This window comes from Cyrtonyx montezumae, unplaced genomic scaffold, assembly GCF_038088225.1.
Source record: "Cyrtonyx montezumae isolate F1298 unplaced genomic scaffold, pur_monq_1.0 scaffold_3, whole genome shotgun sequence".
NCBI lineage: Eukaryota > Metazoa > Chordata > Aves > Galliformes > Odontophoridae > Cyrtonyx > Cyrtonyx montezumae.
In genome coordinates, this window is record NW_027072034.1 from 132,144,741 (window position 1) to 132,433,098 (window position 288,358).

The 288,358-nt window shown below is 40.2% G+C and overlaps 5 protein-coding genes across 13 annotated transcripts; 4 read left to right on the forward strand and 1 right to left on the reverse strand.

Moving 5' to 3' along the window:
* The first annotated feature begins 13,316 nt into the window (after window positions 1-13,316).
* Window positions 13,317-70,639, forward strand: PRICKLE1 (prickle planar cell polarity protein 1). 3 transcript variants are annotated; one of them, XM_065743435.1, is made up of 8 exons: window positions 13,317-13,402; window positions 60,701-60,880; window positions 62,716-62,829; window positions 63,643-63,780; window positions 64,232-64,435; window positions 64,988-65,174; window positions 65,320-66,183; window positions 68,259-70,639. In XM_065743435.1, the coding sequence occupies exons 2-8, from the start codon at window positions 60,761-60,763 to the stop codon at window positions 69,116-69,118; spliced, it is 2,487 nt and encodes an 828-aa protein (XP_065599507.1). In that variant the 5' UTR covers window positions 13,317-13,402; window positions 60,701-60,760; the 3' UTR covers window positions 69,119-70,639. The 3 variants fall into 3 exon arrangements, with proteins under 3 accessions (XP_065599507.1, XP_065599505.1, XP_065599506.1); XM_065743433.1 differs by lacking the exon at window positions 13,317-13,402 and adding an exon at window positions 55,738-55,989; XM_065743434.1 differs by lacking the exon at window positions 13,317-13,402 and adding an exon at window positions 55,738-55,919.
* Window positions 70,640-73,508: 2,869 nt separating this feature from the next.
* Window positions 73,509-141,230, reverse strand: PPHLN1 (periphilin 1). 5 transcript variants are annotated; one of them, XM_065743405.1, is made up of 9 exons: window positions 141,176-141,230; window positions 140,773-140,854; window positions 135,542-135,589; window positions 133,754-133,845; window positions 109,302-109,558; window positions 105,465-105,547; window positions 101,166-101,285; window positions 98,195-98,335; window positions 73,509-73,742 (listed from the first exon to the last, which is right to left on the reverse strand). In XM_065743405.1, the coding sequence occupies exons 2-9, from the start codon at window positions 140,809-140,811 to the stop codon at window positions 73,533-73,535; spliced, it is 990 nt and encodes a 329-aa protein (XP_065599477.1). In that variant the 5' UTR covers window positions 140,812-140,854; window positions 141,176-141,230; the 3' UTR covers window positions 73,509-73,532. The 5 variants fall into 5 exon arrangements, with proteins under 5 accessions (XP_065599477.1, XP_065599474.1, XP_065599473.1 ...); XM_065743402.1 differs by lacking the exons at window positions 140,773-140,854; window positions 141,176-141,230 and adding exons at window positions 126,490-126,551; window positions 127,513-127,692 and having other exon boundaries at window positions 109,344-109,558; window positions 135,542-135,591; XM_065743401.1 differs by lacking the exons at window positions 140,773-140,854; window positions 141,176-141,230 and adding exons at window positions 126,490-126,551; window positions 127,513-127,692 and having other exon boundaries at window positions 135,542-135,591.
* Window positions 141,231-141,266: 36 nt separating this feature from the next.
* On the forward strand, window positions 141,267-151,888 carry ZCRB1 (zinc finger CCHC-type and RNA binding motif containing 1). 3 transcript variants are annotated; one of them, XM_065743407.1, is made up of 8 exons: window positions 141,267-141,358; window positions 145,947-146,034; window positions 146,200-146,228; window positions 149,341-149,452; window positions 149,533-149,640; window positions 150,316-150,425; window positions 150,524-150,599; window positions 151,669-151,888. In XM_065743407.1, the coding sequence occupies exons 2-8, from the start codon at window positions 145,951-145,953 to the stop codon at window positions 151,798-151,800; spliced, it is 651 nt and encodes a 216-aa protein (XP_065599479.1). In that variant the 5' UTR covers window positions 141,267-141,358; window positions 145,947-145,950; the 3' UTR covers window positions 151,801-151,888. The 3 variants fall into 3 exon arrangements, with proteins under 3 accessions (XP_065599479.1, XP_065599480.1, XP_065599481.1); XM_065743408.1 differs by lacking the exon at window positions 141,267-141,358 and adding an exon at window positions 141,392-141,645; XM_065743409.1 differs by lacking the exon at window positions 141,267-141,358 and adding an exon at window positions 143,195-143,361.
* Window positions 151,889-181,329: 29,441 nt separating this feature from the next.
* On the forward strand, window positions 181,330-206,430 carry YAF2 (YY1 associated factor 2). Its single transcript, XM_065743410.1, has 4 exons — window positions 181,330-181,573; window positions 181,697-181,822; window positions 202,160-202,312; window positions 204,993-206,430. The coding sequence occupies exons 1-4, from the start codon at window positions 181,548-181,550 to the stop codon at window positions 205,228-205,230; spliced, it is 543 nt and encodes a 180-aa protein (XP_065599482.1). The 5' UTR covers window positions 181,330-181,547; the 3' UTR covers window positions 205,231-206,430.
* Window positions 206,431-217,340: 10,910 nt separating this feature from the next.
* On the forward strand, window positions 217,341-242,232 carry GXYLT1 (glucoside xylosyltransferase 1). The gene is made up of 8 exons (XM_065743411.1): window positions 217,341-217,522; window positions 224,565-224,657; window positions 230,634-230,808; window positions 231,699-231,824; window positions 232,626-232,877; window positions 238,253-238,376; window positions 238,700-238,872; window positions 240,330-242,232. Exons 1-8 carry the CDS (start codon window positions 217,341-217,343, stop codon window positions 240,489-240,491), a joined length of 1,287 nt encoding a protein of 428 aa, XP_065599483.1. The 3' UTR covers window positions 240,492-242,232.
* Window positions 242,233-288,358: the final 46,126 nt, after the last annotated feature.

Below are 288,358 nucleotides of genomic sequence, written 5' to 3' on the forward strand. Positions count from 1 at the left end.
CAAATGGCTAATGTTCAAATATGTCAAACAGCTCAGGATTAACTGTACTGGAAAGTATGAATTTAATTTCCTCTGTTTAAGAATTAGAGGAGAAGCTTGTTTTCAAACTTCACATTGAAGAATAGCAATTTCATTTTACTTTAGGGTTATTGTGTGCGGGGTGGGGGTTAGTTCTGCGTAAGGCATTAATTCATCAACATTTTTTAGCACATACACTTTTAATCAAATCCTAGTCCTAGTGAAGTAAAAGTGTGAAGATTGCACTATGCTTGTGTAGACAAGGCCTAGAAGTCTGAAAAATCATTTCTGTTTTATTTAATTTTTTCCATATACAAATGAAACCAAAAGCAAAACATTTATTTCTTTAGAAGCTATTCATGTGGTGCCTAATGGCTTGACACTGGACTGCAGCATTGTCTTGATGAACTTTCTTTCCAAGGTACTGCTTGGTTTACTGGAGAACAGGAAGAAAGCAACTGAGGGAGAAAGATTGACACAGGGCTGTGTGTGAGGCCAGGCTCCCCAGTGGCACAGAGTGGCAGCAGCCTTCCCTGGGACTTGGCCCCAGTGACATAGTGTGTCTTTTCATTAGAGGAAAACTGCTTTTAACAACATCATAGCAAGTCCTGAAGGACGCTCTGACCCTCAAAATGGGACCACAGACAGAGAGTTACTGTTTAACACTAAAATGTAATTAATTAGAGAAACATTACTTTTAAATAGCAAGAAGACATGTGAAACCACTGCAAAAAATAAAGTATTAAAGCTGCATCTCTGTCTTTCATGTTATTTTCTTGAAGAAAGAGTTTCACATCAGAGCAAAGGTGCAAAAAGAGCCAGTAATATAATCTAGTTTGCTTGCTCAGTACTGCTCTGCGCTCTCTGCACTGACATCACCAACCAATGTTTACTCCTGAATAATCACTTTCTTCTTCGCTGCCCAAGGATCCACTAAGTGCTGCGGGAAGAAAGCTCAAAGTTCCGTGTTTGTGACATCAGCCTGCTCCCACAGCAACGCGTGTCATCTTACATGCGACATCTTGGGCTAAATCCTGCTCTTAATTACATTTGATTCATGCTGTTGGCTTGCATACTTCCACAGAAATTTAAGAGATGAGAGATATCTATTGCACGACTATTCTGGATACGGCTTCGCTCCCATACGAATCACACTGCACTGCTTCAAACAAGTAGCTCCTGATTTACTTTAGTTTACCATATATCAGGTTCAAGCATGAAAATTATCAGGAAGTAATAGAGCTTTATTCAAAATACAAATATTTTTCCTCATTAATCAAAAAAGGTTGTGGAAAAAGTAAAGAAGTTACTTTATATTTGCTGATATGTGGGAACGTTTGCCCAAGCACTAAATCCTCCTTTAAAGAAAAATAACATGTGCTAAAGCTTTAAAAGGAGTCCAAACAGAGGATTAATTGAGGAGATTGATTTCAGGTTTCTCCACCCTAGTTTAATAGGCTTTTTCCCAACTGAGTTTTGGGGAGTTTGGTATTTTAAACCTCTTTTTCTTAACAGCAGTAAGGAAGAAATCTGGGAACTGATTTATTGTGAGGATTTTCCATTGTACTCAATGGACATTCTGTACTGCCTTTTTATGCACACTTTCTAGCTAGCATGAATCTGTTAGGTTTTATACTTTGCATCTACTGGTATCATATATCTTACTTAGACAGTAAATACGAAAGAGCTAGAGCCTGTACTTAAAAAAAAGGCCATTTCGTGCTGATATTTTACTGAAAAGTGCAGCTCTTGCTTTCAGGTTGCCCGGGACCATAAACTTGCTCATACACTGCTGTGTGCCAGCGGAGCAGCTCAGAGTCAGATCAAATCCAAGAACGTGGAATCTTCCATCATGTATGTAGCATTCAGCCACAGACTGAATCTTGGTTTGGTTTTAAGTCATGAAGGTGCAAGGCCCTCATCAGTCAAGTTCTTTTTGATCTGATCTTATTCCAGGACATTAACAATTCAGACCATCAGGATCCCAAATGGAGAGGAAACGTCTCCTTTCAGCAGAGGACGGTCTCGGTGTCCCACCAACAGACAGCTACATCCCATGCTGTGGGCACATGGCAGGTGAGGCTGAGCAGCTGGAGGCAGACAATTCTCCAGCCTCCTGTTAGTGGAAGCCCTGGCACGGAGCAGCCTGGTCCTGCTGCACCGCAGCTCTGTTCACAGCACTGATCCTGCTCGGTGCACTCCGGTGTAACTCGGAGCAGCCAGGCACTCCAGGCCAGCTCCTTGGCTGCGCTGCAGACCACACACCTAGCAGGCTTGGCCTTCAACTAGCAGCAGCTAGAGCGGCTCAAAAACCAGGAGGGAAACATGCTTTCTTTAGCAGCCAGAATTTTAATTGCGAAAATGTTCTACCAAGCTTATTTAAGCCACGGGAGATGAAACCAGCAGGCGAGGGAGCAGCTCCGCAAAAGAGTATCTCAGGCACACCCCTTTCTCCCTAGAAAGAGATATGCCCACACCACGGCCAGAATTTGCTGACGCTGTGATGCAAAGCACATGATCTGGCCCTTGCACTACATTTTCTGTCAAAGCTGTACCTAGAATTTATGAAAGTCTGGTGATTTTTTTTCCCTCTGTTCTGTTTTAGATCAGGCTGAGAATTCATCGGAGCATTCAGAGATTTTTAATATCTTAGGTTTTTGGCTAAGCAGATATAATGCTTTATTATTTTCCCATATCGCAGGCTTTCCAAAATGTACTGCATTTGTAAGCATAAATGTAGGGAGAGGGAGAGAAAACGGGTAATTATACATCCTATCTCTTCATATCAAAGCTGCATGCTGGAAAAGAGGGAGAAATTGAAGACAAAATGAGAATAAAATTTATTGCAGACACCATTGCTCATTTCAGTGGCTGAACGCCTTCCAAGTAAGCTTCCTTTCCCAAACTTTGTGAATTCAGGGACTGTGTAATGTACATCTTGTAGGCAAGGATTTATTTATTTTTTTCAGTGCAAGGAAAGATATTTCCAGTCTAACTCAAATAACAGGAAAAAATGGGCTCAGCCGCATCTCTGAGAACTACAGCTGCATTATGATTGTGCAGAGATCTTTAAATGTCTGACCTGCCTATAGAAGCCAGCTGGGGAAAAAATGAAAGGCAAAAAAAAAGTCCATTTCTACAGGAACCTGAAGTAAAGTAGACTTAGTGGATGTTTCCATTTACTCTCCAAAAGCTATAGCATGTGCTCTTTTCCCGAGGGCATATATTAGCAATTTCCAAGGAGAGTTTGCCTGTCACATTACACTCTGGAGCCCTGAGCCAATACTGGCCCACTGCTGTCAGCCTCGAGCACTCAGAAGTCAGGGCCCCACTCAGGACCCCACCTATGGTCAGCTCACAGCAGCACTTTGTCTCCTATAGTGCTGTGTCAGTTCAGTGACGTTCATCTCCACACTGACACCGAGCCCAGCGTGTCACAGAGCTCAATGTTACTAGGGCTGCCACTCTTCTATCTCTTCTTCTAGAAATTTCTTGGCACTCCCTCTCGTAAAACATCTCCTTTATTGCTGGTTCTCCTTACTTCTGGCCACCAAGCTGTACAGATAGCAGTTACATTCACGGTTTGATACTCAAGTGGTAAAATCAGCTAATGAGTCACAGGAGAGGCACCTGAGTTTGGCCTTTGTTACTGACACAGATGATCAGAGACCTTAAAAGTTGTGCTTGTGCTACTGAAGTTACCCCAACATCAGTGAGAAAATGAAGAAATCTAAATGAAAAGATGATGCATTCATTTTTCACCACAGCACAGAATAAGGACCAAATGCTGAGGATGAAAACTGCACAACGTGACATGAATGTTGTGAGTTAAGACAAACCTAATCACGCGTCACACAGAAGATCCATTTTACACTGAATGTGAGCTTTAGGTTTGAGCTTAACGTGGGACATCAATGCACCCAGCCCCTCTGCATCTCTTCAGTGCTAACCTGATGGCTTTCTGATATTGCAGCATTATGTAGGGAAAGAGGAACAACTGGTTACTTGTTTATGGGTATAAATTCTGCCAAGTCAATATTCTAAAGCACAGTGAATCCTTCCTCCTGACTGTGTTTTTAAATCTGCTTCCAACTTATAGGGTAAGGATGGAGAGGACATAAGTGGGATGGAGCATTACTGCATGGCAGATTATTCAGGAAAGAATCTTTAATGCTTATGAGACAGTGAAAAGATAATGTGCCTGAAACGGTCCACTGCAACATAAATCTTAGGTAACACAATAAACTCCTCTGCACTGACATATATTATATCAGGAAGAACAACATATTACTCTAGGGGATTTAAAGCTGAGTGGCATACATTGCAGTGTCTGAGCTATCAATGCTGAAACACCAAAAAAAATTGGATGAGTTTTCTAACTGAAAAAGTGGTCACTTCTGAAATAGAGATATTAGATTTTAAAGCCATTTTCACAGACAAGGAAGGAAGAACTGACCACAAACATTTTTTGTAATTCAGATGTAACTAATGATGACAACTGCATTTGTTACACACACGCACAGAAAAAAAAAGCATTTTCAAGAGTTGAAGACAACAATATTTGTATAAAATTTGTCTAAAAATTAAGTTGTAAACATCAAAAAAAGTGTATTAAGGAAAAAGATATCCAACTCAAAGAAGGTATGAAGAGGCTGAAGGAATCAGAGAAAACATGACAAGAATAAGTCAGTGGAAAATGACCTGAAATATATTTACTTAGATGAAGAGAAAATCAATAAACATCTGCATCAGTAGCAAAAGGACTAGCAGGTAAAATTTTTACCAAGTCCAGAGGATGAAAGATGAAACTAACTGAATTTACGTTAGTTTTTACGGTCTTTCAAGCAGCCAATTGAATGATTCACTCAGTCTATTCTCCAGCATGAGATGATTTCTAGGTTCAAGTGCTTTTATTCAGCAAGTAGGTTCTAGTTCAAGTATTAACTAAATTAAAGGAAGAATCACATTCTTTGTGATCTCAGAAATCAATCTGGCTAATTACAATGGTTTTGTCTTATTCTTCAGTATCTGGAAAATCATGGCAAGTATTCAGGCAGTGGATAACATAACAATCAGAGTAAGGAATCACAGAATGGCCTGGGTTGAATAGGATCTCAAAGATCATCTAGTTTCAAACCCCTTGCTGTGGGCAGGGTCACCAGCCACTAGAGCAGGCTGCCCAGAGCAACATTCAGTGAGGAAGTTCTAGATGAAGCCAGGCTGAAACACTCAGAGAAGTAAGCAAACCTAGCAGTCGGAGACAGCTGCTTCAGTTCTCAGGTAGAGAAAGGTTATCTGTGAAACAGAAGTAGCAGTTTGGAAGTTCCCTACTGGTGACTAGAGCAACAGAAGGAAAATACAGGGAATGTTGTGCGGAACTCAGTGGGCTCTGGCTACTGTTTTTATCTTGGAGGGTATTCTTTACATATTTTCTTTAATCATGGTCATAGCAACTGGATTAGCAGCCTTGCATCCTTCCTTATTGCTGTACTGGTCAAATAAATTGTGCTGGTGTTTTTTACACCTTTTCAGCTCTGGAAGTCCTACTAAAGGATCTCTCTGTAACTAGGAGCTTGCATGAGAGGCACAAAGACACACATGCATCTCAGGGACTCGTGAGCAGAGTCCCATAGAGCTGAGCTCTTCCCCATGATGATGTGCAACCAGGAACCAGAACAATCCAGTCTAGTACCTGCAACGATATCCCAGAATAGGATTGATTTTGTCAGTTGTTTCAAGTTTTATCGCAGCTGTTTCATCTCGTCCTCCCTGAATGTATTTACTGATATACTGCCTTCTCAGCCTCCACCCCACCTACTGCAATTCTGATGCACTGAGGAAGGGTCGCTTTGCACGCTGGCAGCAATCAACGCTGCTTGAGCCCAAGGTCAGCCTTTCCCATGTGAATGGAATTCAAGAGGTAGAAGAGAGACTCAGGAAAGCAAGGCCAGCAAATCCCTGACGGTGAGCAGAGCAGACCACAAGACCGCAAGCAAAATTCCGCTACCAGCTCTCATTGATTTCAGCATGAGCTGTGGGTGAGTTTCTGAGAGCAGAGTTTGTCACTCTAGTTGTTTTCCTGGATTCCTAGAGGGAAACTGGTTGTTCCAGGATTGTAAGGTCCAAACTAAAGCACCAGTTGCACCCACTGCTTTATATGCATTTTACATATACTCTTACATATTGCCTTGCACACCGCAAGTCAAATCCATATCAGGCCTCCAGACCTCCAAAACTAAATGCAAGGGTTTAGCTTTACATTTTGTGAACAGTCCTCTCAGATTTAAAGTAAATTAATAAATGAAGTAATTAACTAATTAACACAAAGGAGCACATTTCTCTTCCATTTCTGTGAACAGCAAATCAGAGCTCATAATTTTGCTACTGGATAAAAGAAGAGGGACTTTGTAAGACACCTCTGTGGGCAAGCAAGTTCCTCAGATCATCACAATGAGAGGAATTAAAAGGATCCCAATTAACATAAGCAAAAGAAAATACTGCTTTCTAAGTGTGAAAGGAATGTACTGAAAAATGTTACCAAGTTCTGCAGTTGTTGCACACAAGTTTAAGTGCATCGACTCAGGCACTTTCCTCTGATGAGACTGAATGCGTACAGAGTAAAATCAGGTTGCACTATAGGGAGCCTCAAAATAACCCGAGGAGCCCAGTCAGCTCCAGTCAGTCCTGGGAAAGTTTCTTTCCTAATTAATTTAAAATGACCAAGCGTGAATTTGCCAAATTCTGCTTCACTGACTCCAGTGTTTTGACTTTCTGGAGATCGGGTTTAACTGTATAAAATGTATGCAAGGAAACATAAGGCATATTTAGCTGACAAACCGGGAGACTTGACATATTTCCGTGTCAGCCTTGACAGATAGATAGGCAGTGCCTGAGAAAACGACACCTACAAAGGAACAAGGATGCCTTTTTACATCCAGGACCTCAGCCTACTTAATCGTTGACACTTCACAGAGGCAATTAATGTACAACGAGCCTTTCACGACCAAGGATGAAACAGTACAAAAATTTGGCAACGCTCCCCTCTCACTAGAGCTAGAGAGAGACTTGGTGATAAAGGGAACAAATTGCGTTGTGACACTCCAGGGAAGAGAACAAAACAGAAAAATAGATCAGTGCTTAATTATGAACTGTTTGCGCTGCATCTTCTGTGAAAATGCGTGATATCTGAATCTGGCAAATCCCGGGGGGAAAAAAGAGCAAGTGCTCAAACATTGCAAATATTTCTGATTTTCAGAAACGCTGCCCACTCATTATCCCATTTTCCTTCTGTTGGATTTCTGGCTCTCTACCATCTCCAGAAAACATCCTTTGATTTATTTACTCATGGCTTTTATGTTTCCGTGAACTCCTATGTTACCAAGTTTTACAACGCAAATGTTTTCTGAAAATGCACTTCCAACTCATTTCAAATTGCTAGGGGAAGCAGAATTTTAATTTGTCTGTATGTACAGCAGCAGCACAGTGCCTTTACTTGGGAAGACAACACAAACAGTGCCAGGCAGCATGGAAACACAAATAATTTGAATGAAGAATATTAAATACTGAAAACGAGATACGCATTTAAAACACAGAAAGTGATGCCTTGATTAATAAAAATCCGATCTTTTTTTGCTTTGTTTTGGTTCTGGTTTCTATTTTTTTAATACTCTACTTTTTTTTTTTTCAAAAATTACTTTCAAGAAATATTGAAAACCATTCACTGATTGATACTTAATATAAATAAAATGCATTTCATCTAGCAGAGAGGAGAGAGACAATAAATACCTCTAATGACATTACCATATCTGTTTAACATTAGAGGTCTAGCTAAAAAGCTATTTAAACCTGAATGAATTCTCTTCCCCTTTTTGATTAAACAAAACAACAGCTACTTAGTAAACATGGTGATGGAATACATTTTTCCATGTGTGTGTATACTATTTGCAAACCTTGCCTTTATCACTTCTGAACTGATTGCTCCAGTACATGTTGTTAAGGCAAAAGGACCTTAAGGACTATGAGATGAAGCATATCTAAATCACAGCCCTAATCATACCTGAATGCCTATTCTCAGTACATGAATTTCAAATCTATCTAAATATTTGCACTCTGCCTATTACCACACTCATCCTACCAGCATCAAAACAATGACATTATTCATAAGTAATAGCTGCACTCAGTCATATAGCACTTGTATAGAATAGAGATTGCCTATGGAGAAGTGTTCATCCCTGCTGTTTAAAAATTCCCTCATTTTACCAACCCTTTTGAAATACTTTGTGTGATTGAAAACATAAACACAATTTGTGACGTTTATGACCTTCTCGTTTACTGCTTCGGTGGAAGAGCATTTTATTCGTTTCATTTTTTAACATGACAGTCAAAAACAGCTGAACATGTCAAGACAGCGCTCACACATGTCAGAGGTCTTTGCTTTTGCCTGAGTCCAACTGACTGAGAAATTACTTCATAATCAGTGGTTTTAATGAAGAGTAACTACCTGTGCAACCTGGGCTAGGGAGCTGCTTTGGCAGGGGGGTTGCACTTGATGATCTCTAGAGGTCCCTTCCAACCCCTACAATTCTGTGAGTCTGTGATTCTTTATTTTTATTGATTCTTAGAGATGCTTTTTCTTCGTGTATTCATATAGACAAAGGGAGATTTTCCATTGATTTAAATGTCTAGCGGGTCAGTCCTGATTGATGGGAATAATAACTCAATTATTAAGTTTGAAACTCTATAAAATCCACAAAACCTTACAGTGGTAGAAATTTATACATGCTACTTTTGAATCTAGATTCTGGATTCTACACATACAAAATATATAGAATAAATACACAGGAAATAATACAAATGAAACAGAATAAATCTAGCGTGGGAAATAAATTATTCTTAGGAGTGTGTTTTACTTTTCAAAGCACCGGTGGGTTGGTCACATCGTAATGGAGGAGACTAAAAACTATAATTATATCAGCATCTTTGCTTTAGACAGAAATAATGCATGGGGAAAAACAGAAAACATTTCAGGAGGCAAACATCGTCTGTGTCCCCACATGTGAATAAGCTCCAGCAGATTACACTTCGGTACAATCACTACTCAGCACCTCAATCAGGCTACTCACATTTTAATTTCAATTTGATTTAATTGCCAGAATTGTAATTTCAAAAGAAATTATTGGTACAGAATCCAATAGCATTTTATCTTAATTGCAGCTTATTCTTCATGCCATCTATTCTTTGAGGATGATGAATAATTGATTTACATGATTTCCCACAATTATTTGATGAGTAATCAATGGCATTCAATCAATTTGTTTAGTGATCGTACTTGGCAATTTACATTCAAGTGGAAGATTAAGATCTCCTGCGCAGTTAAATAACGATCTCTGTTTAAATCACGTTAGGGCAGTAACACAGTGAAACAAAAGCTGATCGAGCTAGGGGTTGGCTTACGCGTGTGCAGTGACAGAGAAGGAGAAGGACAAATGTTGTCCTTAACTTCTAACACTTTAGCTTCTCAAAGTGCAAATTTTACGTGAATCAAATTTAATAACAGCATCAGTGGTATTTATTCAAAATAATAGCTATTGCCTTCTATCAAACCTTTTCCATATATTGCTTATAAATCTGAGTTGGTCTTATGAACAGCTAATCATCAAATATCTCAGTGCACGTGGGATCGGGCATATGCTTTTAAAGCTGTTCCATCTCTCCAAGCAGGAGCAGCAGAAGGTTGTTCCATCACCGTTATCTCCTGTGCAAATGGAAACATCTCCAGGCAATGAAATGGCCGTATTCCTGGGGAAAAGGCTGCAAAAAATCCATGCTAGCCTATCAGGAGTACCAGCAGGAGACTAATGTCTAGGAGGACTGGGAAACCTATTCAAAGGTCACTGGGTTTCTTAGTTTTCATCTGCAACTAGTGAAATGCAGAAACTTTTGCCATTATTTCTGGCATACAATCAGATTCATTGAGACCACTCCAAAGGCAGAGTACAGTCATCCACAGTTGGACTGGGTACAGAGATGTTCGGCTGCCTTCCAGGACCTGCTCCAACTCCACAGCAGCTAGCAGGGCTGACTCCAGCTCAGTGGGAAGAGAACAACAGCAGATCTCAGGAACAGACGGGGATTATTTACACGTATGGCACACGAAATATTGTTCATTTCCTCTCGGTCACGTTGCCCATTTTATCCTAGTCTGGAGGAGATAACTAGGCTAGAAGAACTGATGGAGAAGTCTGTGACTGAAGGCAGAGTGTGAGACCTTCTTGTAAGGATGACATTTTTGTCCAGGTAGAGAAGACAGAGAGATTTAACAGCTATGGAAGATGCCTGGAAATGAAACCCATAAGGGGCTTTTTTATCTGGACATGCACTTTTACACAGAGATTATGAAGAATCGTGTAGCTGAAAATGTTACAGAGCCAAGGGATAAGGCCAAAACAAATAAAAAAGGCAAAAAACAGCAGGAGAGCTCTTACACAGAAATGAAGGACTGTTGCAAAAATAAATCGCAAAAAGAGATGGTTTATCCTGAAACAAGACTTGAACAGGAAAACCTGAATGCTCAGCCCCCCTCCCAAAGCAGGCAGGCGACTTGGATCTGGCTCTGTAGCAGGATGAAATTCCCTCCCTCTTGCCCATATTCTATCCAGGTTTGCAGAAAAACAGAACCCAAACCTGGATGCTGCGATGGAGCCCTAGCACTCCTCATCCTATCCCTGACTCAAATAGCTGAGGGCAGGTTTCCAGCTGCACTGCAAAGGCCACTCAGCCTTCAGACAGGGTTTGATGGAGACCTTTGGAGGAAAGTGTTGTGCCTGACAGAGCTGAGGAAAGCAATCTTCAAAGCAATGAAACCGTGAAAACTCACTTTCAGCACTGCTTTGTAAGACTATTTCTTAAGAAAAAGTTTAAGATCCAATGTACAGTGTTGTCAAAACTGAGGAACAATTAAATCATTTTCTCTCCAAAAAATCCCAAAATGATCCAAGAAGCTGCCCAACATTTCACAGCACTAAGCAAAGACAAAGCAGAACAAAAACAGCCCAATCTGACCTGATTAAAAGAAAATCCAAATTTCACCCCTAATCTGATGCCGATTTTATTCTAAGGCTGCAATATAACTACCATTAAGGCAGACACCTGTGGGGTGACCTAATGCCAGGATTATGTCGCAATGCTTCGCTCACACTCTCCATCTCCAGGGGCAGGCACTGTCTATTGCCCCATACTTGAACTGCTTTGGTAACTAGATCATAGAATCACAGAACTGTAGGGGTTGGAAGGGACCTCCAGAGATCACGGAGTCCAACCCCCTGCCAAAGCAGCTCCCTAGCCCAGGTTGCACAGGTAGGCATCCAGGTGGGTCCTGAACGTCTCCAGAGAAGGAGACTCCACCACCTCTCTGTGCAGCTGTGCCACTGCTCCGGCACTGCACTGGGAAGGAGTTCCCATGCACAATTGTGTGGAACTTCCTGTGCTTCAGTCTGTGGCCATTTCTCCTTGTCCTATCACCACACACTGCTGAGAAGAGTTGTTTTACTATGCCAAGGTAACAGATCCGAGGCTCAAACCACTATTACATATATATAAACTTACATATTGCCAGGTTAGATGCCTTTTCTTGCATAAATATTTCTCTAATATTCAGTAACAGTTGAAGATAGATAAAAGGCTCTTTTAGCACCGGGCGTCTTTGCAGTCCAAGTTTTCCTTATTATCTCTTCCAACCTAGTTCAGGGTCCATGCAGACAAACTGTGCAGACTTCTGGACTGTTTAAAGTGTTGGGGTTTTTTTTTGTTTGTTTTTTAAATTATAGACTCACAGATTCATTAAGATCAGAAAAGACCACTGCCATCATGTAGCACAACTACTGACCCACCCTCACATGCCCACTAACCATATCCCTCAGTGCCACATCTCCATGGTTCTTGGACACCTCCTGGGACAGTGATGCCACCCCGTCCTTGGGCAGCCCATTCCAACACCTCACTGCTCTTTCTGAGAAGAAATCGTTCCTATAATCCAACGTGAAATGTTATTTCCCATTGTTTTACAGGGTTACAAGCGTGTTTTCTGTCCTGAACAAACACAGTGTCCTGTCATTCCCAGCAAGGACTGGCGTCGGTAGTTTGGACAAGCTTTATTTCTGTCCATGTTGTAGAAACTGGAGCAGGCTGTAACCCTCGGAAAGCAGTTGTGCTGGATTTGCATTGCAGACGTGGCTGTGCTGTGGGTAAATTACATTTCCGTCGCAAGCTTCCCAGGCTACCCAGATGGTTGAGTAGAAATGAAGAGTTTACAGCTTAATTAGAGGCATTTGTAAGTGAGGATCAGATAAACAGAAATACAACTTAAAAGAGGGTACTGGCCATAAATTCTTTAATTCCAGATCCAGATCTGCTAATATATGACTGTAAACACCTCCGACAAGGTTATTTACAAGCCAAGCAATCTGATTTCCTATACCTCTGGAGCTTGAGGTGGGAAAAGTAAATGAGGGAAATCATGTAGTGCTGCAAGCACAGACTAAATATGTTCAGATGGTGGCGATTAGTGCTACAAAAAGGCTCGGAGAGGTGGCATGGGAGAACACAGGGCAGGGGGCAAGGAGAACCAGCACAGTGGATGGCTGCAAGCACCCTTTGTCACTGCTGCCATCCTTTTCTTCTTTTTCCCTTTAAAAAGTATGCTTGCTTATTTTTTCTTTTTCCTCGTGTGTTTTCCTAAATTACGGACGGCATCAAACTGCTGGCAGGAGCGATGGAGACCGCCTGTGAGGAGGTGTGAGCTGTTTGTCCGCGCTTCCTCTGGAAATTCCACGCAGACTCAATGTGGAAGCGCTTATTTTCAGACTTCGCTCAGATTTCAGAGGAGACGCTTGGCGATGCGGACCCCGCCTCAGAACCATACAAAACTAAGTACACCTATACTGTCCAACAGCCCCACGGTCACTGACACGGCGCGGGGTCACGGCCCGCTCAGTTCAGCACCGAGGAAGGGCAGAACGCTTGCGAAGAGCGCGAACGGCGTTTACCGGAGCTAACTCGCCCCCGGCAGCGCCTCGCCCGCCCCACCCCACGGCTGAGCGAGGCCCCGCCCCCTCGCACTGGCCCCGCCCCTCTCCCCGCCCCGCCATGTAGGCGGCAGCCAATGGGCGCGGCGGGAGGCGGCGGCCGCCGTCCCGGGCGCGGAGCGGCGGAGCCCCATTAGGGCGGGGAGCGGGTGTGAGGCTCGGCCACTCGCGGCGGGCGCGGGGCGCGGCGAGGTTCCCGGCTCCCGTTCGTCCTCGGCGCGGCAGCGCCGGTGCCCGCCGCCCCGCTGTCAATGCGCGTGGCCCCGGCACCCAACCGGGGAGCGCGTCGCCGCGGCTCGGAGGTAAGCGTTGTCCGCGCGGGGCTTCGAGTCCGGAGCTGTCACCGAGCCCCTCGGTGCGAGGGAGCCCGTGCGCACGGTGCTGCCCGAGCCACCGTCAGCGCTCGTGCGGAGGGCTCAGGGGATGACGGCTGGGACAGAGATGCTCGTGTCCCGGACGCGCGGCCCCGCGGCGATGCCCTTCGCTGCTCTGCCGTGCGGAACCGGAGCGCGTCAGCCGTGCTGCCGGCTGGGCAAGGTGTGCGCCGGGACCCCGCAGGGTTAATGGCTGAGCTGCTGAGATTGGAGGCAGATGTGGGGGAGAGCAACAGGCGGGTCTGGCTTTTCCTCATATCCTGTCGTATGATAACTCTGAAGAAGGTAATTGTTATAAAAAAAGAAAATCTGTTTCAATTTAAGGTTTATTAAGCAAGGAGAGCGCTGTGTAAACAGCAGGATCCGTTTCTTGCTTAGGAAGCTGGGGGAAAAAAGCTCCAAAATGTTAGCTGGACTTAAAGGGCGCGAGTGCGATCTAAGGGTGGATTGCCATGCCTGGGTGCAAGCAGATTATGGCTCTCCTTTCCACTTCGTGATGGGGACATTTAACTCTGGCTGTTGGAAGATGGCTCCTGTGTTTCTTTTCCAGCAAAGCAGCTCTTTCCAACGCTTTCTAAGGCATTTAGGGTGCGTGAAAAGATAGCAAGTCTCCTCCGGAGGGGGAGAAGGAGCGGGAGGGCAGAGCCGGGCTCTACTTAAACGTGTAATAATTGGGGAACGTCTGTTTGTATCTGAGCAGAGATCTGAGGAGTGACTTGGCACTCTAATGACCCGGCTTTGCAGAACTTCAGGAGTTTCGTCTGTCTCCCCCTATGGTTGTAATAAGAGATTAAATGCGTTTGGCATGTTTAATTAATTAGCATATGAAAATCAGATGGCTTTGACTTTGTCATTGTTTTCCTGTGAAACTCTTCTACGCTAATGAACGTCTACAATTCACGAAGTAATTTAAATTGATTTGGTTCGTATTACGTCTGTGCTTCCCTTTTAATGCTCCAGCCTTTGTGTCCCGGCCTAGAAGTCCTCTCCCTTTGTACCGTGGGTCTTGCACGACGTGTTGTCACCGCTTGCTGTGTGCAGCTTCTCCCAGCGGAGACCGAAAGCTGAGCTGCAACGTAAAGGCACTGTTTACTTGGCTGCTGGGTCTTGTGCATTCCAGGGGTAATTGTATGTGCAGTGATGAAGTCCATTTAAAACAAACAAAACACGCTGGGTTTTGTTTATCCTTTCTACCACTGCTGTCCTCAAGTAGACATCCCTGCTGTGGCTGGCACGGCTGTAACCGTGCCTACACCAAGACATTGCTTCTTGTTTTTATCATGACAGAGTAATCTTGTTCTGTACCTCTAGGAAAATGGTTCTGTGATCTTCCTTTGCATTAAGAGTACTTGAGTGTGTGCTAGGGGTGTCATGGCCAACTGGCATGTGTCACTATCAAGTTGCTTGTATTGAGTATGAAGCCTCAGCTTGGCCAGTATTGTTTATGCTGTTTTAAATGGAAGTAAACTTGAGGTTAGCTGTGACCACTGGTATATACTCCTTGTGAGCCATGCATGCTTTGGTCCCACTCCTGGAAGTGCTTACACCAGTGCATAGCTTTTACTCATATATTGAACCATTTGGCTTAAGAGTTGTGAGATGGGAAGAAGCAGTGTGGGAGGGTGCAATACAGCAATCTCTGTCTGCCCCCTCCCACCTCATGGCTAAAAATGATGGGGAGAAACATGTTTAACAAGTTATAGCACACTGAAGTCGTGATGTTTCTGGCAGAAATACCAAGATAGACCATCACATCACTTCATAATTTGCTGAAATTACATGTTTCTTTTACAGAAGCAATTCCTTGGCTGGTGTCTGTAGGATACTTCCAGTTACTGAAAGGAGTTTTTCAAGTGCTGTGCTACAATTCTTTCTATCTTGCTTGCTTATGTTGTGCTATTGCTATCTTTTTTGTGGGTTGGATGGTAGTTTTTGGTGGGGGTTTTTTTTGTTTGTTTTTTTGTTTTTGTAGAAACTAAGCAAATGATTATCAACGCAAACTGTCAACTCTTCAGCATATTCTTCTGCAGGGGGATTTTTTCTCAAGTGTACAGAATGAGTGAAGTGCTCAGACATAAGCCAATACAAACACTTACTGTCTTTCTAAAATATCTGTGCATGTCAGCTTCTTGCTAGATTACCGTTTCTTGGAACTTTGCCTGGAAGGCAAACTTCTTAAAAGTTCTTAAATACAACCATAAGATCTTCAGGATGATTTGGAGCTCAGAGTTGTTCTAGCAAGGAGACCTCCGGTGGATGGTCTTTCCAGCAGGCCTTCCAGTTCTAGTGACTTATACATCCAGGAAAGCTATAACTGTGTTATTGCAGTTGTTCTGTGCTGATGTCATGTACTCCTGTCTAAAGCACTGATTGATAGCCCCAGATAGCTTTTGCTGTTCTTTTCTCCTTCATTGTCCTCACTGCTGTGCCCTCTCACCTTCCAGTTCAACAGTGTTGGTGAAAGAATTATGGAATCACAGAATTGTAGTGGTTGGAAGGGACCTCTAGAGATCATCAGGTCCAACCCCCTGCAAAGCATGCTCCTTAGACCAGGTTGCACAGGTAGGCAATGGGCTCATAGACTTCTACCTGCAACAATTTGGTGCAGTTGCCCTTCTCTTATCAGAGCACAGATCCCACAGCTCGCAACTAGTATTTAACTTTAGAAACAACTGTTGGTTTGTTTTATTATTTTTTAAATGCTTCCAGTTGCACACTTGGTTTCATGAAGCTGCCACATGCCAAGAAAACCACTTCCAACCACCTTCCCAATATCGAAATATGATTTATTTGCTTTTTATTTTAATAAGTTTTGTTTCCTGTGATATTTTTATCCTTTTTATTGCTTGTTGCCTTCTAATCTTGCACCAACTGGCCCCAATTTTAATATCATATGATCTCAGAACCAGGTTTCTCTGACGGCAGTGTGCCAAAACCATGTCTAATCTGTGTGTTAATGCAGCATATACAGCAGCTCTGGCTTCTCACAGGATTTGATCAGTGATTTGTATAATTGCAACCAGCATGATTAAAAATCTGCATGTCAATATCATGATGCTTATAATAAAACCTACAGATGTTTTTAAAACAGGGTGATGTCAGTCTCTAAATTTTTTTTTTAAAGAGATTCTACTGTCCAAGGATCTTCATTTCTGAACGTGTTTCAGTGGTCTCAATCTCATAGATGCAGTTATGAGCATAGTGATGTAGGCTCCAAGTCATGCTAAGAGCATGATCTTGCATACTCCTGGCCTGCAAGAGAGCTGAATCTTCTCCTTCTAGTCTCTACATAGACATTTTTCACTTTTGAAATGAGTTTTGGATACCTTTTAAAGGTATCCAGGCACACATTGAAATACTGCTCCTCTCATCGGTGGTTCTTCATGAGAGCAAACAGCCCTCCTCTGACAAAAGTGCTGTAACTGTTCAGCTTTGCCCACCTTCTTTGCCTGTGATCTCCCCAGTTAGTGAATTACCCACGTGATGGAGGTAGTGCTAGCTCAGTAAGAGCCTGCCTAGCTGCACTAGTTCTCCCACTCAGAGAGCCTAGCACATGACTCCTCACACGCTGCCTGCACCCATGGCCCATTGCTCTCACAACAAATGTACAGTAACCAGGGGACAAACTTAAAGCCTTCTTGCACTTTAAAGTGTGGATCAACTTGTCTAACCACAGCAGGAGCTGACTGGCATAAAAGTGTGTTTAAAAACTAGAGCATGATTAACAAAGGTGTCTTTTACAAGATCTTTTTGTAATCAGGTGTTATAGTTAACCACCCGGAAGTTCAAAAGTGGTGGTAGAGAAATTAAATGTTTGTGTGCATGCTTTATGATTAAAGTATTTTGGCTTGTGTGACATTTATGGAAAGGGGCTGAAATATTTTTGCAAGTTCTATATTTCTGTAGAAAAATAAAAGCTTCAGAAGCTGAGATGACAAGTCAAAACGTGAATATTTATACACTTGTTAATGAATTTTATGGAAGCATTGAAGAAATGTCTGAACATAACGTATTTGCATCTCTGTATACAAACTGCAAATTGAATTATGCTAGGTCTAGAACCTTGCTGGTAAATTGCAGACGTCTTTTGTACAAGCATGCATATAGCCTTGAGAGCTTTGAACTGTTTCCTCAAGCTTCAATCATCAGAAAGATCATATGGATAACTTCATTACGAGATTTTTTTTCCCTCTCTTGTTTGCAAAGCACAGTGGATCTGTTTGATAAATATTGAGTTCCAATTCATCCTAGGACTGAAATGAGTTAGTTCTGTACATATGGAATATGGGAGTAGATGCAGAGAGGATATGTTTATAGTTAGCAAAACTAATAGTTGGAAGTGAATGCAGAGGAACCTAAGCCTAAACAGCTTGGCAGGCCAATAGCCAATGAATGTCTTCGAGTGCTGCCAAGCATGTAGCAAGCATGCTGAGCTCTCATCTGCACAGAGGTACTAGGAACATGCCTAACTTCCAGCCTTCTGAGAATGTTACCTGCAGCACAGCTTTGCTCTTTGCAGTAATGCAGATTTCAGCCTGTATCTGCTGTGGGTACTGCTAGCACATGAAAGCAGTGGGATCTACCTGAAGAAAGCCAGCAGTCATGTTACGGCAGCTTTGCTTTTTCCACAGCCTTTGTCCTCTTTTGTGAGGCACTGACTGACTTGGTAAGGGTACAGGGTATGGAGATGAGTGTCAGGGTGAGGGTGGGAGAGCAGCTCTATGGTGAGTGGGAGCTCCAGTTACTGCATTTAAGTATGAGCTGCCAACAAGTTGTTGAAGTGCCGTCTCTGGCACTCCACCAGTTGGACACAATCCTGAGTGTACTCCCAGTGAAGGATGCACTGTTGAGTGGACTAGTGTGCTGGAGCTCCGTAGCTACTTGTGAATGCAGAACTCAGGAGGCAGTGAGCCTTACCCAACCCTTCATATCGTCAGGCTACTTGGACAGTCTTTGCGGGAGATTTCAGGTGGTGTGAACTGTAGTTTAGCAATCCAGGCTAACAGCCAATTTATTTATCAGCATACGATTTTTCCGATTTTCCTGTTATATAAAACAAGTTTTTATGTGTGTGTGTGTGGAAGAATAGTTCATAGCTTCTTAAAGTAGTGGCTGCTGTATTGAACTTGAGCAATGCAGGTATGTGAACTAATGACCATAGTGACAAGCAGGTGTCTGCTTCATTATTGCATATTTATTTCCAATCAGGTTTCTATGCAAAATCTCTGCTGACAATCAGAGCTCTATTGTCTAGTTCTGAATCTCCCACCCTTTAGGCTCTGATTTCAGTGGATTTGTTTTCTATGTCTCTATTTGTCTTCTATTGCACTGTAGCAGTTCATAATCATTTCTGACCTACTAGTTGCTAAGCACATCTTAATGTCTTAGAATTAGTGGCATAGAGAGGTACTGATATTATAGAGACTCTTGACTGTGGTATAATGGCACATAGTTACTCTTCTTAGCTGTATTTTAAGAACTGAGGCAATATCAGGCTGATGTTCATTTAAGGGTGAAGTTCTCCATTATTTGTTTTCTTTATATTAGTCAGTGGTCAACATTTTGAGTCAGATATTCAAGATATGCTTGTTCTTGAGTCTTTTTCTACCTTCCCACAAGTACTGGAAGTAGACTAACGCTCTTACGTAACAGCTTTCATGGAAACTAGCAGGTAGATCTTGAATTACACGACTTCTAGCTTCAGTAGGTAAAGTCATCCTCCTTTGTCCAGTTCTGTGCATTTACCTTCTTCCTGCTTTGTCGCATACTAAATCAGTCAGTACTTAATGCCATTGTGGGAAGAGAATCCAGACTTGCTTTTCAAAAGGAAACTTCAGACGTGCATATCTACTGGAGTGAAGAGGAAGACTTAAAACAAGTACATGAGCTGCAGCACCAGTTGTGCACACAAATGAGAGTGGGAAAGAGCAAGCAGGCAGTGACAGTAGTATTCCGAAAGCGTTGGATACTGAGCAAGGAATGACTTCAATTTTGCATTGGGATGGTAGGCATGCTGCAACAGTGAAGTCAGTCTGTAGTCCCTCTGTAAGTGTGTTCCTTGCCCGGGTGGTGGAAGAGGGGCTTTCTAATCACATGCTGCTGGTACCCAGAGAAATGATGATAAAGTGGTAGCTTCAGTTGTGCCCAGCAGGTCAACTTCAGCTTCAGTAAGCCCACAGCAGGTCCAGACCATTAAGTGTTCTGCCACCTCTAAATCAACCAGTACTTTGTCAGACTTGACTTCCTTGATAAGTGTTGCTCTCACTAAATTAATGTAGAGCTTGTTTTCTTAAAGGCCCTGAGGAGTTTGGGAAGATCTTTTATTTTAACTTGGATATGAGTCATTGTTAGGCACCATTTTCTAGTACTAGAATAATTCAATTTCTTGTCCCCAACTTCATAATTCTAGATATAGGAAAGTCAATTCTTTGCAAATAAAATGGCACTTTTACTCATTCTGTAGAATATCAGTAGGAAAATAGAAATTAAAGATGTCTGTCAGAAAATGTAAATGTAATACTTCATAATTGTATTTTAAAACCAGTATAACAACTGGACTTCTGACTTCTTAATACCGATCCCAAGTCTTTAAAAAAGAAAAACCTGGATAAGCTGCAAGCTCCCTGCCACCACCCCCAGCCTAGAGCCTCTGTGCTTGCATTCACTTGTGTACTCTGTTGGTTTCACAGTTCATATACTAGTGTTGGTTTTTTTTTAAATCTGCCCCTGCACTCTGCTGGGAAACATGTCTGCAGTTTCCTTTCAAACACACAAGGCTTGATTCTCCTCTCACAATGGCATAAATTGTGGAGAACTCCACTGAAATCAACGAATGTAAAGACATGTAAAATGGGGTGAGAGAAGAGCCCAGCCTCTGGTTTCTGTTTTTAAGCGAGCCTGGTTTAACCTAAAACTGTTCAGTGTGCCACTGTGACTTTATGTTGTAGATATCAGTTGTTGTACTTGTTTCTCTTCGTACATAATGTTTCCTTTCATATAAAATATATTATAGTTAGTACTCACAGTAATGACGCACACTTCTTTAGTACTACAGTACTACTACATCAACTTTTGTAGTTAATAACTAGTATACTGGTAAACTACTTACCTTCCTAGGATCAGACCCTACAAAAAGTCTGCAGCACAGCAGTGTTTCTGCGCAAATCCCAAAGGAAAGAAAGCTGTATTGACTACATCCACACAACTTTAACTTCCTTTGTGGTTTTCTACTGCTGTAGTTCTCATCTGTGAATCACGTTCCTTGTTATCCAGCTTCAAGATACTTATTCTTCATAAACAAAACTCTTTCAGCTGTTGTTTTTCCTGTGCTTGAGACGCATTTGGCTCTGTTCTTATGTTTTGTACATACTCAAGAATTTATTTTAACTTCAAATTTTCCCTGAACTGCTAAGTACTTGGCAATAAACCTGGAATATCCACACAGTTTCTGCCATTGCCTACGTTTTGGTGGTTGTCCATATTTGTTTATTTTTTGGCAATGGATTATGGTCCTTAATTACCATCAGTAGTCAAATAACTGAATGAGATTATACAGCAGTGCTGTAAAAACTGTTCACGCTGGCTATGATCTGTGCTTGTGTGGATGTCTTTGAAAACAGTCACTTCATTCATTAACGAGTGCAACAGGCTCCAACCCTACCACTATTTAGCTTTTGAAATTAATGCAGTGTTCTCTACCTAACTGAAAAGTTGCTTTGACTGCTTCTTTTTATAGTTTAAAAAATAACATGGAATAGTTGACTCCTCTAATGTTTTTTAACTTGGAGTTGATCTAATGGCTTATTTGAATCTGTTTGTTGATTGAATAGCAAACCACCAGTGTGTAAAAGGAAGTCTCTTTAAGCTTGAAGAATGCAGTAGGCTGAGTCTATCTCTTAGTCTTTATCTCTGCCGTGACTGTGATGTGAGTGTAAACCCCATTGTATTTAGCCTCTTCTGTTGCTCAGTCCTTAAGCTTTCCACTTCAGCTTTAATCTGTGCCCTTCATTCTCCCCAAGACAATAGCTTGTTTAACTGGTGTGTAATGGTGTTTGTACATCAGCATATCAGTGAAGTATCAGGTATAGAAAACGCTGCAGAAGCACGCTGTGCTGCACTGGGTGTTGCAGAACTATCGTTTGCATGGCCTCAGCCACAGTGTCATCTCTGCGACCAGTTTCCGCCTTCTTGAAAACAAAGGTTTTTCCCTCATCTCTGCTAAATTTTGTGTTACTCAGGCTGGGAGAATGAATTCTGGATACTTGCTCACTTAATTCATCATAGTGAATTTGTTGTAGCTTAACTGTGGCTCTTACAAGGTCTCATGCTGATGTAACGTGGTAATGGTGGCTAAAGTAAGGAGTATGGATCAATGCTGCTGTGAGTTACCATGACTGTGTGTAGCTGTGCTTGCCTACAGCTCATGTGAGGAATGGTGACAGGGCAGATGCATACATTTAACGTATGGTTGTCAACCAATAAGAGCTCATACCTCTCATGTTTGTTTTAATAGAGTAGTCCTTAGTGAGGAAGAAGGAACGGGGGCAGCCTTCTGAATGGAGAGGTGTGCTGGATGTTGTCCCAGCCGCAGGTTACATTCATTTCTAATCTGATGGCTTTAAGACGTTTTTCATGCTGTTTTTTTAAAGCATTTGTCTCCTCTGAGATTCATTGGTAACTGCAGTGCACAGCTGGAAGAAAAGATAGCTTTGGTAGTGCTGTCGAAGTATAAGCTCTGGTATGGAAAAGTTGTCTTTAAGTTCATGATGGGGAAGTGGGGGGTTCAAGGCTAGAGTATGAGAGAGTGGGAACATCAGTCCATCTGATGCAAATGGCTGTAGAGACAACTCGGAGGAAAACCTGAAATATTTGCCAGGAGATCATGAAGCTGGTAAGGTTCTTCAGAATGAAACATCTTCCATTGAAAATGTACAGCCCTGCATCCAGATTTGAGTAGTTGTCAACTACTGCAACCAATAAAAAGACAATATCACATAGCAAGGTTGGTGACTAAAGTCTCCGAAAAGACTTCAGTAATCTTCCGCTGGGTAGGGAAATAAGTTACAGAAGACTTGACTTTGGGAAATGAAGATGCGTTTGAAGAGATACAGAGCCTGAACTTATTTGAGCAGTTATTTCCACAAACGTAGAGCTGATGGTGCAATACTTCTCCAAGATAGGATTTGGAAGAAGCAGTTGGCTTAAAGCGCCTCTCTGGGCTCTGTTGAAGCCGAGCTCGGCGAGTGGCGGCCCTCACGGAGCAGCACGGAGCCGCTGGGTGGCACTCGTGAGCCGGGCTGCTGTGGGCCGGCGCTGCGCGGAGGGGACCGGCGGGAGATGCACCGCGTACGGGGAAGCGAGGGCGGCTGTACCGCGTTCCCCTGCCTGCTGTAGGTGCCCCCGTTCTTCGTGTGCTGTGATGAAACGAGCGCTCAGGCTAACGGGAGAGGGAAGGCAGGGACCAAAGCGGTGGTGGTCTGTGTGAGAGACCGCGCTCCTGCCGCAGCCTTTGCTTGCCAGGAGTTTCCATAGCCTGCACTCGGAGGATTGCCCCCAGTGTGGCGATGTGAGCGCTCTGGGCGGATGGAGGGGAGCGCAGCCTGATAACAGCCGCTCCACAAACACGGGAGACAATGGAGGAAAAGCACACGCTTTGAAGTCTGTCTCCAGGCCCCTGGTAAGCTGCCCCAACTAGTTTAACTAGGCCCAGGAGAGGAGGAGGGAGGAAGAAATGGGTTTGCTGAATAGCTCAAGGAGCACTTCCTTATCTCTCATTCCTAGAGAGCCTTTGCGATGAAGTGGGCCTGTCCTGCAGATACAGCACTGAGATAGGCCTACCTGAAATGGCAGGAGAGGTGTGTCTGATTGGGTTAAGCATTCATGGGTGCTGCGTACATACTGTTAAGGTTAGATAATGAGGAAGCAGCTGATTGAGGTCAGCTCATTGGCCACTCATTCAAAGGAAAGACAGGTAGGTGCTAAATTCAGGTCTGAATAACCCTGCATGGTATACGTGCTGTGGCTGTCGTAGGTTCACTCCGCTGCCCTAGAGAAGGATCTCCTTAGAAGGTAATGGAGATTTCAGGTGAGCTGTGCTGAGCAGTACAAGGCAGCCGGCTATTTCCAGTGGTGTGGGGTAACCCTTGGGCAGGAGTGGGATGCAGCTCAACTAGCAGAGGAGAAGCTGTACAGCACGCAGCCAGATCTGCACACGTGGAGGGATCAAAGCTGCTGAAAGCTGAACCTCGAGCTCTCTGTGTAGTGATCCTCAGTCAGAGTAGTCCAGCTGCATAAGGATTACATATGGGCAGAATATTCCCAAGTATTCGGGGAATCTTGCATAGAAGAGAAGTGGGAAGGAGTTGCTGGCAGAACTTGAACATTTGGCCAACCTCACCAAAATATTGTTTAAAAATAAAGTGGTGGTTTTCTTGGAATGTTAGGCATATGGTTTGAGTGTTTTTAGCTTAATCCTTGTGTTAGCCTCATCACATGTTAAGCATTACTGACTTTATAGCTTTTGTGACAGGAATGTAAGACAGAGGTGCTAGTAATGGATTGTCTGAGTGGTGAGCATCAAAGCCATTATCAGATAGATCAGAAAGCATTTTTTGTCTTCTGCAAATACTGGTTAGTGCTACACCAAATAAATACCTGCCCACCACGTGTGTATCCTTCTTCCCACAAGAGAAAGAAAATATTCTTTTGGTTGTTGTTTTTTGTTGTTATTGTTGTTGAATTCAATCTTGGGAAAGGAAACCCTCAGTAGTAAATAACTAGGTTAGGAGCTAGCAGGATGGATTTAAATGAAAGTGCCTCCTTCAGCGATTCCTCTTCCATCTTAATTGTACAATGGACTTTCTCAGCACTACTTCCTGGTATTCATCCAACCCTGAGTACCTGTAACAATTAACATTTTCCCACATGGCTCACAAACCCTTGGTCAGTGTTTAACAGTGTGTTTGTGTGTGGCAGTGGCTTAACCTCTCCTCGAGAAATCCTTCTGTCCTTATTCTGCCTCTTCTTTCTTGTCCTTTCCTCCCTGTTGTTTGTGGCTCCTATATTCACTTTAAATACAGCCTCTAAATACTAGCATCACATAGCAAGAGCAGTGCCTCCTCCATCTTGAAAAGAAGCTAGAGTTCATCAAAATACTAGTTTTTAATTGTGTATCTGTAGTTGTCATTATCTAATCTGCTGTTGACAATTTGTTATAAGCTGCTGATAGGAGCATGCTGCTCCACTCTTTTAGTGGAAAAAAGTGATTCCTGGGCCTCCTGTCGGGCTTCTCTTACTGCTGTTGACTTCACATTCTGGATTGGAGCAGAGTACTGCCATACTGGTTGCCTCTCAGCTGGGGCTTGGTTCTGTTGTGCTTAGTTCTGGCACAGAAGGCTGCCCACTTGTGCCATGAGCAGGGCTGAGAGATGCCATGAGATGGGGCATAGCTGCTGCCTCTCCCGCATTGTAAGGCTGTCTTAAAAGCTGAAGAGGTGGGTGGAAATACAGGGTGCAATATTTGCCTTGCTGGCTTCTAAGCACCCTGATGTTGCACTACTTTGCAGCCTCTTGGAGATAATGTGAATGTGGTTTAAAGCAGTTTCTCTAAAATACTTGTTGCCAAGGATCCTCTCTTCATAACAGTGTAGCAGTACTAGCATAGGAACACTAAGTTATTAACAAGATACAGGAATGTGAAAGCAAGAGCTATGAAATTTGTACTGCCCAGTGCACAGCTTCACCATTGAGTGGCAGAAAGTTAGATAAGCTTGCAGTGCTTACTGGTGTGGGATAGGTACAGGTGATCTCAGTCTGTAAGTACTTATTATCAAGTGGTAGCAGTAGCTAAAGAAACAAACAAACCACTGTCCATCTCTAAGGAGAAAGTGAAAATGATCACCTCCCAAGTTCTTCTTTGCTTCTGGAATATGGGAGCTGTCTCTCCTACGTGACAGTTTTCACTCCCAACTGCTTAGCCCTGGTGAATAGCTTTATTATGCAATCGTGAGGCATTAAAATTGCTGTAGAGGAGTGCTCAGTGTTGTGTTACTGCTCTTGGAAAGGAAAACAAGCCTGAAATGTTTGAATATGTAGTTGCATCTGCGATATCAGTCCTTTGAACTTCAGTGGTTAGAGCACTCCAGAATTCAGTAGCATGCTGTTTGTGATGATCTTCTTGATCTTGAGATATCTGCTTGGGCTGCTCAAGAAGGTGAGTCCAAGGATCAAAGTTGCACGTATTCTACACCAAAAGAGATGATAAATTACTGGCAATAATTTTACCCATGAGAATGAGTGACAGATAGATTGAAATCTTCAGAACAAGGGAGGAATGGGAATGGCCCTTACTTTTTAAGCAGTTTTTCTAAAAATAAAAAAATGTTAATGGATAACTGCAGTGTTTTAGCAAACACGCTTTGCATTTCAAAAGAAAGATATTTTCATGTGAAGCTTAGAATATGATAAATCTTACTGGAAGTACTAAGTGTGCTGTCTGCCTGACCTCTTCCTACCAATAAAAAAAAAAAAAAACCTGGCCTTACGTTGGATTGATGAGGTGTAGCTCTGGAACTGCTTCCTGTACATGATCTTTTAAAATTCTTTTCTTATCACATTCTAATCGTGTCTGGCAGCGTGACGCACGCCTTCAGGGGATGACAGACTGTGGTCTTGTGGGATTTTTGTTTTCAAGTCTTCTAGCATAAATTTTGGGAAGCTTATGTTGATCAGGTAACACTTCTGCTTGTGAGTGGATCGTGTGCCCACATGTATTATGTATGAGTAGCTCAGGAGCACAAAAATTGGACAATATGGGCAGCAGTTTTCAGCTGGTATTCCATGGTTCAGTATTTACACTGTAACTGGAGCAAGCTAAGGTTCAGCAGGATATTAGCTCAGGGGAAGCCTAGTGATGTAAATGTAATTATTCTCATCTCAGTGCTGTTTCAATCTTAAAGAATCAGAGCAGACAAGTGTAGTTCTGCTGTCCTTTGTATGAATTGAGATCCGTGTGCCTTGCCTGGCTCCAGGAGGGCCTTTGCAGGGCTCTGGCATTGCTGGGATCCCAGGGTCATTTACATGCCTGTGCAGCTCTCCCAGTGCCACCTAAGGTTGGCTTCTTGTTGCCTGCTATTCCTAGGGCAAGTTGACTGTGAGTGGATTATATTAAGATATGATCTAGGGCTCTTTAAAATAGCCTGTTGTTTCAGATCTCTTTACTGGAACAACTTGTTTATGGATGTCACTGTCCTTTTCTCTCCGCTCTTAAGGTACCAAGTGTCTTTCCTGGAAGCAGTGTTAAGAGCAAAACTAGTAGGGCTGATCAGTGGGAAACTCCTTTTTTATTCTGTAGAATGCTCTTCATAATATGTGCTGTTTTTTGTCTCTGTTAACTTCTTCTGATAACCTTTTCCTGATCCTGATACCCTTTTCCTAGAATCTTTGATGTCTGTAATAAATGTTTCAACTTCTCTGAAGGCTTCTTCCCCTTCACGGGAATGTCAAAGATGTTTTTGTCTTATTTGACTAAACAAAGCTGCCCAAGCAAGCTCAGGAGGGCTCACATTACACAGGTGACTATTGCTGAACACTTTTGCACAGCAGCAACACTGTTTCATAAACGTAGCCTAAAATATTAACTGCCCAGTCCAGCAATACTCTGTTCCCGTTCAAAGACTTGAGCTCAATGGTGAGTATAGAGATGTTCATTCTGAAGAAGCCACTGTGGGGATCACAGTAGCTCAACATTCAACAGCAAAAAATGCAGGATGTAAAGATTAACTAATAGAGAATCTGGAGATAAAGTAAGTGTCTTATCTACTTTTCAAACTGTTTTAGTTTTTGTGTTTGGACAAAAGCAGGCCTATAGTTACCCAATATGGGAAGGGTACTGATGGCAGTGTAGCTCTGAGCTGAGTGGGAGTTGTGCACCTCAAGGGTAGCTTAGCAAGAATTTTGTACTCATCAGGAAGCAAAGCTATTTTAAGTTTCTGAAGTGTGAGCAGTAATCCTACATCTGTATCTCATAGTGGATTTTAGTTTATTTTTAATATGGAAAACAAGCAGGTACAGTTGTTATTATGCTTGAAATGCTATGCATTCATTTTACAGCAGTTGTGTAGCACTTCAAGCATGATTTTCCAAGCCAAAGCAGTCGCCATGCTGATGGAGAAGTTTGATCACAACTGTAAAACATCAGTTTTCACACTCAAAGATCATTGTAAAACTGAATGTTGGACCTCCTATACTTGGTTTAGCACTCAAGCTTACTTGTGTCACATCAAACCCAATACAAGTGCTGTGTGAGAGCTGGCATAGTTAGTCACCAGGCTGCCCTCAGGAGAAGGCACGGGCACTTCTGCAGAATCATTTTGATTGGAAACAACCTCAGGAGGTCATTCAGCCTTACCTATCAAAGCGGGGCAGAGAGTGAATGTCTATCGTCCTGAACCAATGCAGCTTTGGGATTCCTGCAGCGAGTCCCTTAGATAAACTGCCGGTAAGCAGGCCAGTGTCTCTCTATAGATCATATCTTCATAAACTAGAATATTTGTAATAGATCACGTTCTAATTGAGAGAATTGGGGTAACAGAAGAATCTAATTTTTCCTTCCCTTATATATACAGTGAATCTTTAATAGTGCCATACTGCATCACAGTCAGTTAGAGTGCATTTATAAATACTGTTACATAGCTTCCATAGTTCTTGGATGCTTACTTGCTAATGTAGTTGGCTGAATGGTTGTCTGTAAATGACAGCTGAGTGAAAACATCTTCCAAGTGCTGTAAGGAGATGATAAGAGTCAACTGGGATATAGGTAGGATTTATTTCAAAAATAGCTTCTGAAATATTAATTTAGAAACCATATTCATGAAATGCAGGCAGTTGTTCTCCATTGAGTTTGGTGTCATGTTGCTGTAAGGACATGCTGTAAGGATGGACAGTTGAGTGCTGTTGTGCTCAAGAGGTGCAGCAGTCATGAAGGACAGCAGACCCTTCTCATCTACATGGCTGTGAAATGGATCAGGGCTTTGTTCTCAAAATGTATCAAGGAATGGGAAGGAACCACTTAGGAATGCAAATCTACAGTAATTCCAGAGGGAAATACAAGTTAAAAAATTAGAAGACTGTCATCTCCTAAATCTCTCTGTGGTTGGAAATGAGGCTCAGGAACTGGTCGCTTTTAAAGCAATACAAATCCAGTACTTAACAACTGAACTCGCACCTCCAGGTTCATTTTGTTTTATATGCAGAATGTCTGCACTGTGGTCCTTGTGAGTTGCTTGGAGCTGCACACTGATGTCTTTCAGAGAAAGCTGATTGTGGTTTCCTTCCAGGTGATTTAAGAGTAACGAGGAAGTTTGATAACTCACAGGCTTCAAAGAAAAAGCAAAGCTGTGAAATCATAGGTGCCCAGAGATACCCACAGAAATGTAGTGGAAGTTTGTTTCAGTGGGGGTTATCACAAGGAGCGTCCCTAAGTTTCCACATCTATTCAGGGGATCTGAAGACAGTTCTAGAACTGTTCAGAATGTCTGAGTGAAACTAATGGGCCTGTTGGTGAGGGCTGGTAGGGCTGGCCATACAGCAGAAGTGTTTGCTTCTTAGGACGCACAAATCCATGCTGCAGAGTAAATTTGTTATTTTTTCTATGCTGTAGTCCAGTATGCAAGTCTACTGCTCTTTGGTCAGATTACATTATCATAGGCAAGTAATTAAAATGTCTTTATTCTTTCTGTGACTTGTTAATCACTGCTTAATTCTTTTTGCATAGGTTGAGCATTCACATACTTAGGCTGGATGTAGAAAGTCTATGCAGTAAAACACGGGTATTCTTTACTAATCAAAACAGTAAATTCCTGCCTCCAGTGAACTTAGCTTTATCTCACCTCACTTTCCTATCCCAATATGCAAAAGAGGAGAAAGATCCAGAGTGTCAGTTTGAACGTGAAGAGAAAACTATTTGACACAGATAGGGCAATAACACTTTGAGAACAGGAGAGAGAAAAGTGCTTGTGTAGGCCCACCTTCAGTTGGCTCAGTGCACTATTTAGATAAGTGTAGCTGTGGTCTGTTTTGCAGTGGTGTTACTGCTTGTCTGACCTCTTGGTGAACTGGCTTAAATAATCAAATCAACAGGAAATTTTTTTCTTTTTTAAGAAGTTCTCTTTCTGCTTGTTTAAATTCTTGAATGGCTGTACCATGAGGTCAGCTGAGTGCTGGTGCTAGCATAAGGAGGCTGTGTAGTCAGCAAAGAGAGATATAATCCTGTACATAAACGAGTTTAGGCTTTTCTTATAATGCATCTTAAAAGTCCCTGTTTTTTCAGTCCTTGTTTGTCTTTCTCTGTCTCTTTCTGCAGGTATGCACTGTCTCGTGTGTTGAAATAGCTAGGGAAGCTGCTACCTGTGGGTGCCACTCTTAGTGGTCGTTGCTGGTGGTTAGAGCCCTTTGTCTTGTCCCCATCATTGCCAAAACTGACTGCCCCTCCCCAGCAGAGGACTACATACGTCTCGGCCACATCAGTGAACACTGCAGTCTGAATCGTAGGTAATTATGGGTCTAAGCCCAAGTTGCTGAAGTGGCTGAGATGCATGTGTACACTGTACAGATGAAATTTGGCAAAAGGATGTGTTGAACAGCTAAAGGCAGTACCTTTTCCAAATTACCTCAGCTAAACAATGTTAGAATACCTTTATCCCTTCTTGGACATCCAGGGAAACTTCACTGTGGCCTTCCAGTACTTAAAGAGAGATTGTGAACAGGAGGGAGACTGAAATATATATATATATACATATATATATATATATATATTTTTTTTTTTTATGGTCTGATAGTAATAGTACAAATAGGAACAGTTTTAAATTAAAAGATGGGAGATTTAGTTTAGATGTTGGTGAGAAATTGCTTATTCAGGGAGTGGTGAGACACTGGAGCAGACTGCCCAGAGAAGCTGTGGATGCCCCATCCCTGGAGGTGTTCAAGGCCAGGTTGGATGGGGCCTGGGGCAGCTTGATCTGGTGGGTGGCAATCCTGCCCATGGCAGGGTCTTAGAACTGAATGGTCTTCAAGGTCCCTTCTAACCCAAGCCATTCTAGGATTCTATGTTCTGTGTATATTTGTGGACATCTACACCCAGAGGCATGTTTTCTCTGTCTTGAAGGGAATGTAGAAGTGCTCAGTGGGCAACGCTCTGTGAAATATCAAGATGGTGAGATGTTGGATAGGTAAAGAAAGCATTCCCTGAGGCAGGGCAGGGGGAAATGTGGCCCCACATCTTTTAGGTTGAGGATGAGAGAAGTAACTAACAAATCTCCTAAATAGCAAACTTTTTTTTTCCTGGAGACAGAATCCAAGAATGTATTTTTCCTAGTGCCTTTCTTTAATGTATGGTAGTTTGTGAGGTATAATTAATTCCAGTTAAAAAAAAATCAACACAATTAGCGTACATGTAGTCAGTGGTGTGTTCAGTTGACTGTTTTCCATTTAATCTCCCAATTTTTTTTCTAAGGCACTGTAACTAGATTTTTGAAAGCACCAGGAAAAGACTGTAGCACTTGAGTTTGTTTTCCAAAGGAGAGATTTTAGATTTGCGTGTCTCAGTAGTGCCATGAATGATCTTGATTCACCCGAAGATCAAAAAGGACATCAGCAAGAGATTTAGGAATGCTTTGCAGTAATCATCAACCTCTAAAAACTGCTGTAACTTGTTAGATCTTGAATATTAAAGTTAGTCTGTCTTCAGTGTGATTGTGCTGTGTGCTTCTGTAAACATCTTCTGTGTGTTCTGTCATTAGTTTGATCATTTGATCTGTCTCATACTCAGAAACACAAAATCAAGTTTGGTGTATACAAAATGCTTCTTATATACATCCCATACACAGAAGTTCTAAAACAAGGAAGCTTAAAGCTAACTGCATTCTGCTGTGCCCAGTACTGTTCTTAGTGGGGATTTCAGAGGTCCCAGATACGGGCACTTGCAGAGAAACGCAGTGCCAAATTGCATGTTGCTTATTCTACTCAACATTACTGGGTTTCAGTGCTGATGAGGATGAGTTCCTCCAGGAAGAGAAGTGTTGTAGAGTATTAAAGTGAAGTAACTGTTGTTAAGAGGATGATGCTCTGACATGAATTTGTATACTTTTCTAGATACCTTCTTCCCAGTGCAGTGACGGAGCAGTGGCACAGCTGCACAGAGAGGTGGTGGAGTCTCCTTCTCTGGAGACGTTCCAGACCCGCCTGGACGCCTACCTGTGCAACCTGGGCTAGGGAGCTGCTCTGGCAGGGGGTTGGACTCAATGATCTCTGGAGGTCTCTTCCAACCCCTACAGTTCTGTGATTCTATAACATATTATGTTACCGGTTCAGGTTGGGGGTCTAATGGCCAACTTATCAAAACATTCCTACAGCAACTTGAACATTTTTAAATACTCTGAAGAGGCCTGCATTTTTAAATGCTGGCATATTCATTCAGGGGACAAACTTCTTGATGCAAGCACGTTACTGTCACAAAAACCAGGGATAGCAGACATTTTTTTTAGTTTTTGTAAGTAAACAAATTAAATTAGGTTGAGGTGAACTGTGGCCACAAAGTACTTGCCAAAAATTATTCTGTTATTATTTATACCCTGCTTCTAGGGAAGGAAGGTCCTTGTTGCAAGCTGTGTCACGAGCCAGCCCCACCATGCTTTAGCAAAGAAGCTAATTATATAGCAGATGTAGAAATTAGTTCATCCAGTTAAGATGGACTGGAGTGGAAACTTTGTATTGCCAGCCAGCATTGGGTACTGTTCTTATGTTGCTTTGTTTTAATTTAGATACATAGACTATAAATAAAAAATAAAATAAAAAAAACCATGAGATGTGTTTGTGCAATTAACAAATGCAGAACAGGCCACACATCTTCGTGTAGCCAGCTGAACTGTTTCTTGATCTCTTTTGCTCCTGCACTATGTGCTGATCATTTTTATATTAAAAAAAAAAAAAAAATTATACAAACAGAGAGCAGAGAAGGCCTGGAAGATAAAGCCAGACTGTCCAGCCGCAGTAAAAAGCAGCTTCAGACTCGAATTGCAGAGATTACTGCAGCTCAGAGGTTGGTAATGCATTCTTGTACTGTATTCTTGACTCTGAGTGGGTACTGTGTTGAAGTGTGGGTCCCAGCTGTCAAAATCTTCCCCAGATTTCTGTGTGCAGGAATGGCTGGAACCTGGAGAGGCTGGATTGTCTGGCTCTTTTCTTTTTTTCTTGTTTTTCAACCAACTTTGTTTCCAATCTGGTCTGAATGCAATCAGTTATCTGTAGATAGCAAGCAGTGACTGGCTATGAATAATGTCTGTGTTACTTGAAAGTGACATCTGTGACTTGCCAGACAGCCTACGTGAAATGCTTCCAGTCATGTAGATGTTGCTCACACTTTCCTGTAGGAGAGAACCATGGCCCTAGCACGGGACCTAAATGCTCTGCTTCACTTCATCCACCTCAGCCATGCATTACTCTAGCCCAGAATCCACAAACTGGGGTTTTTGTGCTCCATTCAGAGGGTGCCCAGGCTGCTGTGGGGCCACAAGCCCCTCCTGCTTCCAGCTGTTGCACCTCCTTCTGTTGTAGGAATGATGAGACACGGGAACACGAAAATACTTTAGAAATGTTTTGACACTTGGTAGAATATTTACTCTACGAGCTTGTGTATCAAGGTCAGCTCCTGAGGGTTTCATAAAGAAAGCTAAGACTTGGAACATGCAAATCTTTAGAGTGCTTAAATGGCCAGTAGGTCACTGGTGGTGTGGCTGGAAAGTGTGCTGTAAGACTTCTTAGCCTCATCCGCTAGTAAGGAGGGAACTGAAGGAGCATTGCTCATTTGTAGCAAGTGAAAACATCAGAGCTAGTTTCTAAAGCCTTGGGTCCTTCTGGAGCAAGGGGAGGGGGATATACAGAATAGTCTGGTTGGAGGGGCAGCAGTTGCTCAGTCTGGAGAAGATAATGATGATGGATTGCTCTCCCTGCCATGACTAGTTCTGTGCTCCACTGTATTTTACTTCAGCCTGGTGGTTCTGGCATGCTTCCCTGTGTGCCCTACTGTGTCTATGCTTGTTTGTAGTGTTATGTTTACAGGATCGATTTTTGCAACCATTCAGAAGAGAGGAAATAAAAATGAGTGGGGAAAAGTAACAAAGATTATTAATTGAATAAAAATCAGTTGTTTATTTGTGGCCTCTCCCTCTCACATCTGTTAACAGTCCTAAGCGTTGCCTTAACTAGGAATCAGTTCAGAGGAGAAAGTTTGCCTGCCATGCTCCCATCTTTCCCCTGGGCTGGTAGAAAAAAGAAAATGACTCAAGTATGGGTTGTAGAGATACTGTGTGGAGAAGTTATTGCAGAAGAGTTCTGATAGTGACTTTTGTCTAAGAAGCAGTAATTACAGCTCTGAAGCCTACTGAAGTGTGATATTTTTACGCAAATCCCCAATGCAAGATAATTGGAAAATTATTGTTAAACTCATCACGTTAACTTTAGTCTTAGAGACTGAAAAGAAAATCCCCAGAATGTGCTATTACTTGTTGTTCTGCCAATTGTTCTTGACAGCTCAAGGTAACTGAGTTTAGCCGTCCTTGTGTTACGCCTAAAGAAATCAGACAGGATTGGGGAAGTGAGATGCCTGATAGTGCTGGCTGTGTTTGCACGCAGTTTATCTCCTGGCCCATTCTGAGGTTTCTGTTAAGAACAAATGAATGAAAGTTGACTGCTGTGTCAAGCCAGCAGGCGAGGTTTAGGGTTTGGGGTGTTTTTATCACAGAATGGCTGTTAACTTCATGTCTACACTCTAAAAATAAAGTATTTGCATTCAGTAAGTTCTGTTTACTGTCTAGCCAGGAGATGGCTCTGTCTAACCGTTCCCAAGGGACATCAGCTTTCTGAAGCTAGAGATAATTGGTATTCTTTGGTAGAAGTGTGCTTTAAGTGCTGGTGTTTGCATGCATCTATTTCATGAATTTCAGCATACCTCTAGGGAAAAGTTTGAACAGGAAGGGATCTGAACAGTTAAAGTAAGAAAAGTGGATGCATTTGGACATGCTTTCCTGCAGCTGAAGCTGTTTGCAGAAGGCCAAGGTAAGCGTCTTACAGTACCTGGAACCTGGCTACAAAAGCTGGACGAGCCTCATGCAGTCTTCTTTCTGCCCAAAACAGCCTTTGGAGCTTTTTTTAAAGTAGCTAAAAATATCAGGCATAGTGTTTTAATTTCTTTGCAAATGTTACTGAACTCAGTGGCCACTTCTCTGATCTTGGAATAAAATGACAGTGGTACCTGTTGGGTGACTTTGTACCGTGGATATTTCAGTCCAAATCAACTCTTTGCCAGCATTCCTAACTTCTAAGCAGAACAAATGCTGAAAAATGTGAAGTAGCTGGAAGCGTTGCTGTAGTTTCCTCTTAGGATAGCTAATACTCTTTGGATTTTTCAATTGAGAAGAGAAAAGCAAAACGAAAACATTTTAAAGATCCAGTAAGTATGGCAATATGATTGGCAGCACCTATTCTCTTGGAGTAGGTCTCGGTTTAGGACTTAGGACTTTCAAGTGTTGCTTGGTTTCCTGTTTCTTTATTTCCTGCTTCCTGTGTAGACGAGGTTATTTGCATGTTTTTGATAATAAGATGCCTTTGTGATCTGGAGATAAGAATCTTCAATTATGCAACAGTTCTGGAAAACCCTGATTAGTAAATATGAATAAATATGGCATTATTATTGTCTCAGCTTCTGAGAAGCTGAGCTTCCAAAATGGTTGGTTCTGATTTGGTTGAGAAACATCAAAACTCAGTGCTTTTCCCCGGGGCTTCATGGAACCGAGTAACTTTTAGGCACACAAAAATGGATGCATTGTTAGGATGCTCTGTTTTTCTGAGACTCGGCACAAATATTTATATAGTAACACTTAAATGTTTGACTCCTTTTAGTATCATAATGGCAGATTGGTCTTCTGCCTGTGTTTTAAAATGAGACAAGCTATGAAGGTACAACACCAGTATTTACTTCCTTTCTGTGGTCCAAGCTCTATGAGGGAAGACCAGACTAAAAGCTTCTGAGAACTGGCTGGCTTGCTGTAAAACACCACTGGCTGTGTACTTGAGGCACTGCTGTAAACTCATTTAAATATGTCAGGGAAGTGCATTTCCATACAAACAGATACAGCAACAGTTACTTTTCTACTTCCCAAATGTTCGTGAAACCATAGTCTGATTGTAGGAAGCTAATTCTGAGATGCAGATCCCAACATAGGCTGTGGGTAGACTGGGAACAAGTTGCAAAGGTGAACTGAAGACACATTTTTAAAATTTTCTCAATCCCTATAAGGGTAAATCCCAGTCTTCCAGTCTCAAGAGCTGATTTCATCAGCTCGCATTTACAACAGTACAACATGTACTCTCAAAGAGAAATAATTGTACTTTATTTTTTTCCCCCACCCTCCTTAATCCTTGTAGTTCTGTGAACTGCAAAGTAGGATGGTTTAACATCCTTATTACCAAGCATCTTAGAGAAGGGAGGGATGGGCAGGTGGGGAAGGAACAGCTACAATCATGGAAAGATAAGTTATTCCCAACTTCTGGCGCATCTAAGCATTATGGAATCTAGAAAGCAGACCTAATAGGCTTTTGTGAATCTCTTTGATTTACTTCTAAGTCTTGTAACTCCATGAGAATTAATAAGTGCTGCTTTTAATGCAGCACTGCATTAGTAAGCTCTTCACTTGAGATGCACAACAGCTGGTTGTTGAACATGTAATTTTGCCAAATTTAGAACAAGAGATTTAAGAAAAAAGCTTTTTCTTGTAACTTGTGCATGTATATAATTAGTAGCTTAGTACCATCTTAAACTTTTCCATCTGCATGATTGTTCTTTTGCATTACATAAGTCTCCAAGAACAGGTTTAATTACCTAATTAAGCCTAGGGTTATTATTTCCTGTGGAACATTTTAATTACAAATAAAATCTGAGGTTGAAGTATCTTAACATTGAAGGAGAAGGTTTGTCCTAAGATTTTACAGCCATTTATGCTGCTGTAACTGAGTAAATGTTTCCATATGAAACCCTGAGGAGCAGGAATTCTTGTTTACATGCATCTACTCACTCAAAGTAGCCTGCAGAAGACATTTTTGAAGTTGTTCCCAAGCCATCTTTGCTTCGTACCTTGAAGAAGTAGGCCTAAAAATGGTTGTGTGTGAGTAGTACGTGTTCATTCAATAGCTGTTTCTAGCCTTAGGTGCTAACGGTATTGCATTAGTTACTGTGATCTTGATGGAAAATGGTGGCCAGGTTCTCCAAAGCACGCGTTGTCGACAGCTTATAGGACCAGGAATGGGGTTCTTTCAAAACTTACATTATTGAAATATCAAAATATACTAAAATATACTTTATGGTTAACTAAAAGGCAATTCTCCTTTTAGGTGATTAGGTTTTTCTTCGTAAGATGGAATTGCATACTGACACTTTCTCCAGGTTTCAGGTTTTCAGGGAAGAGGTTGAGCTTTCAAGTAAAAACCTGGAGGCTGCAGCACATTCTCAGTTGTTCAGCGTTTTGACTTTTCAAGAAAGCAGTGCCACTTAAAGTGGAAAGATGCTGTCTTCTTCTCACAACCTTCAAGAAAATCCAGTTCAAAATCCTATTTTTTTCCCCCCTGCTTGTTTAGTCAGTAACAACAACAAGAAAGCAGATAATGCTGTGTTTACAGCTGTGTCACGAGAATTAATGCTGGTGCAATTACCTGAGCTGTCTGTTGGACAAGGTCTGAAACTTCAGAGAGAAAATGATTGGAAGCAAAGAAAAGCTTACTCAGAGAACAACGCTATTAACAGGGACTCCACGGACTGCTTTTGTAAAGCAGGGGAAGCTGCGTTCTCATTTCTTGAGTGGAAGGCAGTGAAACAGATGGACCAAGTGGTTTGGCAAAAGCAGGAAGTTCAGTTGTTGGAGAGGATTAGAGTTTAGGAATTTCGGTTTAGTGGTTTGCACACACCCTTCTGAATATTTACTTATTAATTTTTTTTAATAAGGATGTGGTTTGAGATGTAGGATTTCTTGAGGGGTTTTTGGAGGGAGAGGGGCGGCAGTCGTGCTTGGCAGTTTAGTTCATATGTGCTTGATGGTATACACTAGAAATACAACAACAACAAAGCTCCAAAGATGAGCTCTAGAAATCTCCCTTCTGCTGGGGGGGAGGGGGGAAGTTCTGCAATTTGTTTGCCTTAGTGAGGAGAAACGTGGTCGCAAATACGTGCCTGCACTCAGGCTTTGCAATGACTGGAAGTGCTCTGATGGAAGCAAACCAAATCATTGTGACACTCACCAGGATGAGCACATGCTCAGTGAGTCTATCTTCAGTGTGCAGTAAGAGTTTAACCTCCTTGATCTGTGTTTCTGAAGCTTTATGAAGTAGCAGCTCTGTGGACGGTCCTCAGTGCAAGTGGAAGATGATTCTCTTCTCTTTTGACAGTCCATGTCTGGCTCAGAGCAAACCAAGAGCTGTGCCACCTGGCTGCAAAGCTGGTACTTAAGGGGAGTTGGCAATTTGAAATAAGCTATGACTTTACACAAACATTTAGGGTCTAGCCATAAAACTAATATATATGTATTTTTTAAAAAGGTACAACAATTTAAGGCTTGTTAAGCTTGGCAGAGATTTTAAGCTAACTTTCAGGTCAAAATCATCGTGCACCCACACAAACAATTATGAAGAAAATTATCTGAAATCTATTTGCATGAATTACTCTGGAAACAAATTTTACTCAATACGGAATGAATTATTCCACCATAAAATAGATGGAGGTACTTCTTAGAATAAACTACTTTGCATCTTTTAGCTGTCAGCTTGCTCTTTTAAACTATTATTACTTACTTGTCTCAGCCTGCCCACTGTTGTGTCCTTAAGTGCTCTGGAATTGTCTTGCCTGGATACAGTCTTGCCTATCTGTGTATGTACTGTGGAGTGTGCATGTACATATGTTTACATGTGTGTATGTTGTACATAGGTATAACGAGTGTGTCTTTGTTGTAGCTCAGTCTCTGCAACCTCTCCATTTCCCAGTGGAAACTCAGGGCTTTTTTCCTCCCTGTACTTCTGAGTTTTGGCCTAGCAGTAGTCACTGAGGCATTGAGAAGACTTTGTTTTACATCTTTTTAAAATTAAAGGGGGAATGCATCTGGTCAGCATTGCAGTGAAGCTGTGAAAAAACGAGATGACCTTGGGGCTGGAAATTGTAAGGCCCGTATTGCTGCTTTAAGTATAGGCCTGGGTGTGGGGCAGGCCCTCCTCTTGCCAGGCAGGCAGCCAGGATTAGCACTGCCATCACAGTGTGGTTGAGAGCTGAAGCCCCATTAGGCCTTGAGCAGGAGGAAGTCTGATGCACCGCCCTGCGGCTGTGCCAGGCATCCCTCGCTCCTGGGCGGAGCTGTGTGTAAAGCTGGTACATTCCTGGTGGAGCAGCCCATTTTCTCTAACCATAGCACACCACATTTCTCAGGCTTGCCTTCTCTGAAAGCTCTGCCAAGAGGCCTGCTGCAGGGGTATCTCTGCTGCAGGGGCAGCCTCTGGAGATGCAGGTGGTGTTACCAGCCCTGCCCCAGTAGCACTGAGCACCTGCAGTCCCATGGCATGGATAGAGCCTGCCAGGTCGGGACCTCCAGCCCATGTTCTCAGCACAGCAGGGTGTGCGCAGTAGCAGCAGGACATGGAGCTGCTGCCCTGCCCTCAGTGCTCAAGGGTAAAGCCCTCCAAGTGGGCAAAGCAAAGAAAATGGGACTGTACTGCTTCATGATGAATCCTTTAATACAAAGGGAGAGGGGACTGAAGAGGCAGCAATCGTGTGTGGCCAGACCTCACTTCCAATCACTCTTCACTCTGCCTAAGTAGTTCCAGTGATTTACATGGCTTAATGGAGGTTGTCTTAAGTTGCCTTTCCCTTCCTGTGTTTTGGCCTTGGGCTACAGGCCTCCCTGAGAACCTTTCCTCCTGATTTCTGAGCCCCAGCTCAATCTGCTGTTGTTGGTGTTGGCTTCTTCCCAACGCTGACAGTGCTGACTGTGCTTCTTATTTATCCCATTGGACACCATTAAAATAAAATTCAGAAATCATTTTTAGGCTGTTCAGCAGATTGGTGCTGTTTGTATTTAAAGCTGTCGTGGTCTCACCCATATGCCAAGGTTTCATTGGAAGCAATAATCTTTTGAGTTTACTCTGACTTTAGGAAGTACTGAAGTCCTATTTGAAACCGCTTTACTCTTCGAACTTTATATTTTTCTGCTTTTGTGTCTTTTTTTTCTTTCATAGAGCATCTGTTTCTGAATGCAGTATGTCTGTGTTAGCTCCTCTGCCCACCTGGATCCCCCCTCCTGCTGCTGGCGATCTCAGCTGCCCAGTGGGATGGGGAAGGAGGTTACTTGATAGATCTCTTCCATCTTTCAGCTGCCAGGAGAATGGTGATTGACCTCATCAGCTTTGACTTGGAGCATTTCTATACCCCAGATGCGTGTTCCCAGCATTCTCTAGTTGGCTGCCCTTCCTTGGAAACAGAAGCTGAGGGGGAATGTGATAGAGACACCCAAGTTCAGCAGCACAAGAGCTATGTAAATGTGACTGTGCTGATGCTGGCTCAAGCTGAATATCCAGCTGTACTGCATCATGTGGATTTATGAGCCTGAGTCTCCACTAGCTCATGAATCTCTCCTCTTGATCTGTTGCTTGATGTAGGCACGCACATCTCTGCAGATTCCTGTTCAGGGCTCCAGGCTCAGATGGCTGAAGTTTTCTGTATCTTAACATTTCCAGCACTGATTTCCAGCTCTGACTGGCACAGGGCCCAGCAGCCGTGTCACAGAGGGCTTGTTGCCCAGTGCCTTGTTCTCGTCACTGACTTGATTTTTGAGTCATTTCAAAGTTTTGAACCCTCTCAGTTTTTGGATGGACTGACCTGGTCTTCCTCTTTGAAGTGTTCTCCCAGGAAAAAAAAAAAGTAGTCTGTTGTGAATCTCACAACACAAAGGAGGATGTAAAACTTTGGTCATCTTAATGCCATGAAATAAACTCTCAAGCAAGGCTTTTCAACAGGGACATGTGAAAGAGATGAGCAACAGGAGAAAACATAAATGAGTGATGATGGAGTAACAAGATAATGACATTAATATTGAGATTGGCTCTTCTAGATGAGCAGTGTTTAAGAAAACCTAATCCATGAGTTCCTGATAAAGCCTTGCATACTGAGTCTTGCTTTGTTCTGTTTCCAGGACAGTCCTGGCTTGCTCGTATTACAACTATAAAGCTGGGCATGCAGTATTTTTAATAAATACTTATTCCTGTATCTTGATTCAGTAAAGAGATATTTCAGGATAATATGCACACTTCAGAATCTTATTTCAGGGTTCTGTTTCTTTTTCCTCAAGTAAGGTTACAAGATGAGAGAGTGTAGTGCAGTTAAAACCATGTTGTCAGGGAAAGCCATGTAGATAGGAGGTGATGAGATCTTGACTAAGCTTTTCAAGGCAGAGCTGTTTTGTCAGTCAGGTTCCTGTTTGTGTGCGTGTTGGGGGAGTGGCATTAAATTAACTGTTCTCCATGAGTTAAAAATGACACATGCATCTTATCCCAATGTCCTATAGCTTGTTGCTATAGAACTTGCCCAAACCAGTGGACAATAGCATGCTGACTAAACACCCTGTAAATGACTCGTTTTAGGCAGACTTGTGCAATGTGTGTAGCAATTCATGACTCTGGAGCGTGCATAGTACTTACTAAACCTGAAGTATTAATAGCAGTGCAACGCTAGCTTTTTTTTCTTCTTGTAAAGTCTATTCAAGATTATTAGATCTCTGAGGATCATGGGCCATATTTCTGTAACACTGGCTAAGAATTTGTCCTAGAAAAAGACATCTGTGTGTTGCATCTTAAGTGCTAACAGATGAGAATGAGTGGATGGACTGTGGCACCTACTGGAGGAGTGGGCCCATCCTGTGGCACAGTTTCAGTGCTTCCCATGGCTGAGTGCCACAGTGGCTGGCTGGGGAAGTAGAGTCGATATTTGACTGAAGCATGTGGCAGAAGTACAGGCTGTCTCCTGAGCAACACAGTATATTTCAGAAAAGTGGAGAAATGAAAAGAGGTGTGCTGACACATCCTTGCTCTGTACAAAGCTTCCTGGCTAATGCCTCGGTAACAAATTATTTCACCTGCTGAAATAAAATTGCTGTGCCAGTAGAACTATATTTCTGTCAGTTGTATTCATGTCCTCAAAATGATACAGCTTCTTAATCTAGACAAAGCCTGAGGTGGTGCTTGAAATCAGGTGTTATGAAAAAAAAAGACAGCAACCTAAATAAACAAAGGAAAAGGAGGCCACTGACCTTGTTTCCAGAACCAGCCTCATGCACTCCATTGTTTCTCCTTTTCAATGTACCAACCTATGTCCTACTGTATATTTATGAGTCATGTAACTTCTACAGGACACGTCGGGCAGGTGACCTGAAATGTAGAGGGGAGTCCCTGTCCTAACCCAAGTGTCCTAACCAAGTGTGTTGTCAATCAAGGATGCCCAGTAAGAAGAAGTTAGTCTTAACGTTTAAGTTTTCCTCTTCAAAATGTGTGCTAGTGGCTAAGCTGCCAGCAGGACCGTCAAGTTGCACTCACTTGCCTTTAAGATTTCTGAATATATTTAATAAGAAAAAACAAGCAGTGTTTTTATTACAGGTTACCAGCATAAATATTTAAAACATCCCCTATCTCATTCCTCTAATCCCAAAAAGATTGCTCCTCCTAGAGACTAGAAGGCAGGTACTCATGTTTGTAAATAAAAGATCGTCTCAGAGATCAGAGAACTGTGTGTTTTACTGCACCCTGTGACTAATTGAAAGATAATGCAGTAGAAAGGGAGGTGGGAGGAAGGGGACAAAAGAGAACAAGAAAGAATACATGTGCGCAAGTCAACCACAAGCCATATTTCTCTGCTGCCGGGGGCATGGAAGGGGAGGGTTTATAAATGTCAGTTAGCTGAGATGGAATAAAGCCCCGAGACAAAACTGTTCATAACCTGCACATGAAATCAACCTCAGCCTATCAGCAATGGAAGTTAAGGTCTTATTCTGCCCCTGTAAGTTTTATTGAAGCTGCAGTATGGCTTTGGTCATGGGCATGCAGTAGGAAATGGCAGTGTGTCTGGCTCAGCCAAAGGAGCTGCTGCAATGTGCAGTGCCTTGTGTGAGTGGATTTGCAGCTCTGCTGGGGTGAGCATAGTGTGTGGGGATCCCTTCTGGGCTCTGCTACTGTGTGCTAACTTGTGGGGCTGCAGGGATAGGAGAGCTTTCATTTGCATCCCATTCCCTTCTTAACAGTGTTTGCATAAACTGAGCAGCTTTCCAATCGAAAGCTTCCTTTTCCCTTGTGAGGATGATATTTATTGTGAGCAGAGTGAGTGACCAGGAGGAATTAAGCAAAATCAGAGCAGACCTCCACTGAAGACTGAAACTAACCCCTAGGTGAGCTTGAAGCTGTTTTCTAGAAATAAAATGTAATTTAATCATGCTTTATGTGTGTTTTCAACCAGCGCATTAGGTTGATGGCCTTGATTTGCTTTGGGTCATGTGTTCACTCCTATGTGTAAACTGTGGCCTGCTGATCAGACAGGAAATGTTTGGGGCTGGAAAGCTTCCTGTGGTGTCCTGATTCATGTGAAAATGAAGCTCCTTGCTGTTGCAATCTTTCCTGGCGTATCTTGTAGGGGTGTCTCCAGGGTTGGGAGCTAACAAGTCAAAGGAGCTACACTGCAGACAGCCTACAGAGACCGCTGGGCTCTGTCCAAAAGATGCTGCTCTGGCCAAGCAGATGGTTGGCCTGAAAAACAAGGCAGGAGCTTTGGGACATTTCTCCAAAAGAAAAGTGGGGAGAGAACTGAGTGAAAAGGAATTTTAAGAGATAGATGATGTGCAGATTTCTTGCTCTCAACTGAAAACATATGGTTTATGGCCACGAAAAGGTCACGGATCAAATACTGGAAGTAGCGTGAGGCTGTTGGTCATCTCAGGTCTAGGTAAAGGTGTGTGCATCCAGCCCCAGTGCAGGCTGGCAGATGTTGGATGAGCAGGTATGCTCCTTTAGGTCTATGGTCTGTGTCAGATGATCCTGTGGAAACTAGGGAGTGACCAGCTGCTCAATGCTGACCAGGCCTGGTCTTCTCAGGTTCACTGCACATAGCAAGAGAGCAACCAAACCCTGTGCATCCCTAATCAGTAGAGGGAGGGCTGGCTCTGCTCCTGTGCAGCCTGCGGGGTGGGTGCTGCTGGCAGACAGGCAGCTATCAGCAGATCTGCTCAGCTGAACACCCCATCCTGCCAGTTCTCTGTGGTGTTGCTGCTGTCCCCGTGTTTTCTCCTGCTGCAAGGAAGGCTGCAGGGTTGTGGGGTGCCAGCACGTTCCCTTGCGTTGGCGCCCTGCTACAGCAGGTTAGGTGAACCTCCTTATACAGTAGCTTTGTTTTGTGGCTGCACGCGGGCTTTAAGTTAAAAGCACTGCTGGTCCGAGCTATGTGTGTTATGCCGTTTGCAGCTGCTGTGCTGGGCTGTCTGAGGGGTGCCATACTGGGCACAGGCCAAGGCTGGGACACGCACCAGCGAGGCGAGGGGGAGATGCCACAGACCTGTCCTTCTTGGTGGTGTACCTCGCAGCGCCAGGTTCGGGGGCATGGCATTGATTACATACATACCTGTCAGGTATTCTGAGCAGTTCTGGGCGAGCTGGTGGAGAAGACCAGAGAGAGCCGATGGAACAAATGTGGTCAGGAACTCTGCAGTATTCAGCAGCTTCACCTGGGAAGACACCGAGAGCTGATTTAGGAGTAGAGGCACGGGATGGGTTTGCTGCCCTTCACAAGTCTTTATTCCCTACTTTTCGGTTCCCCATTGAAGAATCCGACCTCTGCATGAAAAAGTCCGTCGGACAGTGCTGGCATAGAGCACTGGGCAAAATCAAAGCGTTTACAACATCTATATCTTTGAAGTGCCTGCTTAATAGTGCCGTTGTCATGCCGGTTGGAGGCAACACTTCTCTTTGCAAGTGAAAGGCTCAGCGGAGCTGGCTGATAAGCACTGGTGCCCCGCTGTGAAATTGACCCTTTGAACTGGGAAGAATCACTCCAGATAAGCACATAATGGAATTTTTATCTGGTCTGGCTTTTTATTGCAGTGTGTTTAGAGTTGCCAGTCTTTCTATGCAGCAGAAGCATTTTCTCCTTAGCTCTTGTAGAGGTGTGGGTAGCACAATAGTCACATTTTAAAGATGCTGCTTGCAGTCTGGGAAGAAACAGCCACGTCATTCCTGGCTCTTACGGGAACAGAAAGGAAGCAATGACAATATAACCTAAATAACAAACGTATGTTGATTTAAGGGCCAAACTTGTGAAAGGCTGGGCTTCCGAAATCCCAAGGGAACAGAGGAGTAGCAAGGATATTGGTAGTATTGTTGAAGGGCAGATAAGTTCTGTTACTCTTATCTATCATGGATTCATTTGCCTATAAAAATATAATGTCCCAATATTTGCAAGCAGAACATGGCTAAGCACTGCGTTTCTTCTGTATCAGAGAGAATCTGCTTTTGTTTAAAGCAGGGATCGTGCTCTTTGAGGTTCTCCTTTCTAAGCCATAAAACAGAGCCGTTAGACTTGTAGTCTCAAATCCCAGTACCAAAAGAGCAAAGCAGAGGGCTTCAGACTTGACCTGGTGCTGAGGTTTGCAGTGTGCCTTGGTCCTGCCAGGCCAGGAAGCCGAGGCCTGGGTGCTGTGCCAAGGCTGCTGTTGTCCAAGGGGAGTGTTTGAATTGTCATGGTGTGTCTAAGACCAGGACTGCTGGATTCAGCACGTGTAAGCTGTTTGGCAATACAGCCCTCTCTGGCAGGCAGCACGCAGAATACAGATGGTTTCAGTTTTGAAGCTTGAAACAATAACAGAATATATGGTTCTATTAAGTACATTGATCCAAACAGATCCATCTTTCCGTAGAATAAAAGGGAATTCTGAGGGATGGTGTTGTGAAGCAGTGTGTGAAGGGAACGTTGCTCTGAGTAAAAATTCATCAAGTTCAGGCTGATGTTTCTCAGTGTCAGGTTTCCCCTTCGGCCTCCCTGAGATACTGGTGGTGAAAAACCTCTCAAGTTGTTTTATCCCACTTAATTGCCCTTTAAAATGTGCTTGCTAACAATATAGCACCACTGTGCTGTATTAATGAATATGTAATTTGAAGGAGGGGGCAGGGGCTGACATATGGTGAATACATGCTTTAGTTCTGGGAAGCACATGATTTTTAAGATAAACAAAGCTGTTTCCTTATCCTCAGCATGTACTTATTTTGTTTTACTGATAATGAGAAAAAATTAACACTGGTTAACATGATTGAAAACAATGGTATTCTGTGAGATTAACGTCTGTTTGAATGCCATCGAAAGTCTTTTTGCTTCTTTGTGTTTACTCAAACTGAAGTTCACTTGTGTGTAAGTCATGTTAAAAAAAAAATCATCCTTGCTCCGAAGAGCGGTTTTAAATCTCTCCAATTATGCTTTCTTTTCAATCTTGTAGGGGTGTTGGGGTTGGTTGTTTTGGGGTTGGCTTTTCTTGGAATTATTTTTTATTTTGCTTCTCAAATCTGCATGGCTTAGTAGTGTTTTCATTAAAAATTGGATTGGTTTCTGTCAGAGTTTCCAAGTAATACAAGGCTGCTTCAGTGTTGTATAACGTGGACGTTTTGCACTGATGTTTGCAATAATGACTTCCAGCGTGCAGGTTGGATTAAGTCATATTTCAAAATTTTATCAAGAAACTGTTGTGAGCCAAAAAAATGAGTGAGGCAGCAGTTATTCTGCCATTATACGTGTTAGAAGGCTTTGAAAAAGTTAGTACAAGACTTCACATAATCCTGAGACTCCATCTGCCCGGGCTGTGTTTCCTTTAGCAACATGGCTCTCTGAGAACAGTAGTTGGAATGGCCAAACCCATGTTGCATTGCCGTGCACTGTGCACCCCACTGCACCTTTAATACAGATGTTATTTCTCTTTGGTCTGTTGTCTTTTTTATTTCTGTTCAGTGTGTCTGAAATACTGTGTTGGCCAATGTGGGTAATACTCTTGCATCTGGAACCTGGGATGTTGTGTGCACTGGGGGAATACACAAAGATGTAAACATATGCTGCATGGTTCAAAGCCTCTTTGAGCCAGTGCTGGAGGACTGTGCAGGCTGGAGAAGGTCAAACACAGCTCTGTAGTTTTTTGCCTCATGTAATAGAACAGTCCATGGCTTTCCCTTATCCTACATGCCATGTCCAGGAGTGATTGTCAAAAACACGCTATAGAGTGAAACACGGTAGGTGACTGTTAGGCTTGTGTCTTGGCCCTGTTCAGGAGCAGTTTAGTGTCCTTTCTATGAAAGGAGAGCTGAGAAACTCCAAATGCCCCTTGGCTGTAGTGGTAGGCAGTACATGGTACTGCCCCCGAGGATGGAGCTACCACAGTGAATCTCGCTGAGAGCTCGTGGCAGATGTCTGCCAGGTCCTCCTGCTCCTGTGCCACACAGACTGCTCAAGCCTCTCTGCCCCCTCGTTGCTGTGCTATGATGTCCTCCTACAAAGCACAGAAAACACTGTGGGTTGTTTTATGCATATTCTGGCGTTTAAATCTGTATAATTCACTCTGTTTATAGCTGCTGTGTCTTTTATTAAATCTCTATTGATTTATTAATGCAAAAGTTTTCATTCTGGTTTGATGAGGTGGTAGTTGATACAATTGCTTCTGCTTACAGTAACTAAAAAAGTGTAGAGCTTGGCCTCAGGTAGTCACTGTTGTCCCAAAAGAACTAATGCTCGCTCTTCAAGGTGCTCAGTCTTCAACTGAGTGCTTAATTATCACCGTACTGTTCAGGGCGGAGGTTGGCCTTCTCATTGATGGGATTTGCTTTGGATTCTCATTGAATGTTGTATTCCATGGTGTGACACACAATATGCCCTGCAGTGTGTCGTGCACCATGATGCTAATCAATTCAGTACCAAAAGAACAGAGCAGCTGCTCTGCAGTCAGCATGTCTGAACAGTCCTGCACGCAGCAGGATATCACTTAATTCACGCTAATAGATGAAGAACTGGCCTCATAGCACTTATGCAAATGAGGCTAATGATTAGGGAAGAAATGCAAACTAGTTTTCATTTATTCATAGAGATAGGTATAATTATATACAATAACTGGATCCAAAAACTGAATCTTTGGCATTTAGTTGCTGATAATACAAAATATGAATGGCTTGTTGAGTTGTCTCCTATGAAGTTAATAACTTCACAAAGAAGTTACAGTATGTGTGTTCTTAAATTTGCATTGAGAGAGTTGCTTAATGAGGAAAAGCTACAGATAATTGCATCTTCTGAACCTACCTCAGTCATTTTCACTGTGTGGTAACGGATCTCTGTGGAAATCCAGTGCTGGGAGAATCAGTGTATTGATTCAGCTTCTTGCCCTTACTGTGTTAGCTCCACTGTCTTCTGTGGATCAAAGAGAAATCAAGAGGAGGCAAGCCTTCCATTGCAGTTGTGGCAGCTGAGTAATAAGATCATAGTTAGGTACAAAGGTCTTATTTCAGCATCTAGACTGTAGAGAGCTACCCACCTTCTTGTAATTCTCCCAGGCATTCTTCTTCTTCCTTGTCCATGAAATCTGTCGCTCCTCTTGGATGTGTGTCATCTCAGTGGTGCAGCTGGTGCCACTTGATCACCCATGCCTTGAAGAATTAGTCAGCTATGGCAGTGTACTGTAGTGGTATCAAGCAAGAGTTGATCAAGCTGCATTTTTAGCAAGTCATCATCTGCTGGGGTGCTTTGGACAGTGCCAAGAACACACTTCTGAACCTGTGCTGTACTACAAGCTAGTTTTGGCTATGCAGATGTTCTCTAGTCTTCCTGGTGTGATGTGTAATGAAGAAGCAAATCCTAATCTCATTTAGAAGAGGAAGGGGAGTAGCACTTGAGGCTCTGTGGTCTTAACACAGTGTCAGCCCAGGTTGGTGTGGGCTCTTGGTATTTTCTGTGTTTTGATGTAGTGAGAATATAATACAAAAAAATACATAAAATTCTGTGAGATCTGGTTTCACTTCCACTGAGCAGGGAACTCTCTGGACCTTTGCAATGGTAACTGGGTCTTGCCAAACTTTTCAGAATGTCTAGTCACCATGCTAGGAATCATTTGAGTATGGACTTGCTAATTTAATGGTACACAGTTTTGTTTAGAAAGCAGTTGTAGTACTCAAAACAAAGTCTGGATTCCTCATTTGGTAACTTAATTCTTATTAATGGAATTGTAGCTAATGTAACCAGATTGCCTTTTAAAAAAAAAAAAAAACTTTTTTTTTGTTCTTAATGTCTCGTTCTGTTTAATGAATTCTGTTGAGATCTTATTTCTGGGAATGGAGCTTCCGCCTTTCAGGAAGTGTATACAGGACATCTGTCAACCACCCAAACCTAAAAAGTGACCCTGAACCATGCCTCCACCTCTGTTCTTTGTTGCAGAAAGAGTTTCTTGCTTTAAAAATTATCTGGTGTAGATTTCAGAGTATCCTCCGAAGAGTAGAGTTCTCGTTAACAGTGTTGGAAGAAAGGTCCAGGGCAGCTGTCAATTTATTGTATTTACAAAAACAATGTAATTATCGCTGACTCATTACTTCTGTGTGTGAGGGAAGGAGGATTGTGAAGGAGTACTGCTGAAGAGAAAGTAGATGATGACTGAGGAGGGAGGGATGCGTGTGTGTAACACAAAAATCCAAAGATTACATCAAGTTGGAGAGTCGTGTATATAGCTGTTGTGAAATATTTATTCTCATCTTTCTTCTGCTTACTAATTGGCTGGGAGTTAAACTTGTCTCAGCAATAATTGCTGTAGACATGCAAGCAAGTCAGGAAAATGGGTGAGTTTAAAGGTACTGAATTGTCAAAAACTAACTCTGAACATAGACATATGACCAAGACTTTGTAAGGCCTCAGAACATGACAGTTGCTGATTCTCAGACCTGAAAAACATTGTCTTGACAAATCACCTATCAGGTGTATCTGGAGTCATGTATGGCAGATGTGACACTCAGAGGCTGTACTTAATAAAGCCTTGTTTGTCACAGTGTAGTTTTGTCTTGAATTTTGAAAGAAACACTTTCTTTCAAAACCTGTTTACTGAAGCCTTATGTGATGGGTAGGTCGCATATTTTTCTGCTATCTCACCCTGAAAATGATTGAATTTCTTCCTTAGAAACTGCCGAATTGAAGAAATTAATCTTGAACTATCTTTGAGAAAGTGTCTTGACACTTGAACAGATTTCCTCCACCTCTGACTCATAGCAATCCCTCACTCCATAGTGACTGAGCGTAAATATGCTTTTTAAATGGGGGTGAGGGGATCCTGCCTACTCCAGAAGCATGCATTGTCTGTGTCCATAGCTTGCATTGCCACTTGCTCACTTCTATTACATTCTGGTACTCTTTTTAAGCTAGGCATTTGTACTTCATGGCTGTGTGTCCAAAGGAATCCATCTTCCTAAGAAAGAAAAGCTGGGACGTGCTGACATGTCCAGGTGGGCGTAGCTTAAAGCTAGGTGGCTTCCAGCAAACTATCAAGTGTCAGGTAATGTCAGACAGTTGCTGTTTCAGCAGCTGACAGTACCAGAAGGACTTAAGGATAAATGGATGCTTGTACAAAGGTCACACACGTCAAGGGTACCTGCTGAGCGTTCTTAAAACAATCTCAACTTGTTCTGTATACCACCTACACATTACTGCCTCCTCTACTTCATTACTGTGAATAAAATGTTTGCTCTGTATCTTCTTAAGACCACAAATCTTTCTATGAATACAGTTAAGGACATGTATTGGGGGCTCCAGTCTTGTCTGTATTAATGTCATGTTGGTGATGAGGTGAAGCTTGATGTTTAGGGGACCTAAGGTAGTTTTCCCTGTTATAGTTACACAATGAAGTGTCTTGTAGTTTGTGTGGAAAATCTAATGCCTGCTAGCAAAAGAACATCATTAATGTGATTTCTATTTGAGCATTTGTTTAACTGAAACCTTCACTGTTATCCTGCTGAAAATCAGGTATAACTTAACAGCTTGCTTACTTGAATGGACATCTTGGACTTGAACTCCTGAGTGTAATCTACATGAGGAGAGGAAAAGAGTGTTTTTAAGTCTCCACCACCTCACTAGCTATGTGGAGAAGGGAATACATGGAGAAGAAATACGACTCTTTCTAATAATGCCTTTCAACTATGTCTCTGCTAGGTCTGCCTGAGCTTGTTGTCAGGTGGTTTTTTTGTGTGTGTGTGTGTGTAACTGATGTGGTGGCACTTGTTGGCTATTTTTTAGCTTTTTTTTCCTCCTCAGTTCATACCTGTGTATCCATAATCCCAGTGGAACTTGGCAGAGAGAAATGCTGGTGAAGCTATCTTCCCTGGCTTCTGTTTGATGTGGTGCTGATGTATCAGTGTGGTGGTTATAATAGCTAGCTACTGACCAGGAGCTGGACCATCCCTCTGCTTACCTCCTGTCCCTCCCTTATGCTGACAGTTGTGCTCAACTCGTCCTGCAATAAACCAGTTCTGGGAAAGAATTAATTGTACTTCAGAGAGGAAAAGAAAAAAAAAAAAGAAAAAGGACATACATAACCTCCTAAATCAGCAGTCCATAATTAAGTGAAAAGAGTTTCCCAGTAAACAGACTGAATCATAATCCTCCTAGCAAAAGAGAAAGCAGTCATAAACTCTGCATGTTTGCACTATATTCTACTTGGTTATGCAGTTAGATTAATGTTAGTAAGGTGAACTTTGGACTGAGGGCAAACCCCCTTTAATAGCAATTTTGCTTGACCAGGTCTGTAAAATGGGGGCTGTTTTGGTGCCTGTCTTAGGGTAGTTGGGTTACATGCCATAGTTACACTGGGAAACAAGACCCTGGGATTATTTTTTTCGCAAGGTGCCAGCTTATAGAGATCTATAACACATTCAAGAAAGACATGGGAGTGAGGGGTAAAGTCTTCACAGCTCTCATAGAATTAACTTTACATAGAGGATATCGTCTTATTTTAAGGCAGATGCAACTTAAAGCATGGAAACTCACTGTACAGCTATGGATTAGTGTCTGTAGAGCAGGTGCCACTTGGATCCTGCTTAGTCCATGGCGAGCCTTCTTAAGCACAAAGAAAAAGAGATCTTATAGAAATCAAGAAAGCTGCAATAACAGAAGCAACGGTGTGAACTGGCTGGATAGAAGAGCAATGCGTGTCTGCTGAGGTAGAAGCCTGCCCAGCCTTGAGACGGATGTTTTAGTTTGCTGAGCAAGAAGTGAGAGGATTATTCCTAGTCTTGCCTGACTGTAATGTGACTAATTATTTACCAGTTGTTTTTTCTGTGCAGAAGACTGAAACACATCTTTTTTTGGTGATGCCTTTTAGTTGTTGCATGGCCTTTGGTCTTGAAAGCCCGTACCTCTGGCAGTCTCTTTCTTTCTTGCAGCTGCTTTACTGAAAACCAGCACAGTACTAATGCGTTGTTATCCATCGGGCGTTTTTTATGTTCTCCTTACATCACTGACTTCCTTGAGGATGGCCTGTGACTTTCATTCAGTGAAATAAGCTAAATAGTTGACCCAGTCATTGTTTGTCCCATGCGTTCGTGTTGTACTGTTTTATACAGGTTTCAGAAAATGGCCAATAGCACAGTGCTGGCTTCCTAATGCAGAGCCTGATAGATTTTCCTCCCTCCCCAGTTTTACGCAGTGGGAGGTTACCACTGACCTTTGCAAACTTCATCTTCCGTTTACAATTTTCTCTGGATGTAGCACTGCAGCAGTGGCAGGAATCCTCCGTATCAAACTTGAGGTTTGGTTTCAAGGCAGGAGCAGGCCATGCATCACCGCAGCATTTACTCATCCACAAAATCATGCTCACTTAGAGCCCAAAGTTCATTTTAAAATATTAGCTTGTCTCCTTGCGCAGATGCCTCCTGTGATAAGCCACCTTCTAGCAGAAGAGCCCCACAGAGTTGATAGTGTTTCCTTTTTTAATCTAAATCAGTTTCCAAACCAATTTAGATGAACTGTGACGGCTTCTTTGGAGGCAAGGCCCGAGAATAGAACTTGACACAGATAAGATTGATATCATTCATCAACCACATAGGCTTTGGCATAATAGCTGGCTCGAAAGTACCTCAATAAGCAAACAGTGCATTAACACCAGCTGTGCAACTCCTTCCACATTGCACAACGGTGTTTGTGCCGGCGTGTTATTAAAAAGCCAGGCGGTGATTCCACCCTGCGTCAGCTCTGCTACAGGCAAAGCATTACGGGCACATGTTGTTGCAAGGCACTTGGTATGCCTCATACAGCCTGGGAAATGGGGTGGCAATTAGCTGGGGACACTGATGCAGCTGAGAGGCCTGCTGGTCCCTCAGGAGAGGGATGCTGGCTGCAGCGGTGTCGTGGGCAAGACGTGAAGAGCTGTCAGCTCGGGCAGTTCCTTGCTGTGATAAAATCAGGTTACTGTCTTCTGAAAGGCCTGTGGGGGTTAAAGGTTTCCAGGTTCCACAACAGACCTGTTGGTTCAGGAGCAAGTCGGAGCCTTATCCAACAAGGACAGACATTTTAATGAAACTTTGAATTTTTTGCTGCTGAAGCAAAGTGGAATCGGGGCTTTACAGGGCGTTTTGATCACAGACTGTAGGAGCACTAAGAAGAGGAAATAAAACATCTTGCTTTGTACCATCTGCAGGCCAGCAGCAGCTGGGTGGTGGTCCCCCACCACTGCCTCCCACTGGGTGCCCCAGCAGCCATCCTTTAGCGGGTGGAAGTGTATGTGAGCATTCTTCTGTCTGGTCAGGCAAGAGACACTTGGTTGGCTCACTGTTTGCTATCTGATGCTAGTGTTTCCATTGGATATTTTCACTTACTTTCTAGAGTTGCGTTGGGCATTGTGCCCACTTTGCCAGAAATAAAGCAGGCAGGGGGACGCAGGCTGAGATCGCAATGAATGCAGCAAAGAAGAGTGGAAAGTGAGTGCCCCAGCTCAGTAACAAACTTGTGCAGGGCAAAAAACCCTCTTCCTTATTTTTCTACTTGTTGCATTTCCCGTGCAGGCATTGATTTCATCCCCATATCTCTCCCTCTCTGTTGCACATCACCTCTTGACAGACGGCCTTCTACAGAGATGGCTTTCCCCGTATTTACTTGAAAATTAGCAAGGATTCAGACCTGAAGACATCAGAGGTGCTGCTGCTGTGCCCTTTCCAACAGGGTAGAACCAAGCAGTGACAGAGTCGAGTGGCCTTAGCACACCAGTCACCACACTGGCCTGCCATGTGTGAGGTATCCCCAAGCAGTGTGTGGCAAGGAGCTGCTGTGCTGCTGCTGTCTGCATGGACACAGTCCCTCAGCCACCTCCCTGTCCTGGTATGGCAGATATCCCCTCATCCACATGGGAGCCACCATGGATGGCACATGGTGCAGGGAGGAGGAAACCAGGCTGAGTGGGGAGAGCATGTGGAGGTTTCACCTATGGCTGTAGGTGCAGAGTGGCACAAAGGGGTGAACTTGCTCTGGTGATCCATTATGGTCCTCCATCCTTTGGATGTCACAGGGAAGTTTTTCACACAGGGAGTGGTGAGGTCTTTGAGGAGGTGGGCCTGGTCTTGCTTCCACTCACCTTCCTGCATGCTTTCACCTTTCAGAGCTGACCCGCTTCTTTTTCTTTTCTTAATAAATGAAGAGATGAGATGATGCTTAATTAAAACTCTTGGCGTGAAGGTGGTGATCATTAATGGGTGCTGATGTAGAGAGTGGACTCCTCTGTTTGTCCATAGAAGTAATCAGGTTTGAGCAGTGGGTGTTTTGCCACTGTCCTACCCAGGGAAACTGCATCTAAAGCACACGAGGTTAATTAAGTCCCTGCTCCTTGGTCTCTCTTCCGAGACTGCCAACAAAGGCAGCAATTACCGGGGTTATCTCAAGGGATGTTCTGTGAGGTGGATAATTGCGAACTGTTAAAGGCAGCTGATACTTTGAGCAAATTTCATGCAGGCCAGAGAACACACGCGGCCTGGTCAGCGGTAAAAGAAAGTTGTTACCCAGACTAAATCTGTGCTGAGACCTTGGGGCAAACGGCTCCGTATCCATTACAGCTCCCCTGAACCAGCCACTTGTTTGAAGAATTAGCTCTACCCAGCCGGAGCCAAGAATGTGGAACGTGCCTTAAAGGGCAACAAGGTTTGTGCTTGTCTTTTTTAGCTTCTTTTCTTTTCTTTTCTTTTCTTTTTTTTTTTTTTTGGAGGCAACTTCTATAGCACAGTTTATGCTCCAGATAAAAAGTGCATATGCCATTGTATTTGTTGTGTAAAAAATAAAAAGCCATAGCAACGCGGTCGCTCCTGTGGAAGGAGCCTGAATCAAAAGATAGCGGAGAAACCTGCAGAGGCCTGCAGAGGGGGGAGTTAGGGCAGTTGATTCCTTTGCCGGACATCGGTGGGTGTGATGGCGATCCAGTGCTCGAGCACTGAAACACAGCAATCTGAGAGGGTAAGAAGAGACTCGGAAGCAATCGACTGTTTGAAGGTGCTTCGCAGCGCGCTGTGGTGTGTTGAACAGGAGCTGCACTGGGTTTTTCTCCGCTGGCGCATCAGAATAAAACCCAGGCATTTCATTCGCGCGAACAGCAGTTTCACAAAGACCTCCCGGCCACGTTGCACGAGGTCCTGGCCTCGCGATGTCGAAGCGCGCTGCCCAGAACGCTGATGAGCGTCGAGTGCTGCGGGCGGATGCTCAGCCGGCCGCCAGGCGGTTGCGAGGCCGTGCGAGGCTGGGTGCAGGCGGTCCTCGGCGGCCCGGCGTCACCCCGGGATGCCTTCCTCCCAGGGGCCCGCTTGACGCGTCCCTGAAGGCGGGGGCACGCCGCTCGCTTTCCGTTCCTTTTGTTAACACAATAGTTTTCCCGTCGTTATCGGCCCGTGTGCTCGCGGAGGGCCGCGGGGTCAGCCCGCACAATGCGGGGCGGGGTGGGAAACCTATTTCCAGCGCTAACGCGGGCGAAGCGCCGTCGGTTAAACGCGGTTCCTCGCGTTCGCGGCGCTGAAATTCGCCTCCGCGTCCCCGGAAGGGGGAGGGGGGGGGGGATGCCGAGGGGAGAAATTCCTGCCCCGTCCCGAGAAGGGGGGGGGCGGAGATGGGCGGCGGCGGAGTGGACGCGCCCGCCCCGACCCGCAGCCCCGGGGGAAGGGCGGAGGGCAGGGGCCGGCCGGGCCCGGGGCGGGGGGCGGCCCAGGTAGCTCGCAGCGGGCGGGCCGAGGAGGGGAAGGAGGAGCCCCCCCCGCCCCTTTCCTCCGGCTTGTGCCCGGCGCCGGGGGAGCCCCGCCGCAGCCCGAGGTGAGCGGAGAGCGGGGATGCTCGGGAGGGAGCTGCGGGACGGGGCTCGGGTTCGGCCGGCGGAGAGCAGGTAACGCGGGCGGCGGTGCGGAGCCGCGGGAGCGGGGCCCGGTCCCCCCGCAGCACCACCGGCCGTCGGAGCCGGCTGTCAGAGGCCACGCGCGGAATTGCGTCCTCCCAGCTCCATCCAGCCCGCTGACTTACCGAACCCCTTCTGGACGTGTTTTCTCTGGAAACTTGTCTCAAACGAGGGCTGTGAGCCCTTAACAAAGAAGGGTGTTGTTCGGGAGCCAACAGGTGACGGAGTGAAACCTGAGCGTGTGTGTACATTGGAGTAAAGTCTGGCCGCTGTTTAAAATAGAATGATTAAAAAAAAAAAAAGAAAATCAATGGGAGACTGTAGAAAGGCGACAATTCTTTCTCGCTGCATCCGCGCACCCCGTTAAGGACGGGGGGCATTACCCGAGCGCGCTGCCCCCGACGCCCCGCGGGGCTCCGCTCCGCCGCCGCGCCGCGCCCGGGGGAAAGGGGCGAAGCTCCGCGTCCGCTCCCCGGGCTCCGTGCTGCCGTGCTAACGAGCGGCTCCGACGGCAGCACTGCGGCCGCGTGGAGACTGTGCGGCCGTCCGTGTAACGGCTCCGTGGGGACGGCGCTCCCGTGGGTCCCGTCCCCACCGCCGCCGCGTGCCGCTCCGAACGCGCTTTCAGGCGGCACGGCCGCGCCGAGCAGGTGAACGGGCTGCCCGCGCTAATCTTAACTCGTTGAGCCGTCGTTGTGAACGGGGGTGTGTGCGATACGCATCTCGCACCCCCTATTGCCTTGTTAACAAGCGTTGTAACAAAAAAGAAAAAGAAAAAAAAAAGGTCGTTAAACAATTTGCCCTGCAGGACGGAGTAAAGCAGCGGGGGGTGGGCGAGGAGATGTTTGTGTAACCGAGCTCGCAAATCGTGACCTCTCCTATCTGGTCAGGGGTGACAGCGGAGCGTAATCAGTGAGCTGGAAATCCTAGCGCGAGGATAACCTCCCACCGGCGTCTGAGTTTGATATCCCCGTGCTTCGTGCGCCAGTGGGTTTATAGCTGGGGCCGTAGTTTGCCTTCGCTTCTCCTTCTAAGAGCTCGGTCCTGTATGGCCGTTGTAGCACATCAGTGGAAAAAGAAATGTCATAATTGCTTTTCTTTTTAAATCGAATTTAGCTGTTTAACTCAGTTACGCTATTCACAGCCGAGCTGCCAGCAAACATCCCCTTGTAGGCCACGAAGCCTTTCTTGAGAGGCGCTATCGGAGCAAAGCTGAGACCTCAGAACGTTCCGCAGGATTTAGAAAAGCAAAACAAGACTTGCTGTGTTGTATGGATGTCGTGGCACGAGAAGAAAGAAGACCACCTTTCTACTCATCCCTCAGAAAGCGCTTATTTTTTCAGCTGTTGTTTACGTTCATCTGAGTCCTCCTTAGGACGCAGTCATTTCCAACAGCTTCACTTTGAAGGAGCGGTGCAGTTGAGGGGGTGGGGGAGGAAGAGCTGTGTAGCTTGAAAATGCAAACCAACTTACGCTGCAGCAGGAGAGGAAGGAGAACTTCTAAACAAGTAATTGCTAAAATAGCTGGGCAAATAGCTCGCTGTTAGGCTGGGTTGTTAGTAGAAATGTTGCTGTGAGCAACAGCACAGTGTTTGCAGCACGGCCATGCTGCTTTATGACGTACTGTCATTTGGTTTATAGCGGGCTCCGTATCAGCACTATGGTAATAACCTTTTTCTTCTAAAGTGAACGCTGTCCTTTGAGTCATCTCAGCTTGTTGAGATTTATGCACCCTGCTTTAAACATTGCCAGTCACCTTATCTCAGGAGGAGCACCCTGATGGTGATGTTGCTTCTTACAGCTTGAGGTCAGGTGTGTTTCTGCTTTGTTCCCTACCATTGGTACTGCCAGCCCGTTCTAGGAGAACGGGTCTGTGGGCCTAATCTGTTCTTACCATTCAAAACAGGTAAAGGTGATCCAGGCAGCATCAGTCTTGATGGAAAAGCAGCACATCCAGTCTCCAGTGAAAGTCTTGTCTTTGGAGTTAGGCAACTGTTCCACGTTTACATAGCTTTGGCATGCTTGAAATCCTAACAGTACCCAGCGCTGCTTTTTGCCACAAGGAAGTAGCACGTAGTTTTAGTGCTCAGAAATCCTCTGGAAAGCTAGCAGGTCTGCACAGGGTCACAGTTCTTTATTTTTCTTGTCAGCTGGAGAAAGCCAGGCAGAGCAGCTCACCTGTGATCCCACAGAGAGGCCTTAGAGCAGTCCGTGCTGAGCAGTGCCACGGTTATGTGGTGTGCTGGTGCCCCAGGGCTGCAAAACTCACGGGCTCCCTGGCTAAATGGCATATCAAGTTTGCTCCTTGCTGCTGTGGTTGAGGTCAGGCTGCCTAGTGAAACTTTGACAAAGCTGCTTCATCTTGTGGCTCCTTTCATCCGTGGGTTATTGGGCAGGAGTCAGCTTCTGGAAAGCGACAGCTTGATCAACACAGCTTCTCATGACACAACGCCATAGGAATGGGAAATAGCAGCTCAGGCCTCAGTGAGTGGCATTTGTTGTAAATCAGCCATCTAGCTACCTCTGATGGGAACTGTGAGGGACTGCATCTGCTGCTAGGGGTGTCAGGAGGACTTGGACTTTGCATTGATGCCAGTCATGGTGATGGCTGGATATTATAGTTCAGAATGATTTGAATTTAGATGATGCGAGACACAAGATGCCAACCCAGCCCTAGCATTGCTGTCCTTCTGCAGTAGGCAGCACTGTTGCTTTTTTTGCTGGCGGTGATTTCTTAGAGCCATGTGACAGCATTCTCCTGTTCCTCTGCCCCCAGCCTTATGGGATCTGTAACAACAAACGGACCTGATGGCTGACTTCATTTCCACCAGGACGTGGGCAGGGACACAGTTTTGTATCACTCGCTGTCCTGCTACCTGTTTCCAAAGGATGTTAACTCAGGGAATCTAGTACATACAAGGATGTGTGCTTTTGCATTTTGAGTGTACAGGATGGAGCTTTTAGAGGCTTGTTCTTTGATTCCAGTCATACGTTGTGTTTTCAGTAGACAGTCCATGACTTTTCTATCCTTGCTTTTCTAACAGTACAAAAGACAACAGAATTCAGTAAACGAGACTGATGTGCTAATACTGTGCAGTCACTGACAATGCACCTGTGTACCGGTGGCTATGAGCAGTTGGCACATCCTCACCTAGAGTCAGATTTCCACAGGGTGCTTCATATCTGACAAGCAGCCTGTTCTTAAAGGTTGGCAGGTCTGCTTGCCCCATAAGATATACAGTAAATCATTTCTTGCGGCCATGCAGTGTAATGGTGTGTTGTCATGCTAGCAGCACACCAAAAAACAGTGCCTCCATTTTCAAAACAGAAGTTTTGGAGCAAAAGAAGGTACGTTTTTCAAGTGCTGGCTTAGGGGGAAGCAGTTAAGTCATCTCTTTATTGGGTGTGGGAAGGCACAGACATACTGGAAGCAGGGATAGACAGAATTTATAACACCAAATATTGCCACTTCTCCAAGTTGCTGACTTTGCACGCATGTGGCCCTGTTTCTTTGAGTAGGTCTGGGTCTGCATGACGCACTGAAGAAGTAGTGTGGCATTCACCTTGTGCATAGAGGAGGAGAAGCCTCTTCTGCTTTCCTTCCACCTACAATTCAGCAGTAGTTTGTTTTCTGCAACATGGTGATGGGACTTGCAGGGCGGGACCTGCCAGGGTCTTTTAGGTTGCTCTACCTGTAGTCCCAAAGCATGTTTATGAGTGGAAGAGATGATGCTTTTTCTGCAGCTGGCCAGCAGCCTGCATCTAGTGATGCCACGGTTGTGTCTCTATTTAGGGTGGATAAAAAATGCTTGAAATAGGGAAGATGAAGCTCATGCATGGCATAGGTGGTGTAAAGGCAAGCTCGTTTTGAAGCTCAGGTGTTGAGGAAGTCTGCCCTGGCAGAGCACATCCTCTCTGGTTTTGGTAATCTGTATTCCACTGACATTTCCTAAGAACTGCTAGAATTAATGTAAGATATTTATCTTAATAAGCTTTTTACTGCAGAAAGTTACAGATGTTGGCGAGAGCCTTCTTTGCCAGTTGTGACTCAAAACGATCCCACTGATACTGAGCTTTGTAGGCTTCACGAATCAACAGAAGCATCTCCCTGTAGGGTTTTAAATTAACAGAACAATCATGATGTGTTTCACAGAGCCTAATCTGCCATAATTGGATTTCAGATATTTAACTGGACCAACACCCTTCCGCTCAGATACAGCTAAAACAAGGAATCTAGCAGGCGTTTGTTGCTCTATGCCTGCCGTGCTGAAAACAGGATGCTACTTGCACAGCTGTCTCTCCCCAACAACTTCTTCAGTTTCTGACAAGCAGTTTTCATGGTTTCTGTGTTACTGGATTTGTGGTGACTTCAGACTTCGTTTTGTTAATGTCTGCTCGAGTCCTTCCTCTCTCTATATCCATGCAACCTGTAAAGTGAAACAGGCAGAGATGTAAAAGATGACTGCTAATACTGAAATAGACGTCGGCTGTCAAATGTGGCAGTGGTGTCTGCTTTCCTTTTTCTTCAGTAGGTGGCATTTTCATTTTTTTCTTTTTTTTGTTCTCCTTTTTTGAGAGCTTCTTGAGTACCTTTGAATTGCTCATTGTAATGATGCTGTAATAACATAAGGAATACTGAACTGTTGTGAGATTATGTTTACACTGATAATTGGTCTTTGGTTCTGTTAATCTCTTTCTGCAGATCGACCGCTTGATGCAGTGCAGCTGAAGCATTTAACACTTCACACTTAGGCCCCTGGAGATGGAGCCCAAAGCTAACAATCTTGTTTTTGCGTGCCAGCGAAGCTCAACGTCGGATGACGACTCTGGCTGTGCCCTGGAAGAATATGCCTGGGTGCCACCAGGCCTCAGACCAGAGCAGGTACCAGCTGCTGTTGTATGTTTTTAACCAACTCACTGAGGTCTGCCTGAGGGAGTAGTAGCAAGGCTGTTACGTTCTTGTGTCATAAAAACTTGAATTCATCTAAAACTCATCGCCTTGTTTTGTTTCCCATTGCAAAGAGGCTGCCTGAAGGGACCTTAAGATCCTCAATGTTGCATTTGTATTCAAAACAAAACAAAAACCAAGTTGTTCCCACTCAGGATTTTTCAACCATATCATAATGGTAGCAGAAATAAGGGTGATGATTTGCTCTGGGAAATCAGATTGAACCTCTAATGGCATTTATTTATTTGCTGTCAGTGCACCGAAGCTCTGCGTTCAGTGACGCCCAGGGCAGTGTTAGGTGGGCAGAGGTGCTTCTTCACACTTGCTGAGTGTGGTGGAGCTGCCAAGCACTGCGAGTCCCCAACGATGGAGGTGCAAAAAGTGTTATCTTCTTTTCAGTGCAGAAATGTTCTCACTAATGACTAGGGCAATGTCAGCAGGAATGGCAAACGATGGGCTATTTTTAGGGAAATTGTTTTGGTTGCTTGCTTAAGCATATATAAGCATCCTGATGAATCAGACCTTAAGGCAAACAGCAAGTTAATGTTCTGTCAGAGCAATTAAACACATTCCATAACACATCCCCGTAATCCAGCTAGTTCAAACTCATTAGAGATTTTTGTTTCTCCCCTAAGAAGAATGACTTAAATTGGGCAATAAGCTGAGAAAAGAGCATCAGGTATCTTTAATGTGACGCTTCGTACCACGTGGTTTTATATTTTCCTGCAGCTTCTTGGAATACACTCAGTACTAAATGGGCTCACAGTGGATTTGTGATGTGTAAATTTTGGTTCAGTGAAAGCCAAGTAACGCTTTGTGCAACCTTTCCCAGATGATTTTGATTGCTTCCTGAGTCAAGTGATGGCTGCTGCTTTTTCATCTGACTTGCACAGTAATAAGCTGTAGACCTAAGCATTATTTACATCTGGATGGCAAGTAATATTTTTGCCAATAGTCGGCTCTTATTTACTGCCCCAGGCCTCGTGACGAGCTGGAAACCGCGTAGGAAAAACAATAAATCTGTAGCCGTTCCACAAAAATATTTTTTGCCACTGGGCTTTGTCATACTGTTAGTTACAGTTTTCCTGTCATTTTTTTCTGGGAAAAAAAAAAAAAAGCGAAGATGGATTGGAGCATACCACCAATATTGATTCCTTTATCAAAAACATGCAGCCCCTGCAAATTTCATAGTTAATTTGCATCCGATTGAAATGTGTCTGGATGCAGCCTCCTCCCGGGGGAAGGATGTTTCCACCTTCTTAGCAAAGGCCACATGGAAGCAATGAAAGCTGATGCTTTGGGTGAACCTGATCAGCAGGAGACTACAAAACAGCTTTTGTCTCGGCAATGTGTAAAACGCACAGAGCAAATTAAATTTGTTTATGTAGCGGCTGTTTTCTGGAAAGCTTCGTGCCCTGTGTGGTAAATTGCAGAGGGAAACTTGGAATTTCAACGGGGTTGGTGACCGACCCTGAAGGGGGCGGGTGTAATGAGAACATTAAATGTGCATAATTTACGATGCCCCCTAATTGTCACTGCAGATTGCATTCCAGAAAAGCAATTCAGCAGCTGGGTGCTAGTTTTATCACAGATGAGCCAGGTTTGCTGAGCTGGTTCATCAGGGTGTCGTATTTTCAGCACGGGCCCTGTCATGGCTCTAATGTAGCATAGCCTGCTTCCTTCGTAATGAGACTTGAGATAAAACAGTAGCTGAAGGGCGCTGGGGTGCTGTGTGTCTCCCGGTCTGACTTCCCATTCCTCCTGTGCAGGTACAGCTGTATTTTGCCTGCCTGCCAGAGGAGAAGGTCCCTTATGTTAACAGCCCTGGAGAGAAGCACAGGATTAAACAACTTCTCTATCAGCTGCCACCCCATGATAATGAGGTAAACGGGGAACCTGGGGGCACACACGGGCAGGAATGAGGCCTTGCTTGCCTCTTCTGGGTGAAGAATTACCTGCTTGCGTGTTTATTCCGAGCCTGAAACTTCTCTTGTGCTGGCATCTGACCTCTAAACCAGCCCATTGTGTACAGAGTCTGCATTTCACTGGTGTGCAGATAAGAACTGTCTGGAAGGACACTGCCTTTTCTTGTCAGGAAGGTTGGTGTCACTGCAATAAACTTAACACAAGTTGGTTTTATAGTGTTTGCAGCCACCCACCAATTACCAGGAACCTACAAATTCTTGAGATTTCATTGTAGCACACAAAAAGGATGCTTTGTGACAGGAAAGGGTTTGCATCTCAGATATGCAGCGTAATTTGGAGTAGAACTGGAAATAACAAACAAGCTGTTTGTAAGAGAAGGGGCGGGGGTGTCAGTGCTTAAGATCCTGTGTTCTGCAGTACTCGGTTGTAGATGCTTTACCATACATCCAGAGAAGGATGTTGTGCTGATTCGGGCTAATTCCATCGTTTAAGGGCAGCAGCAGTTCTTGGCATGCCTTCTTAAAGATCTTATTTCTTGCCTGGACAGCTGTTTAGTTCAGCATGTTTGTTTTTCTTTTCTTGTAACCCAACAATTCTCTCTCCGCTAGGCTTGTATTAGGCCATGGTAACTGAATATTAGGATTGTAAAGAAGCTAGAGAAGTTTAATGATGACTGCCGGTATTCCCGATCTATTTCTTGCGTGTTATCTGCTTATTTTTGGAGATGTTAAAATTTTATCTGAAGTAAAGTTCTTCCTTTTCACCGGAAGGTGAGATACTGCCAGTCTTTAAGCGAAGAAGAGAAGAAGGAGCTGCAGATGTTTAGTTCTCAGCGCAAAAAGGAGGCGCTCGGACGAGGCACCATTAAACTCCTCTCCAGGGCGGTGATGCACGCAGTCTGTGAACAGGTAATAATAACTGCCACAAGCTGAGCAGGGGGCTCAGTAATACAGAACTACAGTAGCTCAGTAGTAAATGCAGTCTTATTTCCTCTGTGCCTGAGCACGCACAAAAAAGGGATGTTTTGGAAAGGGCACATAAATAGGGTGAAGGTAGTGCTTGCTTCAGCAAAAAACCTTTGATACTAGCAGCAGTTTCTGCTGTCGTTGACTCGTTAAAATAGTGGATGAAAAACATGTATGTATCAAAATACTGTTAGGTATAAAATAAACTTCTGTTCACAGAAGTTTTGTTGGTGCACAGAATTTGCCTAGCCTAAAATTTAGTTCTTTTTTTTCCTTCCATCAGAATTTTGAAGTAAAACCTTCACGTCAGGCACGGTGCTTTAACTTGCTTTAAATGCCAGGAGCTGGTAGCCTGGGATGAGGGAGTGTGTTGACTTTCTGATTTTGTTCCCAGTGTGGCACAAAAATAAACGGTGGTGAAGTTGCAGTTTTTGCCTCGAGAGCTGGCCCCGGTGTCTGCTGGCATCCGTCGTGCTTTGTATGCTTCACGTGTAACGAGCTCCTCGTTGACCTCATCTACTTCTACCAAGATGGAAAAATTCACTGTGGCAGACACCACGCTGAACTACTCAAGCCTCGATGTTCGGCCTGTGATGAGGTAACCTTTACGTCTCGCAGTCAGGCCTCCCACCTCTTTTTGTTCCATTAACAAACAGCATCGTTTTCTTGGGCAGTTACTGACAGCAGATGCATTCCCTCAAGCAGTAAGGGCTGTGGTGCATAGCTGTGTTGGAAAGCTGAGGGGTGTTTCATTTCTCATCAAAACAGCAGGATGATGAGCAATGGCACTGTATTTAGAAAGCACCTACCTGCTTGTATTTAGAACTGAATCTTCTACACCGAATTAGAAAAAGAGTCTGTACAGATATTCAAAAATATCATCACAGTAGCAGCTATTTCGTTGAGTTACTACATTCTTGTTTCAGTTTTTGCTTTAAAAAGAACATTTTTTTCTCCTTTGCTGTTGAAGAAAAGCTCAAAATGCCACAGTGAGTATAGGAAATGGCCATTTCCATCCTGGTACTCAAAAGCCAGCTAAATACAAATGACTTAGATGTGCTAACTGTGCAAGTAAGATATTCTATTTTCTCTGAGTCCTAAGGTGAGTTTTTTCCCACTTTAATAGAAGTTCATTTTTATTTCTTAAAAGATAATCTTTGCTGATGAGTGTACGGAAGCTGAAGGTCGCCACTGGCACATGAAACACTTCTGTTGCCTCGAGTGTGAAACAGTCTTGGGTGGGCAGAGATACATCATGAAGGATGGGCGGCCATTCTGCTGCAGCTGCTTCGAATCTCTTTACGCAGAGTACTGTGAGACCTGTGGGGAACACATTGGTATGTATGTCCTTTTTAGGTATTGAACTTACTTACACACTTAGGGAAAGCCAATGTATGGAAAAAGAAAAATACATTCCAGAACTATAGGTTCTGTAAGTAGTTTTTGAGAGAACCCAAAGCATTGCTTTTTCTCCCTTCCTAGGTGTTGACCATGCTCAGATGACCTATGATGGACAGCACTGGCACGCTACAGAGACTTGCTTTTCTTGTGCTCAGTGCAAGACCTCTCTGCTTGGCTGCCCTTTCCTTCCGAAGCAAGGGCAGATCTACTGTTCAAAAACCTGCAGCTTGGGCGAGGACGTTCACGCCTCCGACTCTTCCGATTCGGCATTTCAGTCTGCTCGATCGAGAGACTCCAGGAGGAGCATCCGCATGGGAAAGAGCAGCCGCTCTGCCGACCAGTGCCGCCAGTCTCTCCTCCTGTCACCAGCCCTCAACTACAAATTTCCCGGTCTGTCGGGCAATGCTGACGATACGCTGTCTCGTAAGCTGGATGACTTGAGCCTTTCAAGGCAAGAGGCAAGCTTCGTGAACGAAGACTTCTGGAAAGGAAGAGTAGAGCAAGAAATGCCAGAAGACCCCGAAGAATGGGCTGAGCATGAAGACTACATGACTCAACTCCTCCTGAAGTTCGGTGATAAAAGCCTCTTCCAGCAACCTGCTGAAGTAGAGATCAGGTCAAGCGAGCACTGGATTTCTGACAGCATGGTCAAGAGCAAGTTGGACTTGAAAAAAAATAACCCAAGCCTAGCAAGTAAGAAGTATCAATCAGACATGTACTGGGCCCAGTCACAAGACGGCTTGGGTGACTCTGCGTACGGCAGCCATCCGGGCCCCGCCAGCAGCAGGAAAATCCAGGAGCTAGACATGGAACATGGAGCGTCAGGATACAAACACGACCAGGCACCGTGGTACGGAGGTTCGCTCGAATGTTTGTCTGATCTGAAGCAGCAAGAACAAAGTGTTCGGGACTCAATGGATTCTTTGGCTTTGTCCAACATAACAGGTAATGGCGGGGAAAGGAATGGCTTTGATGGAGAGGTCAACTCCAGCAAGGATCTTGTAGTATATTGAAATAAGCTCGCATCTGTGACATTTAAAAAGCTTTCACAGCAAGAGATAGGCGTGAAGTAAGCAATAGTGTTTATCAGCCAGATATTCTTCCATAAGATTTATTTATGCTATTTAAATTCTATTTCAGTCCTTTTCTGCTTAAGTTCTGTTTTTGCTTATCATGACGACAACATGAACAGTGTTTAGCGGAGTAAAAGCGGTCTTGAGCTCTGCGTGTTATATACTAACCACTGCTTCGAGCAGATTTTCTACCTTAAGTACAAGAAGTTGCATTCTTTGCTAGGATGACTTTAAAGGTAATCTGCAGAACACTGGATGAAAATCCTAAATAATGGTAACCTTCTCAGCCTTAGGAAATGATGCTTATGAGATTATCTTTCTCTGTTGACTAAAGAGCAACTGATAATCCACATCTGTGAACCTTTTTGTCAAATGTGACTGAAATTAGCTGAAAGGACAGAAGTCAGATATTCAAGTGTGTCTGTGTTGTGTGTGTCGCCCTCCCATTCCTATTCCCCCACAAAAATTACACAAAACAAAGAACCTGAGAATTGGCTAAAAGAGACAGCTGCTTTCCTTCCTTAGTGTGAATTATTGTAGCTACTCACACAGGTCAGAGCTAGCCATGTGCTGCGTTACCCAAGCAATTAAGGAAATGATGAGAGGAGCTAGGCGTAGGGGTTAAGGAAGGAGGAACCACAGATACTGCATTTGGGAGTGTCAAAAGGTGAATGAAACTCCTGTTCTAAGGAAGAAGGGTCGATTGACACAAACCTGAAGTAAACCAGACCAGCTTACTGTTGCTTTTTGAGAGTAAGGATCCTTCTGTGAGAGCGAGCCTGGCTTTCTTGGAACAATGGCTGGAATACTGAATGTAGTGATCCCAGAAGCAGTTAGTATTTTAGCCTTAAGAAGCATTCTTGGATTCTACAAGGGCTGCTCTGAAAGTAATGCCCCCTGTTTTATTATGTTGGCCATGATGCCTGGAGGCAGATGATGGTGGTGGTATTCAGCCTCAGAAGGGACTGAACCTTCCCACCAATATGGGAAGTGCACCACACTGCATTTTGTTGCTGTGTGACAGATGGCAGCAGACAGGCAGTCTGACGCAATGGTATCTGATGTGGAAGTGCGTATGGAGCAAGGATCTGTCACTGAATTCCCCCATGCTGAAAAAAATAGCATCTGTTGCTATCCACCAACACTTAACTCAGCACTGACAGAGACCAACCAGTGGATGTGAGCACAGTGAGGCAGTGGGTGGTGTGTTCCAGCAGTGAAGGCAACAGTGGGTCACCTCTGCTGGGGCAGACAGCAGAAGTGATGGCAGGCAGGCTCTTGTTCATTGCTGGCCAAAATACAGTGGTGACTGTGTTGAAGAATGGTGTTATTGTGCTTTTCATGGCTGTTGTAGTCTCCATGGAAATCAGTAAGAGGCATTACTTTCAGAGCAGCTGACACAGAATAATACGCAGTTAATTCTTTTCTTAGAGGCTTAGCCTTATGTGTGTTAGAATTGTTTAAATATTTTAAGTTCCGTAGACTTCTTCCTTTCTCAAGATCTTAGTATTAGCTGGTTCTTAACGTGTTTCAAGTAAAACCAAAACTTATTCTTACATGAAGCTTGTCCTTTTGGTAATAGTCCCAAAAAGCAGGATCCCAGAATGGCTGAGGCTGGCAGGGATCTTAGGGGCCATCCGCCCCAGCCCCTGCTCAGCAGGGACACCCGGAGCAGGGTGCCCAGGCCCACATCCAGGCACTGCTGCGGGTCTCCAAGGAGCGGACCCCACAGCCCCTGGGCAGCCTGTGCCAGTGCTCCGTCCCCTGCACAGCACAGAAGCGTCTCCTCATGGTCGGAGGGAACCGCCTGTGTTTTAGCTGTGTCCGCTGCCTAGCACTAATAAAGCCTGCTTTCATGGAGTGCTTTTAACATTTCATCGTAATGCTGGTTTCTTTGATATGCCTCTAATAACTCTGTTTTTCCTCCTTCTTCCGCTCCCACCACAGGGGCTTCAATGGATGGAGAAGGCAAACCACGGCCGTCTCTCTATTCTTTGCAAACTTTCCAAGAACTGGAGGTAGAGGACTGTGAGAAGATGAGCAACATGGGAACTCTGAATTCTTCAATGCTCCATCGGAGCACAGAGTCCTTAAAGAGTCTGAGCTCAGAACTGTGCCAGGAAAAAGCGTTACCAGAGGAAAAGCCCGCTCATGTGCCTGTACTGAGAAGATCTAAATCTCAGTCTAGACCACAGCAAGTAAAGTTTTCAGATGATGTTATCGATAACGGAAGTTACGAGAATGTTGAAATCCGCCAGCCTCCAATGAGCGAAAGGACACGTAGGCGCGTTTATCATTTTGAGGAGCGTGGAAATCGGCCTTCTCATCATCGCAGACGAAGCAGGAAATCTCGCTCCGATAACGCGCTTAATTTGGCCGCGGAAAGAAGATACTCTCCAAGAGAGAGGTTTCGTTATTACTCACCTCAGGATCATGAAAAGTATATCCAAAATAAAAGCTCACGTGAGTTTCGGGCCTACATTCAAAATGCGGAGCTGTACGGACAGTATGCCCATACTAGCTCTGATTACGCACTGAGGAATCAGGCGGTTGATAAATTTTTTGGACTATATGGTGAGGAAGATGATTCCTGGTGCTCCACTTCATCCTCATCGTCAGATTCTGAAGAGGAAGGGTATTTCCTAGGACAGCCAATTCCGCAGCCGCGGTCACTGAGGTACCCATACTACACAGATGACCTTTCTGGTCCGACTAATGCGTTATCCAGTTCTCAGTTTGGACAAAGGACAACCAAATCAAAGAAGAAGAAGAGGGGACACAAAGGGAAAAACTGCATCATTTCTTAACTTGTTCTGACAGTTGGGAAGACCAGTCAACTCTAGCTACAGTTCGAACCACATCTTTTTGCATTAATAATTGTACTTAGGCAAGTTGCTGAGGTCCATAATGCTTTGCCAGTTTAACTGATAACCCATTCAGAGTTTACGTTGGGAAAGTCACCTTTAAGAATGTCACAATGCCAAATGATGACCTCTTCAGATTCCGCTAGGTTTCCATTCTGTGTTTCAGCTGTCACAATATTGTTACAGCATTCTTGATACAGACTTTTTGTAGACCTTATTTTATGCTCTCTACTCGCTGACATTTAATTAGCTGAGAGAGAGGATCCGGTGAAGATCAATAAATAGAACTCAGTCCTGTCCTGTAGCCATACACACCCAGCCAGGGTGATACTTAACTCCTCTCCATCAAAAAGACGGCTCTAGACAGTGCCCTCTCCTCTGTGATAAAAGTCATTCTTCCTCCTTGTTGTTCTCCTACAAAAATTGGATTTTTTTTCCACTTAGGACAAAGCTGCTTTTCCATAGCATCTGCTATGACGGTGTTAAAAATCAGCTGTTGGGAGCTGAAATGCTCGAGGCCTCAATACACTCTAAAGCAGCAGTAAATGGTTTACACGTTTGACTTTTGTGTTTTTCCTTCCAGTTTTTTTTTTTTTTTTTGAAATAACTCCATCCTGTGTAAGCTGTTTTTTGTGCCTGGTAAAAGGAAGATATTAATTCAGCTGATGGAATTGGACTCTGCTGCCATTGAGCAACAGTGGCTTTTAAGTCGTTCCCTCCACGACGTAGCACTGAAAGAGAAAGGTACAAATGGTGGGATCCTATGCTCAGGCACGTAGCCCCCATTTAAGTCAATGAATCTACTTACGTAACAGAAGGGCTTAAAGGATTAGGCTCCAAAATTGCGTCTTTTCAAGTGTATTATCCAGGTTTTAAAATGTATTAGTTGCAATTCTAAATCAAGAAAATTGCTATTTATAACGTAGTGTTTCATAGGCTTAAAGGTATTCATAATTTAACAGTGCAAATACTAATGTACATATTGTACAGTTAAGATTTTTAAAAGCCGAATATTTTTATATCCCTGAATTTGAAGAAGTTTGTTACGATACCAAACTAGATTTGTTAGGGGTTTACCAGCAGCATTATGGATGAAATAGTGCTTGGATTTTAGTCAGGGAGCTTAACAATATTGAAAAAACGTTTAGTGCAAAACAGCTTAATTTTGTCTACTAGGTATTAAAAGCTCTGTATGCATGGTGGGGCTGTGTAAATACTCTCCCAACTGCGGCCCTCTTAATCTTGCAAGTGTTATTTATGGGTCAAGCAAAATGTAAAACTATATAAATGTAAAATCACACAAGCCTGGAATATATCAGTACAACAAATACGCAGCTCCTGTGGGTGTGGATTTTGTTGTTCCCCTCTTTCGTCAAAAGTCATGTTTGCCTGCAGCAAGGAGAGATGCAGGGGGGTCCTGGAAGGCAAGCTGGTGGTAAAGCAGTCGCCTTCAGCTCATGTCTGAGTTAAAATAACCTCTTCTCTTCCTCATACCGTTATTAAAACAAAACAAGCCACAGAAAAAAAAGCAGCCATTCCTCCCGGCCCAAGAGCTGTGCTCTCTCTTCCCTCGGTGCAGGAAAGGTACAGCTGCACAGCATGATGCTCAGGAAGCCGTGCTGTGGCAGAGCAGCTTCCTCAGGGCCAGGTTAGGTACCTCAGCTATGCGGCACATGGCTCTCCTCCACCTGCACTGCACTGCAGGGCCACGGGCAATTAAGACTTGGAAGCATTCAGAAAGTTGTGTTTTGCTGAGGAATGGATCACGGAGGGACATTCCCATCGGGGGAAGAGTAACAGGTGCCTGTAAGCACACAATGAAACAGGCAGCTTTCTGCACTACCAACCAATTCAATGCTGAGTATAAAGGTGGCCTCCCCTTGAGGCTCTATGCAAGACCGAGGACAACTTCTTACACTGAAACAAAATAAAACTCCTTGTTCCTATGGGAAGGAAGAATAAGAAAGCGTATGTCTTGCTCAGGCTGAGCACCATAACATTTACTTACATCAGCATCAAGCATACATCCACAAAAGGTTACGCATGAACTTTAACACCATGACGACATCAGGACAAGTATTAAACTGGGAGAAAACAGTTGCCAATCACTTTCATAGAACAGCATTTATTAAAAAAATAAAAATAAAACCAAACGTCTCCTTCGATTATCAGTAAAAATAAATCAATTTTGGTTTTTGTTTTTTTTTTTTTTAAAAGGAAGGTAAAGACAACCTAGGAACATCTTGCTGACCTGCTACAGCCAAGTGCTAAAACACAACAGCCTTGTTAGCTCCACAGAAAAGCACCTGACAAATCAGATACTTTTCAAAGCGAGATTAAATTTCACTACAAGGAGACTCCTATTACAATGTACAGTAACAACGGACAAAAAATATATTAAGTGTGAATTGGTTATTTCTTCCTTTAATGTTTCTAAGCCAAAGCAGCAGCTCAGAATACCTGAAGACCATCTGGTCCATAGCAAGCCCTGTTAGCTATGTTTGTGTCTGAGAACGGTGCCTGTGGTTGCGGGACTGATCGTGGCAAGCCAGGCTGCTGCCTCAAGTGCTGGGTCAGGCACAGCTGCTGTGCCACCACAGCTCACCTTCCTTCCCCATCTCCCACCCCAGATCAGCACCCAGTAGGATCAGCAAGCTTTTCCCACCCTCGTGCCAACAGGGTACATCACAGCTTGTCTCCTCTGAGCAACGCAACCTCTTCAGAAACCCAATCAAAGCCAACTGCAAAACCACGCCCTTCTGACACGAGAACCCATGGGGCACCTCAGGAATCCCATGTGATATATAGTTCATGTACAATATCAAGGTTTGTCTGTGTAAGATGCTGTGCTACAGTACCATGTATGTACAGAATCGCTGCCATTTTATTTACTGCAAAGCACTGGGCAGAAATCTGAGAAGCTGCTTAACAAGGGGCTTTGGAAGCAGTGAGCTTTAGTCATTATCCCTTCAACACAATTTCATGCTTCTAAATACACACGTATTCTCTCTTTTCCTAAAACATTCGCGAGGAACAGTATCCCCTTGTACGTACACAAACCAACCGTCAGGATACCTACACTGCCAGCGATCCCTACGCTACGCTTCACCTCAGAAAGCAGTCGCACAGTGCTGGCAGCCTCCTGACTCTACTCAGCCATTTCTCCCAGCCACAAGTCACTATCAGCCCAAAAATGGCTGCAGATGCTACACTCCTACCGAACCGTTCAGGTTTGAAATGATGAACGCGGGGCTTAGCTTCACGTTACACCTGATCTGAAGCAATTTGGAGTTACTAAACAGAAAGACGGTCCAGACCTCACCCTGGCAACCCCAAATTCCCATGCCTTCTTGAGTTCAGATTTTCACAGCCTCCTAATTATTAAAACTGATGCACAAAAAATGGTGAGGTATAAGGGAGAAGATGGGGAGAAGGTAAAAGCAGAAACCTTTCTTCGGTGTCCGCCTGTGGTTACGCTCTGTAAGGTACAGTTCAAAATAGATACGTATAAAAACAGTTAAAAAAACCAGTTGCAAACAGTTAAAATTCCTTCTACATAATACTGCTCACAGCATGGAAAACACCGAAATATAAAAAGCATTTGCAGAAGTAGAGTAGGTTGTAACGTCAAGCGGGCACAGCTCCTCTGGCAAAGACTAGACATAAACCCTGCAGCATGAATCTGAAATTCAAAGCTGTAATAAATAAATAAAACCGTAGTTGTGAGCAACTTTACAAGTCTTCCTTTCCTGTAGTATATACGAACGTAGGACACAGTAAGGTACTTCTATGAAGGGGTGGTCAGGCTCTGGAATGGGCTGCCCAGGGAGGTGGTGGAGTCACTGCCCCTGGAGGTGTTGAAGGAACGTTTAGACGTTGTGCTGAGGAACATGGTTTAGTGAGAACTACAGGTGACAGGCGGATGGTTGGACTCAGTGATCCTAGAGGTCTTTTCCAACCTCGGTGATTCTATGACATATTTCTGCATAAGCTGAGGAATGAAGAAATTTCTTAATTTAATAAAAAACATGGTGTTTATGGTTACACTTATAAACATCAACACAGACGTGTACAAACATGAGACTGAACACGTTTCCCCAGGTAACGGCGTAAAGGTTTCAAAAATAGCTTGTCGCTTTACAGAATTTTTGAAGAAAAAAACCATCCTTTTTGAAGGAATATACGTCAACAAGTACAGGTAGGAAGAATACAACCGTGGAGACCACAACGAACACGGTATGGCCACCTGAGCCATGAATTAGCACAGGCCTTGGGTTCGAATCTTCAGCACAAACTCCTCTTTCCCTGCAAGAGACAGCTGCATGCATACGCAGAGTTCTAAAACTGTATTTTTGTCTCAGTATGAGCCATCTTTGAAGGATTCTGATATATCCTGGTTGGCAGCATCGTACTGCGCAATGAAATGTTTGAGTTCTTCAATGCATCGCTCACCTATTTCATGCAAATTCTGCCTCAGAGCAAACTGAATGGACTTCTCTAACGACGGATCTTTGTCGATCAGCATCTTCACCACCATGCCAAAGGTTTCACAGTCTTGTCTGTATACCTAGAAACAACACATTTTAGAAAATGATTAAATATAAGGCTGACATTAGCACACCAACAGCCCTCTAAGTTAGGAGCTACTGCAGAGCCCAAACCAAAGAGCATTGAATTTAATGACTTTCAGTAGTAGGAAATATTTGCTTTCTCCTCTCTTCTGACCGACTTTAATACATATGTACCTAGTACAGAGCTACCTGAATATAAGAAGTAACTATTACTGGAAGAAATGCCAAAAAAAAGAAAGAGAACAAGTTCATCTTGCAGCACTATTTAATAAATAATAGCAGAATGAAATGTAAATGCTAAACCAGATTTTTGTAAAATGATATATAAAGCGAATATAACTGCTGAGCAAATTGAACCAGCAATCTCAGTCTTTACACAACACTAATTTAGTTTTCAATCTTTTGTAGTGCTTTAAATGCATGTCATATTCAAATATTTTCACCACATCATGCTCATTTGTTGGATCTCCATTTCTCATGGAAGTCAAGCACAACTTGTCAGTAGTTTGAGTGCACAGGTGATTCAACCATTAAGGATAGAAGAAATCTTGGCTATAGTCCTTCACCTTTTCTCGAATTCCAAATGAGGTTATTAATCTAAACATCACCAGAAGAGGAGCACAGCAAAGTCTTCCAACTACCAGAAGCAGTTTGTTTTCACACAGTTCTATTTTCTTTGACACATTTTCTTTCAGAAAATACAATGAATTTTTCAAGAAAGGTAAATGAGTTGTGTATCTCCATGTTTTTTAGAAGGAATAACAATTTTGCTATTTCTCTAAGTACAATTATCCTTTAATACTGTGCTAGAACTTGATTTCTGTAAAGAGATGTGATCTTTTCCTCCCATGTTTATCTGTACTTTAGACACAGATGATATTATTCTATATAAAGGATTCTCTGTATTAAAAAAAAAAAGGGGGGGGGGAAGAAAAAAGAAAAAGAGAAAGAGAGAGACAATAAAAACTTAACAGAACCTTCCCAGGAGCATCACACTACTTCTTTCTATTTATCATTGTCAGGAACACCATGATTTAACACAATACCCTTATTAAAGACTCGTCAAATGTTTGATGGTATATTCTACAGTTCTGTAACAGTTCAACATCAGATCCGTTTTTCAAACAGTGTTTAGGAAATGAAAGAAAATCTTTTGAGAGGAACTTATTTTCAAGAGAGATTATGAGGTCAAAAACAACAGTGCAGTGCAAAACACCACAAATGTGGAAACAGCACGCACGTGGCGCTTTGTCAAAGATTGGCTTTGTTTCCTGCTTTATACGTTCAGTTGTCTGGTAGCAAAACATCAGTAAGTAACAGAGATTCTCACAGAGCTCATTTTCCACAGCAAGTGAAACAGGGACCTGCTAAGAGGAATTCCAAACACAGCAACTGTTAGCTCCTTTTTTTTCTTTCTGATTCTTTCCAAGGAAAAAGATCAGGAAAAATTGCTGTGTCTGATTAGCCACGTGACAAACGGACACTATTTCACTTCGGAAAACGCATGCCTTTCAAGTGCTTTGCAGCAGGCTTCCTATCACCTTCACAGAATGATCTCTGAAAGCTTTTTTTTAAACCCAGACCCATTGTGTTTGAGGGGGAGTGGTTCAAAAGGTTTGTGGGTTTTTTTTTCTTCTTGCATGTCTATTTATCCTATTTTATCACCCTTCAAGTATTCAGACCGAGGAAGTGTGAATGATCTTCCACAGGTAAACTGCCCTGATAACCGACAGCCTTCACAGCCCACAGAGCAATGCCAACACCAGTGATGTACCAACAGGAACAGAGAACACAGGCACGCTGCCCCACCTCTGCAAGGTACCCTGAAGCACTGCCAATGTAAGTGCTCTCTGCTCTTAGCTGGCCTTCACACGAGTGACACACAGCACTCCTTGAGATTTCTCTCCCACATCCCAAAGAAACAGCCCAGATGAAGTTCTCTGAACCTTAGCACGTAAAGGTTTGCTCGGGCTGTGAACATTTCTCTGCTAGAGATTCACAAAAGAAGCCTGGAAGGAGAATCAAGTGGGCCACCGTCGCTGCTGAGTCTGAAGTCTTTTGCTGACACAACCGTGTGGAAACAAACGCCTTTGTACAAGAGATCAATGTTTGCAGTATTCTGTGACAAAAGACTTTAAAAAATGAAATACCTGACATAGAGGAAGAGGGCAGAAGGTGGGGCAGGAAGGCACTTCTAGCAACAGAAAACAAAGGAAACAGCTCAGCTCCGGTAACAACAATTGAGTAATTTTCCCTCAACAAGCCTTCCAGCCTCGCTGCTAATTCTGATGTTCCCAATGCAATCTGCCTCCCTCTCAACTGTGCCTATTTATATAGCTGCAACGAAAACTGCATCACTGAAATGATCCCTTTTAAAATTACTTCCCTCCAATTAACATGATTCAGTGATTCAATTCTAAAGCCAGATGCATCAGCACAAGTGAAGGAACTGTGAACCACAGTCGTGAAGTGGAAAGAACTTCATAAGCCAGACTGTATCCGAAACCAACTGTCAGAGACAAGTTACTGTGCTTTGCAGAAGGGAATTGAGACTATCACTCACAAGAACATCAGTTACAGGAGAATATGAACTACAGCTTAATGGTCCAATGAGCTATTTTTAAAAACTGTGAAAGTATTCCAAGCTGATGAAAAAGAAGATGGTGGCCGTGCATATCAATATCCATCTTCTCTACAGAAGAGAAGGAGGCATATAGTGGGAAATAAGCAGAGAAATGTTGCTTGAGAAAAAAAAAACTGCAGAAAATACTCCAAAAAAAAAAAAAAACTCTGTTAGAGAAGAACACTGGAAGAACTTACGACCCACCAAAGGTTTCAAAAATATCCCTGTCTTTAAAATTCCAGCTGATACTGATTTTGATTTTGGTTCAGACCATGGAGCATTTGTCTATAAGCATCTGGTGCTGAAACCTGAAAATGATTCCGAGTGTGTGGGAAAGAAGAAACAGCACTTCCATACTGAAAAACAAAAATGGAACGACACCAACACGACCGTTCTGTCTGATATATGCATCAGGTAAACCTGACAACAGCTATAGCCATAGGATGGTCATTTACCAAGGTGTATGTAAAGCCATAGTGTACTTTTACACTATGCAAGCAGATGAAGGAGGAGTAGAAACAGGTGTTCTACTCCTAAATATGTATTTTTTAATATATGTATCTCATTATATATATACCTGCACTCTCTCTAAGCATGATTTACCAGTGAAGGAAAAGCTGCATTCAAATTATCCCTGAAAAGCTTTCCAGGGTCAGCAAAACCTGGCATCCATGGGCTCAGAGGATCACAAAGATGCTTACTTTATATTACTCAAGCAATATTTTAACCTCTTCTCACTCCTACAGGATAATAGTCTAGAAGCTGTGGCTGAGATCAGCCCATCCCTGTGCTGGTCTGTATAAGCACTTAGGCTTTGCCAAAATGCAAAACTGAAAGTGTGTTGCACCTACAGCATGTTAGTGAACACTCTTCCTACACTTGAGAAATCTAAACCAATAGTTGCACTGCTAGAACTGTTTAAATATAGCGAAGAGCCTGAGCAGGCGCTGTATTCCAGATAGAGCAATAAAGATGTTAGCACCCCCAGGTACCTTTTCTGCCCACCAACTGAAGGTGACCAAGCTCTACAACTCTCCAGAGTTAACCTCAAAGCATCATCAAAAGTGACTTAAATAACAACTTTTAATACTAACATGAAAGCAATACTGCAGATTCTCTTCTTCCAGCTCAGGGACATTAATCTCTGACGGTGAAGAAGACAGGCAAAAGCAACCACCTGGAGACTATTCCTTTATTATTCTGATGTCCCTTCTACAGTGATCACCTAGTGACAGTCTTGGCTTAAATCAGATGATGCTTGAGGAACGGCTCACACCATGCTCTAAACACTATCACCAAAATTTGGTCGTAACTTCAAATTCTGGGTGTGGGTGAAATTATACCCAGCTAGGGAACGCCTCGATGTCATGCCTACTACTGCATCATTTCCTTTCCGTGCCCTGTGCAGCATGATGTACTTCTCCAAAACTACTCTGGAGCTGTCCATGCATTCTGCACAACTGAGCTGCTGGACAAGATAAATGAAAAGGAACGAGAGCAGAAATCAGAACTTAAGACTTCCTCCCTGGCAGGTGGACTACAGTCTGCAGGAGAGTCAAATACTTTGATTCCTTGGTCTCGAAGTCTCACATACCTGGTCAGAAAGCTTAATTTCAACAATACAAGTAATGAAAGGGGCTGTGGTCAGGAAAACCAGGGAGGTTAAAATGGAGATAACAACAAACCTTATTTCAGCCTCCGGCAGTTTTCCCAACTTAGCTCTACATCCTGACCCTCAAAGCTCAGTTCAGCAAGGTGAGTTAGGGCTGTGGCTCAGAAACCACGTTAAACAGCCTGCAACCCTTAGATACTAACTCGCCCTTGAGAAGATCCAACATGCTCAGCAATCACAATCTAGTGTCTGTGATTCATGCAAGTAATCATTTCATATATTATCTTTCAGAAGACAGAAACTGTTCCGTTACTAAGGGCACAATTCCCACAAGTATCAAATGCCCCATGCAAGGAGAGAAGCAACACGCTCACTGATAATTATTTGATTTCTGACAAAGGCAGTGCTTGAACTTGCAGAGCACGAGGTTGGAAGCCATACCACATCCCCTCCAGATATCCCATTAATGAAAGAGCAAACTGCCTGAAATCTCTCTCACTTCAGTGAAGCCCCAGGGCTCCTCTGCAGCAGACAGAGCTAACAGCTTTTGTTCCCCCAGCTGAACCACGATAGCTAGGCTGGCATAGCCCTCTGGTGGTATCAGCCAGCTGCTTATTTCCCCTTCTCAGCAGACCTAAAATAAACCCAGCAAAGCACTCTTCAGTTAACACGGCCACACCTCTGCCAGGTTTTCCCAGCGTGAGCAGACCGTGAGCTACACCAAAAGATTTTTGTACATCAGACCTAGCTCTGAGCTGACTGAGAATGCAACAAAATCCTACACTGGAATTGTGCATGTAAGCACTAGCGAATTGCGAAGCTGGGGAACATTCAGAGACTTCAGTATTGCTGGTAACAAAGAATTTTCCTTGCCATAGACTTCTTTGGAAAGGAATTATTACCTCTCCCCGAATGACTCTTTTTTAATTTACACACTACGTTAGATTTTTCTCAACTCTGCAAATTAGGCTAAAGCTACTCTCCCCAAGAACAATAAGCTAATGCTCTACTGAAAGATTACAAAGAAATGTTCATCACTGGAGCAGGGATGTAATTGTACTGCTATGTTTATGAGTACAATATGTAAACTTATTGCTCTGCAGTGCAAAGATTGCTCAGAACTGTCATTAAACCACTGCAAACAGTTCTCGTGATCAAGACGTTTAAAATTGGTTTTCAAGCAAGATGAACGTTTTTTCCTGGTTACAAAAAGCTAAATTAACGTACAACAAATTTAATACTTAGCCACAATGTAGGGATACAATTTTTAATTATAACATATCAACAAGTCTATTCTATTCCTCTCTTTAATACGCACTGTTTTGCCTTGAATCCGTGTAATAAGTTTTTCACCCATTAATCAATGTGCTATTTAAAGGCCGATTAGATATTCATTGAAATGCAAATTGAGGGAACCAAGTTATTTAATGTACTATATAATAATGAACAAATTCATGTTAATTTGCTGCTTATTGGAGATACTGAAAACATTTAAGTTATTTGCACTTAAATGCGATTCTGCCTCCCTTCCATTGAACGTTCCCAATGCCTCTTTAACAGATTTCATCAGCTTTCAGAAATGTTAAAACATTTCTGGCATTTAAATACCTGACTGAAAAGTCTGCTGGAACTCCTTTGTGTGGGACAAATGCCAATACAGCCATCACTTTAGAAGCCTCAATTCTGATTCTGACTGTATTGACCAAAGCCACACTACTGCAAGGCTTCCTGCTCCGCTTTTAAGTACAACTCTTATCATGAAGAGATGAAAAATGTCCTATAAAAGTATGCGCTGTCTACATCTACAGCAACAATCTGCCTGCTGAGCTTACATGCATTTTTAGCCTGAAAGCCCTGAGCAGTGGCTTAGGCCCTAAGATCCAGCTCTGGCCTTCTCCATTCAGTGGGAATCACAGAACCACAGAACTGTAGGGGCTGGAAGGCTCCTCCAGAGATCACGGAGTCCAACCCCCTGCCAAAGCAGCTCCCTAGCCCAGGTTGCACACGAAGACGTCCACTCAGGTCTTGAATATCTCCAGAGAAGGAGACTCCACGCAAACCAGATGACTGACTTCAGTGAAACCATCACTCCCAGTATAAGACATCACCTGGACACTCCTTCACTTCAAAGCACGTCCTGGTGACACCTCCACAATGACAGTGAAGCCGGAGGGCCTGCACGGGGTGGAGCCCACTGTAAAAGGTGTACGACTTAAAGATGGAACATAGCATTATTTTTGTACAACGTTTGAGTAGAGCCAAACATAAAAAGCAATCAAAAAGCCAAGTCCTCCCCAACTGTAGCACGTGTTTGCAGCTAGCTGTACACAGCAAGGACAGATCTGTAGATCAGGGCTGTGTAGGTATGAATAACCTTTGCAAAAGCTAACTGTGTAGAGATCATTTAGAACTCTGTTCGTACCAACCATGGAACTGTCTGAACTCTCTTTTAAGTAGAAGTGAACAGCAAAAGCATATCATCACATATGGAATATCCAGCACACTGTAAGATTAAATTTAAACTGCCATGATTCGTATTTCTTGGCCATAAAATCTGGGAAAGTTCAGTAACAGAAGTTCAGTTATGGAAGCTTACATTTTTCTAAATACTTCTCCACTGCTCTAAAATTATTACAAATGAGTTCAATAAGGAGCAAAAAGTTTACTTAAAATATTTTGCTGAGAAATCCATACTTGTACTTTAATAACATTTAATGCTACAGTAGAGGATTTCAAGTGAATGTTTAAATGAACAAGAATTGATATATAACAAAAGTGTGCATAGCAATACACTTCATTTAGTGTTGCACTTTGGCAATAGCAAGTGCATTAGTACTTCTTCCAGAAACGTCTTGGTCAGTCAGGCAAAAGCAGCTCCCATGTGGGAGGGCAAGGACTATTATGTTACATGGTTTTACTGGAGATAATTCTTTGCTAAACCAATCAGACCACATAATAACAGCATTCTAACACCAACTACAGGCCCTTGGAGACTGGTTTGTGTGTGGCCTAGATTTCATTGGCTTCTTTACAGCAGATGTGTTGGACTAGGGTAGTGTTACTTCATATTATTAACTTGTGTGTTCCATAGGTAAAACAGCAGTATTAAAGTTCTACCTCTCACATATTCTTCTCAGAAATGTGCCTTCTGCAAGCAGATTATAAATCCAAATTCAAATAGGCTGTAGCAACTACAATTCATCACTGTCTACGCTATTCTAGAAGTACTGATTCTCTCTTAAAGACCCATCCACAATACCTTTCCAGCTCACGTGTAGGAATATCCAGATACATGTTTAAGAACCGTCAGCCACAAAAAAAAACTGTACAAGCGAGTCCAAAAAGTCTCTCAGAGTAGCAATTTATGTAGCTATTAAGCTTCTTTTGTTCTATAATGATCTAGAAGTCTAGAAATTGCATTTTCATGGGGCCATAAACTAAAGAAAATCCAAAAGCTCTTCTCTCTGATGGATAGTAAAAGAAAAAAAAAAAAAGACAAAAATCTCATGACTTAAAATGTATGAGTCCAGGATTAAGCAGGAAATAATCAGCCTTATGCCAAAGGAAGGACCTCACCCTGCAACTTTTTATTTATAAAATACAGAATTGATGGAAGCTATTTCCTAAATTTGCTTCACAGTAAACTTCTTGCTCTATCCAAAACAGGAAGGGTGAAGTTTATCTGCAGATTGTTTGCCTATATTAATTCTCTCATTCCAATTTCTTCAATAGCTTTCAGTTACATCTACTGACCATAAAAGAAAGCATTACTCATTTAAGCTTCATCAGAATGGGCAGCATATTAATGGCAATAATGACATGAGAAACCACTCATCATAAAAACACACAACCATTTTTACAGAGAAAGTACAATAGTTTGAAATCCACGAATATGGACTGCGTTGCAGTCAAAAACAGCAGCAGTGCATGAGACTTTAGCCCAAAGTGACCTGTGGCGAGTTTGAGTTTCTCCTCAAGAATACTCCTTGTGTTTTCAATTCCAACAAATATCCTCAGCTGTAAATATTCTCAGATGCAACATTCAGCATTAAAAAGGCTCATTTTTGTCAATGGGAGAGTGAGGATTTCATCCTGAGTGTGGATGACCTGTATTTAACTTCACTAACACAATGCAATGGTAAGAAAAGAAAAAAAAATCTTCAAGTTAAGAGCAACGAGTAGATTAGCTATGCAAGAACAACTAGTAGATTAGCTGCATGGCTAACTGGCAGCTGCATTGTTACTGACAACTCAAAGCTAATGGAACAGTGAATTTAAACCAGCTTCAAAACGAGAAGGCATTCTCACCATCAAAGTCTAAGAGCTGCCTCCAAATAAACAACTAATAAAAGCAGAGCTAGAGCAGCCAAAGGCTGGATTCTTCAGTCACACACACTGCATAAAGAGATTACTACACAAAGTCAATAAAGGACTGTATGTAACGAACAACTTTTTCAGAAAGGAAAAGCAACAGCTGCAAGAAGCAAAACAATTACTTAGATTACCTACATTTTATTACTTAGTTTATGTTAAACCTTAAGGTTTCTAAGAGTTTAGAATTACTCAACACATTATACTAGCCTCACAAATCAGTTTTACTAGTGCTTCAGTAATGGACCTACATTTTTTCCCTGCCCAAGTCATGGTCTTGTCTCATCCTTTACCCAAGCACTAACTTTGAATATAAAATTAAGAAAAAATAAATTAAGGCCACATTCTTGAAGGCTTCCATAATTTTCCCCTAGCACACAGATGGGTATCTTTTCCCATACATAGCTGTGATAGCTGAAAAAGACTATTCCCCTTTGCCACCTGTCACTATCTGCATGCCAGAAATCATCACCTCGTATTTGTGAGCCAGCACTATGTAGGACCAATCTTAAAATTTGGTTTTAGGCAAATTTTACATCCTCACTTATCCCCCCCTTCCAAACCTGTTCCCACAATTCTAGCTACTTCAATTTCGAAGCTGAAATCTGATCCAAAAATGGGTCAAGACCAAGAACACGTCTCTCCCTAAAGCGAAAGCTGCAAGGAGCAGAGCTTGTCTTTCATGGTTAGTAAATCATATGTCTTAGGGCAGCGACTACCAATTGTGGTCCAAGAGAACACAATATGAGTTCTGCATTTACTCAGAGGATACACTGCTGACAGTATCCCAGAGCACTTGAATTAGTCACTGAATAAATTCAGAGCGTAGCTCACGTGAAATACTGAAGAATCACAGCAATTATGTGAGTTCAAATACCTTGGGAATCACCTAATGTTATCTTGGAAACTACTTTTCCACATGAAAAACAAGCATGTTGTATGAACAAGTATTTTTGAAGACCTTCTGAAATGAAGAACGCTGGTTTCCTATTCCTCATTTCATGCCTTTATTAATGAGATAGTTAAGCAGTGCTGCAGCATTTCAGCACAAGAACTGCTACCTATCAAACCCATTAAAGGAATGTCTGCACTGTTCAGTGCAGTGACACCGAACATTTTCCAGAAGTCATCTAAGAGGGTGAACTGACAGAGGACAGATCTGGAACAAACTTGGCAAGGCATGTGAACACATTCATGACTTTTTGAAGTGTTCGCTTGTCTTCAGATTCTGGCACCCACTGAAAGGCTTTGATTCTTTTAGAGTCTGGTTTCAGTCAGTTGTTACGAAAAACATTATGACCTACAGAAGAAAATCAGGATCAAATACTTTTTTGGGGAGGTGGAGAGTATTGTGAGCTTTAGCTCTGTATTTACCAGATAGCTTCAAGCAGCTTCCTTCCTGTGATCCCTGACATCTGTAAATTATGCAAACAGCACGATGCAACAAATTCACTGTCAAACAATCCTAGAGGTATTTCGAGTATTCTAGAGACAAAACTTACATAAGGATGTTAAAGTTCTTGACTTGGTCCTCTTGGATTTATTTTATGAAATACCTTACTTAAAACAAGTTTGTGAGTAACATGGTAAAGCACCATGTAACGTAATGATTAAAACAATTAAAAAAATAAAGACTAGAACAAATTATTTGCTGCCCAGAAATCCAGTTAGTTTGGTGTGAACAAAAGAGATTTGCTGAGTATCACTAGCAGTGTTATGAACTGTGCTCACCTGAGAGATGCAGCAAGCTCTGCCTCTGGCCAATACCCAACACGCAAAACTTGGGCACATCACACGAACAGCTGAAGGGATGGGACTGAGCCTTCAGCTGAACACTTGGTAATATTTCACATTACCATCAGCACCCTGATGATCTGAAGATATCCTCACATAATTAGGAAATCTGCTAATCATTGCAATAGACTTACTTTGCCACATTAATCTGGGGAAATTTTTAACATCTCTTAGAAAAAAAAGGAAAAAAATATTGTAACAGTATAATAACAGCACCACGACACTGTTAATGGCAATGCAATATTCCAACTGTGTTTTATATTTTCTTCCTTGCAAAGCTGATTTCTGCATACTTTCAGCAAGGCAATGAGAATGCTTGGCAGCTGTAGTGAAGTAGTGTTCTAGTGATCGATTTCTGCCAGTTAAGTAATACAGCATCTGCTGGAAAACTGCTTAATTTTTTTAACAAACTTTGCACTTATTCTTCCTCTGACAGATTTAAATCCCCTTCTGTATTTCATGTTTTATAATCACTGTATTTCTACAGATTACTTGTCCTTAAAAGCAGTATTTTGGGTTCTGGAATTGTACATTATGCACTGTGATAATAAGGAGGTAATACAAAAGATCTAAACTAGTCAGCAATACTGGAAACCACAGAGCTATACATGAAAGCATTCACTGACTAAAACTTACTGCTGCAGTATAAATAAACATTTTATGCTGCATCTTTAAGCAGAATAATAGCTGTTACAGATAAAGTCTACTGATGCTAAATTGATACAGTGTGTTTTGGATAAGAGCAGCATGGAAAGAGAGCAGTAAAGTCTCTTTTGATAAGCAGAGCTAAATAGTTTACTGCCTGAGATAAAAATAGGCTTTTAAAGGTCAAACACTTGAATGCAATAGCCAAAAGAAACAGTACCACACCATTTACCTTTTAACCTCACTTCATAAAAGATTACCACGTGCTCTCAAAGATACAGACTAGACAGGGGTTGTTCGTACAAACATATCCTGAAAAATAAGGCATTCCTCACTTTGTGCAGCTTTCCAGAACTTTTGTTTTTTTTTTTTTCTTTTTTCCTTAAACAAAAATAATTAACGTCAGTCAAGATCTGGCTGAAATACAGTGCCTGGAAACAGAATTGAACAAGGAAAAAATTTAATCAACTGGAACAGACCGAGTCAAATTCAATACAAAATGAAATGAAAATGAATGACACTCTCTCATGTCATTTAGAAATTCCAGCAGGCTTTTTGTTTTCTAAGATCACGGAAGGGTATAAACATTGCAAACTTTCTATTTTCAAGTCTGGCATTTTGTTATTTCAAGGATTAGTACCCACAAAGAATTGATTTACATGCTAAACGAAGAATTATTTTATTTATTTACTTAAAGAGTACCACGAACTGTGTAGGATGATAATGGTAACTGGTTCTTCAAAAAGAAAATAAAAAGTTGCTTTCTGTAGGGTAAGCCTGTAGCTTACATTCTTAATGGAAAAAATACAGTCATCACTTCCCATTCTTTGGCTTACAATACACTGAAACCAGTTAATGGAACGAATTCCTTAAATTCAGAAACTGAAAAACATTCTGCATCAAGCAAAATAGTAAACCACCTTTGCATTATCTTGTGACATAAAACCAACTACTTTAGAGTTTACGTTTCATGCATTTCTATCAAATATGAAAATACAGAAGGCACATTTCATAACTAAAACTGAAACTATTTCAAGAACAGAAATAAATGCTGCACCCTGTACACTTTACCTACACATTCACTGCTTCTTTCAGAACTTTCATTTTAAAGGCATAACATAGTAGCCCTAAGAAGTACAGTAAAAAGCTACTTATACTGAGCAACTCATACAGAAATGAACTGCAAATATGCCAGCGAAAGCTTGGATCCTTAAAAAATTCACTTGATAAGGTACTGAGTATTAAGACATAGTTATCAAGCTATGACTTTGCCACCTATAATACCTCAGCTGAAACAACATATCATAATCTCTAACAAACCTATGCATATCTTGCTACTAACTCCTCAGCAATATATTAACCTATTTTTCAAGAGTACTTGGTCTTACAGTACAGCAAACTGGGTCAAACAGCAGCCAGGAGATGAACTGAAGCCTCATATAAACATGAGCCATGTTACTACAGAGACATCAAGCTTTCAAAAATATCCACTATCAGTTTAACAAAGAAAGTTGAAAGTGATCCAACCCTGCTTTTCCCTAAAGTAGAAACAAACATTTTTATGATGAACGCCATGATTCACAAAAGTGAATAAAGTGGTCCACGGACAGAGTAAGGAAAGAGGATAGGGTTGCAAATCACACAACATTCTTGGGAAGCCCTCAACGTATGGCACAGCAGCTGCCTTCCATTTTCACTCACACTGTCAAAAGTACCTCCATGAAAAAATTATGTTTCTCCCATCAATGAAACATCTTTAGATCAGTATAAATATGTGAAGAAGGGATAATGTTCACAGTAGATGAATCACAATTCAGAACCATTCCTTTGTACTGCTTACCAGGACATGAGTAACACCTAGTCAGACCAAAAGGTTTGAGAGCCAACTCACTATGATGAAACATGCTTTTCTTGGTAGCAAAAAGCCCACCCTGACTAAAATAGAAAGGAACGCTCTGAAAACAGAATTTCTCTGGTGATCTATCTGGGTCATAAAGACAATATAATTACTTTAAATCAAAGATTTTGTCGACCACCACCCCATTCCCCGAGTTCTGGCTGACAAATCACATGGAAGTTTCACACCAAGAACACATACTATGCTTTTTTATTAATTAATAAAAGTCTGTTTTATCAAGTCACATATAAATTTGCAGTTTTAGATTAATCACATTTGGATTAAGTATGCTAATGACTCAATACTACAACCACTTTACTATATATTCACTAGTGTCCAGATCTTAAGTGACATATTTGGAAGGCGGATGCAGTTCTTGATCCAAAAGCAGACTGCAAGAATAGTAAGACCAATAGTTTGGTTTTATGTATTCTGAAACATTTCACCACGTTATAAGAAGCACATTAAACTTATAAATGGGCCCAAGAAACCAAGAGCCTAAACCAAATCGAGGGTGAGTCAGACAGCTTTCCACAGCTTGGAGTTAAACATTTAGATATCCTGTTACTAGAAACTCGAAGGAAAACACATTAACTGACTTCAGTGAAACAGGAAACAGAATCCTGGAGTTTATCTTTGCTCCTGATTTGAGAGAAAACATTCTTGCAAGAAAATATCTTACAACAGCAAGCTAAGAAAAAGGGAAATTGTACAGTGAACTGCAGTTATACCTAGTTATAAATTTGAGGAAAAACTAAGAAAAGTAAAAATGAATCAGGACATTTTTAAGCTACAACTAGACATTCAGTTGGGCAAAGAGAACAGTAATTTCATTCGAAACATTTTTACATTAAAAAATTCAGACCATTTTGATCTTTATTTGAAAAGACATACATGTTTTTGGCACTAGAAACAGCAGTGAGTTTTCTTGCATGAGGTAGTATCTCCACCCTCCAGCCAAGGAGAAACTCCACTGCATTTGCCTGTGGGCTTCAGAGCTTCTCCTGCAGAATTAATTCCCATCTCCACCCAAGTTCCTCTTGTTCCTCATCATTTTCTTTTCCCCACCCTCTTGGCTGCAGTTTCTGATCTTGGCACAAATCTTTTTTTCAAAATGCAAGTCCAGTCCCACCCTTGTTCATTGCTTTCCACACTCTCAATTGCCAGCCCTCTCTTGTCACCACAAATCCTTTCATCTCTTCCATTTTGCCTCCACCCTCCAATTCAGAGGTCGCATCACCCCTCAGTTACAAACACCTCAATTCCACCTCATCCTCAGAAACTTTGCATCCTCTTCCTTACACCTTCTGGATCCTCTCCTGCATCCAGTCCTCCTTGCACGTCCCCGTTGGCACAGTCCAACTCTCAATAAATAAGTAATTTTGTCATGAAGGTTCCTACATATACAGTCACAAGCCATCCTGGAGTGGTTTTTCTCTTTTTCAACTGTGTGAAGAAGCTACAATTTCATTTGGGGCAGTGCACCACTCATTGTCAAAAGCTGGCGAAGGTACGTTCTCCATCCCTTTGCTGGGAAGGCTGTGGGTGAGCACATCCCATCAGCCAAAGCAATCTAGTCTCAGGTTCCAAGGAGACTGCACACTGCTCACAGGTCTCCCCAAAAACGAAGAGCCGGCATCTTAAACCCAGAAATAGTTACTATTCAAGTGACAAAACCACAGAAGATTGGTTCTCTTGAGACTTGTGCCCAACTTCTCAGTAAATCTGAGTATCTAAGGCAGTGTTTTCAAAACACTAAATGTTCAGAGGTGGCAGCAGCTAGACAAGCAACAGCTAGGCAGCATGGATACTCATGACAGTAGACACTTCAGGAATCATAGGAAACAAGACAAGCAGTTTAAAAGAAAACAATAAAAAACTCTCATTTTTGTGATCTGTTTTCTTGAACTACATTTGCTACCAAATACTCTGTAACATGCAGCTGAGGCTTGCAATAGCAGATTTATTTTTTTAATAAGAAACAAGCCAAAAAAAAACCAAAAAACACAGAAACTGCAGCATTTGCTTACATGGATGTTCCTATACCTCATGAAATGCAAACATACTATGGTCTTTCTCCACTGGAAATTAGACAGTCACTTCTACTGTCTACTTTCATAATGCTTGCAACTTGGTTTATGCCTAAACTGAATTTAACTGAAACTTGAGAATCCATTCAAAAGATAGAAAGCACAGATACTATGTGACTGTGTGAGCTAGGCTACTCCTGAAGCTAAATTTAAATAAAAATAATTTAAAAAGTACTAAAATGGGCAAATTTCCAATTGTAGATGATCACTGAAAAACTTGTGTCAGCACAGCCTAATCTATTCCAATTTTGGTTTTAACATGCATACATGGAAATTTTCAATTTAAGAAGCATGTGACTCAAAAAGTTAATATATGAATTATCTTCTACACCAAGGCGGTGATGAGCTTCCGAGGTGTAATTATGGTCAAGTAACCACACACAGCAATGAAAATGTTGTAATGAAATAAGTACTTAAGCTATTTAGGGGACAGGAAAGGGGGAAAGATTGCTAACAGGTCAATTAACTCATCTATTAAGGGTTATTAGTGCCATTCAGAGCAATGCATAAAGTTCAGTAGTTTAGAAAATTAATGTATAAATAGTCCTTCTCGAGGAGTATGAGAAGCTAAAGAATCATGAACAACCTGACCCACTTGATTTTGTCAGTGTTTAACTTCTGTAATTTTTATGAGTCAGGTTGACTCTGTGAGCCTTTAAAAGTCAAAGTGCCAAGGTAAAATGGGCATACTACAACTGCAGAATTTTCCTTCCAAGGGGAATCCTGGCCCCTATTTATCTTCCACGCCTTTGAAGTTTGCCATTAAACATGATGTGTCCAAATGCGACCAGACAATTACTGAGGACTGAAAGCCACAGCAGTAGCACAAACAAGAGTCAAACAAAACAGAAAAATGATACTTGGTGATAAATGATGACATGCGTTAGTCATTTACACCCCAAGATAAAAATCTAGTTTTTATAATTTTGACTTGCAGAAGAAGCACATGCATAAGCTACTTGTGCAACAAAAGATCCAAAATCCTTTGTAAATAACTCAATAACTTTCCAAAATAAATAAATAAGTAGAAAAAAAAACGTAGGATTGCTTTATGTTTTAAAGATCCGAGCACATTAACGCTTCCTACACCATGTGCTATGTATATATATGTGCACACACACACACAGAAACAATACAATATGCACTCAAAATAATTTGAACAAAAAAGCAGAACAGCTGTTTATAAACTGTAGCTTCTTTTGTTTGCTTCCAAAACACCATCCAACTAATAGTTGTCAAACCACCAATATTCAGAAGGAAGAACAACCTACTATAAAAGTGCAGCCTACCATTTCAAACAATGACTTTAATCTGCTCAGTGGAACAACTGCCAGAAGAAAGAAGACATCAGGATAGCGACTGAGATTCAGAACATAAAAAAAAAATAGAAAGCCTGAAACCAAGAGCCAAATATAATCTATCATCAAGGTGGTTTTTGACACAGATGATCCTGTGTTTATATGGGAATGTCCGTGTTGTATACAAATCAGATTACAAATGGATTAGATTTAGAGGATTAAACTACATGCACCAGCAAAGCTGGCATCCACAAAATAAGCCTCTGCTAAATTAAGATCGGTTCAGCAGTCTGCAAAAGAGACACAAAAACCAAAGCTGTAGTTTCACACTTGAGCAGGTTTTCCCTATGTACACATTGTCTGTGTGATACTCTTCTGTGGCCGTCTCTTCCAACTTCCTGAGGCCTGAAAGCTCTCATCTACAGAAGAAATGGCAACTAGCTTCCGTGCCAAACGTCAAGTCCTTCCTGTCACCTACCTCCTTATGACTGCATCTCATTTGCTACTTACCAGGGCTTTTTGTATGTTCACTCAGTTACCACCCTCCTGTCATCACATACGGTTTTATGAAACTATCTCCTTTCCTTTATGACCCTGTTCTCCCTGTGCCCTACATACATCTTATTTTATCTTTAAGTCTTTCAGAGCACAACACAGAGTTTATCAGGAATAATGATAGAGCTAATGTTTAAACCACTCTTATGGGAGCAAGGAAAGTAGATACTTAATAGTCATTCTTTAAGCTAGGGCTATTTCTGAGGCAACTTACATTTCTGGATCTAATTGGTAGGTACGTTGGATTGACCCTAGGTACTCTCATTCCGTTTTGATCCAGGAAGCAATGCTGAAGAATTCCTTGGAAATTCTAAACAAGTCTTGTTCATGTGCTTTAGAAGAGGGGAAAAAGTTCAAACTTTAAGCCAAAGTGCACTGATGCAGCTAAGAGATCGTTTTGTCTCTCATCATTACATTAGTTCAAAAGTAAATCAGACAACAGTGCTAAAACCATCTCAAGCCGATCAATGCCTTTCTGTTAAAGCTAGAATACGTAGGAGACAAATTTGGAAGACATGGAGCTCTCTCTTTATCTTTCAAAGTGAAGTTTCCTTAAAAATAGGAAAGAAGAGGGGGGGAAAAGGGAAAAAAGCAACCCATACACACAAAAACAGTATCCCTCACATCCAAAGAAACTACTTCCTTTCTTAAGGCTTTACCTCTCCACCATTTCTGTTTCTAAACCTTCTGCTTTCTCAGCAGGTTCTCCAGTGTCAGTTCTGCTTATCTTTCCAAGCACCTTAATATCCGAAATTTCTTCATTAGGCAATTTCTCATAATTAGTTCCTATATATATATATATATATATATATATATATACACATATATACCAAGGGTCATTCGTTTTCAGATGGTTTCTTCTCTTTCAAATGTATTTTCCAATACTGTTTAAACTTCCTTCTTTATGCTAAGCCTTTCCAGTCTATTCAGTGCTACAGTTAACAATCACTGGTAGCAGTTGATTGAAAAAATGCTATGTAATGGACAATTTCTTAGATTTCTCATTATATCTGATCAGAAGTGGCTCTTGTCTTTCAAATTTAACAGCTGGGCATTGAGTGAATCATGTGTAAGTCTCGTATTTTTGTTTTGTTTTCCACTATGTCCAGCAATTTCATCAGCTACCTACCACTGTCTCATTTAAGTGTTCCACAGACCTACCAGCAACATCTACAAGCAATGCTCTTAAGACTGTAAGCAAACAATACTTTTTGAGATCTTGGAATGGGCACTATTGTTTGATCACATAAATGAAGCATCACTTTGTCAAAAATTTCATCAGTGACTACACTTGCCAACAAGTACAGTTCCCAGCATTAACAACTTCAAAAACAACACGTGTAACACAGGACAAAAATTGTTACATTAAAAAGATAAGGCAAAACAAACTGCTGAATTCCAATTCTTCCATGGACAGATGACAGAGAGCAAAACGTGAATTCCATCTAAAGTTATTTGACTCACTAAGAAAATACCCTACTGCTACACGTGTGCAACATTTCTGGTGTTAAGTTCTCTTAAAAGTATTGCCCTATGAGTGCTATACTTTAAGTAACACTCACTTTTTATCAGCTTTGCAATGAAAAAGAGCTGCTGGCAAAGAGCTGAAATGCACTAATACATTTCCTTATTAAACTATACCTTCAGGTGCTGAAGGGAAACGAGTCAGTTGCTTTGATTTTGCATATGCAGCAGGCTAATTATGAACAGTGCAGTGCATACCCAAATAACACACTGATGGCCATGGAAATGGAAGAGAACGTGGCTAAATAACTGTAAAGTGAAGGACTGCAACTTCTAAAGTACTTCTAAAGTAAAACTTCTCCAGCACAAGAAAAGTAGCTGAAGTTTTCAAACCCTCTCACAGGTGTCCTACTTTAAACCAATGTGATGTTACTGCAATATTACAATGCCTTATATCAACTGTACTGCCAAGATACAAACCACGTAAGCCAATGTTCTCCACTTTGCAGTCCTGATAAATATGAAAATACAGCCTTCTAACAGCTCAGATTTAAAAACTGAAACATCCCAGTACAAAGAAAAAGAAAAAAAAAAATGACGTGTGAATCATAAGGATGCAAACAGAAAGAAAATAATTGATTTGATTTCACAATAGTAAAATTCAAGGAGCTCTAGAGTAAATATTAAAAAACTATGGAAAAAATAGCAACTGAAGATTAATATGGAAGAAAAAGTGACTGAGAATGTGCCAAAAAATAAAAAGACTTGTCCTGTATATAAGGAAGGAAGCATTCACATGAGGAAACTGGTAAGACACAGAAGGATGAAACAAAACCACTGGCAAATGCTACCACTTAGAAAAAGAATTCTCTTCAACTCTTCTGGGATGACTAAGGCAAGATACCCAAAACAGAAACAAAAGTTTTCCTAATTAGGAAAAATAAATTAGCACACTTAACTACATCTTACATTTAAATAAAATAATATAAGCTTAGTAGGGGCATGACACATAGTATAGGACCGAACAAATTAGATTGATGAAGAGTTCGTCATTAAGCTCTTGCTCTTAAATATACAAGGTTTGAAGGACAATAGAAAAACTAGGAGGGAACCAAAATCTCTACAGCTTCCCCATCTTTTACTCTCATCATGTTTATTACTTTTGTCTGGTCTACTCCCATCAGAAACAAAGTATTTCTGACCTCGTCTATAATCTGAGTTAATCCTTTAATGTGTTCTCCAGCTACTCCAGTTCCTCTTAGCTTTACTAACTTACCCAGCTCTTAACTCACATTTTAATTAGGGGATTTTTTCTAAACTAGATCATTTTGCCTGAAATGAGCACAAACAGACCAACATGCTAATCTCTAGAAACTGTAGCCCGTTTTCTTGGCTCAGCTGAAGACAAAAAAAAGGGTACATCCAAAGTCAGCTTTGAGAGCCTGCTCCTTCATTTCTCCATGGATTCCCATTCCTCCGATTTATTCATTTATTTCACTGCAACTACTAAAACTTAACATTTAACCAAATATACCTAGAACTGATAAATCTGTTCTGGTATTCACTTACTGTGGTTTCTTATTAGCTTATTTCTAGCCAGGATCTACAGCTCCTGCAGATTTGCATTGTTCCACCTTTACACCTTGATAATGTCAACCATACTTTTCTTGAACTCTCTTCCTTCACCTCTCACACATTTACCCTTCCAAGGGACCGTCTCCTCCAGTTTCTGACCATTCACAGTGCTTCAAATCTAGCTCTGCCTTATTGGTTCTCCTGCTCCATGCGATCTCATGAGTTCAGCACTGCCTCATCAACAGCACAAGATTTATTAGTTTTTCCTATCAAAAAATATAACATTTAAACTAAAATTTTAAGTCCTGAATAAGAGAGTACTTAGCATTCCTGGAAAAGGAAAACAGATTTCGCATGTAACGACTTAACATCTTCAGTCATTTATTTTTTACTTTTTTGGGTTTTTTTTACAGCTCCATTTCTTTTTAAGTAAGAAAACTGTATAGCACATGGAAGAGGAGGTTGTTAAACACGGGCTAACTCTAAGCATCCTGCCCCTAGAAGAACTAACCTGAAAACAGCCGTTCTGTGTACACGTTTACAGAACTGGAGCATTTAATAGAGAACAGAGGAAGAGAGCACACTGCTGATGTCCAATCAGATACTGCACACTAATCCATTGTCTTCGTCCTGAAATTAGCAATGGGAACAGGATGGGGTGGAGGGTGGGGATGAAGGCACGAAGGATCCTTTCACACATTGCAGAAACAGTAAATATTTTATCATGACAGAACTGTATATTCTTCTGAAACTACATGGACTACAGCTGCTAGGACCTATTTTACTTCCTGAACTGCAACTTTTGGGCCAGAGATTTAAAGGAATTAGACACAAACTGGATAGGCTTCATTTCCAACCATACAAGGATTCTTCCTACTTCACATGCACCTTACCTATGATGCTGCAAATGCACGTTTTAGAATATTTGTGATTTTCAGCATCTTCCAGCATCAGCATTGGCTGTCCAATAGGGGTAACAGTTCACTAATATCACTGAGTCTGCTAATAAACAATGTTAATTTAGAAGACGAGTAAACAAGCAATTAATCTACATTTGGACATAAAAAATACCATTCTACTGAACATTTTAAAATGTAGTTTGAAAGTGTCAAGTCAGCCAGGCCTAGTAGTAAGCAGCAATTCAATTCTGAAAGTCATGAAAGCACTAACTCCCCCGCTTCCTTCTTAGATGCCAGAGTTCTGTGGTAATAGAAGTATTGAAATCTGAGTGTCAAATCTCATTCAGAAACAGAGAGGTTTGACTGCTTGCCAAAAACAAGAAAGGCACTTGGCTCATTTGGTAAAATTTGTCCTCAGAAAAAAAAAAAAAAAAAAACAATTCAGAGGTAACCCATGTCACTTGCATATGCAACATTTAAGAAACTGGACATATAATAATGGGCTAGTTAATATATTGCTGCAGACTTGATGTCTAGACAAGATAAGACATTTCAAGAATCCCTGCTACTCATGCTCATAAGGAACAACAAAGAGATAGCCTTTTGTGTAACGCCGCCAGCAAATTGCTTCAATTGTGAATTTAACACCAGGGACATATTTGTCATCACTTCCGAAAAAACACACTTCAGCACATCGTGCATTAAAGGCATAAGCTGATACTTAACTATATAAAAACAGAAACTAAAGTTCAAAAATACATTAATGTATGCTGCGTATCAGATACAAAAATATAAAAAGTGTATGAAATGGTTGCATCAGCAACTTGTGAACATTCAACTGACCTTGACTTGCCAATGGCAAATTCTCTGCCGAGATGAACTGGGAGCAAAAGCCTTTGGTAGGGAAAAGAAGCATTTTGTGGAGAACAGTATGCAGGACTGCGATGGCAGCCATCTCAGAGAGAGAGAACACTGAAACACTGGAAAAGGCTGTCTGAGGAAACAGCAGTCTCCCTCACTAGAAATATCCTTCAAGTCTTAGCTAGACTGAGCTCTGAATTACCTGCTCTAAGGCCCTGCTTCCAAGAGGATACTGGTCAGGGTGAGGTCCCCTGTGATTCGGTCACTACTCTGGTCATTTCAAAGAAGAGATAAGAGACTCCAGAATCTGCAGTCCCAGTTCAGCAATGTTCTTAGGTGCCCGTGCATCTCCAACCACACCTCTTCTTCTCAAGTGGTTAAACAGCACCACAAACACAGCATAAATTGTATCGGGAAGTTCATCCAAATAACTTTTAGTAAGCAGTTCACCACAGAACTGAAAATGTAATTTCCATCCCACTCTTTGCTCCCTCTCACCTTCCCTCTCAGTACGGGAGGGCTCAAACCACTCAGAACTAACCCAAGTTTACTTTCAGATTCTGACAATTCAAAGTCAATGCAGAAGGGTAACAAATAACGCTGGAAAACTCACAGCACGTCAAACCATGAGACACTGCCATTGTAGCAAATTTCCTACCTTTTTTTTTAATTGCTGAATCAGCAATTACTTTTGAACATGTTCAAATGATTAAATACATATTTTCTCTAGCTTCAAACTAATTCACAGTACTCGGTTTTGTAACAAACAAGAATTTTGTTCAGTTTAATAAAAAGTACTGAAGATGCTTCCAGCATCACAAAATCTTATTTAATTCTGTGGAAGCTGACAGCTTCAATATTCAAATTGACAACAGGCGAAACCGGTTCTGTGAAATCAAAATATCTAAAATATTCCTCAGGCTTCTCTGAACGAAGCTACTAAAAGCATTGTTTTATGAAACGCAATCTAGATTGCTCTAGAGATGAATATCAACACTATCAAACATAATAACATTAGATCACACTGAAAACAACATTTGTTTTTATGCCCGAATTTTCATTAGTCTTGACTATAAGCCTATCTATAGGACCTAGGGGCACATACATCTTCATGGGAAATAAACCAATCATGGTTTCAGTAGCATCAGCTAAACATTCATGATAGTTGTTTTCTGAAAAATCTGTTCCTACTCTACCTTTTTCCCACACTTACAATTTTTAAATAGTCATAAGTTCAAGTATTTGGTACTTATTGACATAAAAGGAAGACAAATTGCATAATGACACAAGTACTTATAGCATGCTCTACATGAGCCACACTCTTCAAATGCGAAGCCACGTTCACACCAAAAAATAAACCAAGAAAAATGAAAGATTTGCTTTTCATATATGAAAAAAGGAACAATTTTATAGTATAGAATGTGAACTCCCATGCAAAAGAACGAAAGCTACTACAATTCAGACAGGAGAAACCTAGAAAAAGCTTTATAAAATTACCCTCCAGCAGACTACAAGACTTCTTGAAGATTATTATGAAATAATCAGGAGGGGGATAAGCAATTTGTATTTCTTAGGTAGCTATTACAGGCACGCAGGAAAACACTGTAAATCAGAGCAAGTTTGATGAAAGTCATCTCTCCTGCCCAAATCAAAAATTTTAAATGCTTCTTCCAGATTTGGGCAAAGTTGTATTGAGAAGTCAGAAAAATCCCCAAACTCTAAATTAAAAGTAACATAGCTACAGAAAAATATATATCAGTTGTTTCTGACAAATGAAACTGAGCAGGTTACTAGAGATATTTTCCATACTGTGAACTGATATGATATTAAAGACTAGTAAATGAATAAATTTCTACTGAACCTCACAGACTCAACATTAAAAGAGAAGCAACACAAATCTTGTTCAATCTATCCCCAGGCACTCTACACAAAAGAGGAAGGACAGAATTTTTTAATATAATACCCCTCTCTCATCTTGATATCAACACTGCAGTCTAAGAATAATGTAAAGGTAGAAAAATGGAAAAATGACACAGACACTGGTATTAAAAGTTCATTTAAACAACAGCCTGCTTCCAGTGTTCAATCCCCAAACTGTGCATACTCTAGTTAAGGAAATTACAGCATAGAAGTCATTTTCGATAATTTGTTCTCATGTAAAGTCATATTTTTAACTAGACTTAGAACTGTGTGTTTATTTTGGATCTTGAAACAGTTACTCTAAGCAGCAATCATTTTATCATAGAATCGTTTGATTTGGAATGGACTGTGTTAAAGGCCATCTAGTCCTGCACTGAACAGGGACCTACAGCTAGATCATGTTGCTCAGGGCCTGGTCCAGCCTGGTCTTGAATGTCTGCAGGGACAAGGTACCCACCACATCTCTGAGCAACCTGTTCCAGTTCTTCACCTCCCTCAACCTCCTGACAGTGCTTCTTTTGATGCAGCCCAGGATACAGTATCCCTTCTGGGCTGTGAGGGCCCACTGACGGCTCATGTCTAGCTTGGCATGCAAAATAACAGTTGTTACATTTAAGATGATGAAGACTACAGCTAATTTCCACATGCAGATAATTGCCAAAATTCTTCAGTAATGTATCTGAATGCATCTCTGCAGACAGAGATGCCATCATCCCATTGCCTCAACAAATTAGGTTACATTAATATTATGCTCCAAGGAAGAGAAAAAAAAATCGAGATATTTATAGCAGATCAAGCCATTACACAAGCACTGTATTGGTGCCAAAAAGCCAAGAGGACTTACCTGTTCAATCTCCTTGGTTTTATTTGCAATTGCTTTTGAGCGGCAAACCTGTTGGCTATCCTCATATAATTCCGTACCGTCAGTTACATTTGTCTCTGTTTCCTCTGTTTGTTCCACATACAATGGAGCTGAAGATCCAGCCTTAAAAGAAAAGGAATTTTCAGACTTTTCAGATCAGAATATGACAGCAAAACTAAAAATCCAAAGATATTCAATTCAATATGACTTTGCTTATAAAGACCGTTAGTGAAGCATTATTGCTACAACCTAACAGTTAAGAAAGAAGACTTTTAAATATCTAGAAAATATAACAAAAAAAAAGGGACTCAGTCTTATTTTGTGTAAGGACAACAACATCAGAAAACCCTTAGCTGCCCTTCCTCTGAGTAGAAACTTGTATATTTGTTATTTATAACATCAACCAGCAAGAAATCCTCAATGAGGGCCAGATTAGCTTTCTGGGGAGGGATAAAGGTAACAAAATCAACAGTCAATGAGAAAATCAGAAAGAACTCTTGCAGCATTCAGTGCTATGGGTTAAATATTAAAGGAAAAGAGACACCTACTGTACAGCAAGAGAAAACATGCATGTAGAGGATTCCTGATAATATCAGAAATCTTATTTAAGTAAGAAAATTGTACAAGCTTCCTTCTAATATGGGAATTAAGACAGTATTCCCCTGCCCCCAAAGAATATAAACTCCTACTTCAAGGACATCAAGTATTCTAAATAAAAGATGGAAAAAGAAAAAAATTACTACAGTATATTTAATTGCATTCTGACACAACAGGTTTGTATGATATATAATAGTTAAGGAGTTGTTTTTTGGTTTTTTGTAGCAAGACTTGAGAATTTTAAGTGGATGCATAAAAATATTTTTGACTACTTAAAAATAAAGAACTGAAGAAACTTAAGACTTATGACTAATGACTTAAGACTAATGTGTAGGAGAAAAGCATTAGGAACAAAAAAAAATGTTGATGCAGTCCTATGAGTATCAGCTCAAAACTCAGAATCATTGTAAACCACTAATACCACGTGCAGAATCTCTTGCAGTAAATCATGAGATACCTGAGAATACCTGAGTAGAGGATGCTAAGAAATTCAGCATAACATGAAGTTCCATCATTATACAGAATGTAAGATAAACTGGGGGAAAAAAAACACCAAAACTGCTGCTACTCATACAACAATTGCTTCATTATTAATCCTTTTCCCACTGTAATCTCTGAGGCAGAAACAACTTCACCACATGGTCCACTGTGTTCTTTCCTCAACTGCATTACCTTCCCTTCTGCAAGAAAACAAGTGTCATTTCTCTTCAGCGTTGCCCTCCCAAGCCTCACTACAAATAAAACTGTCCGAGCATGTGTCTCCAAATGGCATCCATGCTTGGATCAGTCTGCTCCTCCTTTTTCTTCACTCCATCATATTTTTAGAATTTCTTTTTCCTAAAGGGAAATGAACAGCTCTTTTATCCAGTCCTCCCATCCAGTATCAACAAGTTGTTGATACATCAGCCATTGAATCAATGGACATGATTTGAAAGTTCAGATAAATGTGAATCCAACTCAAACCTAGTTCTTAGTTTCCACAAGTATGAAATACAAAGAGGAAATTCAGCACTTCCCAAGACATTTATTTTCCATTTTATCACTTACAAAAATAAAATACGGGCCCATTAACTATAACGTTGATGAGAAAGGATTGCAGGTTTAAAGCAAACTGCTTTATGAAAGACGATACATAACTTTCATTTGTTTTAAATTAAAACAAAAACAAAAACCTTAGACACTAGTTAAAACACACAATGTTTAATAGAGCTTTGTTGGCTTCCCTTTGTCAGAAATTGTTGTCTATCGATCTCATTAGCCTTAGTTGTCTACGATAAATCCCACCCATCACATGGTACGTTACTAGAAGTCAAAAGACATAATCATGTATGTCAGTCTGTTCAGTGCAGAAAGATAGGAAAGTCCCAGAGGGGGTTAAGGTGTCTTTGGAAACAAGGGCTTTCTCAGAAGCCCCATTCCCTTCCCAGTCAGTGCTGGGCCAAGTGCTCCAGCGGTCTGAGAATTCTCATCAGCTAACCCTACTAACTTCCAGACAAGTACTCAGGTTATCAAGTAGGTCCCATATCTGCAATGACACAGGATCCACAGTTGAGCTGTTTAAGAGCAAGAGGTTTGTCAGCTCCCTGCCGATCTCACCACACAATCTCTTGCCAAATTATGTGCAGTAACAAACTGAACAGCTTTCTCGAGAGGTTATTAACAAACACTTACCTGCTGTGCCAGCAGAACAGAAAAAAATCATCACTGAAAAGAGCTATGATCATACTCTAATATAGCAAGAGACAAAAAACAAGGAGGGGAAGAGTAGACAGCTACAAATTAACAATTAATTAATGTTGAGTATTAATGAAACAGAAGTTCTGGAAAAATAAATAAACGAAACAGACAGTCAACAATAGCAAGGAAAAAAGCCTGGTATTTAACATTAAGATGAAGAAGGACTGCTCCTAAAAAGGAATACATGACAGGGCTGACTGCCATGGCATGGAAGTAAATTCAGTTAAACAGTTTCTCTTCTGATCTGAGGTTTTACATAAGCACACTTCAGTTCAGTAATCAAGTCCCTAGCTAATTTTAGGGAGCTTAGTAGGGAAAACAACTTACACCAATGTAAGAAAGTTCCTTGGAGAAATCCCCAGGAGAGATGGAGGCTTATTTTGTCAATAAATTCAACACATACTTACAAAACCTACTATTTATATGTTGATTTTTTATTTTTTTTAAACAACAAAAAAAGGAATCACAAGCACATGGCTTTAGTTCCTCTCTTTCAACAAACAAATAATGGTACAGGCAGACCAATCCAGAAGTGGATTATAAGATGCACTTTTCATGAGTGCCAAAAAACAGGACTGTTGTAACACTTCAAAATAAATCAATGAATACTTAGTCTTACCTCATACTCTGTTCTTTCAGGTAAATTGTTTTCATCAGCCTTCTCTAACTTCTCAGCTGCCCATTTGCTTGCTGCTTCTGCAAGTTCCTTTTCTGACAGTCGGTTGCTCTTCTCCACGGCCTAATAAACAAACAAACAAATATTCCTGAATTGTACTTCCACATGTAAAATCATCTTCTAAATTAAAATAAATAGTTATTCAGATCCAAAACATTTTGAAATGGTAAATAAGGAAGCTGAAAGATCTTGTCTGTTGAGTTGTTAAAAGAAAAATAGATAAATATAAATCAGTGAAGTTAGGAAAATGTTAAAATGCATCATACTTGCAGAAGTAACATTTTTGTTTGGTCCTTTTTTCAATTCAGAGGACAAATAACCAAAAAATTATTTGACAACAGCTGAGTTTAAAGACAAAATGGATGCTGCAGAGAAATGAGACAAGAGTGGATTGATTTAGTAACACAATACAGTTTTTAGCCATGAAAGGCTATAAGAAATCTAAACTGAACTATTCAACTCTATATATAGAACAAAACCTGAGCTAATCAGGAATAAAAAGTATTTTATATGCATGTCAAATGATCTAAGTTGGCTGAATTAAAATTACTAATTTTGTACTTGGTTGAAATGTTGATCACTAGTAACAGAATCATTCATGGCTTTTTGGCCTTTTCATCTTCCCTTCAGGATGGTCTCATAAATAGTATTTACAACATGATTTCCATGAACATTATTTGGCTTTAACATATTAGAGCAGACAGAGAATGACAAAAGTCCACATACTAAAAGCTTAGGAATAACTGATTTTACAGATCTTGTTAACTCTATGTGAGTACTTTGTGCAACTGTCTCTATAGGAGCATCTATCCAAGAATTAATGCAGCTCTAACATTAAAACCTGTCACATTAAGATGGATATCAAAGAAAGATATAAATGCCTGAAAAAGGTTGCCACAATTCCTACCTAGTTTCACTAGGTTGGAAAAGCAACAACAAAGCAACCCCCCCCCACTTTATCATTTTTTTCCACATTACATAAATGGTCAGAGGGATCAGTCGTCCCTTAAAGGATTATGTGTCATAAAGACACAACATTTATGTAAATTCAGAAAAGAAGTGGAACACTATGTTTATCTTAATAGGAATCCCTCTTTTCTACTGTTTTAAATTATAGAACAGTGATCAGCAAAGTTGGGAGGTGCCAGAGACAAAACAAGTTCAAAACACAAGACAAGGAACTAAGAGGGTTCTTAAGAGAAATAGGCAATACAATTCACAGGTAATTAGCCCAGCTACCTTTCCAAACTGTACAACCACTCATATACTTCTCCAACTACCAACTATCAGCAGCCATTTTTTTTCTCCTATGCTCTTATTATGTGCTCAAGGCACACAAGGCTTTTACTCACAACTTGACTTTCCTTGCTGCCAGAAAATCTTCTATTATGAATTTCTCTCAGTCCCCAAATGTAGCTGTGGCCAATACTACCACAAACAAACAAACAAACAAAAAAAAGGACCAATATCTCTTACCAATTGTTATCTTTGCACAAAAAGAAGGTAAATAAAATCTCATCTGACTTACAATACTCCACAAGCATCAACTAACTACTCTAGTACTTAACGGAATGGAGGGACAAAAACCAACCATATCTGTTTCATTTATTCTGAATAAATTATATAGACTCCATGGCAACAAAATACATATAAATACATATTAAAAATTCTGAATGCGTTTTATGAATTAAGGAGTGGGCTTTCCAGATACACTGCACTACAACTTAAGAGAAAATTAAAAGAACAGGGTCACATTCTTAGAGAAAAACATCCACAGAAGCAAGAAGTGAACTGTTTTATGGAAAATGTTTTTGTTTTAACATTTCAAACAAAGCTGTCTTCTCTTCCTTATTTTTTTTTTATTTTTTTGTTTTGTTTTGTTTTTCTTAGACATAACGTAAGAACAGCAAAAACCTGTCAGTTTTCTGCTATCTTTGCTGGGAAGCCTTCCTTGTCTTGCACATCTGCTCTTTGCTTTAATTACATTGCACGCAACCTCTAAGGCTTGTAGTCCAGACAGATATTAAATAAAAACACAAAAGATGTCATACAGTAGTCAATTAAACAGGTGGTTACGATCTGATAACACCAACCTGCATTAACTCTCATGCATGAATATGCAAAAAAATTAATCATAAGAGATTAAAAAAATACCTTTTCATATTTGCATGCAGTTACTGAACTGAAAAGAGATATTGCTGTGCAAGCAATACAAGTATTTCATAGTTAAATTACTACTTACAGCACTGAAAACTATCTCCTTTGATCTATAAAACAAAGCATACGACTGATTTCTCAAGTCTGAATAGACTGCAAGACCCGGGCCCTTGTGATGTTTACCACATTTTGCTACTACTTTTCTGGCTGCTATTTCCATGTCAGTGAAGAGCTTTAACTTAGCTGGTTACTGTAATCCACCAAGAGGCTCCACTGATAGAAAACAGTATATTATAGACACATCTGGTGCTTGAAAGAGACAAACAATAGAACGTCACTGAAGCAATTCTGCTTCTGCAGTTGAGGTACACCCAATAAATATTTGTGTTCTCAGGAGAAATTATTTAATCAAATGGAAACTTTTACTTTGTGTAGTTAATATCAAGTAGATACATGCAAAGTGCTGGCAAAAAAGAGTCAATACAGAACAGATCAGGCCCAATTGGAAAAGACAGCAATACGGTTAAATACCTATAGTTCAACCTCACACTGCATATATATATATATACTGCAGCAAAAGATTTTGCAATATCTCTTTGTTCTCTTTGTTGTATTAAGGACTTGATATTAAGCTGCGGTACGTTCAGTCTGTAAGCAAAAGAAGTGAACTAATTACAAAGTTGCTTTTCTAATCCAAATCAGTGCAACTTCTGCCTAGTAGCTTTTATCTTACTTTCCTTGTTTACACTGCTGAAAATACAGTACTTGCCTCCCCCCTTAAGGATAATGGCAATTAATTAGTGCCTAGCACAGCAATTCTGAAAGAGCTGTATATGGAATGAGTACTTAGAATGACATAACATAACACAACCAAAGCCTGATTTTTTTCCCACTTAATTATTTCCTTCAGTCTCACTTTCTCACAAGAATACCTTTCTTTCTTTCTTTGTTGTTTTTCTTCTTTTTTTTCCTTCTTTTTTAATTTTTTTTTTTCTTTTTTGTTACCCCCCAAGCATTCCGCTATTTTTATTACAAAGACTTGAAGAACCAGGCTAGTTCATCACACTATTTAGGTAAACACAACTTTTTAAGAGGACCTTACTCACTCAGAACAATATATTGCAGTGTTTTTTAATTTTTCATTCAAGTAATTAAAAAAAAAATATATATATATATAAACAGGGAAAATATTCCTATAGAAGCGTTCCTTTTAACCTCAAGAATAATTTTCAGGCAAGCAGTCTGCGTTGTGAAAATGCTTTTATTGCCACAGGACAGCAAGCACAACTCTTAATGCTGATTGTTCATTAGTGTTTATTAGTTTGTCTGTTTAACTAATTTGCAAGACTTTGTAGCTGGTGCTCAGACTACAGGATTTCTTTGATGGGAAATAAAACCGTATCATTTAGAATGTAAAAAGGAATTTACTAAGCTGCTCTGCAATGTGGCACTGCTCCCAAGGAAATGTGGTCATTCTCATCACATCCTCCAGCAGCCCTGCTCCAAATCCAGAGCTGCTGTTCATGTGACCTTCCCCATTTTCAGACACTTCATCTCACTTTTTCCAAATCCAGTCATAAATTAAGAATCACTTAAGGATGAAGTTCAGTTCAAGCACGTGTGTGTCCTACTATCTATTGTTCCTAAAAACTGCTTCCTTACTTTTATCATGGAATCACCAAGGTTGGAAAGGACTTCCATGATCATCCAGTCCAACCATCGCCAGTATTTCCCAGTAAACCACGTCTCTTAGCACAACATCTAAACATTTCTTGAGCACACATCCTTGCCATTCCTTTTCTAGCATACTCTGGACTTCTGCTAATAATAATTTCAAGTCTGTTCAAAATGCCCCTCCTCAAACAGGACGGTGACTACAGAATAAAAGGGCTATCGGTATCATCATCAGATACAGAACATGAGCAGCACCTTCCTGCTAGATAAGGGAAAACCAGCTTCTGCTGGGTTGCAGAGCAACATAAGAACGAAAGAAAACAAGAAATATCAAGTGATGCAAAACATACATATTTCCTATAATGTGCAATCTGAAGCCATGGTGAGAAGTACTTGAAAATCAAAATTCACCTTTGACGAGGGTACTGCTGTGGAACCTGAAGGTGATGCGTCCCTTGATGTCTTCGATGACTGAGCTGAAGTCCTCTCTTTACCTATAATTTAAAAAATATTAAGACCTGCAAAAATATATTAAACACATATCTTGCAAATATATTTATTGGCTTTAATATTTTGCAGAAAAACTGTAGTGAAGTTTACTCAGCTCATGAAATCTACAGCTTCCACTATCTGACAAATTGTGATAACATTTCTTTCTCTTTACAAAGAGAAGAGATGGTTATCGTACATGGCATATTTAGGAAAACTCCACTGCCCAGCATTTAGCTGAAGACCATGTCAATATGACTTGGTGAGATGCTAATTTTCCTGTTATAAACTTAATATTAACAGGTGAAATTAAGAATTCCTATATTTCTACTAGCCATCAATCCATCACCCCAGAAAACCAGACAGTGTAGGAACTAGTTCAGCAGGCCACAGTATGTTGAAAAGTTTTGCAGGGGGAAACAGTCCTACATTCAATGAACCACAGTTAGATTCCCTTTGATTTATCAGGGATTTTCTTGCCAGCATTCAAATCAGCCAAATGCCAATTCAAATTCACTGGGCTAACCACAGGCCATGCACAGCCTTGCCAAAGGCTGGCTACAGGAGGATTACATCTAAGGGATCTGCAGAAGGTAAACATGAAAAACACACTGGTTGTCAGCAATCCTATATTTACCAAACTATTCACATTCACTGAAAATTCACTGAAAATTGCTTGACTCTTCACAAAAGGAAAATAAAACAGATTTACCTTGGCTTCAATTAAGCTTGTATCAGTTCACTTAAGAAAAGGATGAATTAAAAACAGGTCTACCAAGCAGTTATGAAAATCTGGATATAAATTGTTTCAAAACAATTTTTTAGGATAACCAACGTGGTTTTAAATTAATGAGACCAAGCTTAATGTGAAATCTCAATCCTAACAGCTGAGCTATTTTTACTTAATGCTATAAAATAAGACTACCTAAGCATTGTGTATTTTTAAATACCCCTACCTATAAAACCAGAAGGAAAATTCTATGCAAAATGCATATTTTTCACAGGAGGAAATGTTTAGAAAGGATTTGAGAAGTTGCTCTTCTATTCTTTTCCCCACATTTTCATACCATATGTGTGCTGTGGAGTGTTAACACAAAGCAAAGGTCAAAAACTGATTGTCTCAGAACAGCATTGGAGACCACAGTTACCAGTATGACAATGAAGATCTATTAATACAAAAATCTTCACAGACTGAAAATAGCTGGGCAAATTACTTTGACAAAAGTAAATGTTCTAAGTTTCACTTCTGTCCTCAATTTGAAAACACTGTTAAATGGAAAACACGTAAAAACAAAAGAAGCAGCTATAGCAAGCAGAAGATGAACAAAAAATTACCTTTAATTATAAAATGAAAAGAACAGCAAAAATAAAAGCTGTGAAAAAATTAAAAGTTCCTATAAACACAATGCATGTGACAAATCTAAAAAATGAAAATAAAAATAATCACATCTTAAATCTGTCACACTCCACAAAGCATAGAGTGTCTCCCTGACATCATCAAGTAACACAGAAGTTTTGTTCCTGTGATACCTGTTTTTCAGCCTCATGACGACCCACCTCCTTTTCAAAAAATACAAAGTATTTTAACTGCCTTCTACAAACCTCCTTCATCACACTGGAGTCCTTAAAGATCCGAGTCGAGTAGACTATATGTTTATGGTTGAACAGATTAAATTAGCTGAAAGGAGGCAGTAAATTATTCAAAATTAAAAAGGGAGAAAATGAATTTGAAGATGTTAGTAAGAGGCCCTTTATTCTGAATGTGTGACTATTTGGAGCCCACAAGTCCAATCTGTACAATTATACAGCTATACAACTGAATATGCTACTTGCTTTCTTGCATCTCTTTGGCACACCACTCTACAGAACCCTAAGCAGACTGGCCTGGCCAAGGAATACCAACCTACTCCTTACGTGCTCACCCAGCTTTGCTATATTCCTTCCCATGAGCCCTTTCTGTTCCTTTGTTCTAAGCTTCCATATTTCCCTAGTTTTGTTTCCTGGAATCTTGGCCCAGTTTTTGAAGGGCTGGTGAGCATGGGATATTCCTCCTATAATGAAGACCACCTAGGCCAAACTGATTCAGACAGCATGACCTTAAACAGTATTGCAATACTTAAAAGGATACAGAACACACTGAAAAAAAACACGGATGTACAGACTAAACTGCACTGCTGACATAAACAACAGGTCCTATTTTATGCCCCTTTTAAATATGCAATACATGATTTTACAAGACAAATAAATAGTATTCTCAAAGCTTTATTTCAGCCATTTATACCTCACAAATGGACCATTTTAATTCAGTCATCCATAGAGCAGTTTATAAGTACTATTTTTGAGGGAAGAAGCAGTTATGAATAAACAGTGCAGTGTACAAGCCATCTGGTCTCTTCAAACTGATTAAAAAAATGGGAGAAAGGTGTTCAGCTACAGAATTAAAAATAAATCTCCAAAGCTTAAATATAACCATGTCTTTTGACTGGTGTCTTTTCTAGTTTTTGAAGATGCCTGCTTCCAATCTGCCACCCTCACTACAGATTGAGTAATTCTGCCAATACATTACAAATGTGATAGAAGTCAGCTCAAAATTCTAGGATATCCCATAAACATTCCAAAGCTCTGTATTGCTTTTACAATTTTTTTTTCTGTTCCTACTAACTGTGATTGACACATCTACAACACTCCTGCAGGTATAATTGCCATATTCTTCACCTCCCCTCCTCTAATCACAGGAATTTGTATTCACTGAGTATTGTTAGTCAGTGTGTTAAAGTAACTACAATCATCAATTAGAAAGGCAATTTGTATTCTACTACTGACTAAAATAATTCCTCAATATTTAAACAATGTGAATTGAACTCCACAAGAACCTTTTTGGCAAGAGGTGCTACATAATCGTCTAGCGTGCCACCTATCAATGAAATAAAAAATCCAATTAATTTTAAAAACTACTGCCAAAATGGACAATAGGTTTATACAGTCCCCTAGAAAACATTTGCAGAATGGAAACTCATGTTTATTAATTTACATAAGCTATACAAATAGCAGTAACTGAGATAGCAGCATACTAGTAATAAATAAATAAATAAATACAGCCTCTTTTTGCAAATTATTTAAAAATATTTCAGGTTTTTGTGTTTAAACAGATGATTCATTAGATTACTTCGATTTAAAATGCTGAGCTTTTAAAAATCAGGACATATACTGTCTATTCTCAACTGAAATTTGAGAGAATCTGGCATTGAGATGAAATTGCTGACAAAAAAAAAAAGCCCCAACAACCAGCATCAAAGCCATAATAACACAGTTGAAAGAACATTTTCAGAGAAATAAACGAGTAGCAGCATGCACCTTAATTTCTCCAAATGTTTTAATCCCCCTTTTCCTCTGGTTGCAGGAAAAAAATCCTTCATCTGCTCTAAGATGACAGCCAAATTTCTTCTAAGGGAATCTAATGAAAGGCTAAACAAGTAACAGAAGCATTTGATGCTAAAAGGAAAATAGATACTGGGAAAAACTGTGCAACAGAGCACTGTCGTCAGCCTAGAGGTGCTATCGAAAAAACACCTACTGTCTCCCACATGAAATACGTAGGGGAGCAAAGTATACAGTGAAACAGTCAAAGAGCAGACAACATGTAACTGGTACAGACTGTCTAGTTTTCTCATTTTATAAGAGAATATGTAAAGACAAAGGTCTTATAATGAGTTGCAGTTTCATCTCACTAACCAGTTCTCATCATTAAACCAGCATTACCTTGCTGAGAAGAAAAATTTCTTTTATGTAAAGATGACATACTTCTGCTATGCTGGGACTGGTGGAAAGGATAGGCTTTGCTTCTTTCAGGAGAGTAGCTTCTGCTGCTCACACTAGAGCCAGATCTGCTGTGTGGAGAATCCCTTCGGCTCACAGGTGATTCCCTGAAGAAAGGAGAGTCTCTCTTATGGGGGGATCGCTCTCTCATATAATGAGAGGGATGGAAGCTTTTTCTCCTGAAGCCATCTCTGATCTTCCTTTGAAAACAACAGAAAAAATAAAAATTACTTTGTTTTCCTTCTACTATTTCTAAAACAGTGCCAGGTAATACAGGGGCAACATTTTATGTCTGGTAAGTACAGTAGGTTGAAATGAATACCAAAAAAAAAAAAAAAAGCAGAAAAGGGGAAAACAAGATACATTTTTTTTTCCAGATTTCATTCAATCACTTCACAGCTAGAAGCTAACTTCCATTCTCTTACTTGATAATTCAGCTAAAATAGAAGAGAAAGAAACACTGGAGAAATTGAGACTCACATTTTATTTTCTCCATATCCTTTCCACTCTAGCTTACCTGGAAACTAAGTCCTATTAGCACAGTAGGTGAAATGCATACCCAAATATTGCTGACTGTTATTTCCATTTATTTTTACCCCTATTTTTATGGGAATGTCTTTCTCACTAGATTTTTTACTATGGGATACATCATTGAGAGATTTCAGCTTATATACAGCACAGACAAATAAAACTGCAGAATATCTCACCTCACGCTTATGTATTCACTCAGGGCCAAACTCCAAATGAGAAATATTTATTCCTACTAAAATTTTGTCTCTCCAATACAAAATATTTACTTCAAATGCTTCTGTAAAATGGCATCGACACATTCAGTATTACATGAAATGGATCTGATTTGATGCTATAATAATGTAAACAGCAAGAATTCTTACTAAACTTACGTCTTTTAACCTGAGACCATAACCAAAATGTATTGGTTACCTGCACATTATGTTAATATAAATGTAAACATATATTATATTTATATATATGAAATTGAACTTTCTCTACAGAATCTTGAATTTAAACATGCACGCATTTAGTGAATCCAGAGCTGTGACATTTGCTTTGGTCAGAAGGCATCTAGTGGAGAGAAGTACCTCTCAGCTCTTCTCAATCACAGCACTGCTAAGTGAAAATAAACACTTCAGAGCATTTAGAGAAAGGCAGAATACACCTTTCTCACTGCATTTCTCTCCTGTTTCTAATCATAGTCCAGTATTTTACGTAAGAGAATGCCTCAAAGACAATCAAAGACCTGGTGGTCTAATTCAGCACAACGCAGCCATGGCTAACTTTAGGCTGGTGAAGAAAAGGAAAAAAGCCCTCTAGTGTACAATTCCTGCAGCATGTTACAGACACATATTTGTGGTGGCTAACAAAGGACTTCAGTGTGCCAAAGGTGTCTTGGATGACTAAAATAACACAGGTAGCACTAAATTGGCAAGCCCTCAGGGCCACTTATACTAACATGTTTTATCCAGTGCTGATTTACTTTTTGCACAGAAAGCACATCTACATGAGTGTTCTGCACCAGAACATATAAATCCCACAAGCAACACAGGTTATTCTGCAACAGAAAAATCATTGTGGGGGGGCATGGGGGAGGGGGTGGAGTCAGTACAATTACAGACAATTATTCAGCTTATTTTTCAAATTCCAGATAGAACACATTATCAGGAAGATAAAATGCATCTTTGTTTTGAAAAATCTCCTGGAACTGAATGAGCAGATCAATAGCTCTTGGCTACTCATGTTTTCCAGCAAAACACCAGTGAGGCAAAGCAAGGTTTTACAGATAATAAACTACTTCATAATTAACAGATTATAGACCTTTCATGGGCCTCTTATCTTAGAATATTAAACAGGTCTATATACCAAAACTTAGAAAACCATATACCAAAACAAGAAAATGTTACAAAGATTTGTATCTAACAGGTGTGTTAAAAGCAATTTTCATTTCCTTTCTGAACATCTTCTGTTTACTGCAATACTTGCTCCCAAGTCGACCGCCAAAAGAACCAATTAAGAATTAGTAAATTGTGCTCTAATATCGCTCTAATAACGTGTCTGTATAGATATTTACACCAACAAATTGATCACCTTAGAATATACAAAAGCATACCTCCTGCTTTCCTCAAAGACCTAAGGGGAACATGCCCCTCTCTGGACGACACCCTTTAGGAAACACATAGAGTAACTGGAGACTTTCCAATAGGAAATGACAGAAATAAAACATTTAATGAAGAAACACTAAAAACCAATTGTCTTAAGTTTAGGAGAAAGAAATCTAAAGTCAGAAGAGTTCTCAGTTCTGTGAGATGCAGCTGAAAATAGGAAACAGATTCATCTGCATTGAATGTATCAAGCAGCAAAAGATCTAAATTGGAGAAAGGGAACAGAACATAAATAATTAGTTCAGACTTTGGGAATATTGAAAACATTAGCTCAGCACTGACAGGTCTGTCCACGCAAGTCTCCATAAACATCTGATCAATACATTCTCTAATGAATAAAAATATATACATATTTATCAGGAGCTGTTTAGGTACAGCACACTTTCTCTTCACTGTCCTTCTAATGATCTATCTCGGAACTGAAAAAAAAACATGGAACTTTATTGACTATATCATCTTTCTCATTGATTTTTAAATACACACAGACTGTAACAAATCATCTCTTAGAGGCACAGTGCAGGACAAAGAGGTATTAATCTCAAACAGATGTAATTCAGTTAGGTGCACATTACAAAACATTGCCTTCTGCTGACAGCTGGCCAAAGCAACTAAAATGTTTTCCTAAATGTGTAAATGCACTATATGAGAAAAGTCTATTAGGTAAATTCTGAGATTTTAAATGTTACTTTTTGCATTTGAACATTTCTGTAACATATAGAAAGCCTTTGATTTTGTTTATTTTTAAAGCACAAGCTTTCTGGCAGACTGGTACGCCACCTTTACGCCCAAAGCACGTTTTTATGAGCACGTTATTAAGTTCTAGTATATATAGAAGTTTATTATGGAAATGCTTACAGAGCCTTTGCTATTGCATACATATAATAAACACTGTAACATCCACATAAGAATTTATAAAATATCTTTGAAGCATACTTCTAAATGGGAAAACATTTTAAAACCCCATTCTACAGTAATATTATGCCCCCCCCCCAAAAAAAAAAAAAAACCACAGATTTTGTATTTATTTATATTTTATTTCTATTTTCATTTCATCATCCCGTGTTAACTCTTTACTGGACCCAATTTCATACTTGAGCACGCAAGCTATTAACTATACTAAACCTGTTTTGGACAGCATGGCAACAGCAGAGCATTTGTGATGTTTTCCATTAATGTAACAAACCACAGTGAACAGAACAAAATAAGCATTGTTTTAGTGCTTTTTTTCTTCAATACTTAAACTAACATACACCTGCAATTTGGTAATGAAGGCCCCAATTCAGCAAAGCAGTTAAGAACATGCTTCAGATTCCAACACATACTCAAAGGTTTATTGAGCAGGGACGATATTTAACAGAGATTCAAAATTTTTGCTCGCTTTCAACTTTAAAATAGAACTACATTCTTTAATAACAAATACAGGATTCATCCCTTTTATACAGGATCCCTCTTATCTCGATACCTCCCATTCACATCTCGCACCTAGCCCTGAAAGCACATTAGTTCTCTCAGCAGTACCACAGTCAAAACTATTCACATTTTTAACATCTACAAAACTTGACTGCTTAATTCTCACTAAAGCTGATAATCTCGGATGAGCCCCTGAAATGTTACAGATAAGCAGCCATATACACCCATTCACCTTGAGCAGCTGAGGGAAGAGTGTGGCTCTGACAGTTAAGTCTGTTAACTGTCAGATCCAGTTTCCTGACCTGATATGCCTGTCTGGCTACCAGGAGATCAAGAGAACACAATGCAGGGGTTCAGTTCACCATCTTTCAGTTCACCATCTTTCCTAAGATACCAGTACTACACGGAGATTTTTGAGGCTCCTCCTTCCCAAGTATTAATCCACTGGCCATGCAGTGCAGCCTCAGAGGAAATCTAACGCTCCTGACACTGCTCTGAAAAGACTGGGAACTCATCAACACGCTGGTGAGGGGCAGAAACTCGAGCTTCTTTCAGTAACACATGGGTCGATGCTGTCCATCACTTAGAAAGAAGTCAGCTGAAAAGCCAATGAGGTCTAGCCCATCTGACAAAGATTACTGCTATTCTCAAAGAGTTAGATATTTCATTTATAGGCCTAAAAACAACTCACATAATTTTGTAAATAAATTGCGGAAATGATTAAGATAAAGAGATTTATGTTCAAAAAGATAAAACAGGCAAGACTTAAAATGTGTTTCTTAACTACAGACCTTTTCTGTCTCAAAATACTCTGCTAGGAAAGGGACAGAGAGAGAAATAAAGAACATTCTTGCCTTCCCTGTGAGGATAATGCAGGGGCTTTCAGAGCTACCAACACAAATCAGCTGACATGGCAGACATTTAATGAGGTATACTACATTACATCCCAAATCTCTAAATTTCTCAAAATTTGTCTCATGTCAAACATCTGAAAAGCAAACATGAGGAGTCTAGAACACCTTTACACCTTTATTTCTAACATTTTCCAAGCAAATTTAGGTGAAGATTCCAGCTGTCCTCCTCTCTCCCAGAATGCACTCCCTTTCTTCCCAAAGCATGCAGCATACATTTCTGGAACAAACTTAGCTCTGTTTTGGAGACTTATAACATCCTGGTTTTGTCCTAAGATCTTTATGCTGATTTATCCCAGCATAAAACAATAAATTATATAATTGCAGATGTATATAACTGCATCTGGCTTCAGCAGCCCTCATTCAAACATCCAAAATGACTACTGGTTTCAAATGTTTTAGGACCAAGCAAATAACCGCAGTTCTTGCAAATGTTACTTGCATTTGCTTGATATGAAATGAGCATAATTTGGTCTAGCCAAGGTAATCGTATTGCCTTTCATACAAAAATGCAAAAGGAAACAGGGAGCCTCAACAAAGAGGATCTTTAGACATACAAAATGTATATAAATAATTTAAAAATACATAAATGCTTCATGAGGTACCACAGAAGTCATTAAATGTAAACATAAAAACTCCACAATGATGGCACTTGTGCAACTTACTCAATATGAAATTTAGCAAACTCATTCCCTCTCCCTCTCCCCCTCCCCCCAGATATCATGACAGATAAAAGAAAAAGTAAGACAACCTGAATATTACAGTACCATTAGGGATAAGAGTCTATGCCCATTAACTGAATTAATCAAACTATGCACTTCAGCTGAAGCTGTAAATCACATTACTCCTCTTTATCCCTAATAAAGAATGTTCTCTTTTCTATTGTAATCGATGATGTAATTGATTAAACTTACTGGAAAATAAGCCCAAACAAAAAGAAGTACATTTAAATTTAAACTCAGATTCTATCATCTGACAGAAATAAACTATTATCAAGCATACAGATTAGCATAAAGGAATATGAAAGATATACAAAGTTAAGAGTCAATGCAAACAGAGACTTAATTCCTAGAGAATTTAAAGCAAACACATTTATACAACCAGGCACAGAACAAAGGCAAAAACATATTTTTTATTAGACAAATTAAGTGCAAATCAGATGAAATAACTGCATTTAAACGCACACAACCTTGGCTTCTCTTCTTTTCAAAAATGACAGCTTAATAAGTCCCTGTAATTTTTCATAATAGAAAATAAATCACAGACCTAAATTTCCAGAGTGCATGTTTGTCTGAAGCAATGAATCAACTTTAAATTTCTATTAACAGTTACAGCAGTTTCATCAGCACAAAATTTAACTGGTAAAATATTTACTAACAGACACTGGTGTTGGGCCAGATTTCACCCTCTTGACTTTATGAGCAGGCTATCATCCCCAAACAGCCACACAACTCAGATAATAATCTCAATGAATAAATTTCTCAGCATAGTAGCAACTGAATCAATTCCTTATAAGACTTAATTCAAAATGGAAACCACTCAAATCTCATATCCCAGTATGTATGTTTAAAATTGGAAGAGAGACAGGAAGCAAGACAGGACATCTTCACATACTCATCCAGATCACAGAAACTGGTTATCATTATCCCTTTTGGAGAATGTGCTAATGGGACAGACCTTTCTAACTTGGCTCTCACAAATCCCACTGTCATTTTGCCTCGAGCACTAAGAACATGAGAAAGAACTGTGGAAAGTCTCCCTGTGATACTTTGGGTGTGGGGCTGATGGAGTGGGAGATGGAAAAAACTCCCAAGTGCTACAGCAAGTTAACACAATGGTATTGAGAAGTATCTGAGGACATTAACATACTGTGAAACAAAGGAAGTAGCTCTGAGGAAATTTCAAAACAATTTTATTGTTTCCTTAAAGATCTTCTAAATTAGTGTGGGAAATGACACGAGACTTCAGAGTAAAATAAAAATCTATAGTCACACAGCTTTATATTTCCAAGTTTCTAAACAAAGCAAGTTGTGGGTTGGTTGGGGTAGAAGTGCTATTTGCTCTTGTTGGGAGGGAACAGGTGGGAAGGTCTGTTGTTTTGTTTGTTCATTTAAATAAACACACAAACAGAGCATCATATTTTTCTAAGAACAGCATGCAATGCATGCCAGTATTCTTCAATGTCATTGCTTGCAGTTTTATAAGCCATGCAATATAGTCAAACATCTGTCTACTAATATGCCCACTAAGCACCTCAAATAAAGGACGTATTTTTACACTATATTTCAGGGGCAGAAGTTAATTATGTTTAGTAAGCTGTAATTCTTTTCCTCAAATACCATCTCCGACATTCTTAAATATAAGAACTCAGAAACCATGTACTACTTGCTAGAGAAGTTCTTAACACTTTTCATCAATGGAAATGGATGCTACAGGATGCCATTAGTCATTTATAAGGAAGACAAAAGGTGTACTTTACTTGAATATATCAATCTGATTAACTCTTTAAGGCTGACTTCCCAGTACTCTTGACAAAGCTGCAATAGGAAAGAGCATGCTGTGAAACAGGTTTGGAAGTAGAAATTCCTTATGTCAGCAACACTGACACACAATACCCATATTCTATTTTGTTCGTTTTTTGTTCTTTTCCTCTGTGCAAATTCCTTAATGAGATCTACAAATCAGGGAAAGGAAAAAAAAAACACAAAAAAAACCACCAACACTAAATTTTCATTCAGAAAAATGGTTTCAAAATTCCTATTCTTAAATTAAAGTGAGTTTTGAAGCAGTAAGGTCAATTTATTTATGTTCAAAAGTTTTGCAGTAATGGTATGGACTTCTGTGCAACAGATTTAATAGAAGTTTGCAAACTAACACTGCTCTTAGATTACTCACAATAGAAGACATTATAAACATATAAAAATATATATATACTGTTCCTAATGATTGTATTTTTTTCCTGATCTCATTCCTCCCTGCCAAGTATTCATTCAAAATCAGAAAGTCACGAGTTAAGGCAGACATTTCCTTTGCAGATTTATTCAGCCATATCGCTTCCCTCTTATCAAATTTGCTTTTTCCTTTCATGCTGAGTACATTACCACTATTAATAGTCATGTATTCTTATACATGACTAATCTTTTTTAGGCCATTTCCTATATATATTGCAAACTGCACTTGCTTAAAGGTATTTAATACAGAGTTGAGCCATCTTACTTTGCTAAACTCCTCATTAAAAATCTTTCTGCTGCTACTATATGCCTTCAGTCACTTCAGTGATTTAATAACAGCTAAAGCAGCCCCATGAGAAGTTGTACTGATTGAAATTGGTGCTCTTACAATCCCAATCTTTCCATCCTTCCTTGAATTCAAATTCTCATTCTCTACTAACCTAGTATTCCTATTTTCTCTCAGGCAATCAAACTCGCATAAAATTATTGTTTCTGCTGGATCAGCATGAAGTGACAGCTCACTGAACAGTGCGAACACGTGAACTAGTAGCAGAGAGGGAAGGACTGGAACAGCACAAACTTAAGATAGGTTTACACTGCTGAGGAAACAGACCTTTGCTGTAAGAAGGATCAGTTTCCTTACTGCATTCATGACTATTATTTGTTTGTCAAAAATACCATAGGTTCCTTGGCAGGATTTCAACATAGCTGAAGTTGGCAGCAGTAAGGCAGTGTTTATACCTTCACTGTTTTTTTTTTTCCTAAAAATAATACTGTATTCTGACACAGTAAATGATGCAGATTCAATAACAAAATTTTAAATGGAAAACTGTTCTTAACAGTGACACATTTTAATAAGGGATAAGAGTAGCAGCAGACGAAGAAAGTTTTTGAAGAAGATAATCATTGATGACCAATCACAGCCTCAGACTCCTCTGTTAACATAATTCCTGTACAAAATTATTCCAAAAATCCATGTACTGTGATAAAAATTGTAGAACATATATTGAGTAATTACCTCATCAAACCTGAATTGTTTTGAAGGAGTCAGTGCATTACACCTTCCTTTTCATTCTTCTTGTAAAACTGCATAAATCTCTTCCGAAATTATTTCAAATAGTTAAGCATACTAGACTGTTAGACAGGACTTTAGTTAACACAATGCAACTGCTTCAGCTAGATCTCAGAGGAGAAAGACATTCAGACAGATGGCTGACACAACACGGCTGAGCGCTATGGCATTAATATTCACTTGCAGTTGTTATCAACTCAAACTAAAATTGCAAAGCTTTGTATACAAGAAAGAGTCCTAGATGGTTATGCAAATACATGTCATGAAAAGACATGAAGACTAACATTAAGAACAATATATCAGCATGCAAAAACATCAACCTTTTTCAAAATAATACCAACAGCATGAGATCATGGGGTAGCTTTGTTAACAATCTTTTCCTCCTGTGTAGATCATAACATACCCACAGCAGCAGGTGGAAATGCTATACCACAAACCTTCTTCTCTCTGCAAGAGAGTCCTTAACAAAAGGATGTCTATGTTTTCAAAAACACCAAATTTGTTCTCTCCTGTACTGAAATTTACAACATGCACAATAGCATATTTTAAAGAGTTAAAAAAAAAAAAAAAGAAAAAGCAACTTGTGTTCATTTGAAGAAACATCTAAGCTAAACTCCTCCAGGTGTTCCCATTTCTTCTCAATGTGAATTCCCCGAAATGCTTAGTATGTTCAAAACATAACAAGTCCTTGGAACCTAACAGATGAAGCATTTGTTCTCCTAAAGGAAACGGTGCACAACTTCTCTGTGACAACACTTCCCTCATCCTGAGAAAGTCATGACTACACTCATTAAGTCAATCTGTTGGCTGGTCATTGAAATGATTTAGACAGAAGCCCAACTTGACAGTAGTTGTCTGGACTCGAAGGGAGACTCCCATCTCTTTCCCTCCTCACTGCTTCTCAGTACTTGGCTGTTTTTCAACGCATTTGTCAAGAAACCCTTCTGGAATATCAAATCCTATCCATGGAAGTTTGCATCATTATTTCCCAATAGGGTATTAACTTGCTAACTTCATACCTTCTACTACCTGATTATAATGATAGCTATAAAACTGGACCAGACAGGCTTGGTTTTCAGAAGCTTTCTTTGAAGTGAAGTGTTAGCCAAGAAATCATCTTTAGGCATCTTGCCCTATCATACCCTGTTAACAGAGAATCTCCTGACAGTTCATTAGCATTATATAAACACCACTGATAAAAATAATTAAAAAAAGAAAATATTTTTCCATAGAAGTGACTTAGTTTTAAGGAACAGATCAGTGTTATTAAAAAATTCAATTGAATTTGCAGAAATACTAAATCCTTCCATATATACATACATATGTATATATATTGTATCATAATGTAGTTAGTATTAGGAATAGTAAACAGCAAAAACCACTACTAAAAATGTAAATAACAATAATAATTTCCTATGTCAATGTGAGATCTTATAAAAAACACAGCAGAAAATACACAAGAAGACATAGTTCCTTAAGATATAACACTATATATAACATTAGTTTACATCAAAAGTGAGCTGTATAAACATATGACAGCAGTTGAGAACCACAATAAGCATCTAATTCCTTTGTTATTAAAATTGGTGTGTTTAATAACTGTTGATTATGTACTTAAAAGTCACTTCATAACCTAGCTGTTCTCTATTCAAGAATAATTCAGACTGAGTTTTTAAGCAGATCACTTTTTTTTTTTTTGACAGGAATATGACAACTTGTCTTTATATCAAAAATGCTCTGTAAAACCTTTAGAGTCACAATAGATACAGACACCATATCTAAAAGTAACTGAAACATTTTAAGGGACCATCAAAACATATGAAATATCACACACAGAATTCAAGTGAAATCATTTATTTGTCATTATTTTTTTCAAAAACAAACTCAGCCAGTTTTCTCTTACGACTCTCATCGGGAACTAAAACCAAGATATAGAGCAGTTTTAAGTTTCATATAAAGAATAAGACCCAATGCATGAGGTTGTATAATTTACAAGCTAGGTAGGAAAAAAAAATAAATCAGTTAGTGGGAAGTTCTGCTAATTTGACAATTCTCATATACAAGAAAATTTGAAATGTTTTGATTAGAAAAAATGAAGCTTTCATGACATCTCTCCAAAATGAAGTAGAGCAGCCAGATCTCTCTATTAGCAACACTTGCCAAAGCAGACTCCCAGCAGCTAGAAGGAAAACCACAGCTCCTACAGGAGGTTGCAGAGTTGTGGTTCAATAGCTGGAATACTGTCATTGACCTCAGAAGCTCATCAGGAGAAATGATTAAAAGAAAAAAGAAACTACACAATCAATACAGAATACATTAAGACGCTAAAGTTTGAGCACCCTACTCCTCACCACCAGCTCACAGAAGGAAATTGCACAGGAAACTATATCAGAGTTCTTCAGGATCCCCAAAGGGCAACAAAATAATCAGTACATAACTTTTTAAAGAGAAAAAAATTCCACAAGGAAATAAAAGAAATCAGGTCTTCAACAAAGATCACAACCAACAGGAGTACAAATAAAATATTTAAAAATTAGAATCAATCACTCAAAAACTTATGCTAGCTGAAATCAAAAGCTCCCTACAAGGTCAAGAATAATCCCATAATTAGTTGAAACATGCAGAAACATCCAGTTAAAACATGAGGACGTTTTTACCTCCTCTTCATATTTTTACACTGTAGGATGGGAACACAAAGATTCTACAACTGAAACCCTGTTCAACAAATGGGCTTGGCTGAATTGAAATCTTCCTACTTCCAGTTGCATTGCTCTGCAATACCGCAGGATCTCAAATAGTTCTTAAACACAGCCAGAAGAGGGAAGTTTTAAAATACTAAGCTCTTACAACCCATTTAAAAGAAAAACCTGTAATCCAAAGGAACCTAAAATATTCATGATGCATTCAGAGGCATACAATTCTGGTCAAATAACAAAAATCAAATTATAAAATCTTGGTAAAAAAAACTGGTAAACAAATCAGTGAAAAGGTGATGGAACAGAAAACGTATCAAAGAAAATACATTAACTGATGAATTAATAAGACTGCTGCATAAGATACCAACTGTAATATGATGTTACGTATGAGGTGTAAACTGGAATCTACTTTTTATTTATCTATTGCCTATTATCTTCTTCCAAACAATTTGATTTCCTTACCTCTCTCCTGAATAAATAAGTGTTAAGCCAAGGTAAACTAATTCAACCAGCAGACTAACACAATGAGTCTTCTGAATTGAAGTTTTCAGCAAACAAATCCTTGCCTAGAGCTGCACACAGGCATTTAACAAATATACTACAATGACCTATTATAAGGAAACTTTGTATATGAATGAGCCTAAGTTACTCCAGTAGTTTACCTGAATGTCTGAGAGGTTCAATGTTCTGGCAGAGATTTTTTTACTTTTTTTTTTTTATTTAAAAAAAAATAAGGCTTGTGCTAATGAATATGATTAGAACTCTACTTATCAATCTCCGTCAAAAACAAGACCATTTTCTTTGGGTGACTGCCATATTTATTTCCCTCCACACATGCTTTTTAATAAAGAATGAGGTTCTTGTACCATGTCCCTGAAGACCTGTCAAATATTGCAACAGAACAGCAAACTTATGTACATTTTTAGCACCATCTCATAAATCCCTTTGGCTAAATTTCTCTTCTACAAGCAAGACAAAGATCAGTTTACTTCACAAGAATGTCTAAATCCGAAGCTTGAAGACCTCCCACAACACAATGTGTTGTTTTAAATGAGTACAAAATATTTAAAGAGGCTCGCTGTTTCATTTCATTCACTGAATACTTACAGGGAAAAAAACTAAACAAGCTACCCCCTGTAACTGAAAGCTGACTGCACAGTGATAAAGATAAGTGCCTTAGGCTACAACACTTCTGGAAAAAAAACTTTCTCACAGAATCCTCAATATTAAATCGTTTTATTAAGAGGAGAGTAAGTGGCCCTCAACTTGTATCTGGAGTTTCTCTGGTCAAGGGCTTTGGCTTAAAACAAACATAGGATTCCCGCCAACAGATAACGTTAGTTGTGAAATACAATCTCTTCAGACCCTTTCTCCAGAACACCCCATCACCACATAATGCATCTGCAAGGAGTGAATCACCAAATGGAACAGCAGTTCAAGCAGAGATCAGAAAGCCATAATTGCTGGACTTCTATCCCTCACTTTGCTACCAAGCTTCTCCATGATCTTCAGTAAACACAATCTGACTGTGAAGGTCCATGTCTATAAAAAACTGGGTATATAATGCTTTTGTACTCTGAAGAGAGAATAATATATACATTATATATATTTTTTTAATTTAGTATTTCTATTTATTATAAAATGCTTCTTGGGCACTCTACAGATAAGCAGAAGCATTTTATATTCACATGCATTAGTATAAGGGACTGGAGTATGACTATTTCCTGATTTCACAAAGTATATGGCAAAATAAAACATTAAAAATAATAATAATAATGATAACATGGAGTTCAAGTTGTAAGTTGGCTTCCTCAACAAAGAAAAACACAGTTATATCAAAAACTACAGAGGACATATTCAAAATCTCATGTGCAAGCCAGTTCTCAGGAGTGTATATAACATGAAACACCATTACTACTGATGAAGAATGGTTTGTCTACAAATATCGCAATGCTTACTGAAGAAAATATGGACCTCAGATAATTTTAAGTATTAAACTCAATGTCTGTATAGCTGGGATTTACAAGCACATTATTCTGAAATTTCTCTTTGAAGATGAGTCTTAACCATCTTAAGTTGCCAAGTTTCACATATTTGAATCTAAGAAACTCAGTGCGGCTGAAAAAAAAAGGAATGAAGTAATGCTCTGAACACTCAAAAGGATTAAATTTTGGTATGACTGAAGTCAACGGCAGCTAACAATCTTCTAAAGCACTTCAGACAGAACAGTTTGTCTCACTTCATAATAACAAACTTGTACATAAGATCCACTCCTGTGAGGCCCATACAGAAGTACTGGAAACACTGGAGTTCTTCAATACATACTTCTCCAAAAATCTGACATGCATGAAAATAATTCCTTTGAGTACTCCAAATAAATGAGTTTGATATATCATCAAAGACAAGTAATAACACAGTCCCAAAAGAGTGATCAACATCAATAAAAGATAAACGTACGAAGAAGTCATGTTATTTGATCTCTACTCCCCTCATAATTTTTAAGTTTCACAATTCTCATAGCATCAGTGATCAAGACATTAAAAGTGCCATCACGTATACAGATAATTTTCAGCTCAGCACACTAAGCCATTCTGCTTTGATGTAAAATTCATTATACATGCCAACTAGGCTTGAACCAAGAAGTGCATAACTTCAAACCAAATTGTGGCTATAAGACTGCACAATTTACATCCGTTTCTGGAGTTCAGAAAAAAATCCCTTAGTGACCAGCCTTGGAGAAAGAGGGCTAAGAACTCATTCTGAAGTCTATGCCCAGCAAATCTTCTGAGGTACTTTATTTTTACATATAAAATATGATAACAAAAAGAAACGTCAGGATGAGAGCTGTTCACTGAGCGTGGCATAAAACAGGGCTCAAAACTCTCAGCAACTGACTAATCCAGAAAAGGGACAGAAGCATCAGTAATGCTGTGTTCAATAGCAGACTACAGGCAAACTACAGATGTTCTCACAGGGAACTGCTGCTGGTCAGCTGGCACAATGCTCAAAGTGCTACCGAGCAATTGCAATGAAAGCAAGCATCAATGCAAGCAAAAATCAAGCTCAAGGAGAAAATAGTGATGATAAAGATCTAACACAGTTTCCCCAACACAGAAAACTTTTACCCCCTAAAATTCTGCACCATTTAAAGATTTTTGATTTTCCAAATAAGCAGCTTCTTTTACTTGGAAAAAAATATTAAGTAATGCTTTTCATCATTCCAAAGAAAGAAGATAGTGGAGGAAAAAAATGAAAAGAGCTACAGACCAAAAACTACTTTTTACCAGTTAAATTGCCAAAAAAAATCAAAGTAGGAAAGTGTGAATGATTAACATTTAAGAGCAAATGCTAAACATAACATTGACAACTTCTTAGAGCAGACCTTCAGCTGCCGAGTGAGTTTTTTAAAATACCCCCAAAAAACCTCTGGTTATTTATATCAATAAAAGAGCTATTCTTCTTAGAATTTACAGTAACTGTACTACTATGAAAACCCATTAATTTTACAAGTCTCTCAAGTGTCTTTAGTTTTACAAATCTCACTTTGTACTATGTTCTAACTAGGTTCCATGCATTTTTTTTAAAGCTATTTCTGGTTAAAGTAATCTTACATCTCCCTTTACTACCCCTAAAAACAAACACACACACACCACCACTTACACGTACTTCACAAAAACTTATGCAAAGTATCTTTCATCAAATCCAGTGATAGCACTTTCATCTATGATCATTTCTGAATATTAGGTTTTATAATGCAAATGTCATTGAAACATAAAACAGTTATCATTTTCAATGCAGGAGAAAATACAGACAAAGTACTATAGTTTGATTTTCTCTACTGAAATCTACTACGTAGCTCAATAGTGAGCACTATACAAAGAATCCTAATTATTACCATGTAATGCTATGTGATACTAGAAGCATTTAGCAGTTTGATCACAGACTTTTACATTCAACATTATATTTACTATTCCTGTTCTTTCTGTACGAAGAGACTTCTGACAGAAAGCATATTTAAACAGTAGGGCTTCATTCAATTGCAAATACGTTCTAATATTATCAACTGAACCAAATATCTCTATCAAGCTCCTTCACAGTGCAGTTAACAGTCAGACATCCTGAAATATATAATATAGAATGAGATGGGACCTATACTACCACATCATTGAAGCCTTTAGCAAAACGAGCTGACATTTTGTCCTCGCTTCTTAAATGGAAGAAGTCTGGAAGAATTTAAGACAATCGTTTTGACCACTGGGTGCCACTCTTGTTCTCCGTGAAAACAAACTGCCTGGTCTTAACTCACTGCTGTGGGCTTTTTTTCCCTTGAGTGTGTTTTTCATTTGTGTTCTAAAGTGAAAGAAAAATTCAAGAGCATTTTACATAGAACATTTCTTTTCAAAACACTTCACAGTTGCTTCTAGCTCCAATAACGTCATTTTGTTTGAAGATCCTTATGTAGTATGAAGGGGTCTGTTTGTATTTATTTTGGTTGTTCACACTTTTTTTGTTTGTTTGTTTTTGTTTTGGGGGGAGTCTTTATGAAAGGAATAATTACTTTGTGCATAGCCCTGTAACACTGTCACTGCTATTAAGCAACCACTATTCTGTGCATTTATTTATCATTAAAAAAAAAAAACCCTTATCAAACTGCATTGCAGACATATGCATGTTGCACCCCTACTGCTTAATACCATTCCTACACTTCAGAGATATGAACCTGAGGTACAGACCCATCACTCCAGCTGAGAAAACAAGATCAGAACAAGGATATGATGAACTGCATACTACCCAAAATCCACTGAAGCAAGTTTTAAAATTGATCAGGTATTTTTTCACTGTATGGTCGCCTCAAAATACTACAGTCACAGAAGAAAACACTTAACAGACCAAAGAATTCACTAAAGTCATATAAAAAGTGTGACTGATTGCATAGATGCACTAAATTACTTACATAGCCTGCCTTCTTAAAGATATTATCATCACACTTCCTATTCTTACTGAACAAATACTAAAATGTAGACTTCATGTCATTTATTCATATAATTTGGATCTCAATATTCTTGAAAACGCTTCTTCTAGTACTTGAACAATGTCCTTTCCCTCATCAGTATCAATTCACCACTCTGCTCTACAAACTGTTTTGATAACTAACAAAAATGTTCTAAATAGTCACAATAGGTGTTATGACAGTTTTGATGTTACTATCTGAACCAAAAATGTAATACTAAGGAACAGTAAGGTTATTTAAGGAAATTTCTAAAACATAAGCTGCCAATTACATTGCAGATTGACAAACGTACACAAGAAGAACTGTTCTCAGTTTCTGCTTTTAAGCATACATATGAATCAGACTGTGATCTGAATAAATCTACACCTTGGGACACATTTTTGTGAGATTATCTCTATAAAACAGAGATTATTAAAAACAGCACTTATTTAACCTTTTCTTACTGCATGTAGTGATATTTATATATACCCATACAAAAAGACATTAAATTTATAGGACAAAAAAGCTTGTATTTGATTCAACAGTCTGGGGTAGCAAAAATGGGATTTCCACAGGGGAAATAAGAGAAAACGTGAACAGGTCATGGGTTTCTAACAGTTGCAACAACAGCATATTGAAATTCAGAAGAGGCATTTAGTTACCTTCCAATATCTTAAACAGAACGGCAGCATGTGCAAATATGCCTGAACAATTTCAGGACAGAGAACTTGAGCAATACCCTCGTAGTTAAGCAACATTCAGTATCTTGAAAATAAAGCTTCCCAGCAGTTTCATAGTTTCATATTCCATCTGAATAAGCCTTAATCCTTCTGCTGTAACAGAAGCTGCTTTGAGCAGGAGGTTGGAACAGACAGCCTCCAAACCTTCCTATACATAGCATTGCTGTGAAGTTTTATAAAATACCTGTATTCAGTCTGACGATTCATAGGATAATCATCTCTTGGCCATCTGTATCCTGGCTCATCCTGCAAAACATAGATGTTTGAAGTGCATCTCACCATCAGCTGTGAAATACAATGTTATCAAATGATACTTATTTACTGCATAAGCAAAGCATTTAATGAGTTGAAAAGGCAGTATCAGTCATTCACAGAAAGGTTTCCTCTCAGTTTATCCATTCCATCCAACTTTTCTTATTTTCTTCCTCCACCAGCCCTAAAAGGAGCAACTTTACAATACTATATAAAACAAAAATGAGTGTTGTTTTTTTTTTTTTTTTTTTTTTGGTATGGTATAAAATTCATATAAACAGGCCTGGATTTAAAAAAGTAAATTTCCTAATAATGGAAATTCTTAGTATCAGCTTAAAATTACATGATTTTGAATAACTGGATTAACTGGATTAGAGGAGTCAGCAGTAATCATCCTTTAAACTGACCATAAATTTTGTGTTTCAGAGTAACTACTGGGGAAAAAAAAAAGAAAAAACCACACAAAAACACACAGAACACTCAGCATCATGGCAGAATTTAAGTTAACAACTTTGCAAATAGGTAGAATAGGTAGACAACATTCTGTTAGTCACACATGCAAGGATACGTTACATCCAACAGAGATCTTGCTATTGCTCCTCCAGGTAACTCTGCACTACATTGCAGAGGACTTCTGCCTACTACATCTGTTGTCCCACTTCAGACTCTGAGCTCCCCACAGACCAGGAGAAGGACTCTTCCAAGTCCACACAACAGTTAGGAACCACAAGAAGTAGCAAATCACCATATCATCATGAGTCCTACAGGCACAGTAATTGCATAAAAGCACCAAGTAGCAAAACCTAGGTATTTTTTTTTTCTATTCTATCTCAATTTATGAGAACAGCAGGAATAACAATGTTCTGTCTGAAAAAAAAAAAAAAACAACCTCTAATTATTTACCATTCAAACATTAATTCAGTGACAAACACCACAACTGTAAGAGAAGAATCACCTTATGTACACCTCGGTGCGGTGGGCCACTCCTTCGCTCATGGGCAAAACTGCGACCCTCCTCATAGTCTCTGTACTCAGCGTGGCTGTAATCATCATAGCGACTGTAACTCCCCTCTCCAGGTCTATCAAGAAGTGGTGGTTTCTTGGACACGACGTTTACTACTCTGTGGTAATCATCCTAAACCACAAAACAAACAAACCCATCCTTCTTTAAGCATCTGGAAACCGATAGTGAATATACAAGTAAAAACATGTTAATTATTAGGTGCTCAATAAGTGCATTGCCTCAGTCTCCACTGGTGGCCAGGCTCCCCGTGTCTGCCAGGACCCTGAACCTCTAGGTGTGGGTGAGAGGAGCAGATTCCATCCCACTGTGACAGTGGAACAAGTCCAAGACCTCCTCATGAAACTTAATGTATGCAAGTCCACAGGGCCAGACTATGCATGCCAGGATTCTGAGAGAGATGGCTGATATGGTTGCTGAGCTGCTCCCCATCATATTTGAAAAATCACATCTGTAAGGTGAAATCCCCACTGACAGGGAAAAAGGAAACATTACTTCCACTTTTAAGAAAGAGAGAAACGATGACCCAGAGAACCATAGGCCACTGTGCCTCACCTCTGTGCCTGGGAAGATCACGGAGCAGATCCTCCTGGTTACGATGTTAAGGCACAAATGAGACGAAGAGGTGATCTGAGACAGCCAGCATGGCTTCAGCAAAGGCAGATCTTACCTGACCAATCTGGGGGTCTTTTATGATGGAGTGATGGCATTGGTGGTCAGAGGAAAGGCAACAGATGTCATCTACCTGGACTTCTGCAAAGTCTTTGACATGGTCCCTCACCACATATCCTCCTCTCTTTGGAGAGGTACGGATTTGAAGATGGACTGTTTGATGGATTAAGAACTGGTTGGCAGATTGAAGCCAAAGGGTTGTGATCAATGATTCTGTGTTTGGGTGGAGGATGGTCATGAGTGGTGTCCCCCAAGGGCTGGTCTTGGAACCGGTGCTCTTCAACATCCTCATCAATTACATGAACAGTGGAACTGACTGCACTCTCCACAAGTTTGCAGATTATACCAAGCAGCTGATACATTGGAGGGAAGGGAAGGCAGCCAGAGGGACCTGAACAGGCTGGAGAAGTGGGCCCATGTGAACCTAATGAGGTTCAACAAGGCCAAATGAAAGGTGTTGCACTTGGGCCAGGGCAATCCCAGGTATTTATGCAGACTGAGGGAAGAACTCCTGGAGAGAAGGCCTGCAGAGAAGGACTTGGGGGTTCTTATGGATGAGAAGCTGCACATGAGTCAGAAGTGCACACCTGCAGCCTAGAGGGCCAACTAGACCCTGGGCTGCATGAAAAAAGGGGTGGTCAGCAGGGAGAGGGAGGGGATTGTCCCTCTCTACTCAGCTCTTGTGAGGCCCCATTTGAAGTACTGCATCCACGCCTGGGGCTCCCAGCACAAGAAAGACGCTCTTGAAATGGGTCCAGAGGAGAGGCACTAAAATGATCAGAGGGCTTGAGCACCTCTCATGTGAGGAAAGGTTGAGGGAATTGGGCTTGTTCAGCTTGGAGAGGAGAAGGCTCCAGGGAGACCTCACTGTGGCCTTCCAGTACTTGAAGGGAGAGTATAAACAGGAGGGGGAATGACTGTTTACATGGGTTGATAGTGATAGGATGAGGGAAAATGGTTTTAAACTAAGACGGGAGATTCAGGTTAGATGCTAGGAGGAACTTTCTCACTCAGAGGCTGGTAAAGCACTGGAACAGGTTGCCCAGAGAGGTTGTGGATGCCCCATCCCTGAAGGCATTCAAGGCAAGGCTGGATGTGGCTCTGGGCAGCCTGCTCTAGTGGTTGGTGACCCTACTCACAGCAGGGGGTTTGGAAACTCAATGATCTTTGAGGTCCTTTTCAACTCAGGCCACTCTATGATTCCATTTCTAAACAGTGTATATAATAATCCCAAAGCTAAAATAAGCACAGAAGAAAGGCAAACATCAGAATCATGCCAGATTGATGGTGGAATAGCTTGTCAACTAGACACCAGTCAGATGCAATCTTTAAGCACTGTGAGTTCAATCAGAGGGAAAGTTCTCAACATAATTTATCCTGAAATTCTAAAGGAGTCAACTAAATTCTCTAAGCATGTACTACACCTATTTATCCAACTTCTACAATAACTTAAGAATACAATAAATTACATCTGTTAGACCTGTAAGAAAGAAAGTCTATTTGAAAACAATTAATTTCCTTAACATCGATAACACTTTCTACACTACGGAGATTATAGTGAAGATTGCCTTTGTTTCCTGATCTGATTAGATAAGCATCCTCTCACTACAACACAATGCGTGACCTAATGGTTCAAGTGATGGACACTCTTTATCACTCTCAGATTTATTTTCAAACAGGTTTTGGATGACTTTTTGCTAGAATGCAAAGTCAGTGCACTACATTTTCAAGTAAAGTGTCATACGCCATTTTCCAATTAAATAGATTCTATTTACCAATTAAATAGATTCTTTGCTTATTAAGCCTAAACTGTACAAAGATACAGATTCAATTTTCTAGAATTCAGTATTCTGTAAACCCACTGCAGATAAAAAGTAAATGGAAACATGAATTTAAGACATTGTCTTTTAAGTCTTTCCTTTAGTAAGTCATTATTTCCTTGGGCCTTAAAAACAAGTTATAAATGCAGAGACTTCATACATGGGTGCAATTTAGAGGGAGGGAAAAGAGGAAAAAGAGCTATTTTGTGTATAAGTCACAAGTTAATGAATGCATCAGTAGTTTTTGTAGAAAAATACATTCCGTTCACAAATTACAAAATATGACCATGCAAAAAATAATAAAGAAATAATATTGTTCTGATTTCAGAGACTGAGCAACAGATTCACTAGAGGGCAATCCAAAACTAGCTTACAGTCATACTGATGCAAATAAGTACATGCTATACACACATTTCCCAGCAGCCACAATGCTTGATCTACCATTACCTCACTGGCAGCCTTCACATACTCTTTTTCAGTTCAGTCTTATAAAGAAGACGTGCTCTGAAGCTAAAATAAAACTGTTCTATACTTTTATCTCCTCCAGCAGTCCCTACCACAGCAGGACAGTTATATAAGAGTTCAAGATATACCCACTGCTTTTCCTAATTTTGTGAAATGCAAAAACTTTTTGCTGTTAACCAGCATCTGAAAACATAGTTCTGCTGTGTTCCGACAGCAATCCATACTTACATAATTAAGATCCAGGTTTGGATTAGGACAATATCTTTCTCTCTCAAACAAGTGATACTTCTTTTCTTATCATCTCAGTTCCGATATATAACCTATCAGCAAATACTAAGTTTTCATATGGTCGAGGAATAACTTACTTCCACTTTACTTGCCTAGCAAATATTAGGTCAGACCTCCACATATGAATGAAGACAAAATGGCATATGCTTGCATGGACAGAATCTGTCTGCCAATTCTCTTGAAACAGCAGATCTGTATGAGGAGATTTTTATCTACCTTCCAACAAGAACGATTCAGATCTTGCTTTGCCTAACTATTGCGGATGCTGTTTTGGTCAGATGGATAGTACTGTTGTGATAAATCAGTGTATTCTGCTAGCCCCTCCATCCCCAGTTCCAATCACATATAATAAGAGGCCAGCACTGAGGAACCTGGTTAATTCTTGCATCAAAATGATGCGCTTGTTTCATACCAGTAGGCAGCTGAGCTTCACTATTCCACTCTCCCACTTCTCAGTAGAATGGGAGAAAATAAAACAGATAAAATAAACAGAGAAAATAAAAAAGACAAAAAGCAAGAAGAAAAGTGCATGGGTTGAGAAAGGGACAAGGTGATCCCTCTCCAGTTACTGTCTCAAGCAGAACAGACTCCGCATAGGGAGATACAAGCAGTGAGAACAAAAAGCAAAATAAACCCATCTTCCCCCATCCACCCTCTTCTCTGAGTGGGGTAGGGAACAGGGAATGGGGGCAGCTTCAGCCCGCAGGTCAGCCCCTAACACTTTATCACCATCACTCCTCTTTGACCACTCCACCCCTGCTCCACGCCTGGCTCCTGCCTTTCTGCATGGACCTCAGTGCCCACAGGGCTGCTCGCACATTTCTCACTTCTCTCTCCCAGCTGTAGTTATGCAGCAGTTCTTATCCCTATCTGAACAACCAGCAGTACCCACGGCTCAGTGGGTCCCTTTTGCAGCTGGCTGGAGCTGGCTCTGATCTGACATGAGGCAGCTCCAGGTCGCTTCGCATAAAGACCAACTCTTCAATCCCCCCACTATGAAAACCTTGCCACATAAGCCATGTAAGTAAAAGAATGCATCTTATCTTTTTAAAATTTCATATTGTATATGCCATAATTTGTTCCCTGTAGAGCACGAAAGATGAGGATACAGGATCGTCGCTGCCACAGAGGTTAAATTAAATTAGAAATGCATTAGTCAAGCCAAATATCAATTTGAAACAAACAAACAAAAAAAGCAAACAAAAACAAGCATACAATGTATTAACATACATTGTTAAGTTAAGTTCCTGGTGAAAGTTCCTGGTGAAAAGACAATATAGTATGACCTCTGATTCTCCACAAATTATTAAAAAAAACCCCAACATTTTAATTACACTGAAAAATCCTTCAGCCAGTCATCTGTTTTAATTCTGTTCCCTCCCAGCTCCTTGGGCCCTTCACTGCAAATGGACTAACAGGCAACTTTTCAGACTGGTGTGTTATCAACTTTGCTTTTCTCCAAGACCCAAAGCATAACATCATACCAGGCACTCTCAAGAACACAACACCATCCCAGCTGAAACTAAGACAATGAGGAAGATGTAAAGCAGGTGTGTCCAACACACACATGCAGCCCTGGGCAGCTTGTAATGCAGCCCCACAGGATCATAAACTTTTCACATTATTTTTACAAGTGAGTTTCATTCGACAATTACAAATGCACAGGCAACAACAGAATACTGGGGAGGGCACACTGCATCGCTAACTCCATCTCTTGCACCCACCACACATACACACACAAACTGAAACCCGTGTGTATTACATATTATAATGTCATCAAAGCTGTGAATTTCATAAAGTCCATCACCAATTCCAGGACTCTGTTGAAAGTATGGATGCCAATTCTAGGAACACTGTTTACTTTTTTCTCATTTTCTGAAATAAGATGGCTAAGTTGGGCTAAAATGCTGAAATGATTTTACAATTAGTAAAATAAAATCAAGTCATTTATAGAGTTAGAAGGAAAGCTGCTGCCAGAATATGAAGTTGCAAAATGGCTACAGGTTAGCATTTTGGGGGGATGTGACTGCTCATTTAAATGAATTAAACACACATCTTCTGAGATCAAAATCAACTTATCTGTGCTGTGTTTCAAATTACAACAGCATTCAAAATGAAACAAATTATAGCAAGCTCAAGTTACAGCAAATAATTGTATGCATTTTGATACAATGGCTAAACACGGTCCTGTGAACAGTAAAAAATATGCAGCTGTGCTTTGTATTTTGATGGAAGAATTTGAGAACAGCTTTTTTGTTGTTTTTTAATATTTGGGACTTCACTTTCAGTCAACATAAATACACTATCTGTAAATTTTCAAATGTAATGTATATAGTTGTAATCAGATGTACAACTCAAAGAAAAATTGACGATCGTGTCTCTTTACCAGACTTTCCTAAGACATATCTTACCAGAGAAAAGTATCCCTTGCTTCACAATCATGACTTATTCATGTCATCACTTTTTGTCAGGATGTACATTTATCAACAACTACTTTCAAGAATGAACCACAGGAAGAGTAAAATCAGAACAATAATCACTGATGAGCACCTTGAGAGCACGCTAAGAATTGTAACCACTGTCACTGAACCAGAAACTGATGCATTAGTTTCACAGTCCAACATCTGACCAATTTTATGTTTTTGTTGCCTTCCTTATAATAACACATATATTATATGTAATATATCTATAATTCCTTTTAATTATAGAAAATCTTAAACATTAACTATTACATTATATACTTTATATGCAGCCCATAACAATTCCTCTTCACTGAGTGTGGACCAGGCAAGCAAAATAGTCGGACAATCGTGATGTAAAGGTTTAAAGGGAACTTCAGAACTGACAAAAATCTTGCCCTTGTGCTACAGGTTGCAGTATGAAGGTGCAGTATAATGGTATAACACTAGAGAAACAAAGTACAGACATACATCAGGATGAATCCTTGGAGGAAGACGTTCTCTTGGAAGTCTTTCATAGTCATATCTTCCATCAGACCACATTTCATCTCTTCGATATGCCACTGATGACAATGAAAAGCCATGAGTCAAAACCAGACTTGTTATGAATAGATGAGAGGATACTAAGCATAGAAATAAAGGTTCTTTGGCTTCTCACAAGGTAATATATTATGTATAAGCTCTGTACACTTTTTTTTTTTAAATGAGGTCTTTATATAAAAGTAACCTGTCTGGTTATATAAACTAATTAATAAGTAGGTCATTAATTTAAGGCAAAAAACACTATAAATCAAAATTTTGATAACAATGTCGTTCAAAACTTCTTCAGAACCAACAACCAACCCAAACTTCCTCTAAGTGTTGACAGATATAGTTTAAAACAGCCAGAATTTGCTGTCATGATAAAAGCATTTGCACTCTCCATAAAGAAAAATAAGCTGGAGTAGTGATGGTTTAAACACAGTCTGAAAGTGGTTTTAAATAAAATTGAGATCTGTGGCAAACTTATACTAAAGTTGATACAGAGTTCTGTCATACACTTAAAAAAATACTTCACTGATTTCCAGTTCATACACACAGTGTCAGTTATAATCAGAATAAATCCAGGATTTACAGATGCTATAAACAGTCCTACTGAAATTTATACATACTCTAATATCAATTGCAGAAATAAACTTATACACAAAAAACCTTATAGCTATTTTGATATTGCTGTTAAACTCTTTTTTTAATGAATTTAACTCATCTTCATTAGATTGAAGAACTCATGCTTTCATATACGAAACTTATTTCATCACCTTGCCCTTTTAGAAACAGGATAATGCACAACACGTTCATCAGCTAACACAAAGCTCTGTTCTCAACACATTAATTAAACACATTCTTCACATGAAGATTTTTTGTTTTAAATTGTGAGCCCACAGAACATGGGAAATTACTCTTTCAAAACAATAGTGACTTCCCAAGTCAATAAATTAATAAAAGTTGAAAGTAAACTTCATGGCATGACCTTATTGCACTCTACCACTTCCTGAAGGGGGGTTGTGGTGAGGAGGGGGTAGGCTTCTTCTCCCTGATAAGTAATGACAGGACGAGAGGGAATGGCCACAAGTTGCGCCAGGGAAGATTTAGATTAGACCTCAGGAAGCATTTCTTTTCTGAAAGAGTGGTCAGGCACTGGAATGGCCTGCCTAGGGAGGTGGTTGAGGCACCATCCCTAGCGCTGTTCAAGAAGCGTTTAGATGAGGTGCTAAAGGACTTAATTTAGTAGTTGGGTAGAGATAGTGATAGGAGGATGGTTGGACTAGATGATCTTATAGGTCCTTTCCAACCTTATGAACTTATGAACTTATGAACTTATAAACCAACACCATAAATGATTCTAGTCATGCTGTATTAGACAACACAGACTTGAGGAGCTGAAACCTTTCTGATAATTATATAGGCAAAAAAGTGTAAAACACACATGGCTGAAAATGGTTACAAAATTGCTAGAATTTCATTTCTCAATGTTTTCTTTCATAATGAGTTCTACAGAATAACCCATAGGAAAAAGAAATAGCAGGACATATTCAGGAGAGATTAATATTTCTTTTCTGAAAGTAGATAACTGGAGATAGATTTATGATGCTATGAAAAAATGACAATTATCCATATTTTCAAGAACCAACAAGATAAAGGATTTATCAACTGTAATGAGAGGTAGCACCAAATCAGATTTATATTTTTATAAGAAACAACAATCACTTGCATACTCACTTCCTTGTTAGTCTTAGCGACTTTGCCTCTGAAGACCCATTTAATTACCTGGAAAAAAAAGGCAACTGAAATTAGTGAAAAAATCATATAAATTCATAAATTCATTTTTTGTAAGTAAACCAAACATTTAAAATCTAAATCCCTTTACTGCCCATCCCTCTTAATCTGTCTGGATAAGTACAGGGTAATTCATTACACAATGTTAAGAAAGAACATGACTGTCAGCTGAATTCAGAATACCAAAAGCCTTTATATGAAAAATGATTACAGGTATAATACTTTATGGGAAAAAAAAATCCAGAGCTTTGTTATTCTATTATGATCTTTTTCCTGGTAGCAGTCACCAACATTCATGTACACGCCCATTACAGACTATGAGACAGTATAGCCCATAAAACACTTCCATTTTTATTACTGTTTTAGAACAGTACTGAAACTTGCAAGAATTATTAGTATTTGGAGACAAAAAAAAAAGGAAAAAAAGGTAGAATATGCTATGACAAACATCAACAGACAGAAGGAAAAAAAACGGACAATTTTATCAGACAAGAAAGAATGAAAAGGCAAAGAGGGATGGGAAAAAAAATCTCAGAACTGAGTAGACTTTGCAATTAAAAAGAAAATGGGGACAATTAATCAGGCAATCAATTATAAACTACGTTGTCCCAAACACTGGTAAGAAAAGAGGGAAAAAAAACAGTTTTATATAGAAGAATAAATGGACAATTTTTAGCTGGAATCAATAGAAGTGAGGATATCCCTCAAAATACAAGAATATATATACATATGCACACACACATATACATATAGAGGGTAAAAAGCACATTTCTCAGCATTTTGAATACATCTCATCTTTTTCTATAGTAAAAATTTCTTAAACAATGTGACCTAATCAGAACACAGCTTGAATAACATTGATCAAGTGCCAAAACATTCTGAATTAATTTGAGAAGCTTCCATTAGCAAGGTTTCAGGGTATCAAACCTCAAGCTTTCTGTGCTACAGTAAGGATTATCTGTTCTCTCAGGACAATCTCATTTCAAAACAAAGATTAAAAATAAATATCTACCTATGTTTCATACATTAATTTCACTGTTCATAGGTTCATAGGTACATTAGGTTGGAAAGGACCTACAAGATCATCTAGTCCAACCATCCTCCTATCACTATCCCTACCCAACTACTAAATCAAATCCCTTAGCACCTCATGTAAACACTTCTTGAACAGCGCTAGGGATGGTGCCTCAACCACCTCCCTAGGCAGGCCATTCCAGTGCCTGACCAGTCTTTCAGAGAAAAAAAATTTCCTCAAATCTAATCTAAATCTTCCTCAGCTCAACTTGTGGCCATTCCCTCTCGTCCTGTCATTATTTATCAGGGAGAAGAGGCCCACCCCCTCCTCACCACAACCCCCCTTCAGGAAGTGGTAGAGTGCAATAAGGTCTCCTCTGAGCCTCCTCTTCTCCAGACTAAACGATCCCAGCTCCCTCAGCCGCTCCTCATAAGACTTGTGCTCCAGACCCCTCACCAGTTTTGTTGCCCTTCTCTGAACACGCTCCAGGGCCTCAATGTCCTTCTTGTTGTGAAGTACTGTCACTGACACTATCTTCTGTTAGCATATAAACAAAAATAGTTGGTATTTCTTGATTATCATGACATGTAATGACCCACAATATTAAATTAAACTGCTTTTTCCATGTTCTTGGTCAAAGGTGACTGTTTTCCCTAAAGCAAGTTCTTCTATTTTCTCAAATGCTGCTACTTCAGCATACACAGAAGCCATTGTATGGATGCAGAACAAGCTGCTCTGTGGTGGCCTGTTGCCAAGGTTGGCTTGGCTCCACTCATCACAGTGCTACGTCTTGCTCTGCACTGCTATAGCAGAGGTAATACTAAAAGGTTTTCTTCATCATGAAGATTACACTTAAACATCAGATTTCTACGTAAGTGAGCTTTCTTCATCAATTAATTTTTTTTTTTCTTTCTAAGGAACATTAACATGCAAGAACAACAACAACAACAAAAAAACAACTGCCATTTGTGAGAACACTCCATTACTCTGCAGTATTTTGCACATCATTCTTGGCTGTTTACGCTTCCTTGAGACATCAGTTTTAATCACTGATAGAAATATCAACTTCATCAGGGTTTGTAATATTCGAGTGTGTGCTATCAACCAATTCTAAAGAATGCCAATTCTACAGAATTTATATTGTTGTTCCACCAACATGCAGCTTTCTAGTCCAGATGGCTACATCCTGCCATATGAACAAAGCATAAAGCCAAAACCACACATAAACCCAGAGGCAGGCAACTATATTGTTCTTGCTGCTACTGGAACATATCTGTCTTTGTTCTGTTACTGTGACAAACCCTGATAATTGACAAACATAGGTCAGTTTCATCCCTCCTATGTTTTGGAAGGTTCTCAAAAAATATATGTATATATGATGCTATATAAGTGGTACTCAGTGACTTCTCACGGCCAATTTCACAACAGCCAGCTATTATTTCTTTCAGGATGGACACACAGAAAACACAGCTTTTTCTTGCAGCAGTGAGAATCACGGAATCACAGAATCGTTTGAGTTGGAAGGGACCCTCTTAAGATCATGAAGATCCAACTTGCAGGAATACCTCCCATTAGACCAGTCTGCTTCCAGGGAGGGGACATTCACAGCCTCCCTGGGCAACCTGTTTCAGTGTCTCACCACCCTCACAATAAAGAATTTCTTCCTAATATCTAGTCTAAACCTACCCTCTTCCAGTTTAAAACCATTCCCACTCATCCTGTCACTACCCTCCCTTATGAAAAGTCCATTCCCAGCTTTCCTGTAGGCCCCCTTCACGTACTGGAAGGCCACTGTAAGGTCCCCCTGGAGCCTTCTCTTCTCCAGGCTGAAAAGCCCCAACTCCCTCAACCTGTCCATGTAGGAAGGGGAGTTGCTCCAGCCCTCAGATCATCTTCATGGCCCTCCTCTGGACCCACTCCAACAACTCCATTAATGTAGATTTGATAACTCTTCAAACATATCCTGTCATTCCTAACTAGGCAGGAAGCAAGGTGGATAAACTGGAATTTGGAGCAGGCCGAGAACACTGAGCAGACACAGTTCTCCATGATAACATGAAGCTTTAGCAGTGTGAGAGGAATGTACCGGGGAAAAAAAAAAAAACAAAAAAAACCACTACACCACACAGGAATATGGAGAGAATCCATCTCTTCCTGACAGGAATGGAGATAATGCTTTGGGAGCTAATAGTAACACTGATCTTCGTTACCTAAACCCCATCGGTCACCACTGACAATGCCATGTAAAGAATATTCTGCCAAGCTGCAATAGAACCACTCCACTACTGGCGTTAATACAACATCTGCAAGGAGCACCACCTCCGCAGTGCCTTTCCATCTTCCAGCCTGAACAGCTAGCCAAAAAGTATGTCAGTTCACCACAACAGTGGCACAGAATCATAGAATGACCTGGGTTGAAAAGGACCTCAAATATCATCGAGTTTCCAAACCCCCTGCTGTGAGTAGGGTCACCAACCACTAGAGCAGGCTGCCCAGAGCCACATCCAGCCTTGCCTTGAATGCCTTCAGGGATGGGGCATCCACAACCTCTCTGGGCAACCTGTTCCAGTGCTTTACCAGCCTCTGAGTGAGAAAGTTCCTCCTAGCATCTAACCTGAATCTCCCGTCTTAGTTTAAAACCATTTTCCCTCATCCTATCACTATCAACCCATGTAAACAGTCATTCCCCCTCCTGTTTATACTCTCCCTTCAAGTACTGGAAGGCCACAGTGAGGTCTCCCTGGAGCCTTCTCCTCTCCAAGCTGAACAAGCCCAATTCCCTCAACCTTTCCTCACATGAGAGGTGCTCAAGCCCTCTGATCATTTTAGTGCCTCTGCTCTGGACCCATTTCAAGAGCGTCTTTCTTGTGCTGGGAGCCCCAGGCGTGGATGCAGTACTCCAGATGGGGCCTCACAAGAGCTGAGTAGAGAGGGACAATCCCCTCCCTCTCCCTGCTGGCCACCCCTTTTTTCATGCAGCCCAGGGTCTAGTTGGCCCTCCAGGTTGCAAGTGTGCACTTCTGACTCATGTGCAGCTTCTCATCCATAAGAACCCCCAAGTCCTTCTCTGCAGGCCTTCTCTCCAGGAGTTCTTCCCTCAGTCTGCATAAATACCTGGGATTGCCCTGGCCCAAGTGCAACACCTTTCATTTGGCCTTGTTGAACCTCATTAGGTTCACATGGGCCCACTTCTCCAGCCTGTTCAGGTCCCTCTGGACCTGTCATCAGCATTTATGCTTGAAAGTACCAAGAAATGCTGAGGGATTCAGCCAGAGGAATGAATACCTCCAACTCTACTCAGCACTTGCATGGGTGCTATGGGGTTCTACATCTCTTTTTATACTTTCTACAGACTCTTTGTTTTCTTGAAGTCCCAAATGCTTAGATTGAAGAAGTCGTCACAACACTTTGTATCACAGCTCTAAGCTAGGACAAACAGCCTACTCAAAGGCTGTGAAAGAGCAGATTTGACATGCTGAAAGACATAGGTTGCTAGTAAAGTAATGCCTTCTATTTGTTTCCATTGAAACTGCAACAGATACAAAGAGTACAATATCAATATTCGATATAAAAATTCTCAGTTATAAAACAGTATTTTTCAGCACAGTGACCACCAGTAGCTATGCATTTTTGCCAGCAATGAACAAGAACCTGCATGCTGCATTCATAAAATCTGGCACCAGCAGGGATGACCCATGGCTGCAGTCACTATTGCTGAAATGCACCACCCACTGTCTCACTGTGCTCACATCCACTGGCTGGTCTCCATAAATCTTGAGTAAGCACTGAGGAATGGCAATGGGTGCAACTCATTTCTGCATGGAGGAATACAGTGACACACGTCTGCTTCATCCACACTTGCATGTCAGATGCCATTGTGTCAGACTGTCCCTCTGCTGCCATCTGTCACACAGCAACAAATGGGATGGAATATTGGTGGGAGGTTCAGCATCTACTGCCATACCAACAACACGTTGGCATGGGCCAATGAAATAACAAAGGAGGTATTGCTTTTGGAGCAGCCCCCACGCAAAGACTGAGTAAGTTACAAAGCACTCCACTGTTAAGCTGAGCATGAAGACGTATTTTAGGACTTTCAAGGAAGCCGGGCAGGTGGTGTGGGTCTCACTTCATCCCCTAAAAGCTCGCAGGTACTGACCTCATGGCACAAGCAGCAGCGCAGAAGGCATCTGTGCATTCACGCCTCCTCTGAGAGCTAACTCACATAACTACACAGATCCCTGTCAGAACAAAAAGATTAAACTGAAAACGAAGATATCGTTCCACGCGCGGGCTTAATGGAAGAAAAAAAAAGAAAAGAAAAAGAAGTTTAAAAAGTGATGCTTACAACCGCCTGCTTCCCGTGCTCACGCAGCCTGCTGACAGCCCTCCCCTTCCTTCCCCTCCCCGCTCTCCCCTCACCCAGGGCCAGAGGGACCTCGGCCCCGGCGCCGCTCCCGCTCCCAGCGCGACGAGCCGGCGGTGCCGCCCCGTGGGAGCCCCGTGCCTCCTGCGGCGGAGCCGCACCGAGCCGGGGAACGCCGCCTCCCAGCCGCACTCACCGCCGCCGCTCGCTCACGCACCGCAGCGCTCCTCCCGCCGCTTCCGGCGCCGCTCGGGCGGTAGCGGAAGCGCCCGGCTCGCTCGCGGCGTTCGGCGCCCGTCGCCGCGCGTCAGCGGAAGAGCGGGCAGGGCCGCTGTGTCGCAGCATGGCTGCCCGCGCGCGCTGAGCGCCGCCGTGCCGGGTAGGGCCGCTGTGTGGGGCGGGGGCGGCGGGAAGCGCGGCTGCAGGCCGTGGTGCGCGCTGTGGAAGTGTCTTGAGCGGCTGCGGCTCTCGAGCTCGGTGTTCTGGCCGTTGTGTCTCTGGGCTGCGCCAAAGCGGGGTGGAGAGCAGGGAGAGGGGGCCGCTTGTTCTCTGCACGCGTGTAGCTCCACGTGGAGTAACACAACCAGGCCACGGCTCCCAGCGTAAGAAAGGTGTGGGTCCTGAGGAGGGCTGTGAAGAGCATCAGAGGGCTGGAGGGCCTCTCCTGTGAGGAAAGGTTGAGGGAACTGCGCTTGTTCAGCTTGGAGAAGAGAAGGTTCTGGGAGACCCCACTGTGGCCTTCCAGTACTTAAAGGGAGCGTATAAGCAGGAGGGAAATCAGCTTTCTGCATGGGCAGACAGGGATAGGACGAGGGAGAAAGGTTTTAAACTAAACGAGGGGAATTTTAGAGTAGATGTTGGGGAAATTCCTCGCTGAGAAGTGGTGAGGCACTGCTATGTGCTGCCCAGAGTGGCTGTGGGTGTCCCATCTCTGGACGTGCTCAGGGTCAGCAGACCCTGAGCTGCAGAGTGGTAACCACCCATGGCACAGATGTTGGAACAAGGTAGTCTCGAAGGTCCCTCGAAGGTCCCTTCCAACCATTCAACCCATTCTAGGGTTGAAATCATATACCCAAATCATTTTGTGATTTGGGTATAAGTTTGAGACAACTTACTGCCGTAACTGATGACTTGTAGATTTGGGTGTGAGCTCTGTTAATATGATTAAATTAGAAGTAAAACATGGCATTCTAAGTGTCAAGATAGAAGTTAGCTGGCCTGAGTGAGCATGTCTGGGCTGAGTGGTTTATCCACAAATCATTTATGCATCTTTAATTCATTAAGTCATAATTCTGACCTTACTGCTGTTTAAGAACAAGTAGAAAAAAATGTGTATAAGTTCTTATGTTATTGGTATGAAAATATTGGTAAATTCAGACTCTTCTTGATTCTTCAGAGCCTTTTGAACTGTTCTGGTGATGTCCTTGTCCACTCTATCCTGGGTCAGAATAGGGAAACCAATTACCTGTATTAGTCATTGTCTTGTGATGTTCTCAGTGTGAGTGACACTCATGGCAACGAGTATCTTGGGCTCAAGTAAAGCATAGTTCTGTAATCAGTGTGTTTTGCAGGAGACGCATTATTGCTGACAGGTGGTTCTTGCCAAAGAATGGCTTCTTTGAAGTGTTGGAAAAGACCAAAAATATTGAATTCAAGAAGTCGCGTTGATGTCAGACATCAACCCAAAAGTTAGTATGTGACAATAATAAACGAAGAAAGCATTAATATTGCAGAGAGGCTGTTACATTAATGGGGGCTGTGCTCAACCCCATGGAAATAATATTTGTTAATATGAAGCAGCTGTATCACAGTTGGCATAGAAAAACAAAAGAAAAACCTATTCATAACCCAGCAGCAGCTTTGTGGTATTTTTTGTTTGTTTGTTTGCTTTTTTTTAAAAAAAGGTAGATTTTTGTGAAGATTTATAGGATTGGGAAGAACTGTGGTGGTAGTTGGATCGAAAATTGCATTTATACCATTGTATTCTCAATAGGTAATAAGAAATCTGCAATTTTAACATACCTGAGTTTTTTGAAAGATTAATTTTTGTAAACTCATTATTATAAACCACCCCAATGACCCCTAGTATTTAGAGCAGGACGTTGTCCTGTAGGCTTGTTTCTGAAGTCATAGATTTGAACTTTGCCAGTTCAAAGAAGGGAATGGCACTGCAGCCTTACAGTTACTTCTTGTTTTATTACAACTGTTGTGTGTTGAAAGTAAGATGACTGAAATACCAGCACCATAGCTCTGAACAGCACAGTTATGTAGGCAGTCAGAACTACAGTTCTGACACACTTAGATTTGTCCAGGGAACTGGAGGCAAAGCTCAGCCTTAGCTGGCCAGCAGGCTGCAACTTTTTCAGTTTGCCCCTGGAAAAAGCAAGTGTACAGCTAAAAACTGTGATTTTTCTAGCTTGTGTTCATAGTAATTTTGTATAGGCTGAACAGCTAGGCCTGTAGTAATCTTCATGTGACATACTGCCTTCTTTTTGGAGGCTTGCACAGCAGTGCTATGAAATACGCAGGCTGACTGGTGCCCAGTCACACTCTTCTCACTGGCATCTGTTCATTAATATACATCCTGCTTGATCTCCAGCTATAAGGTGCTCCAGCTTCTGTCATTTTAGGCAGGGTAAATTGCTACCTACAGCCATGTGAGGTTCACCTCTGCTGATAGAAAATGTTGCACTGCGATGCACCGCTAACACAGCACTGAGGGAGTGCTTTCCATGTCCTTTGCATTGAGCTGCACTTTGGCCCATCTATTTGTATGGCGTGGTGCCGGGTTTGGTTAGGCTTGTCAAGGATACTAATGCCAAGCAGCTAGGAATCTGGGATAATGAATCAAGTCTGCCTAACACCAGATGCAGTGCGTGGCCTTTCTTGCAAATTTATTCTGTTTTCATTTGCTTAACCTTTATGTTGCCATTTCCATTGGTGCCAAAAAAAAAAAAAAAAAAACCCGAACAGTCTCTGAATGTGGAAAAACTCAAAATTCAGTCACTTAGAAACCGACACATAAATGAATTGTGATGCATTAAGCTTGTCAGAAAAGAGAAACAAAACAGATAGATAACAGGTTTCTGCTAGGAGTGTTGTGTCTTCAGATTACTAAATGTTGAAGTGCTAGAAAATAACCGAAGATGGATTAGAGTCTGACATTAGTTACTTTGTTGGCAATTGACACTTTCATTTAATCAAACTTCCTACCCATCAGGTCCTTTAATATGCTGTATGTGTTCTATGATGGATATTGATTTATTTGGTTTCTTTCATCCTTTCATCAGCTTTCGTCTGTATTTTAAAATGAGGTGGTCTTAACAGAAATGGCTTGATCTCAGTACAGCAGCAGCTAGGAATCAGGGCTTCTGAGAAGCAGGAGTAAGGCTGCAAGAAACTGGAGAAGTAGGTATTAATTAGGCTGTGTAGAGAATGGTTTTTTTGTTTTTTGGTTTTTGCTGTGCTCTTTGGTATCATTTATTCTCATCTTGCATTTTACTCATTTGGACCAAATCGTATCTGCTGAATGGATCAGAAGCAAGAAGAGGTTTCCACAGACTTTAGTGCCACTTAAAATTTTCGGGAAGGTCCAAACATGAGGAAAAACAGTCTATTCTCTTTAAAGTTAATTCAGTCATTCATTATTTTGTAGAAGATAATGTGTATATAGTTACAAGGCAGGATGAGATGAGTCATAGAATAGCTTGGGATGGAAGAGACTACCCAGTTCCAACCCTGTGCAGGGCTGCCACTCACTAACTGAATCAGATTGCCCAGAGGGCCATCCAGCATGGCCTTGAACACCTCCAGGGATGGGTTATCCTCAGCTCCTCTGGGCAGCCTGTGCCAGTGCCTCACTGCTCTCTGAGTAAAGAATTTCTTCCTTGTGCTACGTCTATCTGCCTACATAATGAGTCAGTCTCGCTCCTGTTTATAAGCTCCTCTCAAATACCAGAAGGCCTCAATGGAATCTCTTTGGAGCTTTCTCTTCTTCAGCTAGAGCAAGCCCAGCTCCCACAGCATGTCTTCATAGGAGAGCTGCTCCAGCCCTCTGATCATCTTCCTGGCCCTCCTCTGGACCCACTGCAGTAGCTCTGCATCCATGTGCTGGGGGCCCCAGGCTTGGACACTGTACTCCAGATGAGGCCTCGCAAGGTCAGAGCAGTGGAGGACAATCACGTCCTTGCCTTGCTGGCCACACAGCACGTTGAAAATCTTTTTTAATTGTCTCATTATTTGTAGGCGTAGTCTTGAGTACTTAGCATCCATAACTTAAGAGGATAGGATAGAAAATGTCTGTGGGATTTCCATGGTTTCTGCTAGTATAAAACTGCTTAATCAGGAGGAGGATTGCCTCTGAGGAAGATGCTGCACATAACCTGCTCTGGAAAGATACAATTCCAGAGCAGTGTAGAAGCACAAGTAATGAATTCAAGAGGAAATATGTGCTGTCTTGACAGCTGAGATACGTTTTTTAAAGCTGATGCAGTTTCTTTTCTTTTTTTCCCAATAGTTAGAATTCTGCTTTAGGGAAGCTTTTTCTTTTTTCCTTAACCACATGTGGTTTAGTCTATATTGAATCCAGCTGTGTTAGAGCTAGTGAAAAGAATCAGATCATGGTGGTAGTTGAATGAAGGTTATTAATTTCACATATTCAGCAGAATGTTTAATAAATGGAGATAGGACCTTAGTACACTAACATGCGATTTACTGGATCACTGGGACAGGAAAAAATGTGCTTTTGAGCAGGGGATGGGGAAGAACATAAGGGAAAACATGCATTTTGTGTAAAACTGATAAAAGGGAAATGAAAGCTGTGCCTTCTTGCAGTTTTATCATGGCCAGCTGTGTTTGAAAAACAATTTGGAAAAGAAGTGAGAAACCTAACAACTGTTTTCTTGGTCTTTTTTAATTGCTTGCATTTTAAATACAGTTTAATTAATCTCTCTTTCTCCTTTCATCAGGAAAATGAGTGGTGGGTTGGCACCAAGCAAAAGCACAGTGTACGTGTCCAATTTACCCTTCGCTTTGACAAACAATGATCTATACCGGGTAAGTCTTTAAGCTGTATTGCTTATACTAAACTAAGTGACAGCAGTTTTGAGTATAAACACAGTATTGACATGGATCTCTTAGAAAAGCTTGTCTCAATAGATTTATTAATAGTTAAATGTAATTGTCTGTGGTTAAATCTTTTTATTTTGTTCTCTCTTTCAGATTTTTTCCAAGTATGGAAAAGTTGTCAAGTAAGTGATCTGATCATAGCCTGTTGCTTTTCGAGTTCTTAGCTTAAAAAAATTGATGTCTTTGCTTGACTTGAGTGTATCGTGCTCTTTATAATTTAAGCATTAAGTGTGTAACTGTATTGAAGTTTGTTCATTTTTAATAAAGTGTAAATTTAATAACTGAAAGTTCTTGCACATGTACTGTAAGAGTATCTGTGTTGGAGACAAGTACTGTTTGGTAACCACTTCTCAAGAGCAAGTAGAATGTTGATATATAGCAGCAGTCTTTTCTCTGAAGTAGCTGAAGCCATATTCTTCTAGTAAATGCTGTTGTCCTTTGCTAGATTGATAACTATTAAGAGTGGAAGCTTCTACGTGTGTGAGCTAGATGTCACAGTTCTCACAACCAGTTCTCACAACTGCAGTGTACAACTCCTGTGTTTGTGGTTCTAGGGTGATTTGTTATCGTGACTGATTAGACATAAGGCTGCATAGTAACAGCTCTTGATATGTGTGGTATTTTTGACGAAGACTTGGGAACACCTGTCTCTGTGTTGAAGTAATAGAAATAAATGCTGTGATAAGAAACTTGCTGGGTTTGTATGCTCTATTTTTTAACTGATCAGAATAATAAAACTAGACTTGAGTTTTTACACTGTATGAGCAAATATCTGCACTAACATTTAGTTGCTGCTGTAATCATTTCTGATATGTAGAGCTTTTCAAAGTCTGAAATCTCAGCAGTGAGTTTCAGTAGGCAAACTAGCAGGAAATGCCAATCACACTATGACCTTAGAAAAACATACAGGAGGGGAAAGCCTTTATGTGGGTCTCTGACATATGTGCAGTGACCAGTACAACTGGGCAGCTTCAGTCTTTCTTTCCAGGTTCGGGATACTTGGCCTGTTTTAGTTCATTGCTGAACGACTGATTTAGGAACATCCTGTTGTAGTAACATTGGTATTTAATAAGTGTTGGACCTATTCTTCATAAATTGTCACTTCTGACCTCTCTGCTATCCTTTGGTAAGGAGTTCCACAATCTAAAAGTGTGTATGTGGTGTGTGTGTTGGGAGTAGGGGTCTCACACTACCTTGGCTTTTGGTCTTGTTTAGATACTTAACTGCATGAAGTATTGACTGTATGATACATTGCTTATTTTAAAGATGCTATAGCAGCATGCTTTCTCTTATCTGTTACTGGTTTCTAGTGGTTTTGTCTAACATCTGCTACAGAAATGGTGTTTTCAGATGCCTGTACTGAAGAAATTCTGTCCTGCGTTATTTGAGAAACTGAGTAACTTAGAGCTCATAACTCTTATCTGCGTGGTTACTGTTTTCCTCATGTGTGTATTACTTCACAGAAAAAAATCTCTTCCTGATACCTGATTCTTCCTGACGTTTTGCCTGTTTACTGTCAGAAATCAAACTAAATCAGACTCATAGAATAGCATGTGTAGAATACTATCATGGAACAGTTTTGTGTTTAGCAATATTTGTTACCTAACTCTTTGTCTCTTTGCAAGCTGACCTGACTCTAAACAGTACAGATACGATGGGATTTCACTGGTGTTTCAGCTTCACTAGGAAAAGTGGTCCTTATTAGTGTTAGTTTCCTATTTGTAACTATTAACTCCAAAGAGAAATATTTCCAAGTTAACTTGTTTTCTGGGGAATCTCTGTTGAGGGATGTTAAACTCTTCAATTCACAAGAAGTTTTACAATTGCAATTGAGTCAATTTTAACTTAATTGAAGAAGCTTTAGTGGGCTTTTTTTTGAGGTGTGACAACTCAGTAAAATCATACTAACTTTTCTTCCTTACTTCTCACCTCAGTATATCCTGACTGAGTTCAGCTTGTTATTTTCAGTGGGAAATCAGACTTCCTAGGGTTCCAAGAATCTGCTGACTTATTAAGGATTTGTCACACATCTGTTTCCATTCTTGTATCATTAATTGGTATATTAAACATCCCAATTAGAAGGCTGACGGTCATATTAGGGCTTCACGTGAACTCTTGGGAGAATAGCTTGTCAGAAGAACTAACAGAATTGATCTAAACTCAGTTTTCTTGACTCTTCAACACATTGTTGGATGCATTCTTGTCAGAGAGGCTTTGATATAAAATCTGTTCTATGCTGTGTCTATACTTGCATTTGGGGGAAAACAGCGTTTTTACTGAGCTTTTGTCTTACACTTTTTACTGTACAGGTCATCTGTTATACATATTTTTTTTTCTAATAGGCCTTCTGTTTCTGAAGTTTTGAGGCTTGGTTGGTTGGTTTGGTTGGATTTATTTTAGAGGTCTTACTACTTCTTGTGGCTTTGTATTGGCTGATAGCTGAACCTGCAGAGTCAGACATAGGAAGGAGTTTATTCTTTTAGGTTTAACATGTATTTTTACATACATGGCAGACTGCCATCCTGTTTCCCATCAATGTTTTCTAGGACTAAATACCATTGACATAAGAGCGAAAGAATCGAGGTTGGGTGGCTTTCATTCTTTTTCTTTGTGTTTACTGGGTAAAAGTCTTAAATTTGCTGCTGTCACTGTTGTTTCCGATGTTAGACTGAAGATTGAGCTTTGTGTCACATCAGTTAACACACGTATCCATAACCTGCTCAGATTCCAGTTGGATATACTTGTAGAAACATACTGCAAAATACCTGTTTTCCATAGTTTGGCTCGTTAGTCCTGCAAAAACGTATACTCTGTTTGGATGCAGTTCAATACACTTCTTTTTCAGCAGTTACAGCAATGGTCAAAATTACTCCTAAATTTTAATTTAACCTCAAGTATGTAAGTTTCCGTCCAGTTACGTTGTCTGCAAATCTGAAGAGTATGTTCTTCATTCTGAAGTCATTCAAGAGAATAAAGCATACTGAGAATAAAGATACTGAGAATGATGTGGAGAGACTCCTCATGCTATTTTCACATTGTCTCCAGTGTACCTGCAAGCAGAAAGTGTGATTAGATGTCCCTTTGAATTTCTTTTTTAATAGATCTTTCTACTGTTAAATATACTTTCTTTCCTTCTTGCTGCCTGGCAAAGCTAAGATCCTACTGAGATCCTTCTGGAAAAATTGTCTGTAAAGCAGTTTTAGCATATCAGTAATGCTGGTTATGTGTTTTCAGAGTTACTATTATGAAAGACAAAGACACCAGGAAGAGCAAAGGAGTTGCCTTTATTTTGTTTTTGGATAAGGAATCTGCACAAAACTGTTCCCGGGCGCTCAATAACAAACAGGTCAGTTATGGGAAGTTGTTATGGTGGAAGGGTAGAGTTTGCAGTTCCAAAAATGAACCCTTTTCTTCTATTTGCTCTAGCTGTTTGGAAGAGTAATAAAAGCAAGTATTGCCATTGATAATGGAAGAGCAGCAGAATTCATTCGCAGGCGCAACTACTTTGATAAGTCAAAGTGTTATGAATGTGGGGTGAGTAAAACCAAAATTAAAGCAGCATATTCCATATTTTGTCTTCAAGTTTATTTCTTCAGTTTCACCATTAATAATACTATCTATGGTGTTAAAATATGTTTGCTGTTGACGTTGTCAACTTGCATAGGAGTTTTACCATTGTCCAGAATGACCAATCATTTTTGTGTTTTATTTGGGATTTTTTGGGGGTAGGAGAAAAATATGCTTATAATTGCTTAGCACGCTGATGAACAGGAGTGTTAGTATAACGTTATGTGAGGAGGAACAGCTCCTAATCTTCACTTCAAAGTGTTTTTATCTGTAACATTTTTGAGACCAAGAATGTTGACTCAGTCAAATTTCTTAGACTGTTAACACTGAGTATCTTGTTGTGAGTATGAACCATGCTGTCCTGTATTCTGATGTTGCAGCAGCAGCTTAAGTTAATCTGGCTCACATATAGTTGTTCTGAATTTGCAATTAAACATGCATATTACCACCCAATCTCTTTGTTTCCATGGCAAGCTCATAAAGAGTTTGTCTTCTGTGTGCTAATTCAGCATTCCATTTATCTTATTAATTGCTTCAATTTTTTCCCCTGTGAACTGTCTTCCATTAACTTCCCTCATTATATGTTTCAACATGTAGTGATTGGTAATGATTTTTGTTAATTAATATTTCTTTTCCTACAAGGAAGCAGGACACTTAAGTTATGCTTGTCCTAAAAATATGCTGGGGGAGCGGGAGCCACCGAAGAAAAAAGAAAAGAAGAAGAGAAAGAAAGTTGTTGAACCAGAAGAAATGTATGTACATTTATTTACATATTGCTACATTGTTTAAGCAGCTTTTTCGTATTGAACACTTCAAGATCTCTTTGTTTTTCTCTCTCTACACCACAAAGTGAGGAAGAAGAAGAAAGTGAAGAAGAAGGAGAAGATCCTGCTCTAGATAGCCTCAGCCAGGCCATAGCTGTTCAGGTACTAAATTGAAGTGTTGCATACTTATTTCTAAACGAAACTCTCCCTCCTTTTAGCTTTTCAAAAGCAATCATAGACCCTGTGATGCACTTTGCTTGACAGTAGCTGTGACTGTAGCTGGTATTACAGGCATGTTCAATCGTTTTTTTTTCCTTTTTTTTCTTTATAATTTCTGTTTTTATTTTTGAGTTGTCATCTCTTCTGTGATGGTCCATTAGGTTTCTGATCCACAAATACCTTTTTATTCTGGTCACTGAGCACCCCAGAAAGAACACTGTGTATATATGAACAGGTACATCCTTTGCCCTCACTCATTAGAATATCCTGTTTCTGGAGTGTTTCATTTGCCTAATATATGGCATTGCTGTTTCTAAGAGAACTTTCCTCTCAAAACATGTTTCTAGCAGCTTTTTCCCAAATATGACTTTATTGATGTGTGACAGACTTACAGGATGTAGTCTGAAAAAAATAGGGCAAATATGCACAATTATACCCCCTCTTGCATTCCAAAAAGACCTCCGTGATTAGAAATAAAACCAGTAAGTGTAAAGAAAACTGGCAATATCTCAGTTTCTCTCAAACAAATTAACCAGGGTAGTATGTTTCCTATAAAAATAGGAAACATCTATTATTACCTTTAGCTGAATTACTTTGGTATCCCTGAAGACTTGAATTCCCTGAATGAATGACTGCAAAAGGCAGCTGATAGACTTGGTAGTGGAACAAAGCTGACTCAACATCAGCCTCAAATGCAGCACATCCTTGGCTTCAAATCTCAGTTGCTCTATAGTTCTGTAAGTTCACTGTATTCGTATAGTTCCTCTCTTTGAAAGCAGAGAGTATTCCACCTATCCTGGTGCAGAGCACTCCTATTGTTTGAATGTGATAACTACTTTCAGAAGTATTTTCTGAAATGCATTTGTAACACAATTTAGCTGGAAATTGAGATAAATCCTCTGAATTCTTTAACTTACTAAATCAAGCATTGCCTGTTAACAACTAGCATTGTTATTTGTAATGCATGTTAATTTTTTCTTAGTACTAGCTAATACTGCTTTTTCCATTGTAGCAAGCCAAAATTGAGGAAGAGCAACAAAGGTGGACACAGACTGCAGGGGAATCTTCAATTTCAGATGACTCAAAACGTCCACGGATTAAGAAAAGTGCTTATTTCAGTGATGAAGAAGAACTTAGTGATTGAAGTAATAGTGTTTTATATGTGTATATATAATATATACAGTGTACATTTTGTACAGTGGTACATAGTTGTCTGTAATACTGGTTTTTCTTGGTGTTGAAGATACCAAAAGTCATGCTTCAGTTCTATCCTTCCCCTTGAAAGTCTCATTTTTTTATCTCTCTCTCTCTCTCTCCATGTCTCCTCCCCAACCCCCTCTCTTGCCTTAAAGGCAGCTTTTGTCAAAAGTAGTGTGTTTCTATACTTAAAACCAGAAAAATACCTGTGAGAATACATCCTGCAGGTAGTATCTCAACCTGAATCCTGGGAGCAAAATCTTTCATTAAAGGAGTTTTCCTAAGAGGACTTCCTCTTAGGATCACTGTTAACACCTCTGATGATCTATTAGTCTGTTTATTGCCTGTTTAGAAGCTGTGCTTTAGTAGTAGTTCATTGTTACGTGATTGTTGCACTAGCTTCTGTGCGTGGGGTTGTGTTTCAGCTTTAACCATTGTACTAGTCTTTTAACTCTTCATGCAGTAATATAATAAATTACTGTTGCATAAGCTTGATCTGTGAAATCATTTTAGAGTATACAGTACTTCTGTTTTTCAAAAGAATATTGTGATGTTGTTTTACTCTTTTATGTGCAGTTGGAGTAATTTGCTGTACATATATAGTCTATATGCAATATAGGCGTTGTATGAGATGCAAGTTAAAAGTGATGTGGTGATTAGGTCACTCTTAAAAGCAAGTCTTTATACTTAATATTTTTTTAGGAATAGTAGTTCTATCGTTCTTCAGTTAAAAATGAGAATGGCCATATATTTTCAGAAGTTGGAGGGTTCGTATGTTTTAATATACTCTTATCTGATATTTGAAGTCTGCTGTGCTAAGATCTTATACTGCACTTCTTTTCCTGACAGCAGTTTGGATGCTTGACACCATAATTATGATTACACATTGATTTATAAATGTACTTGCATCTACTGTGGTTAACAAGTTCTGAGCATAGCTCAGTGCTGTCTATATTCTTAGGTATCTGAGTCTGCTGATAAAACCCAAAGGCCACAGAGATCCCTGTGTGCCTGAAAAGCAGCTTTAATTTGTCCTTGGAACTGTCATAGTCTAAGCGAAGTGTGTTGGCACCTATTCTGCACTGAAAGCTGTTCAGATCTTGTCAGTAGGGTGTCCTGCTTAAATCTGTGTAGGGTTCTAGTCTTCCTCTCATGACTAAGGCTGAAGAGCCCCATGGAAGCATCAGGATCAGTACAAAGCCCCATATCAGTGATAGCTCCCCAAACCACAGACACATGATGATGTTAACAACCTTTCTATGTCAGCCACCTTCTGTAGTCAGATTTTTTCATTTTTAGGACTTAAAATATAAAAGACATTTACACTCACACTTGAAGGAAGAGACCATCTGGCCTCTGTTTCTATTCTCAGCTCTTCCTGTTACTCATCAGGACTTGGTTGTCTTCCAAATATAGAAAATGTAAATCTAAGTATACCATTACATATTTTTGCTTAATGCCAGTGTACATTCACTATATGTAACTGAATTGTTTTAGCGTGTGCAGACAAACAGACCACGCCTACATATACCCTTGAAGCAAATACAAAGCAGGATTCAGAGTCATGGAATTGTAGGGGTTGGAAAGGACCTCTGGAGATCATCGTGTCCAATCCCACAAAGGTCATTCTAGGGTCTTCTGCTAATAATTTCTAAGAAGTTCAGAAATGAAAATAAGGGAAGGTTTTTCTGAACAAACTCCGTGAGCCTCTGTGGTGGGAGAAATATTGGGCTTTATAGGTAGGAAACTCTTGGACTCGGTGGTCCTGAGAGCGTTATGAAGACTTACTTAGTGACTGCCAAAAGCACGGTGTATTCGGGTTGGTTCAATCTGAAACTCCCTTGACAGGAGATATTTTGCAAAGAATTCTTGATGCTAAATAGCTGGGTGCTAAATTGCCAGGTGCAACTTAGTGCTGCACATTGTTATCTGCTGACTGAAAATAAGGAGGAAAGTCTGCTATGGCAAAATGCCTTTCTTCCAGCATGATAGATGGCAGGCTGCAGCCAAATTGTAGTAGGGAAAAAAAAAAGCAGATGAGATCTTAGTTTGGAAAAAAGAAAGAAAACAAAACTAGGGAAAAGATGGAGAGCAAAACAAACCAAAAAAGCACACTGTGCCACTAGTAAAACCAGCCTGTCTGCTTTTCAAGTATTCTTCACTGCTGTATTCCAAAGAAGTTAAAAACCCAAAACACAGTGGAGGACCTGGCTGACATAGTCCATGGCTTGGGTTTGGGAATAGCGATTAGAATTGGATCATTCAGTTGGAAAGGGCCTTCAGAGATCGTTTAGTCCAATGCTTGGCAGCTTGTATGAATTGAGCAGTCAAGGAAGGGATCAGGCAGCCAATTTCAATGAATTTACTTCACTATGCTGCGATCTAGTAACAGAACTCAATGCTGTGGGACTTGTTTGGGGGTCAGAGTGTCAAAAAGATTAGACTTGTATGTAGGAGGTGATAGTTATTCGGAAATGTTAGCTTAAATGTGATCTTCACTCAGAAATACCCTGAATTACTGACTACCTATAGCTGTACGGTATATGGAGAGATGAACATCCGAGGAGTTCTTTTTTCTTACAAACTTTCCTGTTTCCATTTTCCAACTGGAGTCTTGTCAGAAAAAATAAAACAAAACTGACCTTTGTTCCGACCCGATGCAATGCATTTTCAGGGTTTCCAGTAGCTGTAGCACACTGTTACATCTTTCTACTCTGCTGCTTCTGCCTCGCTACTTTCCCCATAGGATCTGCTTTTGTCAGCATGAAGCAGTAGCTCAGTCCGGGCTATTAGAACTGACCTGGTGTCACTCTTCCGTGCTCTTTTGTTCCAAGCATAAAGTCACTTAAGAGTCAGATGGCAGTGCAAAAGAAACAGATAAAAATGATCCTGCTTCTGTTCACAGCTGGCATCTAGAATTCCTTACTTTTTAAATTATACTTCCCAGTTTTCTTAATTCTGTTTGAACTTTTATTGTTTAATGGTGCTTACAGGTTTTGTCAGGAGTCAGGGTAAGGAAGAAAGCACCCAGTCCCTAAAATGGAACCTAGAGTAAGTGGGTAAGCGAGATTTTACACTTCAGTCTCCTGCATTACTTGAAATTTCTGTTCTTTGTTGGCAAGAGGATGAAGCATCTCTAGGTGAGAAATTAGGGATACCAGCATTAGGTAATTACTGTTGGTTTTTTTAACACCGAGGGATTTGCTTCTGTATATGCCCAAGGTCACCTACCTCAAGCAGTTTTCCATCAGTCTGATCAATGTGGATAAGCTAGGAGGAGTGAGAACCAACCTCATTTAGATCAGGCCAGTAGGACAGCATTTTTAAAACAGAAGTGACAGAGTGGTTCTTCTGTCGTGGTTTGGAATCTTAAAGCGAAAGAAGCAGAAAACAGCTGTGGTGGCTGCATGGCTCTGAGCTGTGTAGGCATATTATCAAAAGAAAGAATAAGAACTGCCTTGTATAACACCTTCTTGCCTTTCTGTTGCTGTTAGAAAAGCCACAGGGTTTTTCTGGGTGGTTGTTGTTGTTTTCTTTTTAAAGTACTTTAAGAACACCTTATGCAAGCAAGCTGAACACTGGTGTTGGAGTATATGCAGTATGGCTGTGATTAGAGAGAATATGCTATTATGTGGCAGCCTTCTAATAACATCAAAAACTGAGATCTTTCTGCAAATACCAGTTTCCTATATTTTGTCTTTCATATTTTCAGAACAGTTTGAAAATTGTTGGAGTAGTTGCTTTCTGGGTCTTGGAGCCTCTTTTTATCTGTTGGACTGGCTTACAGAGTAATGTCCCAAACACCGCTGGGAAATGCCTTTTATCTGTCCTTGGGGAAGAAAGGACTGTGTAAGGGGGGGATAAGGATGATTAGCTTAACTGATTATAAATTATATTGCTCAAATTGTGCCTATGCAGCAGTTGTTAAACCATTCAGCTATGAGGCAGTGGAGTAATTCAGTCCATGTTTAGCAGGTTCCCACTATGTTCTTGGCATATTCAGGTTACTACTCTCAGCAGAGCAATAGATGGGGCTGTAAATATAAAGAACTATGTCTAGCTAAATAGGTGATGTCTGGAACAAATTGTAAACACTTTATCTTTGGCTTCTGGGTCACCATGTTCTCTGGGATAGCCCTTTGTTAATCCGCAGGGATGTCTTACCATAGCACAAGAAGATGAGCTCTGTGTGGTGTTGTAGTCTTCGGTTACAGAAAATACTGAACTGCTTAGAAAAGCTGGATGTAAAGCTTATGTGACATTTAGAAATGGGATTTATTAGGTGCTACTGTGAACATTTAGGGTGATTGATATAGACACTTCATAGTTTCCAGTTTCTATTCTTTTGGGCATCTGCAGCATCAGTAAGATAATACATATGTCACAATGCCACCTTCTATAAAAATACTTCAAGTACACTCTTCCAGATGTGTTACATGAAATTAACTGGCATTGGACAGCTGATTGCTTGTTTTTAGCATAGACTGCAAAATTGATTGTAGGTGTTCTTAGAACTCCTACAACCTTAAAACAGCTTTGTTTGTCTTGCAGGTCATAACAGGGTGAGCTTTTTTCTGTAGCTGTTGAAGGCAATGTTAAAAATTCCTGCACTGCACCTCCTTTAGAGAGCAAGGTGTGAACTGAAGAGCTGAGTTACTCTCGGGGTAGGTGACCTTATTTCTTCTATCTATCTTAGTGTCTGCAAAAAGCTTGAGAAGGGATAAGTTGAGGGGATTCTGTATGTAAAAGAAAAGAGTAATTTTGAAGTTGAACGTTTGTGCCAGAGCAGCCCTGACCCTGCTGTGCATTCAGACAGATGAGATATGTGCTCCTACATGCATTTAATGGATATAAGTAATCCAGCAACTAGAGTTAAGAGATTGTGGTAAAATGTGATGCGAGCATGTGCGAAAAACATGGCGAGGCAATGTAGGGTACAGTGGCTTGAAGTAATGAGGACTTCCCTGTCTGATTAATAAGATGCTCCAGAGAAACAAATGCAGCTCTGAGATGATGTCCATTGAAGAGCTGCAATGCTGCATGAAGATGAGCTGATCCATGAAAATTCAATTTTATCAATAGGCAGCTGAAGAAAATTAGAAGGCATCTAAATTTAGACACTGCATCATGCTCGCTACAGTACAGCAAAAACTGTCGCTTGGCTGCAGAAGTGAAGATGCATTACTGTAACATTGTGGTGGCAGAGGGCATGTACGTGTTGTCCCCAGTGAACAGATGCAGCTATAGCAGAAGGAGGGACCCAAAATATAACCAAAATGAAGGAAAGTGTGTGTATGCTGTGAATTTCCAAAGCACTGAAATATATTTTTAGAGTGAATGGACTGGAACTGCATATATTGCTTCGTGTTTAATTAAAAAATAAGTGTGTTACATCCGAAAATTAGGAACTTTTCTGGTGCTACAAGCTTGGTGATGTGCAGATGTTCAAGGAAGGGAGAGAAACGAAAGGAGGGTGCAGTTCTGCAAAGGACCTCACTTGGGATGCCCTTGATGTGTGAATTTGATTAGATGGCAAGGAGCCATCTGCCCATGAAGCCTGGAGCCAGGAGGGTGCATAAAAAATGAAATGACTTAGTAGCATATGGCAGTTAGAAAAGATGAGAACATGCAGTACGTGGACGTGATGGCTTTGAGTTCATGAACCATGTATTTGGAATGAGTGATTACAGTCCTTGAAATTATGTTCTTTCAAAGAAAGTTTTCCAAAATACAACGGCTAGATTTATTTTCATCTGCCGCAGCACAGCGTTTTGGAGAAGTGTTTTTACTGTGGGAGGCTTTCGCAGGAAAAGCTCAAATAAGGAAACTCAGTTAATTAAAATCTGGAACACGGTTCTGCAGCAAGGGTAGATCGTCTGAGCCCTGTGCCTGTGGCATGCCGGAGAATGCAGGGCCCCGGGGCATTATTCACGTTCATACTCAATTTAGCTGAAGCAGCTGGAGGGCGTCCAGCATCCTGTCCATTTGCTGTACAATGTAGGTCAAGCCCACGACGGAGTGCATGAGCTCAGGACAGAGTAGCCCTTTGCAAAACTTCTTTGCCTTTTTTTCTGCCCTTACGTTGTGTTCGGTTGGTGGATTTTTTACTCCATTGCACCCACGTTGTATGCTCACTAAACTGCGCACATACTGTGCTAGCTACAAGATGTTATTCTTACTCTTACCATCTTACTGCTGGCAAATTTGGTGTGGTGCTTTTGCTCGGGATTTCGTACTCATGCAAGCACTACGTAAACCTTTGGAATGGCAAACGGATTGGTGGGAAGGTTGGTTGGTCAGCACGTGTGGGGAGCACTGCACGCCAATGAGCAAGGGGCAGTCAGTGCTTGTGGGGCTGGGAGAAATGAGAAGGGAGAGAAACGAGAGAAATGAGTGGGCCAAGTGTCCACTCAGAATGAGCATACGGCAATTACACTAAATATTTTCAGCTCTCTTTCTGTAGGTTCCACTCTTGGCAGTAGTTTCGATCAGGTTTTCTGACTATTACATTGAAGTAGCAATCTGGGGTATCTAGGCGTCACTTCTAACTGGCAGGATTTGATTTCAGTCTTCTGATGGTTTCAGAAGTGCAACAAAAGCACTGCAAGGATCATATGAATGCAAATGGGATGACTACGTATGCATTGTTATCTTCATGCTTTAACTGGCCTTTGGTTGGGAACAGTGTCTCTTAGTGGAACTTTTTCACCTAAGAGTTACTTCTAAATAGATTCTGACTTCAGACACATAAATATAGGTAGGACAGTGACTTTTTGGAAATAAAGAGAGTGAATTACTCTTGGGAAGAGAGGAGGGAGAACTTCAGAAAATAATAAATACAGGGAATTGGCAGGAGGGACTGAGAATATTGTTAGAACAGAGATCAGCATCAGAATAAGGGCAAAAGGGAACAACAGAAGGTCAACCAAAACCCAGAAAACTCAGTTGTGTGTAACATCAATTTCCCTCGTATAGGCTTGCGTAGGAAGTGAGCGATGTTATGTATTGCAGTGAAGGTTTGCCTTCCACATTCAGAACTCAGTTAAATGATTTTCTCAGGTGCTGAAGTTCACAGCAGTAAAGCAAAGGTGAATGCAAGGGTCAGGAAGGTTTGAAAAATAGAGCTAAGAATGACTTCCCAGTCTTTGCTTATTGTTCTAAGAGCATTTTAGCCATTAAATAACTTTGATGACCTCATGGTGCATCTACAAACCAATTCCTCACTGCCCTGCTCTGTTATCCCTCCCATCCATATAGTATTGCTGTTTCTTAGTGTTTTCTCCACTTTTTCCAGTCATCTGGATGGAAAAGTCCTACCTCTACTTACTTCGCCATAGGCTTGACTTAACACTGAGGGTTTTTCCTTCATTCATAACTTGATGTTTGTTTTCCTCCCTGTGATGGAGGTTCCTCCCTGGATTTCTGACTCTCAAATCAACACGTTTCTGTTCTCATTTTTTGTTGTTGTTTTATTTTAAATATATTGATGTCCAATCTGCAGGCTGGCTTCAGGGTGTCTCATTGTAACTATACAGAATCGCAGAATTGTAGGGGTTGGAAGGAACCTCTAGAGATCATGGAGTCCAACCCCCTGCCAGAGCAGCTCCCTAGCCCAGGTTGCACAGGTAGGCGTCCAGGCGGGTCTGGAACGTCTCCAGAGAAGGAGACTCCACCACCTCTGTGTGCAGCTGTGCCACTGCTCCGTCACTGCACTGGGAAGGAGTTCCCACACATACTTTATGAGAGATGCTTTTTTTAAGAAAAAAATACATTTCAGCTGTACCATTCACATTATCATTCTGTCGAATTGATTTTCCACTTTTCCTATGAGTGACTTAATTTATAATCTAAATAAGGGTCTATGTTTACAACTAAAGGAGATTTTGTTCATTCAGGTTCTCTCCCCTTCTGCTAAAAATGCTAAAAATGAGAGCTTCGGTTCTATTCTGTCATGCTCTGCCCATCCATTCTTTTTTTAAGTTTTAATTTACCAGAAAAAAATATAAAATGTTCAAAAAATGAGCAGACGCCTGGCAGCTGAGGTCAGCAACTAATAATGCAAGTTCATCCTAAGTTTTGTTCTAAAATTACTTGTATTAATAATGAATAAGGACCAAGAAAACTATTCCAAAATTTGCTGCCTGGAAATTTGCCATCTCAGTTTCTCTCTCTCTTCATCCAATATAATTGTTGCAGTTCCTTTACATAATACAAATGAGTTAAATTGAATTCACTAAGATGATTAAAATATATATGGCTGTCATTAACTTAATTATAGCAAAAAAAACCAATGAATCACACAGGCTAATGTTTGCTGTCATGTTTGATGACATGCTTTGGTCTCTGCTGTTGAGAGAGGCCAACAAACTGTATTTCTAATGTTTAGGCATTTTTCTTGCAAGAATACTCTAGTGTCAGTTTCATACTCTCCTCCAGTCTGAGCGATGTGTTATTATTCATCGATAGCTGTTTTTAAAAGACGTATTTAAGCCATGCTGTTATGATAGGCAGTACTTTTTGATGTTGCTCTCCTGAAAGATTTAATAGCTGTTCCATTGTTTTCTTCTGTCTTTCTTCTTTTCCCTCTCCTTTTTATTGGTACAAAAGTTCACCATGGAAATCTACTGATAGTTGACAGAGAATGCTCATCCTAGAATCAAAGCTTTATTGGTTCTAGAAAGAAACAGAAATTCCCCAGCACACTGTTTCCTATATCATTTACTATATTTTACCTCATTTAGAAATAAACCTTAGCTGATTGTCCCTTTCAGTTGAAGTAAGCCAACAGGCAGATGGTTAATCCACGTTTTGATTCATGTTTCTGGAGTTCCTTACTTGGGTTGCTCCCAAGCGTTCATGTTTCTTACTAGTACCACTATGTCTGAATACTGATTCAGGGAAGCCGCTTTTTGACTCAGAGCAAAGAATCACAGGAGGGAACGGGGAGACTCGGAGGAGCCTCAGTAGACTGCTATTGTTTACATGACAGGAATGGTTTGTCAGGAAGCAGGCAGGTCGTACGAAGTAAACCAGGCACCTTGCTGAGGAGAAATCCCACATGACCGATCATTCGCTCCTGCTGGTTTCCCAACCTACTTTTCTCATCCAGAAATTGTGGGTCGGGTTTCGCTTAGTAAAAGTACTATTGATTTTCAAATAGTGTCACAACAGAAGTGGAGCAGTAGGAGATGAGAACTCACAGCTCACGGGCAGTAGTCAAAAGCAAAAAAGGCAGTTCCTTAAAGAAGCCATGATAAAGGCAGTGTCACAAACTACCTCAAAGGGGGATGAAACAAGAGAGCCCAAATTAACTAAACCGTGAGCTTTTCAATCATGTTAAAGATCATCTGTTCTAATCTCCTGCCATTGACAGGGTTGCTGACCACTAACTAGGTCAAAGAATCAGAGTGGTTTGGGTTGAAAGGAACCTTTAAGGTCAGGTAGTTCCAACCCCCTGCTATAGGCAGGGACACCTCCCTCTAGACCAGGTTGCTCACAGCCCCATCCAGCCTGGCCTTGAGAGCTTCCAGGGAGGGGGCATGCACAACCATGCTGGGCAACCTGCTCCAGAGAGATAATGAGTCTGATGTGAAAGAGAGGTGGTGGATATCATTTAGCCATAGTTTGTTAAGATGTGTGATATTGTGACACCCTAACAGCATGGTCTAAATGCTATGAATGTAACCTGCTCTATGAATCATAGAGCAACTGATGGGATGTATGGAGTGGAGTTCTGCAGAGATCTGTCACAAATGCATTACTGTTCAATACCCTCTTTAAAACCAAGGATGGTGGAATGGAGAACATGCTTGTAAAACTTGCGAATAGCGAGCATCATGTAGGACACCAGCTGTCTTGTCTTTTCATCTGATACTGATGAATATTGAATGGGCATAAGAATAGCTTTTCCTTTCCTGGCTGTGCCTGTGCTAATCAGTTACCTCTGATGACCTCTGCAAGGGCCTTCTGCTCAGCCCTCCCTTCTCCCCATGGCTCTTCCAGCCTGGCGTGGGTTCTGCCCTCTGCTTGTCACTGTGACTGCAGGAGCCACACTGACCTGTGCTCAGGGCTCACGTGTCATTGTCCTGCAGAGACACTGGCTGCATGATCAGTAACTAAGCAGTGTCTGCAAAGCAAAACACTTTAATAAAAGCTTTACAGAGTAAAAAAATAAAAAGCAAGAGAGAAAGAGAGACTAACCCCCCTACACCTGCTTTCACATACCTAAGTGTTTTTTTCCTGATTGATCTACATTTTTAGTAGATTCTATATCTTTCCCAGAGATTTGTAGATCTGCTAATGTTTGGCCCAGTGTGTTACTTTGCCATATTAGGAAGAGATCCTTTAAAGCTGGTTGAAGGTTGGTTTTCTTTTCACTTGTTTGGTTTTATGTTTGTTTGTTTGAGAGTGTTGTTTTTGCTGTTGTTTGTTTAGGTTTTTCTGGATCTCTAGAGTCCCTGTCTGGCAAAACAAGACTCATTTCCTCGGAGGCAAGTTACAAGAACTTCAAAGCTAATAATTGTCCTCTGTCTTTCAAGGTTATGTTGCAGCCTGGGGCCGTAGACTTCTTCCTGCTGGTATTTCCCACAGCTCTCAACAAGCTCCATTATGCCTCTAACTGTTGTGCTCCTCTCAGTATCAATAACCTCCCAACACTACCAAGGTCAAATACTGCATTTACAAAATACTTGAGCGTTCTCAGGTTGAGGGCAATCCTGTCTTTATCTGGGTTTATGGTCCTTTCCAAGAGCAGCCCGCTGCTCTGGCCGAATGGTGGGGGAATCATCCATTGCCCACGTAGTAAATGCCAAAACTGAAATACAAACTCTCAGAGCTTGGCTGAGTGCAGCCCCTTCAGCCTGGCAGCGTGGAGTTTTAACAGCATGTGGAGAGAGGAATGAAAAACAGGCTTTTAGGCACAAATAAGTAGCAAAATGTAAGAAAGGGCTCTTTATATGTGCTCTTACACTTTAAGATTTCTTGTTAATTGGAAAGAAAGCCTTATATGGGACCATCATTTCAAGAGGAAGATATGGCAAGCAATTCCCATTAGACACCAAGAAGCAGTAAACCTGGGTGAGGTGTTGAGTCATGTTCATTACATTTATTGTCTAATTTTGTGATGCTATCAAGCCCTAGCCACTGGAAAACCAGCCACTCTCATTATGTTTAGAATCACGGTGCTAAACAATAATGTGGTTACATTAGAAGAGTCATCGTTTTAACAGTTTTGCAGCCTTCCCTTTATATTTGAAGGGCAGTAAGATGAAAATTTCCAGGTCCAACTTTGATAGATCGCAGCTTATAATTATAGTCACATTGCATGGGAACGTGGACACACTGCTGGCTGGATTAGAGAATGAGACAGACAAGATCGAAGCCTCTCTGTAATTTTTTTTCTGCTCTTGAGTGAGCTAACGTGCCTATTTTAGGAATTTTGATGAGAATGTTGTCATACCTTTTCTTCTTTCCTCACTTTTATAGCTCTGAAGGTTTCAGCTGTTCTGCTTTGTTTCACTTCTAATAAATTTCTCTTTTGTTTGACCCTTATCCTTATATCCCTTATCCCCTATATTCATTTGACTGTGCTGTGCTCCTTCCTTCACTTGCCAGAGCTTTGCACCCACCCCAGAGCCATCCCCTCTTCCTCCCGGGAGGCAACTCCTGTCATCACCTCTCCCTCACTCCTCCTGACGTGAGAAGCTTGAGAAGCTTCCTGCTGAAGAGAAGGTGGTTCAGTGCCAACATTTATTTATTTAATACCCCCTTTCAAAACAATTTTACAATTTATGATGGAAAATACAGGAATGAGAATCAAGCTGTGGTTCCCAGAAGGATGAGGAAGAGCTGTGGGTCCACCTGCCACCCTGAGTCCCACTCTGAACTGTCAGAGGTGACAGCACTATGGGCTAAAGGGCTGTGGCCTTGGTCCAACAAAGTGCTGCAGCAGACTTTAGAACCCCTTGCAGGTCAAAATTATTGCAGCCATGTCATGCAAAGTTCTCATCCAGTATAAAGTCACCCCAAAAGATAAAGCATTCCAAAAAGAAGTTATGTTTTTTGCTAACAGGCCTTAGAACAGATCACTGATTTTCTTTCCACCTGGGTTTAATTGGACAACTTCCAGCTACCTGTAAGTCTTACTTTGGTCAGTTGTTTTTTTTTTTTTTTTTCCCTCAGAACTGTTTTTGCCTCAGGGCAAAGTGATTCCTTGATATGTAGACTTTATCCCTGCTCTTCTTTTCACTGCTATTACTACATCTGGGTCTGTACTGCCTTCACCTTGGACCTTGCCTTACACCAGTGATCTCCATTGCTATGACAGCCAGCAGCAGCACCACCACCCACAAAGAGCTCTCCCACAGCCATAGAAATGTCACTTGTGTTCAATACTATCAGCTGGGATTCAAAGAGGATCCCAAAAGAGATCTACGATGGCTCTGGAGAGAAGCTGCTGGGCAGACGTCCCTCATTGCCAAAATGGCCAAAGATAAGGAACACAGTACCACTGTCTTGGAAATATGTAAGGAGAGGGATCAAAAGTACTCAGACTAGTGGAGCATCTGACCAAGGCTTTGAAGAGAGCCAATACAAAATCCAAGAATGTCCATGTATTGTGCAGTGCTGGGGGACATTTGGTTGCAGACAGTGTGGAAGAGGGAATGTTGCTCCCAAAGTCCTCCCAAGGACTTTGCTGGTACAGCACCAAGCCTCCCTTATGCAGGAGCTGGTTTCCTTCTTCTGAGGAAGGGTATCCATATACCATGATAGGAATATTGTCAGAGTGGTGACATTAGGGACAGTGGGTAGCTTACGGACAAACAAGATTTGAAAAGGTCCTAGGCCAACAAGGACTAGATGAGGGACAGGCCCCTTGGTGGGTACTTGGCTTCCTTTTCATGGCACATGTTAATTTCTGGGTGTGCTGCCAAGCATCATAGTTGGCTGGCATGGCTGTGCAGTCTCCACAGTTACCCTGCACCCTGACCTTCCTGCACAGAGATGTTCCCTTCTGTGGCCCACCACATCTCAGAACCATTGATTACATCACATCCCCTTCCCTCGGTGGCTGAACCACCTCTTCTAAGCCCTTCGTTTTGGCATCCTCCTTCTCTCCAAGCCACTGAACAGACATAGATGCATTTTTTAAAGTGATGGCAGACACATTCACACATCTCACACAAACCCAGAGCTGTTTATTATCTTCACAACATGTTTTAACAGAGGCTGGACATGCAGCCAACCTACCTGTCCTTCCTTCGCCAGTTTTCCATCATCACATATATTTCACATGGGTGACACTGGAATTTAGGTGGCTGTTTTCTGGTGCAGACTAGGTCTACTGAGGCACCTTTTGTGAGCAGGGTGCTTTCTTGTGATTCACTTCTTCTAATGATGTGTTTAATTCCACCTGAAACACAGTCTGGGTACCTAATGTCTGATTATTTACTCAAAATTAAGAACTGTGTGGCTGACTTTTCAAAAAGCTACCCCGGCACCCCCAGTTCCTTTTAACATCTCAGTAGAACACATTTTCTTTTCCCTATATTGACCTCAGCTTAGAGTCAGCCAGGCCTTTTCAAGATACTGGGCAAATGTATTTAGACAACGTAGGCAGAGTAATTGCCCACAGGAAGAGCAGCTGAAATGCCATCTTCCAAGTCAGGTTGTCCTCATCTCCAACCTCCTAGGAGAGAGAGGCAAAGAGGGACACCAGAGTTTCATCCGTGTATCCTGCTCCACACCTGGTATTACCCATGGCAACAAAAACCGCAAGGGAAAAAATGCTGAAGATGCACTTCTAAGAGATGGATGCCCTGCAGCTAGAGAAACACAAAGCAGCTTCCACAAGAGAAGAACAGGATTAACAACCTTGATTGTTTCGTAATGACCTCTGGTACGTTTTTCCTGTTGAGGCAAAAAAAGCTATTTGCTACACATCAAAATATAAGTAGAGCCTACCCGCTGCTATCAGGCAAAGAATGGAGCATAAATAAGTTGGAATTGAGAGGATGAGTAGGGAAGGAGCCCTGCATGGGTTTATCCAGGAATGTGTTAGCAACAGACTGAGGAAAAAACAAAAAACAAAGCAACAACAAAAAACAGAGTTCAAAGGGATTTTTAAATGTATATTATTTCTGAAGCACCTAAATTTCTTTAAATATTAAAGAGAATTGAGATTCCAGCTCCAAAGAGGGTAAAGCAAATGAAAGCTAAACTAAAAAACTTAAACTAAAAAGGCCAGGAAGAGTTGGAAAAATGTAATATTGTACTACCTCCTGTGTACAGTCTGCGGTCAACATACTCTTCTCCTGCCTGTCCTGCATCTAATGTGATAGTGCTGTGGGCTGCTACTGGAGATGGCAGCCTTCCTCTCTTCACATCCACCCTCCCACATCTCTTCTTGTTCTCTACTGTTTCCTTTCATCTTGCGCAACTCCAGGATGAATCAGCTCCACTGATCCCACAGAAAATGAGCAGGGTTTTGGTGGGACAGCTTTCTTTGGACTGACACTAGAGAAGGGAGCTGGAGGTAGATGGGGAGGAGGGGGAAGAAGCTGATGAACATGTGGGGCAGTGACCTCTTTATTTCTATGAGCAATAGCCAGAGCAGCACTCCTGTCTGTAGCTTTAGTTTCAAAACTGGTAAAGCACACAAGGAAAGCCATTCTCTACCAATACTCTGCCAGACCAACAGCAAAGATCTGGGGGAGGAGGAGGAGGTGACAACAGAATGTAAGAGGAGAGGCAGAATTCTGAGGGATGTGAATGTTAAAACATGGAATATTTGGGGAATGGTAAGCCACCAACTTGGTTCTTTGTGGAAAGCAGAAGGGCATGGACTCATGCATCTTCCATAACCTAATGACTGAGGAGAGTTTTACTGAGGAAATTAAAATCGCACTTAGCCAGGAAATATTAATTGTTTTCTCCTGTTCATATATTTGCTGCTGATCACAATGTGGCAGATGATGTGCTGTGAAAGGAGGAGGCAGTACGAAATGCCTTGCTGAATAATTGATCGCCAGTGCTCCGGGCTATGTCCATGGATGAATGCATATGCCAGTTAGGATGACTGTGTCCCCAGTTAATGCTCTTAATTGACAAACACTTGATCTGAATTACAATTGTATGTTTAAAGACATCTTATTTATGTCAGAAGGGTTTTCATATTTTACAGTTTTTCTTTTTTTTTTTTTTTTGCGTCTTTCTGATTAAATGCAGGCAACCCTAAGCACATTTTGTTCTATGGACATTGAGAAATTGATGTCTTTTTCATAAACAGTGGTGTAAATCTTGATCACGCTAAATCAGGGAGAAAGCTCCTGCTCACCTTCCTGCTGTACTTTTTCATCCAGTGTGTGTTGCCACCAACATGTCAGAATTCCTCCATTTTCTTAATAGGAATCAGGGGGGCCAAACAAAAGCCAATATATCAGTGCCCTACATCTTATCCACAATGGCAACACAAAGCAGCAAAGGGTGAAAAGGATGCTGAACTCCGCAGGGAGCAAACAGCAGAGATTTCCCACCTTTGAGCCCAGTCTGTAGATTTCCTGCCCCTTCACAAGGATCACACTAGTGCTGAAGTTTTAACTGAAAATAGTTCTAAATCCTAAATGCCCTGAAATTTTAATGTGTGATGCTATGCACGTATTGTCTTCTGGAATTGACTTCAGACTCTGAAAGGAAAAAAAAAAAAGAGAAAAGCTGAAGCAAATAAGAGAGATTGAAAAAAGTCAGCATTTGTTGTACCAAATGATGTCATTCTATGAATGCCCTGCTCTCCACATTCTGCCTTGTCCCTGCTCCCTCAGAGCTGCTCCTCCTGAAATGTGCTGGCTCTGGCTCTCAGAGGCCTGAGGCCATTCTCTTGGCTGCTGCCTTGGGGGGAATGAATAGTTATTTGGAGCCAGCTGCCTGGATTTTCTCCCCACATGACTGTTCACACAGACGTCCAAACCCAGTCATATTTGTTTTACATTTGCTATGATAAATGCTCGCATGTCCAAAATTAACATGAATTGCAAAAGGGGATCAAATCAAAACTCATCCTTGATAACTTCATTTTTCAGTCCTTTAAGAGGCATTTTAACTTTTTTTTCAAGTCAGAACCTGGTGCAGTATATATACAGGTGTGGTCTACGCACATCATACCTTCTGCATGTAACCCTCTACATTGCAGGAATATTAATTGGGATAGAAGATCCAAGGTGAAGCTTTTAACGTTAGAAAGTGGCAAGTTTAAGATCCCCTTATTGCTCCCTTTTCATCTGTATTCTGTGCTGAGCAGGAGAGAGATCCTGTGGAGGAGCAACGCGTGCTGGTACTGCATAATGCACCTGCACAGGGGACCAAGTCAAGGTCGCTGTAATTCTGGCATTGCCTAACTTTTGGGTAGCTGACTTTGCTGCCTGTGTAATATTCTTTTAATGTAGCTTCCTTGCTTCCTTGTTTCTTTTTTTTTTTTAATATAAAGTTTATTTTAAGGAAGGAAACAACCATTTATTGTGTATCTCAGTCTGGCTTCAAACCTGCCCCTGCTTTGAGCAGCAAGTTGGACTAGAGACCTCCTGAGGTCCCTTCTACACTCAGTATTCCTGTGATCCTGTGATTTTTTAAAGTCAAAAATGACCATGTAGAGGTTTGCCGTCCCTAGTGCTATAAGGCATTAGCAGCCTGGGGAGCTGTTGGGAAGATTCTGGTTATGGCTGAGACACCTAGGGGCCTGGCTGCAGTGAGGGACACCTTCTGCTCTGTCTTTCTGCACCACATCGCTGCTCACACATCACCGCAGCCTGTCAGATCCATCAGGACACTGAGCCAGATCAGTAGGCCCACCAGACTCGGTGGCAGGCACGGTGCTGGAGGCAGTGACATGGAACGCTTGGCCAGGTAGTTAACCTTGGGAAAGCAGCCCCTTAGCTCCTCAGGTCAGCCAGCTGTGAGAGCAGAACAGCTTTTTTCTTGTTGGTTAATGCAGATGTGTTGTGCCACTGTGCCAGACCTCCCATTATTACATCTAATGATTCAGTACAGGGCATGATCCTTCCATATGGCAATCCCATGGCACAGTCTGGTCTCTGAGCTTCCATCTTGACACAAGGCAAGGGCTCAGCGTGCTTGTGACAGGGATGGAGTCCTGCAGCTAGGAAGTACCACTTACACCATTAAACACAGGACAAATCAGCAAAGCGCTGCTTTGCTGCCCAGTATGGTGACTATCTGCAGGCTTCTCCATCTTGCTGTGGCTCAGATTCATCTTCTCTTTGATGATGTTAGGACAACTTCCTTCGGTGATTTTCAGTGCCTTCTTGCTAGGGCTGCCCTGTTGTATTCCCTTTCCTCTAACAAATGGAACGGAAAAGGATGATGATTTAAAATGTTTTATTTCTCCCAGCATGGGACAAGAGCAAGCTGGAGAATATTTTATACATCACCAGTTAAATATTTACAATAGTGAAGTGAAGCGGTGGTTTTCCTTTTCAGCTTTCAGCAGCACACGCAGGACTGCGTAATGATTAGCTGTACATGAAATCAGTGTGAAAGAACAACAGTATTTTACGGAGCTGTCAGTGGCTTATCTCACAGCTGGCACCTATTAATACAGTGAGTAATTTCTGCAAACCCAGATAGGCTCCAAAATTAACACTATCCATTAAGGAAGACCATGGAGTGCTATAATTGTGTCAGAATACTTTGGCTGGCAATAAACAAATCATTTTAATGTTGTATTCGCATCCATTAACGGAGGTTTCTAACCAGAAAAACTGTAAACTTTTTTATTTATAATGCAACTTAATCCATAAATGGTTTAACATCATGAAGAAAAATAACCTTTTTTCTATTATTTGCACATCTACCTTTTCTTTTCTTTTGTGGGAGGAACTCACCCATTTGACATTACACTTTTATTTCTAGCAATATCCCCATGTCAGTATGTGCTTTCACCCATCCTTCTCAGGCTGTTCAGCAGTGACACAATTACTTCAGACTCAGCAGTGCAGCAATAAATGACAAATTGTCCTCTATCTTGTTATTGCACACCCACAGAAAACTTCTTCCCTGCAGTTGATCTCAGAAGACTTGAGATTCCATCTGCTTATTTTATTTCCCAGGCGGAAAAGAAAGGACGAAAAAAACCCACAAACAAGATAAAACCAAAAATTCTGCATCCATTTAAACCTCTTCGAAACCCAGAGGGAATGCTTTGATTCAAACAGAGTCGCTGAAGATTTACAGTGACAGACAGTCAAGAACTCAAACTCGTAGTCAAAGGCTGAGTTGGGATCACATGCAAACAGCCTGGAAGCAGGGCTCAGCAGGGAGGAGCTGGAGCACACTGCTTATTTCAGTGCAAACATACATTACTACCTTGAAATTAATTCTGTCAATCAATTCAGGCAGTAAATCTGACCCCATTAGCTACCTAGTTGGTTCCTCAACTGGAACACTGGAGGAGTATTGACTACTAAGTCCCAGCATGGAGTTAGGTGGGAATGCAGGCAGGAGAAAAAGGGAACATTGCCACAGTTCTGGGGATTTGGGTATTGTAAGGGAGGCCTCCAAAAAATGTCCTGAGAAACTCCCTAATGGCTGAAAGCACCAAGAGGAGGTAACTGCAAGTTACTGGACATGTCACAGCTAGCAACAATGACTTCTGAAAACTTATCTATTTAATCTTTCTACAGAGACTTTAATGAAAGTGGTGTCCTGGAGTGACATACTTGGGCATCTCAGCTGAAGAACAGCTTTTTTTCCTCAGCACAGCAATGAACAGTTACCCTGATGCTGTTGAAAAGCACAATGTATAACTGGCTTTTCTGAGTGCTCTGACTCTGATTTCAAACACAGAAAATGAATGAGTGTATGAGCATTCACATGTGCCTATGCAATGGAAAAAGCAACTGACAACTGTTACGTGGTTGGCTACCCTACCTATAATGTTTGGTTGCTTTAAAAAAAAATAAAATGATAGAGAAAAAAAAGGAAAAAAGAAAAAGATAGAAAGAAAGAAAGAAAGAAAGAAAGAAAGAAAGAAAGAAAGAAAGAAAGAAAGAAAGAAAGAAAGAAAGAAAGAAAGAAAGAAAGAAAGAAAGAAAGAAAGAAAGAAAGAAAGAAAGAAAGAAAGAAAGAAAGAAAGAAAGAAAGAAAGAAAGAAAGAAAGAAAGAAAGAAAGAAAGAAAGAAAGAAAGAAAGAAAGAAAGAAAGAAAGAAAGAAAGAAAGAAGGAAGGAAGAAAAAGAAAGAAAGAAAGAAAGAAAGAAAGAAAGAAAGAAAGAAAGAAAGAAAGAAAGAAAGAAAGAAAGAAAGAAAGAAAGAAAGAAAGAAAGAAAGAAAGAAAGAAAGAAAGAAAGAAAGAAAGAAAGAAAGAAAGAAAGAAGGAAAGAAGGAAAGAAGTGTATCAAGTAAAGCAAATAAAAAAACTTAGTATTGAATAGCTTTTCAGATCTATATGCTGACTTACTTTGTATGTGACAATATAACATGTATGTGTGACAGACCTTGGCTTCTGGAAGGCTCCTGGCATCAAAATATGAGCCCTCTTCCTTGCCAATTAAAAATGAAATAACCCAGCAGACCAGTAAAGGAAGATTTCTTGCAGACCATTGACTGGAACTGACTGTCTCTTTCTTTTAACTCGCTGGCTTCCCTTCTGCCTGGTGCAGCCACAGCACATTCATGTTGTCGCTAATGTTCCTGCTGTTCATCTTCATGTGGTAACATCGGCTCTGCTACAGTTCGCATCTTTGATAGCCCTTGAACCTGGTACTTCAAGGTTTCTTCTGAACTCAGAGGTTTTGTGTAGCAGCACCATCCATCAGTGCAAGTAGGACAGCGATTGGATGAGCCAGAAATAATTCATATGAGCTCTCCGCTTAGGACTTCAAACCGCAGTGGTAACATGCTGTGAGAGTTCGTCCTGCTCATGCCTGCTACAGCAATCCTTCCTACACCTTCTGAACATCAGAAAAAGCTTATGTAGTCTGTATTCTCATCACCATAGGTGACTGTGGAGGATTATGTGGAAAGTTGTATAAAGGAAGGTAGAGGACTACATTAGAAGAAGGACCTTGAGCTGGAAAACAAGATCTGAAGAAGGTCAGGAGACTTGTTTTGCAGTTGTCTAGACAATCGGTAAGACAGAGAGGTGGTGGAGTCTCCTTCTCTGGAGACGAATATTCAAGGCCTGTCAGAATGCCTACCTGTGCAACCTGGACTAGGGAGCTGCTTTGGCAGGGGGGTGGACTCAATGATCTCTAGAAGTCCCTTCCAACCCCTACAGTTCTGTGATCCTGTGATTTCCATGATTCAGCTTAACTGGTCAAAGTCAGCTGGGCACACTGGCCTTGTCTGGTAGTAGCTCTTCTAGGCAGTGCACACAATCACCACCCAGTCCCCAGTGTCACCCATCTAAAGGACCTCTGTGCCTGACTGCTGGTCAATTAATGATCAAGCTTACCAGATCTCTTTGACCAGTGCTAGTTCTCCAAGTAATGCCAAACAGCTGGCCTACCTTAAGACTATGTCATGTTAGCTCTGCATTGCCATGCAGCAGCATAAAGTAACCAGTGTATGTTGATAAATCTCTCTTAAAATGTCAATTTCTACTTCAGTTGAGTCAAGATTCCTCATATGTATCTTTAGCTTATGATAGATATTTATGACAGATATGCTGCCTTTTGTTTATCTTACTGGGTTTCATCTCTGGTTTTCTTGTTAGATGCTAGTATGTAAACATATTTTTAAGAAGTTTTCAGACAAAGATCAGTGTTAAGTAGAAGTTGATACTGAGAATGTGCATCACTGATTTCACTGAAAGTACCCCCAGAGCAGATATGAACTGCACCTAATTAATGGCTACCAGCACCCTATCCTAGGTTCTCCTTGTTAATTGGTCATATCTGCATCTGGTTGAGTAGGCACTACCAAAAGGACTAGATGTAAATTCACATTCTCACATTGAAGTCTACTGGGTGCTGTATCACTGTGAGCTGACAACTCAAAGTCAGGTTGCTCTGCATTATAAATGGGATAGCCTGTTTCATTTCTATAATATCATATACTCTGATCTATGGATTACAGCACTTCTTAAGAAGTATAGATCTGCTGCATACATAGGCAAGAGAGAAAAACGCTTAGAAGGCATTAGTCTTTTTCATTAGTGTTGATGAAAGTGGGCGGTTTGCTGTTTATTACAAAGTTGTTTAAAGTTTACAAAACCTCACGTTCAGATTACCAACTAGTTACATATACCAAGATAATCTGATAATTGAAGACTTCTTTATGTCCATCCCTAGTCCAAGCCAAGCCAACTAAAATTTCCCAGTGGTTGGTCCATTACCAGCATGGTATGCTGAATTTCAGACTATGCTGTGTTGCTCTTTGAAGCTATATCTTCTTTGATTACTATAGTATCTAAAATGAAAACTGGGAGAATGATACTTACTGTGACACCCAACTGATCTATAGCTTCAAAGATTAAGCATTAAGTAGATTTTCTTTGGAAGATTAGCCACGAATAACACCTATACTATAGAAAATAACATTCTTCTTACTTTCTCCCAGGACTAGTCTTTTTCCTCCTATCTCAGAAAGTTTCCAGACATCAAGAATTCTAAATTCCAAGTTCTATTGAAATAATGTATTGATTTATTTTGAATGCTTTTTTTTTTTGTTTGGTGTTGGTTTTTTTTGAGCATTCCTCATTTCCCTGCTTTGTAAGAGTATCACTATGTCCTTCATTCAATCCAAAGAGCTCTACCACCTTGGGCATTGTGGTCTGTCAGAATGATACGTTATACTGGCAAATGTCCAGCTGATAATTCATTTAAATTTAAACAATGGAAACTTTCGTGATTTTGAACTCCCTTCTTTCAATCCTCATCACACAAACCTGGGTTTGTAACCCGGCTCAAACCTGACCTTCCCACCACACTGTGTGAAATCAAGGGATAGTTAGCTTTTGGACATGGCATCACATTATAAACTGCAATCTATCTTAAAGCTACAACTTGAATAAACCTCAGTTTGGCAGACTGGAGAGATTATGATTCATGCTTTAATTTTATCTGCCAGGTGCTATTGCAAAGCTATTCTGGCTAGCATCCCAGGCAAGTTCTTAAGAAGACAGAAGACGGCTCTTCGAACATGTACACTTCTTAGACTTCTAAGCTCTACAACCTCTCTTGTATTTGACCTCCCAAGGTTACTAACTGAACCCAAAGACGATCAATCATTTCCTGTCACTGTCTTGTTGAGGTGCTTTTTTCCCGTGTCTACCAAATCGTTTGTTATCTTCGTCTTCTACTTACACAGGGACAGATTCTCATCTGGAATTAATTGTAAGTTCAAACAGCTTGCATAAAGCTATGCTGTCTAACCCAAGCAGAACATCTAGCTCATTTTGGTGCACATTAATGACACACATGTCTAAATAGTTTCTGCCACATTTCTCCTTTCTTAACTGTGAAATAGCTTCCTTGCAACAAATAAACACAATGCTAAGATTTGTTTGTTTGTTTTTCCTGAAGAACTGAACTACAGATAGAGCTCCTGAATTTATTTGAAATCTTCTTACATGTACAGCTTACAAATATTCTGTTGTTACTGTATAAACTAGGGACTCACATTATTAATTGCTTTATCTGCTTAAGTACTTCCCCAAGGATAAGGGAAATTGTCAGAAGCTTTTACTCTATGTTCTACTAGCATCATAAAAAAGACATCTAACACTTCATTCTTAGCAATATTTATCAATGTTTACGTGAAATTTGTAGTAGTTAAACAGACTTAGCAATGACAAATTTGGACATTAAAGTTGCCTAGAATACTACAGATGTTGTAATTAATTAAAAACAGAAGCTTCTAGATAGTCTTTTCATAAATCCAGTCTTCAGGAAAATGTAATTCTTCTCCAAACCATGTAATTTAATAGAGAAAGTATAAGGACTTAGTACTTCTGGGAGAGGTATATTAAGGCACCACATGGCCTTATGTATTTTGCAAGTAGTAACTAACAAACTGAGGCAGAGAGTTGTCATTTTTCCAACTTCCTTTTGTGTAACTCTGTTTTCTTTTCCTTTCTAGTAGCCAGAGAGCAGAAATTTAGCTGGAGAGCTCTTGCATCAGTGGCGTGCCTCTGCGGTGCCTGTCAGGCAGCTCCACAGCACGTGGGAGACAGGGCAGTGTTGCTGCTTTCTAAAGAGGCCTGACCTCAGTGTTACATTTCCAGCAGTGGTGATCTGTGATAACTGTCTTGATAATTGCAATTTTCTTTTCCAGGATTTTTTTTTTACAGTTTAAATCAGCTTAAAAATAGCAGCGCTGCAGGGCTGTACTCTTTTATTTGAAAAATTATTCTTGAATTGCAAAGCATTTGAAGTCTTCTGCTTATGCATTTACCTAACAGGAGGAATTGGCACCAATCTTGTGCTGACAGGCTCCTCTGGGACACATCTCCTCTACCAGCCCCAGACCACCTGCCAGTGCAAAGAGCTCACTGCAGTGCTCCACACCTCCAGGCAAAGCCTGAGGGTACGTTCCACGTTAATTAAAAAACTTCATTACGTCTCCTGCTCAGTTATATACTTCCTCATTTTGAAAAAGAACCACCATAAAGAGCTTCCACCAAGTACTGAGTTCCTATACAACATAGCCCTACACTCGGCAGCAGCACAGGACCAGGCAAAAGGATGGAAAGATGAAGCAAGGAGGATGGAAAGGTGAAGTAAGAGGCAGTGTGTGGTCATCTGGGGATGCCAGCATTGCGATAACTTTAGCACAGCAACAAGGAATCTCATCTTCACCTCAGGGGAGAGATATCCTCACCTGACCCTGGTTCTGAACCTACGTGGTGATGTGTTCTAGTAATTGCATCCAGTCTCTCTGCTCTTTTTTGTTCCTTTTCCTTGTTTAGATGCTACATTTTATACTCATTTCATTAAAAGGGTGAAAAGGAAAAACAGGAAGTGTAATACTGGGGCTGGAGGTAGAGGATACCGACATGGATTATGTCAGGAAGGACAAAATCTTTTGCCAAAATGAGACCAAGTCAATGATTCCAAAGAAAAAAAAAACAAAAAACCAGAAAACAACAAAAGAAAACCACAGCCAAAGCCAAACAACCAACTGAATCTCTTGCCATCACTGCTGTGTAATGCAACTTCATTAAACGCATCTTTCTCTTCCTTTTGAGAACAGGGTGGGAGATCTCTTACAACAAGGTATGCTGTAATGAAAAAGTAATGGTCTGACTTCTGATATGTCTTAAGACAAATTTTCAGTTGTTTTGAATATCTGTTATGTACCCACGCATCTGTCTGTGCGTACATACAACTATGAGCAGTGAAATGCACTTTTTATTACGCACAGAGAAGGCAGTCATCTTAAGAAATCATCACCTTTCTGTTTTTTTTCTGACAGAAGGTTTGTTTGCTCATTCGCCACATTTGACTACAGATAAAAAAGCAGTACATTGGCAATATCCCTTTTTTTTCCCCTCCTGGTGCCCCAGTGCTACACAGTCACCCTTTTCCCCTTGTTTGTCAGACAAATGCCTGTAAGTCAAATTTTGATGTCAGAATAAATTGGGAACAATTTATGAGGGAGATACACAGGGAGGAGAATTGAAGGACACTTTTGATCCAGAGGTGTCTCAATGGCACATCTGAGGGCAGCCAGGAAGGTGTCTGTGTGCTTAGTGATACTGTGTTGAGTACTGAACTGAAGAAGGAACTTGCTTAGGGGCTTCAGGTCCAGCATTTCCTTTTTGCTTTGACAGCTTTTGAAAAATGCTGTGTAGGATCAGGAAGCACTGTGACTTTCATTCAGATCCCCTAATCAGATTCAGAATGCTTTAAAAATTGCTGTAAAGTGTGAAATCTCCTTTGGGCTGCTGTTCTTCCTTTGGCACTATTTCTACTGGAAGGCTGCCACTTGCACAACACGCAAATAGGAAGCTCAACCTCTGGGCAGATTTAAAACACTTTAAAATACCTTGTAAAAGATATCAGTGAAGGTGAAAACCAAGGAACAGAAGACTGGAGCAGATGAAAGAAAGGATGGAGCAGGCAGAAAGAGCAGCACAAGACCATCAAGAGGTAAAGAAGGAAGGAGGAAAAGAAAACAGGAAGCAAAATGAAGGAACACATAAAGAGAGGGAGGAATAAGGAGAGAAATAGGAAGATGGCAAGTAACAGAGAAGGGCAGAGGGAGTGAGTAGGAGGGATTAAGGCAAATGGTGAAATCAGGTTGCAGACCTGAGCTGACAGCACTAAGAGTGGGCTGTTTTCCTCTCTCCCATAGCAGCAGGGCAGGTTGGCTCCCTAACTGGGGTATGGGGTATGCGTTCACCCTCATGACCAGCTAGATCTTATTCTGATGTCAGCAAGAACTGGCAGCTAAAGATGGAGATTGTTTTAGCTTAGAGGAGTCTACGCAGTGCATGCCCATTCCTCCTCTGTGGGCTGTGGCTTTGCCTGGATGAATCCCCCTTAGCGGAGGACATGCTGGACACTACCTCAGTTCATCCAGGTGACAGCCACCAGTCATTGGTAAAGGTAGCATCACTCTAGCCCCTTTAGCCCCAGTGGTCCAAATCCAGTTTCTCACAGGGTCTGGTGAGACTTGTGTCCCTCCGCTCCCCTTACAGGTGGCTCAGAGCAAGACTCCACTTGAAGCCATTTGCCCTGGAGAAGCCAATTGTTTACCCTTTGATAGAAGGCAAGTCGGCTTCTCAAGTCCAAATGCATACTGTGAAAATGCCTCCAGTGCCTGCAGCACCTTCGATGTAGCATTCACAGGCAGTTTTTAGCACGCCTCTCCTGTGAGAGGTGTGACAGAAGAATTAAATACTATTATTTATTAACAATCTTTAGTGATCCATCTGAAATGAATTATCATCTTCAGTGTAAGAGGCTGTCCCTTGCATCAATGTGCCTGGAAACCTCAGCAAAGAGACTAGAAATATTTAATGAGACTTAAGAATGTTCTTTTATTCCTAGAGGTAATCCCTTACATTGTGCATTACCTCTGAGAACGGCTGAATGGAAAAAAAATAGGGTTACTTCTAATGTAGCTGTTGTGTGTGATGAAGTAGAGGGCTAACAGAGACTATACAGCTGAAAATTTGTCATTTTAATTCACTGCAAAATCTGCAAAGACAAAAGCTGGGTCCAAACCAGTAGCTTAAATGAGGTAACAATTTAAATCATTTAATAATTTAATTTAATAATCTAAGTGGTTTGATAGTTTCATTGCAGTCATAGAGGACAGATATAAAACATTCCTGATACGGCTGAACTTGTATTGATCTTCAAATGATCACCTACACAAACAACTATACATTGCCATAGTCTAGGCTGCAAGAGGTCTGTGTACAGCACTCCTTGGTGCATATGTTTTTTGGAGCCAAGTCCTCACAACCACGTTACACAGTTCAGTTCTGGTAAGTTTTCATGCAGATTTACACAGCAATAGCCCATTGTTAAAATAACCTCACACGTGAACACTTTTCTCAGGAACAACTGTAATTCTCTCTGCAGCAAGGCTTTTCAGGCAGAAGGATATTTAGAAGTAGCTGCTATCCCCTTCCATACCCTCTTTATATGAATTAATTTTTAACTGAGATTCAGGCACACCAGAACATTTATGCCGTAAGACACTGAAAATATTATTAGATCTTTAACTTCCACAAAGCTATCAGCTTAATATCATATTCAATATCACAATCGTACCATAAGCATTCCCCTAATGCAGTGCTATAAATAAGTCAGTTTTAGGAGATCTAACTCTAGCTGGAGAGTGAGAGAGGCTGATGTACAAAGGGAACAAATATATTGCCCAAACCTTCTGTCTTACAGAAGAATTCACTTCAGCTCAGCTGAGCTAAAATAGAGTGCAAAGGACTATTCTGGAGTGAGGCTGCTTTTGGACAATGTAAAGCCTAAAACTAGAGGAACTTACAATGAAGATTCACTCCTATTCATTCATTCCCTGGAACATTTCTGAAGACCGCTAGTACTGACTGTCATCCAAACTGTATTTATGCGGTGATGTTACGCACAAACATTTAGCAGAAGACAGATAAGTTTTCTGGATCATGTGGGTATAATTAGATGACATAATGTCTGGTTAAGGAATTCTCAACTTTGTCAGTTCATAGCAAAGTCCTCCTAGCGTTACAGCCTCTATGAAATATTCTCCTGGTTAAGCATCTGAATAGAATATACAACTTTGCCATGTTTTTTATTTTCTGTATTATAGCTAGAAAATGGAATCATTGGTTGAAATAGTCTCTTAGAAATGAAATGCAACTCTACAAACTAATGAATGCCAGTACAGAGAAGAAACACACTTCTCCAAGGAACACAGGTATTCCCACCCAGACTTGTTGGTAACGTGGTACATTTTTGTCTACCCTAAGGTAACGTTACAGGACTAAGTTCAGAATTTGCTTGGAGACGTTTAGCCCAGCTTTCCTGCGGACTGAACACTACACGTAGCAGCTACCACCCCTCCCCACTTGGTCCTGTATGGACCACCACTGTTTTGGTTGTAGGTACGACTTGGGACAGTTTGGTACATTCACTGTGGGTTTCTCATGCTCCTACTTGTAGACAGAACAGGGTGTGAGGAAACAGTCTTTCTTTCCTCTTCAGTACTTCGCAAGAAGAGGACTCACCCTCCCACAGAGAGGGCACCATAACCCATCTGCTGAACTCTTGAATGCTCCAACCTGAATCACTGTGAAGCTCCTGAAATGGTGATTAGTTGGGAGCTCAGTGGGAAACAGACCCATTGCTGCTGGGAAAACAGCACAATATTTAAGCACAGTGGTTTGGGTGATTTCCACGCAGCAGAAAGTCTGGAACGTGACAACTGGAAAGATTACTTCTCTGTTAGGAATAACATTTGCGGCTGCAGTTGTGACTCTCCCTGCTGAGACTGGGAATGTTTCTCTCCAAGAATAGCTCCTGTGGGATTACAACACATCCCAGTGTTTTGTAACCATCAATGGCAGTGTTGTTTTGTTTCTCATAATTGGTATGGAAAGAGAAGACAGAGGAAAGGTCAAGAGAAAGAGCTTATTTCAAAACCATTGCCTTCTGAAAGTGGGGAAATAAATGTTTACTTGTACAGTAAGGAGAATGCACTGTGTGAGAGGGCATGGACAGGTTTCTCCACTGCTTCCTGTCTAGAAAATTCTATTTTGAAGGAGATTCAAGCAAGAATAACAGTTACCTTACCTACTTCTATAATTACATAAGGTAAATGTCCAGTTCTGAAATATTAATGCAAAGCTTTCTCCATAGCCAACATAAAGAAATGGTCCCTATAGGCAAGGAAGTCCCATCTTAGCATCAAAGGGATCACCTTCTGGAAAAGCTTGTGTCTCCCCATGGTGTTTGGGTCTGGTTTCATGCAGACATCTAACTACATACAAACGAATCCAGGCCAGCTGCCTGCGCAGGGCCTGGCTTATCCCCAGATGTGCAATCCATACATTTTATTCATAATTTATGATAGCATCCGTGAGTAGCATACAAATAGAAGAAAGAAACTGCAACAGTGGAAGAAAGGAAAAGGCAGGGCAAATACAGGGAAAAAGCACGAGTGGAAAGTGACAATACTGGCAACAGGATGCTAACGCAGAAGGAAGTGAGGATAAACGGGAAAACGGGTAGGAAATACTATACAGTCTTCAAATCGCTGGCATCCAGCATTACAAGAGTGATGCAGAAACCTGTGCATACAAGTATTAGTATGTTAAGTGTTCCAGACAACGGATGTTTCATTGCTTCCACAGCTACATGTCAAGCCCTTTACCCCCGTTTTCCGTTCCTTCATCGTTTCTCGCTATTTCTAGCTGAAATTCTTTCAAAAACTTTGCCTCCAGAAATGTCAAGTTTCTCCATTATCCGCTCGCTACATTCCCGCAGATTCCAGCATGTCCAGTTGCGGTGGCTCGCACCCTCGGGCGCATTTTGTCCTCCTAACCCCGCGGTTCCCTGACAAAGGCAATGCAGCAGTGCCAGTGCCCTGCACTCCGCCATCCACCTGTCCCCAACCGCCGCCTTTGTTACACACTTCGGACACGTGCTCTTTGTTCAGCATCCCGCAAAATGGCATCTGGGCCCGCGCCCGGCGACATGCCGCAGGGACACGAGCCGCTGCGCGTTTGAAGCGCAGCATCGCACGTGCAGACCGGCCGCTGCAGGCCGGCTCAGGCGGGAGGTTTCTAGGCACAGCCCCGCCAAGCGCTATCTCTGCGAGCACAGCCGCCCTGAGGCACGGCCGCGCTGCTCCTCCTCCTCCTCCTCCTCCTCCTCCTCTTCCCGCCGCGCCGCCTCTCCTCCCCTCCCCCTCCCCCGGCCGCCCCCAGCAGCCCCCGCGGCGCCCCGGCCCCGCCGCCGCCGCCGCCGCCGCCCGTCCCGCAGCGCCCGAGCGCTCGCTGACCGCGGAGCTGCCGCCGTGCGCGGCCCGCCGGGCGCCGCGGCCTGCGGGCGGCCGCTGGTTGGCGGCGGGGGGACACGTGAGGGAGGAGGAGGAGGCGGCAGGAGTTTCCCCGACAGCTGGAGGTTGCGGCGGTGGCTCCTCCTCCGCGGGTCCCCGTTAGAGGCGAGAGACCCCCGCGCTGCTCCTTATTGACAAATACACAAAGGGCCGCGCCGGGGACGCGTGCGGAGGCGGCATGGGAGACAAGAAGAGCCCGACCAGGTAGGGCAGCGCCGCCGCCTTCACGGGGCCCGCTCGGGCGCGCGGGGCCGGCGGCGATGGCGCCGCGTTGGGGCCGTTGTGCGGCTCGCCCCGCGCTGCCCCGCGTGCTGTGTGTCTCCGCAGGCCGAAGCGGCAGCCGAAACCCTCCTCGGACGAGGGCTACTGGGACTGCAGCGTCTGCACCTTCCGCAACAGCGCCGAGGCCTTCAAGTGCATGATGTGCGACGTGAGGAAGGGCACCTCCACACGGTGAGTGCCCCGGCTGCGAGGCGGCGGCCCTGACGGCGGGAGGGGGGGAGGGGGGCAGGGACGCGGGGGGAGGAAAGGACGGGGGGTTCCCACCCTCCCCCCAGAAAATAAAGAAATCAACGTATCCCGGGCGGATCTGCGGCGTCCCGCGAGGACCTGTTGTCAGCGAGCCGTCAAAAGGCGCACAGTGCCCTACCTGGTTCGTGCCCCTCCTGATGTGCCGCCCGGTGGCATGCAGCCAGCTGGCCGGGGAGGCTGCTGTTAAAAGAATCCTTTGTTAAGGCTCTCCAGCTTGATGCTGTCAGCCGGAGAAGTTTGAGTGGCAATAAAAGTTGTGGCAGATAGCGTGCAAAACGGCGCTGGATACGACCCGCGACAAACACTCCTCGTTCGAGTCTGTGAGCGCAGATGCGCGGTGAGGACGATAGTCTCTGTTTCTGAAGTCGATTTCCTGGAGTTTTGCACACTGGAGTGTGTGTCAGAAGTACTCTCGTAACTTCAGCTTCAAATATATATATCTCTCTCATAACTAAGGCAATCAGTGAGGTAAATGCCGAGAGGAATTGCATCTGACACATACAGCATGCTTTGCAGTGATGAGCGTGGCATTCTGTTGTACCGCAGGTAGATGTGCTCCCACTGGTAACATTCAGCAGAATAAGGGGACAAATGTAAGCTCGGGAGAGCAGCACAACCGAAGGCTGCAGCCTTCCATAGCCCCCAGCCAGTTTGATAAGACAAAGTGACTTCAAAATTATGTTCCACTGAACCGGAAACTCAGTTGGATAAAAGTACTAAGACGAAAGAAAACAAGCAGTCCTGAGAAACCCTTGTCACTGTTGCATTTTATTCTCTCTCCTTCTTGAGCGTTTTATAGGTTTTGAACTATGGCACATTTTGAACGTGTTCTAGGAACGGTGCTTTCTGCTTTCTCCCTCACAGTGGTCTGATGTGCAGAGCTGTAGCTGATGCCTTGATGTTGATTTCTCTGCTTAAACTCTGAAACAATGTGTATCTGGCTGGGTTTGTGGATGTCATTTTCCCATTCGTTTTGAAAGGGTCGTGTTTTTACGTGGGTATGAAGCGCGGGGTTAACCCATGGCATCCGATAAATGCAGGGGGATGGTTTAGATCAGGCAGTTTTGGGTCCAGTTCTGAACTGAGATGCGAGCTGGTAAGCAGACCTTCGTATCTATGGAGAAAATCCTTAGGGTGCCAGGGTCACACAAAGGGCTGTTTGGGTGCAATTATTTATTTATTTTTAGAGGAAGTGAAGTCTGAGACGCCGCATTGGGGCCCTATTAAATAAACCATTTGCTCATACCACCCTTAGAATTAAACATTTTTGTTGGTGTTGTTCAGAATCACAATACCATGGGGTTCTGATGGCACTGGGAATGCTGGTTTGTTTGGGTTTTTTTTGTCTTCCATTTTGAATCTTAATGTATGGATGAAGCCGATGCCTCAGCACAGTTCTTAAGTGTGCGTTGGCTCTTACTTCCAAATTGCTGTTTGGTTGGTTTTTTTTAATTAATGAAACCTATGTCTGCTAGACATAGCAATGCCTATGTGATGTAAGCAGTGATGTAAATCACCTTTTTTTAGTTCAGAGAAATCTGTTTCTTTATGAAGAACTATTTGATGTCTGCTTCCGAGTGCTGAAATTCGCTGAATGTGAACAGCTTTGCAGATGGAAAACCAGGCAATCATAGTCAAGTGCAATGCTTTTGAAGACCACTGGAAATTAGGTTGATTAAAACTTGCATGTTTTTGTACTAATTGTGTACAGTTAACTTCACAGAAACAGTCAGGTGCAGAGTCAGATTTATGTGTGTTTTCACTGCTGAGCCATTTTCCTCTCTCCAGAAGAATTATCTTCTGTTCTAAGGGCTAGGTATGGATTACAATCTTTAGGAATTGTTAAGATTAGTGGGAATAATTCTTACAACTCCTCAATCATATTTTATTATGCTTCCAAAGGGAACTCTCAATCATGGACTTGAATGAACTTTTTCCACGGTAGTGTCACCGTGGATGATTAAACCAGGTTGTTCTTGGACAGGGGACATCCAAGAGAAACCCAGGATGCTACAGGACGGGATGTAACAGATTCCCAAGGTGGCACTCTTCTCTTTGGGTTTGTACTGAACCCATGCCCAGATTTGAGCCAGTTGGATGTGCTATGAGTCAGGTGGAAAGCTGAGATCCTATCTGCTTGTTGGAAATCTGTATGTTTTACTGTAGAACTGTTGCTACACTTCAATTTGGAAGCGTCACCGAGGATCTAAATTCTCCCTGTAGTCATGGCTTTCTTATTTACTTTCAAGCCTAAATTGTTCTGTATCGTTGCTTGGGTACTGATAAATTACTGTGTTCCTCTTGATAGTAGGCTGTGCTGAGTATAGTAATTTTCTGTATGTGACCTTTAAAACATTTGGAAGTCTTTTTAGGTGAAAGATGTTGTACAAACGTAAAGAACCTAGAGCTGCAATAATCTTTCATTTCTTGGACAAATCTCCTGCTGAAGTTCATTAGAGGTATGAGTAAGGAAAGCTGAATAGAACACTAACACGCTGTGTTGTAGAGGGCACTGGTAACCTTTTGTATATTTAGGTTGCCTAATAGTTTCCATAAAAAAGAATTTGTGTGATCTCTTTTGTGAAGCCCTATTGTTTGCAAAAGCCATTGAAGTTTGGCAAGAGGAAGAAGTTCTCAGGCTAAATAAGTGGTTTGATTTCTCTGCCCCATGAAATTAAGTTTTCCTGAGACATAAACACTTGAAAATCATCATTTCCCCCCGTCACTTGTGTTGTACAGAAAAGTAAAGTAATTGCTGGAGCACTGAGAAAGCCCAGACCTCTGCAAAAGCACCAGTGGTGATGATATTGTGCTGAAAAGCCAGCACTGAATTTTGGCTCCTGAGGAGGTTATAGTGGGGTTGCTGAATTTGGTCCAACCCTTACAACTGCTGCCTTCCCGAAAGAAAGCTGCTGCAGTGAGCGTGCTACCATTCCGTTTCCTTCTGCGCTTCGTGGCACTGTCTGAAACAGGAGTGCTCCAGTACTGGTTAAGATTCAGGAGTTGGGCTGGATCCTTGGATCCATCATCATCACTGCAGCATGTGTTAGCTCCCAGTTTCTCTGTTCTTTAGTAAGATGTTATTTTGTTTTTCTTGCCAGCTAACATGGTTAGTCCTTGTCATCTAGGCACGCTGCGAGCTACCAAAGGTTCAGCTTTCCAGTCTTGATGTGAAGGAGCACTTGTGAGGATTGGCATTGTCTGTAAGGGGATGTATATCTCGTTCCTTCTAGGAGGCTGAAATACCTTCCGTCACATCTCTGCTCCTTCTTTCTCATATCCTATTAACACACTTGTTACTCAGTGGCAACATCCAAATCTAGTTACCTGTCATGTTGCTTTCTTTAGTTTGATTCCTGTGCATGTGTATTGCAGTCTGTTCTCTACTTACATGATCCCATTCTTTTTCCTATGCCATGACAAACTGCTTGTCCGTTCAGTGTAAAGGACAAGCATCCAGGGGAATGTGAGGAGAGTCACGGGAGCAACTGCAAATCTGGCTTTCTAACCTTTGAAATGCTCAGTGTGATACTCTGCTATGCACATGAAGGAAAACAGGAGAGCAGGGTACATGATCCAAACTATTTTTCTTTTGTCACAGAGAAAAAGAGAGAGAATAAGGAGATTAAACAGGTACAAGTGACTTCTGTGGAGTGAATTTTTTTCAAGATATTCTTCTGTGATACACATATTGGTGCAGCTGTCATATGTGGTATCATTTATGTAGAATAACCTCTGAAATTTGCAGCCAGAGTGAAGTCATCTCAGGTCAAGGTGAATTTCTGTGGAATCAAGATGCCTGCATTTAACGTCTTGTGCTAGAGAAGCAGGGACATATATAACAGCTGAGTAGGGCATGGCTTCCACGTCCTGTGCTCTATTGATCTCCGTTACTGAATCGTTTTCTCAGCCTAACACACAAAAAGCCAGCTTTAAATCACGGCAGACAGAAGAGTTAACCTGAGATAGAAGGAACTCGAATGCCATCTTTGTATGTTTCCTTGACATCTGCGCCTGCTCCGAAATTGTGCCCTGGAGTGCGACCATTGGATACGTGCATTTTACGTGTCTGACAACCTCCTGACTATGAGATGCAGGTCTTTACTTGAAGCTGTCACGAGTTTGTTTTCTGCCTTGAGAAGCGTAAATAAAGTGCTTAATTTTTAAACTCGGATATCAAGGTCATTTTTCTTCGGAAAATATGTGCAATTTGTTTAGTCATGTACCATCTGGATGTTTATATGCACAAATCAGTTACGTTTATCCAAATCTGGTATTTGTGTTGCTGTTGAAATGCTGTGCTGCTCAGGACAGGGAATTGGTACTTATCTGGTGTATCTGGTTCAACATGTCTGTTTTACAGCAGCTTGTTAAGGACTCTGTGCTCTGCCTTGCAGCATGCAGCCTCTGTGCGTACGCGCATGCGCGTGTCACGGGGAAGGTTGTGAAGGAGAGAAAGAGGAAGAGCCACCCGTCGTGCTGATCTTACAAATACGTGGCCGAATCGAGCTTAAACTGAAGAGCATTTCATTACTTGTGGTAGTTGGAGAAGGAAATATTTGCAGGAGTGAAGTGAGTGGAAAAGTCACGTATAACCTATGCTTTACTGAGCTCTGCATTACGACTCCTATATTTTAGCTTAAATGTGAGGAAAAGCCTGAATAGATATTTCTCTTTTATTTTGTAGATAGCAATCAGATTATCTCATCACTCTGGGTTTTGATTCCTATTTTTAAGAGGAGTCTCTGAAAGGAACCTTTGGAATTCTTTAGGAATTTATTTACAAATGATTTTTTTTTCTTAAAAATATGTTTTGTTTCTTCATATAAAACAGTGAAGTAATTTTTATTGATTGGAGCTCTTTTCAGTGCAGTTGATGGACGTAACTTGTACGAGGAATAGGCATTGTAATGGACAGCCGAAAACATAACATGTTTTTGAAAGAGTACATAAGCTGTCAATTCCATTTTAGTTCAGGCTTTTTTATTTCTTCCTTCCCATTTTTAAAGCAGTTTTCTCAGAAAGAAACAAGCAGTATTTCATGTGATATGAAATCACAATGATCAGAGGGCTGGGACACCTCTCCTATGAAGACAGGCTGAGGGAGCTGGGCTTGTTCTGCCTGGAGAAGAGAAGGCTTTGGGGGGACCTGATAGTTGCCTTCCAGTACTTGAAAGCAGCTTACAAGCAGGAGGGAAGTGAGTTTTTTATGGGGGTACATATTGATAGGACAAGGGTAAACAATTTAAACTAAAAGAAGGGAGAGTTAGATCCGATGTCAGGGGAGAATTGTTTTACTGAGAGGTGGTGAGGCACTGTCACATGCTGCCCCTGAGAGGCTGCGGATGCCCCATCCCTGGAGGTGCTCAGTGTCAGGTTGGATGGGGCCCTGAACAGCCTGATCTGGTGAGTGGGCCCACAGCTGGGGGCTGGGATACTGATGATCTCTGAGATCTCTTCCAACCCAAACCATTGTAATTCTGTATGAGGCTAGGACTGGGTTGCAACTGTTACATATAACTCTGATAGTTTATTTAAACCTAGTTTAGTTGTTTCTTCTTGCATGATATTGAAAATGGTAGTTATACCAGCAGTCACCTTTGGTCAGAAATTTAGGTGACCATGATTCTGCGTTTTCTATGTTTATATATTTCATGTAATTAAATAAGTACATAAAAGAAGAAAAACTAAGCCTTTATATAAACTATCTCTCTTTCTCTCCTATGACAGTTAATGTCAGAGCTCTTGGACGGGAAGAGAAACTTAGTAGCTATTTTCAAGATCTCAGCTCAAACAATGGAGCTAGCAGACATGACTTCCAGAAGGCCGTCTTTGTTCACAGACACTGCAGGATCACAGTTAAGAATGGCTTGTTCTGCTGAATAGCACAAAGCTAAGGAAAATAGATTAGTGTTTGTCTTCCACGGTTACTAAAGTAGTAACAGCTCTGAAAAAGGTTGGGTTCATTTTAAGGATGGTTCTAAGAAGGCTGACCTGTCTCTTAGTGGTCATTTGGTTAACCCCTGCTGCTCTCAGAATACAGGATGGAAACGATCTGTGAGCTAGACCCTTTCACTGAATTGAAAGAAGATCAGTAAACCTGGGCAACCTGTAACATATTTTTGTTATAACAAGTCTCCAGTAAAGGAGACTAACCCAGCAGCTTAATTCTAGTGCTTTTTTACCTCTGATGTTTTTCCAGATACCTAACCTTTCTATCCAGTAAGATAAGTTGATTTGTATTCCTCCTACTCACAATGAATTTGCCAGTGTATTTCTAGTTCTTTGCTTATTGAGTTATGGTTTCCCTGTTCACTCATTTGCTCTTGCTAAGCCTTTCTCAAACAAGATTGCAGCACCCCTTTCAGATAAGCAGCAGTTTTCTTCTGTTTACTTCATGAGTTTTTTTCTTCATTCTTCAGTTTGCACAACCATTTCTTATTGTTGCAGCTCAGATTGATGACAGACCTTCTAGTTTAATGCTTTCTAGTTTAATGATCATTTCTTTCCAAATACCCACTAAGTTATGGTGCTTGATGCTGATGCTTTTATTTCCTTTTGGTCAGTATCATGATGTTGGCTTCTCTGTGCCTTGTGATCTATTTGATCCACTTTCCTGTCCTTTCCTATCATATTCTTAACTCAAGTACTTTTGTTCTTATGCAGCTGTGAGTCTCATGGTGCTTTATTCTGTCTTGCTTGTGATTTCATCATTTTAATTTTTGATTTATCTTAACTCAGGGTGGGTTTGGAAGATGGTTGTCAGCACCCTTCAGTGTGGTGATGTTTGCTTGTTCTGTTCCTTATTCCATTGCCTAGATCATGATTAAGTATATTAAATAGTGTACCTGTAGAACTTCAGTGTAAATGCTGTCCTACATCTGTAATTGGTGGCTGAGAGCTATTAAAAACAAACTTAATTTTGAACTTTCATCTGGACAACTTCATCTCAATCATAGTCTAGCTGGAGTGACAGAATGTATTTTGGGTTGCATTGCAAATCAAGACTCGAGGTTGTGTATTGGTTTTTTCCTGGTCATTTAGACAATTATTCTGTTAGAGAAAGTAAGAGTGTTTCAAGCCACTTGGTTTTGTCCTTTATGTGGTCCTAGCTGTTAAGTATTTTTCTTGTGGTACTGTTTTGAAATTTGAGTTAGGCTGAGTCATTTATTATTTCCTGCATTTTTATTTACCGATCTTGTGACTTCTCTTTTCCTTTTTTTGGCTCAAATAGATTTCAAGAGTGCATTTCATTGGATGTTGTTGACTGCCACATATAACATTCAGTAGCCTGATCTGTTTCTTATTCTAATTTGTATTTCTATCCTCTTCTTTAATTTGGTTATATGAAATTAATCTTCCCTGAGGAGACCAAAGCAAAGAAGCTTTTTTGCTTTCTGGTGTTTTCTTTCTCTCCATGTTTGATAATGGATATACTGCTTCCTTTCCATTTTCATGAGGAAATACTTTCCTTTTGGGTGTGAGGGGTGTGTACTTTAGAATGGTTGCTTGGTTGTGGCTTGCTTTTTTATGGTGGGGTTTTTTTTTTTTCTTTTTAATTTATTAGTTGAAAAGCCATTCTCGGTTTTAGGGCCCTTGGTGGTATTCTTGCTTACTCTGTCATTTATAGCAAAAATAATTAGCTGTCCTGGTCTGAAAGATGCTGGCATTTGAATACCTTCTCTAAGACTGAAGACTACATACATGAGAAGTCTTGCTGGTAAGAGGGACATTCATGTATCACTTACAGAGTGATCTCAAGTTGCATCCTCTGACCGACAGCTTTTTGTAACCATTTATCTTACAGTTGCTGTGTTCTCTATACTTATTCCTGTTCAATAAAACTCATTTAATCCTGAAAGTCAGGTTAGGATAGTATGCTTCACAGAAGAATTTCTAGTAGTATCAGATGTTTTCTCTTCTAGGCTGGTACAGCCAAGCAAAAAATAAAAAAAAGAAAATACTTAAATTTAGGCTAGTGGGATAAAATATTAAGTGTTCATTTTACATGCTTTCATACAGTAGCTTACCGTGATTTAAGTAGGACAGAGAGATCCTGGAACTTGTCTGTTCTCTCTGATGTGCATTCCACTGATATGTGATGTGTTGATGTAGAGCAGGCTTGAACTTGGACAGTTCAGCTGCAGAATGTTATTGGAAGGCTTTTGTCTGGCAAACCTTCCTGCAGAAGTCAGTCTGAAGTCTACAAGATGTCACCTTGAAGCCTGCTGCAAGTTTTTTTTGTTTGTTAGTTTCTTTCTTTTCCTTTCTTTCTTTGGAAGTTGGGGAAAAAAACGTACAGTTGGAACTTTATGCAGTATCTGAACAGCATCATTCAAGTGATAATGCTCAGTAGAAAAAAAGTGTCTGAGTAGAAGTTTTAAAATTAATTTTCTAAATAGAGTTGCTGACTCCAAAAACAGGAAGAAGTTGTTTTAATGCATTCACTATACAAATGTCTTTGAATTCTTTGATTAGTATCATGAGCGAGAATTTCTGTAATTAGAGGAGAAAGGAAAAAGGCAAGGGCTGATCATTATGGCCTTGTTTTCTGTTAACATGAGTCTTTCCTGAAGGACATCACAGAGGCTTGGTTTTAGGGGAAGCATGTAGTTTCTTCCCCTTGTTAGGATGAGCAGCTTTGTGGGGCTGGCTCTGAGGGGAGGAAGTGTGTAAAATGCTACAGCGGTCTGGACAGATCAGACAAGCCCGTGATGTAGAACAAATGGGATAGGTCAGAAACAAGCTCCATCCTGCTTGGTGACAAAGTTGTGCCTAGAACTGACCTTATTCTGTGCAACATCAGCATGTCTCATGTTTTGAGTGTGTTTTTTGCATGGGTGCAAGAAGCATCGTGGTTTCTACAGGACGGGGATGGAGGGGCAGCCTGGTGGATCCAATCCTTTGTGGGATTGGAAACTGTGAGAGGTCCTTTCCTCATGAATCTCAAGGATCTAGGGGTCTAAAATCTGTCACTTTCTCTGCAGACTCACATATAATTCCTCCCCAGGGGATGTTGTTAAGGAAATTGAGCTTCTGCATAGCACATTGTCATCTAGGAAACACAAATTGGTTGATACCCATATGTTTCTCAAACAGGATATTTTCCGTGTAGCTTTCACTCACGCTGAACATCAGTAACCACGGTTTGTAGCATATGGGAAGGAATTTCTAATGCATGTGAGAGGTTGGAGTCTAAAAACTATCTGTTGGAAAATAACATTTGATGGCTGGTTTAGAAAGTATCCATGAAGATGAATTTGGGCTTTCTAAAGGTCTTGATATGAATATTTCTTCTGAGGGCAGGCGGTTGTGCAGTGTACCGGTTGACTACAGGAGACTTGCTGGCCTCATCTGTTAAATGTCAGCTGGAAAATAGGGCATTCCCTTTAAGGGAATGATTAAATAGGGACACTGCCTCAAGGGGTAGTTTTCTGCACATTTATACAGTGACTGATAAAACCATATGAGTCTTGTAAGTCTATTCTAATTGAATCAGCTTTTATTGAAAGACAGAATTGCTAGAAATGCACTGAATGGATGAATTCCAAGTAAATGATTCACACAGTAAAACAGCTAGGAATTTGAAAGTGCTGGAAATCTGAGCTGTCTGAAAGATAGAATTCAAACGTATGTAGTGTGTGTAGAAATTGCATTGTACTCTGCAATATGCAGATGGATCTACATTACTTTTTCCCATGCAGACCACTAGTTCCGTTGTTTATGTGGTCATAAGTATTCACTTGTCTTATTCGTTGAGGCAGCGTTTACATTCTAGAATATGTCAGAAGTGTCAGAATTGATGAGAAAAAATAATTTGGGGGTAACAAAGTAAATTATTGACATGGAAGTTGCATTTAATCGTGAACTACTTCAGTGCTGAAATAAAGACTAGTTTCTTGCAGGATGACTTTGTGTGATGATTAGCATGAGCATATTCCTGTGGCACAGCAAGGTAAACCTCGTTTAATCTGGTGTTTTTTATTCTGTGAATAGCTTAATAGAGTGCTGATGGCTGAGGGTGAGCTGATCTGTGTCAGTCCAAGGGCTCCTTTTCCAGCTAGTAATGTAGTTTAATTGCTAGCAACTACTGTATCTGCAGTACATGAAACAGTTATAGGAAATACTTTTTTGCTTTTCATAATGTGATTTTAACTGCTGAAAATGTAAAGTACCATCATTACATGCACTGCCAGCTTCTGTGTAGACCACAGGTAGCAATATCTAATCAGCCATAGTGTTTGTAGTGCTGCTTAGTGTATGCAGCATTTCTGGTCCTTTTCCTGTTTTGAATAATACCACTAATTCACTTCTGCAGCAATAAATCCTCTGCCATCCCCTTCTTGGTGGTAGGTGGTGAGTTGTCATCTGCATGTGCTTGATGATAGAAAGCTCCAATGGCAACGGGACACAAATTTGCTCTGGGTTTTTAGAGAAGCTGAAAAAGTAGCTTCTGTACTTCTGGAATATTGTATAGTCAGTATTAGGGAGGTCTTGGAAGCTCTTGTGGCCCAAGGTTCTGCACAAGGAACTTGCTGAGTAGACGTGGTGGTCAATTAAAAGATTAAAGTAATTTAGAAAGTAATTTTTTCTTGTGTGTCCAATCTAGAAGAATTAAAATGCTAGTTGGAAAATTGCCTGGTGAAAGAAAATAATCTCAAAACTTTGTAGCTACTAATTTGCAAGGATGTGGAAGAAGGTAAAAAACAAAACAAAACAAAAAAGCTGGCCTGTGTTTTGTATATGGGAATGCAGCAGTTCTGTTTAGTTATTTGGGAATGAGTGTTTTGCATTTGACAAAAAGAATTCAGTCCTTCCACTCCAAAATATATTTCTGGATATACTGTTTAAATGTTTATTGTCAAACTAGGACTTGAAAAATTCATTGTCTTTTGAGGCAGGAGAGATCAGTAAGGAACATAAGCTAAGGACCTTTTTTCTTATAATCTGTACTGCCAGACTGCGTGTCCTTGCTCCTTACTGCTATGGTTTGTGAGTAAGCTAAAGTAGATGGCTTAAAATGTGTGGCTGAAAACTTCTTCCTTCTCACCATTCAGTATGTGTCAAATGCAGTTTGGTTATTGTTGATGGTCTGCATTATTACATAAGGACAATTACTGCACTGACGTAATGCGTGTTTTGGTTCTGTCGATTTCTTTCTATATTACAGGGAACCTGAGTAACATCAAGCTGTGGCACTAAATTTAATTTAGATCTGTTTATTCTGTGGAAAGCTGTCAAAGCCTTTGAAACATCTGTATAAATATGGACGTTGGTCTTCCAACGTTATTCATAGATTCCCAATCTCTTTGAAGTTGAGCTCTCGACACGCTGAAGTTGGCTCAGAAAAGGGCATACTGGAGGAGCTGTGTATGTTTTTAAGTTTTTCTTTGTGTAGGTGAAATTGCTCACATTTGTTGTTGTTAAATAGATCTTAGTAAAGTGAAAAGCCAAAAAAAAACCTCAAGGGGTGTGGGTGCGAGAGCCTATAGCCATATTCTAACATGTTTTGCAGAAACCCTCCTGAAAAAGACTGTAACTACCCGAGGAAGTGGCCAAGTTGTTACCTGATATTTGCAGTGTATCTGGTTATCATTGTAGGATGGTGGACGGAGGAGTATAGCTGAATTACAGAGAATTTAGCAGCTGGTGGGAGTAAGGGTGGTTTAATTCTTACTGCCTTCTGCTTCGAGGTGCTAGAGAAAACCAGCTCCTGAAATATAGATCTATCTTCCTTTGGCGACATTTAGACTTTCTGGCGCCTGATCCTGCATCATTGGGCTGTGATGGAAAAGTCACATTCCAAAGCTGCTGGTTGAAACCTGTCCTGTGATCTTTGGGGTTAAGAAAAGCTTTCTGAACTGCATTACAAAGATACAGTTAGAATGTTGCATAATTACTGTCATTCTGTAAAGGGGCAGGAAGTCTGTTATCCCGTAACATTGCTACAGTGTTTAACTACAGATGTTCTCTATACAAGTTGCTTAAACTGATGCACAAAGAATCACTCAAGACATTCGTACCTAAGTGAAGATATTCTCCTAATAATAAGCATTACACGAGCACTTTTTCACCTAGAAAATTTACCTGAAACAACTTCATCATATCCTCACTTTTGTCTACTTATTTGAAAAGTTGTTTATTGTAAAATAACTCTACAGACATCTTCCAGCTGACTCTGGCGATGCGTCTGTTTGCCCCAGAGGTTAGGAATAGCTTTTAATTTTTGAATTAATTACTCTAATTACTATGTTAAGATACATTTGAGGATTTGGACCTGAATAGTGACAAAAACGAGGACATGTGGTGAAGGAGATTTGGCTAGGGACTAGCAAGGATATGATGATTAAGTAGGAAGTATGCAAAGATAAGCTTTTCTTGAGATTTCAGTAATGACTGTGAACTAGAAAAATGGAGATTAGAGTATTACAGTGGATATCAGATTTCTATTAGCTTCTTGAGACGCTAATATTCAGGATAGATGTGAGTGAAAAATGATCTTCGAATAAATTATAAGATATTTAAAGCCTGTACGTTTGTATTGAGGAATGGTTCAGTGTAGTAATGAAAGAAAGGGGTTGGATTTGAGTTGTTTGACTTTGTTCTCAACAAGATTTTAATAGACTTCAATGTGTTCCGCTTAGACTTTTGAAAGACATGTATGATGCAAACATCAGCAGAACAAGATTCCTACTAGGCTCTGGTTAATCCCAAACTTGTTGCCAACAGTTCAGTTTACAACAGCACGTTATGAAACAAGTTTCTTAAAATGGAATAGACGCCATAATATTACTGTTTTCTTTCTTGTTCAAGAAGATTAGTTATTTAAGAAAAAAGGAAAAAACCAAGCTCCTAATATTAGCTCTTCTGGAGCTTGTCTTTTATTTTTTATGACAGTTCTGAGAAGTGCTGAGAGGGCGATCTGTAGCGTTCTGAAGTGTGCTGCTCTGTGGAATGAAAGTATGTGCAGCTCTCAGTGAGCTGAGCCAACAGGTTTGGTACTGTCTTGCAAATGCATTCTAGAAACACTTGGGGAACTAAATTATCTGGGCTTTGTTGTTGTTGTTTTTTTTTTTTCAAGGTATTTTTTGCAGAATTTTAGTTTTGAATAGGTGGTATGCGAGTCTTGTAACGTCTTTGTGAAACTGTTTGTACAAGTGACATTGAGGAATTTGAGGATTTGTGAAATGTTTGGTTAGGTGACTGATGTCAAGATTTGATACCCCAAATTGAAGAGAGACAGAAGAGACTGAAATAATCACCATTTGGCTGGCTTTCTTTGTGTTGCCTAGAGATGAGGAAAATATGATGGAGGATATAAAACTAAAGATGCTAAGTGATAAAGAATATTGACTACAACTGCGACGTGCAGTTCTCTGTGCAAATATCTGAAATGTATTCAGGATGCCGTACCAGAAACAGTATGTCATGTGCTTTTAGTATATGAAATTGTACCTTTTCCAAGAACGTACTGATTTGTGTGATGGAAAATATGTTTGCTGTTAGCAAATGGGTTGCACACTTAAAAAATGGCAGTTGGAAGTGGCCTCATATGCCGTGTGTGTAAAGCACACAACCTGGTTATTTCTTCACCCCGTCAGTGTCTTCCTAGAGGCTGAAGCAGTGGGGAGGAGATAGCTAAAGTTAGCCTATTCTAAGACCTGTTCTCCTTTATCAGGGATTATTCTTTTTTTTTTTTTTTCCATTGGCAATGTGCTACAAAATGCAGACAAGTAAAGATTTTCAGTCTACATCCCGTCACAAGAATTAAACTTGTTATTAAATTCTAAGAGATTTGAAGACTGGAAAACCCCAGACATGCTAACAAGGCGCTTCTGAAATCCTCCTAGATGAGGGAATAGCAGAGCCTAGTGGAGGAGGAGTACCCATAGAATGATGGAAATTACAATTCCATTTGAAAAAATGTTGAGTATCTTAACTCAGCTTAGTCAGAATCACACAGAAGTGCCACAGTAGCAGATGGAAGGAGATTATCAAGTCTGCAGGGCACTAGAGGGAGAGAGAGAGAGCGGAATGGAGTTGTTTTCATAGTGATGTCAGTCTAGATTAACTTCTGGGTGAACAAGTACACAAAAGTCTTGTACATTTGATAGGAAGTGAGGAATTCTGAATTTGGTGCGGAGTAAACCTGGAAGAGTTTGACAGCAGCCACTAAAAGCTTGTGCTTCAGAGAGGGAGACAGACCCTTGGAAGGGGGTGAGTGGGAGGGAGAACAATGAGACACAATTAAAGTAGGAGTAGTAGTTTCTCTGTGCTTCTGCTAATAAATAGCTGTAGGGTTAATAGTACCACTCTCCCATGATGGAATATTGTGAGGACTAATATATTAAAGATTGAGACCCTCTGATTTCAGTGAATGTCAGCTGAGATGGATGGCCGTGGGGGTAGAAAGTTCATGTTAAAGGATGATCCATGGGACACATTTAATATGGAATTCAGAGGACAGCAGATCTGTCAAAGGAAGAAACAGGCGGTGTAATTATAGGCAAGTGAAAGAAATGTTTCTGTGACTAAAGCAAAGATGAGTGTTTGAACAAACGTTTCTGGCTGTCCATGTCATCTGAATTAAGGTATGGCAAAGAAGAATTTGAATAAGCTTGTATGTACAGGATAAGACAGAAGAAAAAATCAGAGGGTTATTAATCAGATAGAAAGTAGAGGTATTGTCGTGATGATGCTGTTACAGCCATATTTCTTTGTAATTGGCACAAATGTGTAGCTTGGGGGAGGCTGTTTTTCAAATGGCCTTCCTTCACAAGCAGTAAGCAAAGAAAAATGTAGGATACAGGAAAACTTGCACCAATAAGAGGAGTTGTTTGACTTCCATTTATAGCTAGATGAATTTTAGGTTATTTTTTCTGCTGGCAGAGCTTTTTCCATTATGCTTTAACTGTAGATGTTTCATTGGGAACCCCTGACTTTACATTTAGAGTTTCTGCTACCTTTGTCAGAACTGTGACAAGCTTTCTGGGCTTAATCCATAGTGCATCAGCATACCTGTGTTTATATTGCATCTTTTAGAACAAACTCCAAGACTTTTCCAAGAAGACATCCTAAAGAGAATGTCTGCATAATGTGTGTAATGGCCAATGCATTTATTTCCTGTGCTGGTCACACTCTGTTACCAGTCAGCTTTGCAAGAGTGTGACTTGAAGATGACTTGTCTAAGCGGAGTAGTTACTGCTTGTAAGGCCTTTTGGCAATAATTTATTCTTGAAAAACTCTGGAGAATGAAATTCAGCACATTGATAGACTAAGATTACTGGTTTCCAAGCCAGTTCTGCTGTGCCTTGTTGGTGAGACAGAGCAGATTGCAGAACTGTGCATGAAGCTGATGTCCAGAAACATGCTGGATTCCTGGCTTGAGTCTCTGTGGGAAGAGCCTTCAGTTGGGCTGTGACCAAGAGGCAGATGATCCAGAAATGCTCTTTAGCTTGGAAGCCCTTCTCTAGTCCTCCTGAATCACCTGCAAGTGAAGAATATTTCGTATTTGAAGAATAATGTGTATTTTTCATTTTTGATGACGGGTTTCTGTGACAGGGGCAAGGCAAAATCAGCAAGGATTCTTGCCCCAGATATTTCTAAGCTCTCTTTCTTGAGGGATGAATCTGCTGTCTCGAACAAAAGGTCAGAATCTCCCTGCAGGGAAAAGAAGTGCAGATAAATGGTACTGCTTAAAATCTCTGAAACATGTCCTTTTTTAAAAAAAAAGAAAAAAAAAAAAGATGTTAAGAAGTACAGGTCTTTTTCTAGTGGAGGAAAGAGAAGCTAAAATTATGGGAAGCCTGGAATACCATGTAGAAATTCTACATAAAAACAGGTGATAGTTTTGAAATAAAAACAGGGGCTTTGTTTAGCTCAGGACTAAAACATACCCTGGGAATAAAAATATGGTAGTAGATATTGCTGATAAATCTGAACACTCAAACTGTTCTGCTGAATAAATGATTCTTGGTGTATGGCGGTTATCTGTTCTGCGTGGTGGCATGAACATCCCATCTGTCCATGAATCAAACACTGACCACTGCTATACTGGATAGCTGCAACATAACATCCTGCTGTAGGAATAGCGCTTCACAAGCAACTCTTTCCTGATGTTTAGGATGGGGCAAGATGTGAATAGCTTTATAGGAAAGCAGGGAGTAAGATGAATTTGAAAGCAGAATTGTACTGTCAGGTAAACAAAACTGGGCCAGATAGTTGTTAGAGGAAAAAAATGTGGAGAGTAAACTGGCCAGGGTTCAACAGCAGGCAGGTGTCAGGTTTAATGTGTGGTACTCTAAAAACCTGTAGGTACACTGTGCACGTGACACTTCTTTACAATGTAGATCATTTGCCACTTGGGACAGGATAAGCTTCCAGCAAGGGCTTTTTGTCTCATTTGGAACCACGAGATGGATGGATCTGAAAAGAGGAAAGAGAAGGAAAGGACCATATTTGTATGGATCTAGGTCATCTGTTGAAGGCCATCTTTCAGCTTGATTGAAAGCTGTGGTTGGCAGCATTTCCAAAATTCCATTCTTCTAATATTGAGAATTAAAATGTCTAATACATTTGTAGTGGTAAAAGCACAGGAGATACAGCTTTGAAAAAGAGTGTGCATTTGAATATGTCCTATATGATATATCCTTCAGAATACCTGAACTCTCTGAACTGTATATTATAGATGTTAGTGCACTTTTTCCACAACAGGTTGGAAAGATATATGAGCTCAACAGTGAGATATAATTATACCATCTGATTTTCCACATGGAAATTTCTAAGTTCTGAGATGTATGGGTACTGGGAGAATAGGAGTACTAGTTCTGTGTGAAGTAGTTCAAGTCCAGCGTGACTCAATGCTGTATCAGAGCTGCTCTGTCAGGCTGTCGATGTCTGCGCTGTGCTGCTTTGCAGTTCAGTTTGGTAGGCTCTGTTTGCTCGGGTTGTTCAGCACCAAATGGAGGAATCTTCACCTAAACCTGCACTCAGGGCTGCGTGGGAGCTGTGGGAAACTGGGTAGATAGGGGGTTTGTTCATGGAAAAACTCTTCACAGTTTGTCTACTCTAACTACTTTGACTGAAAAGTATCTCAGGTCTGCCAGAATTGGAGTTGTGCTCTGAGTAGTGCCAGAGACTGCTTCGTGGATTCCTGATGGCTGTAGAAGCAGCCCTGTGCAAGTGTGGTTGTGCTCTGCCTAAAATAAATCTGTAGAATCATGGAATAACCTGAGTTGGAAGGGACCTACGAGGACCAAGTCCAACTGCTTGCTTCATCCAGGACCACCCTATATCTGAGGGCATTGTCCAAATGCTTCTTAAACTCCAGCAGTTCAGTGCCATCCCCACGGCCCTGTAGAGCCTGCTCCAGCACCCGACCACCCTCTGGTGAAGAACCTTTTCCAAACACTACAGCTGCCCCTCCCCATAACACAGCTCCATGCCGTTGCCTCGGGCCCTGTCACTGTCACAGAGAGCAGAGCTCAGCATTGCCCCTCTGCTCCCTGTGAGAGCAGCAGCCACCATCACTCAGCCTCTTCTGTCCTGGGCTGAGCAAAGCCAAGGACCTCAGCCATGTACATCTTGCTCTTTAGAGCCTTCCATATCCCTCCTTTGGATGTTCTGTAATAGTTCTATGTTATTCTTACATTGTGATACCCCAAAATGCATGCAGTGCTTGAGATGAGGTAGCACAGACTCCAGGACACTTCAGCATTAAGCCAGCATTGTTGTCCTGTTGCATGTTTGATGTACAACCTTGATGACTGAGAGTTTACTGTACTTCTGCTGCAGAAGTTATTATATTGTACAGAGCGATTTTTCAATTAGTTTTCAAAGCTGACCTGCTTTGCTGTACTTTGACCAAGTTGCTTGCTGTTTCCAAAGGGTCAACATTCTTTTCACACAGATTACTGATGGCTGTCAGGTGAGGGAGATGAGGGAAGATGTCCCAAATGACTTACAAGCAGCGAGGCATTGTGTTAGAGCCCTGGGAAGGGAAACTACTCGGGGCAAGAGTTTCAAATATGATATGGGTCTAATGTGCTGTGTGTATTCTTGGATGAACATTTTTCATCTCTAGGCGTGTGAGCTGCTGTGGTATAAAGCGCTGTGTGGTTTTTTTTTTCTCCTTTGTTTTTCTTTTAAGCATGCCAGCAGCAGAAACTAGCCCATCCTTCAAACTGTCCTGCCTTTGGGAGAATCCATGTTGAATTCAGTTCTGCACAGAAATACTGAAGACACAGTTCTCTGCAGCTTCTGTAACTATCACCTAAAACAGCAGCAAAATCAAATCCTGTAAAATGAAATTAGTCACTGTGCAGTTCACCCCTGTTGGAAAGGACTTTTAGCTCTCAGCTTTTGTATGCCTCTGCTGATTAGTGTTCCACATACAACAAACAAAGTGAATTATTACATAAAAATGAACTGTTTTGAGGGGCTGACCGTGTATCTAAACAAACGAGAAGTGCTGTATTTCTGAATGCTTTTGCCTGCGGTTTTGGATTGTTCAGTTGTGAAGTTGCTCCCAGTGGGAGAGGCAGAGACGTGATAATCTTAATACAGAAGTTTTTAGAGCTTCTTTATGAAAGACAGTTAGCTCAGGTGCTTTTGAACATGCTCAGAAAGCAAATTACCATAAATATATTGATAGTTTAAAAGGCAGACTTAACACTTAGCTGTAGTAACCTATTACAAGGAATCTTAAATGTTTTTGAGCTCCAGTAATTGAAATTGTTGTATTTTGGCAAATTATCAAAATCAATTTCCTGTTACAGGAATAGATTTTCATATGTTTGACTTCTCTGCAAGAAACCCTTTCTCAGTGTAAGTTCTTTCATGTTTGAATGACATGGTTCTGCTGCGACTAAATCATGAGCAGCAATATTTGTTTGAAATTCCCTGAGTGGTGAGGTTACTTTCTGAAGCCTGCATGCCTTGCGGTGCTCAGCTGCAGTTCAGAGGCCCTTCTCTGAGTACCTCAGGAGGGAGAAGGGAGGGAAGGACTTGCAGAATAGATTTTTTTTTTTCCTCTTCCTTGCTCTTCAAGAAGTTTCTATGATCACGGTGTTTTCCACAACTCTGGGCAATAATTCTGTGTGAAGAAACTCGCTACTGTCTTACTTAGGTAACATCAGATTGTTCCTTCAGGTAACTGTGCAGTATTGCTGTGATTGTCACCCGGCCATCACGAGAAGTAGCGATTCACTTACCCGTTTCCTGAAGCAATCTTTCAGTCAAGGGAGAAGATAATTTTATTTCTGTATCACGAGTGTTTTCCACCTGAAATGATAAGCTTGGGCATCAACTACACCTCTACTCTTCCTGTTTTCTTACTATTACTATGACAGAAGTTGAAACGGTTCTGAGGCAAGTTGTGTACTCACTTGTTAGAGCCCATCGAGTCATTTCACTGATTTTGGTCTCAATACAGTGGATATTTTTCAAGGTACCACTTGCAGTACCCACCTGTACTCACCGGCAAAGCATACAATCTTATATATTAGCTGACATAAACTGGGTTTTTGTCATTAAGTAATCCTTTGCTTATCTTTTTCTCTCTGTGTCCTGATGGAATGTGATCAGACACTTGCAATGCCAGCTTTTAGAGCATGTATGTTCTGACAGTTATATTCTGCTATTAGTAATGCAGTACATTTTTCTTTTTTTCTCTGAAGAACTTGATAAAAATACAAAACAGGATTTGTCCTTGCCTTCAGGGATTTTGTTTGAGTTAAAACACTGTGGTTCTACTGTGCAAGGCCAACAGTGGGTTTTGTTGTAATACGTGAAAGGTCATCGTTTTCCTTTTTGAGATCTGGATTGTGGGCTTCAGTACTGCAGTACACTCAAAACATACTCCTTCATTCAAAGGGCCTCGGGGTGGGTGATGAAGTATTCCTCCAGAAAGCTTCATGGTTTGGAGCTCATTCCATGCAAGCCTAGATATAACACTTAGAAGAAAGCACACTGTAAATTCTTGCCTCTAAAACATTAAAAAAACAAACAAAAACAAACCTCAACTGCCATATTTATATTGATAATGCTGGTGAATCAAAAAGCCATAACAGATTTTATTTTGATGTGCTATTTAAATGAAGTACTATCAGCTGCATATGTATTATTTTGCTCTTGATGATGTTTCACTTTTTTTAATTGAGTGTTAATGTTAATAACTGCAGTACAGAAAGTTTTAGACTATTGTTCTTAAATCTAAACTTGATGTGTGTATACATACGTTGTATATATATGTGCACACAGGAAACCTCGACCCGTCTCTCAGCTGGTTGCACAGCAGGTTCCTCAGCAATTCGTGCCCCCTACACAGTCAAAGAAAGAGAAAAAAGACAAAGTAGAAAAGGAAAAAAGTGAAAAGGAAACAACTAGCAAAAAGAACAGTCATAAGAAAACCAGGTAAAAAATTTAGCAACTTTTGCTGTATCGTTAAAACATAATTAGAAAAGAAAATATGAAAAAAGATGTTCTGCAATTTTACTGCTTTGTAAGTCCTGTGGCATACTCTTTTGACATAATGATAAATATTTTAAGTCTCATTGTTGTAGAATGCCTGTCATGCACAATGAAAACTTGCAGTTTGTAGTTTTAACCAGAAGATGGAGACCAGATGGATTTAGATAGAGTTGGATATTTTTGTTAAGGGATTCAACTGTGTTTTTCACACCACATAAAATTGTAGATATGCAAAATATGATTGCTAGGCTCAGGAAAAGAGAGGGAACTGGAAGGGCTAATTATGCAGATTATTGCTGGAGGAGGTGGAAAAAGTGGAGAAGAAATGGGGATAAAAGGAGATGGGGGGAAGAGAGACAGAGGGAGAGACTGTCATACCACACTGCAAGAGAGTGGGAAGGTGACATAGTTACGAAGAGATTTTGAAAGGCTGAACTAGGATAGAAATTAATGTGACAGGGTAAGATGTGTATATTATCTAGTGATAAAAATCCCAGTGCTACATTTGGGATGCTGAATGAAAGTCTCAGACTCTTGGAATGAAAAACACAAAACATTCCTGTACAAGCAAGCCATTGTAAAAAGCCTTGTTCTTGACCAGAAGAAAGCTCCAAGGTAGGAAACAAAAGGAGCAAATTTATCCTCCCAAACAATCACAGCCTAAGCACAACATTATTGCAGCAGAAATGTGGTGCCAGAAAGCTCAGCAGTATACAAGACATGTAGTCTAATCAGAAGTGGGAGGAACTATTGATTTTTTTTTTTTTTTTTGGAAGCATTCCAGAATAGTCCAGCCAAGGAAGATCCTTTGGGATTAGTTATGCAGAGAAGTAGCAGATGCTTCTCTTGTGCCTGAAATAGGATCATCAGGATCAGAAGCAGGGAGAGATTGTGAGTCAGGAGAGAACAGTCTTTAAAATAGTTATGGTTAGGATTAAGGAGACTGAGATGTTCCAGCAGGAAGAATGTGTTTACATTTTTCTCTAATACTCAGATATACTATCTATCTTACCACACGCAGTTGAACCACTTCAGTTAAGAAGCACCTAAAGTTAAAGTAGTACGTTTTTATGAAGCTAATTAAATATTATGAATGAAAATAATCATTATTGGGTTGCAGTAATACATTAAAAATGCAAAAGGGAGGCAGGGAAAAAGAGAAAACACTTAAAAAAATAACTGACTAAAAATCTTGGATGAAATACTGGTATTGAGATTTGCATTAAGAATGGCTATTGGAAGAAATACTTAAGCACTTCAAAGAATTTAATTTTTCACAGATCTGATTCACTGAATACAAATGCTTTATTAGTTTAAGCAGATTCCTTCAATATCCTTTTGGGAAGAGGATATCCTTTTCTCATTGCCTGAAAACTTGTATATTATTGCTGGAAACAATCATAAAATCTGAGTACACACTAAATATGATTAATAAGCTTGAGGCATATCACTTATGCAGGTTGATAATGCTGAACTTTTCTCTCTGTTCCCATACTACAGAGCAGCAGCTTTTCAGTTCTTTTAGATTCTTCAGCCCCGAGGGAACAAGGTGTCAAATCCTTGCTCTATTCTAGCAGAGGAAAAGCAGGAGGTGTTTCAGCTGAAGTGGCTGGGAACCAATTCTACTTCAAACAAAGTCAGGTGATAGGGTAAAGGTTAGGACTTTGCTGTTAGCACACCTGCTAACATATGATGTCATATTAATTTATTTTATTGCAGCTTGAGCTGGTGAAAGCTGTGGAGTCAGTTAAGTGCATAAAGCTATGCTGTTCAAAATTGTTTGTATAAATCCACCTGTCTCATGACAGTTTGCTATGGTAGTCAAAGTAAAATTGTGAATTTAAAGTCCTTTATGCTCATCAGTAGCAAAAATTACGACAACAGAGTATCAGTCAGTGTTCTTTTATGATTCTTCATGTTGTGAAAATCAAACAAATGAAAGAATAGATGAAGAGACTTAATTTATCTATGCTGTATGATTACTGAGCTCTTTGCATATCTTAAATCACAGCATGTGTTAGGGATGCCAGAATTATTCTGTGAAAGCCAGTATAAATACTGCAGTATTAGTGAGATTTTTAAATGAAATACAACTGCTGCACTTTTGGAATGTGGAATCTGTAGCTAAAACTGCATTGTTAAATTCAGAAGGCACACATGAGCTTTTTGGACACCAACATGCTCATTATTGAACACCATTTGCTACCTAGAATTGCTGTTTAAGGCTGCTGCAGAGATGCATCCTTCCCTGGGTCAGATTTATAACTTCTTCTAGCCACAATAATGAAAGCAGTATGTTGCTAAATAATAGCGTAAATGAAAGTAAACCTTCACACACGCAACTTATTAGTACTGTAACACAGTTTAAATATTCACACAGTAAATTTTCATATGAACTTAGCAGAAGGTGTAAAATGTGTTTTTTTCACCAATTTTGAACGTATGGGAAATACTCCACCATAAACATTTGTGCTGTATTGTCCTCTTATGTGTTACATGTTCCACAAAGCAGTATTATGCAGATGTTACTTGTATGTTTGCAGGAGCCCCTAGTAAGAGGGAGAAAGATACGATAATGAGATGGTGTGTGTATTTCTAATGTGATTTATTATGCTTTATTTAGGCCACGATTGAAAAATGTGGATCGAAGTAGTGCTCAGCATTTGGAAGTTACCGTTGGAGATCTGACGGTCATAATTACAGACTTTAAGGAGAAAACTAAGTCACCACCTGCTTCCAGTGCTGCTTCTGCAGATCAACACAGTCAGAGCGGCTCTAGCTCTGATAACACAGAGAGGGGAATGTCCAGGTCATCTTCACCCAGAGGAGAGGCGTCGTCACTGAATGGGGAATCTCATTAAAGTTTATTTCCTCCAGTTTCTTTAGTCTCTTCTCTTTAAAACATGCAAACATAACTTCTGCCACCCGTTACCACATTTTCATGACAGATTATCCATGCACAATTGGTATGTTTACTGAAACATAATTTATGCAGTTTAGAAAGAACAAAAAAAGTGCAGTGGTAGAAATAATTGAAATGCAATCTAAAAATGCTTACGAAGCATTTTCAGACCACCCGTTTTAAACTTTGTGTGAAAAGGTGCCATGAAAATGTGGTTTGAATGTTCATACACAGTGTTATTGGTAAGTCCATTTTCACTTTTAGTTTAGTGAATTCTAACAACTCTTGGAGTCTCTACTATTGGCATGTACTGAATTTAAATTTTTATAACATAGTTTGAGCTGCCTAAATATGTATTATCTGAGAATTGTGAGACATAGTTATATGTATGCAAGTCAAAGATCAACTTAATCAACTATTGCTGCAACAGAATTTTCATAATAATTATCTTAAAAACACCTGCTGGTACTTGGTGTGGTTAAATAGGAAAATGTTATTAAATAAAACATTTGTATGAATTTTTGCCAATGTTTGACACATTTTACTAGATTACTGTTAATGAATTATGTTAATGGTTTTATCAATATTTTTTCACACTTAAAACACTTATTGAAATGTTTACAAGCAAATACAAAAAAAAAAGAAAAAAAAGAAAATACATTCTAAACATGGATTGGTTAACTACAATTCAGGAAAAGTCGCTGTCACTATACACTGGTATTCTATGCTGAACCTCAGATGACTAAACATTTGGCAAAACAAACATTTGGAAATACAAAAGTTTGGTAACACTTTAAAAATAACTGCAGTACAGTTTTGGTTTCTGCTTAGTGCTCTTCCCTCGCCCCAGATTTTCCTAGTGTTATATAATCAATTGTCATTTCATTACAGAAATACCAGATGTTGCACAAGAATAAAGAAATAACAATACTACTATTATTTGTTTTTTGATTTTGAATCTACTTCTTTTTATTTTGATTTGGCCTATTAGAAAATATTATGTCATAAATAATGTATAAAAACCCCACAGTATCCTACTTTATGGCATAAACTGTCAATATTTTATGCACTTAGCAATATACTGATACAGAGCAGAGCTATTTACAATCCCATCTGGTATTATGTAAAATTACCAATAAAATATTTTTGTGAATACAGATTTTTGCATTTTTGTTTACAGCCAATAAGTGTTTTGATATACACTCATCCAATCCATGTGTAGATTTAAATTATAGATTCAGGTTGAGTACAAAAGTCCATTTAGCTCCTTTCAGTGAGATAGTCCACTTACACTCCTGTGATTCTTTTATTATTATTATTATTATTATTAACATTCAAAATATATAATTTTAAGCCCATGTAAAAGTTGAGTGGATCTTTTTAAATCCTAAATTATTCCCAACATGTGGTACATGTTCATAACAGCTAAAAGAATGGATTTTTGTAGCCCCTGACAATTGTGATGTTTGGTGGTTTCTTGTAGTAATGTATTTTTCTGTTTTTAATGCAGTACTTCTACAGGCACAATAGTACTGTTCTATTTTGTAAGATGCTAGTTGTGAAATACAGTTAGTTGCATAAAATGAAAGTCTGATGTGATATCTGAGAACATACATACCTCATTCCTTGGTGTTGCTGTTTAAACTTTTTAGACATCAAATGTTAATTATAGGCTATTTCAGGTAGATAACTACTGACCTGTTTATTATGTATTCTGCTTTATCATACTAAATAGGATGTCTGTTCATTGCAATTACTTGGCCAAATCTTAGTATCTGTAAAAAAAAAAAAGAAAAAAAAAAGAAAAAAAAAAAGCATTTCAAGGTTCTTATATGTTTTGGGGGCTGGGCTGTTGTTCTGAATAACATATACTAGTTTTTAGAAGGAAAATACATGCTTCTCAAATTTATTTTTTTATGTTTTATTTTTAGGTGGGACTATTTGCAGAATATACTGGTGTAATGGATTACGAGAGAGCTGAAACTGTTAAAAGTAAGCAGTTCAATGACAGAATCACATTGCAAGATGTTTCATGAAATGTGTTTCTAGTTTAAAGTGTAATGAATGCTAACACATTTCAGTATTCCTTGCAAACAAATAATAATCTGTTACCAGTAGTTCACTAAATGGGATATTTATTTTCATTTAACATTATGTGAATAAACCACCCAGCACTACCAACAAGAGGTCTCTTTGTATCTTCAGAAATAAGTAGCCATTTGGTTTGGAAGGAAGGGAGGATGGAGGGGACTGTACTATGTTTCAACTGTCTCTAGAGAATATTATCTCATGAATATGGTACAAGTATAGTTATAATCAAAAAGAAGGCAGGAAAGTCTTACAGAAATCACTGTTCTTTACGGAATAAGGTGTAGAAAAGCAATTTCTGACTAATAACAGGTGAAAGGCAGGACAGCTAGGATCTAAAGTTTGAGCTGTGGTGGTTCTAACTGAAATACTGCATAGCCAGTGTTCACATTGCAGCGATGCCCATTTTGGCATTAAACAAAGTTAAGGTAATTTTTGTCTGTTTGTGATTAAAGGGATGTGACAATACTGACAGCAGAGTAGACAAATTCTAAGTATAATATAGCAATTTGTTCATAATGTTCTAATTTAAATGAACTTCACTTGCATAATTTCTAAGTAATTTTGACTTGTAGTAATCCTAAGACGTTTTTCTAAGTGTAAATATATTTAAAAGCATCCTTGCTCCATTTATAAAAAGTGAAAATTTAATGTTGTAATGTATTTTGATTAGCTATTTTACTCTGTGACTGTTCTCTCCATAAGAATTGTTGTTTGTAAAATTCTATGTATGCACCAGTCTTAAACAGCCATACATTCTGGGCTACTTAGGAAGTGATGATGCAACAAAGGCAAGTGCGATAATGTTCCATGTAAATGAGTTCCTTTATGTGCTGATTGTCTGGCTTCAGAAGGGAAAAGGGGAAGGAAATCGGGGAAAATGGCCTATAATTAATTCACTGATAAAGCATATAATTGTTAGGTCTTTTATCTTCCTAACTTTACTGCTAACTGTAGGCGATGTAAGGAAAAGATACACTGTTAAGAGACAGATATTTTAATTTCTTCTGAAGTTAAGTTTGTATCTTGAAAAGAAAAAAAACTGGTTCTGCTTGGTAGTAAATTAAAGTATGCTGTATAAAGTCTTGATTCTAACAGCAGTTGAAACAAAGCAAAACCAAACAGAACCTTTCACCTCTCAAAGATTCTCAGTATTGAAAGTCTCTAAATTAAGGCTTAACTTTTAACTTGAAGTTTTAAACTATTTAAAGCTTCTCTAGATATTTCCTGTTTTGTGGCAGATTGTAAAATCTGAAAAAATGTTTGGGCTTTATAATCTGTGCACTTTTAAAAATATTACAGATAGGATATTTTTTGGTAGCCATGTAAGACAGAACACTTTTTGCAATTTGTTTCCACCAGTTCTATAGAGTGGTCAGGCATATCTTCTAGATTTGATATGTGTATGGCTCTGCATCTTAGGTTCTTCAGTTTTTCTCTCTTCTGTCTCAAAAGCGTGATGGTTTTCCACAATCTGCTGATTGACTGTTGCTTTGGCATGGAATTGTCTATTGTGTACTTCTATGTACATCCAATGTTCTTTAACATTAACTCTTTATCTGCATCTTTGTCTCTGTCACATGCCTTTAGTTGACTCTGCTGCCATTAGGGAATCTGGATATGCTTCCCTTCAAATATCAGAAACCATATGGAAAAGGAAGTGTGACTTAGAGTTTCTCCTCCAGCAGCAGCAAGCACAATACATGTAAGTTTGTCCTGTGCTAACTCAGGATTAAGACAGATAAGATAGAAAGCGAATGCTGTTTTTGGTGGTGGACCAGTCAAATATATTTTGCAAACACATTCTTCTATCTCAGTGTCAAGATTTGGGTGTGCTGGAAATACCATTTGAGCTTTTGAAGGTTTTTCTTGACTGAATTACGCCATCAACTTATGGCAGAGCAATCTTAGTTTGAAGGAGTACAACCTCATAAATGAGCAAAAGCTGTACCATAAAATCAGTCAAACCAAGGAGAACTTCGTTGGTTTTCTTCCATACTGCCAAAACTCTGATAAGAAGATGTAAATTGAAGAGATTTTTCTGAGACAGGTACTAAGTTTAGTTTGGTGTTTAAAAAAATAAACATGCTTTAATAAGAATTCACACGATTTAACTATTAAAATAAAAATGTACTTCACAAGTTAATCACATATCAACACATCATGGAAATTACTGTAACTTCCTGTCTAGATGGGTATGAGTGGAGTAACCGGTGCAACAGCAAAGAATGGCTGTACCCTTGCTAGTAAACAGTACTGTCCAAAAGAAAGTGACTTGCCTTTGACTTTGTGCAGGAAGACTGTGTTAGGTCTGTGTACAAAGCCTAGGAGTACTTGTGTACCCCTCTCTGCCATTGGTTTCAAACAGTGTACGAAAATGCATCCAACAAAATAAATTAGCCGCACATCCAAGAATCTTACTTATGCAGGAGATGTGAACAGTTGCTGTTTAACCATATAGGTGAAAAATACCTCCCTCGCGTAACGCCTAATCCCTCAGAAGTTGGTTTCCACCCTAATATTGCCCCTTTTGTTATGGGAAATAAATGAATGTCATCCAAAATAACTTGTTCTGTCCACTGACACAGGGAATTGTTAAGAGCAGGCAGTTTAATGTGCACAAGAAGTTTTAGGTTTACTTTTAAGGAGTTAAATATGAACGTCAAAAGCTCCATAGCTCAATTAGTATTAGTGAGTGTATTCATGATTGATTGCTGTGTCATTTTCCTTTTTCCCATATGTTTGAAAAGAAAATGACCACATGAAGTGATTCTTTTCTGGTAACAAAAATGTAAAGAATAATTCCAATATCTTTTTTTTTGTGTGTGTGTGTGTGTGGAGAATATGGTACATCTTGTTGGAGATAGGAATATCCAAGGAAGAAATCCTTCAGGAATATGTTTTCAAGATATGGCCCAGGTAGAAAAGTTACATTTTTTATTACACCATTCTCTGTTTGTAAATACTGATTGTAGTCAAAGTGCTTGCAAAGTGAACAGCTCCCATAAACTTGAAATCTTCAGTGCTGCTTTAGACCAGCTGAGCTCTAGTTTGCAGTGGACATACTGAGAAGATGACTAAGGAAAAGAGCACACCAGTCTATTTTTGCATAACCTTCTAATTGCATGCTCTTAATGTTCCTTGTGTGAAGAAGTGTACTCAAGAGCAGAATGTATGTAAGCAGCACTAAAGGAATCTGGCTCTCTAACTCACTAGAGTCTACAAGCTACAAATTCTTCTGGTTCAAAGATAGTCACTCGGTTGTTCACCAAAGCATCAGTTAGTTAAGCAAAGTCAGTTGTTAGGCCAAGATTCTACTTTCTGAATATCCACTTCGGGACTACAGGGATCTAATTTGTGACTGATATACATCCAGTGCATAACTACCATCCCTGAGCATGAAATAATCTATGTCAAGCTGATGATTCTTTGCAGAGAATAAATGAGAATGCTTCAGTGCAAAGCCCAGTTGTTGATGGCGCAGATCTCTAAGCAAAACAAAACAACCTTGCCATCTGACTGATTATCTCTTACTGTAACAGCCTTCAGCTGTGAATTAATCAAAGCAAGGAAAATCTCTTAAGATTACACGTGTTTGCAGAGTCTCATTAGTCTCACCTTTAAAGGAACACATTCTGATTCCTTCTGTATTTATTTTCATTGAGGTATACCTACAGGGTAATTGGATGCAGTGAGTTTGAAATAATTTAATATGCTGACTTTTCGAAGTAGGAAATCTGACTGCCATTCACAGTTCTTCAGCTCTGTCCTGTAAGACTAGCAGTGCTATGCGGTGCTTGGAGATCATCTGTCAGTGTTGTCAGTCATCCCTGTTTCTACGTAATTGACTTACTGGAGATATTCTTGCTGAACAAACTTGCACTGATGCTGTATCATTCAAGCATTGTGGTGGAGGAAGCTGGCTTTCTGGGATGCCAATTTCTGGTCTCACACTTACATTTCTGCAGAGAGTCTGAATCTTCTGTGAGATTTAAATGCTTTCCCACTGATGGAGGTGTAATGCTGCTAGGTAACTAAATCTGAAGGTTTTTTGCAAGGTTCAAGAAAATACTCTTGGTGCTGGCTGGAGATAAAGATCCCTAGAGGAGCATGTAGAGGAGTATGCACATACACTAAAGACTACAAGAAGACAGAGAGTAATAGGAAAAATGAAAAACAAACAAAAAGTTCAGAATAATTCCTGGAAAAGCTACTACATAGTGAGTTCTTCTTGAGTACAGTGTTTTCTTCTGTGTACAGTCTTGAGGTAGGGAGTACCCCACACTTTGTGTGTTTTCTGTATAGCTCTTGATACCTGTTGGTTCAGTGACTTTCAGCCAAAAGACAGATTTTTTTTGCGTGAATTTCATGATCGTTTCTCTCTTGTGTACAGATCATGTATTGAGAGGGCAGTCGTTCTGGTTAAAGAGCTGACCAGGAACAAAATATCTTCCTCTTCTACATTTATATACTGCACAGTTTTAGAGGGTTTGATTCCTGGGCTACTAGAAAAGGGAAAACTTTGCATTGGAAGGGTAGTAAGGATCCAGACTAGAAGGGATGTGGCTCCTGAAGAGTTTCGTGGCTGTTTTCAGTGATTAATCTACACTTTAACCAGTTAATCTTGATGTGTTGATAGGGCACCCTCACGGACAGATCAAAACTACCAACAGCACTGTCAGATGCTCTTAAAATTTATTAAGTGCCTTATACAGAGCATCAATGAGGCAATGGTTCAATTGGAATGAAGTCTGGTAAGAGATTTACTCCTTTGGATGGAGTCACAAGTTGTAGGTTGTAACAGAGGTGATGTTCCTGGTTATAACGCTAGAATCTTAATGTTATATTGCTCATACGAATACCTAATAAGAAACAGTCCAGAAATTTCAGAGGCTTTCAATTCATAAAACATGAGTTCTTTGGAGGAGATTTTTTTTTCCTTGTAGTCAGCTGTGATAGCCTGCTTGGAATGTCACAGAAGTGAATAAAACTTGAGTATTTCTGGATGCTTTCACAATTCTCAATTTCCCCATCAAGAGCAGTACTACCTTTCTTAGGAAGGGGTACATAAGTTGGTTTTATTCATAGGATTTATGTTTATCTAATATAGTTTTTAAAGGTTTTATTGTCAGAAAAAGGGCTTGTTATTTTGAAAATAAAAATCTTACCTGCCAGGTGTCTTCCCCAAAATGAGTAAGTGCCTTTTCTGTTCTGACTCTTAGAAGTATTTACGTTGTCAGATTGAATCTGAATGTCCTGGATGAACCAAGAACTAAGTACCAAGTGTTACCAATGGTTTGAAATCCTTTCTCACTGAAAGAACAAGAGACAGAATGTAAGCCACTTGAATTATTTGAGACCTGATGTTATCAGAAGTTTTATAACTGCATATGAATAGTATACTTCTAAGAACAGTGTAACTTCAGGAACTTGATATTGATTAGGAAATAAATATTTATTAAAGTAAGTATATAAAATAAATATTTATTTACCAATTTAAGTAAGAGAAAATTTTACACCATGGGGGCAACAGTCTTGCTGTGAGCAGTTCTGACTACTTAATGGAAAGTAAACTGAGGCCCTGAACTCCGACTGTGAAAGAATGCATTTGGTGAGATATTGGGACTGTGAATCTTAGGTCTGCATTCTAATAAAGTAATTCTTCCCACCTAAGTTTTAACCAATTCTCAAGCAGGAAAGAAGGAATGAGCAGATGTCAGTAAGAGGCCCTCTGGTATTATTGGTGCTGCTTCCTATCTCTAGAGGATTTTTTTTTTTTAATCTTTGCTCAGGACTGGTACAGCTGAAAGTATATTTTCCCTTCATTCTTAAGCCTAGATTTTGAATGGAGTTTCTCTGAGACACTTTTGTAGTGAAATCGTATTCCCTACGAACATTGAAGACAAAAATAAACATCTCTGTGAACAAAAGATTGTGTGTGATTGTAATTTTTTAAAATATATAATTTTATGATAAAATTTCTACAGGTACTGTGAGCCAAATGTAACCATTTTAGTGGTCTACACTTGGAAGGTAGCAGTCAGAAAATGCAGCATACATCCTGAGATGCCACAAAGTTTCTGTCTGGTAAGCTAAGCTGAGTCTCTTGGAGCTGTATAGAAACGGGGTAGTCCATTGAGTGCTCCTTCCAAGGCAAGGAACTATGAAAGCATTAATTGTATGTTTAGCTATTTTTTTTAAGGAAATTCTAAAGAACAAAATGGTCTCCATATGTTATCTCAAGTTATCTTCAAATTACATTCAGTTCCAGTATTAAATTGTCTGAACTGTTTGTCATTTCTGTTGCTTTGCTGCGTGAGGCTGAGATCCTTTGAGCCACTGTGGAAAGAAGCTGGTTCCCTCAGAAATGGTTTCCCATTTGTTTAGCAGTTGACAGAGTTGTTGGCCCTGAATGTATATGCTCATCCTCACTCCATGTAGACAGTATGTGGTGCTGCAGAACAGTTCTAGTGTCATCTTGTGAGTTCTAGGTATAATCCCAAAGTGCAGGCAGCATGTGGTAGCAAAACGTGGACATAAATAACGAGTTTTGTATTAGGAAGAATACAAACTTTAACAAAGAGCAGCCATCTTCAATGCATTTGAGATGAAACTGCTATTGGATATCAGAATATGGCTATTGTTACTAATTAAAGGATTCTAATATAGTCCATTTACTTGTCTATGTTGGAAGAACGGAAGGCATTCAGAATAGGAGAGCAAGTTTTAAAGCCCTCCTGTTCATTTTTGTTCCCTCTGTTGACTAAGTCCACTACACAATTGCAGGTTTGAAGATGAGAAAAAATTTCATAAATTCCACAGATGTGCTTTGGCAGCCATGGGAGATCACAGCATTCTGTTTGTGCTTGGAGATAGCTCAGTAATGTCTCCATTTTATTTTACTCTTTCTTGACCTGAAAGAAAGGACTAGTAGAAGAAACAAATCTTTCTATAGTTGCAGATAAAGGATGGGAGAAAGCTGAGCAAATTCTTAGTGCTGTCATGAGTCAGCAGTGCTTGAAGAGCCCTCAGCTGTTTGGGACTGGGCCAGGCAGTACTGCTGCTGCTCGCTGGCTCAGCTGCCCCATGTGCAGTGGGGCAGTCTGTAATTCCAGTTCCAGTGACATCAGAGATACAGCAGTATAATCTCAGAAACACAGAATTGTAGGGGTTGGAAGGGACCTCTAAGACATCATCGAGTCCAACCCCCTGCCAGAGCAGCTCCCTAGCCCAGGTTGCACAGGTAGGCGTCCAGGCGGGTCTGGAACGTCTCCAGAGAAGGAGACTCCACCACCTCTCTGTGCAGCTGTGCCACTGCTCTGTCACCTGAAAATTAATTTTGATAAATCATATGTATATATGTATATATTTAATTAGGGCTGCTGTAGGGAAATTCAAAGAGTAGATACAGTCAGAGCGGAAGGCAGTTGTGCCAAACTAAATCCTTGCCTTAAAAATGAATGTGAAGGAAAGAAAAACGATATCTGGCAGCAACAGAAAAGGGACACTGTACCAAGAAGTTTGCTGATGCCACATGCGCAACATGTGGAAGAAAGCAGTTCCTTCTTGCTCACCAGCCTTACAATCCATCATAGCAAAGTGTTGACACTGCAGGTTGTACGAAAGGGCATGCAAACATCAAAGGAAATGTCTTTGCCTTTGAAAAACCCTCAACTAGTCTGCTAGCTTGGCAGCATTGACATGAATCTGTCAGCACAAAATCTTATTGCTTTGCTAACGTAACTGATGTTTTAACTACAAAACCAGAAGAAATCCTACAAGTGCATCTGATTAGGACTGGGCTTTTTAATTAGCAGAAAGTTTGTGTGGAAATTGATGCCTCTCTTTGTTCTCTCAGTTGCACCAGATAGTCCCATAATTGTGAATTATTTAGTTGATGTAATTTATATCTTGATCTGGTGCATAGTTAGGATTTTGGTTTAATTTTATGGCAGGTACTGACTTGACTGCCCTTATGGCCTCTGAACACACTGAAGAGAAGCATACGGGATTTATTCTTTTAACAAATGGATTATCCTAAATACTTAACATCTGTAGTTTGCCAAGCTTTTTTTTTTTTCTTTTTCTGGATTTCAGTTATTTTCTGGACATAATAAATAGAAACCTAAGGAAACAAAAGTTACTGTGGCTGAGTAACTTTCAATCCCATTCAGGAAAAGGATTTCAAGATTTAGAATTGGTATGAAATGAAGAGAACCTTGTATCTAATTGTCCTTCCTCTTGTTCTAGTCTTTTACATATTGTTCATTAATTATGATGAGTAATAAAGGTATGTAAATATTTATACTTAAAGGCTTTTGGAGGTTACATTACCTAATTGGAAAAATATCGACTGCTTTTTGTTAGTAATAGAAGCTAGGTATGACATTTCAGTCTCTTTGGCTTATCTTTGGTATTCACGAGGCTGAGTCTGAAGCAAGGAGCATTTTGCCTTTTTCCAGACCAACTGATAGTTAGATTAAATAGTCAGATTCTGCAGCATGAAAAGGGCTTTTGTGTATGGAAGTTTATCTGTCTTTTCATTTTTTTCCTGCCCAGTTGCATCAAATATCTTAACAGAAGATACCAGCTTTGTCCCTGACCTTGCCTCAACTATATTTTTAGACCACGGAGATACATCCTCACTCATTTATTATTCAGTTAATCCTGGACAGCATGAAATGAAGAGAATCCTCTAAATTCCTATTTGTGAAATGGTGTGATTGATAATCCAAAAGGTTGTTGTTGTTTTTTTTCCCTCTCCCTATCATCTCTCTCCCCAGCACAACTTATTTTCTCTTTCCTCGTCTAAAATGTACTTTCTTCTACTGACACATGAAAGCACTGCTGCTGCCCTGCTGCTGCCCAGCTGCTGCGTTCATTCTCAGTCCCTTTGTAACACCCCATAGCCCTCATTTTTCCTGACTTGAACACTCCTCAATTCAGAAGGCAAGTGTCACACTGCAGTGGGGACTGACCCGTCTTCTCTTTTGTGCTCACTGCCAGCAAAGGCTCCTTTGTATCTCCCACTCTGACTCACACATTGCTATGAATTTGCCTTTAAAATGGTCCACTTCCCACCATGTATCTCAGATTTCCAATTATTTTCTTCAACTATTTGTGAAATATAGCATCATCCTCTTCTTCTTTCTTATGCATACTTTGATCTCTTGTATTAAACAGCAAAGCTCTCCTCAGCATTAAGGGCAAGAAGTCAGGGCTTTGTTTATCCATGAAGAATGTAATTTATGACCTGCCACAGGGACTTGTTCGTATGTGCAGGGGGTTGTGAAATGCGACAGTGGGTGAATTCATGACACCAGTCAGCATGCAGATAGGCAGTGAGAGCCGTGAGCCAGGTTTAGATCACAAGCACATGCAGACGGAAGCTGGAAGAATGGCAGAGTTCATCCCCCATGATAGTAAGCCTGGAGGAGGGACAGAAAATGGGAAAGCCCAGTTGCAACTTCAAGTGACACGTTCAGAGCTGGATTTTTTGTCACGCACGATAGCACGTGGACCTCAGCAGCACGAATTTCCCTTAGTTCATTAAGCTTTTCAGACAGTCCTTCTTACATGTTCTTCCTCATTTTGTCAATGACTTTCCCAATGAGTCCGTCCCTTTTGAGGTCGCCACATTTTGCCACTGTGCCCTCGCTGCGCAGAAGGCCAACAGCATCCTAGCCCAGTGAAGGGCCACGAGGCTGAGGAAGGGCCTGGAACACCTGTCCCGCGAGGAACTGGTGAGCTCAGCCTGGAGAAGGAGCAGAGGAACCTCAACAGCATCCATAAATACCTGAAAGAAGGGCACAGAGAAGCGCAGCCCTTCCCCGTCCCGCCTCGTGGCTCGCCCCTCCCCCGCGCTCCGCCCCCCGCAGCCGGGGCTCGCTCCTTAGCCGCGTCGCTCGGTGCTCGCGCTGCCGGTTGGGCCCCGGCCGCCGCCCGGTGCCGCTGCCGGGGCCGAGGCCGCGGCGTTGGAGGATGCGGCGCTTCGCGCGAGTGGCGCTCCTGTGCCTGAGCTGCGGCGTCTGCTCGCTGCTCTACGGCGTCAGCCAGCTCGCGCTCTCCCTGGAGCAGGAGGCCGGCGGCTCCCGGCAGCGGCAGGCCCGAGACTCGGCCGCACCCGCGGGGAGCGCGGGCCGAGGCGAGGAGGGGGCCGGCAGGTACGGGCCGGGGCGCGGGGTGCCAGCGTTCCTACCGAGTGGGCCCCGACTGGAGGGAGCGGCCTGCAGAGGGTGCGGGACGGGCGGGCTGCTCCGTGCCCTGAGCTGGGCTGCTGGGAGGGTTTCTTCGGTAACTTTGTGAATAGTTCTGGCCCGAGTGCAGTCTCTCCTAACTGAAGCTGTAGGAGCGATTAGGACCGAGCCTTTCCGGGCCAGCCTGGCCTAAGTAAGTCCCTAGTGCAGCTCCAGGCGGTGCGGTCCGTTGTGCTGATGCTGGTCTGGCAGCGCGCACCTGGCTGCCGGCCTGCTGGGGAACTGCGCTACTCCTAAAGAATGTGGGGACTGGAAAGAAAAGCTAGCTTTAGCGATTCCGAGTATCGTTTAACATGATTAATAAATCAGTTCTGAATAGGGATCGGAGGGAAGAAGCATGACGTAAGTTGTATTAGTGAACTTTGACTTTACTTTCAGGTGCGTCGTGGTCCTGCTTAGCAGAAGAACCAAATCTATTTAAACCAATACTTCTTTCTTTCTTAATATTTGTACTAATTCAAAGATACTGATGGAGGAGAACTCCGGTGAGGTGCGAGAAGCTTCTTGCCACATTAGAATGGAATGAAATAGAAATATCTCTGTGCTGTAATTCACAAAAGCCTCACAGACTGAAGAAGTTATCTTCCAAAGTTACCTTCCATAGACAATTCACAGGCATATACTTCCATGGAGACATAATTTTACTTTTTTTTTGCAAAATCAGGGGACATCTGTGGGAATTCTTTGCCTATTAAGTGATGTCAAAGTAAAGTTTCTGGGTGAACATTGTGAAATGTTGGAGTTTCTGTATTGTGTGTGCAAAGCTTGGGGGCCGGTCAGTCCCTTAGCTCTTAGTCCACTGAAGGCCTATAATGAGAGTTTAAGTGACTCCTGAAGGAAAAATTCCATCCTGTGGCAGTGAAGGAATGTCCATCTCCCTTTAGATGCTCGTTTCAGTTATTCTCAGGTACTGAATCATGTTGTGTTCTCATGTGTAATCAATGGACACATCTTCATGAATGTATATGGTGGTGGTCGGATTTCATGCTTCTGTTTTCATACTTGTTTCTATAACAGAGATGGAGCTTAACAGCCACAAAGCTGCTTGATGCCCCTTACTGCTATCTTTCAAGTGCCCTGTATTTAAGGGTTGTAATAGCCTTATGGAACCAGTTGTGTTCAGAGAACCTTTTAATCCTTCCTGGAGTTTTATGTTTCTCATGCATTTGTGGGAACTCTCAGCAAGGAGGTGTCTCGGATGTTTTTACTGTTAGCTGTAAAATGCAGTTTAGCGAAGCAAATGTATCTATCATCTGAAGGCATTTATGCACTCAGCAGTGCTTTCTTCTTCTCTAAGTCAAATAGAGTTTTCTTTTCCCAAATAATCTGATTTAGTATATGACATAAAAGCAGGAGGTGTTCAGTCGTATTTTGTGGTGGAAGGAAAAAGTTAGATTTCTGGTGGTTTTCAGAAGCAGGTGAACCTGAGAAGTGCAAGCTTTGAACAAAGCTTCAGAGTACCACACCTGCCAGATTTCACAATAGTGCTGATGCTTCTCGGTAGAGAATCTTTAATTAGAAAGGAAGTACCGTGTTGAAACTTGAATGACAAGCTGAGGCAAGATCCTCCAATAAACATGATAATTCAAGGGAGATCGCTGGGTAATCACTTCGGTAATGAGGTGTTTGTTTCAAAGGCTGTGTTTGCTCGAGGAGCAAGATGACTACAGACTAAAAGCTGTGTCTTGAAAGTTGCTGTAAGGAGCTGCAAAGCTTCTTACGAAAAAAAATATACAAGCCATTGAGGTTCTGAATGCCCCCTCCCTGGAAGCTCTCAAGGCCAGGCTGGGTGGGGCTGTGAGCAACCTGCTCTAGAGGGAGGTGTCCCTGCCTATAGCAGGGGGTTGGAGCTGCCTGATCGTAAGGGTCCCTATCATTTTATGATTCTGAAGTGTTTTGAGAGTTTTAGGTAAATCCTGAAATTGGGTCTTAGCTGTGAAGAATGATCAGTACTGTTGGTAAATTGTCCTTCTGATTCTCCATTCCAGTGTGAGAAGAAATAATGAATCCTACTATCCTACGTAACGGCTTAAGTGCACAGTGGATTTGAACCTGAAGAAAGGGAGTATTGAAGTATCCACATCCAGAAGATACAAAGTTGGTCAAAAGCCAGTATCTGAAGTCAGCCTTTTAAAATTTGCTGTTATCATTTATGGATGAGGATGAGGGATGTGATGTGGAAAAAGTGGGGAAAAAAAAACCCAACAATAACAACAGCGGATAAGTGCACATTTGCAGTGGATATCATTATTAGTATTTGCTGTCCTTTCAAGTCAGCTGTCCTGCACGTGCTTTTGGATCGTGCAGTTAGCAGACTGTAACTGTGCTTAAAAGAAGTGAATCTTTGGTTAATTTGAACAATATTGCCACTTCAGTAAAGCAAATAATCTCCATCTTTCCATTCAGGTCCAAGAGGAGTGCTGTTCTGAAGGCACGTTTATGAAAAAGAGCAGGAAAGCTTCAGTAATTAGCTCCATGAATTCAGCAAGGTCAATTAACTTGACCCTATTAAAGAAAAAGAAGTTAAACATTTTCCCTCTGTACTCTTAACATTTTCATGCAGCAACCAGTGTTCTGTGTATGTATGTAGCTGTCACTGTTCTGTGATACGTAACTGATACCAGACTATATCTGATTCTTTCTCTGTGACAAGACTGGCAAAGGGAGAGAGGTAAGTGGATTTTAGTGTATGGGAAAGTGTAAGAAGTGTTCCTGCAGGCTTAGGCAGCAGAGTAGGATGGTGGCAGTAGGTAGGCAGGTACTTTGGGCTGTGTGAGAGCTTAGCCAGCAGTTTCACCAGACTGTCCTCAGCTACTCTTGTGCCTTAAGGAATGGTCTATAAACATTTCAGAACGTGAAGAAAACTTTTAGAAGGGTGAAGTGTAGAATAATTTGAAGCTGGAAGTTAGTTAAAAAGAAAAAAAATCAGCTGAGTTTGTCCAATGGCAAAGTTGACTAACAATTGTTATGTTACACAGACATGTTATAGTCAGTGGGATGTTGCCAGCATTGTCCTGTGTTGCACGTTTAACATTAAATTATGGTTCTTCTATCTCCTGTTTAGCAAAGCTGTCGCTTTTCTGTTCAAATACATTGAAACAGGGAATAAGTTCAGGAAAAGCTGTTCAGAAGAATCAGGACTTCTCAGTGTGTCTCGGTGTTGAATTGGGAAACTCGTTATTTCCTAACTTTTTGCTCCTGTGTGTATGAACAGGAAGGAAATAAAAACATGGCCTTCCTGTTTTGCAGCAGCAGTCTCTGTGGGTTAGTTGATGCTTGCTGTTGATTAGATTTAGCTTGTTAGTGCACTGCTGACAGCAGGACAGCAGTCATAACCCAAGTTAGGTGATTGCAACCCTGAGTGGACATGCTGCTAAGTTCTGTGAGGTTACAGTAGATGAAAGACAGCTTCTGGTCTGGAAAGCATGGATGAAAGCCATGATCTCCCTTAACAGTTAGCTCACTAGTGTACTTAACAAAAGGATTTTTTTTTTTTAATCTCTAATTGCTGGGAGACTCCTTATGGTTGGAGCTTATGTTGCTTGTGCATGGTGCCTCAGTCTTAGTGTGAGTAATGCATTGCTATCTATTTTGCAGATAAATTTTGAATTGTCCCAAATCTTTCTTCTCAGATCATAATATAGGCACTTTCACTGTGTCTATATAAACTGAAGGTTTTATTATTCTTTTTTTTTGTTGTTGAAGCTAAATTACTCTCTAGAAGTCTTAAATGACTTGCTGTCTTAAAGGAGAGGTACCTTGAATTGACACAGATCCAATGTTCTTTAAAACTCTCTATTTCTTTGTTCTGCTATTTTTGGCAGTGGTTGATGTTAGGACTTGTCCAACATGGCAGTATGGTGGAAGGCTGGCTGCTGCAGCTCCCATCCCTGGGGGCAGCCAGTAGCAAAGCTCAGCACTTATTCCCAGCAGGGACTCAAACCCACACTGCATACGTACACGTGTGGCTGGCCACAGAGAAAGAGCACTTGTGGAAACACAGTCAGCACAGGTGGCCTGATCCTATTCCCTCCTCTGGCTGATGGAAGCCTCTTAGTAAAAAGTACCTAAATACAGTCATTGTATGTCCTTCCAGTAACTGGCCATAGATGCTTGGTCTGTTCAGGAGCTGGTCTTGACCCTTTGGTCTCTTTCCTGCTGCTGATGTGGACATGCACACCCGTAAGGCTTGCAGCTCTGCTTTGCTTGTTGGTACTCAGAGCTCCACAATATACATACGCATGCACAGATGTCAGGCTGTGGATCCCTCCAGTCACTAGCCTTAGACTGTCTGGCAGCTAGGCTGCCTGATCTCAAAGTTGCTTCCTGAAGATTTGTGTTTTGCTTGGCTGGTTCCAGGCACGTGACCGTATCATTTGTCAACCTCTAAACATTTAGACACAGTGACTTTTGGAGCTGGCTGGGACCTCCTGGCTTTTTCAGCAGCTGTCTCACACTTTGAGTTCTGTGCAATCTGACTCAGCCTTACAGCTTCTGTTACCTGGCTGCCAAGCCTATGACCCTGCCTATTGATGAATCTGGCTAGGGACTCACTAGTGACAATGCCCCAGTGTGCATACTTGTGCTGTGTGTACACTCATGTCAGGACTCCCAGTTTTCTGGCACCACAGACAAATAGCCCCCTGTGATTTGAGGCTGCCTCTTAGACTTCTGTGCATGCACGTGCACACAAAATAAAAGAATTCCTTCACCCAGGAATACAGCCTTAATGTTTATTAAGGAGCCTGGTGATCAGGCTCACAACACGGCCAGTTATACTAATTGACAGGCTGTTTGTGTCACTGAACCCTCCTCTTTCTGTGTTTGCACTCTCACTTCACCTTGATGCTTTGCTTTCCTTATCTTTGGTCATTTCCCTGAAGCTCTCCATGTATTATTCTTGCTCTTAAATGAAATAAAATATATATATAAACCAAAGCTTCATGAATATAATTTCTGATTGATTTTCCTGTGAATACCAAAAAAATGCAATGGCCCTGCCTGTGGCAGGGGAGTTGGAGATTCATGATCCCTGAGGTCCCTTCCAACCCGGGCTACTCTGTGGTTCTGTAATCTCTCAATTTGAGTCTCTTAGTCCACTGTGGAGGCTGTAGGCACATGGCAGTGTGTGATGAGTCGAGAGAGGCTTCTGTTTGCAGGAAACAAGTCTTAACATTTGCTAAATCATGCGTGCATCTCTGTAATGCTTCTGTTTCAGACAAGCAGAATTTGTGAATGAAATCCAAGGCTGACAGCCTTGTCATAATGCTAAATGGGATATTGGAAAGGCCTAATGTGGCAGAGAAAGCACTTTGGCATTGATTCTGGTTTGCCTTTTGCCATGGTAGTGTGGGTAAGGAAGTAGCTCAGGGCTGCTAAATAAAACAGCACTTGTGACAGCTGGAAGAAGAATCCATGTAATAATATTAATACAGTAATCTTCCAAAGCAGAATACTGTTTTTGAGAGTCTACTAATTTCTCCTCAGAATAATGAGAAGCAGTTACTACAAAAAGGTGTGCACTGAAGATCATAAAGATTGTTCTTCAGATTGGTGCCATGAAATGGTTGCTGTATTTTTTTTTTTTTTTAATTTCAAAAGCCCTAAGGATGAATTCAGGCAGAGAGAATTTATAGCTTTATACCACTGACTTTCCCCAGTAAAATTAAAAAACAAAGAAGTCACAGTCTACATTAACCTCCTTTGTTTGTAGTTTATTTGTGGCAGTCATTCTATTGCCATGAGACTGAATGATTCCAATAATCTTGCCAGCACATGTATCCACAGGATATGAGGATTTCCTGTGATCTCTACCAAGGAACCCACCCTGCCAACAGTTAATGAGGCTTTGTGTGATGGTTCTGAATGCTTTTCAGGTCATTTTTCTGTAGTGGCAAGAAAAAAAAAGATACAGTTTGCCGTTTTTTATCGCAGTAATCTTTTTAAGTGTGATTTTCAAAAAGCATTGGCCTGTCTGGGTATCAGGTAACCCAACCAAGGTAGTGCTGATTCATTTCAAACTCACAATAACAAACTTCCAGTGCAGTTCTGAGCTGTGGCCTTTAAGCTTCCCATTGTCAGCTTTTTCTGTGTTTTCCCTTCTTGCACATATTTGCTTCGTGAGTACTTGCTTTTAACAAACATAAACACCATTGGTATGATGTTACCAGGGCATAGCAATGAAGCATAGGAAATCACTCAGGAGTGTGCACTCTTTGTACTATTCCACGTCTGCTTAAGATTTTAAGTGATGATGGTGATTCCCTCACCGAAACCTCAGAACACGTGCTTCTATTGCTCTTTTAAAATATTTCCTATGATATTCTTGTATAAAATGTAATAGCAGACTAGCACACCTTTGTAGCTGTTAGTGTAACACAAGTGAACAAATGGCTGGTCTTGATATTAGCATAGAGAAGGAAAACTTGCCAGATGAGGTGATTATTTCTGTATTGCAGTAACCTTTTGTAATGAAACAGTTGAACTAACTGGTGTTTTGCAGGTTTGCACTGAATAGTCGTGGGTCAGTAGGGATTGTGTTTAAATGGACAATATACACTTGAATGTGTAAAGTTCCTACTTCTCTGCTTGAGGTAGACAGAGATGCTGCAGTGGTGAGGGATCCGTCCAGCTTTATGTGTTGCCTTTCACTCTATAGACTTGCACTAAACAGGGAACATAGAATGACCTTCAGAAATCCTTGCCCCTTTGTTTCTCTCACTCTGAAAATAAGTAGAGAGGAATGGCTGAAAGGATTGGACTATACTCCCTTAAAAGAATCCTTCCTGATTGGTACCTCCTCTTTTATATTAGCCAAGCTCCATTATGTAGTGAGCCTTCTGCCAGGTAATTAACTGATCAAATTATGTTTGAGCTACAAAATAATCCTTTTAACTTTGTCGTATAATCAGTAACATTTATATAGAATATTTTTGTCTTATCCTGTTAGGTGTAAGAATTTGTCTGTATCTTTCTGGAATTCCTATTGGATGCTGCCCTCTGATGTTTGTGGAGTGAACTGCTTTTGGGAAGCTGCTTTTAGGTAGGATCTGTTATTAAATAGTTCTTTGTTTTGATTGCAGACGAGTGCAGCTAATATAATAGCATTTGTGATTATTCAGCAAGGTGACAAAGCAAAGATATTTTGATTACTTCACATATATTTTGCATGTTACAGTTGTCTTTGGACTTTCTCCTTCTCTTCTACTTTCAAACACTACACATTGAAGGAGTGTAATTACAAAGGATATATTTGCAACACTTACGTTGCTTTCTTAAATGAAGACTTGTTAACATGGGTAAAAAGTTATCTGAGTACAATCTCAAAAACTACTGGAGATTGGTGCACAGCAGTACTCGTGATGTAACTTGCAATAAAAAATGGCAGATGTGTTTAGTAAAGTCCCTGATTTTTTTTTATTAAAATTCCATATTATTGAGAGGACACTTCATCCAAAATTACTGAAACAAGTACTTTAGAATGTAATTTAAAATACACTACATTAAAACTTATACTTTATCCTTTAAGTTTTATCTTTACCAAGACATTTAAATGTTTTGATGTGTTTTGACGTGCCTTAATGCTGTCAGATTACAACAGTAGCTTGTAAAGAAGTTGAAAAAGCCTTAAGCTACTTGACTGGTATGTTCACTAACTCCCATAGTTCTCCTCAGTACGTAAATATGACTTTAAGTTCATTTTTCTTATGTTTAGAATTCAAATGAACAGCCATTGAGATGGTTCTCTTCCTTTTTGTCTTTTTTGTTGTTTGTGAGAAGCAAAAGAAAAAAAAAAGTGTAGTTTCACAAGACTTAAAATGCTATTGAAAATGATGATAGATGTAGGTCTCTCCAGAAGTAATGCCTCTTATTTATTTCCATGGAAACTATAGCAGACACAAAGAGCACAACAACACTATTTGACAGAGCAAATTCTCAGCTTCAAAGTGATATTTTTCAACATAGTCACCACCATTAGCTGTGCACTTCCACCAGCAATAAGCAAGAGCCTGCATGCTGCAATCAAAAATCTATACCAGTGGGGGTGACCCGCTGCTGAAATGCACTACCCCCTGCCTCACTGTGCTCACATCCACTGATGGTCTCCTGAAACATTCAGCAAGGGCTGGTGGATGTCAGTGGGTGCATTTTTTTTTCCTGCATGGAGGAATTGAGTGGCATGCCTTTGCTTTGTAGGAACTTCCATGTCAGACCCCATTCTTTCAGACTGCTCCTCTGCTGCCATCTGTTGCATGACAAGAAAATTAAGTGGAGGATGGTGGGAGATTCAGCCTCTACTACTGCCACACCATCATCTGCCTCTGACATTACGGACCAATGAAATAAATTAGGAGGCATTACTCTCAGAGCAGCTCTCGTTGATCTGTCTCCATTCCCCTTTGCTTGTGTGCTCTAAGCACTTTTTAAGTTCATCAGTTACCAGGAATTTAATTGAAGATGTGGTTTAGGTTGATTTTAGGCTGTTAGTGAGGTGCCCACATAAACTGAGACTGCTGAATCTTTCTCCCTGCCCTAAGCAGCCACTGTGTCATCTTCCTTTGGCACAAGCATTCATCTGAGTTTCCTTTAGTTGTCTGGATGAACTCAGTTCACATATTTTCCCCTTCAGGTTAGCTTTTTGGGAGTTTGTCACTAGGTGATGTCAGTGCTCTTGTGGTGGGGTTTAGGGGCTTAACTTGTGCTTTCTGGAGAGACAGGATGTAGTTGTAAACTCTCTCGTGGAGAGCCAGGCCAGTGTAACTGTTGTGCAGTGCTGAAATAGGAGTGTGTCCCATGGCCTTCTGATCCCTTTGCCCATATGATACCCATAAACGCTCTATAAACATTTTAACACATCAAAGCAGCAAAAAAACTTACAGATCTTCTGCCAGGCCCAAGTTAAGTAATGGGAACTTGGAACCAGAATTAGAGAGACACTATGTGGTTCCTTTGTGTGTTCATTAATCTATGTTATTCTATTAATAATGCTGTAAGTGGCTGAGATTGTGATGATGCTCAAATTAATCATTTCATGTTTCTGAAATAACTATTATATAATCAATACATTAAGTGAATCCCCATATGTTATGCTGGTGCTTGTTGGAAATTCTAGGGAGAGGTGTTCAGAAGAGCTCAGTCTGTCTCATGCTATGGCTCATTCAACCTTGCTTGCCACCACTGAGCTCTAAGCAGTTCATAGAATCACCAAGGCTGGAAAAGACCCCCAAGGTCGCTCAGTCCAACTGTCTACCTGCTATCAGTATTTCCCACTAAACCTTGTCCCTCAGTACAACATCTAGGTGTTTCTTGAATACCTCCAGGGATGCTGACTCCAGCAGCTCCCTGGGCAGCCCATTCCAGCACCTGACCACTCATCATCAGGTGATGATTCTAGTAATGTTTTATATGGATGTTGTCTCTTTCAGTTAATCTGTTTAAGATTTGTTACCTATGCTGTATGCGAGAAGGATCATGGGGCTGTTCTGTACCCAGCTTCTGTACTTCCAACTTCTGTAGCAGATTTTTGAATGACTAATATATTGTAACTTCAGGCTAATCTACCAATTGAGTCTGTAATTGAACAGATGACATTTAGACATTACATGCAGTGGTATCATTAGCGTACTTAGGCTTAATCAGAGCTTATTTTGTATGTTTTTAATTCAATGCTGTAGTAGAAAATTAAGTTGAGTAAAAACTAGAATTTTCATTACTTCCAGACGCAGATAATTTTAGTAGTTACCTTGATCCTACTTTTTGTAATTGTGGGTATGATTTCCCAGTTGCATTTTAATCAGTGCAGGCTTTGCTGCCTTCTCACTCTTTTTTTTTTTTCCCTAGTGAGTAAAGGCTGCTGGATTAGTTTCCTTATTGTTCCATTGATTTAGATCAAGCACAAAGCAGTAAAAGAAGAAAAAGTGTGATAAGTAAACCATCTGTATTCTATTTACATATCTACCATTTGATCTTCTGAGACATGCAATGGTGGCAGATTTGGAACGATACAGGTTGCTTGTACAAAATTGTTTGTCCTGCATATTCTTAAAAAACACAGTTTGCATTTTCATAGCATCCTAGAATCCTTAGAGTTGGAAGGGACCTCTGAAGGCCAACTAGTCCAACTCCTCTGTGATGAACAGGGACAGCACAGCTAGATCAGGTTGCTAAGGGCCTGATCCAGGCTGACCTTGAAAGTCACCAGGGACGAGGCATCATCCACGTCATTGGGCAACCTGTTCCAGTGCCTCACCACCCTCACTGTAAAAGATTGTTTCCTTATATCTAACCTAAATCTACCCTCCTTGAACTTTTCCATGTTAATTATTAGAAAACTTACATAGGGAAAATATTTGCACTGATAATGTTGCTTGCTAACTTTTTTTAATGAAAAAGAGAACACATTTTCAACAGGTTCTTGTTTGCTCTTTGTCTGAATGTAAGCAACTTTTACCTTTTCATGCATTTTTTTCAGAGCTGAAAAAATCATTTTTAAGCAGAGATTTAAGAAAATCAAACTCATGAGGTCATAAGCTCATGAAATAGATTAGATGTGGGCGAAGTGACTGCAAAAGCATTACAGCAGACATTCTTGTGTGGCTTGAAGCATTCTTTTATTTGCAATGTGATGAGATGTAGAAAAATAGTCTTTGAACCTCAGTGTTGTGTTTTAGGGCTGCTTTGGTATAATATTCATCGTACTTTATTCATGGCAAGCTGTGTGTTACGTGTGGTTCAGGAACTTGGCTTTCAGCTATGCAGTTTGTGTAGGTAGTGCCATTATTTATCACATGACCTTGCAATATCAGTGCAGGCTCTCATGACTTCAGGGCTTAATTACTGTAATTCCCTTTGCAGTAGATTAGTGATGAGGCTAATCTGCTGCTTGCAGCTTGTTCAGTCTGCAGTGGTGTATTTATTTGTGGATTTCAGCTACCCCTCATCACATTCCGCTTGCTTTGCATCAGCTGCTTACTACATGTATAATGTTTAGATTAGGTATAATGATCTGCATGGGCATGGCTCAGTTATATTTAAAGGTTATGTTTTGGGTTGGTTTTTTTACTCTTTTTAAAAGAACTCATATTTTAGGTTTTGCTGCAGGACTTGAAAGGGTTTAGTCTGTGGATTGAATCTTCAGAATGTCTGTGTTTGTGTTTGTGCCAAGTGGGTTTAAAGTGTCATTAAAATTGAAAGAGAATATTGTGACCCAGGTGACTAGCCAGGAAGCTGCTAAGTAGCTGGCTGATGTTAATAGAGAAGCACGAGGGTATCCTTGCCATCTGCATAGGCCTAACAGATGTAACACAGTCTTTGAGATACCCTGTCCTTCAGGACTGGCTCCTGGAGGTCAGGGTGAGCTATTTTGGAGCGGATTTAAGAGGCATTATGTTAAAACAATTGAATCAAGCCCTGGGTGTGTACTTCAAAGTAAGATTAATTGTTGTCTGGGCTCCATTGCCTCCCATCAGGTCTGTGAGTTTTAATGGAAGCTTAGACGATCTCATATACCAGCATCTTCATTTAGATGTCCAACTTTGGCTGTAAATACTATCTTGTGAGGTCGTTCGTTCATGTAATTCTTAATACAGTCCCAAACCTTGAATTAGTATTGACTATATGCTCTAACTGAAGTTTTATCTCTCTCAGATTCCTGAACTCAAATAATACGTGTTGATATTCCATAATTTAAAGAAAAAAGGCATGTTTACATGGTACATTGTGCTTATTTATAGGAAAAGGTGTATACGTTTTAGTTGTGTAAATTAAATAGAGATTATGTGCTAGGAATCAGATCTGTTAATTTGTGTTTTGGAGTGTCTCTATCTTTGGCTGTTGTCTAAGAATGGGTATTTCTGTTGCTAGTTGCTACTGTTGCTAGTTTGGGAAAGTCTTTTCTGACTTTTGAGAATTCTTTGTTTTCATAACTTGGGACATTGTGAGAGCTTCAGATGCTCTTAGTTTGATTAGCCCTTCTCTTCCCTAAGTCTGATGTGAATAGCTCAAGTGTAGGATATTGTTACAAAGGTTGGCTTTGAGCTGTCATACACTTAAAACCTTTGACAGCTTTTCTTACTCGTTAAGTATTTGAAATCCAAACAAAATAAAACAGTTGTAGATCTAGTATGCCTGTAGTGTTTGCTACCAAGCTAATGGTATTTACCTGATGATAAATCTAGCCTGTTGTGTTGAAGTAATGAAATAATATACCTTGTTTAATACGTGGCAGGCACTTTCCACTGTAAGTGTTGGACAAGGGAGGAATGACTTCCCAAGCCCTGTACCTTGCAGTGCTTTAGCCCAGCGATGTGGGCAGTGCATGTGAATGGGATGTCTGAGGGATTTCTCAGCACCGCTGGGAGCACGAGGACATCCCACGCAGTCACTTGAGCTCCTAGCTTCCCCACCTTCCAAACCGTGTTGCACACCTGCAGGATGGGGCAAACCTTTCTGCATTTTGCCAGTGCTTAGGAGAAGCTATGAAGCATGGTTTTGAAGTAAGAATGTACTGGAGCAGAGAACGGACAAAGTACAAGTGAATCACTCAAAAACATTTGTTAATGAAATTTTCTAAAAGTAGAGATATTTCACTTTTGTTACTACCTCTACCATATATATCATATTTATCTGTCTGTACTAAGAGTATAGTGAAAAGGGAGAAAATTTAGCAACTCATATAGACCTGAAGTGATGTCAGCCTGTTGCATTTTGATGCAGCTTAATGCAGTCTGGCTATTTTGATGGAATTCTTTGCTAGTAAAAAGTAGTAAGATTACTAAGGAAAACTTTTTTTGTTTGCTTGGTCTAGTTTCTGTGTATCTCTTCTATCCTCATGGGAGTGGATAAGAGAGTAATTCATGTTTAACTTAAGTACGTATGAAGTGTAATGCAGTTGTTTTGTATGTTCTGTTTAAAGTGTCTGTTTTTGGTTATTTTGTTAAATTGCATTCTGCAGAAAATAGAACTTCTGTTTAAGCTTGTGCTAGGAATTATGTCAAATGAAAAATCTTTTTTATATCAGATACAATTATATGAAAACACAGCCTTCTGAGACAATGCATCTTGCAGTGGTTGCCTGTGGTGAAAGACTGGAGGAAACTGTTACTATGTTGAGGTCGGCCATTGTCTTCAGCATCAAACCTCTCCAGTTTCATATTTTTGCTGAGGATCAATTACATAAGAGCTTCAAAGACATAGTAAGTACCCAAAACATTTATTTAATAAATGTGTAGTACAACTGAAGTAATACTCAATAATTTCTCCACTACTTGGGTGTTAGTTAGATACAGTGGCAGAAGTAACGAGGTCTAAGGTAGTATACAAGCCTTTCCTAGTGTTGGGTGGAGATCTTTTTTTTCCCTTTAAAGAAATGCCAGTTGCTGATGTTGAAGCTTTTCATAAAGGCAGACTCAAACTTCATCATTTGTCACCTCAAAACCGTTAAATACAAACCTGATGTTCTGACCACAAACCAGTTTTATGGATGAGCTTGAGTGCAGTTGATTTTACAGGAAAAAAAAAAGGAAGATCTGTGCTTTTTTATCCTTGTGGTTACTTTGAGTCAGCTTTATTTTGTCTAAGCAAAGGGAAACCTCATTCTGTGAAGATGGTGGATGTGGTTATGTCTAATTTTATCAACTTCCAGTTAATGGATATAGCATTGGCTGGAGTGATGGTATGAGAAGCTGTCTGGTATTTACCTTTAGAAAGATTTGCTATTTTTGTGCTCATAATGTCATACTTTATGTAATTGTGGCAAAATTAGATAAGGTTATTTTAAATAGGAAAAGACTTAACTGACGTTTTCTCCGTGGGAATTAGTTAATGTCTGATGTATCTACTTTCTGTAAATACTAGTGGATTTTACTTGCTCTTATGCATGTGATCTGCTGTTTTCTTCATGGTGTCCTGCAGAGGCCACTTTTTGCATAAGTATTTTGAGTAATTGACAGATTTTTGTAGTTTGGGAAACATTTCTGCTTTGGAAGAGAGGTGTTGCAGTTGTGTTCAGTTATTAATTTAAATGGGGTATGATTCCCTTTAAAATTGAACTTGTAATATTTTGTGATCTCTTCTTTTCATCTAGCTTGATCACTTCCCATATGAAGGAAAAGTTAATTACACATTATATCCAATAACATTTCCATCAGAGGCTGAGAAAGAATGGAAGAAGTTGTTTAAACCATGTGCTTCACAAAGGCTATTCTTGCCAGTAAGTTTATTCCATTACAAGATGATACAGAAGCATCAGGCACTTTGCTAATATTATTTCTGCTTAGTTTTAAATAAAGAACCACTGTTCCTAAAAGTCACTTGTGACATCCTAAAAAAAAAAAACCTTTAAGTTTACAGGTAATACACCCTGGAATACAATTCCTTTTCTCAGTTGCTTCATTGTGTGATTATATCTCTGATGATTACTGTAGGTTACTTATGACATCCTCTCAGAGATAAGGATTTATCCCACATCTCATTTATGTGGAAAGTTTCCTACTTGCAAGGATCTGAGAGGGATGAAACAAGAAATAGCCTATTGTTACCAGAGTGTTTTGTGCAGCCTTTTATTTGCTCATCTAAGTCTTTAGTAATCATACTGCATACTAGATGAATTGTAGCAGTGGCTGCCATCTCCCAGATACTGTTAGTTTTAGGGTTTCCTTGCACTCAGCTTGTTGTGTTTGGTTAGTTGTATATCAAAGCAAGGGAAAGGCCAGAAGTTGGAAGGTTCTGTTGTTGCAGTGTTTCACAGTCTTTTTCCTGAGGAGACCCAGGATATAAAGTACAAACATTGTCACCGTTGTGTTACTGCTCTGTGTCAAACATGTGTTTTGGTCTGCAGAAATTCTCCAAAAAGAGAAGAGGGAATAAGAAGTTTTCTGACTCTACAGACTGACAGTCTAAATTGATTTGTATGCATCAAAAATACATTGCAAGTACAAATTGCTGTAGTTTCTGTTTTATTAAGGGAAGCTCTGTGAGTTAAGTTTGGTTTCAAACTTCTTTTCCCTCACAGTTAATCCTCAAAGACGTGGACTCGCTGTTGTATGTTGATACTGACATACTGTTTTTGAGACCCGTTGATGATATTTGGTCTTTTCTGAGAAAGTTCAACTCCACACAAATTGCTGCAATGGCACCGGAGCATGAGGAGCCTCGTATCGGGTGGTACAATCGCTTTGCTCGCCATCCCTATTACGGAGTGACCGGAATAAACTCCGGAGTCATGTTAATGAATATGACACGTATCAGAAGAAAGTATTTCAAGGTATGTATGGTGTGCTTATTGCGGTTTGTTTGCGTACAGCTTTTAATTCCAGTCCCGTTTCAAATTCATCTGGGATTGTGTTTTTCATCCCAAAGTCATCTGGGACAGATACTTCTCTAGTAACTGGAGCAGTGATCTAAAAAGAAGCTGTGCTTAAAGCGGTATCTAAAGATTTGAAACTTGTGATTTGTAAGTCTGCTTGATTGTTTTTGTTTTTTTTTCCTGGAATATCATGTGACTGGATACAATTTGATGCTTTAAATTACATTTGTGTAGTAGATAGTTCACTAGTTTTCTTCAGTGCAAAGCTTTCAGTTTGTGTACTGTAAACTGACTTTAAGGATATGTGTATGTAGTAATATGACCAGGAGGTGGTGCTAAAACATTTAGTATTTTAACTGTACCATCTCTAAATTTTGATCTTTGAAAGTTTAATCAGATGGTAATTGATTGAAGTACCTTCAATTTACTTTGCATTCTTAATTTCTGTAGAGAGATAACTACATCATGTAAATACTTGCTAAAGCAACGTGTCCAGTACAAGAAGTGGTCTTTGCTTCATAGATTTTTTCCTGTATACTTGAAACACAAGTACAAAAGCAGTATTGCGTAATCATGATACTGTATTACTTTACACTTAAAAAAACCCACAACCTACCATCCAAAAAACAAATATCAACCGTGAGAACAAAACTGGATGGAAATGGGAGGAAGTCTGGTTAGGGAAAACAGTCATGCAGTTAAAAACTAGGGGAAGGTACACCTTAAGAAGGACAACAAGGTTAGAATCATAGAATCATTAGAGTTAGAAAAGACCTCTAAGACCATCTAGTGAATGGCTGTCCAACCTTACGGCTTGCATGGGGTGCACTCAGTGAGAAGGAATTGTCTTGGGCTGCCTATACATACGTCCCTCCAAAAGTAATGCCTCCTATATATTTCTGTGGGAACTACAACAGATACAGTGAGTATAATAACTGTGCTTGGTAGAGCAAATTCTCAGCAACAAAACCGTACTTTTCAACGTAGTCACTACCATTAGCTATGCATTTTCATCAGCAGGAGGCTGCATGCCATGCTCATCAAAACCCTTGGAAGAGGCAGTAGCACTGTCACTACTGCTAAAATGTGCCACTGTGCTCACATCCACTGTTTGGTCTCCGTAAATGTTCAACAAGAGCTGATGCATGTCAGTGAACACAGTTTTCTTTTGCATGGAGGAATTAAATGACACACCTTTGTATCATTTGCACTTCCGTGTCAGACACTACTTTGTCAGACTGCTCCTGTGCTACTGTCTGTCTCACAGTGACAAAATGCAATGAGATGTGGGCAGGAGGGTTCAACCTTTACTGCTGTACCACCAATGTCTGCCTGTGATGTTGAGGGCCAACAGAATAGAATAGGAGGCATTACTTTTGGAGCAGCTGCTGTAAAATATGTAGGGAGAGACACAAAAACAAAACTGCTGGGGTATTTGACCTTATTTCCATGAAACTAATCCATCAGTTTCTGGTACGATGGCAGCGGTTGCAGTTCTTAGTGAGCTCTCAAAGTGCTCATCAGAGATCTGTTATGAAATTTTACTTTTCCTGTTTTACCTCTTACTGTACATGCCTGACAAGTGCAATATTTGCTATTTGTTCAAGCTGTGAATTTGTAGGGATAGATAACACTCTCCAAAGTGGCTGACTTGCTAAGACTTCACTTTAGACCTAATTGCTGACGTCCAACTTCTGTATCCATGAATATTTTTTGGTATTGGAAGGCTGAGAATTGTTTCAGGAGGAGCACTGCCTCGTGATTTGTAACGCATGCTGCTGACTTAGTGCTACAACCTGCTGAGCGCTCTGGGGAAGTGTCCTGTGCTATCAGACTTGGTGGTGGCATGCTCAGCTCAGTAGGAATGGCTTGAAGATATCGAGAGAGAGAGAGGTCTACTCCTGAAACTTAAGTATGACAGTGCTCAGTCATTTTTCTTTCTTGTCAAAGGTATTGAAGCCTGGGAACATTTAAGGAGGAAATGAGTGGTCTGAAAAATTGTAGGCTGTGCAGCAAAACTTTGAAAAGGATTTGGTGGAGTTAAGACTATACACAGTAGGCCTGAGTGTATGGCTTTGCTTGTTACTGATAGCAAAGGAGCCTTTAGAAGAGACAGAAACTAAATTCAGGGGTAAGATCTGTACTAATACCCCTTGCCAGCAACAACAGGTGTAAGGTGTTGCACTTGGATCAAGGCAATCCCACATACAAGTGCAGACAGGGAGAACTCCTTGAGAGCAGCCCTATGGAGAAGGACTTCTGATATCTGGTGGATGAAAAACTGAGCATGAGCCAACTGTGTGCTTGCAGCCCAGAAAACAAACCATATCCTGGGCTGCATCAAAAGAGGAGTGGCCAAAGCAGAGAGGGAGGTGGTTGTCCCACTCTGCCCTTGTGAGGCCCTACCTGGAGGTAGGATATTTTTCCAATATGATAGGTTTGAATATGTGGCTTCTTTCTCTATTGTAGTTTCTTTGGACTAAAATTGAAGACTTTGTTGCTCGAGACCTTTAAGCATCTTGCTTGATTTGTGAAAGCTACAAGAAACCAGAAGATGAATAACAAAAAAAAAAAAAAAAGAGAAGAACTGAACTCACTAGCCAGTGGTGCTAAAAGATTTTCTACTATCCAGTGCTCACCTAGGTAGCTGAAAAGATACAGTTTAATGTCTCAGTCCAGGATTATGTCATCTTTTATTCACTTAATTATCCTAGTTTTTCTAAACTCAGTCTTCTTAGAACTCTCTATTCATTTTAGCATCCTAGCTACTTGCCTATGGTGTCTAGTATTTCCTGGTTCTACTGTCTTATTTCTATTTTGGGTGTTTTATGAGTCTGTGTGCATACATACAGTTCAGATAAATGTGCTGCTTATATACACATGCATGCACATGAGTGAAGTGTGATTATCTCACAATGCATAGCTGAAGATAAGGCTAAAAGTGATAAAGAAACTTCAGATGGATAGTGCCTGACTGTCATTTTCTTTGCAAAGCAGCAGTTAAGAATGGGAATGTAAAATATGCAAGAATATTTCAGGGATGGAAGAGTTAATATTGTGTGACTCTTTGTGTTTGTAATTTGTTGGATATTTGAAATGTGGTTTATATTTTAGAATCTTCTAATGATAACAATAGTTAATTCTTTTATACTCACCTGAGTAACTTTTGAAAAGTAATTCTTCTGTCAGTTTGGATTGAACTTGAGCGCTCTGTTTCTCACTGACCTCACTACAAGTTAAAGTAGAATTTTGTAGAACGAGGTTATAAAATTCAAGAAATTTAAGCAATTTTCTTATGTGGTGATGCCTACGCTGGCTTCGCTGTACATCAGTGCTAATAAATTAATATATAACTTCTTTATTTATGCAAAGGTTATTGAAACATTAGAATTTCCAATTCCTAAATCTAATAGCACTATTTGTCAAGTAGTATTGCTTCTGGACATATGGCAATGTGATGTATGCTGTTACCTGCTTTTTATCTCCTTGGGATATACTCCTTATTTCGGTGTTATTAAATAACTATGCAAGCTAAATGAAAATTATATGAATGAATGGTTCTGACAATTTAAGGTAATGTATTTATGCGTTGCTCTAAATCTTTAAAAATTATTTTTATGTTTTATTTCTTTATACTCTCTTACTATGATTAACATAATAACAGAATTAAATTAGCTCACCATTCCTGATTCTTAGCGTCAAGTACAACTTTGAACCTTTGATCAGTATTTTGTGGATGGCAAAGTCCAGGTGAGGCAGTGATCTTTATACGTAGTGCTTCGGTCTAACTGATTTGCTTTTTGGAAGGTTTTAGCCTGTATCTTCTTCTGTTTAATCACATTGCACTGAGCCTAATTATAATTCTTGCTAGAGAAGAATTCTCTTGTGCATTTCTCACGCCTGATCTTGTCAAATACTTGGAAGCAGCCATAGTCATAAATTTTTAAGGCCAGAAGGGACTGTGGTATCGTTCAGTTTGGCTTCTTACATAATATAAGCTATAGATCTTTTTTTTTATATTAATTTCTGTCTGAAAAGTGATTGTATTTCATCTTTTTTTTTAATCTTCCATTCCAAAAGCCTTCCATACTTGATGGGTGACTTGATTTGAGGAAAGACTAAAAACAGAGCTGTTGCTGTATGTACTTTCTAGTTTGTTAGAGGAAAGCTTGTAGGGGAAAGCTTTTGATACTGTAGTTCTGAAACTGAATATTGTACCCCAGGTAATCTTTTCTGTTCTGTAATGTGGTGGTAATGTTGGTAATCCCAACAATGCTGAAGTTTTAATAGTTTTTTGGTTTTTTTTAACTTGGTTGATAAGAAAGAGGCTAATCCTATACTTGCTCAGGAGTTTTCTCTCTTCGGGCTGTCTTATTATTACATCCTCTTTCTCTGAACTAAAATAGAAGGCACAGAGTGAGCAACCTTGCTCCTTCTCTGTTCTAGTTGAGCTTAAATGTGGTATAAAGATAAGAAAATAGCTTTAGAATATATGTGACTGTTATGCACATAATAACCTCTTTGTGGTAAGGTGGAGTTCAGCACAGGCCAGCTTACTCCAAGCAGCATCTCTTCAGCCAAGCCTTAGAAGAACTTCTCTTTTTCCTGTGAACTGTAATTTTGCTTAATCAAGAATTTGGGAAATAAGCAACAGTTTGTTGGTTTCGTCATGCTGCATTTTGCTAGTGAAAAGTTGTGCCTTTACTGTGGAAGTAAAATAAATAAATTAATTAATTAAACTCGAGGAAAATACTTTGAAAAACTTTTGAAGAATGTATGTGGTTTTGTGCCTTACTTTATAGCTAATCCTTTTATCTGTGTGTGTTTGAGAATATTAAATAATTAATTTTCTATCGATCAATTTTTTAAGATGACTTTTAAACCTGTGTATGCTCTCAGTTTTTTGATGAAGAACAAGAAATGGCTTGAAGTGTGGAAGTTTAAGCAGTGCCAATGTACTTGGCGCACATCGATCACAATCTGTTTTTGTATTGAATTCTACCGCTGTACAAAAACCAGTAAGATAAAAAAACAAGTTGGTATTTCTTAGAAGACGTTTTAAAAGGAAATCTTGAGGACAATTCAGTATGGCAGGAAAAGGAGATGCATATCATTTTGTGTATCATAAGATAATTAAATAAGAAATAAAGCACATTGGGAATGTCCATAGCCATATTTTCCCTCAGTGCATTTTTTTATAGGAATGTATGTGCTCAAAGCGTTTGAGATGTGTGGCTTTGAAAAGTAAGTGTTGTGATTCTGTAGGGCATTTCCTTCTTCATAAGCATAGTTAACCTGAATGGGTAAATCTTTTGCTTTGTTTGGTCTAACAGAATGATATGACAACAGTCCGGTTACGGTGGGGAGAACTTCTTATGCCTCTGCTGAAGAAGTACAAGTTAAACATAACGTGGGGTGATCAGGATCTGTTGAACATTATGTTTTTTCACAATCCAGGTAAATCCACATTGATCTGAAATCTAACGTGACAAAGCTGATGTTTTGTATGATGTTCAGAAATCCGTAAAAATAATTCAGCAAACTTTTCAGTGGAAGAATTCAGTAGACTTTTTATGCTTGTTTTCTTTTCCTTTTCTAAGAAATGTTTTTTACATTGATCAGCAAAATAGAAGTGTCCTAGAGTTTGATTTGTTGTTAAGTTTTAAAACAACTTAGAGGAATTCCTGAAGCAGTATTAATATAAAATGAGAAATATGAATGCATCTCCTGAAACAATTTTGATCCTTAATCAAATTCTCTTTTTTTTTTTTTCTGCACAGAAAGTCTGTATATCTTTCCTTGCCAATGGAATTACCGACCTGACCACTGCATTTATGGAAGCAATTGTAAAGAAGCTGAAGAAGAAGGTATATTTATTCTTCATGGAAACAGAGGTGTCTACCATGATGATAAACAACCAACTTTTAGGGCGGTGTATGAAGCAATAAAAAATGTAAGTCTGTTCAGTATTTAATTATGCAAAATTTGTCTTTATTGCAATAAAAGAATTTGTTTCCCTTTCAAGTAAGTTTTAGGCTTTTCACCAGTTTTTGGTTTACTGTTTGTATAGATTTCCAGTTTATTCGTTCTGTGATTGCTGTCAGCTGAAATGTTGTATAGACTATATGTAGGTTATGATTCTAAAACACTGCCTGTAGCTGCATCATGTTTGTTTGAAAGACTGTTTCCATCCTCTTGATTAGTACATCTTATGAGCTACTTTCATATAAACATGTGGAGACCACTGAAGCTTAACTTTCCTGGAGGTTTTAAAATGAAGAAGAAAAAATGTTTTTCCTCACAGAATTTGCATATACTTACTGCAACAATTTAACATTCGATAGTAGCTAGATTTGGAGGGTAGGAAGTACTTTTTATGCAGTGTTTTGAACTTTGCTAGAGATTCGGGGTATTAATATGTTGCTGTTCACTTAAGTACTAAGTATAATGACTTCTTTTCATCTGCAAATAAGTCATCTAATAAACTATTTATCACCACATTGGTACACTCACTGAAGTGCTGTAAAATGTAGCACTGGTGCACATTTTAATGTAGCAGACTATGGTATGCATATAACCTTCAAAAATCAATAGTATATTTTAATGGTGCTTTATTACATGTTGTCATTTGGATATAAAAATGAGAAAAAGTACTTTTGGGGGTCTGAGAATACACTGCAGGGAAAGCGAATGTGTTTCCATAAAAGTACAATTTCTTTGTTTCCTTTGAGTGTTGTCAAAAACAGAAGAAAAAATTACTTCTTTTTATTTACGATCCCATTTGCTTTATGTATATGTCAGAGAAAGTGTATGAAACTCTGCTGATCCAGTGGTAATAAGGTGAACAAAATTGGGTTACTCTGAAATACTGTTGGGCTTTTCATTTGTTTCTAATAATATTGCAGTGTCATATTAATGACTTCTTTATTTCATGTCCATGTTAAACACAGTATGTGCTTGACCATCATTCAGTATAATGAAGCTTTCTGCTTTCAGTAGTACTACTTACTTCTCATGTTGTTATTTTATGATATTGATTGTAAAGAGTTGTATTCCTTAAAGGTTTTATGTCATTCAGGAAAGTTACTGGTCAACAAAGAAATAACCAGAAATCATTTAAAATTGGTAATTTTTGAATAAAAAAAAAAGTAATTTTAAATTTCCCACATGCTTCTCTGGCTACGTTCATTTGCTTATTTAAAAAAAAAACAAAAATTCGTGTTAGGCATATTATTGAAAGTGTTTATGATGTAATTTACCAGTTATTTTCTTGAAAACATTCCGTAATTTATAAAAAATAAACATGATGTTCAGAGCCGTTTTAATAAAATTATTTAGTAACTCTGAATAGTAATGAATGTCAGTCTTGTATTATTGACATTAAATCTTCTTTTCTTATACTCTTTTCAGTGTTCATTTGGAGATGATCTGGTTCATTCACTGTTGCAGCCCCTCGAACTGGAACTACAGAAAACAGTGCATACATACTGTGGGAGAGTATACGAAGTGTTCATAAAGCAGCTGAAAAAAAGCATAAGAGACTTGTCTGTCAGAAGATCAAAGGGAAGTTGATTCAAACTACAAGCTCTTAAATCAAGAGACTGAGTTAATGTACTGGTCCAAAAGTGCAAAAAAATAAGTACTCTTGAATTGGCTGTTAACATGCCCAGATAAAAGTTTACTAGCCTACATAAGAATGAAGAAAATATTCACGTAATGAAGAACAGGAACTCTTTTTTTTTTTTTTTCCTGCAAAGGTGACTTTTTCCTCTTTTGAAGGTTAATCACTGCTACTGTGGATCTCATGATTTAGATGCTACTGATTTTCGTGCTCAGTAGGTTTAGTCTACGTAATTCACTTGTCCCTAATGATGAAACAAACAAGGGAGAAATGAAGACGGCTCTATTTGGAAGTGTACCTCGTTGTCTAAAATTCTTCTAAACTGTGAATGTAGCAATAACTGAGTCAGCAGCACTAACCTCACTTTAATGGTGTGATCACAAAGTTGTTTACAAGTGCAGAAAATACTCTGTTTTCAAAGAAATACGAGATAGTCATTGACAATCTGTATGTGCCTTTAAGCGTTCATCTCTTACACATATTGGGTGACTGTTTTGACAATCTTGTTGTGCTTATCTTAGATGTAAACTACACACTATAAATACAGTTTTCTTTTAAATGAATAGCTAGTATGAGAATACTAGTTTTCCATCTATAGGTAGTGAGACTTTTTTAAAATACCAGCATTTGTTTCAATATTGTTGAGCCCAAATGATATAGTTGAGTTGGGGTTCTGTATTTTTGCAACAATTCAGTATGAATGTATTTTTCATAGAATACTTAAAAAATAAAAATAAAAAAGATTTGCAGCTTTATAGGGTGTTGTGGAAGGAGAAAAAAAAAGTGGTGGATGGTGGAAAGCTGGCTCTGTATTTTCTTACTAAGAATCATTACATGATGATTATTATAGAGTATTTAGTACCTAAAATTGAAGATCTGTAGTAAAAGTTCTGATGTTTCATCAGACTGCATATTGGATGTTTTTGATGTTTTCTTTAGAGAATATATCACGTTGTCATGGGGTTTTTTTTGTTTTGTTTTTAATGTCATGGTTTTAAAATGGTTTTGGGCCAGACCCTAGGCTGCATGATTATATTAATACTGATAGGGTGCTAGCAATTTACAACAGTTGAGGATTTAGCTTTCTGTAGGTATCTTGGTGAAAAAAAAAAAAGTTCTGTTTATGCAAGGCAATTTTTTTTCAAAGAGAAATACAAAAAAGAAGACTGACTTCTGATGTTACGGTAAAATATTATTTAAACATGCATGGTATTACACGTATGTGTAAGTGTACTTGAATTGAACTCTGATAACCTGAGATGAAGCCTTTATAAAGTGAGTTTTCAGATTCCAGAAGAGTTTCTGTGTGATGAACCTTGGAGGATGTACTTGCTGACTTGCGCCTTCATCCCAGCTCCATTTTAGAAGCTGAATTTTTATGGCTCTTTCTTTGACAAAGGCAGACTGGCTTGGAATCTCAGCTCCATGTAAGCTTTAGCAGTACAGAAATGTTCTCCATTGTAAGCAGAGTTTGTGTTCTGCACCTAACTCCCTGCTGGCTCAGGGTGTAAACGTATGGAATGCTGAATAGAAAGTCTGCCTCACATGTATTTCGTTTGTTTTCCTTGTTATTTGTAACCTTTTGAAGTCTGAGAATCTAGAAATCTCTGTGAAGGTGAATACTGTTATTGACTAATTTAACAGTATGCAATGCATTATTTTTGTACATAAATACAAATTTTATACCAATTCGTCATCAGGGTTTTTTTTTTTTTACCTATATAATCTGTGTTTATAAATTCTTTCCCTTGGCTTGTTTCTTTTCTGTTTGTCTTGAGAAATGTTCTGTTTGGAATTGGTTTTTAGTATGGCGTGTGCATGCGGGGGCACAGTGAACCATTCTGGAAAATAAATGTAACATGAATATTAGCAACACTTCCAATTACATTTCAGTATGAGGCATTAGAACAAAAAGGTTAATAATGAAACTAATCATAGAATAAGAGTTCTTACATGCTTATTTTGAGAGACATTTATCTAGCATATTATAAACACTGGGATATACTGTGTTATGCCATAGTCTTTTGTAAATGTTCAGATTATAAATTTTCAAGCCTCTCACCCTCATCTCTGTTTCCATATAACACACATGAATGCTTTAGAAAACATCAAAAAAAGGACCAGAAGTGCTGAGTAGCTTACATTAAGTAACTCTCCAGAGTGTGTGTTGGTTTTGAATTTTGTTTCAATTCCATCACAGCTATTTCTGAAGTTTCTAAAGATGACCTGCCTTTTAAAACCTTCGGAGACAGTTAAAGGGGACTGGAAAATGAATTACTCTGGCAGAAGCCAGTTATACTCTGAAGCATTTCAATACTTGGTTTGTAAGGTTATATATGTGTAAGTGTAGAAACCTGTATCTAGCCTATAAGTCTTTATTGCTGTCTAGTTTTAGAAACATTGCTTTTTCTGCAGACATAGTAAGTAATCCATGAAATAGGGAAAGTCAAATTATAGGACTTTAGACATGCCATTCTTGTTGTTTTACTAGGGAAAGTGTTTAATAGGTTTTATAGAAAAAAATTAAGCATCCGTGTTCAGATTAAATTGAGATAACTTGATAGTACTTGATTTCCCATTTTATTATAGTACCATTATTTCTTTTTAAAGGAATCATGGACTCGTGGTAGAATAATTTATTTGAAGATATGTTCTCTTTTATATGAAACCCTCTCTCTTTTTGTAGGTAATATGAAAGGCATGTGGTAGTATGGATGGCACTAAGACATCCTTATGGATGGAGCTTTGTCCCTGTGCCTGTTAATAAACCTGATGAGCCTTACAAAAGTCTTTCCAGTCACTTGTAGTTTTGCCAAAACTCGGATGGTGACTTCAGTACCCAGCCCATGTAAACTGTTTTTGTGTTAAGGTTTTGCTTTAGATTTAGGAAAGTTAAGAAAGTATGGTTAGAGGAAAATATTTCATTTTTCCATTTGCTGATTTTAAATAGATTTTTAAGCAATATGGAATTGCCTTTTGGTGGTTTTGGCCTAAATCTGTTCAATATATAAACTTGTACCAAACTGCTATTTGGAAGACAGAAGCATCAGCATTTCAAAACTTGTAATAGATTTCTGTCTCTACTGAATATACTCCAAGCACACAAAATTTCCACACTTCTGTCTGCGATATTTCCATAACAGATGACTGAGAAGTTAGTCGTCTTTCTTTTCCTCCACCCAAATTAAACTTCCTACCTAGATAACATGGAAGAAGAAGTAACTGCAAGGGGAAAGGAAGGATCTACTTGGATTGCTCAGAAACAGAACATATGAAGCAAAGATGCACCTACCTGTGCAACCTGGGCTAGGGAGCTGCTTTGGCAGGAGGGTTGGACTAGATGTTCTCTTAGAGGTCCCTTCCAACCCCTACAATTCTCTGATTCTGTGATAGTGTACTGAAATATCTGTACGTGATTGGGCTCCTTTGTTTGGAATGAAAACAGGGTAGAAGTAAGGCTGGTTTCTCACTGCCATTTACAGATGGGATGGTATTTGTCATGGAATTTGTCATGATGTGGAACCAAAGGATAAAATCAATCTTCTACTTTTCTATCTTACTTGTAGGAAAACATTAGGCTTATAAGGGGATCTCCAAACACACAGACGTATCTAAAACCTCTGTTATGTAGTAGTCTTAAATTCTTTTTCATTGTCTAGTTTCTGTTTCAAATTAAAAAGAGTTTCAACTGTCAAGTTTTAAGAATATTTGTCTAACTGCACAAATTAGTAGATTCTTTTGTAGCATAGTATGAGTATGAAGGAAAGATAGAGATATATATATACATATATATGTTTCTGATCTCTATGGATATCTTTGTTTTATTTTTCCAGGTGCTGTTTTAAGAGTGCCAGACTTCTGAGATACAGGCGTGTTTTTTTCCCAGAGCATTAGAAATGTCTTGAGACTTATGGCTGCCTGTTGTGCTAATAATCTCAGATTCTCCTTTCTTCCCTCTGTGCTATTTTCCACAGATTATTTATTGGTTTGTTTGTCATTTTACTTTCTCGTGACCATTTTGTGCTTTAGGCTTTTGTAAGGTCATGGAATGCCAACACAGAACTTGCCTATACCTCCCTCACCTCTTCTGTCATCAAAGACTAATTTATAAAAAACTACTTTGTATTAATAAAAATGTTAAACCATCTGAGATGAGCAATTTATTAGAAAGGCCTAATGCATTTTGTATTCCTTTCATGTGATGGAAGGTCACTTTCCCCATTTGTATTTTCAGTCTTTTAATATCATAGAACTATAATCAGGGTACAACAGGTTCAATTCTTTTTAACGTCCATATCTTATGAATCTTAATGTTCTGCCAGTCATGTTTGGACATACTTTACTAGAGCAGTTCACATTAAATCAATTTCTAATGTTCAATTGAATTGCTTTAAATGTAAAAATAGATGTAGAAGTTATCCTAAAATGGAAATCTTTGTGGTTGAGTTAATGAGTATTTAGAGAATGTTTTTTCAGGCTTCCAAGTAAATGAAAGCAGTATAATCAGTTTTAACTCCTGATTTGAATCTAGAAAATTTAAAGCTTTTAATGCTAATCTACTGTATCTCAATGATCCAGTTGGTGTGTAGGGGATGCTCTGCTTTCCTGTTAGGTACTGTGAAACTGCAGAAGTATGAAGTAGTGCATTTCTCAAGTAGTCACTGGTACTCATATTTGGTCATTTATAAGTGTTCCCTTGTGTTTTATTTTACTGTTTTTCACTCTTACGCCATAGTTAATTTTACCCAAGGTGAGCCAGGATTGAAAACGTGAACCTAAGAAATAAAACCTATTTTTGCTACCTAGCGTCAGATTGCTATGCTCTGTATTTGTCCTCTGTTTTAGTACTCTAGTATATAAATTTGACATTTTGCAGGGTTTATTGCCTGTCATGAGCAATCAGCTTTCCTGTTTGCTGCTCTTGGCCTGCCTCCTGCCTGCACTGCTCCTTCACTTAGCATTGCAGCTTCGTCTGTTTGGTGAATTGGTGTCAACCTCTGCGTTCTCATAATTATCTTTCTGGATCTTGGGAGCTGGGCATGAGGTTTTAAATGGTGTTGTGTGTTCCTTAGCTGTAGGTCTGAGGATAAGTTTAGTTTTCCCTTTTACATATCATAGGCTGCTACAAAATTTCTTTCATCTTCATTTTTCTCTATGGATAAAGACGATTCACTAGTCACGTGCTTCAGGAAGAAAGCATGGCCAGTGTTGATGATACAGTTAAAGTGAACTGATCTGAGCTGTCCCGCTTGCCTGAGGTGAATGGGCTCTGTGGGCCTTTGGAGCACTGCCTGAACAAAAGAAGTGCTAGGGAACCAGTGTGCTGTGAGGCAATGGATTCTGTCCTATTCCTGTGGGTGCTGGACAGCCTCTGAGGGTGTGGGGCAAAGGAAGGCAACAACATTGCGTTCTATACTGGCATACAAGTTTTATGGAGGAGATGATAAAGAAGGGAAATTAACTCACTTCTTCCGGTGACAGCTCAAGAGGAGTGCAGTCTCTACGCAGAGAAGTGCTGCTCCCTTGGCTGCTCAGCCTTGAAGTCCAGGCCCCACCCCTTCTGGTCACTCAGGTGCATTGCTTGCAGCTGAGCTCCCTGGGTTAGCCACGCCTTCTCACCTGCTGCTCAACCTTTGGTTCAGGCCGTGACCTGGCAGTTCTAGTGCAGAGGCAAAAAACCTGACTTTTCAGGAAGCCCAAACCAAATTTTAGACAGATTATAGAGTGGAATAGAGAGTGCACATTATTTAAGACTGTTCTAGCAGAAAATGTAACAGCTGCAAATAGCCCACTGAAACGTAAAAGCTTATGAGAAGTACCTTCTTCCCTGGTCTGTATAGACAGAGCAACTGAGCTATCCTATCTACTTTTCATGGGTATCAGCAAATCAAGAGTCTGTTATTCCAAAAGAACAATTGAAGTTTTTTTCACTGGCACATTTGTGAGCATTTGAGGACATAAACATAACCGTATCTCTTAAACAGAACCATTTGGCAAGACCATTTCTGACTGAAATACTGAGAACACTGCTTGAAAAATTTATATGAGCACAAAGAAAATTGCAGTGACGTGCAGCCTGTAATGAGAAGGGTAAGCACAGAACTTCCTTTAGATAACCTCAGAAAAACTTGTTTAGTTTTTCCTCCTTAAAAGTTTCAGAAGTGTCTTTAAATCCACCAGGGATTTCACTATCACTGTTGATTTAATACGAAAGTGCTCAGATACTGTAGTAGTGGATGGCAACATAAACCACTGATACATCGATTAATAGAGCTTAGCCTGGAGGTGTATATTAATTCATCGTCTGATCTCTCATATCACAAGCCATTGAATTTCACCATTACCTCTGTACTGAACCCAGTAATTTGTTTGACTGAAGCATAACTTGTGTCCAGACAAATCACACCTTTCAGAAAAGCACCCAGTCTTAGTTTCAAGGTATGAAGAGTCATACTGCTTTCCTTTGCCAGTTTGTTGCAGGGTTTCATCGCTCTCGGGGTCATGGATGTGGCTTACTTCTCATTTGAATTTCCCTGACGTTAGCTTCCGGCCATTGATTCTTTTTATGTTTCTCTCCCCTGGGTTAAAGAGCTCCTTAGTACCCTGCAGTTCCTCCTCATGAAGGTACTTAGACATTGTAATCAAATCACTTCCCCGTTTCCTTTTGGATAAGTCAAACAAATTGAGACTGTGAACTCTCGCTAAAGCATGTGTCATTCCAATTTTATGGTTCTTTTTTCTACCTTCCTCTATTTTCAAGACTCCTCCTTAAATTACAGGCAATAGGATGGGATATGGGATGTCAAAATAGCGAAGGTAAACAGAGGTAAAATATTCCTGACTTTGTATACTGAGTGCTCACTTCTTCTCATTCCTGGGATGTGATCTACATGTCTAGATATGGTGGCATTTGTCTTTGTTGAATTATGTTATGGTGCCATTTCATATTAATGCTGATTTGTCTGTGTGACTGATGATGTTATCAGTTCATTGTCTTGCAAGATATTGTCTTCTGCAAACTTGGTCAGCCATGAGTTTACATTTAATTCCAAACCAGCAGCAAAAGCTTTTAATGGTTTTCTACCCTTTATAACATCACTGACCACAACTCTTTGATAATGCTTTCCTGTCAAAGCTTATTTGTCTGGAGTGGTTGGTTCATCTTGAAAGATTTTGATGCTTCTGTCTTTTCTCTGCATGGCAGAACTTCAGGGAGTCAAAGAATATATCCAGGAACAAAAGTCAGATTTATTTTCCTGAGAACCACATTGATTACCTCTTACTGTACTATTTTCAGTTTCCATTCAATTTGCTGTTAATTATTTTGTAACTTATACAGTGATTTCTGTGTTGGAATGGTCTCATGATCTGACTACAAATAACACAGTCACTACCTGTTTTGTATAGAACTAGAATCATTTTGTTTATCTTCCAGACTTTTCTGTTAGTGTAGACATTTATTGAAACCATTAACAAAACAGCATTATTAGGTTTTTCTTTCATCTTTTCTTACTATGAATGTCCCAGATCTGCTGATTTCAAAATTTTTATACCTGGTCAATGTTTGCTTAACTTTCTTCTGGCTCCCAAAGGGACTAGAGAGGAATTTCAACATTCTCATGTGATGCAAGTATATTTTATCTCTGAATACCAGAGATATAATTGAGTACTTCTGTTTTATCAGCAACATTATTACCAGCAATAAAACCATTTTTATTTTTTCTGTTCTTATGCATTCCAAAGCTCACAGGATTGTAGGGGTTGGAAGGGACCTCTAGAGATCATCAAGTCCAATCCCCCTGCCAAAGCAGCTCCCTAGCCCAGGTCGCACAGGTAGGCATCCAGGAGGGTCTTGAAATCTCCAGAGGAGACTTTATCACCTCTCTGTGCAGCTCTGCCAGTGCTCTGTCACCTGCACAGCACAGAAGTGCTGCCTGGTGCTCAGAGGGAACCTCCTGTGTTCCTGTTTGTGCCTGTTGCCTCTTGTTAAGAAGCATTCAAACTGTTGAGAACCAAACCCTTCAGAGAGTGCCTGAAGCCCATTGCTTTTGGACTGCAACAAGGAGAAATCTTGTTGACTGATCTGGTATTTCCTTTGGAACAGTTTGTCTTGGAGTTCTTTTTCCTGCTTAAAATTAACAGTACAGTTATGATATCTCAGCAGACTACTAGGAAATAAAAAAAGACTGTTAAGTTTGGATGAATAGACATCCTCTTTCCACACAACTTATTATACTGCAGCAGAGAAAAAATCCTGATAATAATACAGTCTGAATTATTTCCATTGGCACGCTCCTGCTTTTGTCTGCTTTGCCCTTATGATCTGGCAGAAGACTTTCTCACTGAACAATCCTGTAAGTTGCAATCTCACATTAATACAGAGGTATGTAATTATGCCTGATTGTCCGTGTATAGTTACAATGCATGACGTGTTCTACAATTATGTATTGTTATCTCTGCACTTACCACATAAAACTGAGCTACCACTCAATTCTTTTTTTTCCTCTTTTCAGTTATAATAAACTGACATTCAAGATTTTGTACTGGAAGAGGACCTTTTTTTGGCTGCTCTTTCTACAATATGCCAGGTACTGCTGTTCAAATATTCTTTGGTACCATGTAATGAAGGAGTCCGTGTGTAAATGTTATTGATCCTTTATTGAAAATGTAAATTGGATTCATATCATATTGCACTTCTCTGAAATGGGATAGACCCGCCAAATAAACGAAGATGGAAAATAGAGATTTCCAGGCTCCTGCAATATCTCATCCTAAGGTAGACATTTGAACTAAATCAAATAAATTGTACTTTAAAAATGCTTATATTTCCCTATTGATACCAAGATACTAAGAAGCGCACTCAGAACAAGTGCCATGCTGCAGACTTTTAATGTGAGCTGAGGTAAATCCCAGCCGAAGTTGGATCCATTTATGGTTTATTCCTGGTCATTCCAACTATTTTTTAGTATGTCCAGGAATTAAACACATTTCTTTGAAATTATTGCTAGAATAATTTAATTAGTAAGCGTTGATCTGCTGGTAGTCTAAGAAAAATCACCAGATAGTGTACGTTTCTGTTTCCTTAACAGAGCAGGAATAAATCTTGTAATGGGGTGTCTGATGCAAATGTAATTTCAATTTTATCTTTTTCCCAGCAAATATATCTTAAAACTCTACTCTGTTTTCTTGTGAATGTTCTTGTTAACAAATTCTAAAATGATCTAAGAACAATCAAATTAACTTCAGCCAAGTGACTGTTACAGTATCTTCACTCTGTGCTTAGGAGGATGTCATCAGTTTGAAATTTTCTGTTGGTATGTGAGTGATGATTACCTCGACTACTGCTGCTCATCATCATTTCTAATTCTGGCTGCAATGTAATGTTCCATTTGCAAATGTAATTTTTATCAGAAAAGAAGGCCTTTATGTAGCTCTTATGTGATTAAAAGTAGAAGTTTGAACTTCAGATGTTGGTATATAGCCCTTCTGTCTTTCAGATTGGTTAGTAATTTTGTACTACACTGTTTAAGTTACTTCCCTTTTGCTTGTGCTCTATGTGTACTCATAAATACTGTCAGAGAGCAGCTTGAAAAAAAGAAAACCTGCCAAATTCTCATATTCAAGATCTGCAGTCATTTACAGCATTGTTGAAAGTAATATTATTTGCTATTTCCCACCTACTTACCATCTTGCTATCCAGGGCTGAAGAGAAGCATGTATCAGATAAGCTGTAGAAATAAATATTGTATCTCCTTTTCAGCTCGTTGAAAAGAGAGTAAATGTCAATGCCATTGTAGGGATTTATTGAGTAAGTGGCTCTAAGAACTTTAAATGAAAAACAAAAAGATAAGAGTAAGATGAATGACTTCAAGTCATCCTTATCCTGAAAAATTCTTGTTGATACAAAAATCAGTCAAGATAGTACCTACTTGATTTAATAATCACGTGCTTCTGGTCAACAGATCTCCTTATAATTAAAGATGGATCTACAGATAAGAGCTGTTTCAGTACTCGATAAAATATGCTTAACGTAGTAAGGGTGGAAGTCTTTATATACACAGCTTAATACTTATACTAACTGTAACATCTAGACATGGCTTAAAATTTTGTTCCATCACCCTTTGAAGTATTATGTGTTAATGTCAGTACTGAGGTGGATATAGACAGAGACACCTTCCAGGGGTGCTTCAGCCAGAATGTAGTCACAGGAGACATGGCTGAGTTACAATTCCCACCACAACAGACGTCTCCAGGGCATTCCTCTTCAGTCACTTTAAAGCCCAACACATTCACTTGATTGAACATCGATATTTGAGTATAAAAGTCCTCAAAATATGAGCAGAAGGAAGGCTTGTGCCTGAAAATCAAGCATCTCCATACTGCGGAAACTTATTTTAGATGGTCCAAAGTGGTTTTGTTCACTTACAGTAAGAAATGGCTGCATCAACAACCAGAAATATATAGTGCAGATGTAAAAGAAGTGGTCTGAGTTTGGAGGTTACTATGTAGGCTGGAACCTGTTGTTCCCAGGGAAATCATCACTATATCAATTTATATATGGATGAATATATGGAAAATCTGAAAGATTAGAACTTTGAAAAAATATTTTGTCAGTCATTTTTGTCTTTGTCTGTGTGTAAGAATGCTTTTGTTTTAGTTTTCCATGGTTTTGTAGTCCATTTGCTTAAAGGCATCTGCTCTTGCAGTTCAAAATCCAGTACTATGAAACCTGAATCCCAGGTTTGAGTTAAAAAATCTAAAATGGAACTCGTGGTTCATCTCATATGTTAGATTTTTCTCAGATATGGTTTCAGGATAAGGTCTTTACTGATATTTGTTTGTATCATTTGGCCTGAGAAATGGTCCTTGTGTGTTGCTTAGAATCATTGGATCATAAACATTGGAAAAGACCTCCAAGATCATCCAGTCCAACCATCCACTTACCACCTATATTTCCCACTAAACCATGTCCCTCAGTACACAATCTAAGTATTTACTGGACACCTTGGGAGTTGGTGACTCCACCACTTCCCTGGGCAGCTTGTTCCAGCACCTGACCACTCTTTCAGAGAAGTATTTCCTAATGTCCAACCTGACGGTGGTTCTTCCCACCAGTTTGAACCATGAGAGATTTGCACCTTGTGCAAGGAGGATGAGGTGTTGAAAAGCCTTGGTCCTAAAGTATTTTGTCACAGTGTGAATGTGAATAAAGGCCGAAACAAAGTCTGATTTTGAGGTTAGAATAAGGCACCTTGAATTAGTTAGTTAGTTAGTTTTCTTGGGAATATGCAGCACTTGTGTTTCACTGGGGCAGTTGCCAGGAATGTCCGTTTGGTTCTCTTTCCGTGGGTCTGTCATGTGTTGGACTGGCTCTTTGTCACAGCTTCTGGTTTGGTGTCTTGCTGCTTTGAATAACAGGGTTTGCTTGCTTTGTGTTTGTCAATAACGAAGTAGTCAAAAGTCACCTTTAGTACTTTCCTTAAAAGTAACTAATGTTTGGATGCCTTGTTTGGCCTTTGAATCAATGGTTTTAAATCAATATTCTCTATATAAAGTTACTGTTCTCCTCACCCTACACATTGTGGACTGAAAATCAATGGATTTATCTGTATATTTTACACAGCATTGGATAGGCAGACATTAGGTGTTATGCCCTTTTGGGAAATACACAAAGAAAATGAAGTGGCACTCTTCTTAATAAAACCTCAAGTAACTATTACCATTTTCATACAGTTTTGTTCTTAAATATCTCTTGGGCACTAATTGAAAAGGAAACAGCATTTTATTTTTCAGGACACGGTGAAATCTTGAACACCAATTAAAATACAGAATGTCTGGTGGTCTTTAATAATGTAATTGGTTCTGAGGACAGAAAGAGTTCACAAACTGCTTTGCATTTCTTTCACATTCAGTCTTAATTTTAAGAGACCATTACTGCTTACAGTAATCTAGGAGTCCTAGATTCAACAGAATCTCAGGGGAGAGAGAGCGCAACAGTGCGACTTTAATGGCTTCAGATGTATTTTTCTCCCAGGGATTTTGTTTTGCTTCTTAAATTTGTTATATAAAGAGTAGTACTACAAGCTGTGTTCTTTGAACTCCATTTCATCTGTACTTTTTAAGATATGTTACTTGGCCTGAAACTGAGTTTTCTAAGAAAATACATATTAATTTTACATACCATTAGTTTCTTTTATTTCACAAAATTAACACATTCCTGTGGTTTGTAGTAAAGCAGAAGGAACATGAGCAAGTTTTTGTTGCCTAAAGCCTTCATTTCATTAAAAAAGGTTTTCACAGTGGTGTTTTTTTGTTTTGTTTCGTTTTTCTGAAAACACTTAGTAAAATGGTGTACAATATCAGCTCATCAGCCACACCAGTAAAGTGGCACAAACTAAGAAAAATGAAAACAATGACAATCCAGTGTCTGAGAAATAGCAAGTCTACCCCTCTGAATGAAGTTTACTTAGAGAGAAAGTAGTGACCAAAAACCAGTGCAGATATTAACATTTCGTGAATGTGTACTTTGAAGTAGATGGTAACTTTTCCTGTATCTTAGGTTGGAAAGGATATTCTTGTGTGGGATTGCATTTGATACTGGGGTTTTACCGAGGCGATTTGTAAACTGGACTGAGCTGTGAGTCTCCTTGGGCTTGTATTAGTATTACCTTTCTTGCTGATGTGCAATGAGTTATGCGTGCAAATCTGATTTCTTGTCAGAGGCCTGTAGAGGGACACAGGCAGTAATAAGGTACAGCTTTTTCCTTGCAGAGCAGGAGTCTTGTACTCACCATGTACTCCTTTTGTCTGGCCAGCACCATAAACCCATCAAAGACCCAATTTAGTGAAAGCAATCCAGCATCTCCATTGCTCTTTAGAGAAAGGATGAAGCAGCCTCTCTGGGTGGACTGCTGAAATAGTCAGCACAGTGAGCAGAGGGTTGCCAGGGATGTGACAGAGGCAGAGCAGCAACATGAACTTATATATGATATGCACATCAAGCCTCCTGTGTTCTCTGGCTCTGCAGAATGCTTGCAGTGGGTTTCCCCAATTTTCTTAATAATGACAGTAAAATGGTAATAATTAAGCAAATTTTCTCTGTGCAGGTTGTTTTTGAGGGGGTTTCTCAATTGGCCAGCAGTGCTAACATCAGTCCCTATGTGGTGGATATTGGCTTCTTGGGCCAGGTGGGTGGAAGAGTGACATTTCACGGTGAGGTTTGTAGTTGTAGTTCTGCTGCTCTCCTCCCTCAGATTGATGGGCTACTGCATGCTCAGAGCTGATACTCCTGACGTGTCTGAATAGCCTGTCCACATATGATTTATTTCTGGATTCAACCTCTGATAAAGGATTGGCTAGTTTTGGTCTTAGTGCTTCTTACACTTTAGCACTCTTCTGTCCCATTTTTTCCAAGTGCGTATGCCTGGGCCAGCCCACGCTCTGAGCACCACTCCTGTGCTGCTGCTTTTGCAGCATGAAGGTCTCAAACTGCTGCCTGTGAGCAAGAGCTGTCTGAAGTTCCCTGGCAGAGCTCTTCCTGGTGCAGCTCTGCTTGTGCACTCAGGGTGACTCCTTCCCATGCTGCAGGCAGAAACACTCAACTGCTACTGGCTGCCCTCCTCTTCCTCAGAGGCCTCCTCCCACCATTTCCAAGGGAATTTCATCTCAGTGTTTTATAGATCTGCTTGTGTGCTCTGATAATTTTGTACACATCTGTGCTAAAGCTGCAGTCAGCAGCACTGGGGCTGGAGACAAACCCAGCATTCTCTGAAATATCATGTTCTGGTGTGGTTCAAAACATTGCTCCTTATCTGTTTCTCTTTGTGGGCTTTGGCATCTGACCGGAGGGAAGAGCATGCCTCTTAGAGGAGTCTTGTCAACCCAAATGGGTGAACAAAACTTTGATATTTCTGAAGGAAACTTTCATTTTTCCTTATAATTTGTCCTGGTTTCTGCTCTCTGTATACTTACTAATGTTTGAGATCACTGAATAAGGCATGATTTGGCCAAACTGACTCTTACTGTGCTTCATGTGCTTAGCACTGGCACAAACTGCCCAGGGGGGTTGTGAAGTCTCCTTCTCTGGAGATATTCAAGACCCACCTGGACACCTACCTGTGCGACCTGGTGTAGGAACCTGCTTTGGCAGGGGGGTTGGACTCGATGATCTCTTGAGGTCCCTTCCAACCCCTATGATTCTGTGATTCATGTCTTTTCATAAGGATAATCTGTACTTGTGCGTGATGTCCTGACCTTCTGAAATTCACTTCGTAAGGGGTTTTCCTGATTTGTTACTGATTTTTCTGTGTTTCCTCAGATGTTGTCCTTTTTACTTCATATTGCCTGACGTAGAATTGTGGAGAAAATAAGTTTGTTCTTCCTGGAGGGCAAAAAGGCGAATGTGTGGGGAAAGCAGGCCTTGTGGTCACCTTGCTTCCAGCTTCTGCTTGGGTGACTTATTTAGTTCCTCACCATCCAGTCAGCCTGAGAGGCTTGCCTCTTGCCTTCATTCTTGCCTCTTCTGTGATGCTGTAATAAATATTTACTCCCTCTTTATTTGTATCACAAAGCCAGGTTGGTATTTGTATGTAGGGCCCTTGATAATTCCAGTGCTGTTCCTTAAGTAAGGCTTTGCTCATCAGCGCTCCATCTTTGTAGCAGTCTTCCCCTCACACAACAAATCCAAAGCTGCCCCAGTAATACTGTGTACATAGTCATATGCTGATTCCCAAGAGGCTCCTTATTCCATTAGGGCTCTTGAGAAGGAAAATTTTCTTAGCAGGCTGTAACAGCTGCTAGCCTCATGCTTCACATTCAGTATCAGTGCCTGGTCACAGAGCTGCTGTGGATAGCAACACTAGCGGTCATTTGGATAGCTCAGTCCTTAGTGGCTGAGGCTCAGTGGCTCTTCTGAGTGACAGGGAAAGGCAGGTGGTGTGCATCTCAGGATGTTAGGCCTATGGACTGCCCTCGTGCTCGTCCGGTCTGAGGAAAGGACACCCTGCTCCTTGTTTACGTTTTGGGTTGGTGACTTTGAACTGTACGGTCCTCAGAAGTAGCTTTTCCCTATCTGCTGGGGCGACAGTCTTGATTTGGAGTTGGTCAAATCTGCTAATCTGAAAATTGATTTTTACTTTTCTACTTCAACAGTGGCCAGCAGCTCTCAGTCTCTTTTGTCCTCGCTAGCAGCTCACGCTGGTTGTGTCAGATGGCAGGTCACCCCCAGGCTGACTGGGCTCCTGTGGAATCTTTGGCACCCCTTTCTTAACTCTCTCTGCCTCCACAGCGTGTGACAGTCATGTCTTCGAGACTGCAACAAAGAAGAGAAAACAAAATCCTTCCCAGTATAGTCTCATCTGTGAATGACTATTAGTCCCTTATAAAACATGAGGAAATAATTATTCAAAGATATCTACAGTGGCCTCTCAGCAGAATAATTTTCCTTTTCCCTGAGGTGTAGGCATCCTAACACAATTTCTGGGCATTTTTTCTCGATGGGATATCAGGATGGTGGCATAATGTACAATTACTCACAGATCATGTACGCCTGTCCTATAACTTCTGGTACAATGCCCTTATGGAGGAAGACTTACAGGCTCCCAGTAGAAATAAAACAGAGGCAACATCACCTTAGCAGTTTGATTTTGCCTGTAAGGTTGAGGCAGTCAGATCTGTAGCTCTAAGAATCACAGCCACGCCACCCATTCCAAAGAACGTGCCTCGCTTAATTTCCTCCGGGCAGCTTCTGGTGACTGACTGAGGCCTGGCCCTTCACTCCTCTCTCTAATTTTAACCCATGTCCATCTCCAGCTCACAGCGCTGTATGACAACAGCCTTCCATATGTCCTATCTGTTTGGGAAGCTTGGGGTTTGGTCTGCAGTTTTCATTCCTGCTGTGTTCTGAAACGTCTGCACGGCTGTACAGCAGATGGTGCTCTGCTTCCCTTTCTTCTCGCAGACTCCCATCATTAGCTAAACTTTTCAAAAGCAGACAGAGGATTATTAATAATCTTCTCTGCACTAGCTGAGCAGTCAGAGATGCATATTTTCAGAGATGCTTTACTTTGCCGTAAACTGATTTTGTTTTAGGGAGCATGAAAGCAGAAACTCTGTTTGTGGGCTAATATACAGCACTAATTTATTTTCCCAGTGCAGTTAGAGCAGAACACTGACTTATTAAGGGATACCTTCCACATATGCAAAAATAGTATCTGTTTCAAATGGGTGATTCTTTACTAAAATAAATGAATGAATGATAAAAGTAGGATGAATTTAAGTAGTGCACTCGGTGAAACCAGCAGAACCTCTAAAGCGAGGAGGTTCACAGCTTAATTGACCAAAATGTTTCCCAGCTACCTCAAGGTGGATGAAGTAAAACCATATTCACTGGCTTAATGCTGAACTGTTGAATTCCATTGTTAGCTCTTTTGGCAAACTGAATGCTACTTTCTGACACTTACACAGTTAGGCCAGGCTTTCAGCAGGTTGTTTCACAAGTGATAGCTCTCAGACAACCAGGAGTGGTATTGTAGAAGTCAAATCCATTTCAAGGATTTGGTGAGAAACACTGCTGTAAGCTTTGAAATATTGCAGACTGCAGTAATCTTCAACAGTATTAACAGCTTAAACAGACAAGCCTATATAAATTGGCTTAAAACCAATCAGCGAGCAGAACTTCACTAATTCAAAATAATAACTCTGTGAGCTGTATTGTGGATTATTGGATGTTGCAAATTGGGAAGTAAAAGCATGATGCAAAGCTCATAGAAATCAAAGTAAAACTTCCATTGACGTTACTGTGCTCGCATTATCCCCTCATATGAATTTCCATAACAAAGATATCGAGGATATGGAAGTACAATAGGTAACTTATTTATTTTGACAATTTAGCTTCATTTTCTGTCATTTATAATACTACCTATTTCACTGTGGCATATTCTGCTTGATAAAAGTGCATTGCTCTTCATGTGATAGTAGATCTAAGAATATCAAGCCTATGGTATATGCTGTACAAAGGCATACTGAAAGGACAGTCCCTGACCTTAATGCTTGGCATCTTGACAGTGCAAGGCTGCCATATGAGCAGCCTGCTGCTATCAGTTCTTTTCTGATGTGATGTGATGTGAGTTTATGTATGGTATTTCTGATAGGAATCTCCATACATGTAATTCAAAATGAAAAAAAAATATATCCATGTTCTTATAAGGTAATTAATAGTATTGTTCATTCGGAATGATGGAGTGGATTAACAATGAAAATGTAAAGGAAAAATCTAATTCTGTGACAATTTCTTGAAATGCACTCTTCAGCATACCACTGCTTTTAAGTATACCCACAGTAAATATCTCCCACAGAAGGTTTTATTTTTAAAAATAAATGTATCCTTTTATCTTTCCTTTGAGGTGGGGGTAAAGGTGGTATAAAGAAAGAGAACAAAGTTTAATTTTTAAATTTGATTTTGTGGCCTGGAAAGTGATTTTTACCAAGATGTTATCTATGAAATGTATCTTCTGATTGCTGAAAGTGAAATATGAAAGTGAAATATGAAATTGGTCCATGCATCTTATCCCTGAATTAGAGGTAGATGGAGACAACTTTAAGAAGAAAGAAAAAAGTGAGAGATACTTTTCTTCCCCATTTTCACATGTTTGTCATATGTGGACTACTACTAATAAACTAAATGTTATATTTGTGTGTAATTTCCATAGACTAGGGAGATAGACTGCTAACTTGGGCAACTCTGCTAAAGGTGAGGTAAATCCAGATCAGTAGCAGAGGGAACATGGGGAAACAAATAGAGCATTTCAGAACAAGGGAGGTGGCAGGAATGAAATGGGCGTCAGGTTCACTGAAAGGTGTTCTGAACTGGAAGTGAAAGGGCCCTACCACCTGCTTTAACTTCACTGAAATTGTCTGAAACACAGAATAATGTCACTGTATATTTATCACGTATAAGAGTTATACCATTGCAGCACTCAAAGAATGAGTCAAAATTGACTGCCTCCCACTAAAGAAATCTTTGTGCATATAGAGAACAGAAGTCTTGACTCTCTTTGAGGCCCCACCGAATCCAATGTGGATAGGTTTCAATCCAATGCATAGTGCTGATAACTCTATTCCTCCCTCCTTCGTTGATTTGATGGAAATTAACTTTCAGCATCACATCAAATCATGAGCTGGAGTTATGTGCAAGCATGAAACAGGTGACACCTTATTGTATAAATACACACTTAGTAGTAACTTTCAGATTATGTTAGCAGAGTTCACACAGTGTTAGTCAAATTCCTGTCATTAAGAAATGGTACTGCATAAGAAAGCTGATAATAGGATACAAAGATCCTAGTATGATTAGATGATGACTTGTTGATATGATTTTTTTTTGTTGCAACCAGTGCCTTTCAGTTTACTCTAATAGAGATGATCTCTCTGATGGGGGGGTGATAATATAATGAAAATCTAGAAATGGCATAAAAAATTAAACAGAAGTTTCAGCAGAAAAATCAATAATTTTGTAGATCCAGGTTGATTCCATTTTAAATACTTTGTGGGGAAAAAAAAGAGAAGGCAATTGTAAGGCAGAGCCCATGGACCTGCCATGACAACAAAATCACTGCTCACTGCCTACCTATCAAAGTCCCACTTGGCTCCTATGGGCTTTCTTCCAAAGCTCTGCTAAAATCAAAGCAAGGCTGGAAGCTTTGTGCCCTTCAGAACACGAGCAGTGGCTGGCGGCCTGACCGCGCTCCTGGCAGTGGCTAAGTGTCAGAGACTTTACTGGAGAGTTTTATAGTTGATGAGAAAAACACTCAAGTGTTAAGAATTTTTATTATTTTCTTTTCCTGCAGATTGGAAGGCATTTTCCCACCAAGTCTGTTTATCTGAGCTGACCAATGTGTCAGTATACCTCTTATCACCGTTTTCATGTTACCTAAATGAGACTAGCTCAACATTTCTCCTGCTTGCCTGCCTTTGTTTAAAAAAAAAAAATCCCAACAAATAGACACTGAAAGGACAGATTTTATTAGTTGCCAATTTTCACGTGTATTTGTGAAGTGGAGACATAATGTTTGTGAGGTTGTAAAAAAATGTACCTTTAAATTGCCTTAGGAATGTTTGCTGTTCTCTCTTATCTCCCACTCCAGCACTGGCTACAGCTCAAGCTATGGACTGACTAAGAAAGGACTTTTCCCTTATAGACCGTGCACACAAATTGCATTGTTAAATCAGCCTTCACCTATGGAATGTAGTTGCACTGAGGATACCGTGCTCACAAACCGGTTGTAATGTTGGAAAAGGAGTGTCATCTAAAGGATTTGGGATCCAGAGTGAAGACATGATTTTTAAAAGAAAAACACTGCAGTCACTGAATGTCAAGGCTGTGATTAAAGAGGAAAATATCTGACATGGATACCACTGTAATAAGGTATATCTCAGTGGGAGCCCACTGCCACCATCGTCTTTTTACGATTTGTGTATTGCTAATATGACACGAAATGCACCTCTAGGAATACTGTCACACGTCAGACTGTTATGTCATAAATTATCACTATATTACCCTCTAAATGTCCCAATGAGCGTAGCAGCACAAAAATATGATGTTAAAAAAAATAAAACCATGCAAACAGCAATTACTGATCCGTTAGATGCATGCAATACCTTTTTCTGCATTTCTTCCTTTTTTCTGCCTTGAATAAATAAACAGTTTGCAACTGATAGGGTCAATCAACCACCTCTGAGATGCCATTACTTCTAAATTGGAACAGTGTAGCTAATTAGTGCTAGAAATGCAATGTGACAGGTTTTAAGCATGGCTAAACTGAAGAATGACTTTTGATATTCAAATTTGCTCTCATCTTGTTTCCATATTCTCCTGCTGGCACTAATGAAGGAAGATGTGAAACGTGTCTCACCATGCCTGTGGAAGGGCTGGGAACTCACACATTGCCTTCTTAGTGCTCCCTCCATGAGACAGTTGGAGCAAAGAGGACTTTGCCCAGGAAAGATGAAATAACTATCTAACATGGATCAGGGGGATGCTTTCGTATTCTTTCATGTTTTGGGGAAGTCATGGAGGACAGCACTGCAGAAGCCACCACCTCTGAGGGAGAGAGAAGTGCCATCAGTCAGTGCTGGTGTCCTTAGCCTCACTGAACCCATAAAACTTGCCTACTCATGGGAAACACTACAATTCCAAACCAATTCCCATTCTGAACCAACACGTCAAAAAGTATTTTTAGATTTCTTTAGCGTGAAATGAAAATATAATTAAAAATTTAAAAAATGTGTTTTGGAATTGTTTCTCCCATCATCTTCCTTCATATTGTGCAAGTGATTCACTCGGAATATTTTGAAAGTTGTTTGTTTTTAAAAGAAAGGTGAAATATCCCCTTCCAAAAAAGTATCTCAAGTGCTCTGTTGTTCCTTATCAGAAAGTATTTTTCACTGGAAATTAGAGAAAAAAAAAAAAAAAAGCAATTTCACCATTGCAAAACAGCATTTTCCAGTGGAGAAATGCTTTTATCACAAGATTTATGACCGCATCATTCATTCAGAATGATTTTAATAGCAATAGGAAGGTTAAGATTTATATGATTTGTCTGAAGGTGAGAAGTTCTACTTAAAACTGTGTCAAAGTTCATTTGGGAGATACTGACTCATCTTTAGAGATAACCCAGAATATAAATAATGTCCTGGCAAACAGTATTAATAATGTGTTTTACAAAGATATCATTAATAATTATGGTTTATATAGCTATGACTCCAAGAAAAGGTTCTTATGCTGCAATAAACCAAAGAAAGCTCAACTGGTTTATGACTTCATTAAAACTGTGAACTATAAGTGTAACCTTGCAATCAGCAAATGCAAATGCTGTATTTGTAGCGCTGGTAGTTTTATTTCATTTTATGGGCAAATTTCTCTTCATAGACAAAGAGCTTATCCTATTTCTTTTGTTTTTATTTTCTTGGATTTTCTAAGCACTGAAAGTTGGTTCTTTAGAAATAAACTAATAGCACAGAAATGGAATTGGGATTATGGAAAGTATCTGATGCCCCTTTTCTACATTTATGATGGGCCTAGAGCAATGCACTAGTTGTAAAATACAAAAGGGTTAAATGAGTGTAGTTGTCATGAGAGTATAAATGTCCAAACTGCAAGCCAGAAAACTGTCACTGACAGTTGGGGTATAATTGACCAGAGTGTATGATAAGCACCGTATTGATTGATTAATGTGACCTAGTTGTATTTGAAATGTCAAAGAGGAAATTGAGTTGTCATTTTATATCATGTTCCTTTACAAGTAACAGATAAATATTATAATTAATGATTTTCTACCAAGGTTATCTAAAAAATTTAGAGAATATTAAACACCACATTATTCACAGTCATCATAGGTGAATATACGAGGGCTGCTCCGGAAGTAATACCCCCTATTTTACTGTGTTGGCCCATGACATCAGAGGTGGATGTTGCTGGTATGGCAGTAGATGATGAGCAGTTCTATCTATATTCCATTGCTTTATGTTACTGTGTCACAGATGGCAGCAGGGGGGCAGTCTCATAAAATGATGTCTGACATGGAAATGTGGATGAAGCAAAGGGGTAGAATTGAATTTATCCATTCAGAAAACATGGCACCCGTTGACACTTACCGAATGTTTGTAGAAACCAAACGGTAGATGTGAGCATAGTGAGGTAGTGGGTGGTAAGTTTCAGCAGTTGTGACAGTAGCATGGAAGACATGTCAGGTTCTGAATGGCAGCACACAGCTGTCACACCATGAAAAGAAGAGCTTCATGATCAGCTCATCTGCACCAGTCAGTGGATTATGACCAGAAAACTGTGTACAGAGCTGATTACTGGTTTCAGTGTCAGAACCTACTGAATGAATATGAAGCTGAAGGTAACAGTTTCCTGGATTGCATCATTACTGATGTGGTCACCACTACAAGCCAGAGACAAAACAGTAGTCCATGGAGTGATGACACGTGAATTGAAAGAATTGAAGAAAAATTTCAAGGCACGGTCCTCACTGGGTGATGGGCACTGACTTATGGCATAGGAAAGGAGTGATCCTTCTGGATTTTCTGAAACCCATAGAAACCCTCAACTCTGACTACAAATCACACCATTAAGCTGAAGGCTCAAACTTACAGAGTCCGGCCAGAGAAGATAACCTTTCTCTAGCAACACAGTAACACCAGGACAGATAACAATTCAAAGACTGTAGAGCACATGTCCAATCTTGTCTGAACTGTCCTACCACGCCTATCATGTAGTCCAGATTTCACAGGATCACAGTATTGTAGAGGTTGGAAGGGACCTCTGACTTCCCATCTGCTTGGACCAATGAAAGATGGACTGTGAGGGCAACATTTTTCTAGCAACAGCACTGTCATAGCAGCTGTGAAACAGTGGGTCATCTCTGCTGGTGCAGATTTTTATGAATGCAGCATACAGGCTCTTGTTCATTGATGGTGAAAATGCCCAGCAAATGGTGATGACAACACTGAAGAATAATGTTACATAGCTTAGAATTTACACTATCAAACAGTGTTATTGTGCTCTTTGTATCTGTCATAGTTTCTGTGGAAATAAATAGGAGGCATTACTTTCAGAATGACGTATGTATTATTGACAAATATTGATATATTTTTGCTTATATGAAGCATGCTTCAAACAAATTTTCATACTTAAATAATAATTTTAATGACATTCTAGTTACTTTGGTTATTGTTTATCTTAGCAAATTGAATTTATGATGTTTCTTTACAATTTAATCAGATTTCATTTTTACTTAGTTCATGGCAAATTAGGTTTGCTTCTACTGAAGTCTGCAGTCAAATTCCTCTTTATAATAGATGTAAGTGACCCATATAATGCCTTATTACTATTTTTTCAATGTTTACACAAAAGAACCTGGATTTTTTTTTACCCAAGTATGATTTTTGTAGGGAAAGGTGACTTTGTGGCAAAAAAATTATGATGACAAGAAGTTTAACACAACAGTGTAGACATTCATATTTAAATGTGCTAAATTTAAGTTTGCATCATCTCCTTTGTAGTAATATTAATAATTAAATTGACAGTGATATCATATGATGTCCTATGAAGTCCCCGAATGTCTGTAGCTATTTCACTGTTTTGGCTTCTTGAGATCAATTCAGCTGCCTAAATGCAGGATTGTTGTGCAACTTGAAATGCCTCACATATGGGTGTGAGGCTAACGCTTGCTACTTGTCTGCTGGGAGGCTTTTTCTTCCAGGATCCACCCTCAAAAGCCAGGTGAGACCTTTCAGGGCTGCTCAGATAGCACTTGAGGGACTATATTTAGGGCTGATAAACTAGCTACTGTTGTCTGAATCAATCTACACTCATTTGAGCATGGTGACTAAAACCACAGGCATACAGTGCATGTTGGCTGTGGTTCACATGTAGATACATTTATGTAGACACTTGAATGATCATGTTTTAGAGCTGAATTCCACTCTCGGTTATTGGAGCAAACATTTTTCAGCATTGGAAGAATCAGTGGAAGAATATTCTGTTTTATTTGTGATCATTTAAAAGAAAACTTAAGATTTTAGTTTAATCCTTTTTGAAAAACTGTATGTAGGATGTCTTTCCTGAAGCACCTCAGAAAACTCTTGTCAAGGGCAGAAGACACAGAGAGGCTGGTCACAGGCAGAAATCAGTGGTGTATTGATTGCTGTTCCTAACCCCTCTCCCCCACAGGGCCTGGAGATAAGGAAGGGAGGAATTATTATGTCCCAGAAATGATGCTGTCCACTAGAATAAGACTGTACACCTTTTCTTAGTCCATGTATTACCCAAAACACAGCCTAGCCTCCAGGGCATGATGACTGAACTTTTTCTTGTTTTCTGTTGGCAGCTCTACTACTTCAGAGCAGCAATAGCTGTGATCCCCAGATCTGCTTCTCTTACTTAACTCTGAACCATCTGCAGTAGTCTGGGGAACTGCCTCAGGATACTCTCTGAAACACCTGACTGCATTTTTACTTCTTCCTTTTCCCCATAAGCAGGATGTTTGCATGCAAGCCTGGATAAACGGGCAAGTGATGAAGAACATGTAGGATCCATCTAGTGGGAGGGAACACTGAGAGGACGCCTCTCATAGTCTCTTCCTGTTTGGGCAGGTGAAACAAGTAGTGGGAACAAGCAGGTGTTGACCCTGCCTCTGAGCACCGTCATCAGGAGCCCACTCGCCCTAAAGCTTTTTGATCTTCCCAAGAGCTGGAAAACAAAATCATACATTTCTAAATAAGGGGCAACAAGTTGTCTGACGCAGTTGAGCACTCTGGGTAATGTTTTGAGCAAATGTTTAATTACAAAAGGATGGTGCCTAAATTGTCATAATTAATCTGAACCTGTGCTAGAGTTCACAGCAGCCAAGACTTTTTACACTGGCGAATCACTCTCATTGAAATACTCTGTGCTTAAATAGCAGGAAAAGCTGCTATTAGAAATCTCCATAATAGCTTTTATGAAAGCTCTGGCTAATTTAGAGCCCAATTAAACCCAGAAATCCAATTATTTCTGAATAACATAATTGCAAGAAAGTAACTAGCACTGTAAGTATGCACTAGCTATTATGGAAGATGTTTTAATAAAAGAAAATAAGTTCTGAGCCACCGATAAGAAGTGTTTGTTATCAAAAGGATGGTTGGAAGTTTCAGAATTCTTCTATATTCACTGCTTGACATCAAGAGAAGGTAAACTGTTTTCTTGGTGCTCTGGAACTGATATGAAGTGCATTTCATGGGTACAACTGAGAGCAAAAAACAGAAACTGGAGCAGAGCCATTTATACTGGTACTTGGATTGTATTTCTTGAATGAGACTGCTACCAGTCAGGAAAATCAAACTCATCTCCTCTTCCTCACCGCAAAAAGTGAAGATTCCCGTGTCCTCAGCATTAAAATAGAGATAATATGACAGAAAACTGATCTGATCGTTATTTGACATAAAGTAACATGAAGGATGACAATGGGAATGGAAAACCTCAGTGTAAATAAGAGGCAGTTTGATAACATGTGTCTGGACATATTATCAAATGGAAAGGGGAACAGCATTCAGCCAGTAGCTACAGATGGATATTAAGTAATTATTAATTAACTGTGGATGTATCTGTGAATTTGGCTACCTACATGCACAAAGAAGTCAGAGAAAATAAGGCATACTAAGCTCCTAAGCTTCTGCTACAGCTTCTCTCTCTCTCTCTCTCTCTCTCTCTCTCCCTCTCCCTCTCTCTTTTTTTTTTTTCCTGTTACATGAACTGGAATTTCACTTAAGTGATCTGCTATGTTGGAAGTTAGCTTACTGATTGCATAACAGTCTGGGTCCTGAAAGATGACAAGAATAAAGCACTGACTCTGAGGGAAGGTGGAAAGAGGAGAAAGAATGGCCTATTGAAAGAGTAAGGACCTTTCAGTTGTTATACATGTTAATGGTCTTATCTTCTCACCCACATCCAACAGAAATATTCTGTGAGACAGTTGAATTCCATTACAAAAATATATGCTAAACAAACAAATCCCTTCAACTGATAATGCTAGTGCAACAAGGTTATCAGCCCAGTGCATCTCTGCTGTATAAAGAGCTTTGTGCACAGTATCTCCCTAGTTTGATGAAGATCAAGGACATTCAAGCTAAAAAAATTGGTCTGTTTTATTTACATTTTTAAGAGACATTTGAATTGTGAGTACTTAAAAAAACTACTGGTACAGAGTTGGCAGAAGGGATTTATTATTTCAATTCTGGAAACTTGGAAAAATAAATGAAATAAAATCTAACTCCGAAGAGTAAATTAAGAGAAGAAAGTGCTCATCTTCTAGCAACATACAAACTCCAGTCAGTTTGGCATGCTCAGTCATTGTACCTTTGTTTAATATGTGTTTGGAAATAATTGCCCTGAAGATAATCAGATACATTAAATACTGGCTTTACTTAATACTGGTTTTTATTTGTACTGGTTTTATATTTTGTTCTGAGAAGATTTGCAGACCTTCAGGATTTACAAGAATAGTGTATTGTGAGCATTGTTCCTAAACAGTACACAATCCCAATTTGAGACCATTTTGGTGCTAGAAAAATATTTCTTTGTTAATAATGCTTTTAGCATGAGGAGATATTTGAAAACTGCCTCTGAAGATATGAAGACAAAATGAAGGATATTTCCAAGGATGATCAAATCGATGACCAGGAGAATGTTACACAGTGGAATGCATTAACGTTGTCTCCATGGTTAAGCAAATTCAAGAAATGGTCTCCAAGAAGTTTGATGATTTTACTAGAGCAAAGCATAATGCTTTGTGTGGTTGAAGGAATTCATCCAAAATCCAGTTTCAGTGAATTATAGGTCTTTATAACCAAGAACTTAGTTGTTTCTTATTTTTTTTTTATTCGATCTTGGCATCATGTCAAATTTACATGTTTGAGGTATAATTAGCCAGTCTGATTACAAAAAAATCAGCTGTAATTTAAAAATATAAATTAACATAAAATGACAAGCATTAAAAGTTAATATCAGCTCAATGCTTATTCTTTTGCATTCAAATGAGTTTTATTAAGTTATTAAGTCCATCTAAATATTGGTGTAATTTTCAACTAATGTGCTACCAGATCCATAATCTTCCCTTCTCCCTCCCCTCCTTAGTTCTATTTCTCTTCAGTTTGTTATTTCAGTAAAGCATTACAGAATTACATTATTTCATTTTTCATGTGAAGCACATAACTTGAGTTTAGAGAAAATAGTTCTCTAGCAAGCTAGACCTTGGGTGACCAAATATGGTGTTTATTCTAAACACATTGTTACAGCCCATCGCCTCTCTTTGAAATGCACAGAAAGAAGCAATATCTAAATTTAAACAACTAAATCAAGCCAATTGGCTTAGAATTATGATGGTTGGATTTCTAATGCATATTCAGAGTGGTAGAAAAGAAAGTATGAAATTTAATTGTACCATAAAACTGTCAGGAGGAAATATATACTGAATATCAAGCAGCGTTGCATTTCTTCAGTAGTGATAATCTGTAGAAAACTTTATTTAAGGAACTGCTATGATTTTTAGTGTTATATTTCTGGATAAGGAGCAGTTCTAAGAGTGCCATCCCTGAAAAAAAAGTAACAAAACAAAAAACAATGCATTCTGTACATTCTGTAAAGGAAGACACAGAACATTTCCATGTACACTCTGGGTTACTACTATCTGCGGGGTACAAAGAACAAAACAGCCAAAGGGTAAAGCATCTCATGTTGTATCTTCTATTTTTACAGCACTATCACAAAACTCAGTGCAGTCTGCTAGCTACAAAAACACAGAACTATCAACTGATATCTGCCAAGCTCTTTAGAGAATTTGTATTATTTACGTTCCAGAGAGTATAATCATAAAATTTATACTGTACTCAATTACACAACTTATCACAATTTCTATTACACTGCCACCAATTTGTTTTGTGTACACATATGAACTCATCTACTGAAACCACTTTTTACCTCCTTACCGCCTTTAGAAAGGAAAAATAATGGCTGATACATGCACAATGTGATTTCCTGTATATACACCAAGACGCATGTAAACAAGAATTTCCTCCAAGACATCTCTGAGAAATGAGTTTTCATATTTTAGTAAAATGTTTTCACATTCGTATAGGGAAATCCCGCATGGATCTGACTGAAAATTTCTGCAGACTAGAGAAATGATCCTGAGTGGATTTGGATGGGCTCTCAGTGGAGTCCCGCCTGCTGCTACTGATTTTACAAAGCTGAAAGCGTAAGTGAACCCATTAGGGAATCAGTAAGTTAAATTTACTGATCGTGCTTCTAGTCACATACATTTAAGTGCATAGCTAGTTACTATAATCAACTATGATGACAACTAATGATCCAAAACCATTAAAGGGAAATAATAATGATATTGTATCTTGTCACTGCACCAGCACTAAGTCTAAAGGAAAGAAAATATTGTACTCCTTACCATTCTCAACAGCATTTTTTTTTCAAAAGAGGCTCTATTGTCAACATTTCTAGAATGCCTGCATTTTTTCTTAAGAGACAGTACCATTCATGTACCATCTATGTGAATGGAAATATTAAAAGAGGTTCTTTCCAGCCAGTGTCTGAACCAGCATGGCACTTGGTTTGAAAATCTGTCCATATTCATTCTGGTTGTCATTATGTGAAGCCTTTCTCCTCTTTCCTGTATGGAGGAGTGGCTGTAGAGGAGTTGTGTCCATTCTGTTTATGACTCCTTCCAGTGCTGATTGGAAGTGGGATGTTCAGGTGGTACATGGAAACAGCCCATTGAGGTCATAAAGAAGAAAACCTCCAAGTGGATGTCTTTGGTATAGGTGGTGCTGACTTGGTGCAGTTTTCCTCAGGTATAGACGAAATATAGAGGAAGAGGCTTACAAGGCACTCTGGGATCTGTCTTATCTGCTGCTTATCTCCTAGCTGAGAAGTCTTTCCCCTTGCCTGCCAGTAATGCTGTGAGCTGTGGGAGATGTATTGGCCGTACCTAAAGAAGAAAACCTACTGTCAAAACCAAAATAATGAAATCAGTGATGATGATCTGGAAATCTGGACAGAGATCAGTATTTTCAGAATAAGAATACTACTAGTCTGCATAATTTTCTCCTTGAAAAGATTTGAATTATTTGGACAGGCTTACAAGCCATTCCCAAGTCTTGACGGTTTAGGCTACCACGGGATGTATTCAAGGGTTAAACTTATAGTGTGGTCTTTTGCTTTTTAGTATGCTGGAGCAGTCTCCCTTTCAAATCAATGAGAAATCATACTGAAAGCTGTGATGCACAGGTGCTTCCACCCTTAGGCCACTGGTCCAAATCCGGCACAGCATCCCATCCTACTCAGCTCCGAAGGCTGTTACTAAGTGACAGGTGTCTTCTGCCCCAGGCTTATGAGTAAGTTGTATCAGCCCTTTTGTACTGGAAAGGGGCTCATGTGACTACCGACTGATGGAACCTTTCTCACAGCAGAAATATGGAGTGTTTAGACACATCCAGAAATTAAAATCCTGTTTTACACCCAAAGCAGGTCCTTTCATAGCATTTATTGGTCTAACACCTTTACTGAAGGATAACAGGATTACCTAGCAGGCTTTTCATGAGAACACTGAACATATTTGAAATAAAATACTTAGATTTTTCCAACACATACTGAAAAGATGGTATATTATTACATTTATGCATTTCATCTTGTATATCCTTTTTGTATATATATATATATATATATATATATATACACTCCTCTTGGTCCTCCAAGAAGGTGTGAATCTGAGAGATGCAAAAGGCACCATGGGAGAGAAGGAGGGACATGAGAACTGGGTGAAATAATCAGGACGGGGTGATCTATGTTCTGATATTATATCCCATTTCCTGTTGTGCACAAGGCTTTGAGTTTCATATTTTTTCCTTTTTTTTTTTTTTATAGAAGGTTAAAAAAAAAACTATCCTTCACCTGAGAGGTGGAGGCTGCACCTGGGAAAAGGAGGGGAGAGAGATATATGTAAAAGGCTTCAATTACATTATGTGAGATAAGAGCATACTGAGCTTTCGTGCTGACAGGACAGTTTGAGAACCTGTTTAGCACCTCCACAAAGAAATCCATTGTTACAGACCGTCTACAGACTGTCCTACATTTCTCACCTCTGTGAGAGAGGACACACAAATCCTGTTTTCTCTTCCCATGTTTGGAGCTGTTGGTAATCTACCCCAAGATTTTCAGTAGACTCAGTACAGTGTGGTACCCTCATAAACAAAGACACTGGTGAGCTGAGAAAGGACTCCTCTTAACTTATTTAAAAACAAAACATAGATCCTTCCCAGCACATTAGAGATATAGAAACTGCTTTGTTTATTAAAAGTGTCATAGCGTCCTTGATTACATTTACATTGACATTCATAGTTAACTCCCAGCACTGCTAAACATATGAGAAGATAATTATGACAATGGTACCAGTTATTTTTAAATGGCTATATGAATATACATTTTTTAAATGACAACATTAAGTGCATGTCTTTATCAAATGAAAAATGTCTGTCTGATATTCATTTGGTAACACAAATTTGCATACAGAGTAAAATGTTTGGCTTTGGCTGAAAGAAATTTTGTCACACCTCTAAAACAAAATGAAGGGGAGATATTCTCTGAGATTTTGTTGTCAGTGCGCTAAAACTGTGAGTAACACAGCCGAGAGTGCTGAGGACTCTGAAGATTCCCACTGCCCACAGCCCAGATGTTATTTGTGCCTCTTCTAGTCGTTAGCAGAAGGTAAATGTGTTTGTGTAAGAAAAGGGCAAACAGACCAATCCAAGTGTATTGAATTAAAAAAAAAAAGCAAACCAACACATAATTGAAAAGGTACATTGAGATGCAGTTCAAAGTATTATTCTTTTCAAAGCAAAGTTATGTTCTGAGACCCTCTAGTTAAGCTTCTGATCTCTTAATCTGCTGTCAGAAAGATTACTGATCTTTCTATCAATGCAATGCAAAGTTAGAGGGCTGAGTGGTACAATTTCTGACCTCTTTGACATAGATGAGGCCACTTACTCAGAGGGAAAAGATGAACTCTGTGAGTAGTATAGGGGAACACCATTCTGGCATGCATGGTGGAAGGGTCTCCAGCAGTGTGCTTGCTATTAGCAATGCTAGTTTCATATTCTGGAGTCTCTGAGAAGCAGCAACTTCAAAAATGTTCTTAAAAAATCTCTTCTGCCATTTACATCCAGCTGGTATGGGACAGAGAATGTTATAACATAGCTGTCCTAATGCACCAAGTACCAGTGTGGTGGCACCATGGGTCAGGAGCACACCTTCCCTTCAAACCTTCAAGAATTTGTTGATTTTAAGTGATATCATGAAAAATCTTAATTTTTTTTTGAGGGGGTGGAAAATGCCAATCAAATCTTTTCTTCTGTTATTTCTTCCCCCAGAATACTTGTATGAATTAGCTGATGTTGCAGCAAGACACTAGCCTTGGAAATGTGGATATAATTAGAGAGATTCTGGGGTGAACTTTTTCCTACATGCTTTCACTGAGCCATCTTTGTGACATTTTATTGATGTAGGTCCGTATCAATCCCTGTTGTTATATGTAATACCCTTTGAAATAAGAGAATATTGATAGGCAAACCAGTGGCAGAAGATGATGTTCCTTAAAATGGCAGCTGGCAAAACACTTCTGAAGCCATCTCTGTGTTTGGATGAAAGCTGAAGCTATTTCAGGTTGGATAAGAGTACAGATGTTCTTCCAAATTCATTTATTTATGGTAAAATGTCTTACTTCCAGCTGGAAAGGAGTTGTTTTCTTCAGTATCTTGTATAATGGTATGCTTAGGTTCTAGGAGAAAAACAATGTTAATAATGCACCAGTGCTTAAAGTTGCCTGCTAAGCAGTGCTATACAGAGCCAAGGCTATTCACAGCAAAGGGCCCAAGGAGCTGTGAGATAACAGAATTAGGACAGATGAGTTTAAATTGGCCAAAGGGCTATTCCATACCATATGACATAAGGAAGGAATTCTGAAGGGGAATGGGAGTTCACCTTGCTCTGTTCTACTGCTCAAGGGTCTAGCAGGGCATTGGTTGGGGGGTGGTGAGCAATTGCTTGTGCATCACTTAATAAATATGCTTATATAGATAGACATAATCATAACTATTTTCCTTTTCTCTGTCTTAGTAAACAGTTTTATCTCAACCCACCAGTTCTACTTTGTTTTTACTTAGTTTTTTTCAGTTCTCTCCCTCATTCCACTGGGAAGTGGAAGAATACGTGAACGACCATGTGGTGCTGAGCCACCTGCTGGGTTAAATCACAACATATAATTAGAAAAATAATAATCTTCTAGTTTATTCCAACTTGCAGGTCACTGGCAGTTTTGCTAGCAAGATTCAGTGGCTATTGGAACAACTTCACTGTGAGGGAAATGTTTATAAGAGTAGGTAAAGAAAATGAAAGAAACAAACCATTTTGGTCCATAAAGACTTTAAGTCCTCCAAACATTTGCTTTATCCTTGTTCTCTTTCAGGGACTGAGAGGAATTCATCGTTGTTCCTGGACTTACCGTACAGCTCAGCTGCTTGGGTGATTGCACAGGGGATTTGGAGATCAATCAGGATCCAAACTCAATGCTCCGCTCCTCAGTTCGTCTCCACAGTAGGTGATTCTTTTATATGGAAAGGCAGAAAGCTGTATCATTGAAATCAATGACAAAACTCCTGCAGCTCTCAGAAAAGAGGCTGAATTTCATTCTTAAAAGAGCAAGTATGTTTAATGCTGCTGAAACTAAGAGTTTCGGCAGGAATATACTGGTAAACTGTATTTGGACTGAACCTGGACAGCACCTCAAATAAAAATTCATTACTCTAACCACAAAAAGAAAAAAAAAAAAGGAGAAAAAAAGAGATGAGCTTAAAAATTCTGGGAGCTATAAAACAAAAGAAATATCTGCTTTAATAAAGGTCACCTTCTGGCACAAGAACTGTTCAGATTCACTTGGTTATCTGCTCAGAATTTCCCCCTCATTTTAGAGTGCTATTAATGGGCTTATCCTACTACAGACATGAGAAATTCACTTCTGAGCTACTTGAAGAACTAAGCTTTTAAAACTAGTGACAAATTCATGATGGCTTGCAGGTCATGGGCCTACTGGTAAGCCAGTTAGCATTTACTTTCAGTCCTGAGCATGGGAATGGGGTTGGAACATTTCCTTTCTGTGTACAGTGCTGACACTTGGCTCTGGGGAGCAGATCTTCAGGGTAGGATGGGAGAACCTGAGGGGTGACTGGAAGGAAGGGCAAGGAAAGTAGTGATTAGATACGAGCTAGAACAAGTAGACAAGAGCAGGGCAGTGGCATGCTTGTGAGGGTCTGGGGAATCACGGGCTGAAAGCAGCTAGGGGTCCAGGTCCCTTCTCTGAGAATAAACACAGATGACAAACCCAGTGGTTAAACCCAGCCCAGGGGGGGTGGATAAAGAGGGATACAAGCAGCAAGTACAAGTCTGGGCTGGAGGCTGCCCATGTGAACCCATCTGAAAGGCCAGAAATAAGGTTACTAACGCTAGCTTTGTTGCTCCAGTCAACATGCAGTGTGCACACATTGTTATGTACTGTGGCTTCTCCTCACACAGTAGCCAAGCACAGACACAACTGCTCACACATACCCCTATCCCAGAAAGGCAGAAGAAAGTATAGGAAAAGCAAAGGAAGAAAGGAAAACTCATGGGTCAAGATAAGGACAGATTAACTAGTGAAGGAAAGAGAAAAAAGAAGTGATGTAGAGACATTCACTCATCATTTCCCAGCCAATGCTTCTGAGCAACAACCATCTTGGAAGCCAAACCTACTTCATCTATCTCAGGTTTTATTGCTGAGCATGAAGATAATACCTCAGGGCAGTTGGGATCAGCTGTCCTAGCTGTGTGCTCTCCTAACTACTCACCCACCTCCAGCCTGTTTGCGGTTGAGGAGGTGGGAGGCAGAGTAGGGAAGAGAGCCAGCTCTGTCACTTTGTGAGCACTGCTCAGCCACGGGCACTACAGCGGTGCATTACCAGCACCACTGTAAGCACAAATCCAAAATATAGCACCACACAAAGCAAGTTAACTTCATCCTGACCAGACTCATGGCAGTGCGATGTGGTGTTTAATAGCACGACACTGGGAGTAAGCAAAAGCCTCACTGAAGCCTTATTAATATAGGTTAACTAGCAAATGGATCTTGTTCCTTTATGGAATGAAAAGAAGAGGCAATATTGCATCTGAGTGCCCAATCCTACCTTTAAACCTGGCACTAATACTGAGCCAGGTGATCTCAGGTGATGTTTCTGTGAAATTTCATGGACTATCTCTGTGCACAGCTATTCTGACACTTCAGTTCACATCACACGTGCTGTGTGTGCATGAGCCATCTGTGTATCACACATGTAGCCTGGGTCTGCCAGGTTTCCAGGTACTCAGATGAAGCTACTGAGTAGGTGTTCCTGCAAATTGCCACATCTCTGGAAGACCAGTCAAAGCAACATTCTCTTTCCTTCCACAAATTCTTCTCGATTAAAATTTCCAGAAAATAGCCACACTTACTGCAGACTGTCTGATCTATAGTAGCTGTGCTTTCAAAAGCATTTTCAGTTTTACAGTTTAATGTCTTAGGGACATGGGTGTATGAGAGAAGAGGAAGCAACTTGTTTGCTTTATGCATAGAAACAGTGATTACTCTAGCACTTTTTAGTTAATGTATACAATTTTCTCAACAGAAAATTTTGTAGTAGACTTATGTGAATGGGTGTGTGCTTATAGTGGACAATTGAAAGGACAATATAATGCAACCTGAGAACAGTACAGATTACTCATTGCACAGATAATGCTAAGAAGATGAGACCGTGAGAGCAAACAGTCATCCTGTTGTAATGAGCCTTCCCATTTTCTCCTGTGCTGCTTTCTGGGTACCCTGTGCACATTCCTGTGAGTTCAGGTAGCAGGTAAAATACCCCTGGGGACTTCTGCCTGGACATGAAAGTGCACATCTGTACTACAACACATTAACTTAACTTTTTGATCACTGTGAAAGATCTACATCATTCAGATTCAGCGTGAAGGAGAGTGGAAGCACACAATTGCACCATAAATTCCCACCAATCACTTTGCCAGCAGGACAGGACAGCCATAGTCCTGGGAATTACTTTCTCCTGTGCACTGCTTTTCCTACTTGCATTTTCTCATGCCTGCCTGAGAAACTCTGGGAGCAGGGGAAAAACACACCAAGGATGGCTGTGAAGATGCCATGTACTTTCTGCTGCCATGTGCTGTGATGGTGGCTCTCCCTGCTCAGCAAAAAGGGGCACTGAGTTTGTTTCACTTCAGCTCCAGTCTTTTTCTGCACAGAAAGTCTGTTAATGGGTGCAAGACTGTTGCAAGGACACCACACCCAATGTAAGAAATGCTTTGTATGAAAAAAAGGGAAGACAATTTTGAGGCAGCAAGTAGAACAATATGTGATCCTAGTATGAAACTGAGGTTATTCTTTGGGGGGAAATTTTTACGTAGTGGAAAAGAAGACTGGAATGGGTATTTGATCCTGTATGTGTTCATAGAAATAGGAAAATTCGGGATATTTTTTTTTCCTAAAGAATCTCTGTTCGCACAAACATCTGGTTCCATCTTAAGCTTCTTGCTCTTCTAACCCTCTAAGCCCTTAAATATGGCTGCCTGCTTGGGGTAACAATGACACAGTCAGTGGCATTTTTTTTTCCCCAGAGGACCCAGGGTTCATGCAGTGCAGAGAATAATAGTGAATCAAGGAAAGAACAAATAGAGAGCTTCCCTAAAAAGGATGTAGTTCATTCATTAGTCTAGACATGCAAGGCATCCTGTGATGCAGGCATGATCCTCACCATCAGATTTAGCACCTCATCTGCACTCACTGTGGGTTGGTTCATAAAATCCCTTCCTCTTGACTTCCAGAAGTTGGAGAGTTTTTGTAAAAATCTATTCACAGCCTTACAACTGAAGCTTGTGTCATGAGCCATAGGCAGGAGGGAGGGGAAACTGGGGTTTCAGAGTGGAATCTTTTATTTTGTAATTTTTTGCAACAGTTTTATTAAAATTTCTGTCATATTCTAACAATGTGCTAATTGAGGGGATGGCCGAGAAAGGGAGAAATGACAGTCTAAGGTGATCCAAATATTTGGAAAACCAGTTAGAAAAAACTCTTTTCCAAATAGTGTTTTTTTAACATTGTTGGGAGTGGGCTGAGGGGCAGCAGGGGACATTTTTCCTTGTGGGTGGAAGCCAATAAACAATGTTCATGCAGAAACCAGTGCTTTACCAGCTGTGCTGTACATTCATTTGTGTTTTTTATACCGCTCATGAAAGTCCCATTTGAAAGTACTTCTCAAAAGGATTAAAGCCCATGGCCATGGATTGCTACTGTTTCATGCCCAAAGAGAAGAGGTTATTGATTCAGAAAAAAGAGAGCTTTTGATTTCATTGAATGCGAATATGTGTTTATTAATATTTATACACTCCTCTGGAGGTGCATGGTGCTATGCAGACTATTGAGATGACAAAGTCTCTGCCCTAAGATGCTTACAAGACAGATAACACAATGAATTATGACACAGGCTAAGAAGGGTCAGAGAGGAGGTGAAAGAGGAAAGGAAACAACAGAAAGAGAAAGAAAGCAAATTTGTTTGATGAAAGAACCATTATTTACAAAGCACAGACATCAGGTAATTTGATTCCCTTTGGCTGTTATTTTGGATTTGTTTTTCACTTTGTTTTATTATGTTTAATAATTGGGTGTGGGTGAGATAGTGCATAACACTGGAGCTGAGATTAATGATGAAAGGCTGAGAGAAAGCTGTGGCTCTCAAGGAGGGATTTGAGGAAGAAAAGCATTTGTTTTTTCACTCATTAGAAGGAGGGAAGCTCAGGCACAGAAGAGTTTCACAGTTGTGCTAAACTTTAAATTAACCACATGTGTAAGTCTTTATGGGAATAGGGGACTAATTGGGTAGATTAGAATACAATTAACTGTGAAGTTGGGCTAGCACTAGCTGACAGTGTTTAAAGAGTGGAAAAGATGATAAAATCCCATGTAGCTAAAAAAAAAACCACCCTAAAACTATAATGATATTCTAGGAGAGAAGAGAAAGGACCCTTAACCATTATCAGATTGATGCTAACCACAGAAACACAGGTGAGTTTGGTGCTCTCTTCTGTTGATATAAACCTTACTTGGCTATGCTAATTTTTATTCCAAGATCCATTTATGTTATCTCCTCTGAAATAAGTTCATTGCTGACCCCAGAGACCTTCATCCTAGGACACTGTATGGGAACTGCTGAATCACAGCCTGAACCACTGATTGGTCACCTGAGGTGAGCACCAAGTCAGCCATGGGGGCACAGGTGAAGGTGATATACCTGTGTGGGTGGAAGGGGTGGAGCCTAGTTCCTCCTCTCTCAAACCCCATTTAAGGGCTGACCACCACCAGGGAAGGATCTCTTCTTGGAGATCCCTCCCATGTCGAGTCCTCTGCGAGCCTTGTCATCTTAAAGGTGAGCCATCTTCTCTTTTGTATTACCTGTATAACTGTTTATATAGAACTACTTAAAATATACCATCTTCTATACTATTCCCTGGTGGAGTATCATCATTAGGAGTTATTTACCTTACAGACACTGCAAATAGAAAGACTTGTACTGCTTCAAAACTGGGAAGCTAGATCAGCTACCAAATGCGTTCTCCAAACATCATTATGTTTCCTGAGTAGTACTGGTTGCTTTTATCTAGTTTGGGAAATAACTGTAGTTACACAAGCGTTAGAGCTTTGTGTGAATGTTTGCTGAGTATTCAGCCATTTATGAAACATCACTTCAAAATCATGATAGAACTTTCTGAGGGATACCAGACAGTTTAATGTATTCATATATGAAACTGAGTAATGCTTTGGAAAGCCAAACTACGTGGCTTTCATCTTACAGAGATATAAAAAGCTCTCTTCTTTATAGATCTGGAATAATCTCAAATCAATTCTTTAAAGAATACTTGTTTTTCTTAAGCATATCCATTGAAGAATCTAATTCGTAAGTAGAGTTCTTCATGCCTGGTATATTCAGAAAACTGATCTCATTGTTACTGCCTTGTATCATTTGCAAAACAGATAATGATGAAAAGTCTCTAAATGTTTTTACCTTTTGGGGTAAAGAGTTAAACACTGTATTTCAATCTTTTAACCCTCATTCGCTAACTTTACTTGACATTACAGCGTGTAAAGTGCTATGTGTCTGAAGAACATCTTTGACTGAAGGAGAAATGTTGTGTGCTGAAATGTTTCCAAAGATTAAACTGCTTGGAATAAAAAAAACTTCTTTTGAGTAAGTAATTGTGTCTAGTATCTGTTTTGCCTTGCTTCCTAAACATGCATCCAGCAGAATGCTTGACTATTCAAATGTGTATTCACAGGTTATTAGGGCATATAAATGTAGGCATAATTGAAGGCTATCATATTCTGTTCTTGTTTTCCAATTTAAAATTGTAACTATTGTGAGCCAAAGAGGACAATATTCATCTAAATAGAGTATAAATAATGTAAAAACAATAGTTGTATCATTTTTTAATAAAGCATAAATATCGCATTAAGTAGTAAAAGAATCAATAGTAAGTAGGTCACTCTGAATATAATGTCTCCTATTTATTTCCATGGAAGCTACAACAGACACTAAGAGCAGAATAATGCTATTTGATGGAGCAAATTCTGAGGTATGAAACACTATTTTTCAGTGTTGTCACCATCGTTAACTATGCATTTTTTCCAAGAATGAATAAGAGCCTGCATACCATACTTGTAAAATGCTGCACTGGTGGAGGTGACCCCCTGTTTCACAGCTGCTATAATGGTGCTGTTGCTAGAATAATATTGCCCATACAGTCCATTTTTCATTGTCCTGAACAGGTGGAAATCTGAAGGCATTAAATCTGACAACATGGTGAGTGTGTCAGGACAATCCAGCCAAGCCTGGACACATGCTCCATGATCTTTAAACTGGCATGGGGCCTGGAGTTATTCTGTTGCAAAAGAAAGGTTGTCCTCCTTTGTGTCCTGACTCTGAAAGCTGGAGCCATCAGCTTGCTTAGTGCTGTCATTTATTGGTAAGAGTTGATGGTTTGTCTGGGTCCCAGGAAATCCAGAAAGATCAGCCCTTTGCTATCCCAAAAGACAGTGTACATTTCTTTATCCCCTGATGACTGCATCTTGAACTTTTACTTTGGCTGTGAATTCATGGGTCTCCACTCAGGGAACTACTGTTTTGACTTCTGCTTATAGTGGTGACACCATGTCTTAACATCAGTGATGATGTGATCCAGGAAACTGTCACCTTCAGCCTCATATTTGTTCAGCATGTCTTGAAATTATAATGGAATACTGGTGGGAGGTTCAACCTCTACTGTCATACCAACATCCACATCTGATGTCATGGCCAACATGATAAAATACGAGGCATTAATTTCAAGCTGTCCTTGTGCTTATCTTGTTTCTCCAAGACTTGCGTTGTCACTGAAAAACTCCATGGAGAACTTCCAAAAAAGCAAGTTTGAGAATTTGTTGTGTACATTTCACAATGATCTCAAGAGAAATTATTCGAAAATAAGATGTTTTCGTGGTTTTTTTGCAGAATATTGACAGATTACTAAAAACTTAACTTTGTCAAATACCCACTTCCGCAGAAGTACCTGAGTGGTGGAGTCCTGAGAATTATTTTGTCAATCATACTCTATATCTGCTTTTTTAACTATTGCCAGATGGAGGGACAATTTCAAGAACCTACTTGTCCTGTCAAATAGTAAGGAGATATCAACGAAATAAGGGTGTCTCCCTCTTCAATACAGGCTCAGCAACACAAGTGAGAGCTCCAGTGCCTCTTCCCAAAGTCTAGTTAATAAAGTCTCCAGTAATAGGTGTTCTTTTCTTATTTTTAATGTATTATCTGAACTTTATGATGGTTAAAATTGACTTCAGAAGAGTCACCTTGAAGTTTTATTCACAAGATATGAAGAAACCCAGAAGCATGATTATGCTTGTATAACATAATCTTAATGCATTCAAGAGTGCTATGTCAATAAATGTAAGCTGCTATTGCCATGAATGCTTTTTTTCTTTTCTTTGTAGTTGGGTTGGTGTGCATTATACTCTCTTACTCCCATTTGTGTTTCCAATCTCAGTCTTATACACTTTCCAAATTAAAGTAAATTCTCATTTTGCTAGAATATCAGTTAACTGCTTTACATTAATTTCCTTCATATTATATTGCTTTAAATAATCGAATGCAAAAGATAAATCTGATATTACTTTGAATTATACTAATGGCAGTGAAAAGCTTGAATGGAACCAATGTGTATGCTCTGGAATATAAATTCCTATGGGCAGAATACTTCACAATTGGATTCAGCTACAGGAGATGAAGTCTTGATATATACAGCCTGATTGTGTTTTCATTTTAAGCACAGCTCTTCCATTTCAGCTGTGCAAGTCTTACTTTTTGTTGACAGCAATAAGAGTAAAATTTCTGTCCCCTGATATTCCAGAGGATTAAAATTATACTAAAACACCTTTTGAAAGATGTCTTTTCACAATAAACGTTAAAGAAAACCCCAGCCTCTGATAGTTGTAAATAGGACTTTTTTTGCTGACATTAACATCAGTTTGTAATGCGGATTTCAGCATTTGGCTAATTTAAAATTTGCTTTTAAACTGCTGAGAGGTTTATATTTGGAAACAGCTGCTGATCGTAGCCCTGTAGCTACCTTTAGCAATGTTTTATTATCTTGGCTAAGCTCATAATGGTGATTCTCTGCTCTACCACTGACATCTTAATGGCTGCCTCACCAATACTGATGTTGTAGGAAGTATATGGGACTGACTTTTACATCTATAATGATATGGTAATGGGAGCCATTACAGTGTCAGTGGTGGTTTATTGGCATTATGGTTTAAGATTACGAGGACATTACAATGCCATTGCAAACAAATACCGCTGTTTTTAGAATAAGAGGATGAAACACAGAAAGGTGACAAAATAGTTGTAATATTAAACTCAAAATAGCAAGATACTGTTTGCTTAAGGCAACCACTTCCCTAAAATTCGTCTGTTATCTGCATAATTTGGCAATACACACTGTGCAGTCATCTGTTGGAGATTCCACAGCATCGGGCAGAAATACCGAATGACCCAGGGTAAATACATGTGCCCATTTTGTGCTTTAGAGAATTCAGCTTAATTTTATACTGTATTAGTTAGAGGATCAGAGCTTGCAGATAGAAACTGTCTGACACTGGAGAATCTCTGAATTTCCAAAGCCAATGGAATATGAAGTAAAATGGTCTCTCTTTTTTTTCTTTTCTTTTTTCTTTTTCCTCTTTCAAAAGGAGAATTATTAGAAGAAGAAATAGGAAACAACAGAATACAAACAATGCTGCCTGGTAAGAGCCTTGTAGATTAAAACTGTAAAAACTGTAGATCCATGAACGTGAATGCAGGCTGGACTGTAAACTGACCTGAAATTCACATATGACCTTGAGATTTCCAGAGGAGGGATTTTGAAAAGCGCCTGAGAAAAGTCTTTTCCCGTGGAGTTCCTGTTTACATACTGCATCAGTCTTTCTTATCTAAATTCCTCCTAGGAAAGAAAAAGATCAATCTTCAGTTGGCTTTATAGTAAGCACTTTGATTAGTACTTTGCTGGAAAGTCAGAGCAGGCATAGCAAATAACTGCTGAGAAAAAGTTTTACATTGATTTCATGTTTTCTGAGGGACATGGTCAATTTTATCTCCTAAGAATTTAGCAGCTTCATCTACATAAACAAGTACTGAGGTACAATAGAAACAGATCTTGGAAACAGATTAGCTGGTGCTGTAGACTTAGCATCCACACTATTCACATTTTGTAGTTTTGCTGTAGAATATTTTGTTTCAGATTCTTCTGCTCTTGAGATCTGAACACTGATTAATATTTGGAGGACATTAGGTGTATTTCTGAACCTCCTCTGGTTTCATTGCACCTGAAGTAAATCTTGGCCATGCTTGTGTGCAATAACTCTGAACAAAACTAAGAATGCTTAAGCAGGGACAGCTAGGAGATTAACTTCAAAAATATGCTCCTCATACGAGATCTTAAGAGAAACCAGAGCTGACAGAAGCATCATAGGAAGTTTGGCACAAACATGAGGAAGAACTTCTTTATGGTAAGGGTGATGGAGCACTGGGACAGGTTGCCCAGAGTGGTTGTGGAGTCTCCTACAAAGATATTCAAGCCCTGTCTGGACATCCATCTGTGCAACCTCTTGTAGGGTACCTGCTTTAGCAGGGGGTTGGATTCTATTATCTCTTGAAGTCCCTTCCAACCCCTGAAATTCTGTGAATCTATCTCAACCTTGAATATGAGGAAAGGATTTGTTCTACACAGTGTTTCAAGTATAACAGGAGTGAAAGCAGCAGGAGGCAGCAATCATAAACGTGTACTATGATGTTTAGAACAAGGGGCAGAGGAGTCAGATGAGCATCTGGTGCTGAGCATAATGCCCCGTCATCACTGACCTTGCAAAGCTCTGACTAATCCTACTGTGGAGCTGATCATGGAATCTTAAAAACAGCTGAGATGTTCATTACTGCTGTTATTTTATTCAGAGCTGATACCAGAAATTCTCTAGTAATTAGAAGCCTTTTAATTTCTGAACTATAGTTATACAGGCCAGTAAATACCCATTTTGTTCTGAGTCAATCATGTGCCTATGTAAATAATGATTGTTTCTTTCAGAAGGATTTACAGAGAAATCATATAATCAGTGGTGGATTGCCATGGTCAGCCTTCCTCACAACCTACCTGAAGATGAGCTTTCCATCTCTTTCCACACTGTTGAGCTTACCAGGATAAATTTTCCTTTCTGGACTTGGACCCTGATGGAAATATTGTACCTCACAGTAACCATGCCCTTACCTGGTGCATCCAGGTCATACTTTTTCTCTCTTATTTCTAATAGGGGTGTTCCCACCTTTTAACAAAAACTTCTGCAATAGAATATCTTTGTAGGCATGATCTTGTTTATTATTAAGTTCTCTTTAATACATAGGTCTTCAAGGTTACACAATACCTGCAGTGTGGCACTGAAGTCTGAATCTCTTCAGAAAAGAATGCCTCGGCAAATTTTTAGTGTCCTTATTTTTTCTGTGCCTTGTTTATGAATGAGATTCCCTCCAACCCAGCCGTTCATCTTTCATTAGAAATTGCCTCACCTCTCCTTCAGCTGGCCAGTCAGGTATGCAGTATAAAATTCTGATATTAACGTCCAAATTTGCCTCTTTAATAAATAATTTTCCATTTGACACTTAGCTTTTTCTTTTCTGAAGACTTGTACTGGCTCTACCATTTTTAGTCTCTCTGGAAAGCAACATACAATATCTAAGAGTTTATCACGTAAACTACTAAGCAGATGATATTAGCAAGTTTAACTATTTTCAGGATGTGTATTTTATTTCTAAATTAAAGTGTTGTATGGAAACTTGAGACCAGTGCACAGATCACCAGTTCTAGTCATATATTGTTAGGAAAATATAATCTTCCAATTAATCATACACAGTGGTGGGCATTTCACCACTGAAATGAGTATTCAGATTTTGGGCATCCAGAAAACTTGAAGAACCTGGAGGCCCCCAAAATTAGAAGTTCTTTGTGGTTAATCTTGTCTGAGGATGAAGGAGATGGTGAAGAAACTTTTCACATCATTCCACTTTCCTGACAATGTCATTTCAAGTTCTTATTCGTAGTATTATTTATTCTTTTCGATTTTTGATATTGAAGATGTTTCTGAACAACTGCTTACAATGAAGGTAACAACAACAAAAGGTCGGAGTATGTAACTTTTTATTAAGTTCCCTTTGGTTATATTAAAGGTGTTCTTTCAAGGTCCAAAGTTGCTCTATGGCAATAACTGCAGAATCTGGAGTGTTCTGAGGAACATAATAGATCAGCAGCTCTTTTTTGATTGCTAAAGCCCTGAACTGTTGACTATTTGATGATAAGGGTCTTCACAAATAGTTTACCACTTGTAGACAAGTTGTGTTAGTAACTAAGAAAGTAGTATTTAGTTCAGGCTTTGCCCAAACAAAAAGTTAAGTGTATGTATTTAGATTCATGGCAGAGATGGTGTTAAAGGATATTTGCCTGTAATGACCCTTAAAAGTTATTGAGTCAGGGAAGATATCAGTGACCCCTCAAGTGTTTTCCTTCACATTGGAATCAGAATGAATGGTAGATTAACACTTTGTCCCACAGAAGAAACATGATTGTATGTGCTGGTGTTTGTCTGCCTAAAATATGAGATCTTTTCTTTGTAGCTTAAGAGAGGTCTGAGGATAGTGGCTGCAGGATTTCTCTGGAGATTTTCTTCTCATCTCTCTGTACTCTTATTTAAAAAGGTATTAAATCCTAGATGAGAGTTAGTGAGATGGCACAGAATGATTAATTTTCATTACTAAATCCTGGATGGACTATGATATGATTGAAAATTAATCCTCAACACTAGAAGTATTGAAAATCACCCTTTTGTTTTGTTTTTCCCCTTTGTATTTTGCAGTGTTTTTCAGTTCTTTAGAGGTGCAGACTCAATAGAGGTGTGGATATCTGTAGGCATTTCACATATACAGCTCTCATTACAACATATAGAAGTCAGTTTTTCTTAGTCACCTCTTGAAAAGTCTTCAGAAGCTGTCCACAAACTCCTAGGGATTTTCAAGCCACTGACAGAGCTAACTGCAATTAGTAAAGTGGATCATTTCATGCTCAGGGATCTTGTGTGGATGGACACCTGTCGCATTGTGGACTGAATATTTGTATAATATAAATGAAGAGGGCTGTGGTAGGAAAGGGAGACAATTACTTTTTACTTCTCTAGAGGAAAGAAAAATTTGGACCTGTGAGGCAAGTGAAGCTGAACTGACACCTGTTTTTTGAGGATGACACAAGCTTAGTTTCAGACTGCTGGTGACAGAAGTACCACAACAGTTACCATGAGTCCAAGAAAGAAAAGTTCAGAACAACAACAAATTCTGAAAAGTGGCAATGGGAGTTACTTGAAGACATAAAAAGGAGCTCTGTGGAGATGAGCTAAAGGAGAGTGTGCATTGTTGCTCAGCAGTGTGGGAATCCAGGAGTTCTCCTTTCTGGACAAGAGGAGGAAAATATTCCAGCAAAGTGCCGGTTGAACCTTTGCAGTGTTGGACTAACAATCGCTGCACTTCTAACAACCCATTTGTAGAAACAGCAGCTCTGAAAAGAGACATTTATGCAAGCAAGCCTCTGGGAGTGTGAAAGGCAAGATGTATGGAAAAGACAGAGGGGCATGCTAGCAAAACTGAAAAGAGAGGCTCAGAGGCAGGAGCAGGAAACCTACTGAGTGGCATAATGTGCTTGGTGTGGAGATGCATATGTATAGCTCCCATCAGACCTGTCCCTTTTCCTCTGTCTCAGCAAGGGGCAGCTAGTTATCTCACCCACTGACCTGTGTCTGCCAGCAGGCTGCTCTGCACAGGCAGCCAGGAAGCTAATTCTCTGCTGCAATGGGAGAGCTGGAAATGCTATGAGGACCTGCGTGACACAATCAAATAAAATGCATGAGCAGAGGTAAGAGCCTGCCTGCAATGCCTGGAAAAAGCTTCACTGGTTTCTTAAGTGCTTGCATCCAGCTGAGAGCAAACAGCCCAAGCTCTGTCAGCTCAGCTGGAGAGTAGTGATAACAGAAACTGCCAAATGAAGGGCAAGGGACATGCAGGGGTACACTGGTGTCTCTGATGTGGTGTGTACTTCTGGGGTACCAGTGGGAGCCCTGCCAGCCTACTTGTGCCTCAGAGAGGCAATGTGGGAGATTACAACCTGCTTTAAAAAACCTGAAGCCCCTTTGTTTGACCACTAGCATGCAGCCAGGTTTCTACAAGCATCAATTAAATTTGGAAGTGCTGCTAAGTTGTTCTGCAAACCCACCTACAAGACACAGCAGCTAGATTTTTCAAGAAGATTAACTTTTTTATGTAAGAGACAGCCAGTAGACTGAATTGAAAATGAAGAAAATCAGTCATATCAAACATCTTGCTTTTTAGAAGGTCTGTTCAGATTGCCCATGGCAGAGGTGCTCCCAGGACTCCACAAGCCTCACCAGAAGGATCTAGTCCAGGAAGCCATTTCACATACCAGCAGGCCATAGTAAAGCCATTAGGCACTAACAGTTTTCAGTAGCTACCAGACCAGATTAAATTCCAGTTAGTAACCTAAAGGTGAAAGGCTTTAGCATTCTTCAAGAAGACCTGTGGTTTTGATACTCCAATAGTGACTGTGTACGTAAGCACATTCTCACATGGGTAAGCATGCACAAATAAACCAAGATATGAAAAATAAAAGTTTAGTGTCCTGCTTCCTCCATGGGAGGCAGGATGACCCAAGTTAGCCCACCAGCATGGCAGAGAAAGCCAGAGATAGGTCTCCAGTATTTGTAGAGCTCAAATAGTCTGCTATTGCTGAAGAAAGAAAAAGTGTCTGCTAAGGATTTGGTAAATTCAAATAAAGGATTATTCCAGAAACACAAAATAGTTTTGTTCAGAAACATTCTATTAACAGAAATGAAAAGTCCAACAAATTTGGCAAGTTATAGAGAACTTTAGAAAGAATATGAAATGTAGCTTTTACTTTTTTTGTTCCCACTGTTTAGAAAATAGTGGTTTTGGCAAAGCAAAACTAAAGGTGGTATTTTCCAGTGTGCCTGAATGGTTATGCTGGAGAGTTTCTGAAAAAATCTCAATCAGAAGGCATAACGTAGGACAGGAAAGAAACAAAGCTCTTGCAGCAGTCCTATCTGTGTGTTCTGAGAGATGGGCTCAGAACCACATTTCTGAAGAGAAACAGGAGCTAGACACAAAACTGTACTCACACTTCTGACCACGGCACGTTAGGATGACTTTGTCAGTTAGCATGGAGCCTTGCAAAGAACAGGCTCTGCTGGCCAGGGCTTCCAGGCCTTCCATGACCAAAGGAGGGATATAGAGATCAAGCTGTAGGTGATCTACCTAGGAGTAGCAACTACATTTCTTTGTTGATTAAAATTAGAGCTTATAATTTTTAATATGGGACTTTCAAAACCTTCCAGAGGTTATGTTGCCTGATTATACATAATTTTAATGTGAAGTGACTTTCCAAATCCCTCAAGATTAGTAGTGTTACTAATCTTCAAAGGAAAATCCCCTTATATTTGACTCCTGAAAATCTTTAAGTATTGCAAGGTGAAGTTGTCATTAAATTAATGATGTTCAGAAAAAAAGATCAATTAGGCTGAGATAGCCAGCATTTTATCTTGCTTGAATTTTGCACGCTCTTCTACTCACCAACTGGAGTGTAATTCATAGGATGGTGAGGGATTTTCATTTGGGACATTGGACTTTTTTCATATCTTTCCTTTTGTTTACCTGTAGAGCATTCAGATGCCTTTGGTCTTTTAGTCTTCAGTTTGTTATGGAGTGTTGATAAGCACTTTGTTGTCACTGGTGGGCAGGGCTGGGTGAGCCAGATGTTCCAGGATCAGCAGACCTGGAAGGACTCAAACTTTTATAGGACTGGAATGTTTTTGAACGTCTAAAGAGTTATTCTGTATTGCCGGTAATTGCTGGGGATTTGGTAATCCATGTGCTATTTTCCAGAACTGTGTTCCTAGAAATACATAATGCTTTCAAACATCTGCTTTATGTTTAATATGGCAAGTGCTCCCTGTCTGTCTCATCTTAACTTATTAATTGTGAGTTTATCAAATATACCACTTCTGCAAGTCAAATGACTAAAATTCCAAGTTCTATATTTCAGTAATAACATTAACTGTGAAGCTGACAGTTGGTCTGGATAATGGCTGGCTAGTGAGAGTGTTAAATAGCTGTAGCAAATCTTGTTAGCTATAAACACCCTGAGAAAAGATACCAAGACTGCTGATAATGACTACTCTGTCAAGAATTATTGATAAAAGGATTTTTAAGGAATAAGAAAATCGCTCAAGTGAAGAAAGAGGGTTTTTTTTCCCCTCGTCAGAGCTTTCAGGATCATTGGAGACGATACTGAAAACTTGTATGAAGTGAGAAGTTGACACTGGGAATCGTTCAGTATCATGATTCTCAATAGAGCAGCTGGTGTGTGATCTGGCTTGGAGATGGTCTGTGCTGGAGCAACACAGTCTGCATTTTAGGAGAA

Coding starts and splice junctions, on each gene's coding strand:
- PRICKLE1 (XM_065743435.1), top strand. CDS start 60,761: ATGGAGCCCAAAGCTAACAATCTTGTTTTTGCGTGCCAGCGAAGCTCA. Junction 60,881..62,715: donor CAGGCCTCAGACCAGAGCAG/GTACCAGCTGCT, acceptor CCTCCTGTGCAG/GTACAGCTGTATTTTGCCTG. Junction 63,781..64,231: donor TGCACGCAGTCTGTGAACAG/GTAATAATAACT, acceptor TTTTGTTCCCAG/TGTGGCACAAAAATAAACGG.
- PPHLN1 (XM_065743401.1), bottom strand. Junction 127,693..133,753: donor CTCCAAGGATTCATCCTGAT/GTATGTCTGTAC, acceptor TTTGTGGTTTAG/GATGATTACCACAGAGTAGT. Junction 98,336..101,165: donor CTGAAAGAACAGAGTATGAG/GTAAGACTAAGT, acceptor TTTTCTTTTAAG/GCTGGATCTTCAGCTCCATT.
- ZCRB1 (XM_065743407.1), top strand. CDS start 145,951: ATGAGTGGTGGGTTGGCACCAAGCAAAAGCACAGTGTACGTGTCCAAT. Junction 149,453..149,532: donor GGGCGCTCAATAACAAACAG/GTCAGTTATGGG, acceptor TATTTGCTCTAG/CTGTTTGGAAGAGTAATAAA. Junction 149,641..150,315: donor CAAAGTGTTATGAATGTGGG/GTGAGTAAAACC, acceptor TTTTCCTACAAG/GAAGCAGGACACTTAAGTTA.
- YAF2 (XM_065743410.1), top strand. CDS start 181,548: ATGGGAGACAAGAAGAGCCCGACCAG. Junction 181,574..181,696: donor GACAAGAAGAGCCCGACCAG/GTAGGGCAGCGC, acceptor GTGTCTCCGCAG/GCCGAAGCGGCAGCCGAAAC. Junction 202,313..204,992: donor AACAGTCATAAGAAAACCAG/GTAAAAAATTTA, acceptor TGCTTTATTTAG/GCCACGATTGAAAAATGTGG.
- GXYLT1 (XM_065743411.1), top strand. CDS start 217,341: ATGCGGCGCTTCGCGCGAGTGGCGCTCCTGTGCCTGAGCTGCGGCGTC. Junction 217,523..224,564: donor GGCGAGGAGGGGGCCGGCAG/GTACGGGCCGGG, acceptor TTATCCTGTTAG/GTGTAAGAATTTGTCTGTAT. Junction 230,809..231,698: donor ATAAGAGCTTCAAAGACATA/GTAAGTACCCAA, acceptor CTTTTCATCTAG/CTTGATCACTTCCCATATGA.